This window comes from Chelonus insularis, unplaced genomic scaffold (assembly GCF_013357705.1).
Source record: "Chelonus insularis isolate UGA/USDA-ARS -01 unplaced genomic scaffold, ASM1335770v1 contig_66_pilon, whole genome shotgun sequence".
NCBI lineage: Eukaryota > Metazoa > Arthropoda > Insecta > Hymenoptera > Braconidae > Chelonus > Chelonus insularis.
Genome location: NW_023276695.1, coordinates 450210 through 738567, shown reverse-complemented (window position 1 = coordinate 738567; position 288358 = coordinate 450210). Strand labels below are relative to the sequence as shown.

At 31.7% G+C, this 288358-nt stretch overlaps 14 protein-coding genes and 1 long non-coding RNA gene across 20 annotated transcripts; 9 read left to right on the top strand and 6 right to left on the bottom strand.

Moving 5' to 3' along the window:
- The first annotated feature begins 4946 nt into the window (after positions 1-4946).
- On the top strand, positions 4947-17895 carry LOC118070628 (homeotic protein empty spiracles-like). The gene is made up of 3 exons (XM_035089342.1): positions 4947-6424; positions 10957-11129; positions 17605-17895. Exons 1-3 carry the CDS (start codon positions 5536-5538, stop codon positions 17854-17856), a joined length of 1314 nt encoding a protein of 437 aa, XP_034945233.1. The 5' UTR covers positions 4947-5535; the 3' UTR covers positions 17857-17895.
- Positions 17896-29030: 11135 nt separating this feature from the next.
- On the bottom strand, positions 29031-30960 carry LOC118070643 (uncharacterized). Its single transcript, XR_004690796.1, has 4 exons — positions 30610-30960; positions 29544-30180; positions 29335-29481; positions 29031-29153 (listed from the first exon to the last, which is right to left on the bottom strand). It is a non-coding gene; the product is annotated as an uncharacterized lncRNA (long non-coding RNA).
- Positions 30961-75359: 44399 nt separating this feature from the next.
- Positions 75360-78902, top strand: Brd8 (Bromodomain containing 8). 2 transcript variants are annotated; one of them, XM_035089311.1, is made up of 4 exons: positions 75360-75489; positions 75627-76505; positions 76608-78577; positions 78649-78902. In XM_035089311.1, the coding sequence occupies exons 1-4, from the start codon at positions 75471-75473 to the stop codon at positions 78826-78828; spliced, it is 3048 nt and encodes a 1015-aa protein (XP_034945202.1). In that variant the 5' UTR covers positions 75360-75470; the 3' UTR covers positions 78829-78902. The 2 variants fall into 2 exon arrangements, with proteins under 2 accessions (XP_034945202.1, XP_034945201.1); XM_035089310.1 differs by having other exon boundaries at positions 75627-78577.
- A 107-nt stretch (positions 78903-79009) lies between these two features.
- Positions 79010-79595, top strand: LOC118070610 (uncharacterized). Its single transcript, XM_035089314.1, has 2 exons — positions 79010-79147; positions 79217-79595. Exons 1-2 carry the CDS (start codon positions 79046-79048, stop codon positions 79568-79570), a joined length of 456 nt encoding a protein of 151 aa, XP_034945205.1. The 5' UTR covers positions 79010-79045; the 3' UTR covers positions 79571-79595.
- Positions 79596-80115: 520 nt separating this feature from the next.
- Positions 80116-81761, top strand: LOC118070607 (alpha-tocopherol transfer protein-like). The gene is made up of 4 exons (XM_035089312.1): positions 80116-80257; positions 80339-80632; positions 80712-81075; positions 81160-81761. The coding sequence occupies exons 2-4, from the start codon at positions 80349-80351 to the stop codon at positions 81415-81417; spliced, it is 906 nt and encodes a 301-aa protein (XP_034945203.1). The 5' UTR covers positions 80116-80257; positions 80339-80348; the 3' UTR covers positions 81418-81761.
- A 125-nt stretch (positions 81762-81886) lies between these two features.
- LOC118070608 (Cuticular protein 57A) lies at positions 81887-82903 on the top strand. Its single transcript, XM_035089313.1, has 3 exons — positions 81887-82187; positions 82257-82477; positions 82551-82903. Exons 1-3 carry the CDS (start codon positions 81971-81973, stop codon positions 82710-82712), a joined length of 600 nt encoding a protein of 199 aa, XP_034945204.1. The 5' UTR covers positions 81887-81970; the 3' UTR covers positions 82713-82903.
- A 137-nt stretch (positions 82904-83040) lies between these two features.
- On the top strand, positions 83041-83806 carry LOC118070696 (dentin sialophosphoprotein-like). The gene is made up of 2 exons (XM_035089465.1): positions 83041-83381; positions 83448-83806. Exons 1-2 carry the CDS (start codon positions 83334-83336, stop codon positions 83760-83762), a joined length of 363 nt encoding a protein of 120 aa, XP_034945356.1. The 5' UTR covers positions 83041-83333; the 3' UTR covers positions 83763-83806.
- A 1000-nt stretch (positions 83807-84806) lies between these two features.
- Positions 84807-86455, bottom strand: Snap29 (Synaptosomal-associated protein 29kDa). Its single transcript, XM_035089464.1, has 2 exons — positions 85860-86455; positions 84807-85786 (listed from the first exon to the last, which is right to left on the bottom strand). Exons 1-2 carry the CDS (start codon positions 86130-86132, stop codon positions 85250-85252), a joined length of 810 nt encoding a protein of 269 aa, XP_034945355.1. The 5' UTR covers positions 86133-86455; the 3' UTR covers positions 84807-85249.
- An 838-nt stretch (positions 86456-87293) lies between these two features.
- tws (protein phosphatase 2 regulatory subunit tws) lies at positions 87294-99331 on the bottom strand. 5 transcript variants are annotated; one of them, XM_035089461.1, is made up of 8 exons: positions 98853-99331; positions 95381-95736; positions 91528-91593; positions 90958-91055; positions 90072-90863; positions 89759-89974; positions 89503-89670; positions 87294-89421 (listed from the first exon to the last, which is right to left on the bottom strand). In XM_035089461.1, the coding sequence occupies exons 2-7, from the start codon at positions 95463-95465 to the stop codon at positions 89518-89520; spliced, it is 1410 nt and encodes a 469-aa protein (XP_034945352.1). In that variant the 5' UTR covers positions 95466-95736; positions 98853-99331; the 3' UTR covers positions 87294-89421; positions 89503-89517. The 5 variants fall into 5 exon arrangements, with proteins under 5 accessions (XP_034945352.1, XP_034945351.1, XP_034945349.1 ...); XM_035089460.1 differs by lacking the exons at positions 95381-95736; positions 98853-99331 and adding an exon at positions 94139-94449 and having other exon boundaries at positions 87294-89435; XM_035089458.1 differs by lacking the exons at positions 95381-95736; positions 98853-99331 and adding an exon at positions 94139-94447.
- A 224-nt stretch (positions 99332-99555) lies between these two features.
- On the bottom strand, positions 99556-104389 carry TAF1B (TATA box-binding protein-associated factor RNA polymerase I subunit B). The gene is made up of 11 exons (XM_035089409.1): positions 104321-104389; positions 103996-104226; positions 103844-103937; positions 103570-103771; positions 103356-103506; positions 103142-103290; positions 102813-103034; positions 102518-102747; positions 102246-102438; positions 100806-101246; positions 99556-100736 (listed from the first exon to the last, which is right to left on the bottom strand). Exons 2-11 carry the CDS (start codon positions 104080-104082, stop codon positions 99620-99622), a joined length of 2886 nt encoding a protein of 961 aa, XP_034945300.1. The 5' UTR covers positions 104083-104226; positions 104321-104389; the 3' UTR covers positions 99556-99619.
- A 310-nt stretch (positions 104390-104699) lies between these two features.
- orb2 lies at positions 104700-232800 on the top strand. Its single transcript, XM_035089340.1, has 9 exons — positions 104700-105016; positions 107141-108150; positions 128796-128907; positions 194532-194582; positions 224084-224356; positions 224471-224583; positions 224664-225056; positions 225127-225237; positions 225353-232800. Exons 2-9 carry the CDS (start codon positions 107155-107157, stop codon positions 225464-225466), a joined length of 2163 nt encoding a protein of 720 aa, XP_034945231.1. The 5' UTR covers positions 104700-105016; positions 107141-107154; the 3' UTR covers positions 225467-232800.
- Positions 232801-242458: 9658 nt separating this feature from the next.
- Positions 242459-251000, bottom strand: Prp3 (pre-mRNA processing factor 3). Its single transcript, XM_035089480.1, has 12 exons — positions 250584-251000; positions 250289-250500; positions 249431-250214; positions 248986-249343; positions 248150-248544; positions 245303-246084; positions 244743-245170; positions 244425-244672; positions 243431-243674; positions 243216-243334; positions 242983-243142; positions 242459-242893 (listed from the first exon to the last, which is right to left on the bottom strand). The coding sequence occupies exons 1-12, from the start codon at positions 250729-250731 to the stop codon at positions 242815-242817; spliced, it is 3957 nt and encodes a 1318-aa protein (XP_034945371.1). The 5' UTR covers positions 250732-251000; the 3' UTR covers positions 242459-242814.
- A 92-nt stretch (positions 251001-251092) lies between these two features.
- Positions 251093-254885, top strand: LOC118070702 (SCY1-like protein 2). Its single transcript, XM_035089478.1, has 4 exons — positions 251093-251994; positions 252648-253674; positions 253742-254108; positions 254193-254885. The coding sequence occupies exons 1-4, from the start codon at positions 251332-251334 to the stop codon at positions 254710-254712; spliced, it is 2577 nt and encodes an 858-aa protein (XP_034945369.1). The 5' UTR covers positions 251093-251331; the 3' UTR covers positions 254713-254885.
- Positions 254886-255000: 115 nt separating this feature from the next.
- Positions 255001-258987, top strand: ApepP (Aminopeptidase P). The gene is made up of 6 exons (XM_035089479.1): positions 255001-255347; positions 255433-256587; positions 256677-257003; positions 257086-257216; positions 258462-258637; positions 258727-258987. Exons 2-6 carry the CDS (start codon positions 255458-255460, stop codon positions 258847-258849), a joined length of 1887 nt encoding a protein of 628 aa, XP_034945370.1. The 5' UTR covers positions 255001-255347; positions 255433-255457; the 3' UTR covers positions 258850-258987.
- A 7446-nt stretch (positions 258988-266433) lies between these two features.
- On the bottom strand, positions 266434-286270 carry sr (stripe). The gene is made up of 3 exons (XM_035089373.1): positions 285243-286270; positions 268849-269523; positions 266434-267907 (listed from the first exon to the last, which is right to left on the bottom strand). Exons 1-3 carry the CDS (start codon positions 285610-285612, stop codon positions 266619-266621), a joined length of 2334 nt encoding a protein of 777 aa, XP_034945264.1. The 5' UTR covers positions 285613-286270; the 3' UTR covers positions 266434-266618.
- Positions 286271-288358: the final 2088 nt, after the last annotated feature.

Genomic DNA, 288358 nt, shown 5'->3' with positions numbered 1-288358 from the left:
TAGTACAAGTATAAATTTAGACTCTAATTAACCAAGAATTGACGTAAAAAAATAATACAAGATGTGTCGAAATTTTAACATGATAATTACATGTGTAAGATTTTAAATTATATGTGATATAGGATTAGTAGCTTTTTGTTATAAAATAGTACGAGTCATTTCACAGCATTAATCTTATGTGTTGTTTAAGACTTTAGTGAGATTTTTACTTGCACTCCAACTGAGTTAAACTGTCGATGAAATATATAGAAGCGGTTTGTTTAGACGTGGGCATAATGCGCGGCTAGGCCTGTAATCATCGCGGGAATGGGAGGGTTCATATATATCATGCTTGAATACAGCAACGAAATAAGAGGAATGAGATTTACACTGGTATTTCTACGCGAAACTTATATACACATATGTATATATACACATATATGAATAAGATGAGAAGTAGGTGGAGTCCAGAGTTTGAGTTAATTTCAGGTTACCTATGTTTTTTCGGCTACTTTGTGGCTCTCTTCCAGACTCTTCAACAACTCATTAATAGACCACTATAAAATAATAGAATTCTCATCCTGAAAAAAATTTTAAGTGTTTCCTTATTTTAAAATTCTTTTAATTATTTTTAAAAATTATTACAAATAACATATGATATAATACATACCACCAAAATGAATGATCTGACGAAATTGCTCAGTACCCTCGACCTTTACAAGCATGAAGGTCGGGAAATGGAAGAATAACTAGAGGATTAAATGAGCGCGTATTGGCCACAAGGTCTTATGGTAAATAATTGAAGCGTACCATCTTTCCCTTACGGATATGATTCCGTTGCCAAGCCAACACTATTAATTTATTCCTCAGCTAAAGTATGGCCTAAGTACGGTGCAAACGTGCTTCGAGGCATGAGTTATCCGAGTGCCGATCGGTTCGCGCGATACTGCAAGCACTGCAGAGACTCAGGCAAGCCTGATTGTAGGGTGCTGTAGTGGTGTTTGCTTTATAAATCGTGTGCACGAATCGAAGGCCGATCAACGTCACAACCAATGGGATAAGAAATATAAAAGTTATTAATAAATAAAATAAAAATATGAAAATAAAGTTGCGAATTCAACTGTGTATACAAGCGATCGTATCAAATAGCAATACTATACACAGAAATAATGCCAATTGAAAATGGACCCTCTACTTATATGGATTTTTTTCATCTTCAATATATGACTTGGTGTTATGCCTGAAGCACATATTCAAGTTTTTTTGCATTCGAACGTTGGAGCTTGGGTTTTCTTTCCTCTGATTCTTACAATTAGGTAATAACCCAGTAATTACTGGTCTTCGTCCAACGTCTTGCGTTCCTGTTTACCGTGTGCAGAGCAAACACGCCAACACGCAAGATGATGAAGTTGATAATGATGATGATTACAGATGATGAGTTTCCAAGTTGTGTTATCGTTATTCATTTTTATTTATTTATATATTAATTGACATGTAGCCTGCAACATGAGTCTGAGTTATACAACAGTTTAATGAAAATAATATCATAAACACATTAAAGTGACAACCCACTCTGAATGAAGAAATCGCGACCCGGTTGACTGCCACTGGTCTGTATGAGGAACGCCCCCTTGTTTGAGAAACTATATAGTTGGCTCTCATGCACACCAGCATCCTTGTTGACCCTGATGTCGAAGACGTTGCTCCTGCTCTCGCTTCTATAACTGTGTAGGTTCCCATAAGGTGGTCGGTAGTTAACACTCCATTACATATTCTTGACTATCATCATGAACGTGCCAGTTTGCACTAACTTTCGTTACACTATAGACACACATATACAACTCTTTTCTCTAGAACACATACCACCAAGTCATTTAGATGATGGGCAAACAGAGTTGTCTATATAATCATCAAATATTGCAGATAGGCTTACACGTATTCATCTCAAAAGGCAAACCCGGAAGCTAAATGTATGTGCCGATCAACAGCTGATTCTGTTATGTATTAGACCACATTGAGGATCTCTATAATAAGATGGCGTGGAAGGAGAAACGAAATAAAGTGTGAACATGGCCGATAAATTTGGTTAAACGGCCGCTGATTTTGGGGCCTTAAGAGACTCCGACGGCTGGAGGGTTCATCATGCGTCATTAGGTGCCAGAGGGGGTATACCTTGTGTTTATCGAAAATTATTTTCGCTGGTGCCCCGCAGAGCAGACGTTGGGCCATAGAAGGATAAGAAGGAGCAGAAGAGAAGGATGATGAGCTTGACGAGAAGTGGGACTATAATAAAGCAGATACGAGCAACGGTAATGGACCATAATGAGGCACCCATAAGTATAGGTAATGATCCGTGCAGGATGGTCTCTCCGGTACTCCCGATACTTCCATTTAGTCCATCATATGCTTCCTCCTACCCCAGTCTCTACACTTATTTACTTATTTACTTATACACTTATTTACTTTGCTCGTTTACTTGATCGCCGCGTCGTGCCACACTGCTCATCTCGTCAAGTCTCCTGTTTTTTTTCTGTTCTTTACAACAATCTACTTCTTTCTCTCCTGCAACCACCATGGACCAGTTGCTCGAATCAATTTAATCGCATCTCGTTCGAAGAAAATCATAGGTGTTGGCTGGTTATTGAGCTTTAAGATATTGAGGATCACGCGATATCATTTCAGCTTTTCAATAGAATTGATCTGAAAAAAAATCATTTTATTTAGTATTATTTTGTCGACAATTTAATCTGCAATAAAATACAATAGTTAATCAATCAATGCTTGTATTATTAAAGTTATGATGCATGCATTATTTGAATTAATGAAAGAAGAAAAGCATATTATTATTTGCAAACAATAGCTTTACATTTTGATTATGCCTGCAGCGTAACGTGTTATAAGCATGTAGTAATTGTATACGTGTAATTAACATCTAGTAAGCCAGTGGGGATGATTACAATACCGTATAGCATGTGCTTTAATTTGGCCATATAGAAATCCACGTGCGCGTTACACGCTCTTTCATCGTCAAATGTCGAATAAATGACTTGATTATAATAACGTTTATTTCGTGTAATCAAATTTTTAAATAGTTTTAGTTGCTCACTTCTGTGCTATTATGTGTCTGCTTCGGTATATTTCGAGACGCCTTGGTGATTTATGTTTATATGTAGATGAATGAGTATTGCAGCTGCATGCTTTTGATATTATTGCAGAATTATAAATAATTCCCATGGTGTATATATAGAATGTCTTACACAACTTAACACAACTGAGTCTTGGAGAATTGTATTATACGTAACAATAAATAATAAATCTAATGAACCTGATAAAGTTTGCTCCAAAAAAATTAACTCTCTTGTATTTATTGCTACACAATAGGAGATATGATTGAGAGATATATCTAAAAAAGGCTTGAGAATCATCATGAGATTCGCACTTTTATTTCACCGCATATTGTCATCTGAAAATTATCAAAAGAAATTTCATACAATAGTTTATTATTTGTTGTAAACGTTTTCATTTTTATGTACGATGATTCTTTCACTTTTATTCGAACCCTCTGGAGATATGTTTTTTTTTTTTGGTAAAAATTCACAATAACCATCTAACGACACAAATTTTCCATCACTTTAGTTTTTTGATGACTGAATGATGCTCCAATTTTGATATTTTTTCTCATCCAGATAAAATTTCAGAGTAAAATTGCGTTAAAGTATTAGAGGACTAAGGAAAGATGATGTAGGGATGAGGAATCGAGGGATCTATGCTGGTAATAATAAGAAGGGTGCAAGAGGGAGACAGAGAAAGCAGAAATGAGAAGCGATAAGAGATGGGGAGCAGGCGGGCTCAATGCTCGCGCATTGGTTCTCTGTCAGGGCCTATGTGTGCACAGTCGCCATATTTGAATCCCCACCGTTGGTCATATGTGATGCTGGAGAATATCTCCAGGAACACCTCACATGCGTGATAAATACATATACACTCTTGAGTAAATCGGTTAATATTTGTTGTCCTGGGAGTTGTGTTCAATAGAAAAGTCAATAAGCACTGTCAAGATGCAATAAAATGAAATTTAAAAAATCAGTCACTTGGATTAATTGACAAGAGCTTGTTTAAATATGTCATCTGGAGATGGAACGGTTGATTAATTAGTAGTAGAAAAGCTTCAAAAAATTTACGTGTCCTAAAATCAGTTGGAAAGATAAATTAGTATTTCTTTGATTTCTTCAGGCTCATTTTTCAATTTTATATTCTGCTGTCAATTAGCATCCATCACTTTGTTATTCAACTGCGTATACAGACAAGCAGTTGGAGCATTTTGATGAGATGTTATCAAAGTTATAGAAATCAATGATGAAGAGGTAAATTGTTGAGATTATCAGATATTAGATTGGTGCAGGCGTTGACCTGCAGTGATGCAGCAGGAGCAGGCGTGGGCTTGATGCCGCAGGGATAATACGACGGATGTTGGTGTTGTTGTAGCATACGACATCAGCGTCAAAGTATCAAGCAGGATTACCACGACGTCCTTTGCTCCATGTTTTCTAAAGCCTCCCCCACTTGGGTCACAGCCTCCACACCTACACACTGTGACAAGAAACACTAGAGAGTTCAGACGTATTAATTAAATGGCTCATTTTGATCGGAGGACAAAAAAAGCACGTGAGTTTAACGCCCATCGTCGACTAAATGTGTTTCCCAAGCGGTGGTCCAGCGTCGAGTTGGAGTTTGTTGGATGATGTTCTCGTTGGCTTTTAGCCAATCGTTGTGCTGCATGCACACGCCCAGTGGTAACGCTTATGTTGAAGCCACTCCTCTACATGAGAGTCGATTCTTCCCCACTGTTTGTCTTCCTAATTGAAGAAGGGGAAACACGTAACTTCCTCGAGGTAGCTCTTCCCCACCCTGGTGCACCGCGACCGGCTCGTTTAGCCGGTAATTTTCTCAAACACTAGCAAGCGCTCACGCCAGAAGCATCTGTCCGGTGGGATCGCTCTTTCTCTAGTACTTTTTCTCTTTTTACCGTATCACTGATGAAACCGCGTGATTTTTTGTAAAGTGTAAATTATCAGAAACGTGATAGTGTGTGTAATCATTTAACGCTTGCTAATTATTAAGACTCCAAATTGTTGTACGGAATCGTGAACTGTGTGAAGAACTTGATAGAAGTGATCTGCATGTAGGTGATAATTCTTTACAAGTTGAAGACTCATCTTATTCATCAAATATACTCCTTTGTGGATAATATGCTGCAGTGTTATTAAATGCAGTCAGCGTAGAGCTTTTAGTGATATCTTGAAGAAAATATCAAGTTATTGAATGAGTATTGTTGTGACAGGTGGAAGAAAAATAGTGATCGAGTTAGTAGATACTGGAGATGTCAATGACAAGTGACCCGACGCGGCAATACTCGCGAATGTGCTCGAGTATTATCTCATAATTGGGTTTGGAAGACTTGGTAAAGAGTGATTGGCATTGCCGTCGGGCGACGGTGGTGTTTCAAGTTGTAGCCAAAGAAGACAGTTGAATAGTCTAAGACACACCCAGCATACGATGATGCCGCTCGCTCCGACGCCAATTGTCCCAGTACCCTCGAAGCCTAAGATCGGTTTTAGCATCGACTCAATCGTAGGCGGTGGGGGTCGGGAAGACAGATTGCATGAAAGAGTTGAGATTGAACGTGATGGCAGCCCGATGGACGTCGAAGGTTCATCGTCGCCGCGAGCAAGACGAGTTGTCAGATCTCCTGGTGCTCATTCTGAAGGTTCAGATCGTCCGTTATCGAGAAGTTCATCCGTTGAATCGTATCCTACGTCTAGGCACACACCTTCAATGCACAATGGACATCCTATAAATAATCAACGCCATCATCATCACCACCATCATCATCATCCTCACCTTCCTGGACTGACAACTCACTTAGATTATAGTAGAACACAAGCACGAAGTCATAGTGGTAGTTCAACACCTAATAATAGTCCAAGCCCACCGCACAGAATATCTCATGGAGATTCGCCAGTAAGTGCTCATCCTCAACCACCACCAGGTGTTGTAAGACCAAGTCCAAACTACCTCGGGCCACCACCTAGTGCAGCTACTGCTGCAGCCGTCGCGGCTGAACAAATTAAATCGCTTTATGGTCTTCAACCAGGCCATGGAGCTGGCCCACAAGGCCAAACGGAATATCATACCCAACAATTTGCGCTAGCTGCTAATTTAGCAGCAGCACAACATTTTCAAGCCTCAAATTTGGCCGTTGCACTTCAAGCTCATCACGGTGCACCACCACATGGAAGTCCTCATGGACCTTATACACATGGAGCAGCGACCGGTGGTCCTCATCCTTCACCACATCCTCATCAGCCACCACGAGACAGCTATCCATTGTTTCCTTGGCTTCTGTCACGCCATGGAAGACTCTTTCCACACAGGTTTCCTGCAGGTAAGTTGTCACAAAATTAGCATTAAAAAAAAAAAATATACAAAGTGCCAGGGAGTATCATTATGTACGTTATTTTACATACCGAGTTCTCAGAGAAACGACACACAATGTTTTGTAATTAAGATTTTGTAACGAGTCGTGCACAGCTGACCCTATCTTGTATACAACTGCTTCTCTCTCCTCACATCTCTCGTCAGCTGAGTGCGTGTTTAATCGTCACAGCTCGACATCTCATGAACCAGCATCGCGTGTTGATAGAGGCATTAACCCTTTCCTTCTTCCGCGTTTGTAAATCTCAAACGATAACGCATATACGTTTCAATGAGCTCAAGTTCTTTCGTTTTATGACGCAGTCCATTAAGATATATATTTATTTTTTTACCATCATATCATTAGCTTCTCTATCTAATAGCTTTTATTTTATTAATATAACCACACATAATATCATTTAGGCATTTGTGTAACTTTGAAAATGAAAACAATTGCTTTTTGTCTTGTTAACAATATAATTATCGTTATCATTAAGCACTAATGACTGTCATTAAATTGGCTTCACCTTCACACGTGTTGACGTTGTTCGCATTAGCTTATAATAATTGTTTTCGTTTTTCTACTTTGGGTCAGTCAGGCTTAACAAAGTTGCCTATCTTTTTCTGTCAAGTTGATTCTCAAGGAAGGCCAATAAATCTCTAATGACTTGGTGTTCTGCTGTATCATTGACCTAGTATGTAAGTGAAACGTTTGCCGATGGGTATATCAAGAAATAAATGCTCAAATACCATTTTTCTCTTTTGCTTATTTGTTTTTTACAAATGAATACTGGATACATCTAATTACGCATTAAATTAGATGTAGCTACGTGCATTCTTAATTAATGATGACTATTTTCTGAGATTTATATTTCCTCGTATTTAAATCCTCCGCTGGTTGTTTAAGAAATTGAAGTAAATGCTAATATATATCATTTAATTATCTACAAGTTGTTTTATAAATTAAACTTCATAAAAGTGAGGAAATTGTTAAATAAATGTCGATTATTATCGCTTGTGTGACAATTAAAATGTATACTAATTCGGTTTTTTTAGCTTTATCTTACAAGCAATTGACAAAGGATCATATATCGATTTTAGCACGTTATGTATGTACATAATCTAACTGGTGGTTTATTACATACACGTTAGCACAGCTAGTCATTATTCTGAAGTAATTTAAATAATTGTCATATAATAGTTTTGAAGTAAAGCAATTAACTTCATATTCACATTTACTTTACTTTACTTTATAGAGTCGAGGTCAAGAGTGTCATGGTGTCACGATATCAGTTATTGATATCAACTATTTCAACGATCTATTCGTTACATGCCCATTCATTTTCAATGCTATGATGTTATAAAGAATCATAAAGGAATCAACAACTCGGAAAAGAAATTTGTTTGAACAGCCTAACGTTTCTAGATATTATACGTATGATGACATTTGATATTTGATATACTCGAGTCAATCTTGACAAAAGCGGGTTAATCGTCATTGTTAGAACGTCGTTTACCCTCGGACACGCTCCATGGGGAGTCTGTTGCTCACGATAGAAGTTTGAAAATTTTTTTTCTTCCGACTCCTCTTCAGATTCCTATTGTAAAGTCGTTTCACGCATTTTCTAACCCTCGGTCCATGTCATTGTCGCGGTGAAAGTTCCCGCCCTCCTGGTGTCTCTTTTTCCTCTTCATTATTCCATCAAACATTATATTTACTAGGATTGGCAATATACCAGCATTTTCTTTTTTTTCTTCTTTTTTTCATCCATGACTTCTTCATTGGTTTACTGCTCAGCCACACATTTCTCTTTTTACTATTTTTCCTTTCATTACATTGTGATGCTTTCTTCAATCTATTTATGCTTCAACATCTTTATGTATTATGTTTGAATGTTATTATTATAATTATTGAGTGGATATTACACTCGATGAATTTTACATAAAGAACTTAAAGTCCAGTAATGACGTCAAATTACACTTCTTTTAAAAAGTTTTCTTAGGATTTTGACGACTTAAAGATGGAATAAATTGATCTGGAAAATAATGAAAGATAATTAATGCGTAAAAAAATGATTTTTTTAACACAAGAATAAACTAACGATATAATTGCTCGTACTGTAGGTTGTTGTTAAAGTGTACAAACGTACATTTTGCAATCGATCATCTGGAAATAAGTATATATGTGTAGAGTCAAAGGAGCGCACGCGATTTTCTTTAGCAATTGACGTAGCAAATCGTGGTTGCATTAAGAGACCGCGTCATATAATAATACTAATGACCTGACGGGTGAGAATTTCTCGAAATGTATACTCTACCAATCCTCAGTGCAACGATTAATTAAAAGAGCATTAAGGCACGAAAGAAAGAGAAAGATAAAAAGTATAAATAAGAATCAATGGCTGTTGGTACGAATAACACTCAGGAGTACTTGATTTTATATATGTATAATATAATATATCTATTTATATACATACAACTTGCTTCCATATTTTATTTTCTCTTTCTTCTTTCCCTCCTGCTCAACGTAGAGTAGATAATTTGATACGTGTTCACCGTTTAGTATTATTTTCGAGTAATTCCAAGTCGCTCTGGGCATCTCAGCTGGTAACTCTCCAGCTTCTCGTATAATTATTGCCCGTCATCCTGCTTTTTTTCCTTCACTTCAGACTTTCAAGAATTGCAGTAAAACCACTTAAATCGACGCAAAATGAATTGGAGTCACCATTAGCAGACATTAACGCTCTATATAATGATTTCTTTACAGCTCCAATTCAATATTCACTTTTTTATAAATCTGCAACAAATACATATTTATATAAGGTAATGATAGTGTATAATTGTTACTTAAAATAATTTTTAAACCGTGAAAATAAGTGTATTTGCAGGTTATTTTGCTTCAATGAAAGGGCCAATGAAAGGCAGTTTCTTTTATGAAATTTTAATTCATGTTTTGAAATGCTGAATAATTTCTTATAAATAACACGTTCTTGTCGATCATCCTTTTGCTAAAAATACTCCATTATGGAAGAGCCATGTTTTGAATTGAGTAAAAACCTGGTTTCGAATTATTGTGGATGATTTGTTTTTTGTGTGGACGTCATATTTAAATTTAATGAATAATTGGTCGAAATTGATTACATGTTACCATTTTTTATTTTTGTTAGAGTTCAATAACATTTCGGAGCCTTCTTTTTAGTTATGTAGCTTTTCAAAGAGTACAAATAATTTAGAATAAATTTATAAACAGCTTAAACATTACTTTTTGCTTCTGTAAATGTCTCATTCATTCAAAATTATGATCTAATAAGTTAACAGTAATAAAATACAATTTTTCCTCATAAAATTTAAATTTAGGTATTAAGAATATAAATAAAAATTTTATAACATTCATACTTTTTTTATTTTTCATTATTAATATCAAGCAAACTTTAATGTATTATTTATGAGGAACTATTTTATTAGTAACTTGAACACCTGGATCAAAACCCCATTTTATAATCAATTTTTTTTCTCCTTAAGGCTCAATAACAACCACATCATTATATAATTTTAATTCTAATCTTTTAAGCAATAAATTTAAAAAATCTTTAGTTTATTCGACCCAACATATTTTTTATTTCTATATTTTAACTCTAAAAACCATTTATGATAATGAAATACTCGATAATTTATCATATATGATATAAAAATTTAGAAATGTTATCATAAATGCAACTGTATAACAAAATAATAATATTTACCATCGTTAAAGATGCATTAAATTTACTCTGAATGCCCGGGTAATTTTAAATATAGAATTTTCTCTGAATGTGCTTTTTATTCCTCTTCATCAAAAAATATTTTATTCAATTGTTGTATGAAGGTACACACCTGTGACCGATGTAAACTTGAGTTGCAAGCGGAATAGAATCAAATGTCTTTCATTTCACCTGAAGCAAAAAATAGAAATATACAGGATATAAACTAAAAATAAAATTTTCTATTAGTTAAATCGTGTGTAGATTTACATATACCTTTTGCACATCTATCGTCACTCTTTTCCGTTATTACTCGCAACGTGTATCTTGAACGACTTCCGGCGTCGCTGGCGCGTGTATCGGACGATCGACAGGCACCTTTCGAGGTAGAATACTCAATTAGGTGGTCACAATAACACACCCGCGCTCGCGCCACTACACGCACTTTTCGCTTATCTTTACGCGCGCGCCCTTTTACATACTTTAGCATCGTGTGAGTATATTTTATACACGAACGAGATGCTTTTTTTTCATTTCGTACATCATTCTTATGCCAACGTGATAAAATAACGATCAGCAATACTCATCTTGATGAACTGAATTATTCACTGCTCATCCATTGATTTATCCTTTGCGTTTTTAAACTACAAATTGCACTTAATCCCACGCTGTCAATACTAATTTTTTCTTGCATAATTCATCGAATAATTTATCTGTTTATCACGTTTTAATAAATCTTTTTCATTTTGTTATTTCATTCCAGGTCCAGACATCCCAGGATTCCTCTTACAGCCATTCAGAAAACCTAAAAGAATAAGAACTGCATTTAGTCCAAGTCAATTATTAAAATTGGAGCATGCGTTTGAAAAAAATCACTATGTTGTTGGGGCTGAAAGAAAACAACTTGCGCAATCTCTATCGCTCACAGAAACTCAGGTAAATATCGTTATAATTGATACTTCATTAACTCTGTCAATCATAAAACATCAATTTTAAAAAGTGTCAGGTTTTAATGGTTAAAAGTTGTCGTGTAGATCAAGTAAAAATTACCTGAGTTAATTAGGAATTAAAATATTACCTATAAGCTGGTTCGTGTAATTCGTGTTGTGCAATAAAATGGAATAGTCTACTTAGTGAACAAAAGAAGCTAATTGAAAGATAATGTTTGAATAGCATAGCCTATAGCCGAACAAGTGGACAATGAGCTTCGATAATTGTTCATATATTTACTCGTCACGTTTTATCTATCACTCAATTTGATATCCCATATATATAGCGTTATAGTCCTATGAATTTTATTGTAACCATTAAATATTCTATTCAATTAACTAATCTCTCACTATCCATTCCATAAGTGTGTACACATATAGACAGTATGTATGCAATTAATTAAACTTACCAATTATAATACATGAACGTTAAGGTAAAAGACAAACGAAGGAGAGAAATAATTTGGTAGACAGTTGGGTGATGAGGCAATTAATTAAAATGGAAATTATTATGAGCTAAAGAAAATAGAGAAAGAAGGTGATTACACGGATTACAGTAATGCGAGACTGAGAATATGTCCGGTATATAAATCAAGTTGTATGAAAGTGTCGTCTTGCTTCAATTTACAGTCATGAAATAGTCTTCTCTTGCTCGTTACCATCTACTATGTCGCAAAATATACCAATGCACATAAACATAAGACATCCTGTACGATGCGTAAATCAACTACTTAATCGTTTCTTATCGTCTTCAGAAAATATTATACACAAGTGACTTTGACAGCAGCTTATCAATTATACTTTATCGTACATTTTTACAAGTTGTAACCAAATTTGTGTTCTGACCATTAATACAACAGACCCAACGATATCGAATTGCTCAGATTAAGTATCGAGTGAATATATTTTATAGTTCACCTAAGAATGCGAGCGATTCCGAGAGATATTTGTTGCTATAGTAAGCATATAAGCTGCTAACTCGCGATCCATTACGCTGCCACGTACGGTAATGGAGAAGTTTGCATATTATGCAGGCCGCGTACAAGTCTCTATGCATAATGAGGTGCATCGTTGCTTGACTGAGAATTAAGTGAACACTGCCATTCATCAGTGCCCAATGAGGGCGTGATTCTTCTTTTTTATATACGTTTTCTTGGTAATACTCTAACTTATTATTAAATAATGATTTATAATTAATCATCAATTGATCGAGTAAAACCTGAATGTTATCAATAATGATAATTAAATTAGCCTTATTGCTATTTAAATAATTTTTGAATATTTTATTCAATATGCAAATCAGCTTGTTATTAATTAGAGTAATTAAATAATTCTTTCTACAGTGTGATTGTCGTAAATTTTATATCGAATAATCTACTCTCAATTATATCGTTCAAGTTATTGTAATTATTATTAATATAAACTTGATTGATGAAGTTTGTTTGTTCTGATCACATTACCTCTCTATTACATTCACTAAGAATTATTAGCTCCAGTAAGTTTCACGCATTGTCTTATTATGGAATTGTATAATTAAAAATGTATACAGAATTAAAATCGTAATCCATCATATAATTAGCCGAGGGTTGATCTGAAAAATAAAAAAATATTATTATAATTAATTTGATCTGTCTGATAGTCTGCAAATTATGCATCTCATAATTGAATTATGTAGGTAAATAATGTAATGTATTCGAAATAATTATGTATAGGCAACGATACATAATAAAAATGATCCTATCATATAAAAATTTGTAGATCAATTAATTCAAGAGCTAAGTTGTTGAACAGAAAATATTTCGGCATAAATTTTTGCATAATTAATAAATAACTTGTTATGATGCCCGTCATTAATGATATATGAGCTTTAGATATCTGATCGAAAATTTTCTCAACGATTATTATAAATATTACAGAAAGTGATGGTCAAATCTGATTTCATTTTTTATCATTCTTTTTTTGAGCATATACAAAAAAAAAAATATTATCCCGAATATTCAACAGTTCTCACAACTAATTTTAAAATCATCATATGTATTCGATGAGAGTAACGTCTTTTTACATGTCAAGTTGTTTAGAATTCTCAGAGTAATTCTTGTAATGATAAAAAAATAATAGTTTTCGTGGTATTTTATGATATAAAAATTATCTACAAAATATCAATTAATTATTTTGAAATGGGTGTAATAATTGATAAGTTAAAATATTTGGGCCTTAAACCTGATTACTTACAATTATAATTACAATAATCAAGATAAAAAACAATAGCCTCTATTTAGAATTATCTCCATTACCGCATTCCAATTTACAATTAATAAAATAGAAATTTAGTATGAGTTAACATTTGTATTTAAGCGGAAAAATTTTAATTAAGTTACACAATTTATGTAAATAGAAAGGAAATAGTCGCTTATTTGCATTGATAGCTTCACGATAGTAAGAAAAGGAATCTTATAACATAGCATTTGAGTTTATAAGACAATAAGAATCAATTATTCGCAAATTTACAGTCGTTATAAAATTCAGATAGAATTTCTTACAAATGAAACATCAGCGAAATTTGTTAATAATTCAATTGTACACGATGTAAAATGCCAGACAATATTATATATTCTATAAGAAATTATTTTCTGCAATTATAATTATATATTTTAATCTTCAGTTGAATCTAGACACATATGTAATTATGTAATTATTTGAGAATATTATATATTGCAGGTTTCATTATAGTACCTGAAGCCCAAATTATCACCTTCTGTTTCTCGTTTCATGAAAAATAAGTCCATAGTACACTGGAGGAAAGAATTTGTTTGTAGAAAATAAATTGATTTCTTCGAAACTTATTTCAAGTATTTGCCTAATGTCTACACACTTTATAATGATGATTGAATATTTCTTTCAGTTCTTATAAAAACATTGTAGTCTGAAAGTAATTTTTTATTAATTAATGAATATAATAACAAGTGTTACACACTTAAAAACATTAGAATAACTTTGGTTATAAGTAAAGTAAAACTTTAAAAATTCTGAAGAATTAATGTTAGTGTCTATGAAATATTGATATTCAATTAAATATTTTTAAATTTAAAAAATATTTATTAAAATACTATGGTATTTAATAATAAATGAATAAAAGTAAAAAGTTGATTTTTCCTTAGAGTTTTTCAAGTCGACTTTCTCAACTTCTGATTGTGAAATTCCACAGAGCAGTTCGATGAATAAAAAGTAATTCAGTTCAATATTAATGATAGTAAATGATAATTAACATATCTTATTTAAACTAATTATTATTATTATTTCATAACCAATAAAGAAGTTATCTCATTTTTATATATATAAAAAAAAATATCTCTCTGTGTAGATTGTTCAATATTTTAATTTGACGAAATAGGTTTGTTAACAACATTGCTCTTTAATCATGAAAACTCAATTTATTACCTACTTTAAAGATCAGACAATAATTTTTCAGATTAATTATATTGCAATTATTCTTTAGAATACTTGTCTTCATTTGAATAACGAACGTGTAGTAAGCTGCAAAATCTATGTTTATAAAAAAATTTATAAAAACTAGTAAAAATAATATAATTATTCGTATTAATGCTTATTTCATTCATATTAACATAAAATTGAATTTTTCTCTCTTTAGATTAATTGATTTTTCAATTATTTAACATTTTCTAATAGTTTCTTGAACATTTAGAAAGTGCCTTTGTTGAGCCTACGTTCGTTCTCACGAATTTATTTGTAAAGAGCTCTAACGGTATGTTAATAGAGAAAATAACATTTGTTAAAACATTGTAGCTTATTTTAAAAAACAACAGATTTAAAAAAAATTATACATCTAAATATTAAAAACAATTATTTTTGAATTTAATTTAAAAATAGTGTGAGTACTTCAAATATTTTTTGAAACAAATTAAAACTCTTTTTCATTGAGTATAATTTTTCATAGATTATTTACATTACGTTGCAAAATTTTTCAAGCGCCCTTTGTATGATGTTATACAATTGATGACACAACAGTCATATTGCATGTAAAGCTTTTACAAATATAGCGTGACAATTCCCATCTCTCAATATATATCCTTGCGGATTTGACAGAACAAACACAATTTCCTGAGTTAGTGATTATATATATAGACATATATATATTATATACTCTATATAAAGTGCATCGATGTCGACAATTTTGTCCTAAGTAAACATACTGGAAGAACGCTGGAAGCGTAATAGCGTTACTCTGAGGGATTCAGTGTAATTCTCATAGAGTATATCTGAGTATATTATATCGTTTCCTCACCTTAGTGATCCTGTGCTGTTATTAAACGCGTCCAAAATGGAAAAATAATATCGTTAGTTTATTTAGCGCCAAGCCATCCGTGAGGGATTAAAAAGACTGTTATGGATACATATAAACCGTGTGGAAGCGTGATCCAGAAGAACTCACAGGATTACATCCTAATCCAAGCAATCAAACTTCACTTTATTTTGTTAGTATACACCTTAGGAACGTATATCTAAAAACAAAATTATATTTTAATGATAAATATTGTAAAATAAATGTCAATGTTTATACAAAAAATGTGTGTATCTAAAAACAAACACAAACGATCAACAATAGATAATAACTGACTCAGTCGTGGCCTTTTTTTCTTTATTATTCAGTAAGATGGATTAATGTGAATCACAGTTGACATTAGACTTGTTTTACAACTATCTAATTCTTCTTAATCCATTTAAGTATGATGTTTTCTTCATTAAATAAATTTTAAATCATTATACTGTTAATGAAAACTAAGAAAAAAAGAGATGAAAAATTAATTAGCATCCCAACGTGTCACGCCAGATGTTTACTCGCAGTCGACATATCTCGATTTGGTCTCGCCCTTATGAGAAACCGATATCTTGCGCCCGACGTTCACACTCGGTTTACCTATAAGGTCTTCGCCTGTCACTTAGCAGCGTACAGTATCAAAGACATGCTTTCAATTACGTGAAATGCCGCCTTCTTCTCAGCATTTCATTGTAGCAAGCGATGTTCAACGGATGGACAGATGATATCTCTCGCTGCAACCAATAAAAAATGGCTTGACAAGTTTTGAATGTAGGCAAGAGTCGGTGCAAAATACAACAGTAAAAGGGGGTTGTCCTCACGTTTATAGTCTACGGATCTATGGGGTGGCTGCTACAGCTTTCCTGAGAAAGATTTTAACCAATGACTGGAGCCATCGAGTAGGCTGTTACTATGGCTACCATCGAGGGGTGATTATTAAATGGGGGTAACTCGATTAAAGCCACAAGACTCTAGAGTGTTGCAATAAATGCCGAGGGATGAACGAGGAGGAGTCGCTAACGACTCCGTTGAGTAAATGCTATAAGGTGTCCTTTATTTGTCCTCTTAATCATCTAATAAACGTTATCCCTTTTCTTTGGAGCTATTTCTTCTTTAAACTTTTATCATAAAACCGGAATGATCTATAAAAAAAAACAATTAATAATTATAATTGTGTACACACGTGACATAAAATATCATTTTTATAGAGGGAAAAATTATAAATAGGCTTACATATTTGTTGGATTTATCTGTCGTGCGTTAATCCGGGTCTTGTCAAAACCATGTCTCTTCCACAGAATGTGTTAGGTAAACAGCACGGCTGTTGTATCCGAATAAGCGTGAAGACTTGTGGTACAATGGCGATTTAACACGTCGGTGACTTGACTATCCAGCATTGCAGTTCCATCTCATTTCACCCTCGCAGTAGAGACGTGTCCCCTTTTTATATCCAAAACCGTTGGGGTCGTAATGTACTTACTGAATGCATCGCGAAGTCAATTCGCGGACAATAGAGATTTGAGGGTCAAAAATGAATAGTTTGAACTGTATAAGGACATAACAAATGAATAATAGTTTTGAATGAATACTCTGTAGTCTTTAGCTGCTGGAAGATATTGCAGGGTAAACTTTTGGGAAGTGGTGAAATGAAAAGGCTCATTTATATAATAAAACGTTTAATTTGATATGATGGATGTTTGAAAATTTGTTTCATGGTTTATTGAATAAAAATAAGCTTTTTATATTTATGAGGATTTTTTGAACTGTGATTTTTTAGTGTTTATTTCATTGAAACATCAAATACCGGAAAATAATATACTACTTAATATCAACAACTTGGAGTAAACTTTATAAATGTCAGTACCATGTCATGACCTACTTTACGATTTTCAGTTTAATTAATTACTGTCTTTCATGAATGAGAATGTAAACAGAATACCATTGATGAAAATTTAAGTCAATTAACTATTTTATTAAAATAAGTCTATCAATTTTAATTAAAATAATAAAAATCTTAATTAATACAGAATAATTAAAGTTGTAACATAGAATGATGTAAAAAATGATTGAATAATTTATGTTTCAGGTGAAAGTCTGGTTCCAGAATCGTAGGACGAAACATAAACGAGTTCAACAAGAGGAAGAAGCAAAAGCTCAACAGCAAGCGGGTGGTGGCAATAATGCTAATGGCAATGGAAATAGTAACAATAAAAATACACACCATGTTAGTAAGTGGCAACAAGATACTGGAGATTATCATCCAGAGGATGATGAAGAAGATGATTCAGAGTTAATTGATCCCAAAGCTGAAGATTGTTCGAGTGGGTCTGAAGCATAGCTAAACGTTACGTGCATAGATTAAGATAGTAAAAAGAGACATGATCTTGGTTGGAGCTTTAAAAGAGTTTTTAAGCTTCAAGAATAGAAAGAAAATTCCAAGGATAAAGTATCCTTTGCAGCGGAAGCCACTATAATGGAGCTATTGTCTGTCGAGACTCCCAGAAGACAAGACACTAAATGGCCGCGCGTGTTCCGCCGGAAGATAGAGGGAAACTCGTCTTGGAAGAATGACTTCACAGGGGGATGATTGTCTCTGTTGGCACAGTAGTATATCCCTCAGTGTAATTCTCAAACGATGAACTCTCTGATGTATTATATACTTTTACTTGTGAAGATTTACTATAACCGTTGCATCCACTTGCAGCCATATTTTCAACGCCATATGTGAAGCCATGCATGTGTGTACATAGAAAAACATTGATTGGAGCAACGTGTGCCAAACTTGATTATTTGAACTGAAATGTAGAAGAAATAAATGATTATTGTGCGATGATAAACCCAGTGTAATAAATAATGATTAAGGTGTATCTATATATAAATAAATAAATATAGTTATAAATAGATTATCCACAAAAACGGATAAGCGCAGTATTCCTTTGAATAAAAGATGAATGGTAATAAGCGATTAAATGATACTTTAAATTATTTAGTTGTATGAAAAAATAATTGTGCGTGAAAGAGAATTTGTATATAGATATACATATATAAATATAGATAAATATATTATATAAATATAATAATTGTAAATAATAAATTGTGATTTTGATCAAATAGAATATAATTGTACCGATTATCGAAAGGATATTAAGTTGGTGTTCCATACGATTATAGCTAAATAAATTATATGAAAAAATGATGAAAAGAAACAGCAGTCTCAGTCAATTGATTTACCCTGCTGAAGTAGCTTTTAAAGTAAGTTAAGTCCTGTCGGTCTACGCCAATGGTCAGATACTCTTATAGTTGTTCTCCTGAGGCTCTTGAGATGCCAAGAAGAGCAGAAGGACGTTATATAAAAGGGACTGAGCCGCGGGTTTCGGACCTGCTAATTATGTAAATTGCCGGTGTTGCAAATTACCTTCCCAGTTTGCGATCATTCTGTACACAATCCACAAGGGCTGAGCATCAACACACCTCGATCGTAGAGGGAATTGGTCGGTTCTCGTGTCTTGTCGATGTTCAACAGCTTTGACTGTCCAATCTTTTTGTCATCTTAAAATCATAAGATATTTTCAATTAGTCTATAAGTCCTGCTGTGAAGAAAATTAAAATCGTGGGATTTAGTTATGTAAACTGACCATGAAAGAGATGTGTTGTAGCATAAAAAAATAGGTGATGTTGGGATCCGAACAAATCGTTTAATTCTGCTTCAACGATCGAGGTAATGACGGCTATAAACTGTAACAGAGCACACAACGTTCTGGGTTCAACAAATTAGGCCTGACAGGAGAAATAGCGAGTCTGTGTGGAAAGAAAGAGAAGTAAGCAAGACGCTATTACGAGTGTCTGATAGTGAAAAGTAAGAGGAAAGATGTAAGAAAGAAGAGAGGTCATAAGAGAATGAGAAAGATGGAGAAACCCGCGTGGAAACACGTACACGTGTATTATACCTGCCTTCCAAACTAGCTTTGGGATGCCATGCAGGTCTGCCCGAGGAGAAGACCCGCGTTCCAGGAACCGCGCGTGTAAAACACCAGTTAAATCGTGCTTTCTAGTCGGAATGGAGAGGAAAACAATGCGAGACGGGCCTTAAAGTGCCTGACAAATGTTCCGGGCCCTGGATCGAGATTCTCGCGCCTTCTCTTGCTCATTTCTTTCTTTTTATACTATTTCCATGAGCCACCAGCTTGCTTCGGCAGCTTATCATTCTTCTCACCTTGAGTAATCCGTGATTATTTTCACTCATAAAAGTCCCATCAATGTCTTAACTAACTTGTGGTATCTAAAACAAAATTAATTATACTCATCATTTCTCATTTGCTTATTTTAAATACCTACTTTGTTAATGTAATCGATAACGGTTTCTTTTTTATCGAAGAATAAATTAGAATAATTTTAAATGTGCTTCCATAGTGTATTATAGAGCTTTGTGGATCTTTGAATATCATAGAAGACGCGATCAAAAACGATGGGAGGCTGTGTTAAATTTAAATAACATGGAAATAACATGATCCTGTAGGGATATTTGGTAGGATACAAATTTCACATGGAACTCCGATTACTTGGACCACCAAACTTGTATATGTCCAAGTCTCTTTCATCATTCTATGCACATTATTATTGTACATTGTACATTTTATGAGTCTATAATTTTTCTCTATTGTTGATCATTCAGTAATAATACGTATTATAATCGTGGTGTAACATTTTAATAGACAACAGGGAGATGTGTAATGGACAAAATGAGATAGCACAAGGGTTATGAGTCATATCAATGAAATGACACAAAATTCAATATAAAAGATGAAGGAAAAAACTCGGATGTGGTTATTCAAGGTGAGCAGGAGAGAAAGTACAGTTGACAGAGGGGTCGAAAGAGTAAGAGAAAAGCAAGGAAAATAAAGCTAAGAGACTCGTTGTCGATGTGTGTGGGTCCAGGTCCAAAGGTGTCGGGTTACCAATGAAATAGCGATACCATTTTGTTTACAATATTGTCGAGGGTATGCTCATGGTGCTTGCTTGCGAGTTAACGAGGCGAAGGTGGAGATGAAAAAGGGAAAAGAGTAAAAGAAAGATTCCTGAAGAATCACGCTCATATGTAAGTACATGTACAGTCCACATGTTCGTATAAACATATAATATCTTTTCTTGGTGACTTGGCCAACACTTCCGGCGACATCGGAGGTAGTCTTTGGCCTGGTATCACTAGATACACTAAATGATATAGTTATGTATATCCTTAAAAGTCTTAACTCTCTTCCACTAGTTAAGATATGGACGTAGCACAGTTGGCATTAGCACTCGTAGAAATGCAAATTCAAGCAGTGAGACGTTATCCAAGCTAACATGTCATTAGCCCCCGACTGCGTTGGCCCAGGTTATGAAAGCTTTGCGTGGCTGGCCCACATTAGATTTCTACTACGAGTTCTGATCTCCAATCGTAGAAATTCCCTGCCAAGTAGGATGAACGATGCGCCGTTATTAGGGAGGTTACGATTCTCTTCTTTATAGCCGTCACTGTCGATGTGATTTTATCTATGTTACGTTTGAATATCAAAAACATTCTGAATCTTCATTGAATGTAAACCTTATAATATGCATAAATCCGAAGAAACGAGTTTATTAAAACACATAACTATTGCCACCCAACATGGTTAATTATTTAAATTTTTCAGGTCGTTCACCATTGCTCCTCTTAGCAAAATCGTATATTGAACTACGTATCGATTAAGTTTATTCGAACCCTTCATCAACGACGACCGCTATTGCCGCTCAGTTTACATCCTTTTTTCCGTTCTTCTGCAAGCAAAATATAAACATATTAAATTACTTTTGTAGGCTATTACTTTTATTTGTTTTACTTTGGAGCAATTAAACTTGTGAGTGCTACCTGGGTATTTTGGAGTAGATATTTAGTATGAAGCAGCTGGTAGTCAGTTTGGATAAACTGATCTTGATGTAAAAAGCTGGCTAAGAGTAATTGTGAACAAGTTAGATAATAAATAACCATCATGAATATAGGTTTGTATACATATGTAGTATGTGTATACGTTTAAAGATAAGTCCCTTATTGCTTCGTGAACCGTAATGGTACAACAGCAATTTAATAATCCAAACGCGTTCGCTCGACTCAACTGCACGTGAACGCGCATAATGTTATTAATGGTGGCGTACCGTTTATCCTGTAGGATGAGCACACATAGACTTCTATCACGTTTTTCACTTTGCTTGTCCACTTCGTAAGTTCCTTAAATTGTACGCACGACATCATCGGAAACATGGTTGACGACATGTGATGAGCCATTCAGGTATACTTAATTCGACGAATAATAAATAATACTGTGGTGTTCATCGATTTACCTTGAAGAAAGAATAAAACGATGTAAAATAAAACAAGTAATAAATATATAGTGGATGAATGATCTGAGAAAAGGAGGTCGAGATTGAGTGGGGTTGGAGAGAAAGAGAGAACTATGGGCTATAATCACCTTAATGAATAGTCGTTCTGCGTAATTATGGTGAAGCTGCCACACAGGTTTGCTTACAACTTCCAACACACAGTTTGCAGATATATTTTCTTCTTATTCTTCATCATCGAAAAAGAGTACTATTGAGAATCCTCAACGAATCTTAGTACTTATTATCGATGCACGAACTCCACGATTCTTCAAATGGAGATAATCCTCATCCTCTCTATCATTCTCTGCAGTCTCCTCAGGTTCACGGCTAAGTCATTTCATCATCATGACTTCTCGCTCCTTAAGATTCGTGGATAGCATGTAATAGTGTGCTGCAAAGAGTACGTAGTTGGAGCCCTTGGGGAATTTAGACACATGTCTCTGAGCTAAAAAGTATCCACGAGTGACGTTTTGTTGAAAAGAATAAAAAAAGTCCAGTTGCCTTGAAGGTCCTATATAGTAGTACACTCAACTAAAAGGAGCGTTAGGCGGGTTATCGCTCGGTTGTTGAGTCTCAACAACGTGGCAATTATCAGCCATTCCTTGCAAATAGCCAATGGTTAGTGATAATTATCTACTGAGAACAACACACCATCAGATCTATATACCGGGTGCGTCTAATCAATAACTACAGATAGAAAGATAGACAATTGTTTATGTTCTTGTGTTTTGTCAATATGGTTATTCCCCTTTAATTTGTTTCTTTCTTGATTTAAGACAAATCTACAACAATTATCGATATCTTGATATGATTAAAAGTGTTGTACAATAGATTTAAATGCGCGGTTCAATAAATAAAATACACGCGAACACACACAGTGTACAACGCGTTAAGCACTGACATTAGGGTAATAAGCGTGTAAAGAGAAATAGAGCTAGAATTGTGAACAGTTTCAGTTATATATCTATGTACGTTATACCAAAGAGTATGCACTTATTTTAGCGCTCACAAATATATACAACCGGATGCCGTTTGCTCGCGAGAATGTTTGCAATGTTTTTAGGCCTCTTGTAAATAACGATCTAGGATATAGAAAACTCCATACCTCTACTACATTCTCTTTGTTCCCAAGCACGTAAAATCCAACTTACTGGTTAATAATTACACATCTACTGTACTCTCACTAAGGGAATATAAGTACATCTCAATGTATTCTCAGTAGTTTTGTGACTATTATAGAGAGATTTTAATAGCGTGTGAGAGGTTGATCTGGAAAGTTGAGATCAAATCTGGTGAACTGTTGAAATTTATCGGCTTCTAATTGACATCTCATTTTCATAATTTGTTGGTTAACTGATTATTAGACATTGCATTTGCGATTTTGACATTTCCTGAGGAAAAAGAAAAAGAAAGTCAATTAAATTGTCTACTTTTTTACATAATATTGTTAGAAAGCATTATTATGCGGAAATTGAAAAATAAATTTTTGTTATTATAGTAATGAAGTATTTAGATTTGAATTTTTAAAAAAATGTTTGAAATAAATTAATTATTTTGGAGTTATTTTTATTATTATTTCAGAGAAAAAATTTTTTAAGATTCGTTTTTCATTAGAAAAATTAATTCTTTGAAATTAACATAAAAAAATAAGAAAAAGAAAGAATTAGCATTTAATTTTTATATTTTTTTTTTAACGGAAAAAAATAATTAAGTAAATGAAATATTGATTCTCGCTTTCAGGGGCAAAATAAATGATTACCACTTATTACCTATTTAAAAAAATCACCTAAATTTTTCAAGATATTTGACTCTTTTGAAAAAGACATCTCCATGTGATAAATGACCGGAGGAAAATGTTAAACGAATGTTTTGAAACCTAAATTCTCTAGTTTTTAGTGAATAAACGAAAAAATTTTCTGGCTTTCAGAACAACCTCTTTTTCCAAGATCAAATACAAAGAAAAATTTTGACTTCACCCACCTGTTATACCTTAAACAAATGACCGTAGAAAATTTTTAAGAACAGTCTGGGAAACCTAGTAATTTTCTTCTCACCCCAATTAAGTTCTCTATTTAATGAGCAGTCTTTAACATGCTGTTAAATCGAACCTAAAACAATCTTCAAAAATGATCTTAATTATTCATTTTTAAAAAATGTAACAAACTTAAATTGACTCATTACCTTCCCCAATTCATGTCATCAATTTAATTCTCAATCTTATCATCGATTTTCATCAACAAACTACTTAGAAAAAAAATAATAATTTCATTCCGACAATAAATTTATCGTAACGAATTGAATATAAGTATAAAGCAACAAATTGAATTCTTACTTTCTTTTTCCATTCATTTGTATAAATACAAGGAATAAATATAAGGCTTGATGGACAGGTCGAGGCACATGGGGCTCGAGGGCATCCCCTTGCTAACCATGTCCGTCAGTGATAATGTTGATGAATCGGCTCGCTTGCACTCGACCGCGAACGAGGCGTACACTCAAGGCGTATACTGTTGAGGGGAAAGAGGAGGAGCTCCATGGATCTCCAGTTGTGGAATTTATGTTGGTGTAAGTAATCTACCGATGTGTGTAATACAAATGTAATATTATATATCCCACTCGCTTGCACTTTAGTACTTGCATTGCTTTCATTCCGCTCTTTTCTTCCTCAACTCACCTCTTCTACTTACAGCACACCCTCACACTTGTGCGTCTCGCCCGGTGAGCGATCACTTTTCTCTCCACCCACCGTGCCTGACAACATAATCATCAGGTTTAACTTGCACTAAACTATAGTTAGCCGCGCATTGCGGTTACAGTACCTAAAATGTGTGTTTAACACACATGTGCCTCACAATCGTACTTCAACTACTATTTCCATAACTTATTACTTGGTTTAACAGTTGTATTTTCCCGCGGATTTCTGCATAACAAGTTGGAGATGTCTTAAAGTAGGCGGAAGAGATTATCAGTCTTAATAGCGTCAGTATACAAAGACGTGAACACGCATGAAGTAAATCTAGGAAGAAGGTAAAACAGAGGCTTGATGAACCTGCAGGTGATGCCTGTGGGTCAAATCACTCGACTTATAATCTACTTGGGAACAACTCTACTCCCAAACTCCAAGGGTCTGGTTAGTTTCTTAATGGTTAAGTCACGGCATCATTAACGGGTCCAAGCGCCAATCGTCATTAATCATATTTCTAACATCTCCCTTATTTCCTTATTTGTTTCTCCTTCTCCTTATCTTATTACCTCTTTCATCAGTCAGGATCCCATCAAGAGGTTGGACCATTGAAACATCAAATTCCGTGTCATTCATCAGCATCATATTAAATATATCTTTTGAAATATATTATACGTATATACATAATAAGCCATTTGCATTGAATAAAAAACAGTAGCAAAAAAGGCACGTTGAATACAAAAATGATGGGATATATTTCCAGTTCTTATGCTACTCAACGGGAGATAAATTAAGTTGTGATTATCTGTCGATTTGAATTAGACTGAAGCCATCAGGTCCACATTGTATTTTTTTATGTATGCATACTGCCATATGTATTGTATATTACCATGCAGAATTCGGAGGTGCATAAAAATGCACTGACTAAAGATGAGGAGAGATGCTGGAGTATAACAAATAGCCATTGTCAGTGGAGTGGTCCAACAGTGGGGGTTCTAAAGAGGCATCTATCACCTGCTTATCACGATTATACCACTTGCAATCCTCGCCTTAACTTTTTTCCGCTTACTTCTTGTAATTTTTTTCTTCTTCATTTTATTTCTCTGCTCTTCTTCATCTATCCCTACCACAAATATATATATATATATATAAATATCTGAGTTAGATTGTGAGTGAGATGTCTTGTGTGGTGAAAGAGAAACAGTTACCTCGCATTCTCACATTAGTTGTTCTTTGGGTAGACATTTAGAAACTATTATAAATTGATGATGATTCAGTGAATTAATTTAATCAACATTAAATGGGTAATAAATCTTAGGAAAGCCGAAAAATTCTCGTATTAAAAAGTAAGAAGAAAAGAAAATAAAGAAATAAAGAAAATAAGAACCTGAGCATTCTTAGTAGGTAGATTACCAGTGAAGCTTCGCATAAATATACCACTCCCAAGATAAAGATCTAGTACGGACAAGACCATTTGTTGTCGTGTCCATCTCTCTTGTTATGTTTCTCTTCTCTACACATCTCTCTTACATAAGTACGATATATCTTTATACGTTGTAATAAATAGGCTTCTAATTATCCAGTAAATATGATCTGTTTTTACACAGAAAAAACAACTAATCAAGAAATTCTTCAGTTTATGATAATCACTAGCCAATGTTCAGAGTTTAACGAGTGTATAATTAGTTGTACAAAGATATACATGCTACTTTAGCTGCTTAAGTAATTTCATGCTTATAAAGACTGAAGAAAAAAAATTGTGAGTAAAAGCAAGAAACGAAATATGAAGATGAGATGAGAAGAAAAGAAAGAGATATGATCCTGTGACTCGAAGGATATGAAGAAGAAGTGAGACGACTCTTTCTGCTGTTCAACATCCAGATGTCCCCAACGAGATATGTTTCTAGGAATCTTTACTGGATGTTAGGAAAAGAAAGATGATAGAAGCCTAGACTAAATGCTCAATCTCTCTTTCTCGTGTTGTTTTCAGCTTCTTAAGTCTTGGTTGTCACATATCCTTGGGGAGATCTTGTAAGGACTATTGCTGCCCTCTTGAGGATGATGCAAATACATAGTCTTGAGTCTTCTAAAACCCAAGAAGAACGTGTCTGGTGAACAAATGACCGTTTATTTTAGGTAACTTTAATAATTTAACTCAAGCCGTAGGCTCACCTGATTTATGCGAGAGATTTACTTTTTCTCCTGGTGTACAATTGAGATGTGAGTTTTAGGTGAGCATGGAACGTGTTTCACGGCCGTTGTCAATCGTATTCGCAGCCTCAAGGGAAGAAAGACTACGAAAAGAACTCAGATAACTCTTTCGAGTCATTATTTTTAATAAACACAATGTCAGACAAGATAAATGCTTTTCTGGTCGTTTCTCGCCATGCATTGGCGCCTACAATGAATCTGATTATTTATTTATCCCGTTGTACGATTAACTATACATACACCCGCAACTCATTACAGCATTATCCACACACATTTATATACTTATTCTGAAGATTAAATTTGACTCACATTCCAATTATCCAGCTATTTAATTTAATATTCTATAAAATTTAAACTCTATTGAAGAAGTAAAATAAAATCTCGATGGATTTCCAACCTTAATTTGACAGATTTTAAATTTAAATCATCACGTCATTCATATACAAATGTACAAAGTATCCTAATAATCATTTAAATAAATATTCTAACATACGCGTGTTGACTTTTAACTCCAAACAATTCTTATTGGCTTGACGTTTATAGCAGAGAAATTGGAGACGAGTCCTTCCTCCCTCCGGTTCGATTGCAGGCTCTCTCCCCCACGTATTATCACAACGCGTTCTCCTCGTATGTCCGTCGAGAATTTATGCGGGACGTTAAAGCGACGCCTCGTAGACGCCCACACTCTCAAACGATAGAATATAACGGTCTTATATTCTCTTATTCCCGACCAACGCGACACTATCAATGCTTGAGTATCGATATAATTGACCCTGGCATTACATTAAACGTTTTCCCTTGAGCGTTTAACATAACATTATCATATTTTTTATTTAGGAGACTTTTTGTGAGACATATACGAGACATATCTTAATAAATGAAGATATTTTCAACTTTAAATATTATATACCAGTGGCCGGTGCTTAATGAATTCAGCTGAACAAATCACTGGACCTGAAGATGATCGTTCAGTTAACTCTTGGCGTTCTTTTCGTTAATATAAAAGTAAGATGACGGTCAGCAGGGGGTCTCTATAGAGTACAGTGGCCCTCCTGCAGCTCTGACGGCTCTATCCTGGTCTTGTTAGACGGCCAAAGCAAGATGAGACGAAGCCACGTGCGATTCTCATAAGTGAGAGAAAACGATGAGCCTCTAAATGACTCCCGTCGTGCAGGAGTTGGTGCTGTGCGGCACGTCACCCATCACAAGCGCTTAAACACACCTCGTGCATCATTTCTTGGTTGCACCTTTGTTTTCCCACCACTTGACCATTATAGTCATATCCTCACGCGATTCTCTTGCCATAGTTTGTATACTTCTTATCCTGATAAATGTCATCGACATGTCGTAGGGTAAATTTACAACAGGAAACTAAAAAGCAGAGACAAAAATATAAAAAATGTGTCTGTAGGCTCGTTAAAAGAACGCTAAAAAGAACAAAAAAAAAAAAAACATATAGTTATTTATCGTTGAAATAATTATGACGGTCAAAAGTTGTCGAGGCACATTGCGGAGTTGTTTGGGTATACATACAAGAGTCTAACAAGCGAGTGAAGAAATGGAGGGTATTATTATACGACGAAAAGGTAGGAGAAGTATGTAGGGGAAGGAGAAAACCAATATGAAATTACCTTGGCGCGAGCGAGCGCCAAATTGCGGGTAATAAAGTGAAGCGATAAACAAATGAAGCAGCGTAAGAGGAAGAGAGAAAAGAGGCGCGAGTAAAATCGCCCAAAGGATACTTGAATGGCAGTATGAGAGCTAGAGAATGGAGAGAAGATGGGAAATAGCCTGAAGGAAAACGATGAAGATTCAACATATATAGAACGATGAAGAGAATGAAGAATAAGAAGAGAGGAAATAACGATAATGGCGGAAGTGGCGATGGGCTAAAACAAACTTGACGTGCTACTACATGCTTTCAAAATGCATTACCATACTTCGCACTTAGTATACATATGCCCTCAGAGCATAAGCGTCAAATTCTTCGTCATTCCAATATACCTTTACATACGACGTGCCGTCGACTCATGAGGTGGTAATGAGTTCATTAATTAATTTAAGCGTTAATGCGTCGCGATCGACACGCGATGGGGGATGTGTGCAGAAGGAAGGAGGAACGCTGTGCCACCAGTGGTCAGCACTTTTGACGCGGTCAGGTGGAACCAAGATGGCCGACAGCGGTCCCCGCGGCTTCAAGTGGGGATAATGATGCTCATCACCGCCAGTGTTTTGTTATACCAACATTGCAGCCAACTCCAGATGAAGTCGAGTGCCTTCAACAAGATGCACTTGATCCTCTGTAATCTAATCCGCGGCATCATATACCTCATCTTCTTTCTCACCTAAAAAACAACGAAAAATTACTTTTAGCTCTATAACGATCCAGTCAGCAATGCCATTTATTATTTTAATATATATTAAGCAAATTATTATCATACTTTTTCTTCTAACAAACAGTATAAAGAGAGAGAAAGATACAAGGTGGCATTCACTTTTAGTATAAAGGTGATTTAAAACACTGACCAGTGTACCACGCCCTCGCCAACCCTCTTCTCGTATTCGTTCTTATAGTGTATAGCTATGTGTGCATCATTCGCCCGCGTCGAAAGATCCCCGCGGCAAACTGAAGGGCGGACGGGTCTACTTCTCTTCTATATACACTGTATAAATCTGAAAAACAAATAAAAATAAGCACCACATACGTTATGCTCATTGTACCCACATATACATACCAAGTTAAATGAAGACGCGAATGTAATCTTGAAGAATACCTTTCGTGAAAATAATAACCTGCTTTGGGCGAATACACCACGTGCTCTTCATTAGAACTTTTTTATATAATACACATTTGAATACGCCTTACTTTCCATTACAGTTGTATATTTTCTCTTCCGCCTCCATTAATATTAAATTTAAAATTATATGATACATATATTGTAAAGCCACAATAATGCAAAGATAACAATAACGATTAAACTTCATGAAATGAGTAAACTTGAAGAATATAAAAAGGTACACATCTGAACGTGGGTTGGTAGGAGGAGCTATTGAAAAGAGGTTGCCTTTACGCAGTGTATATACAACAGTTCCACTGCAAATTGTGCACACACGTTTTAGCATACTATAATGCTACAGACGAGTGTGTAAGTTAACGAGGGTGTGATTCATGGAGCCCTGGCGGCGAGGTTCCCTCCTGGGTTTAACGGTGCTCATGTGGCCGAAAATAACCCAACAAATATTCACACCGATCTCAATCAACTCTTTGATGATAATAAACTGGTATCCATACTCCAACCTGATCTTATAAGCTTCTCGTGATATATTTGCTCCCAAGGATCACTAGCAATCTTCATCATCTTCGTTCACTCCCTGAAATCATCGAATAAAGTAAAACGTGAGAAACTAGTTGAGAAACTCTGCACCAAGCGTAAAGGGGTATATCATTTAACATGGTTAGGGAGCGTTAGTGCGTGCGACTGATGGGCATGAGGTTGTAAAAGATCCCCGCGAGACATTAATATTATACTAACGCGAGTATTTTTATACGTCTATCAATGATATATTCGCTTAAAGCAATGATTGAGTTTAACGAAAAAAATCAACAAAAAAAATTTAACTGATAGTTTACACAAGTATAGAAATAAATGGATTGTAAATAACAAAGAAAGAAAATGACATATTTTCTATATTTATAAATGGTTCTATTGATATAATAGATTATGAGGATTTGAAAGTTTGGAATAACTTGCATCCTAAAGTATTAAGAAGGCATTCAAATTAACTAGAGAATTTACTCACTTGGGATACTCTGGACCACGTTGCAGGTCAAAGAAAACGTATCCTCGTCATGTTCTGCTGTCATTTTTTCTTCAATCTTCCTCTTAATACCGTTAACGCCCTTCAGCTATTTATTCTTATAGCGTATTTGAGAGCTTTTCTTCGGACAAAGTTAACTGGATAATTTTTTAAATTTGCTTGACCAGTACTGGTCCCTATACACGTTTACAAACTTTCGGCTTTATGGATAAGCTGTTTGCATTGGACCCCACGCACGCGTCTCTAGACCAAAAATTAATGGAGAGAGGGCATCAACTAAAAGGGGGTGCGGTTTGCAATCTTCTTTAGCAATTGTCATAGTCACCTGCAGATTATCACTTGCCCACCCACTCGTCAAGTCATAATTGTTAATCCTATTTGTAAAGGTTTCAATATTCATTTAAACTTCAGATCCTGGAAAAATGATTATGAATTAATACTAATAAATATTAATTAAAGAAATAGAAAATTTAATCAGTGATGATCAGATGATGATTCTATGGTTATTATGAGATTTAAAAGATAATAAAATAAGAAAAAGAATAAAACTATAATGTCAAAGTATCCAAATCTTTTGATCAGAAGGAATTTATTTGGAAAAAAATGACAAATAGAAAAAATATTAATAGAGAGGCAATAAAAATAAATATTATACATAAATAGAGAGGAGAGAAAGATGAGGAGATCATGGCGAAGCGAAAAAATTCGAGCGCCTAATCAGCTTATATAGAGACTATAATGACTAGCCGAACCCACAGGGGGTCCACTACAGGATCTGATAATATACTCGGGCTTATTTATTATGTACACCCTGAACGTATCAAACGCTCCCGTCTTCATGCACACACACAATACAGATTTGATATGTTAATTTTGTGATTAAAAATACTTTTTCAATACATAGGTATACATACTTGACTAAACATCCGTGTTTAGAAGAAATCTTGATGTCTCGATGTCAACTAATATAAATCAATTTGAGATAACAAGAGTATATAATTACACCAGGATTCATTTCATTGTTTATCTGAATATTTTTTTGTCATTAGAGAGAATTCTCAGAGACAAGTGCATCTCTAAAGGGTGATACCATCTCTCAGAAAAAGTTGTATGCATTTCGAAAACGTCACGCTGAGCGAGCTTGATCACACCTCTCAACTCAGCGGGATGCCAAAGGTTGATTAAATTATAGAATACTTCTCAGAATTGAGAATCTATTCTTTTTATAATGAGCTAACCCATGAAGATAAATACTCTGAAACTAAAGTTTTCCTCTGAGTTTAAACGATTTGTAAAAACTTGATGGAGTGTGTTGCACTGAAACTATATGAAATAAAAATGTTGGCAAAAGGTGGTGATCTTGACTGAAAGACAGACGAGAGACGCAGTATGATGCCGATCCTATCTGAACCAGCTAATATAGTTGTCGTGAATATTTTAAGGCTTGGAGCGCACATTCCATGGGTTCTCTCACCGAGGGTCGCCACGGGGCGTCCATTCGATCTGGCGAAAGCATCTGCTAATTCGGAATCATGGGAATTTGATTGGGACCAGTCCCCACACCTATGAAAACGTGTCAGGTTGACCTCTTAGTTCTTTCAGCTTTTTTTTTAACCAATCGTGAGCTCAACATAGACTTTGGCGACAAATTTGTGGCACCATACAAACCCTGTTAAAAATAAAAGAAGATTAAAAAATAATAAAATCAACTTGACCGACCGTCTCAATTAATTCTTGAGACTCATTAGCTCCACAGTCTCTACGTAATTAACAATCAAACGTGTATACCTTAGTCAGATCCGCCAAGTTATCAAGGTGCTTCTGGTAATAGGCTCGTTCAACACTAACTTTGATCCAAGAACCAGTGAAAGCTTTAACCAGCATACGAATTCGAAGAATTTCACCATTCCCTGAAACTGGACATATTTATACTTTGTAATCAATTTTTTAGCTAATATATATTATTGATAAATCTAAAAACACGTCAGTAACATTATAAATAGTCCGATAACATCATTGTGATGCTTAGAGATGTGAAATTAATTGATTAATCAATCAAAAAGATCGATTATCTTGGTAAAATGATGGAGCAACGGCCATAAGATTCCGTTTGAGAATACATATATAACATTTATGTACGAAACGAGTGAGAAGAACTCGAAGGAAAGATCGGCGTTCGAGATATCATCGCGCGCCCAACTACATTATTCGCATTTCGCGAAACTCTGAAGACACGTGTTTGCCGACACAAGATACTGAGTTTTATTGCGATTCGTAAAACATTTTTTGTTGTCCTTTCGTTTGGACAGAAATAAAAGAAATTATGGGCTGAAAGAGATGAGAAAAGCGGATAATTTGAAAGATTCATCACCCATGAGCGACAAAAAGAAATATGGAATTATAATAGTCATATATAAACGTGAGAAATTACTATTTATGGTAATATATTAAAATTATATGAACTTGAAGTACTTAGAAGTTGAATAAATACCATCAATTATAAAGTTAGAATGTGTATAATAGCTGTACTATATGAGGGTGTGCTCTGAGAGCCACTGCCAAGCATATAAGAGCGATAACGAGATTCAAATGCCAATTCACGTTTCTATAACTGATCCCATTCGTTACCATAGTTAGGGGAAAGTAAGACCTCCTGCCAATTACCGGTTCTCTCTTGGCCTCAGATAATCGACGCTTTTGCCGCGAGGCCAAATCAAGTACGCGAGTAAAGGAGGTGAGAGAAGATAAAGATTCAACAATCAGTCCAATTTTACTTTCCTTTAGGCTGCTTTGAAATAATTCTCATGTTGAAAATATATTGAGAAAAGTTATATCCTTCATTTTTATCAATAAGTGCCATCACTTTATCATTCCACATGATGATGATGATACTTGTACATGAAAGTGATTCTTGATAAAACTTTATTCCTTTAAAGTTTAAACTTACATGTCGACATTTGCCTAATTAATCGACGTGTGACACTCGTGTACTCCTTTTCCGCCTTCGAACTCGTCCTCGTCCTCTCTCACTCTGTCCTTACAATATCTTTTTCTTCCTGTCCCGAGCATGCACATTTAAGATAGCGTATGCAACTCACAACATCGAATACGTTGGCACGATGCACACGATGTCAACAGTAAATTGTTATGACTTATAGTTTGCGTTGCATCTCTAATTTACTTCATTGTTATAAATGTATTCCAAAGGTGATGAATATTATTTCTGTAACAGAAAGGTTAGCTAACAAAAAATAGGTTAAGTAATCTCATTGTTTGGTTATTAGCTAAATTATAGTGTGGTAAACAAAAATAAACCATCTCACGTTGCTTTACAATAACCAGCACAGGTTGCAGTAAAAAATGGTACAATACGAACTTCACTAATAGACTATTAATTACGAGATAATAAGATCGAGATACTACAACCGCTCGACGATTTGCACGCAACCTAATTATGCTTCGCGTGGGTGCTCTAGTGATTCAAATAACTTCTCAAACTCGCCATAATCAGAACAATGACGCAAAAGGGAGAATTAGGCGGGAATAATCTAGACTCTACGACACGGATCATGGTAAAAAAGAATACTATTTATGTGAGGTAATTAAACGACACATGGTAAAAAGCTCAACTCTAGTGGCGGTTACATTTCCAGGTATTTATAAACGTTTATTAGACATATATGGTTGCATGTGTAAGTAAAATTTTATGATTAGTGTTGGTAGAAGAAAAATTATACCTTTTTACTTTGAAAATTACGTTAATTCCAAGTGTTATAAGTACAATAAGAATATCAGATGTAAACTTTGAGATTTTATATTTGATTTCGTATAATAAATATGCATTAAATTGGTTAGAACAAACTGTAACGTATAGTAATATTGTAAAAATGTAATACAAAGTATAAAACAGTAATTTAAAGATTTATTATCCATAATGAATGTTCGTGAACAATTTTATACTATCGACTTAATTTATTTCTTAATTTGTGTCTTATACGTTTTATATCTTTAATTTTATCGTACTTTTTTATGTTGCCCACGGCTTTTGGAGATGTATATGAATAAACGTGTCAACATAGAATTCAAGGTATGTATGTACGTCATTCCATTTTTTTTTACTGTCATCATAAATATTCCAATTACTAAATTCTTTTATTATATTATATGATTTAGTAGACTTTATTAATAATGATTGTTTTTCAGGTTATCTATGAGCTGTATCATTATAATCAAATTATGGTTGTCATTATATTTTAAATTATTGTATGCAGTTACTTAACTATTTTTCTCTAAAAGATTGGAGCCAGTGGAAAGCTTAATACCAACCATAAAAGTTAGCAAGTTATCTTGTCGCGTACACTTTTAGTAGCGAGACTGTCTTCGTATTACGAATGGCTTATTAATCACAGGAACAATGGATTCATGGCTACTCAAGAATGAGTTGTGTATCGACAAGCTTGCAAATCTACAAGTCTTCTACCTGGAAACTAACCAATTGATCATTCGTATGTGAATGTATTCGTTTTACTTCGTTAATACATGGCGAAGGGGTTCTCTTTGGCACTCATATATGGCTACCATAAACAACCACTCCAAGTTTGAAATGCGAAGCCCATAGTAAAATACAGACGAAGTGTGACCGACGTTGCCAATGAAACTTTGGATATTTACTGAAGATTGTATTCTCACAAAAGTCTAAACTCGTGTACAATTTAAAGACATCAATAAAATTAGCATCAAGACATCAAGCTTCATCAAGAAGTGTTTCTCTACATCCGGCAAAAGTACCATTAAACTGCAGTCAATAATTATTATTGAGAGTCTCACTTGTTGTATGTTTGAATATATTCTTCCACGTTCAGTTGTAAATGAATAATCCTTCAAGATCGTATCGTTAATTATATAGGTACACTCGCTCCTCGCTCGAGTAACAATGGTGTGATTGTCCTTTGCGATAGCCTTTCCTCTCCAACTTCTCGCCGTTCGTGTCGACCAACGTCGTGTTATATACATATACACAAGGCGAATCTTCTGCTGCTGTTAGTTCTTTCATCCACGAGTCGCGCACGAATGTGCAGAACAAGAGTAAGAGAGTGTGGGGACTCTACGCCAAACTTTTAACCTGACGCCTCCACAATCAAATTACAGCCCAGGACACGGAATAGCGCATGCATTATTTATGGATGATGCCGCGTGCCTTGGACAAGCTATACGTATGTCCACTCTAGTCTCTCCACATGTGTAATAATCTTCATGTACTTGTCATAATATATGACTTTGCAGAACTCAGAAGAAAATTATTAATATGTTTGACGGATCTAGTTAATTAATTTTGAATCGAAAATTCTCAGAACCTAATATGGAGAATTATGGATAGTTATTTAGTACTGGTTAGCTGTGTTTAAATTTTTATTATCAAGCTTTTACATGACAAGAATAATGTATACATCAGACCACCGTGTGTTGCCTGTCATCAAGCGTTGAACTGTGTATTTTTTATAGATATTTTTTACACAGTAGATATTCCAGTGAGAATTCTCAATGCGTAATCGCAAAAGAGTCAGTTCTTGAAGCTCGCTAGAGAATAATCAAGATGCAAACACGCGAACTCGCATCAAACGCGGTGAAATGCTCGTAATGCACACCGCAGTCGGTCTAGACTTGCGAGCCTGTGTATAAGAGAGTTTCAAGATGCCTGCACGCTTCGCTGGCGTCATAACCAATTCCAGAAAGAGTCTATACAGTCCAACTACAATGTGAATATCTTCACTTATATCCCTCCAAGTCAATTCGTGCCAAAACATCTCTACTGTTACAATTTATTGAATCACGTAAACACTTTGAATCACTGCTATATACAATCGACGAGAATTCATCTTTAAATTACCATGGATTTATTCTTCTACAGTTCGCAGAAGTGATCTCCTGTAGCGCAGCCTCTTCAACTAAGTTTTCTCAGATCTCGAATACTTTTCGATAGGAATTTTTTGGCAGGTATAAATTCAATGTTAAAAGTAGGGCATCACTACAAAGAGTAAATCATAAAATTGAATCTTTAAATGTTCCAGATGAAGAATTTTACTGGAGATGATTTTCTGGATACTCTTAACTTTCCAAAAAGTCAAACCTTTCATCCCTACTGGTTATTGTTGCTCTTTAACAAGATTACCGACTACAATTGACACTAGCCAACCGCCCGTACAAACGTAGAAAATAAATATTTAGAGAACGTATTGTAGAGGTTCAACTCATCGGCAGATGTAGCATCTCGCAATGTATTGATATTCCTAGGATATTTCCAAGTGACTTTGAGTTTGGGTGGTATAGGAAAATAATTCTTCTTTGCGGTTTTCATGAATCTCCGCAGAACCAATTGAAATGTCAGGGGCATGTCGCGATACTCGGTGAAGCTGAAAATGTCTGTTATTGTCAATCGTTAACGCGGCTTTTATGAGAACATCATGACACTTTTACTTCTATTCAGCTATTAAATCAATATATGCTTCAATTGAGTTGCAGAAGGGAATAATATTTTTCTTTTGCTTGTATCCTAGTTACATTCTTGACTTGTTGATGATTTCAATGATGAATAATAGCCGAAATAGCTGTCCATGTATTATGAAGTGCTACCAACACCTGGTTCATTGAATTCAAAATATCTAGATAAGGTAAAAGCTTCAATAAAGATCGTGAGAGAATTATTTTTGATTTAAATATACCTGCGTTACCTATCTGCTGTGTTATTTCTCTGAAAGACTAATTTAAATTGACGGGCGTTGAATGCTTGAACAAAAATCGTCTCCCCTATGTTTATTATTAATTAATTTGATAATGTCCAGGTTTAAAATAGAGTTAAGCTTAAATGAATACAGGTAAATGTGTTCGACGAATCAATCAGAAAATAATATAAGTTTTGTAAGAGAAACTGACAAGGTTTATATTATGGAGTCGATCGATTTCGGATTCCAAGTTGGTCGCAACCAAAAGATATATGTAAACAAGCCGACCAACGTGGAAACGAAGATCGTCGTGAGGAATCACCAACGTGATTCTCATAAGAGATCAATCTTTTACTTCTCTCCTGGATTCGATTCAAAAGAAAAATCTTTTCGTGGAATCATGAACGAAAGTAAGTCCACATGGTATGTTATTCCTTTCTTTTTTTTTTTATTTCATCGACTACATTATATACATTTCGCTGTAATACTTGTTAAAATTCACAGAAGCAAGATTCTCAAAGGAAGACTTAGTAACCAGGCAAACGCCTCCTTGTAGCTTCCTGATAGGTTTTTCATCCAGGATCATCTTTTTCAAGTGACGAGGGAAATAAAAGGAAGAACCCTTCTCACTTGCGACTCACTTGGTGGCTTTCAAAGTCGTTTCTCTTTAACGACTTTTTATGATCTTTGGCGCTCATAAACGGTGAGTATATTGATGTGTGTACCAAGATGAGTAGAGTGTGTATATGATGCTCTCATCTCTGTAAATTATTTAAAAAAACGTCTTGAGTTTAACAATCCATTATTATCTTTCAAGATTATGCAGTTGAAATTGATGTATCGGTTGGTAGAAATATATTGATACGAAATGCAAAAAAGCATATGAGGATTTTTTGTTAAAATTCTTGGGCCGGAGAATGTGAGATGAGTAAAGGAGATCAGCAGTAAATCAGTGAACTAAGCATTTACAGGCCTTTTTGGGAATGTTGAACAAACAATTGATGAGTAATAAAGCGGCGGGAGGCCCATGTGGGAAGGACCCGCGGAACTTGGGATTATAGTGAGTTGGTTAAAATTTTTTCAACTCTTAAACGAAATCGTAAAGCCCAAACAGACGACGAATGATCGTAAAAGTAAATATTCAAGGTGTTCACGTAAACCATAGGATATACTTCGCGATGTCGAGATCGATATAAAAAATCTCTATCAAGATCCAAAGTTAAATTTGATCATGATTTTCATTCTTTTACTTTTCACTATATCCTCAATCGTTTGAAGCAAGGGGGAATACTAAGAGTCCCGCGGGCGTTTTAGGTGTCGGTAGAACGATATTGAACGGCTGGTATAAAACGTCAGGTTCATTAAATGCGAGACAAGATTGTCATAATTTATAATTTAATAACGGTGTAAGAGGGCTATTAAAAGGCGGACGGTTTCCGAAATGCCGGTATATTTATTGCGACCAGTTTTGCGGAGGCGGCGCGATCGAGAACAAAGATGAGAAATGATCAACAAGCCAAGTGAAATAACCAAAGTCAATATACAATTCATATTTATATTAATAGATCTGCTGAGATAAGTGTAGTGGTATTATACGCACAACATACACCGGATATTATGAATAATAATAATTGAATAACAATTGTTGGTATATTTAATGGAATATTTTTTCTTTATTTACTACACTTATATGTTTTTGACATCATGTCTTGCGATAAGCTTGTGCCAGGTCCCATTAGTTGGATTATTAAATTTCTCGGTCGTTGGGGAGGCTCATGGTCGAGCCAGCAGGTTTCGCGTTTAGGCAGCCATTAGCTGGAGATTTACGACAAGCCGTAACTCATCGAACTCATTTGTTCCTTCGACTACCCTCTCCTCTTGCTTCTCCACTTATTTTCTCTGCGCTTCAACTCCTTTTTCTCTAACATCTTAGAATGTGTATGTATACATGAACTAACCATCCACCAGTTTGCCAACACCGTTTTAACTTTTCTCCGGGGCTTTAAACGTCCAAGAAGTGTCTTCTTCGCAAATACTCATTTTCTTCAACCAAATCACCGACATAAATTTAATGTTGATGCATTTGCATTCTTTTTATGTTTTTGTATATGTATACACCTAATGGCTTGAACTAATTTTACACACAACGCAGTTGGTCGAAGGTTCATGAGCGATTCAGCGATAAGCTTTTAGGAGTGAAAGGTGTCGAGCTAAATAAACGGAGCAGGTGCGTGTGAATAATCATAAACTTTTATATATCAAGAGATATTTTTGGAAAATGTATGTTTACTTTTATTCTTCAATAGAATACTAATCATTTCCTTGATTCTCTTTCAGAATGGGCTCAAATTCATAACAACTTCCATATATAATAATGCCAAGTGGATGAGAAGAAGTATACCAGAGAGTCAATGAGTAGCAAGTTTGACGGATGGCACACGTAATATCATGCTTATGGCGATGCCGTGGGCGTACAACAATAGTGCGAATGGCCATCAAGACAATAACGAGAAAATATCACTGGGAGCATTGACTTAACGGTTTTATAGACTGCTATCCAGTATTTCATGTCTATCAGAAGATAAATAAAACATTAAAATTATAAAAGAAAATATTTAAAGCAGAACATATATAAGTATAATACATTACCATACATATATAATAAACACGTTAAAAAAAAAAGGATCTTGGAGTACATTATCGTGCAAGCGCATAAATAATCATAATAATTGACGCATGCCTGTAGACACGTCATCAAACATGTATTGAATTTCGAGGTGGGTGGAGCGATTGAAATTGATAAATATTTTATGCAAAATTCGAATGAGAGAAAGCAACTGTTGATTAATTCTTTTATATTAATCACCATTTATGGGCAAGGACATGGAAGTCAGATTGGAGCTACAATGCAAGAACATGCAGTGAGTAGAAAATTTTGTGGACAAAAGGATAACTTGAATGGAGTGAAGAAGAAACATCCTCATCCACGCGAGAAAACATTGCTATTGCTTTGCTATCCCGGGGCGATATGCCACATCATAAAGTCTATTGAAACAGCTTTTTCGTCGACAAGGGGGAAAGGGCACGAGTTTGTTACTCGCGCGCTAGGAAAAAGAGGCAGGAACATATCGGCGCGCCTCTGGACTATGCAAGTGATACTTTATTGAGCAGAAAATTCTCCTATAAAGCCAACTTTGTTCAGGTCCGTCCCTTTTGTCATGCGTGGACGCGGGCCAAGGATTGTCGCATAACCAGAGAACCAAAATTTATTACATTGATGGCTTTTACATACATGGAAATTGATGAGAGATAAAATGCAAGCTTACACTTCTCTTATGTGAAAGAATTGATTCATACACACACTTATAATATCTCTATCAGTATCAAAAACTGATCATTTCCGTGAGTATAAAAATGAATGGTGGACAATAAGAATGACGATAGCTTCAATGAACTTGTCATATAAAGAAATAGTTCGTGGAAGGCAGTGAAAAAGGTAAACTACATGGTCAATCTTGGAACACTAAATTTATCGTTCATTTTCTTTTGAAAGTTTCACCAGAATGTTGGAAAAAACTGGCTGTTGAACCTATACCAAATGAATTGCTCCCGGCGTGACGTCTCAATATGTGTCCCTCATTTTATCCACCTACTCCACACGCGCATCACAAAATTAGTTATAACATGAGGATATATTATAAGTATTATATATTATAGTCCATAGAAAATTTGTTTGCATTCAACGTCTAGAATCACCAGGTGACACAAGTCCCTTAAGAATCAGTACTAAAGTTCCGCCTTCACGTGTGTTCTTTATTCTATTATTATTTTTCTTCAATCCATCTCCCTCTTGATCTCATTATATTACACTGAAGTGAAAGATGTATAAGCAATGAGGAAAAGAGTCAACCTGCAAATGTACACGCGGTTGATTCTATTGTTGGACTTCAAGGAGTGTCTTGAGTTGGCCCTTTTGTGCATAAGGGAGAAAGAGAGCTGCCGCTACCCCAAGAATCACACTATCCACAAGACATTTCCACGTAGAATCCTGTGAGTGTGGATTTCAGGGTCTATTGTTAGATCCAAAAAGACTCTTTTAACATCCCCCTCTTGGACTCTTAAGTCGGACCTACATTTCCATTGTCAGAGTCAATCTTTGCCTCGTTAAGAGCTTATTTTCGCACTTGTTCTTTCACATTTTGAGAAGAGTACGCGTGGGACCGACTTTTAAAATTCTTTTGAATACATTTAAACATCTTTGGGAGATCTCAATATAAAATTAATGCTGTTCGATACTTTAAAATGCAATAATATACAATAATAAAGAGCATAAACGACGAAATTTCTTTTAAGGATATTTTAAAAGGATCCCATCAAGGATATTATGTTATAAAGTACAAAGAAACATCTCAAATAGTTGGATTATTCTTCATCTCTTGGAAAAAAAAATTTAAGTGAAAAGTGATTCTGTAAGAATCTTTCTTCTGATTGAAGACATAAGTGCTGATTGCTGCTGACAAATTAACATGAAGCTGTAGTTAATTCATATTTTATGTAAGACTTGTCACTTACTTTGACGATACTACTCAATTTTGACGGTTCTGTGTAAAGCTTAATAAATGGTATAAATGAAAAATGAAGAGCTTGGAAAAAAATTTCGTTTAGTGGATCCTCCGGCACATAAGATAATTGCGAACGACCGTTGACGCGAGTAATTATTATAAAATATTACCTTAAACAGACGAGCCAGGAGAGGCGCGGCTGCACGTCTCTGTCCCCGCGGGGCTACTCATATAACCGTTCTCCAGAGAAAGAGAAAGGACATACAGAATACCAGCTAATGATATTGAAATTGATGCGAGTTATGCGTCGAGGCTCTCGTTTCGGCAGTGTATTAACCCCGTGTATTATATGGTGTTGTGCTGGTGCGTCTCAGGTCTCGATCCTCTGGGGTCAGGTTACCTTGTTAGCTGCCTCCATATTACCAAATGCCTCCAAGGCCCTGTATTCCATGCACCCATCATTATATGTTCACTGTAAGTATTGTCAAAATTGTTTGAAAAATTAGGAGTATTCAACAAATCTTTTGTTAACTATATGTATAGTGGTCAATTTATCTTTCTGCCATCGAAAGGTTATAGTTTTGAAATAATATTCATTGTCCTCGTATTTTTAATAGTAGTAAATAAGTGTTTATAAATAAAATCATTATTTTAATAATTGCTAATGATTAGCTGGTCAGTTTATTAATCAGTTTTTGATCAAATTATAGAGCTTTTCATGATATAATTTTGTATTCATTATCATATTGAATAATAATATGACTATTGGGCAATAGTTGACCACCATCAACATCAGGTCTATTTTGTACTTTTACATGTAAAAGAAACTTAATTAATGTAACTGCCAAACCTGACTTTAATGGCAGCAGGTAAAATATATCATTTAAATTGTCCACTTTGGAATATTTTAAAGGTTTCATGAATTCAAAAGTTTGGGTCTTATATAGGTCTTATTTGAAATAGTCCAGTTGGAGAATCTACCTGCATGAGAACGTTAAAAAATTTTATGCTTTTTTTATTTGAATTTAATTATATTTAATTTTTTTTTAATAAATTCAAATGAGAAAAAAACGTAACTGTAAGATTTTAAGATTTAAAACACATTCTTTTTAATTATCTTGAGAAGAAAGAAAATTTAATTAATCCAGTTTTTTCATGCTTGCTATTTTTTAAAATATTTGAATACATAACTATTAATGTGCTGTACAAATAGTAATATTGTGACAGTGAGTCACTGGTGAAGTTATTAAGTGTGTGATGTTAGCTCATTTAATTATGAATAATAAAACTGAATTCGATCGAAAAAAATTGTTTTGTTACATTCAGAAATTAATGAGACATATCATCATTCATTATTTTGAGTAACAACTTTTTATGATAGTTAAAAATAGACTCAAGTATACTTATACTGATAATTTTATTATATAAATATGATAATTAAGTGTATATTATTCTAACTATTTACATTCAAAATAGTCTAAAATCAATGAACTGTCTCATCAAATTACGCCATTCATTTAAATGAGAAAGATGTTTTAAAAATTTAATGATCAATTACAGAATAATGTAAAAATTCTTAATAATTTAAATTCAAAATAACTGGGCCATTAATTAGTAAATTTATTTCAATTTTAGGTTTATAAGAATAATCATATAAATGTGTTTTTTTAATATTTACCAATAAGTTATTTCAATAATTCTAATAAATGCGTAATCGAATGATAAATAATAATTTCATGTTCAAAGAGGCGAAAAACTATCCTTCATGATCATACTTATGTACTCAGAAACTTTTTACTACATTGCTAAAGCTTACTAAGCGCAATTTAGCAATACATTATTCATAATACATATTTATGATTAATTCTTTTTCTTTAAGAGCTTGAGAATTTTTTTTTTTAAAGTAAAAATAATATCCTATATTTATATTACTTCACTTGAATTATTTAAAATTAACTTCCTCTTATAAAAAAACTAATTTCATTGATTAGTTATGAAATTCCTAATTATTTTTTAATGAGATATTTATGATTTATAATTTATATTTAGCAAATAATAATTAAATAATTCATTAGAAATATTATTTTATTTCCCGTATTTAATTAAATTCATTTTAATTAGCTGCAAATAAAAAAGATATCCCTATTAGAAATTAAATGATAACATTTTTTCTTTAGCATAGATAAATGTCATTAAGTAATATTACAACTTTAAATTATTTTAACTTCGTGTTTTTTGATTTTTTGTTACTATTTATCAATAATTAATAATTAACTTTCTGATAACTTAATTATTATACGTAAGAAGTAGTTCTAGATTATTTCTTTGTACATACTAATATAATATAAAAACTGGAGATATTTAGAACGATGAGTAATAATATGATTATATTATCAATGGAAGTTAAATAAACGTCATTTTTTGTATTACATTTATCATAGAAATTTTCACTAATATATTCATTATCATATCATAATTACCTAGTATAGATAACTAACAAGTATTCATTACTGCTCATTTATTAGATAAACAGTAGGACGTATATGTTATAAAAAATGTAACTTTTAGCTACATATTTTTCAGTAAATTTTTTTTTATTGTTCCTCATTCACGTAATATGTAATTAGCAAATCAACATGTAGTTATAAATTATTCGATCATTCTGTTATCTAGAGAACGTTTGTATGTTTATTTGAAAAAATGTTAAAACTGGTAATAAGAAAACATTCCTTTAAAGACGCAATTTTGATTTTTTTGAAAAAAAAACTGATGGTGTATATGTATTTTTTATGAATTAATTTACATTATAGATTATGGGTATTACACCGTAAAGGATGAAGAAAAAGTATAATTATCGTTTATTTCTTTTTCAGGTGTTCTTGTGTACATTATTTTACACCAATCTTTCGTGTACAAGCTTCACATAAATAAGATCTTGAAAATAAAAGAAATGACAAGAAGAGAAATATATAATTCAATGTTTGTACCTCATTAAAGAGAACTCAAAGTACAGGATGATTAAAATGGCATGCTGAATATCCATGGCCACTACTCAAATTTGTAGTCACTAAACTACAACATTTTACGGCTTTAAATTTACAATATTTTCACGCTAGAGTAACAAAAGCTATAATGCTTAGTGGTGAATACCAATGTTGGATTTCTTGTGAAACATTAGTCATGGAGTATTATTAAAAAGTAGTAATTAAATGAGTATTAAACGATTGTGAATTGAACACTCATTTTTGTGGTGTGGTAGCAAACTTGAGTTCACATATGACACATGGTTATTCAATTACTTCACTAAATGCTTAGTCAGATAGGTATTTTTAATTGTTTGGGAATTTTCAGAACAGGAAATGGCTATCATTTTTTATTCTTTATACTTTCAAGGATCTTATATTGAAATTTACTAAACAAATTTCATTAATCAATTTCATCTGTTCTTATTTCAGAAATCAATTTAAAAGAATTCTTGCTGATTTATATGAATGTGAGGTTTTAAACTTTTGATTGAATATCGCTTACCATAAATATTTCAATTAATAATAATAATAAATAAACTTTTCCAGATAGCTGAAGTGATTGGTGAAATTCAAGTAATTCAAAATAATATAAAGTGTGACAATGAATGATGCTCATTAGCAGTATGATTTTCAAGAGAATTATATGCCATAAAAGATGATGAAGGAAAAAAATGAGATAAAAAATATTCGGGCAACTCAATTGAGACTGGAGAACGGTGAGAGGTATCTTTGGCTCTTTTCTGTCATGCCGGACTTGGAAGTGGCTTTTGAATTCACGTGGCCTACCGAAATCCCCGTGGCGCAATCATTCGTCATGCTTAAGTGTACTAATGCAAGCATAACGTATTAATAAACCGACCAAGCATCATAAATATATCCGCAGGAGCATAGCTCAGACAAACGTGTGCACGTTTATATCCAAATACTTATGCTAATGCATGACTGGAAAAAAAGAAGAAAGGTGTAAGTCTTTTTCCACCTGCCAATGCAAACTCTAAAGCATCTTCTTGGCCAAGAGAAGTGATCCCTGCTGGGAATGTTGCATTATTTTATTTTTCGAATTATCAAGGAGATGCGCGAGTAATTCAGCAATGGTAGCCGAAAATCCATGACTCAAGAGTGGAAAAGAACACGTACAGAAGTGATAATTTCGTGATTGAATATATTCAAGTGGCCCCATGCTGGCTAAAACTCGTCTGAGGCGTTCGAGAGAGCCCAATAACTTGTCTATTACTTTCTTCTTCTTCATCTCTCCTTCCATCTTTCGTGCTCTCCAAATACGCTTCCCCAATTATATTGGTGGTAAAACATACATACATTATATTATAACACCATCATAATGCCCATCGCAGACCTTACAATCTTGGCACAGTATTTTACAGACTTATGTACCCACACTGAGGCAAAAACTCTCTAGATGTATCGTTATATTAAAAGTGGTAATTTTTATTTAATGCAATCTCCCTTGTTCTCAAGATCATCGATATTATCACGTAGCTTTTTTTATATTAATTTATCATATAGAAGAGATTAGTATAAATTTATCAACACAAAACAACTGGAAATTGAGGGGTTCATTCACCCTTGGAATCATTAGATTCCTTTTAGAATACGATATCTCATGTGTAATACCTACTGAGCATTCCTCATATCGTATGAGGTGATAAGTATCTCTACGATATATCAACTAAGCAAACAGTTTATGCCCAACCCGTCTGGTTACAGGACCAGTTGAGAGGAAAGGGAGATACCGAGGAGGGTCGAGGATCGAGCACAACGTGGAACGCGGGCTCCAGAAGGTAACCAACCAGTCAGCTCGGCATCCAAGGCAAGAGAGACATCCATCGCTGCCGCGGGGGGTCCCCGGAGTAATTGTCTGCCAAACACCGACCGATCCTCAGGCTCTCGACTCGCCTCCAGCTTAACGCCAAACTAAATTCCGCGGAGGTTCTCATCCTGTGAAAAATACCACCGACCCAATTTGGCTAATCGAATCCTCCACAGCGAAACAATCAACCGCAGACATTATTCATTTGATTGCTAAATATATGTATCTATTATTCAGTAAAATAATATATCCAATGGCTTTTAATCAACGTCTTATTATTATATTTACATGCAAATTCATACAATTGGAGGTTTGGCCAAGATTGATTGAGGGTTTTTTTTTGGCAGGTTTATTATAGTATAAGCATGCTGAAAAAGACTTACGAGAGGAAGAAATTGAAATGAGAACCGCGAGACGAGATGTCGAGATGATCAGTCATGCGATTTAACGTGGACAAATAATATTGTAAGGCGCTGCTAACACCAAGGAATATTACCATAAGACACGCGTTTGGGTATGCAGTCTATCTCTCTCGAACCTGTATAAGCTTGAGATCGTAGAGAACAGACGATATTTATGCGTTTATGTATTCACGCATGTGAGCCTTGGTGTCCTGCCGCGTGTTGGTATTTATATGTACCGGTTGCTCGTCTGTATACACACCATAAACGAGCTGAGCGAGAGCAAGAGATTGAGAGAAGGATAATGTTGTGCCCACTGGCGCACAATTAAGCTGCTATTATGCGCCATAACCAATGCGTAAAAACTTATTACTCAAGATTTATGAAATCCGGTGGTATTAATGAGGGTGATTTTTATGGTCGAATTCCAACGCTCTCCAATTCTTCGAATGACTACCGTAAATAAGTATAAATTAATATGAACACTCTTGTCTCATTCATGTCGATCATTATTTTTTTTATGAAACATTTGTATTTTTTATTCGCAGGTCAATGCTGTTTTAAACTTCATCTTTCATGTAAGAAAATTCGTCATTAATCATTGGACTCCATGCTAAGAGATTACCAGTTAATCAGTTTACATTTACTTGAAAAATAATAATGTTAATAAGAATAAATTTATCATATTCATGCGGGTATAACCAAAGTCTTCAGGATCAGCTGTTAATTGTTATTAAAAGATTGGATTTTGCTTCAGCAGTGAAGGAGTTTTCTAAGCTAATCTAGAGACTTACAGGTCTCCCATCGACTGAAGAGCATCATGATGAAAGGATGAGGATGTATGTATCTGGTTGTCGGTAAGCTATTAACGCGTGGGAAACCAACAAGAATAAAAGATTATCATGAAAAAGTTTTCCCGACACAATGTTCTATACTGCTTGTAAAGGACGCATTTACATTTAACTTGTCTCACAACGCAGAAGCACAGAGTTTCAGTTTCAACGGAGATTACCAACAAAATACCTGTACTGTAATTTTTAAGAAAAATAATTTCTGAAGAAAGTGAGGGTGGTCGTACGCATCAGTTTGACTACAAAGAAAATACCTGCAAAAATCTGTAACCAAGTGAAGCATTAAGTAAACTACAGAGTTTTCTAAAGGTCTAGGATTATCTAATTTCTAATATCTTATTGATCTTTAACACAAACCACAAGAGAAGAAAAAGACAAAGGAGCTTGATGAGATGTATTTCGTTGAACCTTGAGGCCACAAGCAAACATCTTGAAACAAGACTATAAAGGCACCAATCTATAACAAACTTTCAAACTGCTTAGTCCCGATTAACTTATCGCCTCGATATAATCATTGCATCAGTAACAACTGTGGCAAAGTTATCCTAAACCGGTTTCAATCCCAGCGCCAGCTGGGTCAGTTGGACGCAAACTAATTATTGAACAGGTTCTTGGTATTACAAACTCAATCTCTAAATATTTTGGCATTGTGGAATTAATGCCTAGTTTTGTCATCATCACTAATCACCAGTTAAATGAATTCTGTTAGAGTATACTAAATAAACAGAAAATATCATAAGTAGATAAGAACAATTAAAAATTGTATTTCCCATCAGTGGCACAAGAGAAACATGATAATTTTACATGTAAAAAATTTTTGGATATCAATGTGTCAATCAGTTCGTCTTGGAACTGGCTAAACGGGCCAATCATCACGATGGAGAAACGCTCTACCTAATTTTCGTTGGGACCAATTATATCATGTGTTTAAAATTAATTACCAGATCGTCCGTAGATAGGCCTGGAATATGGCCCGGTCCCGAGAAGAGATCGAGTGACGAGGGATACTCGGGTTCTCTATAGTAAAAGAGATGAATACAGACACCTTTCTCTCTTGTGCTTTCGTTCCCGCACCCAATCCGTCTCATCGTGCTTCTCTCGTCGTTATCGTTCTTACCTATCGCCGAAACGTCGATCGCCAATCATTATTATTCCCACAAATTAATCCTGGCTCTGACACGAGGCCACCTATTATACACGTACATTGTTTTTTTTTTAAATATCATATTCAACGTCTTGGTTGCTTCTAGATGGGAAAGAATAACAATGATATTCTTTTATTGATTAATACATGTAAAGTTGTAATGGTTGTACTCTGTTGTCTCAGCAAAAACTAAACAAAGAGTTGGACTTTTATTTAATTTAAAAATAGAGCGTGTTTATATTCATTGGACAATTTGATGATAATGAGAAGAAAACTGTAAATTATGGATGGTAAATGCATTCTTAAAAACTTTTTCTATGTCAGTATTGTTGACATATTCCGAGATTGTATCAATTTTGAATACTACATCGTAAGCTTCATTATGATTGTCAATAATGACAATGATTGATGCACTGTTTTTAATTAATTAATTAGTTAGAAGATTTATTTATTTAAAAGTTATTATGGAAAAGATTTCTACTAAAGGTGGTGTAATATCTAATAAATAATCATATAATTATTAATCGACCAGAAATAAAATAAATTACAATTGATAATTAATGATTAATAAAAGTTGTAATAATTCATTTTGTAAAGTTGATAAAGGTTAGTTATTTTCAAGTTATTACTTGAACAAAAGCAATGGTACTTTTCAATAGATACCAAAAGAATAATAAATCTTATGTAATAGAAATTCTCATATCATATCAATATCATGAATTAATCAATCATTATCAGAAAGAATTCAACTTAGTTATATTTTAGATGTTTATCAAGTGAAAATAATCTTATATTTTAACAGAGATAATCGATTTCATTTTTACTATTGATCTTGAAGAATAATAAAAGAAATTTTCTTGTCTATTATTAAACTATTTATGTTATGAATTTTTAAGTCCAACTTGAAAAAAGTACAACACTATTTGTTTAGTCTGAACACGAGAAAACAGTATCTGTTAAAGAAGAGTACTTGATAAAATCTAAAAAAATAATTAAATAAGTAATCTATTTTGAATAATGATTATCCACACAACAAAGATTAAATAAATCAACAAATGGAACTAAAAACTAAATCCATTTTGTGCATCTTGAATATTTAGAATAATTTTACTTTTAAAGAATTTCTCCATCTGTTGGCCTGGTTACCCTACTCCAAAACTAGATTCTCTGTAAACAAAGTAAACCTACCAATTGATGGACACTTCTTAGAATATAAATTAATTATTAAAATTGACAAATAATTGATCTAAAATGAAAGAAATTATTTTAATTAAATTGACTCTTTTGTAACATCTAACAATAAAATATTTTTCAAAATTAAGTTTTTATCCAACAATATGATAATAATATAGAATTTTAAAAAGGGAGGATTTATATAAAATATAATATAAAGGTATACTTTGTGGGCTTCAAAGAATAAAAATTTTATTTGTTGCGACATGGCCTGGTGGTTAAATGGTTATAGGTTTCATTGAATGAATGAAAATAGTCTAAATATCGATGTCTCAGACGATAAACTGTAAGAAAGATGGTTCTAGTGAATGTGAAGCAAAAGTATTCTGTCGGCAGAAGCAAAGTTGGAGGTGGAGAGAGGTGCAGGCTGCGACTATACGACAGGCGGGTAACATCACTAAAGTGTCAGCCAGAATCAGAATTCACAGGATCCTCGCTTGTTAGTGGGCCTGGCCCTGGCAAAAACGAGTCGCGCGAGTGCGAATACGGATCGAAAAAGCGTGCGCCTGGTTTCGCTTGGTGAATCAAGAAACAAGTGAGAGGAAACAAGGCAATAGCATCACTGAAAGAAGGAAACCAAACAGTAGGGTTCCAATGGAGAAACAAGAACAGAAACTAAAATTCCACCCTTTCCACACGCGAATTGCCTTTTTTTCGCTCGCTTTTCACTTTCTGCTGCTCTTTATCCTCGCGATTTTGGTCCGTACTTTGTATCGAATCTCGATGCTTGGCGGGGCCTTTCGGCTATTCGCAACCGCCGCTCTTGATACAAATTACATGAAGAGAGGATGGACCAAAACGATTCCTGCAGTAGAATAAAAGCGAGACAAGAGCACAGAGACTGATGTTATCATCAACCTTTCGGACCGCCTTTTTTACTCAGTAATACCATCGATTTTTCTTTAACTTTTTTCATCATCCTCATCTGCTCTCTCACCATTTTGATACATCTGGGATGAGGCTCCACTATCCAACGTATGGTCTGGAATGCAAAAGGACATGCGGGCGTACCCCATGGCCTCGTTATAACTTTCCGAATACATGATCATTTTAAAGAGAACTGGCCTCAAGCGGAGAAAAGTAAGAGATTCTTATTTAAGAATGTGTTAAAGTTTATATGGGTATTATTTTCCTGTTTGTTTCAGTATACACATATAGAGAGAGTACCAATGAAATTGGCTGGCTGTTAATACTCACACAAGTTTCTAACAGACTTTACTTGGACACTACTATATAGCAAAGTGGAAGCTGTCTTCTTATGGTAATTCATTGACCGCTTAATCGACTTGGATTTTCTCCAGTCCTTAATCTACTCGGACACGCAAGATTGAGCGAAACTAATTGGATGCTTCCCTAATATAGATAAGAAAAAGATCAGAAATCACTGGTAATAAATAGTGTAGGTAACATTGTCACTTTCACTGTGTACACATAAATATCAAATGTTTTTATTAATATCATTTTTTTATATTCCATGATAAACACTCAGTTGTATTTACTCTAGAGATATTTATGATACCTGATAATGAAGTTCTGCACTATTGAACACCAACTAAAAGATCTTTTTCTCAGTGCCAATAAGAATCAAAGACCATTTCTTTTTGGATTGTAGATGTTTAAAAATCATGGCGAAACGTATGCCATTACCCGAATAACTTAAACATACCGTGTGTGTTTGTAGACGAGAGAAGGCTCCAGATCTTCTTGTTCTACGGAAATTCCAGGCTTTGCATATCAAGGCGCCGCCATCGTTTAGCTGCTATTACCTCGAGCGCGAACTATTCCGACATGCTTCGTGTATGTTATGTTGGCTTTAAGGTCTCATGCTCTTACTTATCCTTAATTTCTCAGACTTTTCTTCTTCTGCTCCAGGTTACTGTTTTTAAGTTATAATTATGCTTATTTTTATATGATTTCTTCTGCTAATTTTTTTCACCTAATTGTTTTGTTGTTGCCATTAGAGTAAAACAGTCGGAAGAGGTGACGGTGTGGAATGAGAATGAAGTAACAAAGAATAATGCACATTGATCCTCTGAGCAGAAGGAAAAAGTTTGATGCGGAGAGTTGGAAGGAATGCTGAGCTCGTAACGCATTCAAATCGACGTTGCTTCGTTTTGGCGTCGCTACTGAACGTAGATTGACGTTGAGGGATGACGCGGCGAGTATACGTAGTCCTATCGAGTGCAAAGAAGATAGAGAAATGAACGAAAGTGAGAGAGAGAAGGAAAGAGAGTGTATACCAGAAGCTGTCGTGAGAGCCCGTCTGCTTACTGAGTCCACACGAGAATCGGGTTAGCGGGAGGAAAGGTTGGAATAAATGATGTTGAAGAAGGAAAAGAGATAAAGAGAACAAGAGAGCTGGAGAGAAATGAGACTGCCGCGACGGATTCAAGAATTTTTGCCGAGTCTGAACGTTTTCAGAAGGGTTTTACGAATCGCTCGACAAACGTGCCGAGAATGATGTCCAGATCTTCGCAGCTACCGCGTTGAGAACAACGATCAGAAGTAAAGAGGAATGCGACCAGAATTCGTCCAGGTGCTGGCATTAAATTCTTAAAACCATTTTGACGAGCGTGTCAACTCAATTATTTTTAGGAATTTTTATTTCTCAGTATGTAGATTGTTCTGATGTATTTTTGCTTTATTTGATTATTAAATTGCTTGTTAATTTGCAGGAGGAAAAAGACAATTGGCCATGAAAATAAAGGATCAAATACCATTTAAGGTACGATTGGCAAGAGTGTACCAGAAGAGAGCAAGTAGAAGAAGAACCAACAGACGAGAGAAGAAGCAGGACATTGCTGCAGACTCGCGTCAGAGACGACGATAGTGATGAAAGGGCACAACTTATGCATACCGTGTAAGTGACGCACATGAATAATTCAGCCTAATAAAATAATGCAGACACGCTTGGCCGGAATAAAGGCAAACTTCAACTCTAAGCCAAAAAATCAAAATACGAGGCATCATTCAACTGTTACTTTTGCAGGTAGAAATTGCCAATACTAAACAGCCGAGCTTTGTTTTGATACAAGATTCGTATAACAAGTTTGATATTGAATTTAATTTGTACTAAGTTTCATTCATTTCGAGTTCATGTTCATGTTGGAATACATTGAATTAATTTGTGAAAATTATTGCACCAATTATAAGATATATACATTTTTTTAAGTGATTACACGTAAATGAAATAAAAATTATCCATTCATTATAACTGTAATTTGAGATAAATGTATCAGGGACCAGGATATAAGCTCGTTATTGGAGCAACTGAGGTATGAATATAATTTATTTTTAAGTTATAATGTTGCAGTTATTTATTAGTTTATATGTAAGTCAGAAAGGCTGACGATTAAGTATAATTTTAGTTAGTTTAATTTATTTAATTGAAAATTAAATTTCATCACAAGGGAGATTGATTGTTATAGCGATTTGAAATTGATAGAAAAGTATGTTGATTGTGCTATGAAGTAAATGCTGGTATTTATCACAAAATGGTCTTTAATTCTAGTTCATTAGTGATTTTTATTGCAAAATTGAAGTATTTCGTTTTTTTAAATCATCAAGGTAATGACCTCAATTTTAATAATAACAATATTTTACTTTTTATTTTGAAATATTTAATCGTTCTGTTGAAAGTTTTATCTAATGTATCAAATTACTTTATATCAGATAAAAAAATCGAATGTAAATATTCCATTAAAGGATTTTTATTTCAACAATTTTAGTATAAGAAAAATTTGTTCAAGATATGCATAAATAATGACTTACTGAAAACTTATCAAGCATTTGCTCCAAAAAATGTTTTCTTATAATTGAATCGATAACAAAGTGATATTTATTATTTGCATAACGATACAATAATTGTCTAGAAATTGAGTTATCTAAAAATGAAGTTTTATATAATTTTTATTTACACAATTTATTATAAAAAATCTATTGTGATGCTAACATACAACATTTTGTTCATACTAAACTTGATACAAAGAGAAATAATAGTTTTAATTAGTTTTTATGCAAACTACGTGCCCGGAAACTTCGAGTAATTGAAAATATCCCAGCAATTTGTCTGAAAATCGCGGATCAACAGCCAAAAGTTTAACTCGCAAGGGATCGAATCCCATTTCCAGTAGTTTCATTGTATCGTGGAAATCTGGTGCAAAATAATTCAGTTCACTAGACCCATAAACGTTTTATTTATCTCGCTATCGGACAGAGAAATAGAATCGTCGCGGTTGGATTCGATTGACCCGATCAAGAGCTATCAGAAGTCGAGGCTTTCAATTCCCGTGGACACTCAACCAAAAAAAGCTACCGATTTAGAAAGGAAGGAAGAAGAGGACACTGAAAGCGGATGAAGAGAGAGCACGATTGACGAAGAAAAGAACGGCGAACAATACTCGCCGAGGGAGACATTCAATCGCTTGGACCAAACGTTTCCCAATTCAAGATGGCGATGTCCATGTCCTTCTCTTAATCGCTCACCTCACCAACTTTACAACTCCGATCTGAATTTATTGATTCCCCGGGAATTCTCGTCTGCGAAATTGTCTTGTTTATCGTTCTCTTCAATTTATTTTTTTTTTGTGAATTTTACGATTTTATTCTGCACCCTTGAAGATATAAAAAAATCATACACCCCTCAATACTTGAAAACTTTTCAGTTTCCTACTCTATAGAAGAATTTCCCGTAGGAATGAGAAAATACTAGACACAATAATAAATCGGACGTGCCTGAATGCTCACGTAAAATCCTCGTATGTAAACGAGAGAACGCGGAGAGGGTGTGAACCATATCGCATATGAGTTATCTGACATCGAGTGGCATTCAGAAAGGGTGGACAAGACCTATATGTATATACAGATGTAAATAGGGAGATTGTAGCATTGGTAGAAGGATAGAGAGGAACTATATAGTAAAAGTTATTTGTCATGATACTTGTCTCTGGGATCTACGCAGGTCTGGCATCATCACATGGGGGAATCTGCTGGAGATACAACTATCGAGACATTATCGATTGTCATGACATTTAAGTTCCATGAATCTCTTGTATTGGTGATAGGAAATGCTTCGAACTCTATTGACAACAAACTATTTCTTTTGCTATCTCTTTTTAAATCCATACGTCTATTTCAGAATGTGTCTGTCAACTGGGCATGCTACCTGATGATTGATATTTATTCGTTGGTTTGAATTGGTCGTGAACAGTTGGAGAGCAAGAACGAAATTTATGATGCATTCCATGAGTGGTTTAATTGATGTAACAGATTCTTTCGACATCTCTTCGATGTTCAATGACTTGGATTAATCGACTAATCAAGCTGCAATATAATATCACTTCTATTGTCAATGGGATTATAATCGAATGTAGGATAAGGTTGATATCATTGATTACTTTTTTATGTATGAGAGATTCGGTTGAGACATGGATAAATTTGAAAGGTATGGATTGAAACAAAGCTTTCTTATTAAACTGATCAAACTTTCTGATTAACAAAGCTTCATTTAATATTTATTTTTGACAGTCTCATAAAAATATTTAATCTTAAATTATTTTTTTCTAGGTTTAAGTACGTTGATGAGCACATATTTTATTTTACTGAGGTAAAATGATTTGTGCTATTACAAATGCAAGTTTAAAATGCTAATGCTATTTCAAGTTTCTTTATTGAAAAGGTAAGTTAATGTTTTTTGTTACAATGATTAATCATTATTATGTCAGCTATATTGATCAGATTAATTTATTAATACAGTTTTTTCTGGCTGATGATGATAAGAAGACTACAAAAAACTTTGACTTCAAAATAACTATTCATATAGTGAGATTGAGCAAATAAAATTGATTTATTTTCACAGATAGAAAATCTTATTGTGATGCAATCTTCTACATTATAGTTATTATTTTTATTACATAAAATCGGTGAGTGGAAGTCCATTATGTTCATGAGTTTAATTTTTTTTTTATTGAAAGTCAATAAAATTATAAGACAAGATTATGATCAAATCAATTAAAAAACTAGATTATCTCTCATAACACGTGTTACCAATAAAGTGCTTTATTGGTAGATAATTCTAGAATCTTTATCATCTAAAATTTTTCAAAGTGAATAAAATCATCTGGAAAATTTCAATTTCAAAACAAAACCTATGGTAAATAAAAGAGTCGTTTCAACTTTTGTCTGATTTGTTCCAGCCCATTTAATGAATGTCCAGGTCTGGTAACAACAACTTCACCCTACACACAACTATGTCTACATTATTCAACTCTGAACTCCAATTATATCTGCATGATTAACATGAAATCTCAATAAACACCTTGCATTCCCCTTGATTCAATTTGTCGAGTGATCCCACGACGATTATCGCTGATATCCATATAGATGACATGAAAGTGTGTTTAGTTGATGGGTAAGATTGTAAGAGACAAGAGGGGATACATTTAATCAGCATTCAAATTGATGGTAGTTCTCTACCGAGTTGATGGAAATACATTGATGCAAGAGAGTAGGTGGATCTGACGTTTTCTTGAGAAGAAATATCTCATTTACAGTACGAATATCTGAAAATGAACTCGTCTACGAAGTTGAAAGAGATGAAGAAAAGAATAAAAATAATAAAGTGAAGGCGGACGTTAATAATGACTCTTGACCATAGATCATAATTCATTATGGGCTTTAGGTGATTTGAGGTGAGAACGATTCTCAGCTTTATGTACACACAACACACCATCGTTCTAAATTGAGTTTTTTTTTCAGCCGAGATCTAGCACGTGGTGGAGAAAAGCTTTTCTTGTTAAAGCAGCAGCACTCTGCATGAATCCTTGCCCAGGGCGAGGAGCATCAGCAGCAAAGAGGCATGAGGGTTTGTTCTCGTCTCGTTAAAATTTTACCAAGTCTTTTAGAGTGAGTGTGTGTGTAAAATAATACAATTCACTAGAATAGATTTTTACTCTTATCTTTAATGGCCAAGCAAACGTCAATTACTCCTGAGGCAATTGTAAAATTGACACCTCTATTTTCTCATAGGCATAATGCTTATAAACCGGCATGTAAATAAATATACAAGTCTATAAATTTATATTGAAGTTCAGAGGTAACAAAAATGAGTATTATTTCTTTCTAATGCATGAATTTATTAATCTGTAATCATTCAAAAGTCCATATAATTTCTTGATAATTGAGCTAATAATCAAAAGAGTTATTCTACATACATTATAGCACCTTGGAGATCATAAAGAACCACCAATAACAGCACCATCTATCTCTCTTACAAATTATCCAATCCATGTACAGAAAGGGAGGGAATACAAAATTTTATGAGCTAAAGAATATTTTTGATACGTTGATGGCAAATTGGCTTGATATGATTTCCCCCATCAAAGGTTAGTGTCAAATCATATGTGATCTTGAAGTGAAGCCAATTCACCCTTCACACTTGACATTATATATTATGTGATAGAATAAGAATTTGATGTTTTCAGATATGGGAAAGTTGGCTTGATATGGTTTCCATATTGTTCCCAGGAGGAAGAGATGAGCAAAAGTACAGGGAGTAAAAAGCAAGAGATGATGGTCTCATAAGTTATTGATTAGCGACAGAGAAGGGTGGAGTTGGTCTGTCGTCACCATGGATACAGAACCTGCGCTCTTGGTAGGAACGTTTACCTTAATGCCCGGGAATTACGCCACGTGATTTTGTCGTCCCTAGTGTATAGAGAAACGCTTTAGTCCGTAATTTCGTTTTCTACTCATCTCCCTTCGTAATTGCTCTCTTCTACAAACGTTGCATTTCTCTATTACCACCAACTCAACATGTTCCAACTCGATTTATTAGATTCTCTTTGCAGGGATGATCAAAGTTTTGATGATCGAATGACAAGATGGGTATTTTTGGGAGAAGAGGATTTACGCAATCATCTGAACGCACGTACTAGCGCCACGTTCGTAGTCGCTAGGGGCGCAGACCACCCCCACGGGGGCTGTACCTACAGAGTCCGCATTAGCTAACTGCGCCCTGATTCGCCGGCGCATCGATCCGGGAAACGGGCTAACTTTCCGGACATTAGCCCGGCAAACTACCGTCCTGAATTCACATTCTACAATAACTTACCCTCTTCATATACAATGAAGAGCTTTAAAAGAGGATCATCTTGTTTTCTCTTTCATTTCTCACTTTTTAGTCCTGAGAAAAGATCGCCGAAATTACACTGGTGCCTCCAACATGTGGTATGACACTTGAAGCTGACTCTTTCCACGAAAAGACATAAACTCATGATTTGGACGATAGACCTTCTAGGGCGTGGCACTTCATGGGCGCTTTTGTGATGGACCAGTTTACCGATCGTCTCATTTTTCCATCTCAAGTACACTTAATAGGTCCATAATGATCCAGGAATACCCAACGCCCATCATCATCGTTCTCGACTGCCCGGAAAAATATATAATATTCAAATGCCAGGAGATGACCATAATCGTTTCAGTAGAAAAGACCGTGAAAAGATTTCGCGCGCTGCTGCACGCATTTACGATTCTCTTGATGCGTTACTAAAATCGTTTGCTTACTCGTAAAAGCCGCACAAGGTATTTTACTATGTTTTCAAGATATTACTTTTTCAAGAAGGTAAACTGTTTTGAAAGAATGAGAAATTGTGAGATATATTGCAAATGAAGAAAAGAAAGAAAGTTGGATTAGTTGATTGAAGAAAACAATTTGATTTGCTTTCAAACATCGTAAATTAAAAAATTATCCCCTGAGCCAATTATAATTCTGTCGAATTGCACGGTCAGTTGTGGGATCAATAAATCTCAAGTGAAACAATCCGAGAGCACCCGTTCCCTCTATATGTCCCTCTCGATTTTATTTGACTCCTGCATATATAGAATTACTTATACCTTTAGCGGCCTCTGTTTATACTCTTTATATCACACGTTATTCAACTCATTCGCACCTTTCGCCATAATGTTGAGTATTTTTAACTTATACCATTTTCGACTGCTTTTCAGTTGAATGACTGTTGATAAACTGTAAGTAATTGAGTGATCTAGAGGACTGACGAGGCATAAAACGAGGTGCGATTTTAATGATCAGACTAACAAGAGCCCAAGAAATGGATAAAAGAAGAAGAGAAGACGATCAGCAACTTTTTTAAATCTTTCTAAGGAGGAAGAAGTAAAGGAAACGAGCAACGAGATTCCTGACAAGTGTCATCGTCGTTAGCCTACAGTCACCTGCTACTGAAGCTGTCTGTGAAAAGTAGCTAAGCCACGCGACTCTGGACCAGGTTAATTCATCAACTCGATCAATGAAGCTGGAGTTGAGTTGAAGAGATTGAAGAATAAAAACCAAATTTCAGAAAGTTTTCTAAACCAATTACAATTATATATAAGGATATCGTATATAAGCAAGTTTAACGATGACATTGCGTACGAGGATTACCATCATTTTTCACACGACAATTTCGACGAATCTCTGCGCTGTAGATTGTATCGAGATATACTTGAACATCTTAAAAGCAGAGGATGAGGAGGGAAATTAATTGCTCATGCTCGTCCTCTTACATATCCATACACGTATACATCTAATGTGTGGGTTAAGCGATTGATCTTGGAGACCAGAATCGTTTGATTAACACACACGTCAACTTTACTATAGATTTCTGACCGCCCTTTACCTGTAGTTCCTACGAAGAGTCATTTTAAATTCTTCGAAGGGATCAAGTCGCATAACAACGGTAGTATGTGAGCTTAAATCGACACGTTTTTATTTACTGAGCATTCATTTGGAAACGTACCTCATTCTACTCCTTTCTTTTTGCTCGAAATCAATTTGTAATGCACACTCGATTAATTTCCAACCAAACCAGATATGACTGAAATGCTGCCGAAACTCGCTGAACCTAACAACAATGGATATCGTTAATGTTATGATACACGGTTAGGTGAAAAATTATTTGCTATTATTGAAGCTGAAAGGGAGCTTGGTTGGTTTAAATTATTGGATTAGTGGAGATCTAGACAATCAAACCTAGATGTTTATTAGTAATTAGTACCTAAAGACAATCTTATTATCAGATTTTAATATATTTCAACATTTTGTAAAATTCAGAATAAATTTCTAATTCAATAGGTGTTGCAGATGCTTTGTTTTGCTATGATATAAGTGTACTCAAGAATCTGGATGTTATATAAAAATAATTTTTATTTCACATGATATCAATCATCAGTATTAAATTGATTTTGTTCTCATTTTTCTAAATATATACTTATTTTTATTATTATAGAAACAGGATGCATTTAATGTGACTGGTTGATCAGATTGAAAGATTGTGTCTATTTGAGGAGACATATTAGAAGTAAATTAATAAATGATTACTAAAAGTGGATATTTTTGTAAATGAAACAAAAAGATCTTTTGGAGATTTAAAACAAATTATTATAAATTAAAAATTCAAGAAGACAGTCTGGGAAAAGAATTCGAGGATTCAAATTTGAATTTTGAAAAATGAGATATTGATATCTTTACTAATGTTACAGCTACTTGACTTAAAAGTATTCTTTGAAAGATAAATTATCACTGGGTTTTTAAGGTTGATCTATTACAGAAAATAAGTTAATTTAAAATTATAATAGTATGATAAACGTACCACTAGGTCAGTCAAAAGTAATATTATATTCCTACTTCATTGAGAAATTTAAAATTTTAAAAAGTCCTAAATTTATTACACACATACAAACGTAATGTTTGTCAAGAAACTTTTTCTATCTTTAGTACATGTTCTAAAAAATCATAAAACTTTGGCTTTTAGAATTGATTTTAATTTTTTATATCAACTTTCTTTTTGATAATGTCAATAGTCATTATTTCATTCAATTCTTCACTGAAAATTGAAAAAAGTGACAGTTGAGAATCATAAAATAAATTTAAAAAATTGAATCCAAAAATATTCTCTACCCTTTGTCCATTTTTGTTACAGTTTACTTAAGGTCAAATCAATCAGAAAAAAATTAAAAAAGTCTTCCAATTAAATTTTTTATTTGAACAGATTACTATAAAAAAAAGCTACTTCTATTTTTTCGTTCTCAAACAAAAAAAAAAAATAATTGAAAAAATTTTTTCCAGCTACTTAGTGATCCATAATCGTTCAGTTTATCTTATGTACTCATAAAAATTTTTTCAATTCCAGCTTCTCTATTAATTTTTTCCTATATAACATCAAACCTTTTTGACTACCATAAAAACCCACTATTTCCACGCAGGCGTGGGTAAATCCTCAGAATTTACAACAACGGAAGTCGTAACTTCGACCAACGATTTTCGCCAAAGGAAACAAAATACGAAGCAATTGGATGTAAGGATTCATCATGAGTCTTCACGTAAATGGACTAAGTTGAGGAGAAAAAATTGGAGAAAACTGTGAAAATAAAAGGGTGAAAACTAACAGAAGACTGCAAAAGATGAGGTATTTTGTTGGGCGGAGACGCAAATCTACAGTCGGTTGAGCGCGCTAAGCAAACAGTAGTTTGGTCGGCACTCGTTATTTTCCACGGCGTTGAGAAGAGGCAATCCATATTCCCGCGAGCATAAAGAGAGTTAAGAAGAGAAGAAAAGAAGCAAAAGTTACCGCCAAGTACCAAGTAAAGCCAGGAGAAGATAGTTGGGTCTCTATGATGATGACGAGCAGGTGAAAATTGCTGGGTTTGTCGGATCGTTCGCGGGAGTCAAGACAAGAGATGTACTGGCGGCCCTCAAGTTGAGTTTTATCGACGCAAATTGGCTTAGAAAGCCAAGAGCCTTTAAAGTTGTGTGTGCAGAGAGTACTCTCAAGGTTCTTATATATACTTGGCTTTCGCCTTTCTTGTCTGCTTCTCTTTCTCTCTTGTCTTCAATAAGTTTTGAAACATATATCCTTGAACGACAATTTTACATTTAAAAACAGATTAAAGATTAACTTATTATCCATTAACATTAAAAATATCTATGACCTACAACATAACACATTCAGACAATCATAATCACTCGAGGCCACTATTGTAAATTCATATCAACATACGAATAAATAAGTTCAAAGTTATAAACGCATAATTAATTGAAGAACTAGTCTGTCATTAATTTTATTAGCATTCTACTATCGTGTTGCTGCTATTATATTGCTAATAAAATGAACACCATCAATAAAACTGAAATTGAGCAATGTGTTACACTTGGAGATGAAGACTCTACACTCTGCAAGTAAATTGGTGCGAGCATAGTTGATCTGCAATGAGAAAAGAGAATTGGTACTAGTGAAGACTGAAGTGGATATGAAATAAAAATTTGCCAGGAATTTAACTGAATAGCTGTGGAGCTATTGGTAAGGAAGAAGAAGCGTGAGAAAGCTCAATGAGGAAGAAAGATCCTAAGTAATTTTAGAAATGATATTATAAGTCATCAAATATTTAATGAAGTGCGGAATCATCACGATTAGCAATTAGGTGATCTTGATTCATAGAACAATGTCGTGCTTGAGTATAATTCAGGAGAATAATAGTTCCAGGAGAGAAGGTCAGTTCTAGCTTCCTGGCACAAAGTATCGTGTGCTTAACTTAGCGTGCGATAGAGCACACGATCTCCAAGAATCGCACTAGGTAATTTTCCCCTGGATACCTCTCAGTATCTCCGTTTCCATCGGCTCTTGACATTCAATTTGCGACTATATCGAGACTTAGGTATTATCCATGAATCCAGTAGGCTTGGATTCCTCCTCGTTTTGCCTCAGGCAAACACTTTATTACGAATAGCTCAGTAAACCGTTTTCCTTTTGTATCATCAGTTGTCGTTGCCAATCATTTAACTTGTTTTCCTTATTCTTTAAGTTTAGTTATTTACTCCTTGTAGATATTAACTTTTTTTAAGGTATTACAACATAATTAATTTTTTTTTTCATAATAGTCTAGTTGATTTATGAGAAAAGAACTTAATGAGAATTTTTTTGTTAGGTAAATAATGAAAACCTTGTCAATAAATTGTTTTTAATATTTTGTATTAATAATGAAAAATAATAAACTATATTTATACTATTAATTTAAAATAAAAAATATTTTAATTTTGATGGTAATAATTTTTTTGCTTCATTTATAAGCATAACTTATTTGTATTGTTCTGGTTTCATGTTATTTAATTGAATAATTAGGTATTTAAGTGAACAGATGCTACAGTTGCATTCAACAAAGAACATTCCATACAGCTAACTGATTTAGTGGGATAAATGCAAGTCAATTTACTTAATTTATAAGAATGGTATGCTAATGACCCAAAAATATTTACTTTCCAAAAAGTGAGCTAATTGGCTATAATCACATACCAGATTGTTTTTTTAAAAGAACAATTTCAAGGAGAATATTTAAATACATGGAATTTTGTTATGAAAATATGAACAAGTGTGATAATGAATAATAATTTTCAAAATTTTTATTATTCAACCTCGTTGATAGCATTATTTACATTTTGAATATAAACTTTTAAACTTTATTATGATTATTTAATTTCCCTACGATGAAAATTACTCCTCAAAATTATATTCACTCACGACATATAGTACTCATTAACTTTATCATGAATAAATCATAATTAAACATAATTATAACTTGTAATTTCGTTGCTCAAGTACAGTTAACTAATTTTGCCCACCCTGTCCAAATATTCGATGTATTTGCAAACAATAGAATTTCTTGATTGAATATTTTTTCAATTATTTAAAACATACATGAAAATATTTTTTATTATCACAACTTTAATTTGAAATCTTGAAAGCAAACATATCTGTTTAAATTCATTAAAAAAAAAAAATTTTTTTCCAATTTTCTTTTTCAGATGTAAAAAACATAATTAGTTAAAATCTCATTTTCAGAAACTAACTAAAAATACAATTTAATAATTATTTTTGAAAATCAATTGTGGCAATTAAGTTTTTTTAATGATTACAAATAACTTTTTTCTGTAGACTCGTTTTTATTACAACTAATTAATTTATCAAAGTTCTATCACATAAATGACTACATCTTTTTATCTGGAATAATATCTATTAAAACCAAAACAATATTCTTCTTGTAATCAATTAACTCTACAATAAAAAATTACTTTTTTTCATTGCAAATATTATCCACACTTAATGGAACTCTTATTGCATCAAATGAAGTTATAAAAATTCAACTTAAATGATTGACAACTCCAAAAAAAAATTACTAATGAACATCATGAGTTTTTTACAAATAAATAAAAATCATAATAAATCACTATCAGATCTATGCCCTGATAAATATTAATAAAATTTATCAGATGACTTACGTGATGTTTCCATCATTTACATAGACCTTAGTGTATAAAGAATATCCATTCTGAATGTTTTAGGATGAACATGGAGTCAAAAGAAGACCAATTGGTCGTTACTCGACCGAATGGTGATGTATCAATGTGGCTGGAATAATAACAAGGGCGGAGATAAAGCCTACATCAATTCACCCTATAGAAATGGTCACGGATACTGAACGGATGAAGGGCGCATTGTGTGGTGATGGTTCAACGAGCTTACACATATCTATGGGGTACACTTTTCCCCTAGCTTCCGATCAGTATAAAATATAAACTATCATCCCCGGTAGTTAACTCAAATTGCATTAGAACCTCTTGATCCGCGTCCCGGGTGGGCGTATTGTTGTTCCAAGAGTAACACATTATGTTGCTCACTTTTCATTCTATTTCAATCTGCTTTACTTAACTAATGGAACTTGTTATGTTAACTCAATGATGCTGTCAATTTTAATTGTATGTTGCTTCCACAATTAATTGATCGTTTCAAGGTGAATTTAATTAATTTTTTGTCATCTGGCTTTGCTAAAGTACTCGATTGAGTTTGAAATTGTTTTTTTAAAAGGAATTTAAAAACTTGTTATAGCATTTTCAACTATTCTTAATATTTATTTTAATTATCTTTATATTGAGAAAGAAAAAATGAGATGTATTATTGTAAAGGTCAGTATTTGTAGATTGTTCTATTCAAAATATTCTTTTAAAACAACATTGAAGAATATCTATTCATTTTATCTTAAATTATTTTTTCGAGCTTTTTCTTTTTATCAGTAAATAGACAAATAACAATAATCTTATTAAAGTAACAAAAACCTTGTTATGCAACATTAATAGATCAGACAAAAGACCAACAAAATGTATAGGAGAAACAGCAAATGGAGAATCATAAAGCAAAGTCGTATGAAAATTGGTGCTTATTCACCCAGTAAAAGGAGTGATAAAACAAACGTCCGATAAGATTGGAAGATTTTCTTAGATGCACATTGGCTTATTCTACTCCTCTTTACCTCTCGCCCTTTAAACTGGAAAAATGACAGAGAATAAATTGTCGTAGAGAATAAAGAATATCGTATGAGGAATGTTTGGTAGAAGCCAGATCACTGGGGGATGAAAGAAGGGATAAGAGAAAGATATTCTTCTGCATCTCTCTTACTTCTTATAGACCCATATAACTTAACGGAAACCGGGGAAATCCAAGAGAGAAATTGCTCTGCATATTGCTTGAAATTGATCTTTTTTTTTCTACTTCTATCCCTTTCGTTTTCTTATTTCTTTTTCTATGATCTATTGCTCGTGGTGATTTTCAGATTTATACAACTGTGGAGAGACTTGGATTTCGGTTTAAAATATCTTATGAATTATTTAGATGTCTAAAGGACTAGAAATGTAAAGGAAAAAGAATCTAATTAACTTTAATTCTGATATATATGTTTTTCTATTTTATTAATGTCTTCATTTTCTATTCTAGATGGGTATCCTGATGACAATCGGGCATTTACACACTCGAGAAAAAAGGGTTTAGTGACAGATGAGAAATTTGCCCAGAATAAACAAATTTTATATTTAAATGTATAATCTAACTTATTTATTAAATAATTTATTAATAAATTATGAACTCACTTGGAATTTTAAAATATTTTTAAAAATATTTTCTAAAGGTAAGAATTAAAGTTACTTACTATTCAAAAAATGCTTTTGACAAATACATTTTGTTGTTTAAATAAAAATAATCATCATAATAATTAAAATGATGATAAAAAGAAATCGTTAAAAATAAAAAATAAATATTCCACATAAAACATTTTAAATAAAATAATTGATTGACTATCCTAAATTTATCTCTCTCTTTAAAAAAAATATACCCCAAATAAAGATCTGTTATTATAAAGGGTGCGAACTACATTAGTATCCATCCACTTCTCTATAATCATCCAGGTGTGAATGAAAACACTAAATTGAAACTGATTGACAAAAAAAAGTAACTTCATTCTAGCAAGCATCCTCAAAGGAGCCCGCAACAGATGTTGAAGTTTTGAAGAAAAGTTTTTCTGTCATACTCTTTAACATGTTTTTTTATAGCTTAACGAGTGGCACACGCTAACGCTAATTCAAACCAGATTTTTCGCAGTGGTTTCTCAAAACATTCTTAAACCATAAATTTAATGTCACTTCATCGTTTCATAGAATCTATACGACACCTCTTATCTTGTTATATCCGAAGATAGTGAGTTTATGACTTGATATTGCTTATATCAGACAAGTTTAATTTCTTTCACGTTTTCTCTTCATCATCCACATTTTCTAAATACTTCCAACCACGCCTACCACTCAAACGATAATGAAAGCTAATTTTGACCACCCTCATCGTTTTATCACTTATCCTAATGTTTTCCAAACAGTTCAACGAAATCAAAAACATCAGGATCATCTGTGAAAAATGGAATAAAATGAAGTATTTTTTACGATAAAACGTTGATGCATTGTCAGAGGATAGTCGTAAACTCTAAAATTTCATAAGAGGTGAGGACGTCGCGAGTATATCAGACATAAGTGGAAGTCTCGACACGTCGTAGCCACATCATTTTTTTCTATAAAACACAAGAGAAGAGGCAAGATGTCTAGAGATAGGATAAAGTAAGAGAACTTGGTTGAGTGACGGCGTTTTTTATTTGAATTTTTTACTCTTATTTTACCAATTCTTTCATCTTACGTAGTCATCATGCTTTTTTAATTTATTCACTAGACACTAAAGTACTTCCTTTGTATTATTAACTAATAATCTTATGGAGATACTTATACGTGTCTCATAATTAAGGATAAAAAGATAGAATTGGTCTAAGGATGTTGATTGGAGTATTTAAGATAATATTTTAGTAACGACCGAGGACAAATAAAGGGTTGGAGTTTGTGATGATAACAATAAAGTTTATAGAGTTGGATAATTCTATTTTATGTTGTTGGGTTGAGGAAATGAACTTGTTGATGAACAGGCTTGTAAATAAACAACTAATAAATTTATAGTTGGAAATAAATAATAAATAATTTTTTTCTTGTTTTTTTGTAATGATTAGGAGATCATTAGATGGATTATTGCAAGATGTAAGTTTAATTGATTAATTTTATTGTTGCTAGAATAGGTAATAATGTGATATCAGAAATAACATAAAGTTATAAATGAACATAAAATGATGCAAAATTATCTAGGGAATATTTTGTTATATTTTATTTTATGTAAAATGGAATAAAAAATAATTTGATTAAAAATATTCATTTATTAGCTTGGTACATAGCAGAAGAAAAGTGTTAATTTTAATAAGGTTTCAAATGATTAATTATTATTATCGATATTGAGTAATTCTCTTCACTGTTAATAAATTTGACTTTATAGCTAAGTGTTTCCAACGTCAAGCAAGAAGAAAGACTTTAGTAGATAATAACTTTTTTAAACGAGTCAATTTTTTCAGCCTTTTTAATGACGTCAACACATCAATTTGCATAAATTAAGCATTGAAATAATTAATATAAGTATTACTTGGTTGATGTGAAAATTTTAAGTTAAGTGAAGTGCAAATTATTCCAATTACCAATCATCTACAAGTATAGAACGTTAATAAACTCTTTATAATGTAACTGATGATTATTAATGAGTAAAAAAATCCTTAAGATATATTGTGTGTAAGTTTTTTGTTAATAATTTTTAATTGAGAAATGGAAAAAAATAATCATCAATGATTTATTATTTTTTATAATTAAGAATTAATATTGAAACTTAAAACTTTGATAAATTGTGGAAAAATATTTAGTGTATTTAAAAACATGATTTACTATAAAAAATAATATCAATAAAAATGACTTTTAATTAAGAAAACAAGCTTTTTCTCTTCATAATTAATGTTTCTTTTATTACATAATTAATTCAGATTGTAATAAATTCCTGTCATTAAATTTCATTAGTTTCATTATTTAGCATTAATTCTTCTTAACTAATCAAAAAGAAATGATAAATACTTTAAAGCTTTTATGCAATCAATTTGAAAAAAGATATTTATTCTAACATTATTAATTAATAATAATCTACTTCTTATTAATCACTAATCACTATTACTATCAAGAACGAGATAAACACATTTAATTACCAGTTACAGAATATCTTCAAAACATGTTCTAAATGGATTGAGATAATAATCTCTAGATAATTTCTCCCTCGATACATAATTTTAATTTTTTTTTACTAAAAATCACTACCAATAAATAATTTTCATATTTATAATACTGAAATATAATCAACAATAATTAAAAAAAATGATTAAGTATCCAAAACCTGTAACGAATCTTAATCAACAACCTACTAATGCTTCATTAATCCTGAGGAAAAATAAATTAAAAAAGTCTACTTATGGCCAACAATTAAACCAACGACTTCAAATAAATATCCTGGATCACGCAACATTACTTTTTTTTTGCATAAAAATAGTTGATTCTGTTTATAACTGTTAATAGTTGTTATATTTATTCTGACCTTCATTCTTAAAGAAAGCTTTTTTGCCCTGGCGTCATCACATCTGTAAGTTATATACACGTATAGATACATGAGAAACGATTAGCACACTTGGGAGTTAAAACCCGTATGGATTTTAATATATCCTCTAACACCATTGCATCTCTCGCACTTTCACTAGAGAGGTTTTAACAAGGGTCTGACAGGCTCGTTGCTGATGTTATTTATCGGTTATGTCGGCGCATCTTCCATCTCGACGAGAGAGAAGTTGGCTTACGTTGCTATCTCTATACAGAGTCTTTCCACTCTCTATTGGACGATGTACTCAACAGTGGCGAAGAGTAAACGATAAAAAGACTCCAATGATAATGATGATGAACGCTTATAACGTGAGCACGTGTTAAAAACTCCTCCACTCATTTCATTGAGTTGTGCTATTATTTAAGTGGTAATCCAAACACATCTACGACTACGATTGTAAGCCCTCGTTTGCTTATCCTTGTTCTCCAATGCAAATCTAATCGTGATACTATATCCACCAGCAACGAGCTTCAAGTCACGTGAGACTGGACTTACCGCTTCTTAATGGACTTTTGATTTACCTTGTTGGAAACGCCTTCATATATGTTCATGTCTTAGAACTTGAACTAATGCTAAACTATCTGTTTTGGGTACTTTAGTTATTCTGCATTATCTCTTTATTAGCTAGAGTATATGCTCAAGTTTATGATATGACAGGAGATCTCATTACTAGAGAATTATTTGTGAGTTACATGGAGTTTTGAGTGGTGCTGGGAGTCATGATGATGTATGAGAGGATGTCTTATCTATTTTAATGTATGTTAGACTTCTTCACATTCATTTAAACGAGTTTATCTGTCTAGGAGTTGGGTTTCATGCTCACGAACTGGAATATTGTGGTCTTTAATTGTGTCATAGAAGAAAGAAAGTCTGTTGGATTTTTTTAAAAGATTATTCTCAATTGATTAGTATTTAAATTACATCAAGAGATTGAATTTAAAAAATGAATAAATATTTTAATTATTTAAAAATAAATTGTTGTTTCAGGTATAAAATTAGCTTTAAAACATTTTCCATGGAAAAATTGTACTATTCAAAAAAAATTTATTTTTTTTGAATAATTCTGTGAGCTGAAATTTTAATTTAAATTGGTAAATAATAAGTTGTTTGCTTTGAAAAATAAACACGTCCCCATTCATTGATATATTGGAAAAGAAAAGAACGTGTAATTTATTGGAAACTGTTTTATTTATTACTGAAAACCTGAACTGAAATTAAATTAAATGACTTGTCTTTTATTAACTCGTTTGAAAAGGTTATTGAATTGAATGAGAGAAGTATTCCTAAAGTAATTAAATTAAGAAAAATTATTTTTTCTATATAAACATTGAATGAAAGACAGATTCATTAATGGAGTATGAATTCTATTTTCTATATAATTAATAATAATGATTTTTTAATAACCCTCTTAAGTTAATTATAAAAAAATTAATTATAAAAATTTCAAAAATTGATACGAATATTAAATATGTAAAAATGAATAAAATTAATAAGGTTCCTCCACTCATTTATTTTCGTTTCCCTACCTCACACCTGTGTCAGAAAATAACAACTCATTATCCTCATTTCTTACACCTTCCCACATCCCACTCTACAAATCAACCTTCTTGATCTCCACTTTTTCACCAATCATACTATTATTTCAAACCACCGATATACAAATTTAAAAAAACCACAAAGTAAATCAGTCAATTTTATCGCTTGTACCAACAAACACCTCAACCGATCAAACCACTGATAATGATTCACTGATTGTCAATATCATATCTATCAAATTTACCACTTCAACCAATCTCATTTAATTCTTATTCTAACCAAATAAGTCATATCATCATTACAAAAACTGAGTTCTATTTATTTAATTGCTTAATTTTATAAAAAATAATTTGATCTATTATTTTTGTAAGTTGAATTAAAACATTAAAATTTATAATTATTCCCATGAATACTAAATGAGCAATGAAAATTCTTCAAAAATAGAAATGTAATTAAAAATATCATCAACTGAAATAAAAAATCCTAGAATCTACATTTTTGTTTGTCAATTTAATGAGAACACTCCCTTTAATAAAAGATAAAAAATGATATAGAAAAAAGCAGAAAAAAAAATTATAGAAGCAATATTTTGTTTTTACTGGCATGCATTTTGCCAGCATCACCATGTCGTTGGACGCTCGCGACCCTCCAAATGGCAGTTAACGCCATGAGGACAGATTTACCACGAGGATCCCTAGAGACCTGTCCTCGTGACTGAATGTACCCTTGGGTACGTGTACGTTCATACATGCGAATCGAGAAAATTTAGCAGCCCCTTTGGTTCACTATCCCGTTTGTATCCCGTCGCTGTACAAACCCTTGTTGAAATGATGCTCGCATGCGGTAACGAGTGTCCATCAGCGAGTCCTCGTTATGCTTTTAATCGTTTCATCAACTTGTTGTTATCACGCGCACGGGACGCCATTTTTATACTGGGAATGATGCAATGTGTCTACCAAGCTACCACTGCTGTTGGGAATTGCGAATAAAAATTGAACGGACAATAGTAAATATTGAGAGGGTAGATCTGCATTGTTTGCTTCAATCCGCTCTCTGAGAGATTTATGTATATTTTTATCTCAATACTTTATATTGTTTTTTTTTTTTAAATATTTTTCAACATTTGTTTGTTCCGGGATTTTCGGAATTGTGTGTGATATTCATCGTTACACGAAACGCGAGAAAGGAATATAAAAGAGAAATGAAGAATGAATTCATTTTTCTAGAAAATAATCCTTGAGAGAATGTCATTTAAATTCAAATGAAAAGAAAAAAGGAAAAAATTAACAAGGGAAAAGCTTGTAGATTTTATCGTGTAAAATTATGTCTTTATTGGGTAAAACAATCATCTTAATAGTTTTCTCATGAAAAAAATAAACCCGCAGGTGTTTGAAGAAAAAATTATGTATTTCAAGATACTTTTCTCTGTAAAAGAGAAGAAGAAGCAGAAGAAGATCAGAAATAGACTTGGAGGAATAAACGAGAGGTTGTACGACGTGTTGGAATTGTATACATTGTATAAGGAGCAAGTTGCTCATTATTCACTTCAACCTCTCTTCGTCGTTACAGATCGCGATTGGGACGAAAGGTCCGTCGTTACCCCCGTTTGTTTTTTGTGGTCAGTACCAGACATTTTGTCTACCCAACCCGCTTGATCGTAAATCTGTATGCCTTTTCACCTGTACCGTTATTTTTTCGTGCCTCTGTGAATTCTGATTTCTCCTTCAGAAAAATACCCTTGTATCATAGATGTAGATATAACTCTTGAGATTGATGAGATTTCTGTTAATTGTTTAGTTTTACAGGTCATTGATGAGAATTGGGAATCAATGTGACTAATGGTTTTTGGTGGCCTTGGAATTTTAAAGAACAATGAGAATACGGTCACCAACATGAAAGTATCTTCTCAGAGGGGGTGCACTTGAGCTACAGTAAAAGAAAGTAATGTTCCAAATCACAGAGACCGATTGACTTGAACGCATTTGTCGTGGTTGAGGGTGCGGCATAGTTTTAGGCTTCACAGGAGGTAAGGAACAATTTTTCTAGTGGTCCATTGTCAAGGGAAACATTTAGGAGAATGTCACTATGGCTCGTGACACGCACGCGTATTTCTATTATAGCAAATAATTTTTTTTTTTCAAAATTTTGTAATTAGTTGAGGAAGGGCAGTTAAGTGGAGATTTAGAGAGGAAAATAAATTAGGGGATGAAGGGTTAATTGGTTTTTCACTAGAGTTGTCATTTTCTAGGGTTTCAAGTTATGAATAAATTATTCATCTTATTTAAAGTCATTGTGACGTGCTTTTTAAAATTTAAAATTGAAAGATTGTTAGAAAAAAACTAAACTTTAATAAAATTAGTTGGAATAAATAATAATTATTTGAGTTAACCATTGATTAGATTTTAATGGTCGAGAATTTATGATTTTTTAAAGAACAGATTATAGTGATGGTCAATTTGATAAACATATTATTTTCTTTCACATTCACCCACAAATATAATTCAATTGGAATCATCATGGAAACATAAAAATGCTTATGATAACAACGATATTTAGTACATCGTTATCTAAATGAAAATTAATCATCATTTGTCAGAATTGTTATACAATGCAGTAGGCAAGAGGGGATCATAAAGTCGCGATATTTCTTAATAGAGCTGACGATAACATCACCCCCTATTATGAATGCATGAGGATTCGTGCGTGTCTACCATACACTTTTGCTTATTTTTTTCTCTCATTCTCTCTCCAACGAAGCTACTTTCTCTAGTAATAAATTAAACGATAAGAGATGTCAGAGCTTAAACGTAACCCTTTATAATACATGACGAGCTTTTTTTCTCCTCTTTCTCTCCGTCTTTTTATGTATACAAACTTCAATGGAAAAAAATTCTTATTTGAATTATTAAAATGAAGTGCAAAAGTCAATTAACATTGTTAAGACATTTATAAATAATAACGTACTGCATTGTTCGACTCAATGCTAATTAATAAATATTTTCATCTTTAGCTGCTTTTTATCATGTGCATCAAATATAAAATTAAAGTTTATACTTCCAGATACCAAAATATATGCAAAAGCATGAATAATAATTTGTTTTTATCAACCGTTAAGTCAATAAAAAAAACTTCATTTAACTCAAAATAAAAATTATTTGTTCATAACAAATTAATTAATTCAATTGTTATTACGATTCTGAAGTAAAGGTTGTAGGTCATTACCTGGTTTTTATTTCCTGTAGACGAGTTGAATTTCTGGCGCTTAATTGGTCGCTATTTATGTCCACATTTCCAACTTATAAAATTTTTATAGCCATTCTATTCATAGATGTTGGAGAAAGACGAAATAAGTATCACTTAATTTCATAATGATTCCTGAAACATAATTCATAACTTAAGTTAAAAATAAATAAAAGTAATAAAAAAGAATAATGATAATTCAGAATAGTTGTCAAACTATTAATATACCTTTAAGACTTCAATTTAATATTTAAAAAGGTGTCATTTAATACACCATAGTTCATTGAAAATATAATTTGAATATGAGTTAGATCCGCCATGGTTTTGAATCACCATTTTCTACATGAGACGACAGATAGGATTGTTATTCATATAACCGAGGTATTCACACCCTAATCGAAATGACGAGCGCCATTAAATCGGGCCGCGCCTTAATAACCGGGAACAATGTTCCTTGTGGTGATTTGTCATGTAGGAATTGAGTTGCATGGAGTGAGAGATGGTACAGTAGCATCTGTAGCTCTCCAACCCCACAGTTGAGTCTCACCCCTATTGTTCAAGCAAGTTTGGGACGATTGCTTGCACACCATCATGGCTGCTAATCATTAATATATGACTGGCAGTGCCATTGTTGCGAATTAGGTAGCATTGAGGAGTCCATTGTCGAGGTCAACAGGGGGTTATATGCTCTCTTTTCCATCCTATAAAGAATTGTCGCGTGTTTGTTCGTCCCTACAATCAACCACGTTTTAATAAACTGAACAAACTTTTGCTTAATCGACTGGAATTGCTATTTATTACATTTACTTTGAGTAGAATCGTTTTAAATTTGATTGACCTTTTTAATTATTTCTACTAGTGGTTATTTTTAATGAGATTATCATTGTTTTGATCGATCATATCAATTAAATAGGAAAACTTGTTACGAACGCCACAGGCGGTTGTTTTGATTATCTTATCTAATACGTTGTAAGTAAAGCTTTATTTTAAAATATTAGATAATACTTAAATTGATAACTAAATAAAATCTATCACACACTTAAAATTATTTATTCTCTTAACTTTTAACTTTGATATTGCACACTGATTGTTTTCAATTATTTCGCATTTGGTCAACTGACGCCGAAAATTTACAGTGGTGCGCCATCTATTTCTGAGAATTGAAAATAAAATGAACAAAGAATTTCTCTGTCGGTATTATAACCAATGATTGATAACTCATTCTGCAGTAAAATGTGCATAATTCCGGCGCCATTTTTTTTTATTCAAGTGTGTTGGAGTTGTTTGGGTTTTTGGGTAAATCATGTGCGAATTTTTTCAAAAAAAATCATGTGATTATTAACTCCACTATTAGAAATTATTCAACAATTGTAGACAGTAATGGCGTCTGTGCAAGATCGTAAGTTTTTATTCATTTATTTTGCTCTTTCTTGAGTATAATCGAATACATACATAGGTTAAGAGGTTATGTTTTGTAATTTGTTTTGATACATGACAGACATTGATGATAATAGTAATTAAATTTTTTAATGACAGGATTAAAAATACGGCGAGAAAATGTAGCTGCGTGGAGTACGAGAGAGCAATTATGTTTAGCCTCGAGTGTATTGAAATCTGGAGATCAGAATTGGATAGCTGTTTCGAGATCATTGAGACCTTTCGCTGAGAAAGACGTTTTGAGACCAGCGGATTGGTTTTCTCAGAAATCTTGTGCTATTCAGTATGCTCTTCTTCTGGAAAATGCAGACACCCCAAAAAGAAAAAAAAGAGAAAGTGGAGAAACAACGGGTGAATCGATTGTGAAACGTTTAACACAAGAACGAATAGCAGAGCTTGGGCAAATATTAACACTTCAACGAGACGAATATAAACAATTGAAATCAGATTTAAATCTGCTTAAATCTGGTCCTATAAACGATGATAAATTACAAAAAATGTGGCTTGCTATTGAGCAAGAGGAAAGAGAACAAGAACAGAAAGCTAAAACACACAGTGTATGGTCAATTAAACGTCCACATAAACAAGAAACCCTATCTCAAGCTACACCAACTACACCTAAGAAAATTAATGACAATAATGAGTCTCAAGAGACTATTGAAACACCAATGGAAGTAGATGACGATAAAAAAACTCAACGAGGACAATCTACATTACTTACAACATTGTTAAAATCACCCAGCCCAACTACACAAATTCAAAATACAACATCAACAGCTCAAGTGACTTCTCCAACTATAGCAAGTCTTCTCGGATCAAGTTCTAAAATAATTACGACTTCACAAACTACTACGAATGTTACACCACAGCTTCATCAACTCGTCTCATGTGCAATGTCAACTGGAACTTCTGAACGACCATCTGCAGGTGCTCCAACATTATCTATGCTTTTAGCTTTACCAGCAAATCTATCAAAAGGTATTTTGCCTAGTTTACCAAATACTACATCTCAAAATTCTTCTATAGACTCTCCTAGTACTCCTACATCTCTTAAACAAATCAATCAAAATTGTTCTACAGTTCAAAGTACTGCTGAAACTTCTGAATTACCTGAAGCTGAGAGTATGGTGCAGATTATAGATCATATTGATGGAGTTATTGGTAAGGATAAAATAGCTGATGTCATTGATAAGGATGAAATTAATGAGATCATCGGAGATATTGAAGAATTAATTAAAGAAGAGATTACAAGAAGTCCTCAGACAACAGAAGCTTCAACTCCAGTGGTTATAGAAACATTACCTCTCCTACCAGAAAAAACTATTGAACCCGAACAACCTGAATCTGAGAGTATTGATGAGCCGGTTTCATTACCTAATTCTCCAGAAAGTGAAATGGCCATTGAAGAGATTGATCACAGTACGTCAAATATTGCAGAAATTATTGGCACTGCTATTGAACCTGTAGAAACTAAATCTGATGTTCCAATAACTTCAGAAAATGATTTATTTACAGAAGATAAGTCTGAAGAGGATCAATCAGTAGAAATTGAAATAAAAACTGAAGAAAAAAATATTGCAACATCTATAGAAAGTGTTTCTGATTCAACAGAGGTGAAAGAAGTAGACGAGAAAGTAGAAGAAAAAATTATTGAATCCGAAGATACCGAAGAGATTTCTGAAGTTCAGTTGAAAGATGTAGAGACACAGGAAAGTAAAATAGAAGTAGTCGTTCCAGAAGAAAATGACGAAAAAGTTGTTGAGAAAAAAGAAATTATTGAAAAAGAAGAACAGACATTTATTGAAGAACATGACGAATCTGATGACATATTGTTAAAGCTTGATGAATCTGATGAAAATAAGAAGGCTGAAGAAATTTCAATTTCATTAGATAAAGAAGATGTCGTAGAAAATAAAGAACAAGTACAAGAAGCAAATGAAGAGAATAAAGGTTGTATTTTAGACGCTATTGATATGAAAAATGAAGAAACAGAAGGGCCAAAAATTGAAAAAATGCTAGAAGTAGAGGAACAGACAATTGAGAAAAAAAGTGTTCCTGAACCCATTGAAATATTGGAAATTCCACAATCAAAAGAAGAAGAACGAGAGGAAAAAGAGGAAGTATTACTTGATACAGAAAAGCCAGTCGAAGAAAGCAAAATGATAATCGAAGAAAATGAAACAGTTACTGAAATAGTAGAAGAAAAAATTGAAGAATCTAAAGAGGAAGTCACAGAAGTCATCGAAGATGTTAAAACTGAGGTTACAAAAATTGAAGAGAAAAATAATGAAGAACCAGAATCAGCTCCGGCTGTCTCTGAAGTCTCAGACGTCAAGGAAGATTCCACAGAAAAGGCTCAAGAAGTTACGGAGGTCAAAGTTGAAATTGAAAATAACACTGAAGAAAATGAAACAAAAAATGAAGAGGCAGCTCCACTAAAAGAGGAAATAATAGAAGAGAAATCTGGCGAAGCAGAAGAGGTTCAAGAAGAAATGAAAGAAATCAAAGAAGAAAAAATACAAAAAGAGATGGAGGTAGAAGAAAAAGTTGAAGAAACAGAAAAGAAAAAGGAGCCCGAAGAAGTTGAAATGAAAAAAGAAGAAACGAATACCACAGAAGATGCCGATGCTGAAGAAGAAGAATCTTCGTTAACTAAACTTAGTGGCCGTGCAATGAAGACTTATTCGAAGAAGTATAATGTTGCAGTTGACAGTGAACCTGAAACGGAAAGTAGTGAAGGAGCAGATTATCGTGCCTGGAAAAAAGCCGTGATGGTTGTTTATAATAGATTAGCAACACATAAATATGCTTCTGCCTTCCTTCGACCAATCACTGAAGATCAAGCCCCGGGTTATCATTCTGTTATATTTAGACCCATGGATTTATCAACTATCAAGAAAAATATTGACAATGGAACTATTAGGTCGACCATGCAATTTCAGCGAGATGTTATGTTGATGTTTCAAAATGCCATAATGTATAATAAACATGACACTTTTGTTTATCAAATGACAATGACAATGCAGGAAGAATGTCTCCAGCACATGCAGGTAATTACTAAAACTGATTAATTATGAATAATTTGCATAAATATATGTGGTCATATTTTATGTTAATTTAGATTCTTGTACAAGTAACGGGAGAAGGACCTTTTAGAAGAGAAACAAGGACAGCAGCGAGTAGTAGTAATGATTTAAGTGAGACTAACATTGTGAAGAGAAAACGGAGTCATATTACCCCTAGTCCTCATGACTCTGAGAGTCCTCGAATGAAGAAGCGCAGGAAATCTGAAAATGACTGATTTTATTATTAATTATTACTTACCGATAGTCTTTTCCATTAAAATAACTACCAGTCTTCAATCTCTTCAATGAATATTAGTTTTTTGTTTTTACTCCTACCGGCAGCATAATGTATTCATAAATTTCACGTAAAATTTACAAGTTCCATTCCGTCATATATCATAATATTTTCTTAAAATTATAATTAAAATAAGTTACGATTTAGGAAATTGAATAATGATTGGCAATACGGAGGATGAAACAAATAATTCTCATTTGAATTCCATTTCATCTCTTGAAACATGTAAACGTCACTCCAACAAAAACTGTGATAAAACTGTAAGGTTATCATCAACAATATCTACATGTTACAATATTTTTTGTAATGTTTCTTATTAATCGATGTAGGAGACGTCCTTTCACACTACTTTGGATGACGGTGATGATCAATGTTGGGCCGAAGATGAAATGAGTAGTGGTGAAACTCAATTACATGTGGTAAAACGAAAACGTCGTCATAGTGTGGCACATAGAAATTTAAAATATAATAAAAGGTCACGAGAAAAACATATGTCAAGTTCTAGTGATTTTTCGAGTTCCAAAAATGCTTTTCATAAACCTAAAAGACCGAGAAAAAAGAAAAAAATATCTAATAATGATAGAGCTACGACGTCTCGATTATCAACTAGCGATTCCAGAAATATTTCCATTAAATCTCAACGTGGTTCTAAATTTAGATTTTTTAGTAATAAAAAGAAATGAACTCTTGTTTTAATAATTAAGTAAATTAATATTTAAACCTACTTTTTTACTTAATCTTTTCAATAATATCCAAATTGTAATTAGATAAACTGTAATTAATCTAGTTCAAGTAAAAAAATCTTAAAACTGAAATCATATTTTCACATCCATAAAAACAAAATTAATCTTGTTATATTAATGAAGCTGTATATGATAATTGTTCAAGCTTAAACAAAAACTAAGTATTTCGTTTTGTCATTTTATACCATATAATTTAAAGTAATGATAGACAAATAATACGAATTATTAGCACCATTATCGTCATGCTCGACTAATTAGCAGTTATATAATTTGTGATAATTCTCCAGAAAAATTATAATAACTTTTCCTCACACTAACTACAATAATCAGACAATTGGAGAATAAAAGAGTTTCAATTGCTAGAATTCGTACAAGTGTCTGGCCTTTAAGCGTAGGACAATAAAAGTTTTATGCTTTGAAAATGTTATATATTGTACTGTACCTCTCAATCATATATGATTTAATTGTATATCCGTCCTTGCAAAGTCATACTCACAATTCAGTCACGCTAAGCTCCAAGTATCTGCTAGATGTTTTTATTTCCATTAGGATTTGAGTTTTTCTTCAGTCTAAAGTCAGCAATCTAGTGAACTGGGAAAACTCCAGCAATATTCAAATCTAATTCAAGTAACGTTTAGTATATTGCTGAATTACATTGAATAATTATCATAGAAGTTGTTATAATAATTAATTCCACAAATATTCCAGATATTTAATCATGGCTTTGATTCAAATGAAAACTGTTGAAGAAGAGAAGCAAAAGAATCCAGAGTTGAAAGATTCTGATATCCAAATGCTAAGGGAATGGTGTCAAAAGCAGCCTCATTTGCCAAAGATTACAGATAGTGAATTGGTTCTATTTCTTCATAGTAACTATTATCGTCTTGAACCAACTAAAACGACTATTGATACCTTCTATACATGCAGAACTCATGTGACAGAGTTTTTTGCTAACAGAGATCCTCTGGGAAACAAAGATCTTCGTCGAATGTTCAAAACAGCGTAATTATTAATTCATTGATGATATTTATATTATTAATATTGATATTTTTACATTGAATTAATTTCAAAATATTTTTAGTGCTTATATGCCATTGAAAGGTGAAACACCAGAAGGGTACAAAATTATATTTGCCCGATTAATTGACTATGAACCTTCAGCATATGTTTATAATGATGCAATCAAATACTGGAACATGGCGATGGATCTTTGGATGTATACTGAAGGAACCATGCAGGGTCATATTATTGTTGTCGATTTAGCTGGTCTATCTTTCGGTCACACAACTCGACTTAGTCCGATGGGATTGAAAAAATTCTTGTTCTACCTTCAAGATGGTCTACCAGTGCGTCTAAAAGGCATGCATTTTACCAACTCAATTCCGGTTATGGAAATTATACTGAATATGATGAAGCCATTTATGAAAAAGGAACTCATGGATATCGTACGTACAATGAAAATATTTAATTATTTTTATAAAATAATCTCATCACTTTATTCGATGGGTTAATATTAAATAATTTTGCAGTTATTTGTACACTCAACATTGGAAACTGTTGCAAAACATTTTCCAATTGATTTGTTACCCAACGAATCAGGTGGTAAGGGTGGATCATTGATGGAACTACATGAAGCACATCTTAAACGATTAGAATCATATCGTGCTTGGTTTCTTGAGGAAGAGGCTAATCAGCGCGTTAATGAATCTCTTCGACCTGGAAAGGCAAAGAATATAACCGATCTCTTTGGCATTGAAGGTAGTTTTAAGAAAATCGACATTGATTGATCAATAAGAATAATTTTTAAATAATTATCTTTGAATGATTATCATAGACATAGACGTAGGTAAACTAGTGGGATGGCTTATTACATAGTTTAAGAATATTTTGATTTATAATAAACGATTAATATTGATATATCCTGCTACCACTTTTCCACCTGTGTCATGATCGTATTTAAATGAATCATCTCTTACGTAAATTTCCAACAATAATCATGGCCACTTATAGCTTTTAAGTATCATCATGCAGATGTTAAAGGTGCGTTCACGCCGTATATTTTATTAAAAATAATATGGAAATTAATTAATTAAATATTGATATTTTTACGTTGTATACCTAATAAAGGGATGATGAAAATAAAGATGGACTGGTTGATTTTTGGTATAATTATTGTTTTCAAAACAATATTTTGAAATATTGTGTAATAAAATGTTGAGAAAGCTGCTTAAGCCTCAGACTACGTCTTATAATACTTTCACTATCGCGTATCCTCTCAGTAGGACATTGAAACGTCTAGAGGTGAAGTTGACACGCTGAAAATATCAATAAGGTTCCGGAATGTTTCAGTTTTCGTTTTTGTTTATATTTGTTCTTTCCCTGAGTAATCAGTGTTTTGGTGATGTTTCTCATATTGTCTCTCAATATCAACCACAAGAAACAACTACCATTCCACCACCGCCAGTACCATACAGCTTTCATTACAAAGCTGGAAGATTTCCTGGACAAATTGATCGATATCGATCAGAGTCTGGAGATGGTTCAGGAGTAATTCATGGTACAATTTTTTACAAACTTCTTTTCAACTTAAAGTCATTCCTAAAACTAAACAATATCATTTTTTTAGGCACTTATGCTTACATTGATCCTAAGTTTAAGATTAGAACAGTTGATTATACAGCAGATAAAAATGGTTTTCATCCAATTCTAAAAAATTTTGAAGATGTTCAAAAACTTCCTGAGGATTCAGAAGCAGTAAAATTGGAAAGAGAAAAGCATTTCCGACTCTATAATAAAATTGCTAGTGCTCAAGCCAACCCAGGGAATGCAGATCAAGTCTTACCAAGGGTATTAAAAGTTATAAAAAAGTTGAAATAAATATAAATAATATTTTTTATTTATCATATCTATGTTTGATCAGGAAACATATAGTGTAGCCAAAGCAAGAAATCATCATATGGAACTCTTTAGAAAAATAGCAGCTGAACATGAAGCAATTGCAGCTCAACGAGAAGCAGCTCGGTTGGCTTACGAAGCAACATCAGTACCCAACATTGTTGAAGAGCCAGTTGTTTATTATTAACTTTATTATACAATAAATATCTCATCGTGATTTTATTTTGATTTGTTATTCACGAGAGACTAATCGAAGAATCTATCTATAGCAAAATAATGAAGGCTCATTCAGAATTTATATAACTACTGTTGATTGTATCAAATCTTAATTATTACAGACACAATAAATTTTTATTAAAAATGAAAATTACTCAAAAATAGATGATACTTATTTTATTATTTCTAATGCTAGTTATACTATTTTCATTGTTATGATGAACTTGAAATAAACTTTTTAATAATCAGTGAAAAGTCTTTTAGTAACATTGTCCTAATCATGAAAGTAATATACGTGTAAGTTGTATCATCATTATTAATAGCATCATCTTATACAACTTGAAAGCATAGATAAAAAAAAAATAAAATCAAAATCGTATATTATTCACATAATTATGTTTTATATTTTTTATTACTCCGGAAGCTTGATATGACGTTTCGATGGTAGATAGATTAAACAATATTTTTAATGTAATATAGTTGAAAAAAGAATAAAATCATTTGTAATGAACAATTCATTTTTAGTTCTCGAAAGCATCATTTGTCCGTTCCAGCATTATAAATTGTAACGAGTGTTAAAAAAATATTTGCTATGGCATTATTACAAACAAGTGTTATTTTTGTTCTTATAAGTGTGTTGGTAGGTTTAAACACTTGTTATCAGTGAAATAGTCGATTTTTTTTCAATAACAATGTGTTTCTTTAGGTCATGCATTGTAACAGCCATCCAATGAAAAGATCAATTGAAAATAAAGATGATACAGTAAGCAGCACTATTGATCCAAACGGTACAGATAAGTCAGTTAGCTCAGATTCTTCAGAAAGTACTTCAAGTAATTCTAGCAGTTCAGATGATTCTGATAGCTCGGATGGTTCCGATAACTCTGATGATTCTAACAGCTCAGAAGCTTCTCATTTTCTTGATAGTTCTGTATATTTTGAAACTACTACAGACGCATCAAATGATGAAGATGATGCAAAGGAAAATGAGGCTGAAACGACAAATGAACCGATTAATTGATAAAAATATAATTTTTAATATCAATGTTTAATCGCTGTAACTAACAAAATTATTCAACGTTAACATTAGCGTTAAAATAATCTATTTTTATAATTGGTTTCCAATTAATTTAAAATAAAATTATCTGAATTATTTCGTCCGTAATTCTATAAATGTTTTTTTTTTGTCATAGATAGTTGATGTATAAATTACATAATTTTTTGTTGTATTAAAGGATGTATAATTGTAGATTAAGGATTTAATATGTTTAAACATTAAATAAATTTTTTCATCCATGTCAGAAGGTTATAACAATTCCATGACAGTACATAAAACAAACTAATTACTACTGTTATTCTTGCTTGAGTATAAAAAGAGTGTATTTTATGTGAATGAATTAGTTCATGGAAAAACTTTGTGAAAGTAACTTTTAAAAAATCCGTTTTATTACCTTGCTTGTGAGACTATGTTATTTGCCAATGTTGGAATATTGCTTCTATTAATTTTCAACGTGATGGTATGTTATTATTCAATTAAAATCTGAATAAAAATACATGCATTGTTTGTATTCATTTAATTTAAACGAGTAAAAAATTTTTAGAAAAAACTTCTCACCAGTCAAGAAATTTTCTTATATCAATTTGTTTCGATCTACAAACAATACAGTCATTCTTTTTTTGTTGTTTAAATTAATAAAAACTTTTAGGCCTTGATTTGTGGACAAAATGTGACAAAGTCCCGTGAAATTGAAAAGAATTAATATGGGTGGACGCCGACCTGGAATACCTGGTCCTTCACGTGGACCACATGGTCGAATTTGGGCAAGAAGAACTCCTGAGACTTCATAGTTGGTTTAAGTAATAATAAAACAAACGTTGCATTCGATTAATAAAGAATACATATGAGTCAAAGATTAACTCTTTCAATGAATGATACACTTGGTTCTGATTTATAAAATTATTATTAAACTTCTTAAGTATGATTCGTTATGAAGAAATGATGTCTATACAACACAATTGAAAATTTTCCAAATTACACTAATGTATTAACAGTAACAACAACATATAGATCATTATTTAGTGACGTTTTTTATTAATTAATCAGTAGATAATCTTGATTTGTTCATCTAATATAACCGGCAGTTTCGTTGAGCTCATAAAATTGAAAAAGTTTCCTGTAAAATTCCCCCTTGGATAAAATACAAAGCTAGATATTGATGCTTTGGTAATATGCAGTTGAATAACAATTTTTTACATAACATATACATATTTGTTATCATAGTGAATAATGTTGATAGATGATTGAATCACAGTGATCACATAAACATATTTGACATAAATAAAAATAAACACATTGGCATGTAAAATAAATCCTTTTATCCAAAAAGCAGAATTCTTATAATTTAAAATTGCTTAATATTTTCTTATAATTCAATAATTCGTGTTTACTCTAAAGGACATGTACATTAGTCCGAGTTTCTATGAATTCAGATTTGATTATTATTTTTCCTATTTTTTTAATAAATATCTCATGTCTTTATTCTGTCTCTCAAGCATAATATCTGCTTTATCAGTTTTAGTTATCACATTTTCAATTAAATCATTTTGGGAATCAATTTCTTCTGACAAACCAATAGCTAAGCCTTTTAGTCGAGCTAACGATCCACTCATTTCATCTAGATTACGTTCTAAAACTTTGCTGACATTCGTAATCGGTGAATCATATTTTTTGTCATCGATATCATCATCTAAAAGTCCTCTACGTTGCAGAGTTGGATGATTTGCTGTTAAAGTTGTTCTAGATTGTTCAATGGAATTATTCAATATACTGCTGCTCGAACCAGAACGTTCACTATCAGGTGATTTACTGCCACTTGTCATGGTAGGCGTTGGAGCATCAAGAGATTTTCTACTAAGATAATTTTTCAAACTACCAAATACACTTTTTATTCCCTGTATCTGTTTTTGGCTGAATCTTAAGGTACTATTTATATCATCTAGCCTTTTTTCTGTTCTCTCTAGCTGTTCCCTTTGTCTAATCAATTCCTAGAACACAATGAGTCAGGTAATTAGACACTAATTAAACTGTACTCAAACTTGAAAACAAAAAATAACAAACCTCAGCTGTCGCAGCTCCAATTTGCTCTGAATCTCTTAATAATGATATGGACCTTTCAGAAGATTGAATAGTTCTTTCTTCAATTGCTTTCTTACGTTCTTCAAGTAATTGGTGTTGTCTTTCAAAGTTATCATCAAAGTTAACATAAGGATTGTTATGAGTGACGTTATTTTGACGTGGAGGTGCACTTCTCAAAAATGTTTCATCATCAATATCATCCTCTAACGAAAAAAAAGGATTTTTCGGATCACTTAAATAATCATGAGCAGCCATTTTTCAATACGAAACTCAAAAAACTTGATTAATTATTCAATGATTATTTTGCAACACTACACTGACAACAAATGCCTTTGACAAAGAAACTGTGATAAAGAATGTTATCAACGGTTCATATTACTCTCACTCTAACCACAAGTCGACTGCTGATTCTACATGAATATTTTATACAAAAGATTAACGATGAAAAATATAGTTATTTAATGATTTAATTTTATCAGTTAACCGTAATTATTGTGAACTAAAGAGTAATTATTCAATTGAAGGAATAAATTCTACCATCTACACAGAAAACTTGGAAGCCGTCTAACGGTAATTACTTCAACTAAAATTGCTTGACAGCGCTCTCTACTTTTTGATTATTTATTTGAATGATTAATTGTCAACATTTTATCAGATCAATTAAAAGTAAATCCGAAAGCGAACGGCTGTATGGAGCCACTGCTCCGATGCCTTAGAATATAATAATAATAATAATAATTAAAAGTAAATCAAAAGCAAACTGGGCAATTATTTAATACAGAAAACAGATATTTTAAAGTTTTTTTATTCAAACTTATATCATAGGTACCTTTATCTTTAGTATATTAGAAGTAATGGTGTTTTTGTCTTCGTACTATAATAGAATAAATTATGTACTAACAAAACCTGCCAATCAATTTTACAATACCTTACAAAACCAAACAATATAAGATAGAAGATTGGATAAAAAAATATCCACAAGTCAACAAAAAAAGATTTATAATCATAATATGAGGAATGTATACGAAATACGTAAGTTGATAATTACTTTCATGAATTAATAAATTACCAACTTATTTACCTGGAATAATTGGCACTAGACTCAACGTTTTATAATTTAATTAACTAATTATATTCTCGTAATAATAAAAATAATAAACATTATCAAGTAGGCATTGAAGCAATGGGCAAAGCGATTAGGCGAAAAATGCCTAAGAAGTAGAGAAATTGTTATTTTATGCTGACTGTATATAAAATATTGTTCGTACTATCATTATCATACATCAGAAAACCCGACCTTTTTTTGGTCGTACATTGTACATTATAGCATTGAGATAATCTCTAAATTTATGAGACAAGCTCTCAATGAAGCTTATGTTATTTAACTATCCAGAACGAAAAAGCAATTCTTTTATATTCGCTCCATCATTATTTTATTACAAAGCCTTGTACAAATTAGTGTCTTTTTATCATGCCCCTGCGTCTTGCACTGGTGCAACAAATTATCTTACCATTTAAACTATTACAATAGCACATTTACACTGTATTTAATCAATGCAATGTGTTAACATAATAATCGTCTAACTTACGGCGTGAATCGTATGTGTGTTTTGTGTTCTAAGAAAAAATACTGTTAGGATTTGTTCAATCTAATGTATAATTGTATAACATGTATTATGTATATCACAATGGTGCAGGCTCTCTGAGCCAAATATGAGATAATGAAGTTCCGCTTTCTTGTTCATCCAACCGTAAGAAAATCGAACAAAACCGATAACCTGACCCCGTTAAAAGCCGATATCATGGCTTTCCCCTTTTCATTCTCATCTCACACTCTCTGTATCTATTTCGCTCTAGCTTTCTCGACTATCAGACAAAACAAACAATAGATGCTCCACTGAACATTAACTGGCTCACTTCGATCAGCTACAGGTACATGAATTAATCGAGAGAACGAAAGCTCATTTATTTTGCTTTTTTAGTTAAACTTACCTTCCGCCTCGATATTGCTAGCGGATTTGTCATTGTATTATATTCATGTTAATTAATTTCAAAAGCAAACGGACTAATCTTCAATCTCTCATTATTTAATTTCATCAATTATACTCTGTTATATCACTCATACGTTTACACTTTACACACGAATTCATACATGATTAGATCATGGAGTGAGAAAGATTGATCAAAAATTCATTGAGTGCATTGTTAACCAGATCATGGAAAAGAGTTTTACAAAGTTATGTAGGTGATGAATATGCATTATTATCGATAGATGTATTTATAATATATATTATATATATATGTATTGTTCTTGCGATAGAAAATTACAGCTCACGCTTAAAGTAGACAACTTTTCGATGAAATAAATTGATTCTGTCCTATTTATTCGTTTTCTATGATTTTTGTATTTATACTATGTTATAACTCAGCTCGTAAGTCACTTGGTGTTTGAAAATCGATAGTTATTGCTGAGATAATGCAGGTATCAAAATAGTTTGCTACGCCATGATCCAGTAAAAAATAAAATAAAGAACTTAATTTACATATTGATTTTTTTTTAGAACAACATACAGTATAAGATTAAGACAAAATGTATGGAAAATTCATTATGCTGTTTAAAATAACTTTTTTACAATGTATTACATTTTTTTTTAAACTTTCGTTTTAGAAAATAATTTCTTTTCTTTCAATTAAATTAATACTCTTGCATTATTACCTTCAGTAACTTTGTTTTTTGTAAATTACAGAGAAAACACCACACACACTGTTCATTGGCCATATTCGATTATGGATGATGTATCAATTGATTGATAATAAAAAAATAAAATAAAAGTAGAGATTTAGGCCTAGAAAGTATAAAATTTAATTTTACAATTGATCTTTATGTTGACTATTTGATGACAATAGAAAGTTGATGATTCACTAATAGATTAATCGTTAACTTCTTAGAAGACAGTAAGTTTTCGACAACTGAGCGTCGTAAAATGCCCTTGGTGTGGTGTAAATGAATGGTGATACTTAATGAATGAGGAGAATATAATAAAAAATTATATATTACGTATGATGAAAGATTAAATTAATTAGCTATCACGTCGTGGCTAGACGTATATACGGCGGTTCCCGGTTTATTCACTGAATTTCAATAGGTAAGGCTAAAAGAAAATCAATGAATACTTAACTTCAAGACTTGGGGCATCATAACTTCGACGTTAGCGCACGCACACTATCAAATCCAATTGTATTCACTTATATTTTTATTTTGATTTCTTAGTATTTCCGATGATGCACATAATTTAACGACACGATCAAGTGTGATACGTTTCTCTTTTTAGCTTTCCATTTTTGTTTTACATGCATTTGCATATCTGTCTGTGATTTTTACTTCTATACAAGCTGTGCACGTGTACTTCTATGGATGTTACATGTACTCCCTCTCGAATCAGTCGATTGTGACTATCGTCTTTCCACGAACAGCCGGACATATTCGCACGCCTTAATTTAAGGCCGTACTCAAAATTCACGTTAGTATATAGCGTTGAATAATCTACAAAAAAAACACTGTTATTTAATTAACTAAATATTTATTATCCAATCAAAGTTTCTTTATTGGTAAGATCAATTATACCTGCACACAAATGTGCTAGAGTTTGTCTTGAAATAGGAAGAGATTATTTGTAGCTGCAACTGCAACTACATTTTCCGATGGGTGCCATGCAGTGTGCAATATTTTTTTATTAAAGTCTAAACAATCGACACTTATTTCATCCTTCTTTCGTTTACCTCCTGTACATACCTGCAAAATAAAATGAACAAATAGTAACTCACAGTTAGTATTTATATAAAAAGTACTGAATTTAGATCGAATTATTTTAAAAAATTACTTTGCGTGGCTTCAAGAGCGTTTTTGGTTTAGCTATGTCACGCGCTGCCTCTAGCGTTAAATCACGCTTTGTTGTTCGGTCAAAAACACGGAAGAAGTTATTGTAAGAGCCTGTCATTATTGCCGAATCATTACCACTCCAGCAGCATTCAAATTTGTCAAAAATGCAGTCATTTTCATAAAGTGAGCACAACTTTGATCTCAAATATTCATGTACCTGAAAGCAAAACAAATAAAAATCATTGGATTTTGTCTTTCATCCAAGCTTAATGTTTATCAAAAAAAATAACATCAATAAATAAAACAAAGCTTACAGGATAACACTCTATAGGTTTCGTCTCCATGTGAAGATCCCACACTTTGACACTGAGGTAGTCTCTGCTGATCATATAACGGCCGGAATTGCTTAACTTGATATCGCTTATACTAGAAATAATTTCAGAAAAAAAGCTTCTATTTGTTGGATCTTCTGGTTCTTCAAAAAGCTTACTATGACGATCGCATAAAGCAGCTGATCTCATATCACATAATCTTATGGTTCCCTTGCTACTACTGTAAACCAATAGATTACACTCAACAGGATGAAATTCTGCCGCTGTTATGACCTCCGTAAGCTCCTCCATATTGGCTGGCTTAATGTCTACTATGTTAAAACTCTGATCGGTAATCTCAAGATGCCATAGATTAATTCTAAGATCATCAGCACTAAGGTACGTCTCTTGATCACTGTTGACACTTATACTGTTTATATGGTATGTATGTGCATTAGCGAATATTCTTCTTGGTGAAGCTTCGACCATTAGTTCCATTGGTTTAATAGTTGGTACCCTCAAGGCAGTGATACAAGCAGGATCACGTATTGCTCCACTTTCCTCCTTTGTATTATATCCTTCCACCCTTTTATCTCGTTCACTAACTTTCCAAAGTTTGATTGTTTTGTCATTTGTTGACAGTAAAAAATGCGCTGGATTTTTGCGTTTTAACCATCTAATTTTATTTATTTTCTCCTCGATTTCCAGTGACTTAAGGTAATCAAATTCCGGCTCATGACTTTGAAATGTGCTATACACGTTGTACTCTCCTCTTCGTGGTATACTATTTTTACTCTAAATGAACATAAAATAAAAAGAGAAAAACTTAAGAAATATTGCATTCAATAAATGACATTGGTATTTTTTATTTGAATACAAGAAAACTTACAATGGGATCTCGTTGAAAAATAACAACTCGCCCGCCTTTGTCTCCTGTCGCAAGGAGATCGCCATCATGATTAAATTCCACACAAGAGATTATATCAGCTGGAAATACAATCAATGTACATGTTTATTACACATTACTCCAAAGAAAACAAAAGATATGTTATCAGTTAAAATTTCAATCCAGGATTTAAATAAGAAATCAGATGGTTTTATTCCAGTCAATTATGCATACCGTCTATCATTATTTCGAGAATATTCTAATGCAGTTTTATCTGAAAATATTATTTAGAAATCTGAATGGAATTCAAACTGATAGTATATTTTCCAGTTATATAAAAAAGTTTTCTTTATAACTGTTTTTTATTTTTTTGTAGTTTAAAGGTTAACGGCACACTTTTTATGATCGTTAACAGACTGGACTCATTAGTAAATTAAAATTTATTGTAGGTATAAATAAATCAAACTATTAAACAAGGTCATTAGTATTATTGTGATAATAATAGTTGTCATGACAAGATATTGAAGGAATGTGCGCATAAATTTGATTGAGCAAAAATAATTGAGTTCTCACCATCAGTGACATCATCTTCTAGAGTTCCCTTCACTTGAGAGAAACACCACTGTATGTCACCATTACCTGCAACAAAATTAAATTCCAATACTAAAGGCTCTTTAATTAAATTGTGCAATTAATTTAATATCATCAAATATTTGACTATTTATAAAGATGAACAGCGATAAGGAAGTAGAGCATCATTTAATTTTTCATAAAACTAAAAACGGAAAAGGTTCGGAGATAAAATAGAGGTAGATTTGGAGAGGCTAGAAAAACGAGTGATGTAGAAAGGAACGTGGATGTTGGAGTAAAACATTATTGCGCGTTCTGAAAATGATTTTTTTATTTTTATGGTGATGGTGAATAGTAGCCTACTTGAAGTTTCGCCACAATCCATCGTGTTTTATTAGGCCGTTGCCACCGTGGTTGTAGTCGTCTTCGACGAGCACATCTGCACCCGCGTTCGCGTGATGGCGGAGGGATGGTGAGTTCCTTAAAGGAAAGTGGCAGGGGAATTGGGAGAAGGAGAAGCAGATGGAGACGGTATGAGTGAGAAAGAAAAGAAAAGAGAAAGACGCAGACAGCAAGATGGAGTTGACGTGAGAGAGTGTAAGCTGGTAAAGTAGTAAGTAGGGGAGTAATTTTATAGGTTAAAAAGTTGATGCTATTCAGGAAGAGGATGAAGAAAATTCAAAAGAGGATTGCAGATAGTGGAAAAATAGTCGTTAACCTTGGTGACAACTGGGCCAAGGTTTACGCACCCGGTATAGAGATTAGATGTGGGCAAGGTGGTTGCTCTCTTGTCGCTTTTACGACAACCGCAACGTGGGAGTGTGTGAGAGAGAGAAAATAGTAAAGAAAGTATCACGTTTTTTGATTCGTTATTCTCCACATTTAATTTTCTATGTGCCGCGTACTTACTTACCGGCCATTATTAAAATATTTTTTTTATTCACTATTTTGATTTTTTTTTTCTCTCTCTCTCTCTCTTGTTTATTGCTTTTCTTTTTTTTTTTGTAAGCAAGGAAGGAGAGAGTGGGTGGCGGGGAAAAACTGAAACCCCGTGCACCGGCCTCGATCCGTCCTTCTCTCTTCACTGCGTAATCACAGAGTTCCGGATTTGGCAAGACGGAAAATGCCGTGAGGTTTTATGTAATGAGTTAAAAGGACACACAAAGGTGTATCACAACGCGTGTCACATATTCGTAAAAAAGACAAAATTTTTTGGAGTACGTTGTATAAAAATTCCGAAGTCACGCGTGTCCAACCACCATCACACTGCACCACCACGACTTTCTTCCCCTAATGTCACTATTTTTTCTTTCACACTAGTCTGCACTATCATTTATCTTTATAAATGTTTGAAGTGACGACCGGTAGTGTATGTTAGCTTTGTCTCGGATGATCCTTATGACGTCAAACTAACGATAATTTGTATTCTCGAACGTTTATAACAGTAATCGAGCGCCAGAGACAATCGTGTGCGTCGAATTCTGCGAATATCAGCAGCCCGCCATGTTTGTTCAGTCTATCACCGGTTTCAGCGCCCTCTTCCTTCTTACCTCCTTCCCTGCCGCCATGGATGTCATGCAAAGCGCGCGCGCTTGCGAATCAATTCGGTAGCATTCGAACTATCTCGGAGATTGACGACCTTTTCGCGGTTATTTTGAAATTTTATTACAAAGAAATCCATCACACATTCACTTTATGTATTTTTTTCAATAGTAGCTATACACATATTATCGAATAAAAATTAGTTGAAAGAAAACGATCTTTTAATGAATAGAAATGAAATTCGATTGATGAATAATTATTAATCAATGCAAACTACAATATTTACATAAGTGAATAATAAGAGGTTAGGATTAATTTACATGAAAAAATAAAAATTATTTAAGAAAAATCAACAATTAAATGAAAATGTGAAGATCAAGATGTGTGAGACTGATTATAGTTAAATAATTTGGTACTCTATATATTCATGATTGTATCAGACAATTGACACGTTGCCCTTTTCTAATTACCCAGCAGTTCATTGAGCTTATCACGTAATTCTTCGAGAGAAGAAAACAGAGGTCCTTGTTCCCTCAGTTGTTGGGCACTAAATGGATGGTGTAATGAATAAGATTTTGGAGAAATTGGTGCCGACGAAGATTTATTGACTTCCATTTTACGATGGATAAATACAGTTGACAGAAAATGTGATTGAAGATTTTCACAATAATTTCGAAAGGTTTCACTTTATCAAATGGCTTCAATATAATATAAAGACTATGTCAAAAGATGCCACTGCTCGATGTGAATCATTCAACAATCAACTGAATGATGCTTAAATTGTTTGACAATGATAAAGAGAATGAAGCAAAGAAAAGAAAACCATCAGAGCAATCGGTCGAACATATTAGAAGATGCCTGCTAATAATGCTAATCGACTTCTCCACTTTGTGATTAACAAGATGTGGCGTAATTGCCGCCATTTTTTTTGGTCAAAAGCTACAAGACACGTGAATAGTTGAATTATATTAATTAAGCACAATTAAGTATAAGTTACTGACTTCTTAAAAAGTTTTATTGATAATAAATTTTTTTGTCACTGATGTTCACTAATTGGCAGGTTAATACTCACGAGATGAACTGGTTTCACCCTCACTTTGATGAAATCTCAAAACAGTTTCACGATTACTATATCTAGTAGCATTCTCGATAGACCTAAGTGCATTTACTCTTATCACTTTCGAGTAGTTCATGTGTACAGGCACAACCTGATCATCATCATCATCATCCCCCATGATGAGATGAATAACGAAAAAAATGTAATTAAAGATAAAAATTTGAGGCTAAAATTGAGAAGGCAGACGGAAGATGTTTATTCGCGCTGATGTTCGGCGCCGACGATAACTAACTGATTAGTGTAGCGTGTTTGTCAGTTCAACTCAACGATTTTATTTGAAGGATATAAACATTCTTTTGAAAAGTCTCATCAACTGTCAATAGAGTCCACAAGATTTCAAACTGTATTAGTATTCTAACTCAAGCACTTTACGAAAACCAGAGAAAGTTTCCTAAGAATTTACGTGAAATGTTTGAGTTTTGGATTAGAGGTAACTAGTTAATAACAACAAGGTCAATCGATGTGACTAGTAAAGAGGTTGTATGGAATTTAAAATTGTTATAAGTATTGTATTCGAAAGATATTAACAAAGGTAGTAAAATAACTGCATACGTTATTTGCCTGTTATTGAATGATTGACGAGTGCGTCTATTTGAATGATGCAGGCCATGGTTCAACATGATGTCGAAGCAGAGCAAATTACCTCATGTAGTTAGCTAGAATGTGAGATTAGCTGAGAGAAGAAGAAACTACTTGTTCACAAAATTTTCATCGGATTTTATTCTATACTGGGTAACATTGAAAGGCATTAATTAACTTGGAATACAATTATAGAGTTTAGATAATGGAGAATAAACGACGAGTTAGAACATTAACGAATACTGGACAATTGTAGTACCCGTAATGGTAATGCGAGTTGGTAATCTCATGATTATGAATTCCTTCCACCTACCTAATACTCTATCCTGTGTGGAATTAAGTCCAAGGTCGTAGTTTTTTTGTAAAGCCAACGGAAGGGTATCTCCGGCTTATATTTAAACGTTTTGCTCATCTTATATGGTTTTATCATGTCATGAAAATTATTCGAAAGCTTTCGAAAAGCGACTGATGGATACAAGGAAAGTGGAATATCTCTTTATTATAACAGATGCTCCATTTCATCGGATGAAAATTGTACAACTATTCAATGACAGAAAAGTAAGCCTGTAATAATCTCTTCTATCTCACTTTATTTGTTCATATTTGCCATCGACTTACCAGTTCTCTTGTTGACAGCAGTATTAATCATGGATCCAAGCTTAGTGAGGCTGGATTGCCTCATGATACCGGAGGGACTCTTCATTTGTTTGGCCCCAAGGATTGTAGTTGTTGAATTCGGTGTAGAAGTTAGTGTTCCAGGAGTACGTCTCTGGACACCAGAAGATTCGTTCCAACAATTTACCCCGTGATGGCTTGAATTGCAACAGGGGGTCCGCTGATGTGGCGGAGCCCCCCATAGACCCACTACTCCCGCGTGACGCGTTGTGGAAATTTGATAGACCTTTTTGTAACGTACTCACTTTGTCCTGTTCGCAATTGCGATATTCCAGATGCACTAGGCTATTCATTCACCACTGGAAAATAATACCAGGTAATATAACTATCATTCCACTCATTAATTTTTCTTGAATACTTCTACGTCACTTCCACGTATGATAACTCAAGCTTTTCTTATTTGCTAACAGGTGATACTCACTCATACACATGGACACTTGGATTATTTATTGTGCATGCAGTTATTAAGAGAGCTAGTAAATAAGTAAACTTGAAGATATAGTTAAATGTACACAACGAAAAACATATGACGTTTATAATCTCACTTTATACATCAGTACAAAGAAAAAAAGAAAGAAGGTAAATTTTAGTAGTAGGTCATCACGTTATCGGTGAATCCGTACGTTCGCCAATTTGATTCTTTATGGCTTCAAGAATATTAATATTACATTTGCAAATCTCTGTAATCATTATTATTGGACTCGTTAATTAACGATAATTTTTAACGGAGTAACTTTGAATCTACGTAAAAACATAATGGATTTTTTTTAATTGAAAAGGATTGAATACCAAGGGAATTTTATTATCATACGTTTTTTAATTAAAACTGCTGATGAATAATCTTACTTATATTGTGTAAAAAAGCAATGGTCACAGTAATAACAGTAGGATCAGTTATCATAATAAAAAAAAACATTTTATTACAAGACTTAAGTCAATATTACTACTGGATTATAAGGATTTCGATTGAATTCCATATGCAGACGTCAACAAGTATTATTCAATTTATAGTTATAGCTAAGTTACTGCAAGCTAAAAACATTTTAGACAACTTAAAGCAGTTCAGATTCATCTTGTCGTTGCACTTTTCTTTCGTCTACCGGCTCTATTGAAGAATTATATCAACGAATTGTAAACATATATAAAACCATAAAAGACTAGTAAACACGTGTATATCAAACGCATCAACAAAAACCAGTTGAATTCGGATTTAATAGAGATGATTAGTGCAGACTGTTCGTTACATGTGTGCTCCTTTGTGTATATAAGCTACTACCGTACGATCATAAAGTTGATCTGCAAATATTACGTTGAAGATTAAAAGACTTGGTCAAGGTGAATAGTACACTTTATTCATCAGTTGTTTTTCGCGTTTACGCAATTTTTTCTGTCCTTTAATTGTTTTGTATTTTCTCCAAGTCATTAATTGTCAGTGAACATCAAATATTCTATCAACAAGTCATTGTGAGTCCTATCCAAAAAACATTATCGTCTCATTTTCGCACGATTTCTAACAAGGTCTTTCTTGGTGAATGTGTGTTTCACAATTACCCGTGTATTTCGTGTACACATGTCTGTCAAAATAAAGTTGATAGGTGTATTGTTCACGGATCACAACAATTAGGTCATGCGCGCGCGAGCCACAATAAAGATCGACGTCATACATTTTTTTGACCATCAGTTCATACGATTCCTTTTATAGTCTAACTAGCTACCCTCAAGAGAAGCATCTGCGTCAAATTCTAAGAAATTTCATGACACAATCAATGATGTCTTGGAGATTTTTTTATTATAACAATCAATAAATAGTCTAACTGCGAAATACTATTTTTCAAGTTATATGTAAAACTTTGAAATACATTTGGTAAAAAAGAGCCACGACATTCGATTGTATGTTTTCTATCCAGGATTTATCATAAATTAAAATTTTGATCACGTAGACCACCATTACAGGAGTCGACCTTTCCTCCTTCCACTGTTGCTGCAAAGACTGATTGCCAGTTCATGACAGGCCTAAATGCTATAAAATTTATGAAATATTCAACAATTTGAAACATCAGTCAAAAACTTTTGTTGAAATAGACAATTAATTTGTTATTATTATATTGAAATATCTTTATTCATATGTCGTGGAAGATATCTATTAATCTGATTTATTTTTAGGTCAATAGGAAGACTGTGAACTCAAGAGCAAAATAACAGAACAAGATTTGATAGTTTAGATATGGATCCAACATGAGTATGATGATGGAGCAAAATTAGATACTGTAATCATCGATTTCCTTTATACATACATAATTGTATTATCTTCGGATGAGACAAGGGTGCAAGAACGTATTATTATGTTTCATTAAACTAAAGTTTTATTGAATTGGATATGATCGAGGGTTGATTCTGTTTGAGTCAAGTCCATGGCACACCTTATCCGGCCGCATATTAATTATACTCTTGCTAGTAAACTGAGGGTAAAATCGATCGAGAATTTAATAGACAATTTACAATGACAACTGATTACCCTAGACATAACTGAAACATTCTAATCAAATATTGGGGTTTTCGCAGACGACCCTGACCAAGAGTATTTTAACATCGATATTATTCTTGAAACTTTGAGCTTGCGTGTTATTTTAAATACGATGGCAGACGGGGAAAAAATATATAAGCCAGATAAGAGAACAAGATCAAGATTCAAGAGTTTAAGAAAATAGTTAATGGAAGAGAATTAAAGTGAATATGACCGTCAGGTGGACAATGGTTTTGTCGGTGAAATAAAAAAGAAATTGAGCAGATAGTAGTGTTGGTCACATTTCACTTGAGTAAGGTCTAGAGTGCGACAAAACATCGAGATATTAATCATATTGTCACACGCATACAAACGAAGAAGGGAAAAAAGTTGTTGAAAGAGAGAAAAAATTAGAAGTAGGGTGTAGTACAAATGAGTGAGCTGAAATAAAACTGAGTTTGAGTACGAAACAGCTGATGTAGTACACTGGAGCAAAAGCATTACTATTTATGTTAATGGTACCTTTACTGTGATCGATTACAGATACAGTAATGAAGACAGGAAGGGAAATCATTGAACTGAAACGACAGGTTACTGCACATAGATACTAGCACTCCTTCATTGCTCATCCTCGTAATTTCTCAGTTGTTTTGTACTACGTAACTGAGAATACTTACAGGATAGTACTATCGAATGAAAATAAGAGCAAATAAGATAAAGTGAGATGTTAAATAGAATGAGAAAGCAATGCAATGTCATCATGCTGGCAACATGTGAGAGCTAAGAACGTGTTTCATCCTATACATACAAGCCGGCTTCATTTTCGTTCATTTAAGCGATGTCTCGCAACATAAAGCACCCACAACAACTAGTATAGCTTCAAAGCGAATCATTGGTTTATTGGATACTCACCAAGGCTCCAGGGTGGAGTAAACCATTGCAGACGACAGATGAACAAATCAGAAAAAAATAATAAAAGTATTTGAGATTAAATTATGTGTATAGAATTATGATCTTGTAATACACTTAAATTTTTCAGGTGACTGGTAAAATACTTGAGAAGATGGAAACGATATTTGCTCAGTTATCAGTTGTTAAAACACCACAGATACACTAGCACTACATGCATCATCAAAGTACGGATGTTCACGGTTGAAGGATATACCCATGAGAAGAAAACCGGGGACTCAACGGCGTCAGAAGTAAGTTTATGTTGAGTAAATTTTTGTTATTAATACTTGAAACGTGGTGAGAATCAATGTCGTCGTCATAGTTAGCACCGTTAAACTTCGTCGTCTTTACGGTCGTCAAGACGTTCACTAGCACGACGTAGTGGTATGAGAAATAATTTCAAGCAATATCGCGAGCGAGCTAACGGCTGTCTGCACCACAGCCAGAATGAAATGCCAGACAAACGACTAGTATAAGGGGACGAAACATGAAACCGAGAATTACCGACGATGGCCGAGCGCACCCCCGATGAGAGAGCGCAACAGTTGCTCGTATGACTCGAAATTTAGACTTGCAATTTACTGATGATATTCTGCGGGTTCTTGGGCAGGTGTTAAACAACGAAATAGACTCAAGGTGAAGGAGAAATTACATACAAACATCATTTAGGATTTTAAAACAGTCTATCGATGAATTTCAATATTTATTTTGAGCATGAATACAATTTATCACGTATTCCATTTATTTCTGATAGAACTTCGATAAGCCTCAGATCGATAGTTCTCAGTTTTATATTTTTTACATTTTTCTAAATCATTGTTTTTGGGAAACACATAACCGAAATAACTTTCTACTAAACACACCTCTTCATACAATCCTTCAACAGTCATTTCAATAACATGCGCACACTCGTGCAGTAACCAACGAAAGTTTACTGGTAGATTTCTTTCAAGCAGACGAAAATGCTGAGGAAAAATGTGAGAAAAATGTTGACAACGACGTAACCAGTATTCCTTAAATGGTCGAAAGAATGTCATTTGTTCATGCTCCAAAGTCGAGTTGTTCGAGGTGTTTTGTTTTGGTTTTATATTTTCTGCTAAAATCAATAGCTCGTCTGAGTCACTGGCCACAGGATTACTATCAGAAGCCTCTTCTACCACTTCCATGGTATCTCCATTTGAAGTATTATTATCCTCTATCTTAATTTCATCAACTTCTTTCTTCTTGGTCATATTTTCAGTTTTATTTTTAACAATTTTACTTTTTTTAACATACCTTCCTCTAAGCCTTTCTTGATGCCAGAATTTTCTTTCTTCTTCCCACGGATTTTCTACAGGACCTAACATGATTTGCTTCTCGAAGTTAGAAAGTATCAACTTATAATTTTTTTCTAGATCAGTTAATTTTGCTTTTTCTGCATTTGTTGATTCCTCTTCTCCAATGTCATCTTCATCATTAGGAATCTTCAATTTCCCATCAGGATTAACTTGATCAAATTCAAAATCGTCTACTTCAACGTCCTCATATTTCTTATTATTTTTTTCCAATATTTGCATTTTTTTGAATAATCTTTGCTTTTTAGAATCAATAAAAATCTGGCCTGGATGCTTGCGATGCAGATACTCTGATGGGTCATCTGACTTTACGAACTTCAATGAATTTGCTTTACTATCTGTAGAAGGTGTTACAACTTTTATTGGTTCGTTGTTGATATTGTTAGCTCGTTGATTTTTAATATCAGGTAAAAGAAGTGGTTTGAAAATCGGTACAACTTTTTCCACAAAATGTGGTGATATATCTACATAATTTAACTCTATATTAGATTCAGCTGCAAGTGCCACCAATCTAAAAATTACAACACATTAAATCACCGTCTTATCACGCGATTTAGAGAAAGAAAAAAAATCTACTTACGATTCAGGTCTTGTTATATAACCAACTTTGGTCGAGGGAAAATCCTGACGAAGAATACTGGGCAGAGCTCTGTTAGGATCTTGAAGCAGCTGTTGGAGATAAGAGTGTTGAGGTGTTAAAGATGGTGGAAAAGATGGGATTTCTTTTCGTGGTAAGTCATTTATTTGAAGTCGTTCTATTTCTTGTTTCATTGTTCTTGCTAATTGCGTAGGAATATAACCCTGGCTATACTTTTTCTCACTTTCATCAATTTCTTGTTTAGACTCGAGCGACTGAATAAATTCAATATAAAGGTGACTGTTCTCTGAAGCAGATGGGTCACGTTTCAGTTTTGTTGGAAGATGCTCATTTACGAGGATGCAACGTCGACACTCGATGTATCGCTGCCATTCGCAAAAGTTGAAGAGTCTTGAGTCAAGTGAATCTTTTTCTTTAGTAACCCTGCAATGAATATTTGCTTCATGAGACTCTAGTATATTTTTTTTTTACTTACTCAATATTTAAATCAATATTTGAATGGAGTAGTGAACTGGTAGACAAGTCAATTTTTCATCAGTCACAGTTTTTTTTGTGACGTTCATGATGGATTTGCTGTCCATATGTGATACATTCGTCTTTAATGATCGGATATGACAGACGCGATATATTGTAAACTTTACTACGTTTGTTCACATGCAATGTGTTTGAAAAAACATTGAATTGATTAAACATAACAAGCTTTCTTATGATACTTGAATGCTGCTTACAAAATGTGCTACATATATTTTATTAGAATCATTTAACTAAATTTGATATCAACATTGCTTTTTACCTCTTTCAATTTGAGCCGTTAATCTATTATTTATTATTGTGTGCTTTTGAAATATTATCGATTAGAGAAAGGAATTAATGTACTTGATGATCTGAATAGTTATTTAACAATCGCTCTTATCAGAATAAAAAGCAAGATGTTAAATATTGGAAGTCAATAGTTAATCTAAAAATATAGCCCGTTACGTCATTCTAATCGAATTTCCGGTACTGGAGTTAAAGATCCCTAGAGAAATCTTGGAAGATTTTATTGGAAAAATTCTATCAGTAGATGTCTGTTAACAGATATTTAATGTTTCACAGTTTTCATGGTATTCACTACGTATTTGGATTCCAATGTTGATCTATTCATCAAGCATGCATTTGCTTTTTCGTTTAAGGAATTCGGAGCCTATTTATAGATACAAGTCAAGTCGTCTTCATTTTATATTCACTGCAGAGAATTTTTAATTGCATAAATTACTTAGATTTTTTCACCATTATTTTTTAAGCATCAAAAACTAATTGCTAGCGAATATTCAGCAATTTTTATTACTTCCTATTTATTTCTATGATTAATGTAATGGTTGAATAAGTCGTGTACTACGAAACATTCACTGCATAATCAGGAATATCTTAAAATATACTCACATATTTATCCTCTCAATCACTCGGCTAATTTTATATTCGGTTATACCATCCAAGCCGAATAGTATTTTCATAACGACAATAATAATAGCCATCACTCTGCCTTCGTAATTAGGGAAGAATACAGTCCTTCCGGAAAAGTTCATGCCTGGTGGTGATGAAGCTAACAATCTTTCCGCATATAAATAAATACCCTCTATAAATAAATAATTCGTAATCAATTGATAAAATTAAATGAAAACACATTAATAAAGAAAAATTACTGTCATTATTACCAGGTAGTTGCAATTCTGTACAAAATTTACGTAGTAATGAAGCTAAATCAGTAGGTGGTAATTCCCACACTTGGAGAAATTTCGCCATTCGATTAATTATAGCTCTCATAGTTCTGTATCCTAAATCAGCAGTAGGATGAATTTTACTTAATTCGCTAGTAGACAACGTAACGTCAGGAGGGAAAAAATGTTCTAGTCTAAAGTAAGATAAGTGACCTTCTCTTGAATACCTAACAATATTTTTTTCTAATTATTCTGAAGATATTCAATATAAATAAATTGATGAAAAATTTACCTTAGGAGGTCTGATAAATGTAATTTTTCATTATTAATTCGTAGAGCTAAATAAACTATTGCCCATAGTCTTTTTGCAGTTATAACTCCCGGCCCAGTTTTATACTTAGCTGATGCATATTTGTCTTGAAATTTTCTCTTTTCATTTCTCGGTAAAGATTTGGATAATACCTTGGCTTGTTTAGCTTCTTCTTGAGCATTTTTATTGAGCCAACGAATAGATCTATATTTAATCAAAATGATTCAAATAAAATAGTATGTGTCATTGATATTTTATGTAATTAGTATTACTATAAGTAGTATTATTAATACAAAATATTTATTATGTACTTGCGTATTTTTTTTTTTGGTCTTCCCGATTTATCACTAGCATTTGTTTGAACACTGGAATGACTTGCATTAGATTCACTCAAACGATCTACTTCTGAAGCATCTTGGGATTCCAAGTATTTTCTATATTCTGATTTCATCATTAATGTCTATTGGAAAAATTACTATTAATAACTGAAATTGTTTTCTATTTACTTTTATTATCAAAACGTACCTTTTTCTTGTTGAATTCTCTATTCAAACTGAATCTACTAACATTGCTCTCAGATATCATAGATGTACCAGCTACACTGCTTCCATCAGTTTTTTTAATTTTTTTCTTTTTCTTAGGTTTACCATCCGTGCCATAGATGATCTGAACATCTCTAAACAAATATTTTTAATATATAAAATCAGAATAAAAAAAGAAAAATAATTTTTCTCCTTACTTTTGATCATAACATCTTGGAAGCTTGGGAAGAGTTTTGGTTGTTGTAGATTTAAATGCAACTTCTAATTTTCCTAAATAAGTGGCCCAAAGTTGTAATAATGTTAATTTGATATCTGATGAAACTCCTAGATCAATTAACTGGTTAGCTAATCCGATTATAATGAAATTATACTTTTCCCAAGTAGTCCAACCGGAAACTTCTATAAAAAGTCCATTAGATCTGTTGTAAATAATTCTTTGAATAATAAAAGAAAGATATAAATTCAGTTTACCTTCTTGAGCCGCTTGCTTTTTACGAATTCGTGTCTTAATTAGCCTTGTTCCATGTTCTGTTGGATTATAGTCAACAACTTGTTCTCTAACTCCCTGTAAAAAATTGAGACTTTAGTGATATATTTGATGAATTAATAATTGATTAATTTACCTCTTGTTGTGTTTGACATTCTTTGCAGAAATAGAACCCTGAATCAAGATAAAAATCTTGACCACCGCAAACTGCACAGTTATCCATTATCTTATATTTTATTTATTTATTAATTCATTGCATTGACGTAAATGATGACTAAAATCCTCTCTTTAATCATGTATTACAATCAACACGTGGAAAATGGCATTTTAGTACTTTAACCTCTATCAGCATGTATAGATACAAAAACTGCATATGAATATCAAAAAATTCATTTAATTAACTATTACCTGTAGTATGATAAAATTTAATCTTTCAATGTAACAAAATTTAAATTTATTACCATGTCCATAATCTTTTTTGAAATAAAATAATTACATGGACTATCTACATTCGTTATAAACTCCACAAAATAGGTTATAAATATTGCTGGTAGTTGATAAACTAGGAATTTTTGTATAAAAGCTCAGTCGGTAACTTAGCATACAAAATAGTTCTCCGACAGGGTCGCCACTAGAAAATTCTCGTATGTTCGATGGACAGCCAAACCGGGTGGAAGCGTCCGCGAAAGCTTCTCGTGATTTTTACGTTTTTTGCTGTTAAATAATAGATTTTTCATATTGAATTATATATAAATTATAATTTTAAAAGATTCTTAATAATATAATTTATAAACATCTATAAATTTTTCAATAATTCTTGAGTAATAATAGATATTTTCTTAAATTATAGATAGCGTCTAATCAGAGTCTATAATTATTTCATTATTGTGTAACAACAGTAATTAGTATAAAGAGTATTTCACACGTGGTCTCTTTATTGTTAACGTAACGTATTTAATAAGTTTTAACAAGTGAAAATTAGAGTTTTTATATATTAAAAGTAACCTAGCCCGCGCTGACAATGTCGCCATCTTGTGGACTTGCATGATTTGATATGAACAGTTTTGGATTCAAGTTTACAGATGACGACGTCGATGTATAAAGTTTGCAGAATGATTCCGCGTTGTTAAAAAAAAGAGATGATAAATATAAGACTGGTGAGTACTTTTCCAGTTATCAACTTATGTTATTATGAAAGTTACAATGACGTAATAGAAAAATAATAAAGTATATTAAATGGCATTCATTTTCAATTTGGAGCAATTCGTCTTGTTCGTACTTCGTCTCTAATTAATTCATCAAACAACAAACGAATCGTTATCATAATCATTCGCGTCATTGGAGCCATTAATTCCGTATGCTGCACATATGTTGAATGTATGTACTGACGCTCTATTTCATGAGTGAACGTGCGCAATATGTAGGTCGAGGGACGTTGAATGGAATCGAGTAAACATGACAAAACGAAAACACACATTCGATCTTGCGAAAACACGCACTTGGACGTAACATACAGTTGGACAGAACGATCAGGCTCAAAGAGCATTAGAATATATTTACGTTATATTTGTATGTTTACTATACATGTAATAGCCCGGAGCTCCTCGAACCGATGACCCTGCCTCTCTAATCGTGTGTGAGACTCTAAGCGCGTGGACACACGCCGGTGTCCCGCTTACGTTGTGTGCCAGCCTTCGGGCTCTTATCACGACAATTACGCAACGTCCAGTCGTGTCGCGTACGTAAGTCGGTCGAGTCGATCCGGTAATCGAGGCAGGAAAATACGATCATCGCGCGGTGTTAGAATATATTGTGAAGAAGCCGCGAGGTTAAACATTTACAACTTAATTCACTCAACGGAAACTTTGGTTTTCCACGAATAAAAAAAAATAAAAATAATAGAGCAAAAAAAATAAGGGGAAGGAATTTATCCACGTGCTCACACATGGTGATTGATCCTGGCACGTGCTCACAGGAGTTTTGGTGGTTTTGAGGAGCCCGTCGGCGTCGCAGCTTGGAGGCGTCGTCGTGGCCAATGTAGTTGGTGGATGGCATGGTGCGAAGACCGGGACAAACGTCAGGGCGCGTGCGTAACTAAGGATAGAGTAGACGAGGAGCAGCGGCGACGGCGCAGCAAGAGCATCACCACCAGCACCAGCGGCGGGGACAACGACGAAGCCAGCGAGGGCCGAAGATCGCCGAGCGTACGGGGCTACGTGGAAACTCAAGCTGGTTTGGCCAGCACAGTGTTCCAAAAGTCGCCACCCCGCACGAACCACACACGTAGCTACGACGGCAACCGTCGTAAAGCGCGTTATCGGAGCATCGAGGCTCCATAGTAACGAGCCAGATACAGAAACACCAAGAGCAGTAGCGTGAGCAGCTGAGGAAAAGGGGCCTATCGCATCGCGATACGTGTGCCTGACGAGTTGAACTGAACACGAGGGAGCGTTTGTACAGTCATTCAAATAGTGTTGTAGTCGAAATATTAGTTGATTAACGGAATCATGAGTGTGGCTTTTGGCGAACAATTGCAAGTGTGAACTGAAATACAGGAGGTTTTAAGTGGACGTCAGTGAGTTTTCAAGTTTTGATAATTTTTTTAATAATTACTGGTTGTATGTGAAACTCATGATATGGTTGAATGACTATCGTGTATTTATTGTTGAAAGTGTCGCAAGTGCATCAAAGAAGTCGAAAGTGACGTAGACAGGTTGTGTCGGGATTGACAGGTCTATTCTTCCTTGTACGAATAATTCGACGTTTGCTCAATTTAGCAGCAATATTACGTCGAATTTGTTTATAATAATTTAGTGAATACGGCGAGTTCCAGTATCAGGGTTGACAAGGTATAATTGTACAGTTTAGTTTTTGGTGACAGAGGATAAGGTGTACGGTTGATATCACGACGAAAGAATGCACTGGAGTGTCAGAGTTATTAGCTTCGAATTTGTTCGAAGCACACCTCGTCCGGTGTAATTTGGACTTTAAAGTGTTAAGCTATTATAGTGGAGGAATAAGTTTTAAAAGAAGAAAGTGGATAAGAGGAAGAAAGCGGAGAAAGAAAGATTTAACAACGTCTAGTCCTTTTCCGGGTTATCGTGCGTGTCTTGATGAGCGTGGCGATCGATAGGGAGTTCGCGTGCTCGTGTCGGAGACGTTGACGACGTCCGGGTCGACGGTGAACATAATCATCATCCCTGATCGAGACTATTGAGTCTCTGAAACTTAAAAACTTATCTATTAAGTCAATTGAGATTGATCAATCTTTCTCTTTATAGTTCTCTACAAGTATATGGGGGACTTTGGAGCTGCCAGTCTCTTCTCGAGTACCCCAGCGTCTGGGTGCAGACAAACAAGCACCTCCTCAACGGTGACGCTGCTGAGCAGCCAGGTGGGAGCAATGCAAGACGATTTGCTGATTGAAAAGCAGGGCAGCGCTAAAGCGGCGCCCCTTTCACCTGGATTAGACCCAACTGGTGTTCAGGATAAATCCAAGGACGCGTCTGAAGCTGAGAGTATTGCTATTGCCCCCACAACTCCCTCATCCATGGACAAGGACATCACGTCTTGTGGCACGACCTCAAGTCTCCAAGGATTCACTGACCCCGTGAGAGTACCAAGTCTCTGGGCAACTGCTCCGGAAGATACTGGACTTCATGCATTACCTGTTAATGGCTCGATCGCTACCTTCCAAAACTTTCCAACTGGCGCTCCTGGACTTTTTGCTGGATCTGGAGCACGTCGAGCCATTACTGCAAGCCATAACTTCCCCCAACATGGGAATGCTTCGCCAGCAGGTAGTAGACATAGTCTTCAAGTCGGAAATCAGCCGCAAACTCAACAACAAGCTCAACAGGCTCAGCAAACTAGTCAACAACCCCCTTCGTCACATACTGGAGTTTATCTCCAAGGCAAAGGTTATGCTGCATGGTCTGGAGGACCTCAAGCACCTCAACAATGGGGTGGTGGACCTCAAACGGCAGCTAGTCCAGCATTATCACCTTGGAGTCGAGGTCGGTCAGTACCCAATTTACCACCGCTACATTCTTCATTACATGCAGCTGCAGCAGTTGCTGCAGCGGCTGGACTTCAAGGTAGAAAACCTAGTCCAACATTTCCTGGTCATCCAGGACCTAACCAAGCTCATCCATCAAATATTAGTCCAGTTAAATTCCGTCGGAGCACGTCATATCCTGGAAAAGGAAATTTGTATCCACCACAACCTGCACCTACTTTTGAAGTCACTACTGCTGACGAACGAGATCTTTTACAACTTCCATATCAGCAGGTGAGTTATATCTTAAGACTTTTCTTTTACAGTTTCGATGTCTTAATACTATACAAGCTATTCGTTCATACACTCACGGCGTTATGCAACGCACTCTCATACGTATTTTAATTTTAGAGCACTCGTTTGTCGACTATTTCAACTGCCACGACGTTGTCGTTGTTCGATGTCGTTGCACCACCACGAAGGTGTATATTTTAGGCATCAATCTTTTTTCTTTCTGTTTCTTTTTTTAAATTCAATTTACTAGCAACTACAAAGCAGTGTTTAATCTTGAAAATAATTTCTAGGCCATTAAAAATAAAACTAAAAACATTTCAAATAAATAAAATGTTTTGTTGCAGAAGTTGTTTTGTAATCTTGAAAATAAGGGTTGAAATGTTTCATGAGTACGTGCTATCCATCGTCTTGTTCACTCGTCGTTGAATTCTGACCTAATTTCTGCAACTAGCTACTCTCTTCTCGGCCGGTGTCTAGCATAAGTTTAAGCTTAGCTATTTTAACCACAGAACAAAAATAGGTCCTGCATACCATTTGAACAAAATGGCGAGAGTTTCGTACAAACTTTTATTCTTTTTTATTATCTTTCAATTTTATTCTTTTTTTACACTCCAACTCTGTGCTTTCTTCAACATTGTTTTGTTTTAAAACTCAGCTGGATATTAAGAGTATGTATCTTAAAGTTTCTTATAGATGCATAAAAAACAATAGTTACTGCGTTTGCTTGTAACTTATCAATATCGTCAAACAATTAGCGTGGCAAACAGTATACCGTTCCTTATCTCGACTGAGCACTCGTGCTTTTAATTAACCTCTATGATACTTTTTCCCTTTTATAGGTACTATGATTATGTCTAGCTCTTTCTCTATATATTTTTCTTTCTTTCTTCCGCTTGCTTCTCTTCTAACCTTCTGTGTTGGTTAAAGTAGTTTGATGGAGGTTGTTAATACATCATCTATTTATTGGAAAGATTTTGAAAGATTATTAAAAACAATTTTTACACCAAAAAAACTCATTTAAATCATAAAGTATATTTTAGAAGATGTTATTATCGATCAAAAAAGGATTTATTATAGACCGTTCATGTTATTTATTCTCAAAAATATTTTCAATAAATATTACGTTGTTGAAGTGTTTTGATAATTTACTGATTTTTTTTCCTTGAATGAATCATTTATTTATTTGAAAGTCATTGTCTTATATAATTTTTATCAAGACGAATATTCTGTTTTTAGTGATAATTGATCAATTTGTTTCTGTGATTTTAATAATTGTTTTTAAAAAATTTAGTATGACCATTTTTAAACAAAGAAGGTCAGCAGGTTAATATAACTATCAGACTCTATTTTAATAATAAGCGATAATGAACTGTAATAATAATAACAACAACTGCTAAAAATAACTTCTAATGTTGATAACAATAATTCATTGGAAGTATTTCAGTGGAAATTATATTTAAATTAAAATTATAACTAAACTATACTTATTAGGAAATTTAACAATTCTTTATAATATCTTTTAATAATATCTCATTTGAAAATGGATTTTAAAAGTATTTAATAGAGTAAATTTTACTGATAGTGCAATTGAAGTGAACATTGATAAGAACAAGTTGATGCCATAATAAGTTTTATTTTATTCTAATTTCTTATTAATATTTTATGAAAAAAGAATTTCAAACAATAGAATAGTAAATTCTGATAACTATTGTATTTTAACCTTGAATTATTGAGGTAAAAAACAGCAATTTATACAAAAAAAAACCCCATTCATCATTTAAAAGGTTGAATTGAGAATTGCAGCTTTCAACTTGTCTCTTATTTCCTTTTAAGGGCCAATAAAAGACAAATTATCATGTTCATTTCAATCTTTTTTATTCATGATAAAAAATATTCTTAAGTAAATGAAATTTATTTTCTTAAAATGATTGATTGGTGGCAACAATTTATCAATATACTTATCAGACCTAGTACTTCATAGGTATAGAATATAATTGAAAATATTTATTTCAACACGGAAGTTATTTCTTTATTTCACCAAAGCTATTTGATATTAGAGCAAATGCTTATAGCTGGCGAAATAATTTTACCAAAATTCGTGATCTGGATGAGAAATGTTCGGAATTTGGAAACCACGACCAGAATACTACGTTGAAATAGGTATAGAGTAATACAGATTATTATCAGGCATGGGTCATGATTTTTTTCCTAGATATTTGCGTGATTTTATGAGCGAACGATAGAAATAGTAATTGAGAAGAGAAGAAAGATAGACGACAGCGGAAATGACATTGTGTGTTTGTGATGAAGCAGAATATTCTGAGGGAAATCGAGCTAATAACTATATAGTTGCAATTCACCTTGAGTGCAGTATCGGTACACGTGTATATAACATACGGTTGGCAATCGTTGATGCACTATTCGTATCGCTCAACGTTAGTTCGTGCATATTATGTAGATGTTCATGAAGCAAAGAACTTGAAAGTCGCGATATGAATTTTTTACGGTGCAGATAATGAAAAAAAATATTACTCAACAAGATGTTCTATGAATACTTTTCAACGTCAAGTTATTTCTTTGGCTGTAGGTTAAAGTAATTTGTAATTATCCTAGGTAAAATAGTTGGTATCGATCCTTGAGGTTGGTCCAAAAATAGCTTTAAGCGAAAATAGACCGACGCTGCAGTCTGGTGCATTCTGCACTGCGACTACTGTCTTTCTGTCCTTACTAATTCATTTACTTTTTTTGAAGCTTCACTATGATTACAACCATCATCACCATCATCATCAACATCATCAACCATTACCATCACCATCATCATGATTGATAAAAAGTTGCTAAAAGTAAAAATGGCTTGATAAATACTAGAAAAGTTATCGATGATAATAGCAAAAGTTTAAGACTTCTGTAAGGAAACGAAGGTAAAAACAAGTTGTGATATTTATTTTTAGGTCAACGTACTCCACATTTTTATCTCTTCTAAATCTAGTCCAAGTGTTCCTTTTCTTTTCTACTTCTTAAATTGTTCCTGCTGTATATTTTATCCTGCATAGGCATAACAATTTTAAATATTTCATCTTGAATAGAAGTTGGAGCAAGTAGAGAAAATATAACATACATAAAATATGTATCCAAACTTATGTAGGTAGTGGAAAAAAAAGACATTTATCTATCTATAATTATTTCCATTTTCACTATAAACTTTATTTATTTTTCTATTTAATTTACTACTATTTTATATTTTTATTGTTTGTTGTTAGTTAAATAGTAATCGCTTGTACATTTTCCAGAGAAATTTTATGCGACGAGTGCACGTGGTTGGAAGTAATATACTTGGAGGAATGAAAGAAAGAAAGAAAGAAAGAAAGAAAAAGAGATCGAAAAAGAGAGAAAGAGAGAGAGAGAGAGAGAGAGGAAAAAGTATAATAAAAGTGCTTGAAATTACGATACATTTTGGATTTACGTGGCAGTGCAAGAGATAAGATAATGAGCAGTTATAGCGAGGATCTTATCTTGTAGTTGGACAATTCTGTGCTTGGTTCTCTGGGGAATATTATCCAGTAGTGAATACAAATATATTTATAAATGCAACATACTTAAACACTGTTAAATACTAACGAGATTGTACCTATATAATACGCAACAACATGAAATAACCGCCAACACTCAACTTCTAGAGTCGAATTTCGACTGCAGTTGTAATCCTACGTAGTCTCATATCGATTTCTCGTCTCCATCGTATTTGAATAGCCAATCGAACGATTCTAGTCGGGGTCGTATGCGATTAGTAGCGAGAACAACGTCGACACTGCAGTAACGAGGCCTTTCCGCTCGCTGAGTTGAGTCAGTATAACACGAAAACAAAGCTACTTTTCTCTCTCACTTGAGTTTTCTCTTTTTCACTCTGATTCTCATTCTCGCTGTTGCACGCTTCAATAATTAGCATTGCAAAGTGTGTAGGTATGCGTGCAGAAATAGTCGTAGATTGATCTAAAAAAGATGGACTTGAGAATCCAGTAGACGATATGGTTAAGTAAAATCGATACTTGGATTTTCTATCAAATTCCTCTAAGTACGTTTCAATAGAGAAACATTAAAGAGATATTATATGGAAGAATTTAATATGCATAATATTAAAAGCTCCTTTATCGTAGACTCAATTTTACACATTTTTGTCTAGATAAATCTAAGAGAAATTCCCTTAGTTATCTTGTTAGAATATGTGTTTTTCCAATCAGACACATGATTATATTGGAATCTATATTTTAATTTATAGTTTATTTTTGTTGTTGTTGAGAGAAGATGTTGCTTGGAGATGAAAAAAAATGTATTGATTTAAAACATGTCGAGAGATATTTATTAGCTGTTATTATGTTTTTCAATGATAATGAAGATATAAATTATTGCATGTTTGACCTATTTAATACATACTTTTACTAATTGATGTACTTATTTGATTACATAAATTGTTGTTAATTGATAATCGATATTAATATGTAACTGTTACATAGTGATAAGAGATTTTTAATCTGGTAGAGTTATTATGAGTTGGAAAAAATTGTTGGGTTCTAAAAGATCGCACTAGATTATTTTTTAAATTGTGTAAATCAAGATAGAGATCTAAATGTTAGTAAATAATTTATAAATTATGATTCAACATTTTTGCTCAGTAAATTTGATTTTAGATAGAAATTTATATCTTTTAAGTCAACATGATTTTTTCTATGGATAGAATTTTGATTAGGTTATCTGAAAAATTGATGTTTTCTTTCAAATGGTGATATTGATCATGGAGTTGATGATGAAATATTTTATTCATTTTGAGATTCAATTAGATATGTTTTAATTTGTTAGTATTCCAGAACAAATTTTCATTAACTAGTTTAGTGATGAATATTATATTAAATAAACAATAGTACAAATTAATTTATGATAAATTTGATGAGATTTACGTCTAGTAGCTATCTGACAGGTCGTCTATTAATCAAATTCATTGAATCTATTTCAAATAGTTTGGAATCACTAATTTTTTAAGAGGTTCCTATTGAATATTTTCTTCTCCAATCTAATCTTTTCCAATAATAAAAACTTTAAGATTTTTTTTAATTTTTTCTTTTTACTTCGAAAAGAAGAAGCTTTGCTCCAATGTCTGATGGAAAATAAATTTTTATAAAGAACTTTAATCTTTTTTTTCTTCTATGAAAATACAATCATTTTTCTATACAGCATAGAAAATATGCTTTGACAATTGAATCTTCACCTCAATAATCAAAACGAATTATTTTACAAATGATTCATATTATTGTTTTTTTTTTCTATTAAACTTGTTCATTTATTCTATTCTACACAAACTTCTGAATGTTCATTCAAAGAAGAGGATAAAAATTATTTCCACATAAAAACGACGTCATAATTTTATTGATCAGTTCTATTGTTCCCTTCAAATAATTTTCGTAATTTTTTCCATCAAATATTCAATATTAAATGATTAAGCCCTTCCACTCGTCTGCATTTATAAAATATTTCATAAACTTATGAGTCGCTTACATAATTCATAAAAAAATGATGTAGAATTACGTGTAACAATTCTCACCCTAGCGGTGTCGCGATCGTTAACGCGCGAATTTCATGCTGTTGTCGTGCAATTATTTCTATTCTCATTGTTACCAGATTTATGTATACGTTCACCAGCACATTAACAACTCACGAGAGAAACATTTTCTTCGTGTCTGCAGGCTGTACACACATACTTTGCGCATCTTTTCGTATTTTCACAGTGTCTCAAGAGTTTTACTCTGATATTTTTTGTTCTGCAGTTTTATCGTTTCTCGTAGCCATTCCTTTCGCAACACACGAGTCTTCTTCGTCTACGGTAGCTCCTATGTTACGTCTCTTACCCACCAGGAAGAAAAATTGCTATAGGCTACAATACTATATACACAGACCGGGAGTAAGAAATAATATCAGCTTGGATATAACAGGAAAATGGCAACGACAGTTTATTATTATTATATATATTTATCATGTGTCTTCATAGATGGTTGGAAAAAATTTGTTCCATCTTTTTATGATATAGTTTACAAGGTCATTCAAAAAATATTATTATAGTTGATGGAATATACTAAAGATTTGTCTGAGAAAAATGAATTTTTTTATTGTTTGAAAGAATTATTTAATGTTAATAGTAAATAATAACTAGACTTTTAATAAATATTTTTTTAACACGTACTTCAAAAGAATTATTCAAAAGTTTATTATGGATTATGTATAACGTATTACAGTAATAACGTATTACATTGGTCAATGCATATTGCGCTTTTCCAAGAGGATTACCGATTTCAAAAATCATGTTTATTTATTCATATTAACCCCTATTTCTCATAGATAGAGTACATTTTATAAATCCAGGTTTTCATGTACTATTTTTTTTTTTCCAATTTTTTTTTATCCTACAAAAGTGAAAGTAATATAAAAAAAATCAATAAAGTGTATCCTAACTAGAAAGTCCGAGTTTCAAAACGCTTTCAATACTTCAAAGTTCGAGCTTTTGGGGAAAAATACAGTTATTTACTTTCACAATTACCTAAATTTTAGGTACCAACCTTTGATTGATGAAATAGTATATTTTTTATCAGAATTTTACTCACTAAATAACCTTGTCGAAATTGAAAAAAAATATTAGTTGGCTCAATTTACTTAAAATAAAGCTTTTAGCTGGTAAAACAAAAAAAAATACATTAAACATAGTTATTTTGTAAAATAATATATATTAAAAATATTCGTTTTCAATTGTGTTTAGTCGGCATAGCATTAAAAAAACTTTTCTTTATTATTTACAAAACTTAACATTTAATAATGATTATTTATTGATAATACAAAAATTGCGTCTTTGTTGTAGTTGTTATAAATTTTATTTTTAATTCAGATTAAGTGTCACATTCTACAAAACGATAAAAAACTTGTCCTTTAAAATTCTCTCTACCACCTCCGATTAACAATCATCATATTTTTTTTTTTGGGCTGAAAAAAAAATGTGAAAGATATCGAAACTAATAATAGCGACATGGTGGGTTATCTTAGTGCCATATTTCATTTCCAAAAGCATCTCTTCCCGAAAGATAAACGAGAAGAGTCGACGGATTGAGAGAAAGCTTCGTTACTCAGTTTTCTCCAGATAGGTCGTTGGGTCGGAGTCACCTCACGGTGCTTCGACTTCACCACCATGAGAGAGAGAGCGAGAGTATCCACCGGTTGGATTTGCATTGTAAATCGTCTGGGCCTCGGTTCCATTGCAAATACCCAGTGTTATCCCCACTTTGCGGATTGCCGCGCCCTTTCAGTGGTGTCCAGATATCATGCTGGCAATCATTGGTACCCATATCCAACCTCTGCAGCTTATTTACCCAAAAATCCCTGATGTGCTAGAATTTTTCATCTTCATTAATTTATTTCTCACTTGCATAGTTCATGTCAAATAATTTGTACAGAATTGAATTTTTTTCAACACTGGGGATAATTTATATCTCAGCCGTTATTCAGCAGCGGTAACCTGATGTTATACTGAGTTACATGCAGAGATAGAAAGCAACCAGATCGTGCTTCCGTCACTGAATTTATCGGGCACGCCTTGCGTGTTTCTGTCGCCTCTCATTGGAATCCTAATGTGCTCTGCACATTCAACATGCTTGCCTCTTTCTCGATATTATATACGCACCACTCGAGAGAATATTATGCAGATAACTCGGGCGTGCTATATTCCATGTGCGCACATTTGAAAATTTATAGAAATATTGCATAGGTCCTAGGGGTGAGGTAAAAATATCTCCAATATTATTTACTCTACTGTTCGACTGTGGTCATTGAAATTGTTCGATTTTCGTTATTGTAAATAGGAAACGAATTTGTAATATATATGTACTAAAGCATTGAACGGAATATAATTAAGCAATTTACATTGATAATGTCAGTTATTGAACAATAACTATAGATTTTAAATGAATTAGTATTGGTTATTGTTATTTATTTATTTTACTTATTGTATTCGATTAATAATTCTGAAATGACTTCATGAATTATTGAATTTAATTAATTTCTATTAGCTTGAGATACTTAATAATTCTAATGGAAAGTACTAAATTACTTTTCTCTTATTTCTCATTTACATTTCATATTCTTCTGTCGAGTAATAGAATTCTGCTGATAGTCTGCAAAAATAAGTCATTTCATTAGAGACTAAGCTTTTGCGTTGTTTTACATTTCCTTCCTGTTTATTAATTTTCCAATTCGTTTTAAAGTTTTTTTTACTGCTATGTTACTGCCATCAACATCACTAGCCATTCCTGATATTGGTGGTATTATTGTTGTTGTTATTTCCCAACTGTGAAGATTAATGTTTTAATCAAATTTGTATGTATCTCTGTTCATTCCATGTAACTTAAAACACCTGTTCTGATGAGCACGATTTAGATGTCAATCAATTTGTCATGATCTCGTGAGTAACACTGTATGTATAACCATATTTGGAATGAACACACAAGCATAAGACATATTGCCCAAATTTTTAAGTTAAAAAATCATCTATCTAGGGTTGGTTCAAAAATGTATTTACTTCTTGTCAATAAATTAAAAGAACTAGTTGGGTTTCCATATTTATTTGATTATTTTAATGGTAAGCTTTCTTGAATTAATTGTGATGAAGCATTGAAATCCAGTCTTGTTGGAATGTTGAGAAATAATTATTCTATTGGAATGCTTTGTTATTGTATGAAAGAAAATAAGAGTAGATGAAATAAAAAGAATTGAAAAAATTTTTATTTGCAGAGGAAAGTAATAAAACATAATAATTTTTAGTATGTTCAGCCAGTTAAATTCAAATTTTCTAGTCTTTTCAGTCTATTATATCAGGATTACGTATTACGATGAATCGAATGTCTTATAAAAACCTCAAAATATGGCTTTTGGTGCATTATGAGGGAGACTGAATATATGATAGAAAAATTGATTTACAATTTTCTTTAATGTTGCATATCATTCAATTTTTTGAGTGCTTTCTTCTCTTGTAGGTTTAACGACTCTTTCCTTCTGAAAATATCGTTAACATCAATTTTTTCTTCTATCAATTTAACTAGCATCTGATAAACCTAATATTTTCTATCACATATTTATTTATTAAGTGAATAAAGTTCATAATGTTTTGATGATTTTCCTATTTTCCAATGATTTATGTTGTAATTCTCATGAAGTGCTATTTCATTTTAGCTTAATGGCAATCAATCTTCACTTGTTAGCAAAAAGCTATAAATATTTATTACTATCATCTGATTACAAGTTGAATTGATATTAATATTATTTTTTATTGAATACCTAGTCAGTCTGTTGATAGAAAAAATTACCATCTTTTCCAATTCAAAACTAACTAAAATTTATAAGATTCTTTTTATTGAAAAAACACTCGAATTATACAGACTGCTGTTATTTGTAAAAAGAACTATTTTATTCAACACTCTAGAACCTGGATTGAAATTTAAACTTGTTACCAATCTTTTATTTTCTCTTGAAACTTATCAAGTGGACTATGGAATTAAAGAGCTCGATAAGACGGTTATAAAAATGTAGATGTTTTATAGGTCAGTTATAAAATAAAAACAATTGGGAAGCTTTTAACTTTTTTTTCATATTAAAATGAAACAAAACACAAATAATTCCATCAAAAATTCACTAAAACATATTTTTTTGATATTAAAAAAAGAATAAACAAATAAATGAATGATGTTTTGTATTTTTAAAAAAATTTTCAATTAAAGTTTTATGATGTGATAAACAAAAATATTTTATTTAGTAGAGAGAATAACTTTATCATCGACTTAAATGCTTGCTTGTGGACATTTTAACTGACCACGTTGATGATAAATTAGACTGAGAATGTTCTCTACACGATTCATAAATTAGCAAGATAATTAATGAAGATAATAATAATTTAATACAATTATCAGATATCGGGTTCAAACGGAAATACAAGTTGTGGGTCCAAGCGAGTTGTCCGGAACTGATTGTGCACCCAAAGTAATTTTGTGGTCATTAGCCGACGTGGTCTGTGCATGAGTCACCTCGAATGTAATGGGAGAGGAGAGATTGGTACTATAAGTGAGACTGAGAGTGCGTAACAAGACACGACGTAGCTCAATCTGGATTTAGAGAGATGAGAGAGTGTTTACGTCACTTGGGTCAAGTCACACCAACACCATGCAAACTTGGCTGATTCTATTCCTAGACTTATTTACGACTTATTCTCTCCTCAGTCTCTTTGCCCTCATCATTCTACGTCACACGTGCCCTCACCTGATTGAGTTTAGTAAGAAATGAAGTCTTTACTCGTTGAAAAAATCATTCAACAACTAAACTGTTGATGATTTATCAGAGCATAATGTTCCAACGACCTCAATTATTGCATCACGACCTTGAGGCACTCCCTTATCCTCTGATCAATTAATCTTTTTCCGATAACTAAATACCTATCTATACCTTGTACACTCAAACAAATGCAATTTTTTAGAGTATACTCTTCGATCGAAATATCTCTTGAGATATTTTTAAATTCTTGCATCTAAAAGAGTGGAAAAAATACTCCACTTGAGCACGCCAAATGATCGATTTTCATCAACAGCTTTTGAAATTGTATCAATTTTATAACTTATGTCAATTAAATTTACCAAAGGCCTCGACGTGAATTCAGTAATAATTGCTATTTGCTGAGAATAATCAATGAAGTGAGGATAAAATTAAATTGGCAAGAGATCAACCTAATTTGATGCTCACATTGGACGACAATTTTGGCTGTCGTCTGTTTAACGAGAAAATAAAGGAGGAAGATTGTATTGGCGTGACCTAGTGATGTTGAATATCGGTCAACTGTCGGTTGAAAGTAGAAATAATATAGATTTTTAGAACACACTGATGGTCTAGATCTCTCTGTCTTTGTCTACACATCCCCTTTCAGTGCAGTTGTACGTATCCAAGCGTTCATCTTTACTTTTATCTGTGGTCGAATGTAGGTCACGTCTTCATAACTCACCCTCTTGTCGAAATTCTACTTATAGTTTATTGTAAATTACTCTCAGCATGACTAAACCAGTTGGGTTTTGGAGATGATACTGTTATAATTAATCGAAATATCCAACTTTTCTCGTTGTCGTAATTTTGTTCGATTTTCCTATAATTTTACTTCTACTTATGCCCCTATAATCATGGCAAATATTAAGTCTTCAGGGGATTGTTTAACTTTTGCTGGAATGTAGGTCACAAATGAGAAGCCCGGTTAGAGTTTCCGCGCGCGCACGTTGACAGCACACTATCAATCAGGAGTAGGGGGTTGGATCAAATCAATGCTACGCTTGATATTTTTTGCTAAATTTTCATTTTAAAGGATCTTCATTTTAATCCGGATATGGAAGATGGATCTATTCTTTAGCAAGCAACTGGACCTAAAATCAAGGATGGTGGATATTTAGGTCAATCAAAGAGCATCATACTTTTTTCTTTTTCTCTCTTCTCCATCTCTTCATCATCCAGACTGCAATATTTTTAAAACGTAGTTTACAGCAATTTTCTTAGATTTTCTATTTCTTTTCCTGTAGCAGAGCAGCTTGAAGTGGCAACGTGGCGTTTACTTCGGAAAGTCGATAGTGAATTGAGTGCGCCGGGAAGTTAGCTTGTGGCCGCGTGTTGCCACTGCAGCAGCTCCAACGCCTGGGGTCACTGTTATCGATTAGTGACGTTGCACTAGGTATTTACACGACTCTATACTGCCAGCCAACAATTTTCCCTTTTTTCCACAAACTTTAACTTACTTTTTAGCTACATGTTTTTTGCCACTTTTACCGATCGTCATAATAATAGCATTCCATGACACAAGGCAATATTGTCGACATCAAAGACAAATATCAATTTAATAAAACCCCTTTTGGCTTTTAATAATCGTTACCAATTGATTATTTGTTAGTACATGTTGAAAACTGTAAGCTTTATATTGAAAAATATTCATTCAATTTCCAATGATATGCATCAAAAGTGATTGTTGGTGGTGGTGGTGGTGTTATTATTATTTTGCAGATATAAACAAGAGGAAGACGGTAATAAAATAGAATAAATAAAATATGAGATGAAGAAGAATGGGTCATCGAATAAGGCAGGGGTAGAAAATGTGGTGAGAAGCTGAATGAACTTTTATGAGTGAGACGAATGAATTGAGCTTGCAACGCCTACGATTGCTCTCTCATGTCCACCCCTCTATTGATTTCATGTGGCATCGTCAGTATATTTATACAATTACACACGTATTCCTTTCTACCGTTTAACTGTACAAACTCGGCTATGAGCTATAACCAACAACAGAAAACCCCCCTGCACGTCTTCAACAGCTTCTATCCTCTGACAGCCCCACCCCAAAGTCCACAGCGACGCCATTCGCGTATTCCATCCCCTCTGCTACTCTTCTCGTCTTTCCACCCTCCTCCCCCTTTATACGGGAATCAAACCCCTCGTGCTAGAACGCCAACGGGGTGACCTACTTATGTTACTGCCGACTGAAACGCTTTTCTTCAACTTGTACACACGACCTGCACTCATCCCTATACTATTTTATTAGAAAACTGATAATGTAGGTTTTGGAGTGCTCAGGGATAATCTGAATAAGAGTGAGTTAATAAAGAAGCTAATATAGATGACGAGGGTGAAGGAGGATAATTGGAATTTTTTTTTATGAGAAATCATTGAAAACTCATCCATTTTAGCACATTATTTAGGTTACCTCAATTTTATTGATTGTTGGAATGAAAATATATTTTTTCAAACGTTTTATTGACAAAATGGGTAATGTTGTTGGTGTGTTACACATCGACTCTCTTGAAAGTAATCCAATAAATTGCGTAACATTTTCTCTTGCCAATGCTTTTAACCTGGTTACGATTTACAGCCGACAATAGGATTTAAATTATTATTACTATCACTATATGGTCAAGGTGGACATGAAGCCTTGGCCTATGATTGAATGTATTACGGAATGAAACACTTGATATTGTTTTTGCAAATTTTTTTTTGCATTAGAAATGAATTTTTTACTTGTTTATTTCTTTTTAATAGAACTATAATTATTTACGACAAAAAAATAATTCTAATCTATTAAAAACTCGTTTCAAATAAAATATAACTGAAGAATAACTATAAAAATATTATTCTTACTCGATTCTACTGACGCTCTTTTTTTATTTAAATACATGGTTAGGTCAAATTAAATCAAATGTATATTAAAAATATAATAGTTGGTCATTCGAAGATTGTGATCACAAGTCTTTTGCGAGAATAATTGTATCGTGAAATGGAAAAAATCAATTAATCATTCCTCCAAAATATCTATTAGCCATTGATGTAAAAAGCTTTTATTATCAATTATAATGAAAATTATTTCACTAGGGTAACAAATGAACTTTCGCTTCTCCCTTAAATAATAAATCATTTGTTCGAAAGCTTTCATTTTACATAACTGCGTAGTGATTCTTATCAAAGTAAATTAAATTATTTCCTCAAATTTATGCATTTATTCATGAGTGATAAGTTTTTAAACCAAGAAAATACGTATTTTAAATATAAAATTCATTCTACTTGTTTGTCATAATGAATATGATTTTTATTTTACAATTTATTACAATGATATAAAAATGTGTAAATGATAAAGTGAGTAGATAATTTGACAAATTGTAGAGAAGCAATTGATTGATGATTGATATTGAAGATGATGAAACTTTTAAGTTGAAATAATCATTTGTATTACTCTTTTTAAAACAATGGAGTAATAAATATTATATTTTTATAATAGAAGATTTAATAAATTGTCGTATTATGATATTGATTTTTGAAAGTAGTTGAAAAATGAAATGCTATTGAGAAGTGTAATTAATGTTTGAAAGCCCCGTTGGAGATGGGAAGTGATCATTTAATTCTGTACTGCATAGAACATAGTTAAAATTACTTCGAAATAAAGGGAATTTACATTGGTGTATAGTACAAGCTTGAAATGTAAAAGTCTATTGAAATTTATTGTAGTTAGTATTTGACCAAATTCAATACTTTTTCTAGTCAGTAAAAAGGGGGTGTTGATTTGACGTGAGTTTACCTCAAATGGTTGGAATTTTTATCACCACAACATTGATGTAAAATTTTGTTTGGTTGAATAAGACTGACAATTTTTCACATTCTAGTTAACACCACTGATTTCCACATTTATTACTGGAATGATGGAAAAAAATTTTCATTTTTTCCATCAAAATATTCCTTTTTTCTGTCACGATTGAGATGAAGTCAATTTAAATTACAATGATGATTATTTAGATAGAAATTTTTTTTTTATCAACGTTTACCAATTGGTTATAAATATTTAAAATTAACAATGGTTTTTTTTTTTATTAATAATTAGATTTTATAGGTAGTAATTTAAATAACATGAATAAAGCATACTTATTTGACGTTTAAGAACATCTTCTTTGACATCAGTTCATTTTCTATGATAAAGTTTAATTATAGAATTATTCATTGAAATTATTATTTTATTGTCTACCAGATCCTTTATTAATTCTTAAGACGGAGAATTTTATAATCAATAACCCATTATTTTCAATACATTAAAGAATATTCAATTTTCATTGAAAAAGCTTTTAAATTCTTTTTTTTTTTTAATTGTAATTTAAAAAAATTTAAATAACATTTTTTATTATTTAATTCAACTCATCTATGGAAAGAATGGTCTATTTGACTAAAATTACCATGTAATTCAACCGACTCTTTTTTTCTCAGTGTACTAAAGATTTTTAAAAGTGGAATAACCCAGGTTTGTTCCAACATGTCATACATATTAAGTTGTTAACTTTGCATTAATTTCCTGTTGTGTAATAAAAATTTAAATTTCTCTGTTCATCATTCAAACATACAATTTATCGATCAAGTATTTATCACTATCATCAACAAAATGAAGTCATTTTTTATTTAAAATTTTGATGTCAAACTGTTAAACAATTGATAAAACTTTCGCAAAGTTCTAAAAGTAGTATGGAAAAAAAAATATTTCTTTTTCCAGTATGTTGAGTTATTTTTGCAACACTCCAAAGAATGTGATCCTATTGCGAAAAAAACAAAAATACACGTTAATCGATGTTTTCGACTTGAGCTTCTTCTATATCCTCTTGACGACAAAAGGCGGGCTCGATCGTGCAAAATCGCCGGGAGGCAGTTCTCACTATCAAGGCTTATTCGTTTTTCCAGACTGGCAGCTATACATAAGGCTGATAGAAGTACATATATAAGCTGTAAGAGTCTTGATGCTTGGGGGATGACTAGAAGGTGAGGCCAAGTCCACAGAGTTGAAGGTGTGTGTTTCGAATGAGGCTGTGATGGAAGAGTCGTGAGTGTATAAGAGACAAAACGTAGGAGACAACGTATTGCATTGACTCATGCTTGGAAGAAGAAAGAAAGTCTTTGAATACTACTCGGAGGCGAAATTTGAGTGACTTTTTGTTCTCTGTACTGCAACCCCTTTCACTCAGCTTACTTCGTCTTCATTCTGGCTCTTAAAGCCAGCATCTATATGCTCGTACATGTATACCGTATACCCAAGTGAATGTTTTTTCTATTTTTATTTGCGACTTTGCAAATAGTACGGAAGAGAAAGCGGACGTTGATGATGATGCAATGCAAAAGTTTTCATCTTTGTGATTTGCAAACAGTTGTTTTGGGTGTGAGAATTTTTCCGGCAAATTCTTCAAGGGAGTTGCCCGCGATTTTATGACTTCTCTCTGCTATATACTCCGTTAGTCATCTCATCCTTTCACTCGAAATGCAAGAGACCTTTCGTCCCCTCTCTTGAGTGTCTCACGTTTTCGCGGCATCGTCAGTGGCAAAACGAGAGGAGAGGGTGTTGCTTCCTGAAGGGATGAAGAGACCGTTTCTGGTCTAGACGTCGCTCTCTCACAAGGTTCCCTTTTTTTTTCACTCGTTGAATCTTCATTATTTTTTTCCACACAAAACTTCGAACTTTGTGTTGTTCTTCCTGAAACAGGTGATATATAAATACAAACATTTCTTTATTTTTCTACATTACATTTTTCTTTTTACACGGCATCGCTACATTTTTATTATTCACAAGCGTCCGGGCATCCATCAGACTTCCACAACAATAATTATTATGTCACATGGGATTGCAAAGAATATAAAGGAAAGGGTATAGCAAAACAAACAATAAAATACCGTTGGATTAAAATTTTAATTTGTATTTTATTTTTTTTCTTTCTCTTTTTATTTTATTTTAACAAAAAAATAATTATAACAGTAGGAAAATATTGAGGAGGTGTTGGGTAAATTTTCTATTTACATATCATGTTTTCATAAAATCATTTTTTACTTACATTTGCACTGAAACATATAAGCGGATAATGTTAAGGACAAATGTCAATCAGTGTGCTTCAATATTGAGTTGAAAAACAAAGAATATTAACGAGCCACATAATCTTTACTCTCATGACTTTAAAACTTTTCAAGAGAGATTATTATTTTTTTTTTGTCTTTAATAGTGCAATTAAGCATGAAATTATTTATTTCAAATTAACAATACTTTGGGAATTAAATATAAATATTTTTCTTATTTACTTTAAATAATAAAAAAAAATCCATGAACTTTATAATTCAATTTTTAGATCACAAAATTTAACTTTAAAATAAATAATTATTTTTCACTTTTGTTTGTAATTATTATTTTATCGAAAAAAATTTTCCAACTTGAACAAATATTAATTAATGAAGTTAAAAAATTTTTAAACAATGCCAGAAAGTTCCAGGCAATTATTTTTTAACAAGAATTTATTTATCAGTTAACAACTAATAATGCATCAAATTTTTATTTATCAAACTAAAATTTTGGAATATTACTATAATGGAATTAAAAAGTAAAAATTCACTATAAACTAAAAATCCATTACTTTCTTATAAATCAGTGCACTTTAAGTATAGACCATTTTTTATTCATCAATATTATTATTATTATTGTGGCAAAAATTTTTCAAGAATTTTCTTCATTATTTTTAATTAATGTCTTTCGCTCTCTTTTTCTCGTTTTATTACAATTTTTAATGACTTATTAGTTTTGTTAGTTCTCAAGAAGAGAGCATGTCATTAAAAATATAAACTTTTATAAAAATAAAGCTCTCTGCTAGCTGTTCTTTTATTAATAGTTGATCAATTCTTATTAAGAAATCTCATTCATGTGTACTAAAAACGAATAATTGATAAAGTGTAATCAGTTGTCTATAAGCTTTGTCTTTTTCTTTACATCAATATCTCAATTTTTTCCTTTAATACATAACTCAATTTTTATTGCATACTGAACATCAACAAAATAATAAATAATTACAGATTACATAAATTCTAACTTTTAGATGATTAAAAATGAAGAATAATCTTAAATAGGATAAAATATTTCAAGCTTTATTTTTAATTAATTCCAGTTTAATTCATTTTATTATTTCCAACCGAATCTAAAAGGCTCCTGCACTAAATAAATATTTTCCTAAGTTGCAAATAAATTAATTCGTTTGCCCTCAAAGAAAAAAAATAATCCCTCATGTCTTCTTCATATCTAGTAAAAATTAATTATGAAATGATAAAAATTTAAAAATGCGTCGATTAATTGAATGAAACTGAAACGTAAATATGTGACGAGAGAGGAAGCGTAGGATTTTTCGTTGAGCTCCGGAAGTCGTTGAGACGTAAATTGAGAAATGTAGAAGGGAGAAATGGACGTCTATATATTTTCCGGGTGCACTAGTACGTCATACATATATAGGTGAGAGTGTGAAAGCGAGTGCAAGAGGGGAAGGGAGTGAGAGAACACGATGGCGTTGGGGTGGAGCCTGCACGGGGGTTGCTGTCGACGCCCTGCTGCTGCTTCCTGGTTTCCCTATATTGATTTTCCACCGCGCGGGTCGGAGAGCACGGAAGATAGATAGATAGAGGGCGCAATGTGTAGTCCGGAGCAAGAAGAAAGAGGGACCCTTTTCCCTCCGCAATAGCCGCGCTGGCGCAAGAATGACGAGTTTGCCCTCTCCAAGTGGTAGTAAAGCGATGCAGGTCGACAGGTAGTGGAAGAGAGATCGAATAATCAGCCGAGGGGTGGGATCACGCGTGTTCTGCGGTACGGAAAGGAGAGCCGATTATTCGGGACTAAAAAGCTTGCAAGAATGCTTAAGCTACTCGCATATTTCTTCTACTTATTTATTTTTTTTTGTTGATCCCAATGTGTAACTTTCTGAATGTCTTTACCCACTGACCAAATAACTGTGGTCATTCTAAACTGCTTTGTATTATATTAAATGAAATAATTACCTGAATATTATTCAATTGGAAAATCTCAAAAATACTTTGAAAAATACCGAGATATTTTTAGACAGTCATTTAATTTTATTTATTCCATTTAATCCTCTCCTTTTGTTTTTCTCTCAGTAAGATCCTATAAATTTCTAAGTAGTTGCGCCCAGCAATGGTCAGACGGCAGAGTTGGCACATTAGTACGCGTCTACTGACATTCCTTTCGGTCTGTGTCGTTAGTTTCTGTTAGACGGAGTCGTTTTTCTCAATTGGTCAACGTCAAAGGTCTCGCTGGCTTTCTAGGGACGTCTTCTTTTCTTTTCTTTCAACACCCTAACACTATATCCCTCGTTTCGTGAGGTCGTTGGCCCCTCGGCACGAAATCTAAGGGTTGTATACACACCATATATATATCTATATCGTCCACAAAAAAAAAGACGAAAAATATATAGAATGTAGGGTGAGTGAGCTTTTAAAATAAATGCGTCACTGTGATCAATTTCATTTTTTTCCCTTTATGTATCCATGAATAATTTAACTTTTAAACAATATCATAATACTTATCCTTTTTTCTCACGCAGCTGTATATAAATAATTTTATGAATAAAATTTTCAAGTAAAGTTTGAAATTAAAACTCAATACAAACTAGTACAAAGCATCTCTTTGATTTATTGTACTAACGCATTCATGAGGAAACTCAGAGACTTGATGAACACGCAAGTTCCTGCGCTTTACCTAGCATGTAAGCTCTTATTACGCAGCTTTCATCTCTTATCATTCTCATGCAAGTTCTCGGATATCTAGTCTTTCCAATTTCTTCATCCGTTTCTCCAAGTCTGTTTCTGCATTGCTATATACACGATCACATATTCCCATGTGTTTTCTATCATCTTTATAAACGTATCTATAAAAATGTTGAAGACATATATTTATAAATTACATATGGGAATAATACATAGATATTCTTATACCATCCTAGTTTCTTGTCGAACTTTTGCCCTCCAGGCCAAAGCCATTGGTGAACTTCTTTGCCGGCTGTAGGATTTATCTTTTTTTCGTAATGCATTCACTCGTTTCTAAAAGTCTTTCCTTGACCGGAAGAGCTCGTTTCGATCAGCAGTAATATTGAAGAGAAATAAAACACACAAGTATTCTGTGAGCTTCAGTGCGGTTTTACTTATCTCTATCGTTTCTTATTTCAATGAATAGAAAATAGCTTCGATAGAAAGTTTATAAAATCGTATATTTATACAATATGTAGGGAGAATAGCGAATTTTAAAATATTTCTTGAGATAATAATGATGAAAGTTATGCTCTATGAAGCTCTGGGGTTTTTATTTACTTTGTACGATGGTTATTAGGTCAGAATGAAGATAAATATTTAGGTAATGAGAATGAAAATGCTTTGTTTTTAATGGCAACAAAAAAAATCTTCCGTTTTATTTTTTTCATTTATTTAAATCTTTTTTTTGTTTTATTGTTAAAAAAAAGTCTCTTAACATTAATTGTTAAACCATCAATACTAAAATAGTTGGATTAATATTTTTACGTTTTTATGAATCATAATTTTTTTTTAATAGTAATAAATATTTTTATTCCATTGAAGATATCCTAAAAAGTGAATAACACTAAAATTTCTTATTTTCAGTCATCAAATATTACAAGCCATAAAATTGACAAAAAATTGTTTACTTTTCTTGCTGAAAACAATACAAACTATTACTGCAAGATATTAAATAAAGAGAGAGAGAGAGAAAAAAGACGATAAATAAATCGAATTACTTACTTTTCCTATTGAACTACTTTACGCACAAAAAAAATCATTGAAAAACCATAAAGAATAAACAAATGCATACAATTTTCTAATAAATCATTGAAAAAGAAATAGAAATCAATGTAGCGAAAATGAAGTAAAGTTATCTACTCTACAGTATAGTATTTTCACCTTAAAACATTTCAACATCGTTTAGCAGTTAAAGTAGAAGTAGGGTAAACAGATCAATAGATAGACACTTCACCGAAAAATAGAGAACAAACAAAAATTTTTACTCGCTTAAAAGCAACTTGAAATAGAACTAAGTTGAAGAGTTAAAAAAATATTTAACACCAATTAAATCAATTAATTTTTTTTAATTATTCAAAAGTTACTTATTAAACTCTAAAACTACAAATCAAATAAAATTCTTTTTAATTCACCATCACTGCTATAAATCAAATCAATAATTCTTTCTTTAATTCCAGGATCGTATGACGGCGAATGGAAACTCTCCACTGGACAATATGAGAAGTCTGGAGCACTATTTAAGTGACATAATGCGGGCAGGAGTAGCAGACACACCGGAACATCTAAAGGGTGAGTGATATATTACATGGAATGAATAATTATTTCTCCTATCGGTTCAACTTTGGTATGTATTTTTTTTACAAATAGGAGGTCATGTTGAGTAACGTCGCAATAATGTTACTAGAACAAAAAAGCAAACTCTCAAAGATTATGTATAATTTATTATTCACTATCTACTGTAATGATACAGTCCATTATAATAATTCATTCAGTCTCGTCAATTTAATCATATTTTTGTACCTTTTATTTCTCTATCATTTATGCTTCCTCTATATATTTCTCTGAGTATGTAAATTGTTCCAACAAATTCGGGTTCAGAGTCACGCAATTCTTGAAATTACGTTTGTTTCTATTCGAATTGCCCTAGTTCGTAAAGATGAGTCTTCCTCCATTTCTCCTTTCTGTCTCTCATTCACTTGTACCTTTCCGTTTTCCATTTGAGTGCTTCGTCCTATGGACTATTATTCTCCTGACGTTATTGCACCACCTTCTACGTTGTCGTTAATTAATGCTACGAATAAAAAAAAAATGAAAGATAACGTTCAAGCGTACTCTGGTTATATTCACATTTTTCTTTTTAGCTATTTTTTTTCTTCTTTTTTCTATTTCTCTTTCATTTTTTCAGTTCTATCTTTCGAATTATCCAAATGGAGGCGCGTGAGGACAGTGGATTTCACTGCAAAGTTTTGAAATGAAGGCTCCAGGAAATAAGACGAGAAGCTGGAGCTCGATCCGATTAAAAATTAAGAATTGGAACTCATCGTCTGCCAGATCTTCTTGGAAAGCCTCTAATGGATTCACTGTGAATTGATTCTCATATATATCGTGGGTGCTTCTGTGCTCTGTTTCTAATTCTACAGTTCTGTGTAGTATCTTTCATTGATTCTCGATTAGTGTGAAACGCATTTGGTAATGTTGAATATCCTAATAGGTTCTCTCTACTTTGGGGTTGGAATTTGTTGATAGGCAATATCGATTTGGCTTGAGCTTTCCTTTTTCTTTTTTTTAATTATTAATTATATATTGGTGATGAGTTTAATTAATCTAAGTACGGAAATTAATTGTTGAAAAATATATCAAGTTATGATAATGATGGTGGAAATAAAGAAATAAATTAATGAACTTGGAGTTAATTTTTCATTATATACAAAGGCATGGATTAAGAAGATTACCGTATTTTTACTATTTTCTTTTATTAAGTGATTTTTTTATTTACTTACGTAAATTTTTTATTTTACTTAATGAATCAAGCTTTGTAGGAAATTGGAAAATTTTTGTTGCTGTTTTATGCTACTTGCTGGATAATTTAATTAATGGAGAATACATTTAAAAAATTTAAATTTATTTAGAATTTTATATGATTGTATCTAAGATAAATTTTGAATATTAATTCAAATGTAAAATATTAGTAATTCGATGAATTTATTTCCAACTTGACTTCTATATTAACAGTTATTATGTTCAAGTTGGACTTGAATGCTTTTGATAATTTTTCTACTTTTTTTTAGAATGTTAAAATGAATGATATAGTGCTTAATAGATTCATGAAATGTGTTTAAAAAAATTTAAAACCTTTTTAACAAATAATTGAGTAATTTTCAATAGAATTTTTCTGAAATAAATGCATCAATAATGAACAACTTTTGTGAAATGTAAATAAATCCTTTCCTCAGAACACCATTCACTCAAAAAAACAAAAAAATACCTCATTCCCACGAAATTTCCATATCACGAGTTCACTGGCTGATTAAACTTTTACAAGGGAAATTTTATCTCTCACACATCCTTCCATTATTCACCCATCTAATTTTTAATGAATGCTCCCTCATTTTTCGCTATCAAATAACAGTTGATTTTTTTTTCAAATTCAAAGCTTTATTTTCTACACATTCAAATGATATTTAATTCAATAATAATCTAATATAAAATTAATAATCTCCAATGTTAACATACACGAGTAAAACATGTTGCTATAAATCAAAACTTTATCTTACAGAGATGTCAATAGCATCTTTTCGTTTTTTTTCTTTTAAGATATTCTTTTCCTTTTGGGATACTTCGCTTTAGGGAACACTCTTTTTCTTACTCTACATTTTTCTATCCCTCGGCAACTGTCAACCCTCCCGTCCGATATTCGAGCTGTTCGAATTCGATGAACAACATTTCAAATTCTCACAAGTCTTGGTTATATGTCTAGTGTTGTACAAAAGGTATCAGGCTTCCCCGTAAATCATTCTGAGGGTTCGTATGGGTCACACGCAAATATTTTCACGATATGTTGACTAGACAGTTGAAGAAGTCTTTCAAAATATCAATCGTGAATGTCTAAAACAAAGAAACACTGATTGAAATGTCCTTTTTCTTGTTTTGATTATTCTTCTTCTTTTGAAAAATTCCTATTTCTTCTCTGTTTTATTCTATTAAAAAGATTACGAGAAAGTGGATAAAATATATTGCTTCTAACATATCATATTACAAGTATTATTCGTCTTGCCAATCGATAATCTTAAAATCAATCAAATCCAAGGAATCCCTTATGTTAGCATTTTCTTCAATCCCAACAGTTGCTGGAACCATCTATGAAAATGCCTTGAGAATTTTATGGAATTTAGCTTCTTTCCAAACTACACTCGGCACTTTGTATACTGAATCTTTAAAGACGACTTTTCTTTTTCTTCGTAGCTTTGTATGTACACAAACAAGCACTCCAGAATATCCTTAAGATCTGCAGAATTTTTTAAAGATAACAAAACTTGGTCAACATTTTATCAACCTTTCAACTTTTTTCAACCTTTGTTGACATTAAGCTAACATTTTACAAAGAGTTACTAATAATACACTTTTCGTTGAGTGTATAATGGTATAGTATTTATTATGGGGATATATTATTAGCATGCTACCAGTCTTGATGATGTGAAAAATTTGCAGGTAAACTCCTAGAAATCTATTAGAGTAATATCAGAGTTGGAAAATCTTTTCTAAAGACTTCTCATAAAGAGATTTACATATGATTATAGAACGTAATTTCCTAATTATTTAAGGAGTTTCAATAGAAGTTAGTTGGAGGTGTTCTATCAATGATGAACGTAGATAAGTAGTTGTAATGAATGGGGTTCTAAATTAATTACTTGTGCAAAAAGATTGGATTTCAAATTCTACACATTTTTTTTGCATAAACTGAAAATTTTTATCATGATAAAATATTCTAAACACGAATAAAAAAATTTATATTCTAGTGTTTTTATTGAATTTACAAGAATATTACATTTTTTAAGTTCAGCTTTTGACTAGAGTTTTTTCTTTTAGAACCCTGTGAACTTATACAATCAAATTTTAGGATAGAAAAAGAGTAATGTATTTAAAATAATTATTCTAGAACTGACTTTTTATTTGATTATTACATAGGAAACTAAAAATTTCATTGTTTTAATTAAAAAATTACAGTAATTATATTCTCTTCAAAAATGAAAAGTGAAAAACACTGCCAAACATTGTGTACTCACTGATTCAATTGAAGATAATTACCATAATATCTAATTCCTTTTTTCGTATGAGCCAATCTTCTAGAGTATGTTTTATGGATTGAAAATGTATGGAAGGAATATAATATAAATTAACTATTAACAATCATAAATTGTTTGTGTATACATATATGAACATAAATCAGTACTATTACGACGCCATTTCCGTATCTGAGAATCGATAATTGCATTCGGAGATAAGGACTCGTGTTGAAGATGTATCATGAATTTTACATCACAGTCTCCTATCAATTGATTGAATACGTTTACTTTAAACGATCAGGATATCTACAAATTGAATTGAATGTACGGATAACTGTATGATAGATTTAAAACATCATTATAATTTCATTCTATTTCTAAAGTAGTGAATAAAAAAAAAGGGGTGTTCATTTTTAATTATTTTTTCTGAAAACTTTAAAGTAATTAACTGATTGGAAACTATTTACATTGATAAACAATCAGTAGAATACAGAAAAAATTTCAAAAACGATTTTTTAAAAAAATTAATACACTTTTATTGACGAATTCTTTTTCAATTGAGCAAAGGATTCAAATTATTTGTACTGATGACCTAGTTTATTTTAATCAGAAAAAAATCGCTTCATTTCAAAATAGAACTGTATTTTGGATAAAATAATAATATTTCATTTTATTAAAAGAACAAAGTAACAATTATTATCGAAAAAATGAAAAACAGGTTATTTTTATAAATTAAAATGTTTAATTCTAATTCCTTTATCAAAAAAAAAATTAAATATTAAATTTTTCATCACAATATATTAATATAAAATATGTTCATACAATTCATACAAAAGTAATTAAATGATTATTAAAAATTTAAATTGAAAATTGCAATCTATAGCCTATCTTTAATTGACTCGTAACGCGAAAATGATTTATTGTTACGTCATTTCTGATGGCTTATTCAACAAAACCACTGCGTATATATCTGTATACATGAGTCCATATGAAGCAAACATAAATGCGATTTTCTTAACGAGGATTTATCAATAAATCGTGAATTTAATGGCCTTAAAAACTGTACGGACATTATTGATCAGGGTTTATAAGGTAAATGTTAGTAGCAGGTAAATAGAATATATCCTATGTATTAAATATTTTCAATGATACTTAAATTCTTTTATTGTTCTGTTCTAATATAGCCTGCACACATCTTCTCATATCTCCACTTATTAAATAACCATTTTCAACTTACTTTAATTGCTAAATTGAATTTAAAAAATATTAAAAACTAACTAGATTATCTAGTATAGCGATAATGACATAATATAACTTGAATTAAATTTGCTATACCTCTATTTTAAACTTAATTCCATTCGTTCTAATACTTGGAGGAAGTTTGTTTTACTTTCCTTTATTGGAAAAACTTATTTATAAATTTAGCAAGTTATAAAAATTACTAGATATATTTTTTAACGACGTCATGAAAAGTCTGTTTCTTGAAAAATAAAAAGCACTTGAAGAAATTTATCAGGAGTAATAGTTAATTAAAATGATTAAATGATGTGACTCTATAAACATTTTTAGATAAAATAGTGAATTAACTAATTAATTATAATTTCCAATTATCTTACACTAAGTTGAATTTTTTTTCAAGTGGGTGCGAGAGAGGTAGAAATATGCTAGTTGGCTATGCTACTGATGTCTCTTTTTTAATCTCTAGTACTTATATATATCCTCTACTTAAACACGTACTTATAATGTAAGCTAAGTTTTCACTCTTACCCCTTGAATGATACAAGTACGAGGGTGGCTGCTCTATCTACTCCCTATCCGTCTGCATGACCCCTCAGACAGACATTCTCGCGCTGAGTCAAGGGCAAGGGTGCCATCGCGACCACTTCTTCACCACTGTCGACAACGAAATGAAACGTGCGAGATCTACCAGCCGACCTATGTGATATCTTATCCTCACTTAACTCACAGTATTATCATAAAAGTTTTTCTTCACATGAAATAAAATTTCTCTTCACCTCAAGAAGATAAAAAAATTACTCTCACGTTAAACATAATTTCATGTAATTTGTGTGTATAAAATGAAAAGAAGTTGAGATTTTACTTTGTTAATTTATTTTTTTTCTTTAATATAACGAATTTCTTTTAGTTTCTTTTTGCTCTTTAAGAGCTGTAGATCCAGACTTGAATTCATTATATATTCATGTTAGAACTAGTGTCATGTTGTAAAAGAAAATTGAAGGATTGTTGAAGTACATTTTTTTTTAACATTTGTTTAGATTAAATTTTTTTTCTCAAATTCAAAGAAATTACAATTCTATAGGTAGAGGGCTCAGTTGATGAGGTGATGCAAATATTTAGATATCAAAAAAATTCTTCATTAAATTACAAATGTTCTTTAGTTTTTTATTTCCACTAAAGACAGTATTTTGGAGATATTTATTTATTTCCACAAGTTTTATGAAATAAACATATTAAAGTTAATGGAAACTAAAATATTCGAGTTCGAAGCTGAGAGAATAATTTTATTATTTTTTAAAAGTAAAACACTGAAAATCGCAGCCGTTATTTACTGATTCTGCAGTGATTTTCACTCTTTTATTTTCAGAGAGCAAAAAATCTTATTGAATTTACAAGAAAATACTTTATTGTGTTGTATGAAAAAAATCACACTAAACTTTCTTTTAAATATGACAGTATTAAAAATAATACAAAACATTTCATTATTTATTTTTTTTACGGGACATAATTATGCAAGTATAAAGTATATAAAAATTGCAACAAATTTATTGAATAATAATTAAACTGTTGATTGTAGGAAAATAAAGTAAGTGAATAGGAATAAAGATGAAATCTGAGAGAGTCACAATGAGTTAGAAAATTCTAATAGAGGGGTGTTGTTTCCTGATGGACGAGTGAAAATGAGGGAGAAAGCTCAACTGAATACATTGAAAGCAGCTTTTATTTTTATTCACTGAACCAGTTTGGACGAAAGCTACCTTTGAAAATTCTACCAACTTTTTATCTCCACAATTAAAACCACCCTTATCCCTTCCAAGGTGTTTCAGGGTTGACTTGAAATTTAATGGAAATTCGATGTCTTCGTTAAGCTCTAAAAAATTTTTTAACATATTTTATCGTGACATAATGATGTACTGTAAGTTATTACATAAAAGAATTGATTGAGCTTTCTATAGAAATTTGTTTTAACATTGAAAAATGTCATTTCATTGAATACAAAAATGCGAGAGAAATCGAAGGGGTTGACCTAAGTGGAAGTAGGAGGCCGGAATAAAGAGGTGGTATTTTTTTTTCTTTTTAGAACAAAAAGCTCTTTCATGGTATTGTCAAGCAACAAAGCTTGAGTGCATGTAGTACTTGTCGTTTGTGGCTCCATCTTGAGAACTATGCACGCGATATTTTCCTACTAGGTCAAGATATTAAATAAATCCATGCATAATTATATTGCATACATCAAAACTGTTTCTTTGTTAAATCTTTCTCAACCTACTTTCACAAGCTCAGAAATGCTTTATCGATTGAATAAGATATTCATTCCGATGCATAACAGAAGTTTGATGCAAAATATTTGTTTAGTTTGTTTTTATCAATTTTAGTCGTGGAAAAAAAGAATAATATTTAACGTTCATTTACTACGTGTGACTTTATCGTGATTGCGTTTAAGATAAATTTAAACAATGGCTTGATAACAATCAATAGAGTCATAAATTCTGATACTTAGTTTAAAGTGAATTAAAATAGAACTGGAATGACTTTTTCTAAATTATTTATGATCCTCCAAAAATACATTTTCTATCAATTCATTTCTTTGATGAATTGTTAATTAACTTTTGAATAATATTTTATGGATAGAAAAAAAATGTACGTAATTAGTTGAAATAGTATTTTTGAAGTATGTAAATATAATTATTGAAACATAAAAATCTCTGTTTTATGATTCTATATTCAGGATTCAAGATATATGAACTAATTTTGAAATCAAATTAAGAAATGTGTCATCGATTTTACTTTAAATGAATATTTATCAGTATCAAACGATTATTTACTTAATTGCTAACTTTCTGACAACAATAGTACACGAATTTGCTTAGGTTAAATATTGCAATGAATTATTCAAACCATTATTCACCCTACTTGAGTAATTATCACTGAATATATCAGTGAAGACCATGTAGGAATTATCGATTAAGCTACGAATATTTATTATCAATTCCATTTTTACACTAAAAAAATTAAAACTTGAACAAAACAGAAACAAATGAAAACTTAACATTTATTATTATTAAATCATAAATTATTCATGTTATATTTGAATATTTGACAAAAATTCTAATAATAAATATAGATTGATTGCTCGACATTTAATCCACGTTCGATCGTACTTAAAAATTATTTATTATATTGAGTATTAAATTACTACTATTGAAATTTAATTTTAATAAATGAGTTCAGCTCTATAATTATGATCAACATCATCAGCATTCATTAAAAACTGTAAATAAATTTTTAAATGTTGATGGAAAAACAATATTCAATTTGAAACTTTACTCTTTGTCATAAATTAATTTATGAATTTACCTTTCATCTCTGGTATTTTCTGCTGAATAATAACTGCTGAAATTATTTAGTTTGAGGAATGTATAATCAGCACACTTGAGCTAGAAAATATTGAAATAATTTAACAATTTTTGGTGTATTTATTGACGAGATAGATATCAATTTTATCTATGTCAACGTACTTCTCGTCTCTCAGAGAAGTGGTGTGTATCGAATGAAAATAGATTTCCAGTTACCTATGCTGTAAATTTGATGAAAACCGAATTTTATTTACTTCCAAGTTGCTTTCGTCGATGTAGCGTGAATTAAAAGAAAGTGAGGGTAGGTGTTGGATTTTTATTTACTTGCATCTGAGTAAGTAGAAAATGTATGCTTCCCTTTCTCCATCATCTCTCTTGCTTTCTTGCTCAGATAATCTATCCCAGTCGACGAAGCGAGAAAATGTGGGAAACGAGGAAAATTGCCCGAAACCAAATTGAACGACAACGATGGGTGGCACAGGCAATTTTTTGAAAGTTGTACTTTCACTTTTACGCTTCTTCTTTCTTATACCCTTTTATTTTTTTTTTATCTCTTTCATTCTCTTTCTCTTCACGGTAAGATCAATTTTCAGATTTCTTCGTGAAAATTGTGCTATTCGTTATAAATCTTTCCATATATCTTCGTGTATATATATTTTAGGACGCGCAGTGAAATATGGAGGTGATGAACAACTGATAAAAAATAAACAAGAAATCGATACGTGAAAAAAATTCTGGTGTCCAATTTTATTTAATGGATTGATTTTATTTTGCCTTTTTTATTAGAAGAACATTTTCAAGTTTTTCATTATTTATTTTAGGTGAAAAATTATCATGAAAGTTAGTAGATATTTTGGTGAATTGCATAAAGAATCGAAAATGTAATGGAAATTTTTGGATTTCAAATATATTTCCCTATTTTTATGCAGTATATATTAGAATATCATTCTGGAGTTTTTCCAGGTTTTTTACAATGACATCTAGCAAAACATCCTTTAGAAGATAGTGACTTATAATAGAGTTGATAAGTACCAAAAACAACAATAAAAATCGAGAGATAAAAAATTTTGCAAAAATTCTAAAAAGAATTTTTGTTGGTCGTTTTTTTGTATTGGTTCAGTGAATTTGAACCTAAGGGGCAATGAAATATGGCTAAGGATATACAAGTCTGATCAGGTTCTTCCACTGTATACTGTAATGTATACCTAACTACTACCTCTTTACTACCTTCCAACTACCCTACCACCATAGCTACCCATTACATAAATAATTATTAAATGGCTCTGGTCTTGACTCTTCCGGGGTTGAATTTTCTCCCTTATTAGTGCAAAATCAGGCGAAAAGGTCTAAAAAATAAAATGGACCACGTTCAGGACTCCAAAATAGCATCAGATTCAAATTTCTACCTAGGCAGTAATTTAGAATTTTTTATAAATTGCAATTTTAAAATATTTCTTAATTATTCTATGAATCTTCAGCACTACATCATCCAAAATTATTGTAAATAATTTATTATTCTTGCAGTAAGATTATGGTCCATTCAATTATTTTTCGAACACGCTGCGTCTATCATCAACTAACTCACAAATATATTGAGAAATAATTTCTTGGCAATAAACAGGAACTTCGAAAAGTGATGATTAATGATAATTTAACAGAGTAAAATATGATTAAATAAAAACAAAAAGTGACCTATAATTCTATCTTCTCCTCTCATGAATCATCAACTTAAAACAATCACCAACAAACAAATTAGCTTCTAAGTACTTTAATTCCAATAATTGATTTTCTTATTAACATCAACTTCTTATTGTTGGAAGGCAATATTGTCAATAATTCCTTGATAAACTTCAAAATTTAAAAAAACTTAGTGTCTCTCAAATGTGTCTTTTTTCTACGATCTAATTCCATCTAAATTTATCCGTTTTTCAAATAGACATCCCAAGCCAAACAGCACTTGAAAAAATGTTCTCCGAATTTTCGCGTTTTGTTGATCTCATCTCGATTTTTTTAACAGATTTTCCAACGTAGTCTTCTATATATATATAACAATATTACAAGAGTATTTGTCTTCTTCTCGTTCTCCAACGAAATTTTCTCAGGAATGCTCTACATTCCGGATAAACACTCTGATAGCATTCGATGGTTTTTCCCCTTGAGACGATGGCGAAGAGAATAGGAAAAAAAGGAAACGATGATCTCCGTAGAGCTTTGGGATAAGGTGACAGACGTATCGAAGGTTCAGGGAAAAATCTAGGTAGAAAAGTAGTCATTGGTAAAGGTTTTGGGTTTATATGTACACACAGGCGTCTCAGGAAAGATCTTGAGTCTTAGCTAAAAACAAATGAAGTAGAAAAAAATAAAATAAGTGTAAAATACATCTATTTTATGTAGCCAAGTTTTTAACCTACATTTCAAATAATGGCTGTAAAAAAAGTTGAACATTTTTAATAGCAAAAAAAGAACTCATAATAATATTGAATATTGCCCAAGGCTCAATATACTTTATAGACTTTTCTAGAAAATTACATTTTTGCTACACATCTTTTTAGCTACACTATTTTTATCTTTTGTCCCATTGTCTCTTGGTGATGCTTCTGGCCATCTAGCGCAAGTTTAATTACATTAATTCAACGTTCTGGCTACACGCGGTTTCTACCCGCGGTCACAGAAGTACATTTCAGTTGCGGTATTTAGTTGTGTTGCTTACCACTCCTTGGAGTCTCGAGTATGACCTTTTACTTCAGAGAACAAGTGGAAATATAGAAGGGAAGCAAAGGCTGCGGATGGCGGTTCTCCATCCAATTATCTGAGAGGCTTGGGGTGATTCCTACTAGCAAAGTTTGTCCAAGGATGCGTGCTCTCGTGCATTAAGAAATTTCTTCGCTTAATCATTTTCGTTTTAGTTCACATAAATTATTTTATCGATTTTTTAATCGTCGTCTGGGAAATTATTGTTGAAAATGTCTTCAATTATCAACAAAAAACAACAATACCTTTAAACGTGAAAATTAATAATAAATACATCAAATAAAATAATATTTATTCAACTAAATTATAATTAAATAAATCTTTGAACAAATTCTAAAATATTCATGTAAACTTATTAATAATTCAGAAAATGTTATTTAAATTAGTGAGTAAAAGACAATGATTGATTAGTTAGTGGTTAAAGTTCATTTATCAAATTAGTGTTAGTCCTTACACTTTCATACCTTACCCAAGATTTACTACGTACCCCCTTGACCACTTTGTTCGTTTAGTCCCAAAACTTTTCCTTCAACTTTATTCCTCAAATATTATAATATTGATAAGCATAAATTACAATCAATTATTTAAATTGAAATCAGTTTTAAAAATGTGTGAATAATGGATTACTTAAAAGGGGAAATAAATATTGAAAATAATTATCGATTAAAATTGAAAGGATAAAGTTTTTAATAATTTATTTAAAAGCAGTAATTAGTGATAAAATTAAATGAATTTTTCACACTAAATAAAATATATAATGAAAATTAATTTTCTTTATAAAAAAATGCATCATCTATCTCCATGTCATCTAACTGCTACTGCAGTAGTCTAATGTCTTGTTTAATTAATTGCACCGACGGTTACAACCATCAGTTTTTATTTCTCAAGTTTCATACCCAAAGAGATTGATGTGCGAAATGTGTCAGAGGCTGCATTCTAAACTTAACTATTTTTTATTGTTTCAAATTATAATCAGTAACTCATAAAATAGAATTCAAAATATTAGTTGATAAAAAAAAAGTTTAACTGTGTTTCCTTCAGTATTACTCTCATTAATTAAACTCAAGTTATTATGACAGTTAAATGCTTTATATCGTGATAATGACTTTGCTTTATTACCTATAACTATTATGTAACCATAAAGCATAATCTCATTTAATTTAGGAAATTTATATTGAGGATACCCTGTAGAATGTAATTAAATTTATCAATTTATTCTATTTTTCAATCAACTTTATCCATTTTAAACGTAATAAATAATTTAATTTAGTTTATTTTATTATAAAGTATTTTATATTTTATGTATCAAATTAATCTAGGCTTGTTTTTATTTATTCATTTATTTATAAACAAATAAATAAATTAAGTTAATTTTTTCTAGTTTTTCAATAATAAAATTTGAGGCATGAAAATTTGTGGTGTCATGAAAACGTTTATGATCTTCCTCATAAAACTCTAATGTCTCATAACATATATAATTCTGAGTGTTAATATAAATCCACAAGATGCGACAGTTCCATAATATTCATGCCTGCAAGATGAAATGAAAATTTACATTCAATTATCCAAAAAAGAAAGTTCATCAGATATTAAAATGAAATGAACCACTTCATTTTTATTCACGATTTCTGAGAAGTTAGACAAATCAGAACTTGGTACTTTAGCAAGCATATGAAGGGAGTGAGCGAGTGTAACCCAAGAAGCCGTCATACAAAATCAGGGATCGTTGAAGGTGAAACGAGACGGCGCCACGAATCTTCTTCCCCTTTTCTTCCTCAGTGACGACGACGTCAAGATGCAGGTGTCCGTTACGAGGTGGCGCCAGCCAGATGTGATATTGCTGTGAGGATTATGTGAGCTGAGAGGAGTTGAAAGATACCAACGTAGTATCGATCGCCTTCGATACGAGGGAAGATGAGAAAGAAAAGTACTTTTTGTTGACCCCCTGCAAGCCAGTTTATTAGATACGACATAGTAATGTACAGACAACTTCTCATGAGACCCTCAATATCCACATTGTCGTTTTGAAATGATTCGAGAGCAAAAAAATTTTGTCCTTTTCTGGACCTAATAAAAAACGACCGATATTCTCTATCTCTGCTGGTAAAAAAAAAATATAAAAATAATCTTAAGATACAATATTCAGTGAAAATGGGGCATGAATAATGTTCATGTAAAGAGCTGCAATTTGTACTCAGACATATTACAATAACACTAGATGACAGATTTTTTGCTCCCGGAGTATTTTGAGGGATGATAGGTAATTCTCGACAGATTTTCGATGGTAAATGTCGAATTGAAATGAACTTTTCACCACATCCAAAAGTAAGTTGTGCTATATTTTTAGTGAAGAGAATTGATTTTTTGAGTACCTTGGTAATCGACGAATCTTTGAAGCTAATGGTTGACTAATCAATTCTTTCTGGAGTGATTTGAGTATTTTGTAGAAATTTTTGCTTAAATCGTCATTTTCCACTGAAATTATGCTGTTAAACTGTTTATAATGAATTCTTTGAGTTTTCTGTTTTATGAGAAACTCATTTTACCTCCCGCTGTGGCGCTTTCTACCTGGAAAAGCATTGCATAAGATGCTAAATAATTATATCAAAAGAATTGTGTATTTAAAATTGTTCATAATTGAGTAAAATGACGGTAACAATTTCTAATGTCACTTGATTACATAAATTCAAAGTTCAAAGAAATGAACATACCAATAAATAATAATGAACTTTGAAAGTTTCATACATCTACAAAACTATGAGTTGAAAACAAAAAAACTATGTTTTCAAAGTACTTCATTGATTTTATATTGAAGAAAAATATTAATTTCAATCAGAGTTTAAAGAAAAAAATATTAGAAGTTTATTAAAAATTACTTTATTTTTATACAGTAATTAATTTTTCTACTCCAACTAATTTTCATTGAAAGATATTTATTTTATCTGACCTAAATACGATGATCACGTGGTTTTGTACTATACTTTATGCTGAAAGATATATTTATTCAGTAAATTGAATAGAGAAAATTAGTGGATAAATTGATTAAAAATATTAAATTATTCCATATCTCGATGAACTTCAGAAAAAATTCAATTTGCAGTTTTTTTCAATGTTAATAAACAAAGAAATTTATGATACTTTTGTGAGAAAAAAATAGATAGCAGCTTAGAATTTATTATTATTATGATCAAAACTAATATTATCCTATAAAAAAATCAAAGCAGCATTGCTATTTGTGTTAAAAAAAAACGTATTTGTGAAATTGAATTTTTCCATTAGAATGCATATAGGAATAGTGACAATATGGATAAATAAAATAATATAATTTCCTAAGTAAATGAAAATTTAATAAAATTCGTACTAGATAAAATGGAAAGATAAAAAAAAATTATTAATTAAAAAATTGTCTAGACATTAGTAAATTGATAGTTAATTAAATGAATACAAATGATACACTATGAATAATATTATCAATTACACATCTATAAGTAAATGCATGTAAAGTTTCATAGGACTATCGGCATTCACGAGTTCTACTCTATCCTCATTATTTAGTTAATCAAAAGCATTTCAAGGAATATCTCTCTACACACATCGTATAGTGACATCGACTTTCGAAGCGTTCCTAATTATTGTTTGGTTATTGACTTTAATTACAGGGAAACTAAATTATCTCTCAGAGCCCCGCATCCTATTATCAGGCTCGGATTAACCTGAAACTATAATTAAAACATAAATAATAATTTATTGACCATATCTACAATTGATTTACATTTCCCAATATTATTTACTTCCAAAAAGAAAAATACCAATGTGACCTATGACACATTACTTTTTTATTTCCTCAAAGCAATTTAATAGTAAAGCAATAAATTGATTCTTTGATTCGTACAAAAAAAAAATGCCATAATAAATTAATAAAAGAAATGAAAAAGAAAAAAAAATGATTCTAGATTTTTTCTTTTACTTTTATTGTATTGAAAATAATTTGTTATAATTAAAGATAATTTATTTAAACTGCATGCTTTGTTCATCATAACATGAGGATAAAAAATTTTACGATGCTATTCTTATAAGTTAGAAGTTAGTAAGAAGAATAAAGAAAAAATAAGTTAGTCAATAAAAAATTTTACGAAACTTTTGGAATTTCGTCCATAAATTCATACGCCAAGGGCAAACGAGGATGCATCGTGTCTCGCCGGGAGATGCATAAGGGTCGTTTCGCATCGACGCTGAAGGTGCTTTATACTTTCCCTGCTAGTTTTCGGGGGCAACGACATGAAAAAGCCGCAACTTCCTCCCTTAAATGTGAGTGTGATCGACTGTGGGATGTTGTCAAGGTAATTTATTCTCTCTGAAAACTTGAGTGAATACATAGGCATACATATAGTAGCAGCCATTTTTTTTCTTCATCAACAACTACCACACTAACAAGCTGATGTTGAGATTTGTAATGAAAATGTTTTTGTTTAATTGGAAACTTGAGTACACAGCAACATTGTAATTGAACAAGAACGAAGTTTGACAACATTATTAAACAATAATTGAACAGTAATAGTTAAGAATAAAGAAACCGCATATCAATAGCAAGAAAATTGCTCATTAATTCAATAATGATTTTATTTAATAATAATGTTAATATTATTCGGATGCAAATAAAGTATGCCAAAAATTGATAAATTAACAATTAATAGTAAAATAAACACTAACGATTTTTTTCTTTTGTTGTTTTGAATTAAACAATGATGACAAGTTATTAGAAATAAAAACAAATAGCATCAAAAAGTAATGTAAGAACAGGGATGAAATTAAAGAAAATCTAAGGAGAATCAGTATTAATTATCTATCAATGAAAATAGATCTGAAAAATGGGAATTTATTTGCAAAAAATGAAATTAACCAAGACTCCGTTAAAACTCCTGAGGGTTGTAATTAAACTCTCAGGATTTTTATAATTATTACAGAGTTATAATTATCTGTTTGATGGAAATTTTTATGTTCATCTTATAAATATTGTATTTCTTGTGGTCACACGAGATTTCAATGTTGCAAACGCTCTACAGAAACATCAAAACCATGATTAAATTGACAGCAAAATAAACCCCAAAGAACTTTATCTTTTAAATATTCAGAGACAATTATATTTAATAATATTATTTTATTTAAAAACAAAATGAATGGATATACTGACGAATGCATTGAAATATAAGAGAAAAATATTTTAATACGTGATTAATTAATTACGTAAAACGAACTAATTAGATATTAATTGAAATACTGTTAAAAAAAGAAAAAAAGGAGTATTTAATTAATTTTTAAACATTATCATTGGAGTTACAATTGATTTGTTGTAATTAAATATGTCGAAAAATTTTGAAACGATATTCAAAACAGTCAGTTTCATGTCAAGTTAATACAATATACATATTCATATACGAACATGAAGCAGGCATGTCATATTTTCTTCTGTTATCGATGGCGGACATAAAAATAATAATAATCGATGCGATTGCAGGTTGAAATCAGGCTTATTCTGTATTATAGTTTTGTTTCATTCTTATGAATTCAAAATCTCCAGTTGAAATTTATCCAACTATGGTTCGTTTAGATTAAGGGATTGAACAAACGTGATGGTATTGTTTTTATTATTCACATTTTTTTGAATATGACTCTTGGAAAAAATGAAAATAATTCAGAGATTATAATCAATTTTTATTTTGATGAACATTTTGAATGAACTTTCCAATAAAAGAAGAACAAAAGATGGATGGAGAAAAATTATTAACAATTATTGAATAATTTGAATGAATAAATTATTTTAAAGGAATGAGAGCATGAATTTTCTTTAGAAAACTATTTATATTTCAGGACAATTAATTTGAAATATTTTGGACTATCTGTTAATGATTGTGCCTATTTTTACAAACATTTTTCAACTCACTTAAGATAAAACAAACATTGTTTTTATGCTCTCAGATAACATCCATTTCCATGGGCGATTTTTAAAAGATACATTCCAGAATTTCCACAAAGCTTTGAAATTTTTTGTTTCAACCGAACAATTTCAGTTCTCAAATTCGTTTCTTCTATTCAGCATAAATAAACTCCCCACATCATTATCAAAAAAAACTATTCATTCACCCCCGGTGTTTAATTCATCTGAAACAGAAAAAAACCAGAATATGAATAATTATGTTAAAATACTTAGAAAGTCAATCAGATAGACTTACAATGCTCTTGGCACTTTTGGAATACGAGATAGGAATAGTAAAAAGGAAATAGTGACTGATGGCTGACCTGGTGTGATTTCCTCCAGCATCGCATGCGAAAACCTGCTCGGGAACGTGAACATACGGAGTTACCTCGTACTCTGGAGATCTTTAATTCAACAACGGACGCAATTTGAAATTGTAATGATGACCAGCTTCTAGTAGAAATGTGTTCGAATCCAAATAGAAAAGAAAAAAATGAAAATATCTCAATCTTTGGGCTCCACTTTCTAGAAATTTTTATCATAATTCACCAAAATAATTACTGAAAGAGACTTTACTTAGAGTTTATAATGAATTCATTGTTTTCATCGTCAGTTTTATGATTATAAATAAACATTTGAAGGCCGAAAGGAAGACAGGAGGTGGTCTTTGTATCTCGCACCATTAGCGGCGTACATTTAAGCTATCGGGAGCGGCCGTCAACAAGACAAAGCTCCACAAATATCCAGGGGGACAAAAGACTTGCCTCAAAGAGCCAAAAGAGCTATACATATATATAAATTTATATATGTATATATAAAAGGGGTGAACAGTGAAAGGGAGAGAGAGAGGGAATGAAAGGTTGGAAGGAAGAGCCAAAGACACGCCGGACAAGCCAGACTGCATACACAAAAAATACCCTAAATGTATACACACGCCCTCTTTTTTATTCTCTTTTTGGATTATGTATACGTCCTTCGTGCTCACCTTCGACTTTCGTGACCTTGTATGCATTGCACTTGGAGGATATCACTTCCTATATCTTGTGTCATAGAAATCAGGGAGTTTTTTTTTTAAATCCATTCGAAACATCCTATCTGCTTAATTAGTTTTATTTATTTACTTATTACCATTTTTACAATTAGTAGTTTACAATTGTTTTTTATCACAACTTTTTTTACATAACAAATCTTCAGTATGTAATTTTTTATTTAATGCTTTGGTAGAACCTTTCATCAATTTTTTTAGCTTCACTCTAGGACTTCTCACTTGACTCATCCGTGACTGCAGTCATGACTCATGAAAATTTAATTAAGAGTTAGAAGTACTTACTTACTTAGGTGTCAAATTGATTATCAATATTGTTTTCTATTTATGTTATTTATTATATATATTTGTTTTTAATTCATTGTCATTGATCACTGATGAAAAATACTTAGAATGATGTACAATCAAGATATCTCGGTGTTATATCATTCAAATGATATAATATTGTTTAGAAAAATTTTTTTAAAAGTAATTAGAGCAATTAACATCATCATTGAGATTAAAGATTGTCAAGGTTTACTGATTTATAAATATTCAACAGTATTAAAATATTTATGAACAATATGTGCTTCGATTTATTTTTAGAAATTTTATCTCACGTTTGGATAAACGTTTTTATTCATTGACAGTACAACTTCACAGTTTAAGCTATCGATTGAATCTCAGACAAATTGGATCACACATTTTTTGAAAGCTTTAGATTTCAGATAGATTGATAGAAACAATTTTTTTTATTTTTATCAAATTTTGATCTAAAAATTTTTTGTTGTTATTTGCAATGCTCGATTTATTAAATAATTAAATCAGAAAAAGTATTATAATCTTTAGTGTGAGAAAAAAAAATTTTTATTACTCACATCTTATTAAAAACGAAGGACTTTTATGTGACGTTGAAGATATAAATTTAAATAACGATTTAAAATCAACAGAAAAAAGTTCTTTTAATCTTAGAAATTTTTATAAAAATTTTATCTATTTATTTATATCTTTTTTTTTATCGATCATTATTCAACATAATAAAATAAAATAACTTCTGAACTCAAGTCGTATCAGCATAAGATTTCCCTCGTGCATCAAACTAAAAAATAGTACGTTCGTTTTTAAATTTATTTAGCTCAAATGCAATCAAAAAAGTTGATCACAAAAAGAAACTTAGCCAAAGGGAAGAATATATAAGAAGAATTATTACAAAAAAATATAGATCAAATGTAAGTGTATAAAAATATAAAGAATGAGATCTTGAGAATTGAATTACCATCCAGAAGGTGTCTATTCACCTTTGGGGATAGTTCTTATGTGTATAATAGCATCTCTGAACAGTTTGGCGAGTAAAAACTCACAACGATATCATTTATCAATTTCACTACACTGAAATGGTTGATTTTGTGGCTTGAAAAATATTTTATCTTCCTTCTTATCATTTTTCAGCATTTTAATAACATCTCTTTAGTTTTAAAAAAAGTTATCTGAGTTTCTGAACGCACATGAGTACGGATAATTTTTCAACCACAGCTTCATGGATTCTCGTCCTTTCCCAGAATTTTTTCTAGTTAGAAGGAGGTAAAAAGAGCAGAAAAAGCACGCATGCGGTCGATTATTTTCCACCTTTTTCCTTTCTTCAAATCTGCCACGAAAAGCTTGGAGGAAAAGCTTTTTTGACGATCTCGAGCCAGCTCTGTGGTCGTACTGCACCTTCTTTATATATGACACACACACGCTTTTACCCTTTTTTTCTCTTGTCTATATTCCTACTCTAACGCGTGTAAAATACCACTGCACAAAGGCTTCCGAATCCGTTGGCATTTTTCCATATTTTATACCCCCTTTTTTCTCTTTACTTCATCACTGCAATACAAAAATGTCTCTAACGAATTTTTCATTTACTCCACAAATAATTAAAATTATTGAAAAAAATTTTTATCAACAGTTTTCTATCATCGATAATGTTTGGATTTGTTAGGGAGATGAACTACTCAAATAAATGAGATATTTTTTCATAACTTTTCAATTTTTTACGAATTGTTTATGGATAAAAACAAAGAAACAAATTTGATTGAGAATTTAATCCTAGGGTTTTGAATGAAGATCTAGCACAGAAATTACTCCATAGATTGTCACTTGCATTTTGGCACTCGAAAAAAGATTTACTCTTTTGATAAACTGAAAATGATTTTGAAATATTTTTGATAATCTTGGAATTTATTTTTGAAAAAACATCTATGAAAAATTTAGATACAAACTTTGTTAATAAATGAATAAAAATTAATTACACTCTGCAATTCATCCGTAATTAAATAGAAGAAAATGTAAAATTATTTTTTTCATAAATATTTTTGATATTCAAAGTACGATAATATAAAATAGAACAATGAGAAAGGGTTTATAGAATGGCCATACAACAAGTGAACAATGTTACTGAATATAAGCCAGCCATAGCATTAAATTTAAAAATGTAAAATATTTCATATAAAAAACTTTGTTTCTAGAGTTACTCTATTTTACTAGAAATAGAAATTTTTCCCGTAAGACAATGACGAAGTTACATAAACTTGTGACAGATTCATTGTCATCTAAAAATATCAAAAATATTTTTCTTTTAAGTATCTCATTTAAACAGAACCTTTAGTCTTCTAAAAATATACTTTATCTGAAAAAATCATGAAAAAATATTTTATCTTGTATTTTTAGATTACTATAAATTAATGCAGCTCTAGAGTAAACTTTCATTTCAAAGAAAGCTCGAGAAAATTTTGGGAAAAAACTCTTACTATTCGGCTATAAAGTACTTTTGAATAATTTTTTGTTAATTTTTACAATCAATACAAAAAAGACAGATTATTTTATTTCTAAAATTCATATCAACAAAATATTCATGTCATATAAATTACACTGGTAAACAAAAAGCGTCTATCAAAGATGATTTTCAAATTAGGTATCTCAAATGATATAACCTCTGAATATTTTTACTGTAGACTGTTTCGAGCACTTGAAAAGAAATAAAGCAATTAAACTCTTTGTAGATTTATTAAAATTTTAACAAAATTAACAAATTAACTAAATAATTTAAATACTCAAAGCTTCAAGCTTTTTAAAGCTCTTTAGTATCTCCAAATCCAGCAATTTTTTGCTGAGATGATATAATTTTACACTGACCTACAATTCAAATTTTCCTCATAATCCCAGAGTTTTTGTCAGTAGTATATCACAGTCATGCTAAAAATAACTCTTTATAAATACCTTCTTATATTACATGATATACCACGAGTTTAAAAATACATTCTGACATTTATTCATCAATCTCTTCATTTAATGCCAAACAATCATCCAAGGTATGTCAAGATCAATGTCACGCATTTAATTGTTTCTATAACTAAACAGAGAAGAAGCTTACTTTTGTTTAAATTTATAAATAAATAAAGAAAGGATTCTGATTGATTAAAAGTTGATATTATTTGATGCAAAGAACTGTTTTGAGATTTCTTCAGTTTACTTTACGCGATGAAAATAAGAAAATCTTGAGCTTTTATCAGTGACTTTAGAGAAGTATAAATCAATAAAATCTATAAAATATTCTCAGGAAATAAAGCAAACTCAATAAAGGTAACCGGATATTACATTGGATGAGAACAAGCAGCTCAAGTGACTGATTTTGAGTGGTGCACGTATATTGAGTACTACACGTATAGACTCGACGTTGATCCATCCCAAGATACCACTTCGTTATCACGCGTCGTTGTTCCACAAGAAAACCTTTTTATTTTTTACGCTATATCCTTCTGTGTACATTGCGAAATAACGGTATAGAGAGCTGCTTTTTTCCTTCAAATATAGTTCGTTTCATTTGATATCTAGAAGTAGAAATTCCAAACTGATTGATAAAAAGGTAAAAATAGTACTGAAAGGCAAAGGGAAAACAAAAGAGGCCATACTTTACAGACATGGTTTCACATTTCAAATTTTTTTCATTTCTATAGCAACCTACAAAAAAAATTATCTGTGAACTGTAGAGAGGCATTTTTAATAACTTTTGTAAATGTCAGAGTTCATGATGCAATGAAAGTTACTGAAAATATTAATGAAAAGCTTTTATGGAAAAAATTTGTTTATGACGTGGATTAAAATAAAAAGGACGTTTTGCAATTATTTTTTATTACGTTTTTAATAATTATTAAAATGCAGTATAATTTATGTATTTTTTGAATATGATAAATTTAGATCTAATATTAGAAAGTGAGATAATGATGTGTAATTATTTACTTGATGGAGAAAAATTCATTGTCTACTGATGCAAATTCATAGACAAATATCATCAACTTCATTTGATATTATTTCTTTCTAAAAATCGAAATTAATTATTCTTCAATAGTTAACGACAATAAAAATGATGACAAGTAATTAAGAACATGGCCGAGAAAAGGAATTTTTTTTTAAACTGATTGTTAAGTGGATACTTAAAAAACAATTAATACAAATAATTATTATTAAAAGAAAATTTTCATCACTTAACACAATCTTCTTCATTATTCTACAATTACTTTTTTTTTTAATTTTTATCACTATCATTATTATCTCAAGATAATTTCAACTTCTTACTCAATTTAATCTAATTTACATCAAATCTAAAGTATTGAAAAAAAAAAAATGATCAATAATTATTATTTATGATAATTACTGATTACGTTCAATAAAATTATTATTAAAACCATTAATTATTACTATTAAACACATAAAATAGTGATCAGTCGTAATATCTCAAAAAAAAAAATTGAATAATTAAGATTGTGAATTTTCAAAAAAGAAGGATTTTGATTATCATCAATGATAGAAATGCTTATAGTGAAGAAGATAGATAAAAAAATCAAGGGACAAGAATAAACTGGTTCGTCACAATTAAGGTTATTCACCTCACAATCATAATCAGATTTATATCAGGCTGATTTTTCGAGATGTTATGAGTCTAGTCTACCAACTATAAATCAAAAAAGCCATTAACCTATTAGCTCATAACATTTTCATTACAAATCGAGTATTTTTATATTAAAATAAATATTTACGTGCATTTTATTGATAATTTTTATATGACGATTTTCGTGGATATCTGGCGTGACATCATAGCAACGAATCCGTGACAAGCGTGCGGGTTCTTCGTGCCTATTTGGCATAAACACGAGCGAAGCAGAGCAACGCCACGGGTCGGTACGAGTGCTCTTCTCACGCACACACGATAGTCGTCCCAGGTTCTAACGCGAGATCATATCATGGAACGAACGATGCTCGGGTCACGAACCTTGATGCCGCTCACGAGTCGAATAGTTAACATTCGATATGCAAGCAAGCAGAAGCGAGAATCAGGCAAGCGAGAGTTGAGTATGTCTAGAGAAAGATTGAATTCATTTACAGGTCCTGTCTTCATTATGACTTATTTTTGCTCATTTTTTTCCCACTTTTTTTTTTATTCTAAAGTTTAAAATTCTTCTTGGTAAATTAAGTTGACTTTAAGGTTCTAGATGTAAGAGCAGTTGGTGATTTTAATTAACTTTAAATGCTGCTTGACAATGCTTAGAGGTTTTGAACCTTCATTTGTATTTAAACTTCTTACCTTTTTGTTTCATTCCGTTCTAGTCCTTGACTTCTTTATTGATCCCACGGTTATTTAAATATTTTTTTTTTCAATGTTAAATAGCATAAGGTCAAGGTGCAATCAAGGTTTAAGTTAGGTGGGTTAGGAATTTTTCCACTTGGAGAAAGAAAACTTCCTCTTTCTGTTGAGAGATTTTACTGATTATTATAAAGTGGTGGTATAGGTCAAGTAAAAAAATATCCATGCATACTTAATTTTCTTTTTTTGTTTGAGCTTTCATACACCCACTCAAGATAGAATTGATATAATACCACAAAAAAGTTTTTATTTTTATTTGTTTTTATTACAAAAGAAAAAAACACGTTTATTGATAACTATTAATAAAAACCTGCTTCTTACTTAAACTCTATCTTAATTCTCTTCATCCTGCCCAACAACTTGTTCATAATATTTTTCTGACAGTCATTATAACTCGTTTAAGAGCTGTTGAAATCAAATATATATTTTTAGCAAAGAATACATTTATTAAAATACTAAATGTTAATAATTTTATTTTAAATCAATTTCTTTGTGAAGTAATAAAGTTGCATTTCTGACGATTAGCTATCAAATCCTCTGCTTTAATTTCACACAAAAAATCTATTGTCATTATTAATTATTAGAATTATTTTTATTATGAATCGATAGTAGCTACAAAGATCCATTAAGTTTTAACTGCAACACATATTTTAATTAGTTGAGCCAAAGAGACATTGGTATTATTGAAGAGTGTATGAGAAATATGATTAATTTTACAATTCAAGCATCAACTTATTGATATTTAAAACAATAGTAAACAATTGAATATTTATTATCTTTAAATATGTATCGGTTAATCGATAAAAGCATTGCTTATACCACACAAAAGATGCTAATGACCTACTAAACTTTACAAAAACAATCAACTCATAGGTGAATATTTAAAATAAAAATTTAATTATTATAAACTCTCGTCAGTTGTACTAATGAAGTACAAGTAGAATTTATTATATTCCTTCTATTATATTCATTTACATAATGTGGTATTGTTAATTGTAACGTTTTATTCAAATTCCTCAAAACAAATATAGGTGAATTCGTTGATGACCTACACTACTTTTATTTCAAGAGCTAGCAAGAAAATAGTATTCATCTAAAAATTCAACTATTTTGTGTTTCAAAGGAACATCTATTCATATTCTGGAACAATGAAAATACATTAAAATTCATTTAGAAAATAATTATTTTTATTATTATTCTAGAAATCTAGATTACATTGGGTACAATAAAAATAATTTAAAAATTAAATGATGAATAAGACTGTTTGGAGAAATGAATTATAATTAAAAATTGTTTATTTTATTTAATGCAGTGATTAAAATAATTTAACATCAATTAAGCAAGTAAGATATTTAAATAATATATTTTCCAAAAAAATATGATGAATAAAGTTGAAAGTAAAATTTCTGATTTGCTTTGGAGCGAAAGTAAAATTGAAAAAAATCAATTCTCATCACTTTTAGCAGTAAAACACTTCCTAAATTTCCCACATCTACTTTTTTTTCGCAAGAATTCACTTCCATGGCAAAAAAGGTGCAAGAATGTACTGTTCCACTTCCGAAAAATCTTGAAAAATTTCGGAAACAATTTATCCACGTTCCAAATGACTTACATAATTGAACGAAGCGATTAGACTCAGTTATTATCGTCATCATCATTATTATCATGATCGTTGAAGTATATGTAATGATAGTAGGAGTATGTAACTAGATTCGTGAGTAAGTTAATGGTTCTAATAAGTACTTGGTGTAATTACTCATCATTCCCATAGGAATCACAGCCAGACATTGGGTGATTGAGTTTCAATTTTTGGGAGAAACTCATTTACTTGAAACTCAAAGACGTACATAGACGTCAAGTAAAAGTAACAAGCTCCAATTTGTCGTGAACTTTTTTACCCTTTGCTTTTTCGTCTATTATTTTCAGCTGAATTCTTCAACTTCCACTGCACTGAGGGTGCGTCAAAGCCGAAAGTCTATACAATAGAAAAAATGACAGATCTTTAGTTTCTACAATTCAATTGTATACAAGATTATTATCATCATGATGATTTTATTGTAACCTTACTCTTTCTCGACATCATCATCTACATAAAGAGCTAACTGCATATCTCGTTAATGTCGCATATCTGCAACAAGAATCGATTAATTTCCACCCACATTGACTTATCAACCAATAAAATCTATCGTAAAGAAGACTCTCTTTATTTTTCATGCTAATCTATCGTCAAATAGCAAAGCATGACACTTTGATATTTAACCAGACCACAGTTATGGAAAATGACCTTTTTAATAAATAAAAAAAAATCTGGTAAATGTCTATGTTATTACTGTCTGATAGGTCGCAACCTCAGGAAGTGATTTTCTATGTCTACGCATTTCTTCTTCTCACTTACTTTGAAGTTTTATAATTATCTTGCCCACTGTGAGATCGGGCGTTTTCACTTAAAATTTATACTTACGTCGATCGTAAACATACTTACCACGGGTACATATATCTTGTTGGAGGCATTGAATCCTTCCTTAGATGGTGAGTAAGCTGTAAAAACGCCTTAGGCCCACCAGCGCACATCAAAATTTCTCCTTATGATGAAAGACCATCGTTTACATAAATTTTACCATTTTTCCTAATATTTTAAAGCCGAATAATAACCGGTGTAATAACCATAATGAAGTAGAAGATTTGATGCCAATTATTTTTGACGCCTCTAGTAAATATAATCATTGTGGTTTCATGCTCTTGGATAATTTTCTGCGCTAAGGAAAATTAATATTCAGACTCAAGTTTTCCTGTAGATAGAATTAAACATTGGTTTATTCATTTGTTGAATACTCTGTCGGTAGATAGACAATTATTTAATCCTCGATTAATATATATTATTTTCTAAAATTGCTTTTCGAATGTTCATCATATTTATCATGGGAAGACATTTCTAAAATTCAAAAAAAAAAAAAATGAATTCTTTTAGTATTCTTCATTGAAGAAATTAGTACTTAAGGTTGAGGAAAATTTTATTTAATGGTAACAAGGTATTAAAACTTGATAGTCTTCAGCACTTTTACTATGGAGACATTCATGTTTACAACTGTTGTTGATAAAAAATTTTTTATTAATCCATTGAAAGCAAACATCTAAACATTACATTTTTGACCTGGATTTTAGTCGAAATGATTCTATAAAATGTTCTCCCAGTGTACTTGAGAATGACAATGGCATAATGTAGTTGCATACATGTTGATGTTTACTAGGAGTCAAGATTTATCAGTACATCTCACATGCTCGAATATCACCAGACCCAACTGCCAATACGCCGATTTATCGCATGTCCATTAATCGCCAGAGTTATATGACCACCAACATAAATGTGTTTATGGTGAGACGATAGCATCCAAACGCAAAACTCATGTCTATACTCGCGTTTTATGTTCTTCTGTCTGGCCAGATAAAGCCACCATTATTTCTTGTCTGCATGCAGTGTATCTATGCTTCTTTTATTTTTCTCACTTTCGTTCATTTTTGTGCCAAAACGTCAAACTGGACGTTCGTTACTTGATCGTGACTAAAGGTGAGAAGATAGTCGAGACATCGATTTCGAACTGAAATTGGAATTGAAATTGGAAATCCAGGCATGCACGGAAGACTTGATTATCTTGATTTCACTACTTCTTCCTACTGTTCAATCTTCATTCTTTTATTTTTAAGCAATAATTCCTAATAAACTGTAACATCAAGTTGAAACTTAAATTACTGTGTATCCATGGAAAACTGTGTACATACCCAAGTCACTGACTTTGCAAAACAGTCAAATGAAATTTATAGTATGATTTTAGGACGATATTTAATGAATATTATTTCGTTAAATTACTTAAGAAATAACAAAAAATTTAAATAACTCATTTTTACTGACAATTAATTTACTTTCTTTGTTTTACTCCATTTATTTATCAAATTTAATTCTTTCCTGGTTATTTTTAATGAATTCTTTCAAAATTATGACTATAATGCATTGAAAAAATTACTCGTCAATTTTAAAATGTTTAATATAAATAAAAAATGAAGAATTTCATTGCCATTATAATTGTAGACTTTAATAAGAACTATTGCCTGCAAAAAGATTATGTTTATTATTTTCCATCAATAAAATTTAGCTTTACAGAAAAAATAGAGGTTTACGATAAGATTTTTTCTACATTGTAACAACATTGTTATATGTTGTTTACTGATTACGATATAGATACTCATTAAAAAAATATAAAAACAATAATGATTTTATCAGTCTAGGTATATATTTAGATAGTTGGATGTTTTTATTCCAATCTGATATCATTTTAAACATGGCTATTATGCTTTTAGTATAACTACTTGGTAAAAATTACACAGGCTCATATGTTTTTAATCCTATGATGAATAATACTTTCAAAGTGATTTTAATTTCATATTATACTTTCTAAAAGACCAACATACAATGAAAAAAGTGAATAAATTTCAACACTAAATGAAAATCAATTCATTCTCAAAAATAATCACTCTATCATAAATTCTGATAACTAAATTAGAATTTTTTTTTATTGTCAAGTAAACCTCATGAATTACTTTTTCGCAATTCTTTTATTCACACCTGACATAAATGGACAGATAAAAAAATTAAAAATTTGGCACAATGTCGATATTGCATGCGCGATAACAATCTCCCTCAAGCTCTAATAATTATCATTAAACACGATGAAAAGTTTTGGACAAATCGATTTTGTCACCTTGTTTCATTTTTTTTTTATCATTCCATGACACAAAAACATTCATTATTATCTATTCGTGACACGAATTAATCCCTTTTTAGAAAACTAACACAATTCACAGATAAAGAGGTTTTTAATTCATTCATTAATTAAAAAAAACATTCTCTTCAATTATTTGATACAAGTACCTTCATAAAAATTTAATCAAAGCAAATAATTAAAAAAAAAAAAGTAATATCATATTTACAATTCTCAATTATTCTACTTACTGTATGATATACTAAATACACATGCCATAGCCATCTGTGAATAATTAACGTGGTATAATTTTCTTGATAAATTATATCAAACTGATGTGCATGATGTGTAATATTTTCCAATTATGCTGTTCAGTTATTAAATAATTTTTACGCTGAAACGCATTTTATAAGCTTCACAACATAATATACATATATATATACAATATATATATATATATATTGATCACTCTATCATGATCGCATTTGTACAAAAAAAAAGCCACTAATATTGGTATTCTTGCATCACCTATAAACTATAGCTGTCTTACTTCATATTCTAGTGATTTAAGTCATATATTATTCTGCCGTAGTAACCATATGGATACAAAAAAAAGTTATAACAGTTCGATTAGGTAGCTATGATGATTACCATGATATTCTTATTACATGGTCATGATAAAAATTGTTATCATAGCTCGAATTACAGCAGTAGATATCGTTTTGAAGTATAATCATGGTAGATAGATGTTATTATATTGTTGTCACTGTACGGTGAAACGATAAATTTGAAGTAGGTTGTATATCATAGTTGCTAATAACTATTTCAATTAGTTTATCGCTAACTAAGGTGTTGTGCATTTTTTTTCAAGTCGATAATGCTTTTTCACTAATGTATAGAGAATTTTATTATTGAAAATAAGCATGCTAAGTGATTTTTAATTATTTTATTTTTTCTTTTTACGAATTGAGTTTGACATTAGGAGAATTTTAGGTCTTTGATGTTGGGAAATGATGATCAATGTTTGGTAATTGGTAGATGAAGTGAGAAAAATATCATTATACTTTTAATTAGCTGTGATGATATGTTGTTTAATGACATTGTTACAATTTCGTTGGTGAAGTTAATGAGTTTAAATAATATAATATAGTTTAATTAATTGATTTTTTTTAGATAGAATAATTACACAAAATTAGAGATAATTTTATAAAAAAGAAAATTGAATGAAAAATATAAGAAACTTATTCATTAATGATATTATTGATAGAGATATTTTTAAACCAAATAATTTTCTTTAATATTTTTTCTTTTTGGAGTAAAAATTGCTCCTCAGATAAAATATTCAACAAAATATACATTTGTTGGAACGAAAAATTGTAGAGTACAATCGTTGATTTTTCTTAGTAAATGAAAATTAAAATCAAACAGTTACACAATACCGTTTGAGTAATTTTTCTAGCTGCTCTAATTTTCCAAATAATACGAAGCTTTGCATCGTTTGTTGTACTAATATCAATAATAATATCGGCTAATTACAATTAAGATATACATTATTTACTTTGCCTTTCAGGGCATGTAATGTAAACTGTTGCACTTACTAATTAAATACACTTTAATACTATGTTTCTCATCTTCTTGGTATTTTTTATACTATATTTACTTTTAACCAATTACAATAATATCCCATTTTATCTCATCTTGAATGTCTACTACTTGTACAATTCATGAAAGCAATTATGTTCTGTACATTTTGTATATACTACGTATCATAGTTACTTATTTGCCTTTAATTAAAGTTCTTTTTGTAAGTTTTAATTAGCTCTCCCCTGATTTACTGTTCAGGGCTATCATCCAGTCGCCTAATGTTACATATCTTTAATAGGTTCTTGTTGCTTCTCAAGTGGAAGAGGATGTATGAACACTATGGGGTTCTATGTAAAGATCAATAAATAACTTTTGATGCTACTGTCAGTAGGTCAAAAAAATTCGCTTTATGATCAATTAAAGATTTTATACCTGGTGGTTTACACTTTCTCTATTTTGACTTGGGTGATTAAACAATTTATAACGATAATTTAAATCTACCTGTGGGTGGTGATTAAAATATTTAACAATGTGGGAAAAGAAATTAATCTTCGCTTCACCTATAAATAACTCTGTTTCTAATTTTTATTTATAAATTATATTTTCTTGTTTAAAATTTTTAATCGTTTTTTTAATGATTTCGAAAGTTTACAATGGTTTATTGTAAAAAATCTTCTATCCTATTGTATCGAAATCTTAGATGATGTCTTCTTGTTGGAAAGTTTTAGAAATTATACTTGAAAGCTTATACATTGAGCTTCGAAATTGTTATTAGAGAAAAGTCTTGCAGTTTATTGTTATCGAGATATTACGACTTTAAATTGAGATTATTTTTCAATAAAAAACTAAAGCTTGAGCTTTTAACAATGATCAATTTTTAGAAAAATAAATTATATTTCTTTTGATGAATTTTTTAAAAAATTCAAAATGTTCAAGTCTATTTAAAAATTTATTAACTAAAATGAAACTTATTGATAATTTTCTATTATGAAAAATAATCGTGAAGTTTTATTATGAACAATAACTCGTAGTAAAGGAATTTTTTTATGAAATAAAATTTTTAATGGACGTCAAAGGAACGAGTTTATTGATGGAAAAAAGAATTTTCCCATCGTAGTGTCAGGATACTTCTTAGTTAGTTTGAAAGGGTTGGACAGACGCGGAAATGGAGGAATGACGAGCAAGCTTGTGCGGGCATTAACGGCAAAGGCGTTATTAATGTAACTGCAGAGAAGAGCGCGGAAAAAATATGAAACGAGCGTGTCTGGCAGTCACGAAGAGGGTAATCGTCGACGTGGTACTCAGAAACTAACGGCCGTTGCTCGGTAATTATGGTCATCTTGCTTTCCGATTCACGACTCTAGTGAGTATGGCTCTATCGATCCCTACTTGAAGGAAAAGTTTAATATAAAAAACATCTTTAAAAAACTATATTTAATCCGTTCAACTTATTAATACCTCTTACGTTTTATCTTTATTATCACTAATTTTCCCACAATCAGGTTTTCTTGAGTGTGAGAAGATAAGAAGGTGTATGTATTTTTTTTCGGTTGAGTATATTAAAAGATTCAAGTCAGATGTAAATTGCGATTTATGTATAATAATGCGATGTAGGTAAGCATTAAAGTGAGAAAGTAATGTTGATAAAGCGAAGACCATCCTAATAATGTTATCCACAAGATGTTTTCTCGTTTCGTTGTCGTGATGTCGACCGCAGAGATTTCTTTTCGTGGTTCCAGCGGGTAAAAACCACGACGCAAAAACGTGCCTGTGGGTTCGTAAGCGGTAAAATGCGAACAGTTAGAGACAGTAGTGTAAACAGGGTATGAATAGACTTAGACTGAAAACCTAGACTCTATTTTCTCTAGTCAAATTTCGACAATTTATCTTTCATGTTTTTGGTTAGAAGAAACTAGAGATGTTGACAACTACAATTTAATACTAGCTTTTATAATAAATCTGTTTATTTGTTACAAGATTACATTAATTATCCTTATTTTCATCAAATAATTTAGTTCATTTATGACTAAAATTTTGGTGGTAGAGATTTTTTACTTTTTCAAATAATTTTTATATAAAACAATCGTTACTGAATAGAACTTTTAAAGTTTCTGAAAGTAATTTTTGTAATTAAATCAGGGAATTATATTTATAATTCGAATAATAATTTTTCCAATAAATTTAACTTGAAAAAAGTTACAAACAAATATTTAATGTTATAGGCTTGGATACTTATATCGAAAATGATGGGTTTTAATACTTTTAGTCGCGAAATTTACTTTCAATTTCATTTAACTCACTCTCAAAGCTTCACAACTTTTGCTACAGTATTCATACGATCAATTTTTTAAATTCTTTTGCATCTTTTAGCTCCTTTCCAATATTCTTCAGATGTATATGCAATATCTTTTAATAAATAAAGACACATATCTTCTTTCACAAACCAATCAAAATGATTACTTAAAAAAAATAGCATTGCATTTTAATTATTATTGCTCGTTTGAAGGAGTGAAAATATGTGCATATTTATTTCAAATAACTACGAATATAAAATAAACATAATCAATAGTTTGATAAAAATCTTAAGCTATCTTTATTTACACATATTTTAAATATATTTGATACTTTTATACAAATATTAGTATATCATTAAATATACTCATATGCAACATTACTTCGGAATACTCATTTTCTAGATTAAAAATAAATATTTAATTTTTTATACTTTAAATCTTTCTTGAATGTCTAAATAAATTACATCTCGTAAAGCTCTCAAACACCACTCTTAAATACCTTCGTCAAATATCTTTTTAGGTATTTTGAATTGAAAATTAAACAAGTATTCAAATACAACAGTGAAGGATATAGAATAAATACTTAACATTTTTTTAATTCAACAAAAATTTTGTAGAAAAAAGAGCCACAACTTTTACAAACTTTGAATGCTTTATTATTTTTCATTAATATAATATAAAATTAACTATAAAAATGTACAAAATAATCATCTTATTATTTCATTTATAAAATTATGTCGAAAAAAATTTAATGGCGTTAATACTCACTTAAATGAATGAGGGAGACAATATCTTAGTAGGGGGCCACATTACCACCTTCTTTATTTCTCATTATTATAATAGACTTCACTTAATAAAAGTAACATTTATTAAAATAAATTTACATCAATCACTGAGACTATTAGATAATTTATTTACATTATTAAATTGAAAGTTCTTTGAAAAATATTCTCCAGTTGCGAAAAAGAATGTAATTATTTACTCAGAAGTTTTTTCTTTAATACATTCCATTGAAATTTAATGAAAAATTACACAATAGTGAAAATATTTTAAAATAACTGAAGAATTTTTAAACATTAAATTTTCATCACATCGCATTGTTATAAACTTGATTAATCATAATTGATAATTAAACGAAAATAAAGGACTAATTTTGTAATAAAAATACGTCGGGAAATAAAACTTGTGTCGGCATGATGTTGGTTAGTCTTTGGAGACGAAGAATATGAGGGGGGAGTATGAACCGATTAATTGACGTTTTATCGCCCGATTAGCCTGTGGATACAGTTTCGTGCTCTCCTCTCACATCCTCATCTCTGCGCTGTGCCTGTACTCGATTAATTAGGGAAATTAATAAGCAGGGTCGTTGCAAGCGCATTTGCAATTAGCCTTTTCCCTTCTCCATCCTTTTCTGATCAAATAACAACTTCAGAGAAAAAACATTGATTTCGCTGTATTTTATATTACATTGCTATATATATATATATGGTGAACAAATTTGTCTCAGTTACTTTTTTGACATTTTCAATCACTGCTCTCCAATACTCTGTACTTTGAAGAAAGAAGTGATTGGATAAATTGCGTTGGTGAAGTGCTAATTAGAGGCTGCGAACATGACAGTAACTAGCTCGTGTTGATTCTGTTTACTACATTATTTAATTGCAATCTAATGAGATGGTTGTTTTTGTTTCAACACTACGTTGATTTATGTTGAATCTCTTGAGACATCTCATCTAATTCTCGCTTATCATATAATTTATTTTTTTTAATTTATTCCACTTTTTTAACAGAAATTTGATATTCATTTGTTAGATATTCAGTTTAAAAAACATCAAATAGTGAAGATTACATTTTTTTGTGCTCCAATAAAAATTTTAAGTTTTTATAAAAAAAAATTTTAATAAAATAACAGACTTTTCTAAAACTTAATTTTTCTGTATTGATATATAAATTTGGAATAAAACTTGTTTTATTTAATGGATGTCAATCTGTCTTAAAAAAAAACTATGTTAATAATGCATAGCTTCTATATTTATTTCTGTGTTGAAAAATTAAAAATTAAATAAATTTATTTGATGATTATTGATTATTTTTATTCATTGAATTATTGAAAACTTTTTTGAAAAATTCAAATATTTTTCATTATTAAATTACTTAAACAAAATGAAGGAAAACAAGAAGATATTTAATGATTAATAGGCTAGACATTGTGATAAATAAAAATACAATTTTATAATTTATAATCACAATTAAGAGTCTTTTTTAAAATTAACATTTTATATGATATTATAACCCTCCAGACAGCTACTATGAGTGCATTTTACCTCTTAAAAACGAGTTTCAACTAAAATGTTTATCTCTAACAGGAAGTTGATATTTATTCATGAAGTTTGCTCTTAATATTTATTGTTGCAATTTATTATTAACATTTATACTCAAAGTTCATAGTTAACATATATTTCAATAATTTATTATTAATACCTACACTAACAAGGAATTCATAACAATAACAAAAATAATATCATAAAAGACATTTGATCGCAACAAATGTGAAAGCTATGACGAAAAAAATGCTTATCTTATTTTTTAGTCTCATCCACTTTCGCATACTTAATGAGAAGAGATCGATTCTATTATCCTCTAATGAGTATTGTAATGTTAATCGGAGTAGTTGGATCATGATGGGAGACTTCATTTAATTTTCAATCTCTACAAAAGGAAGAGAAAAATCAATTCTCAAACATAAAACTCCCTAATAAGAGAGTCCTTAATTTAATGAAGGCTCTGCTCCATTGATATTTAATAACTAGTTAATTTTTCTAAATTATACCTCAATAAAAATATTTTGTCATAGATATACAACTTAATGATCGTCATTAGGTGGAAATTCCCAAATAGTTTAGGAGGCAATATATAAACATGGTGATGATGAAGATAAGAAAATAATTAACAGAATCATTAGTGTACTCATCATTATTGTCTACGAACTATGAATAATTTATTAAAAATTCTTTCTTTCTTTCTCTTTTGCTTATTTCTCAGTAGATAATCAGACAGCGAGTGTTGTAAGCCAAGCCTTAGTATAAAGTGTTTTTATTGCGACACGCAACTTACAATTTCACATAGATCCACATGTACAATCGTCTTGGAACTTTATTTTTTTACCCCATGCGGCTTCCAGACAAGTTTCATATCGAATTTCAAGTTTTAGAACTCTCAAAGAGTGACAAAAAAAGTTGCAAGAGTTTAGGTGGAAAGACAGAAATTCTCCATTGGAGATAGGACAATCTTTAGAAAGTTGTCGTAAGAATTGAGCGTCTTCTTCTCTCCTCTTACCGCTCTCGTCCTTTCTTACTCTCATGTCTTCACGAGTGTCCACATTTGAAAAATTGCAAGCCTTTCATTCGATCTTGTGGAAAGCTCAACCCTTCCAACCTGCACTGCACATTTGTCGGAAAACTTTTCATTACGATGAGATGAGTCACAAAAATACGATAAAAGCAGACTGATCAGTACTCTTCGTACAACATCGAAGGAATGAAAAGAAATTTTTTTTATTATTCGGTTTTAGAGCTACGATAATTAAAAGAAACCTGGAAGTATTTGGAGACGATTATTTTTTGATCATGATTTGATCGGAAAACATTCTTTTTCTTTTGAAGAATTAATTTTTTTTTTTTTATCAAGTGTTTGAATAAAAGTCCCAATCCATTAGAGCAAACATAAAATATTAAACATCATATTTTAATAAAATTATATGAAAATATTCATATTTGGCTCATTAAAAAATAGGTCACGATAAAAAAAAAAATTTTTATTGCATAGAATAAAAAAACTACAATGCACTAATTAAAAAAAAAAAAAATTAAGGTCACTAAAAAGTTTTCACAAAATGTCGATTTTATGCAAGAATTATTTTCCTATAAGTCTAAGTTGACTTTTAAAAGTAAAGTTTACGTAATGGATTAGTAAATAAAGCAGAACTTTGCAAAGTTCGGGTATACAAACAACCACGCAAATAAACAAAATTCACAAATTAAGGTTTTAAATTAAATCATGTCCACAATTGAGAAATTTAGCTTTCATAATTATTTTTAAACTATTAGAAATATTCGATAATTTCTATTCCACCAATAAAAACTAGTAATAGTGTAGTATATTATTATATATATATAGAAAGAAATAAAAAAAATTAATCCTCAAATTTTTTATAGTCTAAGTATATTTATAATTCAATTGGGCCATTTCAAAACATATTACTATCATCCTATCTTTCTCCAACCTTCTTTCTCTTCCTCAATTTTTTCTTCATACCAATCGACAAATTTTTACAGTCTGGTAAAGACATTGGTACGCGTTGAATTGAGAGAACGAGCTTCTGATGATATTTTTTCAGCCAATTATAGTCCAATTATATTTTTGCCACCTCTTGCAACCGATTTTTCTCATTTCCCCTTTGAGATCGTCTTCTTCAATACTTTCTTTTATTCTTTTTTTTTCTACACTTTGCTTCATTAGTTATCGCTTTGAGTGTGTATACGCGTACAATCGTGCTCAGGTGTTTAGCTCTGACACCATCTGAAATTACCTCTGTCTCTATTTAATTGTATTTTCTTTTGTCGGTGATCTATTTTCCTTCTTCTTTGGCGATTGCTTTCTTTACAACCCTTATATACGTAGTCTGTCGAGTCACTTTTGTCAAGAGAGCTGAACTTTACTCTTATCTCAAGCTTTTATATATGTATTTGCCATTCTCTATATCTACCTATTGTACTGAGAGTCTCCGATATTGCACAGTATATCCAATGTTACGACAAACGCTGTAATTTCTAGAACATTTAATTAATTGTAATTAAATCTGTCCCATTCAATTGTTATTACTCAACATCACTCTTAATCTTCATGTCTATAGATAGCACATTAAAAGTCATTCGCAATTACTTTCATCCCGATATCATACTCTAGTTAGTTTTCAATGACTAGAGTTGTTACGAATAATCATTTTTCCAATTTATCGAATAGTTTTGAAAGAATTTTAGTTTTTTTTTGTACTTTATTTTTTATCTCTTATAAACATTCAAAAATTTATTTTTTTATATCTCACAAAAAATACAATTTATTTACAATTTGAGTACAGAATATTTTTCAATAAACTCTGAGTTATTAATTATCCCCATAAAATAATTTCGTTGCTCGAATATTTATTCAATTTTCTTTAAAAATTTTATGATATAAATTTTATTTAAAAAATATAATTAATTAGGGATTTTTAAAATTAATTTAAAGCTTTTGTTATGTAATTTTTGTATTCGGCATTCACTTGTACTCGCGAATTAAGTGAAATATTTTTTAAAAATAATTTGACGATCAAATTAACTTCATACGAAAATTTACTAACTTCGAAATATTATCAATACAATATTTAATATAAATACGGGATGTGAAAAATGTGTTTTATTTAAATGAAAATGAAAATTTTCTAAAAAAAAATAATTGTGACGTAGACATGACCGTAGAATATAATTTATAGATAAAATTAAACCACATATGAATTAGGTAGAATTTATTAGGGGATGTTTGACAAGTTTTCGACCCCAGTAGTAGAGTAGAAAACGGACAGAAATCAGATACAATTGATAAAAGGTAAAAAAAAAACTAGATAAAATCGGATTTAATTATTTTTTCGTTACTTTTTAATCAATATCTACATCTATTTCACTGATAATACGAAAATTAATTTGATATGTCTATATTTTCCTAAATTCAAACATTAATTATAAAGAAAATTTGTCATACAAATAGGTAATCCGGAAATATCTTTGAATTAACTTTGAATAAATATTAAAATAAATTCAATTATTTGTTTTGGCACGTAAATTATTCGTTAATCAATAAATAAATATACCTAAATTTATAGCAGAAACAAATAGATAAAAATAAATATTAGATCAGTCATTTTTGTTTTATTTTTATATATTTATTTAAATACATATATATATATATATAAATCATGAGTCATGTTATTTAATAACTATTCAAACTAATTGCATTTTGCGTTACACTATATCAGAATAGTTCCAAGTAAATAATTACTTAATAATGATTCATGTAAATATATTTTTTTTATTAATTTCTCAGTAGTGATCCATTAAAACAACTCCACAAAATCAAAAAAACAACCAAATTAAATAAAGAAGGTTTATAAAAGTTATCATTTTGTTCAGAATTGTGCGGTTTTTTCATCTGTAATCTTTATTTTGAAATAACAAATTTATTGATACTAAAAAAAAAGAGTAATTAAGTATGCAATTTGTCGATAGTAAATCAAATTTGTCAAAGACAGATAAATGTTTAGGGGTTGTTGTTATCAGGAGATACTATAAAGGATCGTTAAAGAAAGCAATCAACTTCAGGATTTATGTTTAATCGTTCTGGGGTTTTGGAGATTGATCCTTTTAAGAAGCTCAATGCATTGTCCAGTGAATCGTTTCTCTTCCATCTCCAGTTACAACCCCTCACTCAAGTTGCTTTTCATTGGCTTGCGACTGTTTATCAGGGTGTTTCATAATTGCGAGTACCATCCGAAACCCAAACCCTTCCTAAACTTGAACAATTTTGAAAGGCTGTCGGAAAAGCAACTGGATGCTTGCAGATGTATATTCTTAACCCTTGCCTTGATGGAAATAAGCTGAACGAAAAGTTGGTGGAGTTGATGTGCTCTTTCTCTACTTCGTACTCTCTTCTTTACATTGGAATTAGGGTCAATAAGGGTCTAGCAATGAATTCAGAGGGGTGGACCGGAAGAGTAGGGATGAGGGTGAAGAGGAAGTTTCATCAATCACTCCCTCAACCCGGATCCATCAGCAACGTCATTTCCGTGTATCCAGGGGTGGACGACCCAGTGCATTGCTCCCCCCGCCCCCTCTCGTTTCAGCCTGTCTGTTCTCTGCAGACACTTTACGACCAGCTGAAGCTTGCGTTTCCCTGCTCTCATGCACAGAACAAATTTCAGGGGTATGAAAAATGTCCAAATGATCGACATGAAACTATCTCTCCGTACTCCCTTCATGCTATGTTGTGGGATTTGGTCAAACGCATACAATAAATATTTGAAAATATTTAAAGTCCTTTTTGGAGATAAAATTGGAGAAAAATATCAGCACAGCTGAAGGAAATTTGTTCAATCAAAACAAAGTGAGTCATTGTTGAACACATGGTGTAACTTATTGAGAGCGTATGAATATTTATGAAATTTATTTAATTCATTTTTTGTAAGGTTTGGGTCCTGTGGGTCAGCAACGGATACTTTTTTAAATTGAGCATCATTATCATATGATAATATGTTAATGAAAAAGGGTAACAAGGGATCAATTATTTTTATGGAATATCAATAAATTATATAATAAATAGTATTAATGTTTCTTCATCATTCTAGAAGTCTATTAATTAATTAAAATTGACAGTTTAATTAATATATCAATGCATTGTTTATTAAATAAATATACATATTGTTCAAATTTTACATGTAATTATGCATGAAAAAGTTTCTAAACATAACTAGACAAACTTGTATTCCAAACAAATTGCACTTTTCAAAATTTATAATACAAATGAAATACATTTCACTATTATTAAAATTACCTATTTAATTATATTTTGTAGGTTTCTAATTTTACATTACTGTAAATAAGTCTTCCAAATAAATTAATTAAAATTAACCCCACCATACATTATTACGTCAAAGAAAACATTGAGAAGAATATTATTCAGAACTTATGTATAATAACTTCAATCAAATAATCACTTAAATTAAAAACATAACAACCTTCCAGAGATCACTTAAATACATTTGTTACATAAAAAAAAATATCTTTTTAAACAGCAAATCTTGAAATTCATTTTTCATTATGGTAATTACGTTTTATGTTAACACCTTGTCTTCCTGTAATTACGTTTTGTTTACATTAATAGAATGAAACTGGTATTCTAGCAAAAGTAATTAAAATAATATTATATTACCTTACATTACAGCTATTATATTACAACTTTTATTCCACTCGACAAATTGTTGGACATGTATACTTGATTTGCCTTATTAAGAAACTCTCAGTTTTATTTCACTAAACAATGTTCATTAACTTTTAAATTTTTTAATCATGCTATTTATTACCAGTTAATGAGGTTTATTAGCTACAAAGAAATCCTTTCACAGTATATATATATATATATTTTTCATAAACTTTTTTATCATCAGTTTTTTCTTCTCTTCATTCTTTTCCTTATTTCAATTACACAACCAATGTTTTTTATATTATTTAAATAAGTACAAATTTATTACATAAATATATCTTATTCCTAATCCGTTGATAGCATCAATTCCTACCATATGAGCATTAAAAAACTAAAATATCCCAAGGATTAACATTTCTTTGGAAAGGAAGCTAATGAGGGAGAGTAAAATTTGACAAGGAGGTAATTCAAATGTTGATCTTTAACATGAAAGAAAAATTACAAAACAAGTTAATTTTTGTAGTAGACCTACATTACCTATTAATTATTTACAAAGTGAAATGAAAAACTTCATTACATAACTAATCAAAAAAATAGACTAACCATATAACAAACTAGGAAATAACTACGTGAAAGGTTAATGATATTTTTATCTTTGACTTGGAATGCCATTATTGTATGTCAACGTCGTAAAATTCGTGAATTTATATATTACTTTACAACTATTGAATTATCTAAATGCATAAAGATATGCATTGTCATAATGCATAACGCATCTTTAATTTAAGTCAATTACAATAATGATCATTATCATAATTATAATAATAATATTAATATGAAAAACGATAGTGGTCAGTTAGTCTATGTACATTGGACATTCTCATGTCTACGGAAGTTGAACAAATTACAGGAGGACGGACAAAGTCTTACATAAATCCAAGGATATGATGAACAGTTTTCACACATGCAAACTTTAGCATTCCTGATGTCATCATTACATCAGCATATTTTGAAAATCATTCATTTATATCTTACAATGATGCTTAGTTTATTTATTTATTATAATACTTCTGACAGTCATTTAAAATGGAGTAGTTTTAATTTTGAACGAAAATTAAATATGATAAGATCAAAGGTTTAATATTGAATCGAATGTAAACTATCAGCATCACTGATTATAGAGTAATGATCACTCAAAACTACTGCTATGGTTATGAATAAATCCGATTAAATTCTAGTTGGAATATAATTTACCTCCTACAATTGATAAAGTTTTAATCGGACATTAAAACCACCATTGTGGTTAAATTTACAGTAGCTTTTAATTGGCAATAATTAATTAATAAGCGTAGTTTTCTTCAAGGTTACGTTTCTCATACACCTATATGCTGACGGTGCTATTAAAACTTCAGTGTAATATAATAATTAAAGAGTGCATGTAAAATGTAATGAAAGCATGATATGGAAACCTTTCGTGCAGGATATGTGGTAGAGTATATTAGACGGAGATTTTTAGTTTATATTTCATGGGACAATTGTGAAGAATTGTGTAACAAAGACGCCAAGTAAATAGAACTGAATTATTTTTTTTTTTCTGTAAGATAACAATCATAATGATACGTTATCTTTTGCGTTACATTGCTTTGAAGTGTAATCTTTAGTTCTGATGGAAAAAATAATAATAAAAACAACGGGCAATAATAATAAGTTTTATACTTTTTTTTTTCTTTTTATTCTGCTGATGCATATGATAGTAGTGACCCTTTTTAATGCTAAGAGTTTAATTTTTTTAGATAAAAAAAAATAGTAAACATGTCAGTATATTTTTCCTTATTATCCAAGAAGTCAAAGTTCATTTAAAAAATCTTGTTGGATGCATCTTCCTTCCTTTCAGCTGCTTTGTTATAGTCAGCTGTTTATGTGTTTCATTCTCACTGTAATCAAGAAGCATCCTCAATATAATAAGGCGCGGTAAAGGAAAAAGGAGAAGGTTAAACGCAAGCTGTTCTAAATTTAGCGGCGCTTACAGTGCACTTCCGTTTACGTTGGCGGTATCGCAGAGACTCGTGTCAAGAAAAGAAAAAAAAATAAAAGATGGAACAAACCCCCATTGACCTCTCAGCTTTGCTTTCCATTCTTTCGACAATGTATGTATAATTTTACACGTATATACATAGATGGAACTCAAGGCAATTTATCTATAAATGCCTGCACTTTAGTTGCATATATAGTAAGTACTTCTATTGTATGATCGTCTTAAATATCATACGATTGAAGACGTGGAACATTCAAGAAAAAATAATGACCATCACCACAACGACATGTACGTGCTACAGCTCGTCTCTTCCTTACATTTTGTCGTATTAGCACTTTTTTTTAAAAATAGCGAGACCTCACATTTTTCTTCTCTCTTTCATTCTTTCTCCCTTCGCGACAAAGTACACTCTTGGCAAACAGGAAACGAATAAGTGCTGTCGCAGTGCTTTTACCTCGCGGGTGGCTGCACACCTTCACTCAGCCAACCAACTTTCCAGTTTCATCTTTCGTACATTTCCATTTATTCCGTCTTTCTCGATTTAAAAAATATTATTCCCATCCTCCCTGAGATTATTTCTTTCCCTATTTTGTTGCCTTGAATTAAGTCTCGACTTTTATTTAAGCTTGGAAAAATTTGTCTTTATTACAAACCCCTTCCTCGCAATGTCTTTTACTCACACCGTCATACATATATGCATTTAATTTTGACAAAGAGGTGTATAGAGTTTATTCTGTAAATTTCCTTCCGTAAGATATTGCACCATTTTTACGAATATTTTATAAATTACTCTGATTTACCGGTATAAGTTTGTTATTTTTTACTCAGAGTTGTATCGGACGTTGCATTATGTAACGAGTCTGCGTCACAAAACATACACCAGTAATGTATTAAAGTTTCCCTGTGCCCCGAGAGAGAGAGAGAGAAAGAATGGCACACACTTGTAAACTCGTTGTGAATGTCGCAATGTCGAGCGTTTATAATTGCGTCAAGTCGACCTTGGTGTTTGATTAAACCATCCTCATATATGATGTCTATAATATAACAACATATCATCAACATTCATATGATCCTGTTCAATTTAATAATGAGTTATAAACCGTCTATTTATTTCGCGTGTTTAACTCTCATATCTAAAGGGTGTAAAGCGACGACGAATCAATTCCCCTCTTTTTTTCTCAAGTTCCTTACCCTGTCTGGCACAAATGTCTAGGGCCTAGGGTACTCTTGGAAATTATTATATGAGCCAACGTGGTCGAGGGGTTCGAAGTATAAACGCCGGCAGGGGGACTTTTCTCTTCTTCCTTTTCGTGCGTCGTATTCTTTCCCCTCCTGTATACATACTTTCCCTTTCGCTCAGGGTCCACACGCGCTGACTAATGGGACGAGGAACGATGAAGTGAATCATTTTTTTCCTGAGCGCGTGCACTCGATCTATACGTGGCACTCGTGCGCGTCTCGGCGGATTTTCGGAGGGCGACAAAAGGGTCCCGATGATCCATCTAAAGGGGGGAAAGAGGCGTTGAACTCTACAGGGTACAAAACTGCATATCGAAAGTCGATATTTGTATAATTGAACGGAGGGGAGGAAGAGAATTCTATCTAAAAGATTTTGACACAAGAGTAAATTGACCAAGCAAAAGTACCAGTTGGTGCATATTCTGGTTTACTCGATGCACCAGACAGCCTTGGGCTGTATTATCCGGTTGCGGCGTCTAGGACAACACGAGCATGCTTCTTGTAATCTCGAGATTTTATTTATTAATGTCCTCCTGCACTTGGAAGAAACTTACGCCAGACTCTATTGTCCTGGCAAGCCAGAGGCAAATGAAACAAGTGCACGGAAGTTGTTTTATATACTTGTGTGTTGTTGCATCAACGAGAATAATATACATGAATACATGAAGGTATAAATGTATTGAGGGGGAGAGAGAGATATGGAAAAAGAGGGCGATGCCTCGCGGTTGTAATCTTATCAATGAATTATGTGTCACCTCCTCTCTATGTCCGGATAATCTAGTGTTCTCTGCTGCTTTCTCGATTACCTTTATCTCGCACGATTATTTTAATCGAGTCACGTTACAGTTTTACAAGGCAAAAATGCCTAACAAATGAGTTTAGACGTCAAATGAGGTCTTGGACTTTTATCCAGGTGAAGCAAGTTCCAAGTGGAACTGCCACGCGTTTTGAGTCATCGTCTACTTGGCATGTAAACTATTCGTATTTATTAGAATATACATACACACACTTACACGTATGTACTTCAAGTGTGTATTTATATTTATCAAATAAATACATTGAAATACTATTGCTCCAATACCTTAACAATAACAATAATACCTAAGAGTATACGTATACCTACGAGTTTATAATTTACACAAATAAGTGAGACTGTCGTGAATATATATAAGATAATATACACACGCGTGATGCCCATTTCAGCTTCGTCACACTCACGTGCTTGCTGTACATATATTTTGTACGTGCCTCGTTTTCTTGCGTCCCAATACGCACATGCGTAACAGGGCCTTCTGCCTTTTTTATCTCTCCTAGCAGTTGTGAGTCTCGAGACTCCCCTCTTCTTCATTTCTTATATTGCCTTCTCTCTCACTCATTCTCTTCAACTTTTCTGTCTTCAGCGACCACCGCTGACTCAGGAACGTACCCAACCATCCAGGAATTTACTCCATTTCTTCAATTCAATAAATTCTTCCATCACCAGCGTAATTTACCTCGACGAGAATTTCTGTTAATGAGAAATAAGACGATGAAAAAAGCTAGTGAATTAATTGAAAAATTTCATTGAATAAATAAAATAGTAGCGTCATGAGAGAAGATAATAAATTTCTAAAGATACGACCCTGATACTTATCTCCATCTTTTTCGTCCCAAATGAATCACTGGATATGTTGATCTTGCTTGCACTTACGTTGGCATCGTCTACTACACCATCACCATCACTACCACCAACCCAGCAAATGTCTCACCGCACGATTTTACTCGAGTCCACATTGGAACTCGTCAAGCGAGGAGCACAGTGGGGAGCTCTCCTCCACGCTGTTTTCCCCACTCTTGTCTTTTGACTACCTCCCACGCCTGGGGGCTATAGACCATCGCAAAGCGGCCATTCCTTTACCGAGCTCCAAGCAGTGCACACTAAAAACGTTTCTCTCAATACTTGCAACCACGCCTCTTTGAAATATACTAACTAAATACCTTTAGGACATTTCTCTGTAACTACAAAATACCGTTTATATCCTGTCGCATCGGCTAATTTACTTGGACAAGTATTTAGAGATGCATTTGCACATGTACACGTGCGCGGTGATACACAAACACTCGCGGGAGAACTGAAGAGCACGCGCGGAAAGAGAACACATGTTTATTTTACAAGAAGTGGAATCATTTTTTATCTTACATTTATTATAACGCAATAAGTGATTGTTTAAGTGTTGCAACGAGTCTGATCTTCTCGTGATTCTTCGGCTCGTCTCGGCTGCAATCGCGGGTGGTTAATCGAACGAGAATTAAGTTGCCACAGTGACCGTGGGGGGTAGCCTCGGGAGTGCAACATTGCAATCTAGTGCATTTCTACGATTCACAAGCTAAAGAAGGCTGTTTGAAGTTTGTTCAGTTGTTTGCTAACAGAGTTTTACGACACCAAGGTCCCAACATTCTACTCCTCTGTATCATCCTTCTCGGCTGATCCTGCGAAACCGAGAACGACTGTGAAAAATAAATTACAAAAAAGTTGAGGCGTTAAAAGAAAAGTTTAGATGACTCTGACAGAGACTAAAAGGATCGTGAGCTGACTTGTGTTGACGAGAAGCAAGAGGGGCAAACGGAAAGGTAAAAGGAAATTCCGCAATAGCCGTAAGTGATTCTTTGGGACGTTACACGATCACGAGGACCTGTTGTGTGTTGTAACAGCTAGTCTCCTTTGGGTGTAGAAGGTCGCTGGCTCGTGACGTCGTCCGGTTGTTCAAATTGTTAAGTACAAATACACACCAAGACGCAATATATATATATATATATATATATACGAGTACGTGAAAATACGACGAGAGTCATAACGTTGGCGGATATACGACTACAGGAGATATACAAGTAAAAAAAACTAGCATCTAGTCAAGAGGAAGATGTTTCGGGCGTACGGAACTATACCACCAAAGTCATCAACTGGAGATTTGTATCCTTGGCCATTTATCAACAAAGGTGGATATTAAAAATACGTCTATTTATTATTATTTTTTTTGCGACTTATTTAATTTCAACACCACGTGCTTACATGAAATGACTTGGAGTTGTCATTTTGAACATCAATAATTCTCTTGGGTGTTGTTTTTATTGTTGTTAGTAACGACTAAAGAACGATAATATTATGGCATTGATCGTTGCCAAAACAGACGTCTGACTCAGTAGAAAATCATTTCCATGATGAAGTATATAAATAACGTGAATGCCAGTCTCATCTCTCTTTTTTCCTTTACTCATCTTATTTTGTTCTCGCTTGTGCCAGAATCGATAGCCTCACGCGCTACAAATTTCTCATCGTGCTTATTTTGATGATGAAGCGTGCGCATTACAAAGCGCGCCTTCGTCTTTTAAATTTACTCAAGCATGCGCAATGCTACGTATTTTCATTTCAACTCTTTTTATATGAGTTTTCATTTATATTCGCCGCGCTGATTTTGTCGAGGTCGATGATGACAAATAAGTAACGTAACTATTACGTCTCTCAATTCCGTGAGGTCTTTTTAAGACTCTCCATATGATGTAGGAAAAAAAAACATTACTCAGAGATACATAAATGACACGTTTTTATATTTTTTCTTGCAATAATATCAATATATATATAAATTCTTGTTAAAATGAATGCCAGTATTTTCCATGAAACGTTTAGTTATATTTATTACTGCATCAGGTGCTTATTACTCAAGTTTTTTTTTACTCAACGTTCTCTCTTGTTTTGATAACAATAACTTTTTTGCAATACATAGTTTTAAAGCAAAATTACGCCATAAGTTGCATTATTTTTTAACCCAACTTGGTAAATATTTAATAAATCAATTTTTTTTTGAAACATGGAATGGAGTAAAAAATTATTTTGAATAATTATTTAAAAGGTTGGATCAAATTCAATGGAATAACTGATAATTTATATGCAATTTATTATTGACAACATTTAATTTAAATTTCGTATGTTCATCGTGATCGATGATGCAGTGTAAAACTTCAAGAAGTTGTACATTGAAGTAAAAAAATTAATCTTCAACCTTTACGCAGTTATTGCTCAAGCATTTATGCATTCGTTTAAAATATCTAAAGCTATACGGGTGTATGTAGCATCATAAAGTCATAATTTCTTCTTTTCTCCCTACAACAATTCCCATTAGCATTAAGTACTTGGAACTTGAGGTTTATATCCTCACCCAATGATTACACTTTCCAATAGATTTTGCTTCTATCAAGATACCACTCCAAGACAATGACAGTTTAAATTATACGACAGCCATGCAACTTTTTTATTTGTCAACAAACATTCATTATTACATCTTTTCGATATTGATATTGGCATGTTTATTGATCTTATCAAATACTTGAAGGTTCATAATCCAAATATATCCTAAATAATCATCACTATCACTATTTCTATGTTGACACTAGTTTCGAAAATTGTCTTAAAATGTTAGGATGTAATATAATTTGAAATGTTATTTATCTTTTATTTATTTGAGAAATGTCGAGATAATTTTTATCATATTTGGTCACTTAAAACTCAAACTATCGTTTGCAGAGTGTCTTTGAAATCTGAGCCAGGTGCTTTACACCTGTACAAGTTCTTGAGAGTGTAGTTAGTAACACAAGAGACCAATTTCCGCGCATACATCCAAACTATTCATCTTGTTCATTTCTTCTCTTCATCCGTAGTAGTTGGATCCTACGGTTTCTATACATCCAAGAGAGTGCCTTGACCCGGCCTGACCTGCGCAACTTCGCACCCTACCCAGTACCTGCTACCCCGCCAGTTGTTCCTTCCCCTATATTTCCCTTGTTGTCTCTCCCCCTTTTTACTATCCCTTAAATTTTCCCATACCATCCAACACATTGCCAGTTAGATCGGCTTTTTCAGATTTCGATCTACGTTTGAATGCCACCGGGCACTTTTTGGACACGGAAAATTTGGTGATGCAAGATTACGTGAACATGTTGGTCACATGGCGTTGCTTTATAGAGAAAGAGAGATGGAGAAGAGAGAAAAGCAATCGATAGTCTCGGGACATCGTTTGTCTACCCACAACCCAAGTCTCGCGGTCGATGAACAGAAATGGAACGTGCGGGCACCTCCATCCCCTTTTTTCCACCCTTTTCCTCAATCTTTTCGCTTCCGTACTCTTTGCCCATCACTTTTATCCATCTCCCGACGTAAGAGCGGATATTTGGCGGAGCGGAAGGACAAGGAACTGAAAGAGAATGGATGACTGATACTGACACTCTATTATTAATGATCTTGTTTCCTTTCTCCGCTTCTTTCATCGAGTTTATGTGGATACAGAAATGATCAAACCCAACGTCACCATTATCAACTTGCTTCGCTTGACAACATTTTTCTTTCGTCATTATCGACTCGATCACTTTCATTTATTACGACATTTTGATTCGAATCGATTCTTGATAAATTGTTTAGGTTTTAGGGAGTTTATTGATTTCCCTTTTTGAAATATGTAATCATTCATTTCGTTGAATGATAGGGGAATAATACTTATTCTTGGAAATGATGATTCCTCAGTCATTTGTGAGATCTTTGCATTGATAACCATTTGATAAGATTTGTCTGTAAGGAAACATTCTTTTTGATAATTTTTTTCTACAAATAGATACTTTAAGTAGAAAAAAATTACTTGAAAAAAATTGATTAAATTTAATCTCATAACAAAAGGATTTTACCCATTTTTTTTTACAATACATAACAATACATTATTGGAATGAAAAAAATATTGAATTTTATAAATAAAAATTTTTGTTATTTGTGAAAGTTTGGATAATATTATTTAATACAAATAATTTCTTGAAATTTCATAAAATCTTCACTTTGTTAATAAATAATATTTATCGTTTGAAAGTAAAATTTTACTACCTATTTATTTCTTTCTTAATATTCAATTATTTTAGTTATTATTATTCCTAGCGAATAAATTTAAGTATTAAAATATATATTTATTATTTTCCTTTAAACTGTAGTTAGAAATGTTAAAATTCCAGTAAAAATATTATCTATCCATAAAATCAATTTTATAATTATTTATAAATGTCAACTTCACTCAGCATTACCACTTCAACATGAAATTTATTAATATAATAATGCCATATTTATTTTTCTGCACCTCAGAATAAATACATAGTTCACATTAATAACAGATAATTCGATTTATAAAACACAAATAAATTCATCTCCATCATCAATTTCGCATTGAATCTTTTTTTTTCATTAAAGTTGTCTAATACATTTTATTGTTCTCGTGCAATGTTTTTCCAAATAAAATTAAACGACCATTGATTGATTCCCCAACACCAGTTTAAATTCCTCAAAGGTAATTAAACTTTCGTTAATTTTATGCGAAAGATTAATTAAACAAATAAAAAAAAAAGGGAAAACACTTTCCTTCCAAGACACTGCATAAAGTCAAAGTTTTAAAGTTTTTCGACTGTTTTATTAGCTGGAAATATATACACAGTGATATTTAAATAATTCATTATCGTAATTAAAACAGTATATTGCTTCTTAATGAACACATTAAAGACGTTTTTTTTTCTTTTTAAATGAATATATGATATTTTTGTTTCGATTTTATCGAGTTTTATTGAGAAATATGTGACTGCGTTATTCAAATAAAAAGTCGACAGTTCAAAAGTCCTCGGAATTGCAGCCAGACAAAAAGTAGCTATCTCACATTGTTGATAAGATATTGATTAAATCCGAATGAGTTTCGCTTGTATTTTCAGACATATTTACCGGCAAACTTTCAAGAGGGGAACGATCACTAAAACAGAAATCACTCAGCGTCTATTTTTCCCCTCGAGCCCGCATTCACAGCATACCGTTATATTTCACGTCATATAACCTTGTACATGTATGACTTCAATACCGTACGAAGTTTATTATACCTCCCGGGAAACTCGCCCCCGCCTATAATGACTTAATCGTACTACAATAAAGTTAATCAGCTATTAAACTTCTTTTTAACTTAATTAAACACAATTTATGATTTTCATTTACTACGTTCAGTATACATACTTGTTTGCTTCTTTGTGATTAAAAAACCTTGAGGCTCATTCAAATATTAAATTAACGTAACCAGTAACTTCGTATATGTACTTACCTCTTTCAATATGAGGAGGAGTTGAGATAATTCAATTCTGCACGCGATATTATCGACCTGTAAAGAAAGTCAAATACCTTTTTTCTGTTTTAAGAAAGTGTTTCCATAATTAAAAGAAATTTTTTTTCATGTAAAGAATGTAATTTAGATTTTTAAATTATTTACGGTGTGAAAATATGTTCAGAAATCATGAAAAGGAATTTTTTTTTCAACCGATTTCTTTGATACCTTAAAGATATACAGTTAAAAATAAATATTTAAAGATACAATTTCGGAAAAAAAATTAAAATTAATTTGAAGAAAAAAATATTAATGATGAAGGAAATAAATTGCACTGAAAAATAGTTAAAGTTGTTTATTTTAGTGTGTGTTTAAGTTGATGATGAAATGTGGAAAGATTTTTTAATATAATTTAATTGAATATTATAATTAAACCATCACAGTAATTGAAGTCACGCGAAAATATTATAAATTTAATTTTATTAAAATATATTATTACTGTTATTATTATCGTTAATTACTATTGAAAATTAATTAACGAATTTTATTTGTGTATTCGACTTTCAGTTTTCTACTAAGTTTTCACTTTTTCCTATCGACATGTGTTCTATTTTTGATTTGTAGTTTACATCTAAATTATCACATTGTTTTATTTTTTCATGCTTAAAAATTCTGTCTCATACTTTACTATGTCTTGAAAGCAATTCAATTAACTCCTTACAATATTTACGTAAACATTCAAGTTTTTTCAATGCAATGAACTCTGAAAATCGACTGGAAAACCATAAATTAGAAATCTCCCTGAACAAATAATTCCTTATATTTTTTCAATTGACTACAGAGAAATTATGCAATTGTAAATACATTACAGTTGCAAGTGGAAAAATTATCCTCTTATTTAATTTGTAACAATAAAACATTGTTTTTAAATTAGTTTCCTTGACGTTAACAAATAATCATTCCATCAATAATAAATTCAATCATCTTTGGAGCATTTTTTGCTCCAAAACAGAATTTTTTTTCTCATCAGTTCATAATGTAATTTTTTATTCTATTCACTTCTTTTTAATATCAATTGTTAATTTTTAAAATAGTATTTCTTTCTCTCTATTTTTTTTAACCCAAAAAATATTCAAATCTTTAAAAATAATATTCTAGCTTTTTTGGAGCAGCTGAGCTCCAAAAAAAATTTCTGTGATTATGAACATAAAAAATCAATACTATTTTGTAAATTTGAATAATTTTGTCAGAGGGGAATGATTGAAAATGCACGTGTGAAAAAAAAATTATTTCCAGAGAATTTTAAATCCCAAAAACGATGCATTAGCCATCATTTGACTGGTCCAAACCACAGATGCAGAACCTTTCTAATAAATTAACTAAACTATGAACTTATTGTTAACATACACAATATTAGAATACATAGACAAGCTGTGGTCGTCCCCTCTTTGAGGCTGTTGCGGTAGCCCCCCAGTCCCTTTCGAGGCAACCAGGCGTCCCCGATTCCACTCTGGATAATTCGTCCTGAAGTTTCAAGCGAATTTGTGTCGGAGTAGTTTATTTGTTGTCGTTTTACGATGATAACACGCGATCATTTAACGGTATATCATAATTAAATATAGCCGTAGCTATTTAGAATTAAATAAAAAATAGTTAAATAGCTCTAAAAAAAAATTAATATCATAATGATAGCAATAATTACTATAATTGAAAAAAAAAAAATTCTGTAATCTCGTCGTCACATGCATTGGTTCTTCGATCATTATATTATTAATATAAATACATTCACAGATGAATAGCTGATATTAAGCCGCATTAAGTAACGGATGTCTGATTGACGTGTGAGATTAATTGGGCGAAAGTAAAGAAGAAAAAAGGAAGAAATGTATGCGAAGGATAAAAATAAATTTGTAAACATATGTCTGTAGGTGTATATATTTCAATAAACATCTGTTGAACGATTATTTCACGGAGAAGTAATAAAAATGAATCCACCATTTGATATTTCACTATTATTAGTATGACAATTATAATAATAAACAATTTTAAACTATACTAACGAATATAATACTTTTTTAACGAACATAACTAATCCTCTTATATTATTTTGATCTTTCCAACAAACTTATGCATTCTACTGCTGTATTTTCCCTCAATTTTCCATCTGTTAGATTTTGTATCTCTGAATGAAAATTCCCCGACAGTCGTTTTCATATAACCATTCAGAGGCTGCGTTATAATTCTCCTGGCATCGAGTTATTTTGGCATTGCACGAATGAGGAAGGGTGCGGAACAAAAAAGTAGGGGACCAAGAGAGTGAGAAAGAAAATATGGGGAGATTACGAGTTATGACGATCATAGTATAGGAAAGACAGCAGGTAGGGGTTACGCATGTCAAGTAGAGGGCATTCAACTATCGATCGTAGTCCCAGCTTGTGTGCCCTCTCAGGGTTTTCCTTTTCCTCTTTGCCCTTTGCGTCTTTTATTATTATTTTTCTTATCTATCTTTGATTGATACATGATATATTTGCAGTATATTTTCTTCTCATGCAGTTTCCTTGTGAATACTTCCATTTTATTTAGAGAGAGGATGCTTATATCTGATGATAAAACATTTGATATGATAAATATTATGGTTGGAAAATTTTCAGACGGTAAAAAGCATTGTTCAGGGAAACTTAATATCTCTGAGGCAGATGGAAGAGAGTAGGACAATGAATTGAAGGGAAACTGTGATAAATTGGGAATATTTATGGTTTTTAAATTGTACCAGAGATTATAGTATTAAAAGAAAAATTATTTATAAATATTTATCAGTTATATTTTTGTAGTAAATTATTATTATCGATGTGCTGTATTAATTAATTATTAATAAGCTTTGTTAAGGTTTAATAATTCTTTTTTATTGTAAGCAAATGATGAGAATTTTTTTTCGATAAAAAAGAGTCGAAAAAAAGAATGACAAAAAAATTTAAGAGAAAAGAAATATTTAATGACAGTAGCAATATTAATTTAATCATGTACAAGTTTTTTTGTGAATGAAAGTTGCCTAGCTATTTATAAATCCATCATCTACTTTATGTCTTAATATCTGACACTGTTATCATCACAACGAAATAATCTAATACGAATATTCGGATTGATAGGTCAACGACATTGATAAAAGAATGTTATTCATACCCTAAACTTTTTTCGATCATTAATGGCTTTCACTTATGGTTAATGAATAGTATAGTTGAATATACTGAACTTAATTTGCTATTAATTATGAATAAATATGGTTGAGAATAATGTGATAAAGTTGATAAACATAGTTTAGTACATTTATTGATGATTCAATAACACATACTATAATCGACTACGAATTAATTCTAATAGGATTAGATTAATTAATTAATTAAAAACGATTCAATTGATGTTTACACTATATTACAAAGTCCATTATTTATATCATGACATTTTATTCACATCACTACTCCCACTTATGACATTCATATACTTGATATTTTTAAAATATATTTTTTTAACAAATAAAAATTATTTTATCCTCAAACTTACAATTTAAATAATGATCATTAAATTTTTTTTTATTATCAAAAAAAATTGTTTACTTCATGATAAAAAAAAATTTCCTTCATCCTACGTGCTATTTAAAAGGAAGTTTCCTCAATATTTGTCACAATTCTTTACAATGTATTGTTTTCCAGAACTTCGTTCATGAATAAAAGTAAAACAAAGCATTTTAACTATTCAAAAAAAAATGTATTTTTACATTACAAAACAAAATTACTATCTCATAGATCACTCCTCTTCATCGGCCCACCCAGTTTATCCAATTCATGAGACGAAAAGCATCTTATCTCCACCAATATTTTCCATGCATTCAAAAAATTAACATACAAATCTCCACCTCCATATGATTGTTTACATTTTTCATTGTTAACAAGACTGGCATGAAAATCTAAGTATGTAGCTTAGGTGCATCACAATCAGTCTAGATCTTCAGAACCTAATTTAGATAAATGACCACATGCGTCATGCAATGCCGAGTCTTTTCTGTGTTTATTGAGCGTAAATGCATACACACATATACATATCTGTGCACGAGAAGATACCGCAAAAGAGAGTGAGACACACATGAAGCCGAGGAACGAAACGTGGGAAGTGCCCCATTGTGAGATAATCCAAACTCGTAACGGTAGGACGCGCGTGCGCGATGCCTGCTTCCGGTTGGCCGAGTTCGACTTGCGGAGACGTCAACGAAACGTTGCCATGCCCCGGGAATTCATTTTTATCATGCACTTGTCACCGATAAAATGAATGGAAATGTCTTCTCACGAATTTGAATCGACTTTAAGTAAATAGCCAAATGCTAAATAAATATCGGAGCAGACAGCGACTGCAGATAAATTTCAAAAATCGATCGAGATAAAAAAAACCTATAGATAATATCACAAACATATACTAAAGTCGAATTTAATTTATCGTCCCTTGGCAGAGCTCTGGTACCCTTATGGGACTAGTATTTTCCATTTCCCCTGTATTTGTTTTTTTATTCGACACGACCTCATAATTTTTGCTTTAATCGAGGGGAAAACGTCCCCCTGGGTTTATTTAAAAACTCATCTATTTTCTAATTTATTAAAAGATCCGAAAAATAAGATTTAAATAATTTTTTTTCCTTTATATGAAATCATCAAGGTTTATAAGAATAAGTATGACTATGACGATATTCCTTTGGTCTGATGTGTTTTCGCATTAACAAATATGTGTTATAAGTATGAGTATGTTAACTCGTGACTTCAGTTTGGGTAGACAGGAATAGAATCCAAACTCGTTGCTTCCGTTTCAGTGATTGCTATGTATTCTTTTTTTTTTACTGTCTTTTTAAACTGATGTAAATTAACTTTAGATACTTTGGTAATTTTAAATGACTTTAAATAATATTTTTCTCCAACAAATGCAATACATGAATCACTTTAAATGTTTCAACCTTAATTTTTTGTGCTTACAATCACTTGAAAAACATTGATGGCAGATTGATAGATTTTTTGTTCACCTAAATTGTCGTAAAATGACGTAGGTGGCTTATCGCGTATGTGATTAATGAATTATCACAGCAGTTAAAATGATAACAGAGAGTTGCGTAGTTATATGTTCTCGAATTTTCTACCTTTGACGTATTCGATGGAATTTTTTATTTTTGTTGCATTTAAATAGGAAACAGAATAAAAAAGATGAGAAACCAAGCGAATGAAAAGATAAACAAACAAATTGGATAGCAGTCACAAAAATTGCGATTTTGCGATAGGATCGTGGAGATTTAATGGCCACACCCAGCTAAAAAAAATACTTTCTTGAATAACAATGTGATGTTGTACGATATGCGGTGTGACCAAAAAAAGAAACGGTATTTTATTTAATCCATGCAAACTTTCTTCTGCGGCTCCTACGCAAAAGGAGTCGTAAATATTGAGTTAATTCTGAGCTGGAAAACGTCGTCATCTCGTTTTTCACTCTCTGTAAAAGGAGAAAGACGTTGTTTTTTTTTTTTTTCAACCTTTCGACACATCAGTCACAAGTTCACTTTTCAATCTTTGTCCATGAATTATTTATACATATTCTAGATTAAAAATCCATTTATCTTTTATTTCTAGCAAAGAGGTGTGTAATGAAAGGGTCATTTTTCTCTGTCATTCAGTTTCTGAAGTCTTATCTGTTGACTAAAATTTCATCGAAAATGTTTATTAATCTTCGATGACATAATTATTTTGGTTCCATTCATTTTGGTGTGGTGGTGGCTCCTTTCATGCTCCAATTGCTCTGAATGCACCAAATTTGATCAAAATATTGCTTTAGAGTTTTTTTTTTACATTCAAAAAAAAAAAGCAGTGATAATTAATTCATGTATTTAAATAATCTCTTGTATACTTTTCCACCTCTGACAGCAAACAAATACATAATTGTTTTTTATTCCAAAAACAAGAGTGAATATAAAAATTTTTTATTTAATTTATCATGTGGATTTAATTGAAAAAAATGTAAACAATGGTTTACTTTTATTAATAAAATGTTGGAATGGAAAAAACAGAAATATATTTTGTAGTTATTTAGAAAAACACTTTTTTCTGTGTTAAAATTGAATTTTATTAGTAAAGATAATTTTTTTCTTTTGTATATATGTGGTTGAACTGTTAAATACTTTTTTAGTAAACGAATACAAAACCACAATAGAGCGTGGCTCATTAATCTGTTACAATAGAGATCGTTATAAAATTTGTGTTAGAGGACAATAAAAAGTAGGTTATTTTATTTTATCAGACTCTAATCTAGCTTTCTGGGCAGTAAAAAAAAATTTTTATTTCACAAATACATATTTCGAATTTTTTGAATTTATTTCTACAATTTTCAAGCTCTAGTAATAAAACAATAAATAGTATTTAATTATTACTAACAATATTATTATTTAATCAAGTTTTCGAAGATTTTTATAAATTTTTTTTATTCAACGATTTTTTGTTTAATTTAATCAATAAAATTTTTTATCACACTCAAACACATGTCAATAAAAAAAGGACCTCTAAAAATAAATAAAACGTACGTCTCTTCTACAATCGACTTTCCACAAAAATTAATTAAAATAAAAAGTTTACAATCAAATTTTTCCTTTTAATTTCCTTACTTCTTGTAAAATCATTTTTACAGTTAAAAAAATCTGTCCGACCATAGTTCAACAACAACTCTTATCAAACGCATGATTAGAGTCATCCATGGAACGTGTCATGCTCCAATCCTTATATCTATATAACATAAAGCCTACAAGTGATCCTAGTAGCTTTTTGGCCCATGTGAGATTTAAAGTACCTGTTCCAATTTGATTTTCAGTATTGCGTATATCCCTAGGCACGTGATCCACCTACAAATACCCAGGCACCCACTCCAAAATCGATTGGACATTCAAGTCGATATTTCTTCACTCGACAGCTTCGAAATTACGAGCAGCGTGACGTACGTGTAGGATTTATCGTCGAGTTGGGAATGCACGTTGCATCTTCGCTGCTCTGCAGGTTGCATGAAGAATGTAACAGTGTCATGCGTAATATAACAAGTTTCAATAGGTTAATATGCACATCCGTATGTCGTTTTCAAGTCATATTATTATTACACTGTATACATTTTTCCATGCTCATCATGCCTTTTCAAATGTTCAACAGAACACACAAATCATCATGATTTGAAAGTGAAAATAAAAATTTGAGAAGTAGTCCACGACTTACTTAGCTTCTTGCTGACACTTTCACCTTTGTCAAACTAAAAAGAAGATAGATATTACTATTGTATGAATGATGAGCCATCAACCTCCAATGAAATCCATGAAATACACTGTCAACAGGAATCAATTTTCATGCTTAGCCAGGCATATTGGACGCACTTGTAATTGGTTCAATTAGTGGATTGAATTCCATGATACAGCGATTGGATGAATAGACTCATGAAGATGAAATACATAACGATATGTTTCACTGTATTATCCATTGAATCCTTAGAATCATATGGACAGTCTCTTGCCTACGGAAATCTCACAAGTGTTAATTACTGGCAATATTGCATGTAATAGGCATGAAGCAATTCCATGCAACTATTACAAGGTCTCGATGAAGGCCTCGTAGTGGAGATCATGCCACAGGGGCCAATTGTCCTTCGATTAAAATTATTACTCTAATACTCAGCATACCCTATGCTTGTTATAAAGGAATTGATTTATTCTTTTTTATTTATTTCTATTTCATGCTCCTATTTATTCATTAATAGTGTCATACTTGTATGCAGCTTTTTGTCCTTAAACACTGTTTTCAATTTATCGTGATTGTATCTCAATAAATTATAGCAATTTATACAACCAAGTCAAGTCAGGAAACATTAATATTCCAAGATGATCAAGTTCAACTTGTTATACATTTAATTATCTCTGCCAATTTATTTATTATTAATTCATGAATATTTTTTTTTTTGCTTTCCTACGACAACTTTCACCACGTGCCTTTTTACACTTGTTCAACTGCGAAATAGTATTTATGAACTGAGATTGGATTTATTATGCATACATTTATTTTCTTTAATAAATCAACTTGCTTATTATTATGCTACAGGCTATGTAATAAGTGTAACAAATCATACTTTTCACACGCTTGTCTTGTAATTAATTTCTTTCTGAATTATTGACTATAATGTGAAATAGACTATGTTGTGTAGTTGATCGAATGATATCAAGACTTGGCGAAAGGCCAAAAGGGTCTTGTTTTTCTTTGGACAAGAGAAAACGACTCGATGGTCCAACGCATGAACGCTTCGTTGCTTGTCTTTTCCAGTTCTCGATTCTACACTACATCTGTAAGAAATTCTTTCAGTAGACTTTCTTGAGATGAATCAGTGCACATTTACTGATTGTCAGTGAAAGTTCATTGATTTGGATTGTGATAATGTGTGTCATTGACAATTAGTGGAAATATCAGTGATATTGTCAGCCAGATACTCTAAATGCTCTAATAAACAATCGATAATTTGCAGATGACTGAACAATTTTTCTTTTTCTCTTTTAGAATTGATTGGAAAGTGTACTTTACAACTGATAGAAAATAATTGTGTTGTAATTATTAATGATAAAAAAGGAAATATTGTTTACATTGATTTGTTTCATTGTTGTTTTAACACTTTTTTCTGGTGTTAAATAAATTTTATGGTTGAATTTTCCAGTGTTTAATATAAAATTCTCCACCAGATTGATGATCAGCAGATGACTGATACTTTTAAAGATTATCTTAGTGATTCTTGCTGACTCATCAGTGAATTAAAAAAGTCGATTTAGTGATTGTTTAGCAGCTTTGGTATTTAAAGATTACATCTATCATTTCATGGGTTATTTACTGGATTAGAAGTTTCATTTGATGATTCCATTGATTGTTGAAGAATATTAGGATGTGAAAATTGACAAATTGATTCCAATATACTCTTGATAGAGCTACCAATAAATTCAATTATTTTAATCATCGAGATGTTGATTTTGTTATTAATTCAGCTCCAATAAACCATATGTTATCTCTAAAAAATTTGAGTAATGGAATTTTTTAATATTTTTATCTCAACTGATGCCCTAAAAAAGAAGTATTCGGTGAATTTTAAACGATTAAAAAAAAATATTGGATTGGAGAATATATTCAATAACTAATAAATGACTTTATTCTGTAATAATGGAATATTTACTTTTGTTTATCAATGAATCTATTGAAAATCACATAAATCAATTCAATGAACATCTCCAACCAAGTATTCTCTCTATTTGAATCATTAAATACTCACTGCACTCAGTAAATATTCTGATAAAATCTTCCTCAGCCTACTAAATCAAACTTTCAATAAAGGATCACTCAATTTTCTCTTCTATCTGAACTCACAAATTTTTTTTTCTCTCATTTAATCTAGACAATTGCTATTCAGTTACATTGATAAATAATTACAAAATATTACTGTGATTAATGAGAATATTTATAGCAATTAAAAGTAATGACTCTTAGCTAAAAGAATGTGTTGATTTATTTTTGCAATTACAAATAAAATTCACTTAAACGTGGATCAAGTCAATCCTGGTCTCTCGAAGATGAGATGACGAAGAAAATGAATGGAGAATAAGGAAAGAGAATTCATAAGGTGAATGACATGAGGATTGCAAATCATTGGGTTCTAAGCTCTCGTCTAGCATCTGTCGGTATTCTGAGCTGCTGACTCGCATATAAGAGAGCACTTGCAAAGATCTTCAAACACATGCTACAAGTATCTCGATCGCTTAAGTCTCTTGACTCTTCTTTGTAATAAAAACATTTTCTAGTGCATCACGTATGCACACATATATCTATGTACATCTGATGCGGAAATTCATGATTCAACTCTAATGCCATCCTAGATTGTTAACAACAAAAGAACTTGATAAATACACCAGGCGAGAAGTGAAAAGATCAAGAGTCATTTTCACTTATTCTTCTTCCGTAATATTAATGAACTTTTCTGTCACTTTTATGACGTAGAGTTTTTTTTTGAGCTCTTTGCAGAATTATAAATTGGGAAGCTTTTACTTATGACATATATGTTTCTTTCTATACACGATAAATGTGTTTATTTGCCTATGTACACATATGAGTGTATGTTTTCCTTTCTTTTGTGAGAAATAACAAGCCGTCATTACTTTCTCAGTCATTGCTGCTATCAAATGAAATGTCACCGAGATAAAAAAATTCAATGAAAATAAATAAAATTTTTTCAAGAATTAATTAGCTTTGTAGCGTTGGCAATTTTTTACGTAGCATTGGAATGAACGAGGAGAGAAAGAAAATAGCTAAGATTGAAGTGCCATGAAAGTGGCAAGTACGGATGATTCCCACGGCAGGAGAATAGCCAGGAGTAGTGTAGTATGAGAAAGAAAAAATGAAATGTAAGAAGTGAATCTTCTTTATCTTTAGTCTTCTCTTGATTCTCGTTGATGATGGTAGGACGATACCGCTAGTCACTGAGATGAGAGAGCAACGAATAGACAGAGAACTGACAGTTGAGAATATAGAAGACGACAATGATCGTATCTTCTTTGTTTTGCTACTTCTCTTTCTCCTGTTGAGGTTATCCGCGTGCTCGAGATCCCACCACGATACTCTTGTCGACCTTTTGGATGATCGAGCCAACGAATAATTCAGCCTTAAGTTCACGCCTTTACATTACATCGGAAGGGTCGTGAACCCGGACTTCCGTTATTGAGGAATCAATCCAGACGATTTATATGTTGAGAAAAAATCCACGTTGAGGGGTTATTAATTTTTAAGTTGTCAGTTCATTGAAATGAAGATTTAAGATTGGTAATTTGCAGGATTGATGGGCGGAAATTAACCAGCGCAATGCGAAACTTATAAGACGTTCTTTGCCATTTTGATTTCTCTTTCAATTTCTACTCACTTTTCTTTTTTTTTCATTTTTGAATGCATCGTTTTATTCTAGATTTGAAAGAAAATTTTTATTGGGGTTAATTGAGGAAACTTATTCACTCTGATTTTTAAATTGATTTAAACTTCAATGAATATTTATGGTTTCACTTTCGTTGTGTTTGTTAATTTGAAAAAATTCTAACTTAATCAATGTAGGCAAAATAATAATAATAAAATAAACGAAGAAAGTAAGAAAGCAAAAAATATATATATTTAACGAGTTTAATCCATTCATAAATTCTGGAACCAACATCTTGATTAGAAACTCATTCTGACCCTGGGATATTATGTTTTTAATCAGGTAACTTATTTCCCCATCATGTCCTCAATTGGTCACCTAGTTAGATTAGATAATATTATCATTTTCATAAAATATAAATGGCAGTTAAATAAATCAAAGTCTTTAATGAATTTTAAATGGAAAAAATTCTATTTTATTTTCAACAATTAAAAAAACCATTTCTAACTTTCATTTTGTATTGATTTATTGCGACAAGCAATTTATTAAAAATTCTCCTATCCAGCTATTGTTTATTATAATTCATCAAAAATGAAATAATAATTAATGCACTGTCAATTCCAAACATTTCTCATGCATTGTATAGCAACATTAGTTTGCTATTAATCCAAAAAAACTTCAACAAAGTTTTCTCTATGTAATGAAGTTACTTAATATGATTTTGTCTTTAATTTATTTGCTCAACTTTGCACCTTTAACCTTCCAACAGCCGTCTCCAATATGTAAGCACATGTTGAAAAGGACGCAATAATTCACGCCAATGTTAAAACCTATAAATTTATTCATGTGACTATCAAGCATGGATAAGTATGTATACATAAAACCGTTAAACGGCGACATAATTGTGTTTCTAATCGTTTCTCTTCCGTGTTTAAAACTCTCACGGTCTCAATACCGCACACGTAAATCCAAGGGTGGTTTCGATATATCGCTAGATACGATGGTGAGATCGTCAAGCCATTAGTTCTCTCGTCAGACCCTCCAAGTTGATGCAGGCTTACGATGAATCTTAGAAAGCGAAATCGTGTCGACTGTATTCATACGTAAATCGTATCCTCTCTGTACTTATTTCAGACTTATTACACTACCGGGTTCGATAAAGTTGCTCTCAATACCATCGAACTAGATGAAACCAAGTGATTCTACATGTAGATCAAATTAATGCTTACCATAAATTCACTCTGCTGATAACTTTTATCCACTAGAGTATAAAGTATTTTTATTTTCTATTTCCTCAACTTTTTAGTCAATAATTTAATTAGTCAACAAAATAATAAATAAATGTGCAATCGATCTTACTGAAATTGAGAAAGAGAAAGCTTGAAAATTTTTCATAGACACTAGAGTTTCTGGCAAAAAGTCAAATGGTCATGGTTTCATGGATCTTCTATAGTACATTTTCTCCTGGTCTTGATGGTGGGTATGGAAAAGTAAGTCACTTTGCTGACACTCGAGCATCATTGTCGTGTTTTTCTCCCCTGAGAGTTTTTAACCACGTGCGAAAGAAATAAAAAAGAATAATAAGACAAACAGTCTGATGGTGATCAGCAATTAGAAACAATTACGCATGTTCATTAAACGCCTCATTAAATTCCACCACTTGGGTTTTAGTACTTTTTTCCTTTTATTTAACCACTCAGTATTGAATTGAGTAACTCAACTTTTATTCATCAGACCGTAACCTGGCTTCTCCATGATCTTTATGTCTGACGCAATTATATCAGTCTATCTATTTGATCGTTGGAATTTTATTTCAATGCTGATAATTCATGTCTATTAAATAGACTATTAAATATTAAATAAAACCGTTTATTTTCACTTAATAATTAAAGGAGAAAAAAAAAATTTATCATCATTTCTCACCCTTTCATCGTGACTTGCTTTCCTGTTTATGCATATCCAACGTCTTGATAGCCTACGGGCGATCATTCCCAACGATTATACACCACTGTGTAGATATGTATGTTTGAGAATAGTGTCATGCCATAGGCGTGAAGATTCTCTTGTGGTGGCTGACTTGATCATCATGATTACACAAGCGATCTGTGTGTCACACAGTCTCCAACACGATCTTTACTATCATGTTGTACAATAACACGTTCGTTTACCTCAAACACTTTTATTCCGAGAAATACAATCTTTATTAATAACGTTCAAAACAGCTTCTGAATGATAGAATGGGTGTACATGTCGAGGAAATAATTCATCTACATTGAATGTATTTTATTAATCTTAAAGAGATTTCGAGTTTAAATGACTTCTTGGAGGAGAGTGAGAAAAATAAGTTGGAATTTTAATCTTGGATTGGAGAAAAATACATTCATTTTCTTTTTTTTTCCACACTCAATTTTCCTGTTATAAATAACCACTTTGAATTATTTATAAAATATATTTTTAATTAAGTGTTTTATACTCAAATAAGCATATTTATGAGGTCAAGTCTTCGAAAATTTACTTAATAATTTATTTTATGAATGAATCAGGTAAAAAATGATTGCATTTGCTTTTTTTATTGACAATGAATCAACTCAACGATGAATTAAAATAAAATAAATTGTCTTTTTATATTAATATTTATAAAAGTGTTTAAAGCTGTCTGTTGATAACAAGATTATTGTAAATATTTTAAAAGAATATTAGTTGAGAATAATATAAAAAAAAATGATAACAACGTTAATTTTCGTATTTAATCAGATTTAATTACATTGGAATGTGAAAAGCAGCGTAATTTTATCTTGAAAATTAATATGTGGATTCCAAACAATATCTCAATTATCTTCAATGAAGCCGTAGAATAAAACAATAATTGTATATAGTAATAACTTAAAGGAAAATCGTTTTATAAACAAAGTAAAATATTAATTAATCGTTGAACAAATATTAATTTTTCGTTAATCATGATTATAGATAATATTAATGATTGTTAAATATTTTTATCACATCAAAAATCTATCATGTTTTATTTTTTTAACTAAATATTTATTGTATAATTAAGTTATTCACATTGATTAAATTCAAGTTTTTTACAAATTAATTAAATTTTCTAACATTATAACATTTATGAAATAATTATTAACTCATTAATACTCAATCTCATTAATATTACCTTGATGTAATGGTAATAATTTCAACTATGACTGCATTTAATTCCATGCTAGTGTTAATAATTCAATTTCTATTGACTTTGTCGATAAAATACTTTCTTCAACAAAAAAAAATTTATTTAAAATAATAAAAAGCAGAAAATTATTATGGATTATTATGCATTGAATGTTGTCAACAGTTATCATAAAAAGAAATGCATAAATTTGAAATAAATATTATGATAAAAAATTTTTTTTTATTGAGTCAATTTCTTTCCTCATAAGCAATTCCTTACTTCACTGCACAAACACACGTTCCCATAAAATTGTTTTATAGGATTTAAATTAGCTTCTGCAAAAGATTTTATATTTCTTTTAAAAAAATTCCATAGAATATCTACAGTTAAATTATTCAGTTGAAAGAAGGAGGAAAGATTATTTGCGAAAAGTCGTTGGATGTTAAAAAGTTTCGCTTTGAGTTGGATAAAACATAATTATATGACTATAATATCATGTAAATGTGTCATTTGAAACTGATTTGAGCGACTCTTAGGAATAAATTTGATAATTTAAAGTCAGAGAATATAACTTTCGTCTACAAGTTTTATTCTGGAATAGCGAGATATTTGTTGAGGACGAGGCAAAAGAGAGATTAGGAACTGACGTATCTCCAACTCTAGTTTCGAACGGGTTCTACTACTGGCACGAACGAGTTTCGCCGGAAGACAAGACTCAAACTGCTAAACTTCTTCTGAAGTTACTGTAGTATTTTTCTTTTTTTTTTCCTATTCCTACTTTGCATACATAAATAGACAAATACTTTCTATTTTTTACTATTTGCATACATTAATAAATGATAAATAAGATAATTTATAATTTAATATGCATAGCAAAAAATAATTGTTGAATTATTTTGTTGCAGGATTTATCAACTGTAATGCCACTGCGCTTCAGTCACTTGCTCAACTGCATGGTGAGTTTTGCTTCAGAACAACTTTTCTATGCTTATCTTGAGGAGGTTCTTTTATCAGTAAAGAAATAAAGGGTAAAAATTGCAATACCACATTTTGAATTATGATTCGTCGTTATTTTATTAATAGAAATATATATTTTTTTTAAATACTTTACATTGGTTAATGATAAAACAATAAGATAAAGGTGGAGTATTGAAATATTTTTAAAGCTCTGTACTTTGTTGAAAAAGTTATGGATTTTTTTAAATCAAAGTAGATTTTAAAGCTCACTATAAAAACTAATTTTAAATATTTTTTTGAAATTCCATCACAAAAGGAATAGAAAAGGGTTTTACAGAGAAAGAAAGCTTGTAGATGCTTTATTCAGATTTGAAAAAAAAATTCCCATGCTGCAAATGCATTCAAACTTTGAGATGGAATAGAGGAACAATCAAAATGGTTCCTTTTGGAATTTTTTCGAGAATGATAGAGGACATGAAAAAAATTTTCAATGACTTCATCCAAAATTAAAAATTCTTAGCTTCATAAAAAGTCTTTGTTAACTAAAATCGTAGTATTTTTGACGAAAATTTAGTGCTTTAACTACTTCTGGAAAAAATAATCCACCGATAATTGCCAACTTTTCTACATCAACTTAATGGAAATAAAAAAAAAGTTTCTTTAAATTTTAAAAAGTACTTCAGTGTGCTAAATATTTAAATTAATATTTCCTATTATAACTATCAGTTAATCACTAATTAGTAATTTATGAAAAATTTGTTCTTCCTTTAATAAGAGTAATTGAAGAAAATTCATGATTAATGAGAAAAAGTAGATAAAAGTTAAACTTTACAAAGTAAAAGAACCTCCCAAAGAAAGGATTTAGCAGAGATGTCCCGTTTGGAAGTAAGCAGAGTTAGCAAGCTTGATAGAAATAAGTGTTAAAAGAGAAAAGAAGAGCACAAAATTCTAGATGAAAATTTAGAGTACATGATGCTACATAAGACGGATATTTTCCACTCCAAACTCACCATCTTTATCTCCAACGTCTGGTTAATCGGAAGAAAGGGCATTAGGGCTAAGACCAAAGTTTGTTTCGTGGTCCAAAAAGGTCCACCATAGGACTCCACAAAGCTGAGATCAAGGGATACAACCAGCAATCCAAAAGCTTTGCAAAGCCGCTTAATTGAGATCTCCATGAATCCTAACTTCTGAATTCCTTTTGATTTGACTGAAGTAGACGCATAAACTAGTGAAGCTTTCAGAAATATGCATAAGTGAGATTTAATCCTTATGCCAAGGGCTCTTTGGAAATAATAAGAACATCAATTTCCTTCATCAAACTTGAATTTATCATTTCTCTACACATCTCCAATTCTACATTATATTTATTTCTTCTTATCACAGATTTTCACAATAAATAGTTTGAATCGTCTGGCATTTTACTGCAATTTCTCAGGCTTCAATTCACCCACGTAAAATGTAGTGGCTTACACAAAAACATCTAGGCCAATTTAGAGATGCTTTGTTTGTTGGTGACTTGAAAGCCTCGTTGGTGTACAGTCCAATCTCGTTATGCTTTTATTGTCCTGAGATCGTCGTCATTGCGGTGGAATAGAAAAAAAGGCTCTCGTTTGCGTAGTATTTCCGTGACAAATAAGGTTAATCAAGCTTTCATTGACACGATCGAGATGTCCAATAAATAAAAATACCAAGTTCTGATTGGATAGTTTTTTTTTTTTTACTGCTGGAGATTTTATTCCAGTGGATGATGTTGCAGCAAATTTTTCATAACCGCCCACGTATTTTTTTCTTTAATGTCGAGACACCTTCATGCTTCAACGAGTTATTCTCTAGACCAGATTTCCCTCGAGAGCACATTGCCACGCTTCACGTATATCACGTTATTAAATGTCTCAAGTAATAGGTACATGTTGATACAAAAGGCTTGTGCTAATAACTTAAGTTATTAATTGCTTTAATCATTTACTGTGGTGTTGATATGAGAGATGAACATGCGGAAGTAATTTGACTTGACGCTTTTGGTTTAAAAAAAATTTATTTATTAGTGAATATTTCATTATCGTCCTTTTTCGAGATAATCAAATTTATTGAATATTGAAATACTTTATGATAAAAAAAAATTAGTGAAAGTAAAATGGTTTATTGTTGATAAAAATATACTGAAAATGATTGAATATTAGTATCTAATATATCAAATTAAAATTATCGAAAAAAATAATTTAAAAATATTTCACTTGGATTAAATTAAAAAATTCCCATTCAATTTTTTTATTTTATTTCTCTCTTTCTAGTCAGTTATGTCCAAGCAATATTTTCCAACCTTGTAATTGAATAAAAAATAACTAAAGTAATAATTGAGTATTGTTTTATTCCAATTCAATATTATTATCAATTATTATACTATTTTTTAGTTTTCATATTTTTCTTAAACCTTGGAGTTAAATCGAAACTTTTCGGTTCAATTACGAATAATTTATTACTACTAGGAACTCATTAGACTCGATTTTAAAACAGAATAAATTAATTTCTTTGTTAACAAAGTTTGTTGTAGATGTTATATTGACTTTTAAGTTACTTTGAGAACATGGAAAAATATATTCTTCTAAAGTGCTGTCGACGAAAATAGTATATTGAATTGCTACAACAGATTGGAAGTCTAAGAAGGAGAACGTCTGTGCACTGCAGGATGGACCTTAGGCAAATATTTATAGTAAAGTAATGAAAGCAATCCCAACAACTATTTTCTTCTCCATTTACATCTCAATCTAGGCTGGAAATTACCCATGTACTTCCTTCCATTTAAATTTGAACAAATCATGCAGAAGTATTACGGAATGATTTGCAGAAAGTCGCAGTGGGATTTCCGATTGATGCGTTATATTCTCAGTAGTGCATATACGAGCTTGTATAATAATGTACAGGGGTTTGGACCCCACTGCTTTCAGGATGTTTACCACGATGAACCAAGCATGTATATAATATTTGCATGGGAAATGCTGGCTACGTATGCGCGTTCATGATGTTATACATCCACCCTATACGCGCTTGCATTACCATACATATTGCTAGATCCCACTAAAAAAAAGTGTACTTCTTAACATTATTTTATTTTTTTTAATTCTGTTTATTTAGAAACATCAGCCCACCAATTGCTTTTTTATTCATGTAAAAATCTGGAAAAATCTTTGCTTACGTTTATCGTGGTAGTTTTAATTAAATTTTTTTATTCTTTGCTTTATTAATATTTTTATTGACAAAAAATAATATGTGACAACCAATGAAAAACACGACAGCTAGAAATGACACTGCTTATACTTTTATAATTCTTTTTTAAATTCATTACTCACATAAGGTTTTTTATTTTATTTTATTATTTTAACAATTGTTGAACAGTGAAAAATTAACTCTAAAAGATGGATCATGAGTTAATGATGATGTTAACCATTATTCTTTCTACAATTACTCACTTGAGAATTAAAAGAAAAAATAGCAGCAAACATCTGTATTCTCTGAATCGATAAAATAGTATAATGTTTTCTAAGATATCACGTAACTTTCATCACAACTAGTCAATAAAGTCATCAACAAGTGAATGTAAAAACGGACGTAAGTCACCAATAACTGCAGCCTTTTTTACCCATAAATCAGGAATGAACGGTAAAATTTATTAGCTAAACACGGGAGTGATTAACGGAAATTAGAGACAAGCTACAAATTAAAATTTCCCTCCAAGATTTATTAATATTAAACAAATTACTTTTTCCTTCACAAAAACACCATATCCTTCTACACTACATCATTAAATCCATCACAAAAACCAGAAATATATTATTTATAGATAATTATTATATTTATTACTTAAAACCTGGGATCAAAACTCCATCAAATAGCCCGTATTTCATTGGTTCTTAATACAGTTTTACGTTGAACATGAAACTACCCTCATAGATATTAAACCTGGTAAAAACATTCGAGTAAAAAGCATCTCAAGAAAGCCATCGGATGATTGATGTTACACTTAAGAAAAATTATTAACGAAAAAAAAGAAAATGAAAAAAGCATTACAACATTTCTCTTGTTGATGACAACAATTGGCATTTGATTGATCTTGACCTTAAACTCGTTAAAAAGGCAGAAAAAAAATATAAAGAAGAGGAATCTTCGTCTATTGAGAGACATGTATTGCTGAATTATTCATATAATGTGAATTTATATATTGATACACGTCTCTCGAGTGACTTTAAATATTTTTCGGTCTCTCGACACCTCATATTATCATAAAATTCTGTATACTCCAGTGCCATCCATGAATCTCAAAAATCCCTTACCTTTATCCCAAGCACTATAGGCGTTTTTTAAAAATAAAATGAAGCAATTGTATTGTGTATCTTTTGGTAGATACTCGCGTAACAAAGATAAATTATTGCAGTTGAATAAAATTTTTGCAAGCATTAAATTTATGCTCTAAATTAAGTCCACCTGAAAGACGATAGATTGTGTACATTATTAGAGTTGAGTGTGAATATGAGGTGCGTATATCTTCAATACATATAGTCAATTAAATCCTGCATACAGTAACAAGTGTAAACGAAGTGACACGCAACTGCTAACAAGTTTCCGAGGCTGCTTTTGCAGGTCGGCGTCTTTTCATTATGTTATGTTCCCCTGCTTCGCTTTATCTTCGCAGAAATGAAAATTTTTTTTTTTTTGCTAAATTACAAAAGTGTAATAAATGTTGGTATAAATAACAATCATGAGGGACTTGAAAAAAAATAACAAGCTCAAAGGTGTGACTTTCGAAGTCATTGGTGTCGTTTTTTTAAACTCAGGTATCTTGGTTTAAAAGTCTACGATTCTTCAACTAATCATTAAAATTAGATTTTATTGTAGTGTTTCAAAAGTTCCAGACAATTTTTTCTGTTGTCAGTATCATTTGATTATCTTTTTTCAACAACACCATAGTATTCATGAATTTTTAAAGAAAAAGTAGATAACACTAGAAGCATTCACTTCTAAAGTTAATCATAAAATAGTGGAATTTGAAATTTATTGTATTTGATTGAGATAAAAAAAAATGCATATTCATGGTTGAATCAAAACTAAAGTTGTTGAAACAATACATTAATTAGATGTCCTTCTAGCAGTTGAAATGGCCCTTCGCGATGTCTAGTATTCGCGACCCTTACTCTTGATCCTCACACTATATTATACCTTTCTGTTCTCTTTTACACCCTCAGCACATAAATCCGGTGGTTGTTCAATATTTATAGGGGCTGCAGACGCCGTTACTTACTTTAATCTCACTCTCGTGAGATACAAACTGACGTGAACGAAAAGATCGATAGATTCAAGTGAATTTGTGGCTCAAGTTTATTTCTTAACCACTCGTTATTTTTCTTCCTTTATGCGCTAGTTTACTTAAAATATACACTAATTATAAATTAATCCAATAATGGATGAATTTTAATGCTTGCTCAATTGATTTACGGCTGCATTGGGTGCAATATTGATTAGTCAGATTGGAATTTACTGCTAGAGATTAACATTTGTATTTAATTTGGATACAAACATTGGAACCAAATAGAAAGAAAACAGAGAAAAGGATTTCTTTGGAATTGGTTGAGGTTTTTTTTATGTTTATGAATCATGGGGTTTATTTAATTAACATTCGGTGGCAATTTCGAACATTAGCTGTTTGAAATTTATTAGTAAATATTGAATGTTTATGATGGCATATATTATTTGACTAATAGGAATAATATTTCGATTAATTCGAGCTTTGATTTGTAACAGATAATTAATGATTTTCGATACTTTTTATCTTGGAATTTAATTAAAATTCATTTGTTTTTATTAAAGACGTGACTAATTAAAGCAAAAGGTTGGAAAAATGCGGATTGATTGAGGTATGAGCAAAGAAAATATTGAGTAATAATAAATTATGTTATTTTTAAAATTTTATTTAATTAAATTTAGAAATACAATAATAAAAAAAATTATTTCTAATTAAGGCGACAAAAAACGGAATTGTCAGGTTAAAAAACGTCAAAAGAACCGAACTTTTCAAAGGAACATAGTTAAAGAATTATATTGAGAAGAATTTGAATTAATCTAGAAGTTTAAAATACACTGCATCACTTTATGGTACAAAAAAAAGTGATCATTGAAGTTTATTAAAAACATTGTACTATAGATATTCATTGAGAATATTGTTGAACAATTTATTCAAAGGCTCTATTGAAAATTTTTTTCTTTTTCAAAAGTAATTCATCATAGGGATTAATGCTTTATGAGATAAAATTATATCAATTGATGATCTTGTAAGTAAGAACATCTTCTAAAAGATATTAAAAATCGTCAACTGAATCAATTTATTAACAACAAAGAAATTCTTGTCTCGGTGAGTAAAGTATTTTTTTACATTACATAGAAAGTGACAGCTTTCTTTTGATATTAATGTGACGTATAGAAGGCTCTAGGGAAAAAATGCAAATGAAATCAACTTTATCCTTTGTCATCCATTATTGAAAAAAATATTCGTTAAAAAAATAAATAACATCTTCCTGAAAAAAGAGAAAGACTCATATAAAAAATAGTTTATAATTAAATAACAGTCAAATTAATTCGGTTTTCATGTGACCTACGAATTAAAATAGTAAAACAGACACAGAATTGGATGTCACAGCATCGACCGTACAAAAAATACTCAGCAATGTTACGATCTTTTGGAACTATTTAATTAGGAATGCATCCAAATAAAGAAGTTTAACAACGGAATTAAAAACGGAGTAACAGATGCAGAGAAATTATCATTGTGAGTTTATTTTCAATGGTTGGGTAATTTTCGTGTTAGTTGTTCGATAATAATTTAACAACATGTTTATTATTTATTAGATTGCATATTAAATTTTTATTCAATACTTGAAATATATTTTTTCACGTCAATAAACTTTAAAGACACTAGAATATCTTTTTTCTCATAATAAATACATAAATTTGATAAAATATATATTTTTTTTATGTCAAAATTTCCAATAAATTTAATTCAATTATTTCAAATTTTATTTTAACAAATTCCTTTAAAACAAACAAAAAATACTAATAGAGATTTTTGTTTATAATTTCATTAATTTCTATAGAATAGAATTCGATAAAAATTTATAGCAATAAAAGTATTTTTATTTTGATTCGATTTATCACTTTGATATCACCTTTTTCCTGAATATTGTATAGACATGTATATATGTATTAGAAGAATAAAACGATATAGTTGAAATAAGAATAAAAAGACGGAAGGGAGGTGATATTGAGTAAGAATATTGGTTTAGGACACCTCGTTGGTCCCGTCAACGAAATCCTTCTCTTGTCGAGGAATTTCACACAAGTGAAACCTTTTTGCTCCAGAAAGCTCCCTTCTTCCATTGTGTTCTTTTATTTCGTTTCTTCAATACACACACACACACACGCACGCACACATACACATAGACACAACTATACGTTCACAACATTACATACATTTATATATATATATATAGTTAAAGAGAACGAGCTTTTTCTCTGGGGGGTTTTCTCAACATAACACGAGAACGAGCCACTACGGGGAAATTCAAACGAATGCCACACATTTTTTCTCCTCTACTCCAAAAAGAGATTTGCAATCTTAACGAGCCGAGTCGATTCTCTTTGAATTTTCCTCAGTGTCTTTCTTATTTTTTTCCACGGTTTATTTCCTTTTGTCTCATATTTTTTACGTTTAGGTAGAAAAATATATAGCAGTATCTTCAGACCTGTGTATATATAGATATATATGGCATCGCAGCCCGTAAGGTACATAATAGAAGAGAAAAGCAATGAGACCAAGCGAGAGGTGGGATAGGGTGAGAGGATGACATTATTCAAATGTCCGGGACGGAAACGTCGCAAATTGCAGACTCCCGTGCGCGGCACCTGGGACCGGCGACCATTACTCTTGCGTCTGTTCTATACCGCTAGAGAAATCCGCATTCATAGCCGGCAAGCAAGAAGACAAGACACCTCTTCTTCATCGACTCTAGTAGAGACATCATTACTTGCCGCCAATTGACTTGGACTCGGTGCTATAATCTTACAGTCACGTCGCTTCCGTCTGACGAATTATCAATTCGGCCGCTCGTGCTTGCATTCATGAACATTTTTATAATGAATTGATTCATTTGAATTTTTTTCGACAGTCTTCGATGAATACGAAAAATGATAATAGAATGAACAAAAAAATCATTTCATTTTTATCTGTAGAAATAAAAGCAATTTTTCTTTAAATTAATTAATTAATTGATTTATTGATTGATTAATTAATTATTGAAAATTTATTTCATAAAATTTTATAATCATTATAAATAACACATACCTCCATAAGAGTTGTGTTTAATTAAATTTTAATAAATAAATAATTAAATAAAATTACTTAATACTGAAACAATCAAATAATCAGTTATTAAAATTTATTTATCGTTATTGTTTTTAATTAATAAAAAAAGCAACAATAATTTTGAGTATCTATTGAAAATTTAGGTTCAATCGAAGAGCTTCAAAGTTAGATAGAACGACGATAGTTTTATGTATATATATATAGATTTAAGCAATTAAAATATACGATTACGACTATCAGGAAGTGCCGCAATTAATGGTAATTACTGGACTATTTGATGTTGTCACGTGATACAATCTCCATTGCAATCTACATTTATCTCATGAGAATAGAATACCGTTCCCATTTATCTGTTTATAATGTACTTACACTCTCTCTTCATTTCCCCATACAAAATAGTTACACATTGATGTTGTTTGTTTACATTTTTTTCCAAGCATTTTCAAGCACGAGAATCTTATTTTTAAACGGTTAATTGAGGACATGTGGTGTTTATTAAAGAGCCAACATCATATATTTATTCACCTAAATTCCATTATCTACATTTCTATGTACTGTTATTACACTTGGTTATCGACAGGTATGAATTATCTGAATAATGAAAGTGAGTCGTGACAGTTTTATCAATTTAGAGGTTGTTTGTAGTCTTTCATTTATTTTAGGTGTGCTTGTAAGTACTCTGGAGAGAAATTTACTGTTTTTTAATACTGATGACTGACTTACTACGGAAATGGTGAATTATTGCTGTCTCAAAAAGTGAAAGATGCAGTTGCATAAATTAATTAATTTTTATTTTATTTTTTTTCTTTTTCCTTTGATTAGGTATTGAAGTGATTATTAATTAAGTTGAAGAATACAGTTGTTGGCAAGATTATAATTATCGGTAGCTTAACTGTAAATTAATGAATTAGGGTGAGATAGACTCTGGGTGCCAGTAATTGTTGTTCACTTGCCAATAACTGTTCCACTTCATTTAATTACAAGCAAACAAATTTGCATAAAAATTTCGCTAGTTAATATGTTGTGGTACTTTGACACTAATATCAGCTTCTATCATACTAGTTTTTAATTAGAAATGATAAATTTATAATGAAAAAAAATTCCTCTGATAATTATTTATAGACGAAAATAAAATTTCTTCTATTAAATAAATACATCAAAGCAAATTAATAAATAGCTTATATTTAATAAATACATTCTTCAACAAAAATTTACAACAAAGTAAATATTTTATCAATCAATTTAGTCTATCGAATTATTTTTTAATCAACTTTAAAATGTTTTGATCTTTAAAATCACTTTAATTATTAAAATCTATCCAAAAAAAAATTTCAAAGCCATTTAAATGCTGAAGTTTATTGTTTTCATCACAGAAAACAAACAATAGAATCCTCACAACTGCAGTTGCTTTCAATATCAATATTAAAATACTCTTCAACGTACAAACTACTATACTACAACTTCTAGTTATTGACAGGTATGAATAATTTAAATAACGAAAGTGAATTAGTCGTGACACTTTTACCAAATTTGGAAGTCACTGAGAGAATCTTCCATTTATTTGAGCGTGCAAACCAGCTTTATACATGCCATATATACCAGCTTTACTACTTATTACACAACAGCTTACACATACACTTGTTGATAAAAGAAAAAAAAAGGGTCAACCATGTACCTGATTCTCTGGAGGCTTCAATAAACTTTATGAAACGTCGAATTTCATCAAGTTGATCACTTTCACTATCTCCCTAATTGAATGCCTGTCCGAAGCAGTTTCAAGTACTCGTTTTAAGGAGTTAACTTTCCAACAATGTTTCGTGGTTTTTATGTGACTTTTAATGGATTTAAAATCATGTAAACTTGGATTCTTCATTTTTGTTTCATTCGTTTGATAATAATGTTGTCTTTTTTCCCTCGTTCGTGTATATATAGTGGAAATTTCTGTAAACACATTCCACTGAAGTAATAATGGTAGAAAAGAGAAACTAAATTCATTGGATATTCATTTTATTAATAAAATTTAGCTATACAGAAATCATTTTAACTTGCATGACAATTTTTTAAGTTAATTAACTCATCGTTGTTTATGTATATAAGCACATAAGAAACAGCGCTACTGCTGTATAACTCAAGTGATTTCACATCCGAGAGAGCTGCTGAGAAGTTTACGTTTATACTAGAGTTCTATAAAGAGTGACGAGAATTTTTAAAAATTTCTCCTGCCAAAGTGAAGCTTGGGGACACAGAAAACCCCTCTTGAGACATATGCTCGTTAATTTACAAGATTTCCTAAACCTTTAATAAGTCCATAATTATGAATTTTCATAATTTATACCAAGTCTCAAGTGCCCGAAAATTATTCTAAATGAATAAAAAATTATGAACGAAAAAAAAATATTATTTAATTACGTTTAAATAAATTATGGTAAATTTTTTAATAGATTTAGACTTTGACAACACTATTCTTTCATTTTTTATTCTTTTATATTCCATTCACAATTTTTATACCGAAAAAAAATACTCGAGAGCAAAAATTTAAATTCAACAAAAGAAAAGGTCTCAGGTTTATATTAATTAATCAGACAATTATTATTATAATGAACGTTTTCTAAAGTCTGTTTTTTAACAATAACAATAATGATAATAATTCACAGTTAAAAGCACAGACTTACTTTGATATTTATGATTAAAATAGTTTGCGAATGGGACACAAATAATTACGTGAAATTTCACAAAGACTTGGTTATTGTTCCACATCTATTTCAACCAAGACTGACTTTCTATCAATCTTTTGCCATTTGTAGAATAGTATTAAGTCGTCTTTCTTCCACTTTCTCATTCAAATTCGATCAGACTCAACTGCTTTTGGCACGCATTTTCCTTGAGTATGGAAAAGAAATCTGTAGAGAAAAAGGTAAAGAGAAGAAGATAGGACGTGAGAATTCACTTGAGGCACGTACGTGACACGTGAACAGATAATTGATTTATCGATGTATCGATCTAGTTTAGTTAACGTCTTCACGAGAGCTACTTTTCTTCTTTCTTTTCATATGATCGTTATAGTTATGGTTACCTATCTAACACATTTAAGTGCTACCCTTTGTTGCTTTTTAAGTATTTCTCTTTTTATTTCTGCTTTAGTATACGGGTTATATACGCGTGTGTGTGCAATGATGCATGTGGTCAGCTTTTCATGACCACCCGAGAACCGTTTATTACGTACCACATGAGATCTGTTTTTTTTCTAATTCCACTACGATTCATTGCAATTGCCTGGAACGAGTTAGAAATGGCTCTAGAAAAAATACGATAATACTCTACTGCTAGTTTTGGTTTGGGTTGGGCTGTAAAATGGACAATATGCAAAAAAAAAATGCAAATATCGTGTTTACAGTTTTCTAGAATTTCATTGGTTCTCATATTTCGTTTTATATGTTGATAAATATTTTTAACAAAGAACAAAAGAGAGAGATAAATTTTTAGAATTTTCTCGACAGTTAATTTTATTTGTCTGCACTCCAAAAATAGCATTTTTTGTTTAATTTAACAATTTATTCTTTACTTAGAGTTTTTGAAATAATTTAAATGTATACTTTCGACAATGATAGTAAGTAAATCTTTAAAAAACCAAAACCATCAAATAAATCACTTTAAAAGCATTTAAATTTATTCAAAATCCACTTTACTTCGTAAATTGCTGAATTTTGTTTCCAAGACTTTGGAGTCATGATTAAATTTTGTTTCAAAAATCTTTCAAACTCAAATTATTTTTTATTAAATTGATAAATTAATAATAGAGTTCTAATTATGATTTTAAAAAACAATTACAACTAAATACATGGTAGTAGTTATTTAAAGTAAAAATAATATTTAACGACTTTAATTAAATGAAATAACGAAAATTAATTTTTAATTAAATTATAAGAATGTTGACCACGAAAACAACTTCCAAGAAAAACAATATAATTGACTATAAACCTACATTTTTAGGTTCATCATCCTTAGATATATCTTCTCGCAAATCCTTGTTTAAATTCATCACAGGAAATTCTCCTGGGACGTCTTGCGAGCAAAAAAAAGTACGAGGCAAAAAAGTACGATGGTTGGATACAGTCAAAGAATTTTGAGGATATAGCGGTGAGAAGGTAGAAACGCATGTCTAAATGGACTCGCTATATCGCGAACGTGCTTCCTACTAAAGTCACGTTCGTGAAAGCACTAAAGACTATGACTCAAGGTAGTTGGGGGATTCCACGTGCACTTACGTAGGATATGAATTGTTCAGATATTGCCTTCCCAGTTTGTATTAGGTATCTATATCTTTTTACTCGTATTTACTAACTGCACATTATTTTATTTTATTATTTCTTTTTTCTATTTATTCAACAACTTCTTCAATATTAAAAAAAAAAAACAATTGTTATCTTCTCGCGTACAAACTTCAAATTAACTGGATTTCTTCTGTAGATAATAATAAAATACTTACTTCTCCAATATAAGAGTGAGCAATCGAACTTTGCAACATGATTTTAATGAACAACTTTTTCTATCTAACTATTTTCTAGTATCATCAAGGTAATCGATATTATACACTACAGTCTTGAAATAGGTCTATCATTGAACTTTAGAATTATTCTACTATAAATAGTGAAGTAATTTTAGTTGAAATGTTTAATTGGACCTTGTCACTTAGACGCTTTAGCTTATTTATTTCGCCTTTTTATAACTCAGAATTGAAATGATGGAAAAATAATAAATAACGACCATTCATTGATCTTTACTCTACATTTATATTTTTATTAGCCAATTAAATCAATTTAATTTGCTTCACAATAAGCTGTATAGCTCAATGAATTTAAAATGTTCTCGACTTTTTGCAATAAAATATTGAAAATTCGGGAAAAATTTCAATCTTTCAAAGAGGTTCTCTGTTCATAGCAAAAAAAATCGCAATGGAGCATTGGATTTTAGTGTTTTAATTCATTAGTTTAATTTGTTCAATCAGAGAGGTTGGAATGCTGTGTACTAAAATAAATGGTCATTTAAAAAAAGCTATTAATTAGATTTGATTTTTCATCTAGATGAATAGTCATTGAAAATGAATTGAAATAATTCCCTTCTATTTGTAAATATTTTGTTTTCTTTGCACATTTATGTCCAAATGATCAATTATGATATAAATAAACTTTCATAAAGAAACAAGAATTAATAATATTGAGAAATGATCAAAGATCAAACATTACAAGCTTTTGTGTAGCTTTTGGTGATGTTAATTACTGATATAATCAATAAAATTGTGAGATAATTGAATAATAGCTTGAAAGAAGATGGAAATCGATACATGGCAAGACTATCAAGTATGGTTGACAGAAGATGATGATGTTTATCTTAGTAATAGCTGTTTATTTTGTAAATTGTAAGGTAGATTACATCTGTCATCAAATGGAGATTTTTAGAGGATTCTAATCAAATCGTTGACCCAATCAATAAGTTAATTTCTAAAATAAATCATAATTATGATAAACAAACCATGTTTTGTTAATGACAAAAATTAAATTTTTGACTTAATTTCATGAGAATTAAAAACAGAAGCTGGAAAGAAATAATAATTCATGATAATGAGAATAACACTGGATGAAGATGATTCATTACGAATATTATTGTGTGAATTAAATGGATAGGTCAAGTCACTTTCTCATCTAGTTATTCATTCATTCATTCATTCATGTATTCAAAGATAAAATTGAAAAATAACTTGAGAGAAATCGATTAAAAGAATTTATATATTTTTAAAACTAAACAATATTCATCATTACTGCAAAGAAAAAAATTATTTCTCTTTAATGTCTCGAGAGAAATGGTTAAATTTTTATTGACAATGACAACAAAAAAGAAAATAATTCGAATCTTGATATCTCTCGATGTTTATGTCATCGACTATCGCGACCACAATGTCTCCAAGGACATCTCTGTATATTCGAAACATATATATCCTTTCCTTTTATATACACTTTGAACTCTTGATAAAGCATATTGCATATGGCCACATACACGTATCGCCAATGACAATTCCCATCTCAATGATATCTCTGTGTCCCATGCAAATTCGCTTGTCACGGTTTTTAAACGTCCGCACGTCGTGAAAAATCCTCCCTCGTTATAATACGAATAGGAGAGAATGGAAGAGTAAACCGAGTTAAAAGTCGTAGCAAAAGAAGCTTTATCACACAATGGAAATACTCTTGAAACTGTTTACAACCAGAGAATAGTTTTTTCAGGAAAAAACTTGAAAGTAAATTTCCTTCTTTCCAACTGAATTATTATTCAACTGAATTTAAATAATTTTATTTATCTCCGTTGCTGTAGCATGTTCGGTTTTGGCAACACGTGGTCTATCTGCATACATAATTGTCTCTTTCTTCATAAATAACAGTGTACGATCATAATAATTAAGCAGTAATGATAAACCAAATCACGTTGTTCTTAATGCCATTAATAGTCGCTTATAAGTCATTTATATCTGTATTACAATCCTATGTTTCAACTCAGTATCCTTTATTATTACTCTCTACATTCTCTCATTTCTCTGTATAATAAACTTGTTTATACTGTAGCCCACCCCGTGGACACATTGTTTCCTACCTTTAATTACCTCATTTTATAATAAATCTATTAGTCCTGATGATAAATAGTCTCCCCTTTTCAGATACTTGGAAAATAAAACAATTGTCTCAGAGAAAAGTAGACGACATTGCTAATTAATTATTTTTCATAATATCTAACTAATAATTCATCAAGTAAATTAAAACAGAATTAGTTTAGAAGAAATTTATTACATAATATCTGAATTAATTGATACAATTTTGAACAAGTCTCATTGTTTAATTTTTTTTCTTGCTATTTATTTCACTTGGAACATCATGAATCCTTATTTTTCATACTGTCACTCTTTCTCGTCCACCTAAACTCCTTATAATGACACGTAATTTACCACTTGCAAATCACTCATTAACCAGTGCTGTCAAAATCAAAAAAAAACTTAACAGCTAAAGTCGCTAATTGTGATGATAATTTATGCGTCCTAAAAGAAAAGATTTAAATATTATGCATGTACATATTTTAATTCACTCAAAGGAAGTTGGTATTAGTCTTATGCAGAGTTGAAAAGTGCGTCTGTACACATCGGGGCTCAAGAGAGAGAAAGAGAGATAAAGAAAGAAAAAAGTAAGCGATACCTTAAGTCAACCTTAAGCTCACGCTGGGGCGTGTCGGCTTATCTGAAATTAAATCAGTCGCCGGAATAAAGAAGAAGGACGGGGGGTTGAAACGAACAGTGTGTTTGAGTAAGAAAAAGATGAAAACGGAAAGGAGAGTTCAGCATTAGAAGAATTTGAGATAGACACTTATTATATTCCCTTGACAATCGCGATTATTATGATAATCTCTCAGTCGACCTCGTTTTATCCCTCTTGAAGTCTTCCTCTCTGGCAAATTGGACATACCATGGCTTTTTATACATAGACGAGAATACTTGGAATCAACCATGACACGTCTGCTAGGAGTTTACGAGCGTATATCCAAGTCGAGTGATCTGCCCTTCAATGTCGACACTTCTGGTAATAAAAAGTCACCCCTCTCGACCTCACCAGAATTGTCACAACTCAAACCCTCTCATCTATTTTTCTCAAGATATATTACCACATTCATGACAACTAATCCGGGTTACGAGTGTCATTACAAGTACTTTGCAACCACCGTCCTACAGGGTGAAAGTCAGAAAACTTGATCCACAGTCAGCATCGAGGAAACTAACCGGACACTTCTAGTATAGTTTGCTTCTAAAGTACATAGTTTCACCATCATTCAAAGTCGTGATAGATCATACAAATACGTGATTTCGTATTTGAGCTAAAAATGATCGATGAATATTGACTATGAAAATTGCCAATCATCTTGAAATAATGCTGATTACATTTTTGATATGCTTGCCATTTATAGATATTTTTTTATAAGATCAATATGAACAATATCTAGGTTTGAAATTTTTAAATATATTTAGATGGTAAGAATGGATTATTAAAGTAATAAAAATTTTAATATGTTCTGCTACAGGTTTCTAAAAGGATTTTATTATTTATTTTATTTTCTCCTTGCAATTATTGGATTCTAGATGATTTTTTGATTCAATGAAAAATAAGTAAAAATAATCATCCTCTTGATCATGATTGTACTGTTGTAAAAATTTGATCAGGACTAGAGGATGATAAAGATTAAGTTGATTAAATTGAAGCTTTATTAAAGATTTTCTAGATTACTTGAAGATGTAGAGTTAATCCTGTACTCCGGATTTTTAAATCAAACATCAAGAGTACACTTCAGTGAGATTTTTCAAATATTGAGCAATTAATTAATTCTGTTTACTTCATATATCAATATTTACTTTAAGCTTTTCATATATTTACACTCAATCTGAAAAAATTATTAAAGTTAAAAATAAAATATTCTTTTTTATTTTTAAACTCAAATGCTTTATTAACTTTAATGTGTTAATAAATCATAATTAATAGCCATTATTTATAATAAATGTTCATAATCAGTCAGAACAAAGTACAAAAATAATATAACTGTATAAAACTTTATATTTTATTTGAAAAAAAACATGCTCATCAAATCTTCCCTTCCATAAAATTATCAATCCTTTCTTCTACTGATAAGCTCACTTCCACTTTCCCACGACCGTACTTTCAGACATTTTATGAATTCTAAAAACGTAAGAGCTTCTTATCAAACAGTATCACATGTTGACTTCAACAATCCAATCGATTTTCGCCCTTAAGGGAGGGGAAATAAAATAATAGGGCTGCCAGACGTCGCATGAGTATATCTCGCATTATTAGCATGCGTCCTACAAATGTCGCGTGACCGAAAAATAAGGGACTAAAAAAATATCCCAAAACCCCTTTTTATATTGAACATACTTACCCTACCCAGCCTTAACATCAATGAAAATTTCCTATTTTTAAAACCATTTTTTTCTTACATAATCGACTAGACATCGTTATTTGAATATGAAAAGACATTGCGTGCACTGTTCACGTGTAATTTTATTTCTTTATCACAACATCTTGTGACTAGATCTTATATTGTTTGTTTTAAAATACGTGCGTAATGAATGAATGACTTTACGACAGTAGCATTTAAATAAATGATTTATTTACATCATAATAATTATAATAGAAATAGCAACAATAAAAAGTGTAGTTGAACAGCTTCAATGCAGTCATAAGTTTCGAAATAAACCTCGTTTTATAGACTTGAGAAGTCTGTTCTATATTTTTTTCTTTTCAAAACAAATTTGCTTATTTATTATTTTTGAAACATACTGACCAATCAAAGGCTTTTGAGAAGAAAATTTTTTTTAGAGTTCATTAATGATAAATAAACATTTGTAACGCTGTCAATTTGCTTTATTTGTATTGAAAAAAAATTAATTCATTGTATTTATTAGTATGAGAATGCAGGGGAATAGTTTTAAGAAGAGCAGAGATGCTTTAAAATGTGAAAGCTTAATCCATAAATGATTTTATAATGAAATTAAAATCAATAATACGGATTATTTGTAAGGACAATTTCATTTGGTTTCAAAGGCGATTACTGTAGTGAATGAAAGGTCTGAAAGGACCAGGAGATTGCCGATGGAAACGTGAAGCGGGCCAATTAGGACTACCAATATTGACAGACGCCGCCGGATGCTCTGCAGTAGCACAAGTGTACGAAACTTTAGACTAAGATCGATATACTTGGAGTTATTAATCAACTTATCGCATTGATTCGGCTCAAACAAAGCGAAACTTTACGGAAAATGAACTGAGATCAGTAATTAAGAGTTGGACATAACTGTCAATTATGTCAACTTTCTTGTTACTTGAGTTAAATGTACGGCAGTTGATTCTGGAGACATTTTGGAGCTAACATGAATAAGGGAATTTAAATAAATCAATTTTTTGATATATTGTGCTGGAGAAAATATTATTTTTGAAATGTATAGGTCCTTTGGGAAAATGTGATGGAGTTGCTTACATATTTATGCTGGTATCAAGACAGTTGAAAAAAAAAATTATTGCTGATGGCGTGGCAGTTTTTATTTATTTCATTTACGGTTTTTGGTGGGTAAAAAATAAATTGATTCAAGAAGAAATATTTTTTGGTGTGATTTAGTGTAATAAAACACAGTTATAAATCACTTTCAATTTTGCACTTGAAGATTTATTGTTGAAATATGATTTTTATTCATTTCTTGTTACAATTTCCCAATATTTTCCATTATTATTATTTTTTTTTTCAAAAACAAACATTAAGTAGGTGTTTTTTGAAGTATTTTTGAAGGAATAAAATTGTTCAGAGATACGTTGGTGGTTTCATCATTACAAACAATGTTTTCATCATTAAAAAAATATTTAAGGAATTTTTGTTAATTTAAAATACAATATTTCTAGCTAGATCGTTAGTTGATTATGAGATTTTTTTTTACTACATGGCGTAGTTTTCTTTCTCTTATTTTTGCAGTATTTGAACAAATGATGTAGTTGAATCAGATTAGAAGCATTTCGTGGAATTAATTTTTTTCCACAATTTATAGAGCAGGCTTTTATTATTTACAACATCTTCATATTTTTCTATAAGATTATCACAGCCAGATGTACTTTTAAGAACATACTTTTTCCTTATATTTCATGTTGATTTAAAAAAATTTCTCTCGTTTTTTTAAAAGCTTAAATTAAATAAAAAACCACTCAAATGGCTAAAAAAAATTTTTTCTCCAACAAAAATAAATATTTTTATTTAATAATATTCTTTAGAATACATTCATCACTTTATTTTTTATTCAAGTAATATTTTAGCAACTGGTTTTATATAACAAAATTATTTTTTCTTTGTAAAAATAATTCTTTAAAAACTTATTATAATTCATAGTTAGTTAAATCTATTGATAAAAAAAAATTACTTCTCAGTAAATCTTGTTATTTTCTTCATACAAATCCAATTAAAGTAATCTTGTTAATTTATGGCAATAATTCCAGTAAATCTAAATCAAGTATCTGTATTGATTCTGGCATCTGAAAACCTCCAAAACAGAAAAACTGAAACCTCAATTGAATATATATTGGGAGCAGAAGTTGGGAACATTCTAGGGGTTGATGCGAATGACTTATGGCTGCGAATGAGGTCAATAACCCAGATCGGTTTAAGGAACATAATTTGTGCGTCTGAATGATGTCCGGGTATTAGAAGTCTACCCCATGCTCTAGATAAATAAATTAGGTATTCAACTTACGAAACTGAATATCCCAATTCCTAAGGATAATCCTCAAGCATGACCATTTATTGTAAAATTTTTCCGACGGTGAAAAATTCGAAATTATGAGTAGCCATGTGGTGCCTACGGGGTGAAAAATTGTTGGGGTAGTTGCCTATTACAGGAAGGGACAGAACGGAAAAGGGAACACATTGAGGGTATTCACCCCAGCTGATACGTACAAACATTCCGAGTATACACATTCGGATTCCATCGTTATGTCCTAGGTCTTAGATTAGGGGAGGGTAGAGATAGAAAGTGCCCTCCTAGTCTGTATTCCACTACATATACGTCGTATTTTTTTTACTACTATTTTTGTTTGCTTCTATAGAATCAAGATTATTATCCTATATAAAAATTTCGGTTTAATTTCGCCTTTCATATTTATTTATTGATTACTGCTCCCCTTATCGTTATTTTTCTGTCAGGAAAAAAAACACATTGTTTAGGGTCTTTAAAAATTTTCGGAGTCTAGGGTCGATGACCTCGTTTAAAGGGAACAGCTGATACCAATCAAAACAGTCCATTTAAATGGATTTTAAATAAAATTTCTTTTTTGATGAATTTAAATTAATTAAAATTAACGAATTAATTGTGTTGTTTGGTAAATATAATTATAGAAACATTTTTGATAATAAATAAAAATTATTTTTTTTAGTAATAAAAGTGATATTTATTGCTGAATAATCTACTTTAACAAGCAATCTGTTTTTCATCAGTATAAAAATTATTTTGATTTTTTATTACTATAAAACAATTATATATAGCCTCTTTCAGATATAAACTATCTTTTAATACTAAATATTTAATTTAATTTTATAAAAAACAAAACTTTTTTTTATTGAAGCATTTTAAGCATTAATTATTAACTAAGTTTATTGTTATTACAAACGAATTAAGACAATTTTCCATATTCGTTACAGAAATAATATCAAAACCACATAATTAAGGGGTACATTTTGTATGCTGAGTTTATTTTCTCAGAGCAGTGGAGCATATCACGAACCTAATAATTTCAAAAACCTAATTCTATTTAATTTTCAAGTAAAAGTGAATGGAAAAAACAACCCTGAATAAATTAATATTATCCTAATAGGCGGTTCCCTAACAACCGTATGCTTCCGAAATTTTAAGAGTACCAGTTATAATAAATTCATCAGAGCACGGAAATACACTTTTGCCCTCTATGGAGCCTTCTAATATTCATGTGTGCATTCGGCGTGCATAAAATAGAAGGTTATAATATAGAGGACAGAATATATTCAACATATACGGAGTCTACAAGAGCAGACACGTGCCCATGACACACGAGCAACACTCTCGGGTGAGCTGAGAGTATGGAGGGATGCATACACATACTTTACATCCTCTCGACCATTCCGTAAACGTGAGAGCACGGAGACTACAGTTAACCTACTAGGGGGTAGGGGATTCACCTCCGTGTGTACGACAAAGCTCAGAGCTTGCGGCACACGAGGAAACTCGGGGAGGCCGAGAGACAGAGAGGGTGGAAACGGGGCTACCTGTAATATTGATCCAAACCTAGCGCCCTTTTCCCCCTCAAACACGCCATCTCCTTCGTGTTAGAGGGGGATATATTCCATAACTGTCGCTGGGTGCTGAAATGAAAACGTCGCCTTCTATCAGGGTTAGACACGCAACTTAAACCCTTACTACTAACTTTTGGGATCATGAAACTTTCAGGAAATTCATTTCTATCGCTTTTTTACATTATCTGCTTTTACTCGAATTATATCTATTGTTCTTTCCCGTTTCCAGGGATGAGAATTCTGTTTGCTCATTTTTTTTTATTTACTTACTTTTTTTGCTTACAATTAAGCACATGGCTTCCTATAATTTCCTTTTATTTATATTGTCAAATATATTTTTTTTTTAATTTTATAGAAGACCAGATATCATTGTATATATTACAAGAAAAAAATTATTATTATTAAAAAATAAAATTAGTTCACTGCAAATATCGTAGTGTTTTATTTCTATTTTTAAACACTTTCAAGTACATTAAAAGTGACTACAATGTTAATCAAATAGGTGACATCATTTTAAAATACTTTAAGTGCATTGCAATAAAACACTTCCAAATTTGAGATTTGCAGTGTTATGATGAAATTAGATGATAACAAAGTTTGTTTTTTTTTCTTAAATATATCAGTAAAAAAGCTAATACTTACTAATTCAATCGATTAAGCAATAATAGCGAGGTTTTTATAAATTAATCAATCTGTTTGAAGTGATAGATATGTCACTTGATATGTTATAGAGTTGAATAAAATTTTAATTCAACTTTGGTAACAACTGCTTTGATGAATTATTTATTACTTCATTTCCAACGTATTGTACCTTCTCTAATTAATCAAGAAATTGATACGTATTTTAACAAATATTTTCTCTGCATTTTATTAAATTAAATGTTTAATAAAAAATTGAATTTTTTTCATACATATTTCATCAATGTTGATAATATTGATGAGTTATAATTTTGCTGTTGTTAGGAGAGTATTAATATTAATCTCTATTTTAAGTATGCAAATCGTATTAGCTGTTCTATTCCTCCTAATTTCCATCATTTAATAATACAACGACTCTTACTCAACATTACACAGTCAAAGTCACTAGTTATAATAACAGCCTATAAGTTTAGTTGTGCACAGTGCTGTAGAAAGTATTTATGACAGCTGAATTTCATAATTTGCATTACATTTAATAATTTAATTTATGTATACAAACAAAACATACCTATCGTTTAGACAAGAAACAGCATTCAACTAAATAAACACTTCCGTATTTGTGTAATTTGTTATTTTATAACAGGAGAAATCTCAAATGTTTATTTACAATAAATATATTTTATTTACTATAAACAACATACTTTAACCATAAAAAAGGATTTATATTGTTCAATAATATTTTACAGCTTTTAGTCATTATTGGAAAACATTTGTGTAAAAATACTTATTCCAATTAATTAACAATTGTTTTATTTATTTAAACGTTCCAATATTTTTTCGAATCAACGACTGTAATTAATGTTGATAAAATATTTAAATACCATAAATAATAAATGTTTTATTTTTTTTTACGTCTGAATAATTACAAAAAAAATTAATAAAATATTGTATTAAATGTACAGCTGTTTTTTTCTACATGGCTTTAATTACATAAACTAAAAAAACTTATTACAAATTTCTCGCAATATTATTTCCAACCATGAAATAATAAACACGAAATTATCATAAAAATTGATTGCTTTTACTTCACACAATGTTGTAATCCAAGCCAATATTATTAACGGTGCGAATAAATAATGAATCAGTATTTTGAAACAAAAATTAATAATTATTAACTATTGAAATACATGACGTTATCACATAGACATTTTTTACACTGTCTATTCTTTATGCATGAGCTGCTTACGTGAATCCAATAGTGTAGGATTAGTGAATTTAAATAATAAATTTTTTCCTAATGTGCATAAATTAAACTTAGCGATAAAATGAGAATAAAAATATCGATTAAATACGTCTGTAAGGGAAAGATTGTGAGATGTTTAACTGGGTAGTATATGGTGGTATATACGATCCTTGCATAACTTTGCACCTCATTAATTTAAAACGGACTGAAGTAGACACTCGGACGTGAGTTGCAAAGTCCTTTCCCTAGAAATGTATGGATCACGAATGAAAGGGCACGCATAGGGTTAGTGGTGTAGTATTCATCTTAAGTTTGCATGAATAATTACCGACGACCCGGCTATACTTCATCCCTTAAATATTACTACAACCCCTTCTACATGCCACAACTTATTCCAGACATCTATCATTTAATGTTGAATCAATCTGTATCACTTTAGATCCACATCCTTCCTCGTTAATCAAACTTAAATGTTGATGTTTCAATTTTCCTTACTTAAAATCCAAAGGTACACAGTGTGTGCATTAATGAAAAATGTCCCACAGCCATAATGTGTGTCATAAGAAAATAATATTTATTATTGATCCTTCACGTTTATTGTCAACTTTTTATGATCTCTATCGAGAGAATAAAATAAGGGGTCATGAAAGTATTCAGGTTGGAAAATTACTGGAGAAATAATCAATCAAGCTGTGCGCGTACCCTAAGACTCCCCAATGAAACTCTCCCCGCTTTCTCTTCTCTTTTGAATGCAGCCGCTTCTTCTCCTCTTGTGTGTGATGTCAGGTCAAATCGGTGGAGTGTGATAGACATTTGTTGTCACTTGGTGGAAAATTTTGTGTTACATCGGCGCTCATGCTTCACTGCTTTCGTGATATACCTGAAAATTCGCTGAATTCAGTATTTGTAGTCATGATTTTTGGCTTTTTATTCCGCTGGATCTGGAATTGATGTGTTTACTGCGATTAATACTTTATTGAAATGCATTTTTATTTCTTTTTTGATAAAAATTAAAAAAATCAAATAAATATAATGAAAATTCAACTGATAGTTTATTGCTTAAATATTTCACAAATATTCATTCATCTTATTTTCTTTATTGAAGGTTCTATTAATTTTTTATTTTATAAGCAGTAGATTTTTTTGTTATTTAAAACAATTAACTATAACTGGCAGAAGCTATTTATGTATTCAGATAGTAGTTGATTCATTGTTAAATCTTTTGAGAAGATTGTGAAGTTCAAAGTCGAAAAAGCTTCTTTCTACTCCAAGTGCTGAGAATAGAGTTATAGAGAAGGATAATGAAAAGTGAAGATAAAATATTATAAAACGTAGTCAATTATTGTGAGGTTGAAGAATAGATTGTTCAATAGAAATGGTCGTTTTATAAAATAAAACTTCTTAATGAAATTACTGAGTTTCTGTAGAGATGGAAATATCTTATTTGAAATCATTCATCAGTTAGATGTCATAATTTTGCCTAGACGAAATAGATAAATTTATAAAAAACAACAAAGCAAAAAAATTTCAAACAACTTATATTACATTTGTGGCCACAGTTTAAAGAAATTCCTCCCACTTTTTCCTATCTCTCAACTTAGATAGGGGTCGGATCGATGGTTGAAAAGAAAAAGCTATTTCGTGGTTTCCGTTTTTATTCTACAGCATGAAAGATGCATCTTTTTGCCGATCCCTCTCAATGACAAGCACGGGAAATGCATTTTGAAAGCTCATATATACTTTTATTATAAATTTTTATTTCCTCTGATGCTCTTTTTTCTGTTCCTTCTTATGACCATGTTGGCTACAGTCTAATAAATAATCCAAGTTCGTGACGTGAATTCTCTTAAACGGATTTCGCTTTGAGCTTGTTATAAGTCAAAAGTAGATTTCGATAATGACTAAGCGTATATAGAGTTGCACTCATGTCCCCTGACGCACATCACCAAAAATAGCACTCCTGCATTTATAACATCAATCTTCTTGCTCTATTTATTTCATTTTTCCTTCATCATCATCTTCATTTTCTTTACCATACAAAAAATAGTTTTCATGGTTTTTCCACTTGGTTTTATTATTGATTATATTTACTCCTATACACCACACCACCATGATGTACCTAGTGGATCAATAAAAGGAGGAAATGCTGCACCTGAAAACATAAAAGTTCACCGTCATTCTACCTTGCATATCTACCCTAAAAATCAATGAAAAATTGTGTTCGTAAAAAAGAACCATCTTTCAAAATTATTTATTCTTTGCTTTTAAAAAGTCCTGTAAGTACTTTGAAACATCAACACTATGATTTTTATTTAACCTTTATATTCAATAAAAAAAATTTTTATTGAATCATTTTATCATTTTTTTTTTTTGTTGAAAAGGCCATAACTGGGTCTAATGCTCTGCGGTTGAGATCGCGATTATCGAGATGATTGATTGTAAATCGAATAGTGGGTAGGACAAATTCCCAGGCTCACAGGGATGGCTAATCGATATCACTCGAGTCTGTTATTCATAGTCATAATGGTGCGGACGTCAGTGCTGACGTATCGTGACGCTGTACTACGATAAAGTTTCTCTCACATTACCAACATACTGTTGTTTTCATTATACGCTCCGTATTTGCTTTCCTTTATATCACAGAATGTTTTATTATACATGTACGTTGATATTATTATGACTAGTTGATACTACTGTCTTGTCACGATGAAAATCCAGACGTTATTGAAAATGTTGCTTTCAACAAAAACATTATTGCCATTTATTCAAGTTTAATTTATTGTTTTATATTTAAAAAAGCAATTAACTTATAATAAAGAGAAAAATAAATTTTTTCATTGATGTTTTTACAACTTATTATCACAATGTGTAGTCTTTGTAGAATAGAGATGACGTAAAAATCACTTAAGATGATAAGAAAAAAAAGGAATTGATATTTTTGGCTTTTTTATTTGAGTTAACGAGTTATTGAAAATATTACAAGTATTAGGATATGAAAATGGAAATAATTAAGGAGAATTTGGTGTTAATAGAGTGTAGAGGGAGTAGATAAAAATAAGAATTCTATTTTCATAGTAACCAGTGATAATAACAAATCACATGGAATTAGGATAGTATTTTTGTACAATGTATATCTGTATATTATTCTTACATTTTTTCTTTAATAAAAAAACTATTTTTATTTCACGTAAAATATAATTACATACAAACATTATTGAAAATATTTGTTATTTGAGTATTTAATACTTTAATTGGTTACAAATGAGATTATTTAATGTAAATATTTTCACCATCGATTTCAGTTGTTAATAATTCTTATAACAATGAATAAGAGTAAATTATTTTTTTGTTTTATAAGAAATTTAATTTAACACATAATGATTGTTTATTGAAATAAACTTTCAAGGAAAATTCATTTATCATGAAAATAATATAAAATCCTTGCATCTATAAGGATATTATTTTCTATTTGTATTTTTTATTAAAAATAATTTGTGGTAAATTATTTTTCATTAGTTACCAATTGACTAGTATTCAGACGATGAAAATCCTCTTTGGCGGAAATACAAAGAAACATCAAACAAGTTAAGACACACTAATTTAAGCGTTAAAATCAAGAAAAGGGAGATCTTGAATTTTCTACGTTAGTCTGAGGTAAATCGTATAAGCTTCTTTTCTCAAAGTCATTCATCCCCTGAAGCAATCAGGTTCAAGCGCATCATCATCATCATCGTCGTCGTCGTCGTAGAGTCTATTCCACAGTTGATGGTGTTCAGTTGCCAGGAAGATCGTTATGGTCGATGGCATTTACGGTCGTGTATATAAGCCTGTATCCTTTTACGCCCTCGAGAGAAGAAAAAAATAATGTCGAGGGATCGGAAGTGATTTTTAGCATGTGAATCCCCCTAGGAATAAAGGTTTAATAGCGGTGGTAGACGTAAAATTGCGAGGATGACAACGAGCTGACATAAAAAGATAGTTGGTTACAATATGAGGAAAGTTTTAAACGACTTATCCGTTTTTATTGATAGTATATTAATTCATAATTTTATCGGATACTTTTAACAACCATTCTAGTCCTTTATCATATTTTATTGAATAAATAGATTCAAATTTTTATCAATCAAAACAAATAATATTTTTTAATATTACAATACTTGTATTTAGTTCTCATGATATTATTTTTGAAATATTAAATATATTTTAATTTATTAAAATAACAAAAAATTTTATTTATTTAACAATATTATCAAAAATTAATATTATTTAGTTTCATTCAGACCCAAAATGATTTTTAAAGAAATTAATTATTTATTTAATTAAAACAAATGTTTGGAATAGAAGATTTTAATAAAAACCAGTTTTAAAAAATTGTTTCAAAAATATAAAAAATATATAATGATTAGAAAAATGAATAGACAATCCAGAGGAAGCAAAAATTATTGCACAACTGCATAAATGCAAATTTTTTTTCTGTAAATAATTAAAAGTTACGCCATTTTGATAGTAGATAATGAGATCAACATCACGTCCTAACAATATATAAATAAATAATCACAATGACACCATAACTCTATCATTCAGTTGAAATAATCAGTTTTCTCTATTCATATAATAGTAAAAACTCGTTCAAAGATGTCAGAATAGTATAAAAACATGACTTTCTTCTTTCACAAAAAGTAATTCATTTAATTATACAACACAATCTATTGCAAATTAATATCTGTCTAAAAAACAATAACCAAAATATAGCACACATGTGTCAAAAATTCAATTCATTGAATTGTTTCATATTTGAGGTTAATACTTATAATATATATATTCTGATGATTCGCGGAATTTATGCTATATACACCCACACATTGACAATCGCCATTTCTAACGGCGAAACTTGACGCATATATTCCTGCGCCCCGCTTCACCGCACATATCCGTGTGAGCACTCGTTTGTCTCTGATTGTTGTCAACCGAATGTATTCAGCAATTTGTTGACGATACTATCTTTTGTGAATTCTACATCAGCAGTCTCTTTGCTCTGTATTATTATTATTATTATTGGCATTATTGTTATTATTATTATGAAACTTTTAGATGAAATTAAAACCGAGGTGTTGAGAAAAAATAGCGTGAAATTGTAGATGCTTTCAAGTGTCTAGTGAAAAGTATCCGCGAGATTCCTTGTGGTTATTGAGGTGCAAGAAACTTCAGGACAGTTACTGCCAAGGCAATTTTTTTTACTTAACGACAGTTCATCGACGTTATCGTGAGTGTTTTTCTTCCTTCACCCAATCTCATTGTGCTGCTGAGGATTTTTTTCTGCTCCAAAATTTCCTTGAGAGTTACTTGAATCACCACACCATGTTTAGATATGGCATGTGCACAGTTTGGCCCAGAGGTATGGAAAGAAAAAAATTTATTTCATATCTAATCGAAAAAAAAAAAGTTCGATGACCTGAAAGGTATTATTATAGTCTTTCTTCTTATATTTGATATTGGAGTAAAAAAAAAATGGATACTGAATTTTTTGTGCATTTATCAAGTAATATTCATGACATAAAAATAAGTCAGTCGTAAAATGTAAGTGAATGGTAGGTATGCATTTGATGGAACAACAGTGTGCATTCCGATCGCACGTTGTTGATGAGTCTAAGATAAATTTTTCTAACGCGCACGCCGGCTCTCTGCTGTTTCTCTGTAAGAGCATCATCTTGGTCGATGCTCCTTTCTTCCGCTCGGTTGTTCTATAAGGATGTTGCATGCTTCCTGTGTTTTCTTGTTTCCCTTGGCGACGAGTTTAACAACAAGCAGACGTTCTTGATAGCCGTCGATTTTTCACGGATCGTTTTCTAGAAATAAATATAAAACATTGTGCAATTTGTTATGGCGACTTTTATAAGAAGAGCTCGATTTCCTATTAGACGTAGATTCGGTGAGTTTTTTAACCTCACACAAATCGTCTAGCCATACTCCAATTCTTGCCGTCTTAAAGCGTCCATGTTTTTTATTCATTTAAATAGATCTTCAAAAAACATTGCCATTTTTTTCTTTTAAATTTATCTTTAGATTGATAAAAAATAATCTTTGGTCATTTTCAATGCAGAAATTTTTTTTTCCTTGTGTATAGGAAAGTTTGAAGTATGATAAAAAATTAAGAATTATCATATATTCACATATTTTATAAAAAATGAAAATAAAATTCTGGAAGAATGAATATTTTAATTATTTTTCAAGCTTGTTAAATTATAGTTATATTTTTCTGATTGATTGATCAACTAACTGAAATGAAAAAATTTCTTTTACAGGGAAATCTCCATTCTTTCCGGGACTGGAAGACCAGGGTGGAACCTTGCTGGAGGATCCAACAGGCGGTGGACAACTAGATGGCGTAGGAGTAGGTGTAGGGGTAGGTGTTGGAGTAAATGTAGGTGTTGGCGTTGGAGGAGGCATCACCGCACCCCAGACAGCACCGCTTTCATCACCAAGTCGTAGCAGCCCTCACAGTCAAGGCAGCGAGACAGGCGAGCGGTTCTCCAGGAAAGTCTTCGTCGGCGGTCTGCCACCGGACATTGATGAAGGTTCGTGTGGTTTACGGTTTTCCGCTCCAAATACTGCGTTTCCGATTCCATGGTAGACAGACTCAGCTGAATCGTGACGGAAAGCCCAAGACAAATCTATGATTGTTTTCACAGACGAAATCACTGCGAGTTTCCGGCGCTTCGGACAGCTGGTTGTTGATTGGCCACACAAAGCAGAAAGCAAGTCATACTTTCCCCCCAAAGGTTACGCTTTCCTCCTATTCCAGGTAAATTTTATCACTAAGAAAGTCATTAAACCCTAAAAAAGTATTAAACTGTGATATTAATCCTATCTTTTTTCTTCCAGGACGAAGGCTCAGTTCAACAGCTAATTGACGCTTGCATCCAAGATGACGACAAGCTCTATCTCTGCGTCAGCTCGCCCACGATTAAAGACAAACCTGTTCAAATTCGTCCTTGGCGCTTGAGTGATGCAGACTTTGTGCTTGATGCTTCAATGACTTTAGATCCACGGAAAACAGTGTTTGTAGGTGGAGTACCACGACCTTTAAAAGCTGTTGAATTAGCAATGATTATGGATCGGCTCTACGGTGGGGTTTGTTATGCCGGAATTGACACTGATCCTGAACTCAAATATCCCAAGGGTGCTGGCAGAGTGGCGTTTAGCAATCAGCAGAGTTATATCAGTGCTATCTCAGCACGATTTGTTCAACTGCAACATGGTGATATTGATAAGAGGGTATGTTTATCGATTAAGCTTATATAATGATTATTTTATAAAGTTATCACATTATTATAATATAACATAGGTTGAGGTTAAACCGTACGTATTAGACGATCAAATGTGTGACGAATGTCAAGGCCAGCGTTGTGGTGGAAAGTTTGCGCCCTTCTTTTGTGCAAACGTCACTTGTCTTCAAGTAAGTTTAATTGTATTCACAAAAGTTGTTATTTATCTATATAGTTACATGATAATTATTTAACCAGACAAAAAGTAAGCAACAATTTTAATGAAAATTCCTAATTTGTTAACAGTATTATTGTGAACATTGTTGGGCAACAATTCATTCAAGACCAGGGCGAGAATTCCACAAACCACTGGTGAAAGAGGGTGCAGACAGACCTCGTTCAGTACCCTTTCGCTGGTGATAACCCCAACTGCGTCGTTCCTAATTATCTCGCAGTCCTAGCTAATTAACTATCACTTCTACAAGCCTCTTATACCTTTATCTACTATTACTACTACTACTATTCTACTATTTGATCATCACTATTCTATACTATTACTATTATTGCTACTACTTACTGCTATTCCACACCGTTTTATTACTATTACTACCGTTGGAGCAGAATCGACACCCACCTATAAATTGGTCGCGTCAACTAGGACGAGGCTAAGTTTCGGCGTCGCCTCGGGCTTCCTTCGATCTTCGGCCGTGATTACGAGCAATTTTAAAATCACAAGAAGAGGAATATACATCTGCTAGAGTCTGTCATATGATTATTCTTCTACTGTAACCACTAATCAATTCTTCAGACTTGATATTATCGAGAGGAGTTAACACAAGTTGGATAATAATATGAAGATCGTCACCATGGTTGAAGATTATGTGTTTTTATGTAAGCATGTCAAGATGTGTAGGGATTTAAATAATGAAAACAAAAAATTAAATAACAGGGAAATCAAAAAAATGAAAAAAATAAAAAAAAAGAAGTCGCGTGCCGTACGCGGTTGAATGTTAATGAAAAATTCACGCTTTACTGCTGTGTATTAGACAATTCTATCGCAGTTTCTAGTAATAAGGACTTATAGGCTACGTTACGTAGGCATGAATATTGCGCAGAGTGGCCGTATGTATAGGAAACGGCGAAACGAGAGAAGAATAGGTGGAAGTAATATTGTCGTTCATTGTTTGTTTTTTCTTTGCTTATCAGAACTTGAGAGAAGTTTGACCCACGATGCTGAGAGGATAACCCTAGTCTCGTGAATCATTGAAATAATTCTAGAGTCAATTTAAATACCTTCTACCCACGAGCATTGACAGTGTTATCATTTCCTCTCATCGTCTTGGCTAAGTCTTCTCTTCTGTTGAATTCAGTTTGAATTTTTGCGAAAGCACAGATCTAAGAGAAATCGATTAGAAAAGTATGTCAATACCTGAGAAATAACTAAACTAAGAATTATCATTTGTTACGTTTTTTTTAGCTTTTTATCACTAAACTATTATGAAAGCTAAAAAATTCGTCATTGGATCCTCTTAGTTGCGCATGAGATCCTCAATTTGTAAATACCTAGTATCTATTTCCCTTCTATAAACAATTGATAGGCGCAGTATCAGCGGTCAAGATAAGCACACTTTTTCCCTGACAATTAATTCTCGGTGTAGATAATCAAACGGTGCAATTGCGTATGTAATTGAAATAAATTTCAAGCGTAATCACCCGGCCGGGATTTCACTCACTTCACTGACTAAATAAAAAAATTTCACACAGACACCTTATGCATACACAAACGCGTAAGATAGACATATGATAGGGAACAATAGTCAGGTGCAGTGATACATGAGACAACGTTTGTGAAAGATGATTAACGCATTAAAATAAGGTGGAATTTTTCAACAAACACACTCTTGTATACACATTACATACATATTATTAATAATTATAATAACTATTACCATACATGAAAAAAAAAAATCACGCAATTCATAATATCACATACACGCATACAATACCTTATGAAGGAAAATTAGAGTAAAGGTATAAAAAAGTAATCTCCACAACTATATATATACATATATATATTTATTTTTTTGGTCTCCTTTTTGTATATATGCTCGCCGCCGATAGAAATGGCGGCAATTACATAGGTAACCGCCCTCGTGCACGAGTGAGATTAAAGCCACGCGCAAAAGAAGCCGCGAGAAACAATATCATTTTCTCTCTCTTTCTCTCTCTCTCTCTCTCTCTGATATCGAGCCAAAGTTTTTTGCGCGAGGCTCGCGCTCATAAATAGTCAAGTTCAAGAGTAGTCCTCAATGAATTTTAAATGAAAATAACCACACGTGGAAAATCCATTAAGTATAGGAAAATGAGAGTAAGAGTTGGAGAAGCAAAAAAATAAAATACAAGAGTTTACGCGTCCGACACACGATTTCAAAGCAGTTTCAATCTTCTCTTGTAAGATCTTCTCGATCATATTTGATAATAATAACAAAATTGTGAAGTAAACAATTAAATGAAGCCAATGCCGTAAATAATTACCAACGAGGCGATGATAGAAATAATATATTAGCGTTCGCAATCTAAAAGAAAATTAAATTTATTGTAAAACTAAATTGGGAAAAACTATTAAGAGTTACCAAGTTAAATGAATTTCTTTATAACCAAGACTCTGTTGAGTTTTGTAAAATAAAAAAAATAAGATGAATTGTATAAAACAAAAATAAAATAATTAATTTTTTTGTAATGTCTTAAATAATGAATATTATTAAAAAAAAAAAAAGAAGATTTTAAAAATTTGTATAAATAATTGGAGATAATTCGTTATCATTAATTAATAAATGACAAATTAATGTTACTATACGATTTCGAATGCGAACATCATTAAATTCAAAAAAAAAAAAAAAATATAATAGCAATTTAAAAGAAAAATGAACGCGTGAAATTGTGAGAGATTAACGAGCATTAGTTAGTGCAATTTTACTACAAGTCCTGGCTTCTTGTGTCAGGACGAAATTTTTAGATAATGATTATAGAACAGAAAGAAATCAAGATTAATAAAATACAGATCTCTGTGTTTTATGAATCAATAGAAGAAATCTTGAAAAAAAAAAACCGTTCTCGGATGAATTTATAAATATATTATATATGAATATATATATATATATATTTAAAATTATATATATACATATAATACGAGAAGCATAACGCGATTCATACATTTTAGGCATGAATTTATTGTCTGCGGAAGTGGGTTATAACGCATTTCTTTCTCACACGTTAATCCACAAGAAAAGATATATACGGATTCGTATGTACACGCGCGCACGTTTACACTTTCATACAAAACAAATTGCCTGCATAAATTGGAATTTTATCCGAAATAAAATGCTAGCTAAACACATAACATGTTACCAACATACACATAAAGTACATATACAAATAACAACATAAACATGGACAAATAAATAAACAACACGCGTGCACGTTTTAATAATTTAATTAAACAATCTCATACTTCTCTGGCAATAGATGTGCATAGCTTTACTATCTATCTTGCAAAGTCATCAAATTTTTACGTGTCGTACGTTTTCCGTGGTCCTTTGATAAATAATATTCAATTGTGTGCAATAATTATCTTCGTTACACACGAATTGCGCCAGGCATTTACTCAACTTGCAAATGTTCGTATAACAAGTTGTTGTAAATTTCATTCTACTACATTTATAATCCGATGTATGAAACAATTATATTTTTGTGGTATGTAGTTATATTGAACTAAAAAGAAAAAAAAAACAAACAAAATACGAAAAGAAAAATCGTACATTTGTCGCGCAGTATTGACAATCGTCTGGATGTATTAGTAAATTGGTTGGAATCGAGGCCGCTGCATATAAAAGGTTTACTATTGTTAACGACGACAGGTTTTCAAGTGAGTCGGACTTTTTTATTTTAATTTTTTCGAAAAACAAAAAAAATAAACGATTGCCGCTCGATAACGATTAAATTAATTAGCGTGAAAAGCAGCGTCAACTGAAATAAATAAATAAAAAAACCTTGACAATACAGTCGCTCGTTTGGAGCATACGATCAATGTATATTGACGTGAAATGTGCAGGTAAAAGAATGGTCCAAACGATCGGATGTAAGCACCTTGTTATAGGTAATCATCTATTATACGCATTCGTCGGTAATCTGATCGTTCAAGACACGTGACCATAGTGCAGTATCGGTTCCCTTGATATGGGATACGTGAGATGGTCAGTACGAATATTACAAAATAATAAAAACGTGTGAGCTGAAATAAAACTCGATACACACATGGGCACGTTAGATGACAAGTAAAAGAACGGGATAGTTGATTAAATCGAATAGAAAAGAAATAATAATAAATATATTAGGTGTGATTCTTCACCTCCTTTGTAATATGTGTGATAAAAGCATCATGTATTTATATATATATTTCATCTTTAGCAAAGGAAAGAAAAAGAAATAGAGATATTTATATATATAAATATATTAATAATTATAAATAATATAAATATAAAATACTAATATATAATTGATAATAATAATATTAATATTGATAATTATAATAATTAATAATGATAATGATAATATTAATATTAATTAAAATATTTAATATATTGCTACATACCTTATGAGGGATGTACTTGAAGTTAGGTACTAATTGCACGATACGAAAATCATTACAATATAAAATCACCTAAGACAACAATAATCATAGAAAAAAAAATGTTACTCTTGATATTTGCTGTTTTCATGACGGCAATTTTATTATCAGATCCAAAAGTAACATTGAAGATTCAAAAAATGGATTAATAAACAAAACCGACATTAAATTTCAATTTATCATATTCGAACTATTCGTTCGATCAGTGGATTTATAAATAATAAATATATATATAATTAATAAAACTAATTAATTAATCTATGAGGCATGAGGCGCGAGATGAAGACGCGAGGAAGGAAGAGTAACAATGGTAGTCATTCAATAATAGATTTGTATTTTTCAGTGTTGAAAAATTTTTTATACCGCTGTTATATTCTTGTCTAAATATCTTAGTTTTCAGTGTGACAGAAGAATAATGTATGAGCGAAAATAAATAGGTCAAAATGTATGAGTGGTCATGAGAGAGTATAGAGTACGGGCATCGTCGATACGTTTGAATTATTACGTGTGAATAAAAAAAAAAACGATTATAATAATTAATATAAATAAGAACAATGAATTTTTTAAGTGCTAAAAAAACAAATCAATTTTTCGGTATTAGCCAATTACAATTAATGTTTGTTATAAATTATTCATTACAATTAAATGTATATTCGCCATAACTTAATGAAAAAAAAAAAATTGTATAATGCGCGTGAAAAATTTTTAATCGATTGCCGGGTCGTTAGTATGTCAGATTGAAGTGATAAATTTTTTTTACCTTTTTTAAATATTTCATTGGCTTAATTATATATATATATTAAATGGAAAAACAAATAATAATAATAATATTTTTAATATCAATAGTAATAGTAATAATAACAATGACGACTGTAGTTACTATTATTATTTTTATTGTTTGTTATTATTATTATTATTATTAATTAATTATACTTTATTATGCATACTCAACATTTACAAACATAACACACCTCGTACCTATGTAGAGGACCACTGCTGCTCATCCTCCAATATATAATTGTTTTTTTGTCCGCGAATGTTTAAAATAAATTTTTATTTTTTTACACAGAGTTATTGTAAAATGTAATAATTATAGAAAAATCTTAGTATCTATAAAAAATGAACTCCGGATATTGTTTTTTTGTTAATAATTACATATAAATATATATATTTTTTTTAAATAATAAAGTAAATATCTAACATAATAAGTTCGTGAACCTGAGAAAAATAAACTAAAGCAAATATCTAATTCATGAGAATAAAAAAAAAAAAAAATCTTGTGAAAGAAAAAGGCATTACCCAAAAATGATTTGTTAATTTTTTAAAATCATTTCTGCGGTTTTCTCAGATGAACGACGAGTAAACACGAGTTTCCGGTCGTTTTCATTCCCGGAAGTTTGCGGTGATTTTTTAAAAAACCACACAATTATTATTACTTATACAGCTATTTTTTATTATCGAACATAACTATAATTATTACTATTAATAATTAATATTATTACACTTATTATTATTTTTTTTTATTATCATCATCACCATCCATCGTTAATAGGTAGAATCGTTATTATATGATATATATCGTAGAGATCTCCACATACCAAAGATACATACAACACACACTTACACCAACACAACACATTAGCACGCACACAAAAAAACACTGACACAAGATGAGCAAATTTTTCCCGCCCGTCAATGCAATACATACACTTTTTTCTTTTTCTTTTTTTATTTCATTAATTAATACTATTGAATACAATACCGAAGAACATTTTGCTATTTAATTCGGCCAATTAATTAATTAATTAATAACTAATTATATAAATATCATCATCTTTTAACTCATATCGTGCGAGTGCCGTTTTTTAGTCTAGTTAATGAAAAAAAAAAATGCCTAAATTTTTTGAAGGTATTTTTTTGCGATTCATGACCTGACCGCATGCGCACTAGATGTAAATTATGATTTAAGTTATAGTAAAGAGAGGTAAAAAAATAAATAAATTAGAAAAAAAAGAGATAAAGTGGAGAAGCAGAAACTTATCGTGAATGCGTCAAGTATCGCGTCCCGTCTTTTAGGAAATAGGGATTTAATAGAGGTAAGACTTCGTTCGAAGCAGCTGGGAGTAGTGCAATGTTTTAATGGACTGGGTTTGAAGTGTGAGGAAGGAAGTGTTCACGAACAACAAGGCATTCGTATTGAAAAGAGAAAAGTAACGTTTGAAAATTTACGAGGTAAACCGCGTGCAAGACGTGGGAAAAGTTTCTAATTGAAGTTATCCTTTAGTAACATCACTAGTCAAACTCGTTAAGGTGATTAAAAGCATGCTTGTTACCTTAAAACGACGAAAAAGAAACTAAATAGACATCATTACATCTCGAATGGTCTTTCGTTTCGTGAGACTTCACCTCCACTTTGTTTCCTTCATGAGTTTGTTAGTATGATAAAAGAAATGAAGAAGAGAAGAAGGATAAGAAGGGAAAGCAAACGGGAAACCGGTTCGACATGATTCCATGAACTTATTTCATGGGTATGAATGTAAAGAGAAAGATTAAATAAATGATTATAAGATTAAATTAATGCTGAAAATTTTCGTATGTGTATAATACGTTTTAGAGTACCAATTATAACTACGTGTGTTTTCTAGTGAATGAGATGAGATTTTTGATTGTCTAGTAAAATTGATAAGTTGGTTTTATTATTTTTATTCTTTCCTTATATTAATTTGTAAGTTTTTCATGTAACGCGCACGCGATCACACTATTGAAAAAAAAACACATATACAACAATTTTTACTAAACATTTATATATATATATCACCTATTCAATCGATGAATAGAAAGTGCAAAATATCAAAAACACGCGCGCGCGTGTTTTTCTTTTTTACCATTTCAATTAAGAGAATAAATACATAAAAATACTAAAAAATTATTTTCTGCAAGTTATTATATGTAATACTTTTTCTGCTTCGTAAAGTATACTAGCGAGTCGAGAAAGTGAAATAATAAAAGTGAGACTACGCTAGAATAAAGAGTTTTGTAATTTTAAATAAAAATTATGTCTTGTATATGTGTGGCGCGATGTAATGATGGTTCGAACCTGATTTCCCGATTATTCCTAGTGGTATATAATGTTGTATCGATATGAATAGGATAATTAAATGATGAGAATTTGAAAAAATATTAATATTAAAATATTAAAAGTAAAAAAAAAAAAAAAATTAATACACGCGGACTGCTCGATAATGTTATGCGTAATTTGTAATACGCAATATGATGTAGTCACGTGTTACTAGCCAATTTGCTCCTACAGTCTTTTGTACCGTTCTTTTTTCTAAATAATCGATTAGTGTTAAAGAGATGAAAAATAAAAAAAAAATTATAAGTAATGTGTATTATTCTACATAAACGAAAAAATACGCTTAGAGAAAATTTTTTACACCTACACTAACACGCGCGTTACACACACGTTCGTAGTTGGATTTTTCGATTGTATTTGTCGTCGTTGGCTTGATCAATAAATTAATGAAATTCAATATTCTTAATATATTTAAAAAAAAAAAAAAAATGATCGCCACGACCAAAACGTTATGTATAGATGTGTTTTTCTTCTCAGTTTAAATTTTTGAATAATTTTTTGACATGTAAAATAATTATACTGAGGTATAGTAGACGTTCGATGAGGTCTCGCTAAAGTTTTAAATAGATTAGAATTTTTTAAAAATATAAATCGCGCATCGGAGAGGTAACAAAGAAAAAAATTAAGTCATGCAGATCAATATAAAAATAAATCTTTTCTACATACTTTTAAGCGTTTTCACTTTTGTCCCTGCGTTTTACCCTAGCTAGGCATTCTAGTGTAATAAATTTTTTGGTAATGACGTTATTATATAAATTTTTGTAAAACGGGAACTTGTTTCGTGTTCATTGTGGTTATAAGAATGAGTGTGCGTGCGGAGGGGCAGAATAAATAAGGTAGGATTGAAGCAAACAAAAATAAATAAAAAGGATGTGACAGTGATACTCGAGCATTAGGCGTCGCGACTTCTCATTTTAACATATATAAAATGGTGAATAAAAAAATAATAAGTGAGAGTTTAAAGTACAAGCGAGTACACAAGAGGTGAAAATTTTTTACCTTTTTCTAGAAACAAACGATAAACAAAAATAATTAATATTAAATTAAATAATAATGAAAAAAAAAAAATTTGTCAATCGTGCATAAAAAAAATTGTTCGTAGTTAATTTTTCAAACATGTCAAAAAAAAAAAAATAATTTTTTGATGTAAAGAGGATAAAAAATAAAAAATAACGAGCGAGCAAGAATGTAATAAAAGAGAGTGAGTGTGCGGAAAATTTGGCTTATGTCTTCGGCTTTTCTATTGCCCCTCGCGCGGCTTCGTCGATAAAAAAAATTTGTAAATTAAAATTAAATAATACGGGAAAAATACAGCTGGTACTGCATTCAAAAAAATGCATTGAACCAGCTTTAGGTGAATATTAGATAATAATAATCTTATAGCTGAACGTACAGTATTACCCGTGTACTGGAATGTCAGATGTTTGTTTGTATTTTTCATTTTTTTATAAACAATCTATACAAATAATTAATTAATTATTATATTATTTTCTTTGTTTTATTTCCACAAGACTACTCGTCATAGCTGTCCTCAAGTACGGCATATACGATGTAAAACAACCTAAAAAAAAGTTACATTAATTCGTTGTTAAAACATAAATAATGATTTTATCAAAAAATTAAAAAAAAAAATGAAAAGATGGAGTTATATAAAAAAAAAATTGATGCTGTACCGACCCGACGCATTTCTCATTAAATTTTTGCGTGATATATATATATATATATAATTGTCATTGATTATTATGATAATATTATATTAGTACGATGGAAATGAAGAGACACGAGCGTCTTTAAAGACCGATCACACGCTGCGACTCGTGAGGTACCTCATAACACACGCAAAAAAACAACTTAAATAAAAAATATTACAACACATATTTCGATATATGATATTAGGAGAAATAAAAAGCGCATTAGGGCATTCTTAATAATATATCTCCACCGCATTTTGGTATACCAGCGTATATAGCTGAGAAAAAGCAAAATAAAATTTCGATATTAACAAAAATTTGCTCGTTTCTCAGCCTCCCATACACACTCATAATATTTTATGAAATTTACCAACATAATATTATATATCAAATACATATAAAGATAGCAATATTACCGTGGTTTACAGTGATCTTTTTCTAAATGTAGTTTATTAAGCATGCAGTAAGTTTCGCTTTTTGTACCATCTAAGAGTTGCGGGTATTGTGTCTGATCGAATAACGATGAGTCTTCAATTTTATCATGTGTCCATTTCGTATCGTTTATACTTGTGGAATCGATGTGATAAGATTTACGTCAAGATGAATGATCATTTCATCATCGTGACTGTCAGACACGTCGATATACGATTTTTTCTATTTACTGTGATTGGCTCCTCACGAGCCACGCTGTATCAAAAAAAAAAAAAAATACATAAAATAACAAAAAAAAACCACTCTACGAAACTAAAATGATAAAAAAAAAAAAATTAATGAAGAAAACGGCTTAGATGAGGAAGCGAACATCATGACATTTTTTTTATACAAAATACAATCAAGATAATGATCTTGATTTTGTCGCTTGCTCATCTCATAGCGGTTTTTTTCTTAAATTGTGCTGAGTATATTCTACAGAGCCACCGCACCAGGCCAATCAATTTCATTGAGAGAGTCGGGTCATGTAATAGCGAATATAGTCATAATTGATAATCGTAGCTTAATTAACAAAAATTATATACATAGAATTTATTTTTTTGGTCGCAAATATTGTTATTAATAAATGAGGTAAATTAGAATTGTGTGTACGAGTGTAATAATAATAATGTGTGAATAACTATTGTGTTGTGTGTATGATAATCAATGTGTGTGGTATGTGCATGCAAAAATGTGTGTTCTAAAAAAAAAAGCAGAGATAGAGTGCGAGAGTGCAACCTAATAGCCAGAATGATGATGATGTCAATCACGATGCAATTATATTATTGTAATGATGTATAGTAAATTCGTGATTTAGTGGAATGAAATAGTACTGATAAAAACAAAAAGATAAATCTGGAAATAGGTGTATGTTGAAGAGAGTGTGATCGAATTGAGCACCTTGTCATACACTTGTATATTATATTTTAATGGTATAAAACGATCTAGCGTACATCTTAGCGCGCATAAGATGTTTATAAATAAATATAGTTCAATTGTAAACGCGCAGTGATGTAATAGAATTCCATTGTTAATGAAATTAGTATCCTCCCTCAGTTACCAGGCTTACAGTCATCCTATTTTGCATGGTTCCAAGTCCACCTATGATGATGATGATGATGAGTAATGTTGCATTATGACCTATAATACGACGAGAATAAAAGGTTGAGAGATAAGTAAATATGTAAAGAATATAAAAGTGAAAAATTGTAATTACAACTCATCTGTAAAAGATCCTTGTCTCTTGTGGCTTTTGCAATACAACCGTCCGGTCTTGTCGTATACGAAATACGAGTGATATCAAACAGCAGAGTCAAGAGAAATGAATTGAAAAAAAAAACTAGAGATTTGGAATCGTGCGGTGGCTGTATTGTGGCATTAGTAAAATTAAGACAGTTAAAAGTCAAAAGCAGGATAGAAAAGCAAAAAGTGATGGAAAAAAAAGTGAAAAGTAGCAAAAATATAATGAAAAACACCACATGAAGAAGTTTCTGCTTCCTCATTTCCGCTCAATTGGAGTATCAACCTGTCATCCGTGTAGGGGTGTATATTTTTGTGTATCTAGATCCAAGCACGGTGATGGTACCGTGTGAGTCAGCGAACGAATTTTAGGCTGTGAAACATTCGAGTCTGTAATACGCTGGATGATAGGATTATTTGACTAGTGATGATGATCTTAATGCTAATAGTAATTTATATATACAATGTACACCACCATATGTATGAGTATATATATTTTATGAAATAATATTCATCTAGAAAGTCACGGTAAATAAAAATAAAAAGGGCATGTAGAGAATAAATAAAGAAAAAAAAATAACGCCGCGTGGACCTGGTAATAATAATTTACATTACGTTGATGTAAATTCACGTGTCAAGTATATAAAATATATGATAGCGTTTTTGTTTAATTTTAAAACGCGTCTTGTATAAGAGAAAAAACAAAAATATGGAAAAATACTAATAATAGTAGGGTTGTACTTTCGTGCTCGTTTTTCAATCACTATTATAATTACCTAAAAGTAATTTATACTATGTAACTATTACTATTTTTATGAATTTTTGTACATTTTTCTAATTATTTTGTATAATAATCCTTAGCGGAAAGAATGAAAAGTCAAAGACACCTCCTCCCCTATGTGTTCCAGCGGAAGTCGACGATGGGAATTAGAGAAATGCCGAAAACGAGTGAAAGATTTATAACTATGAGTATGATATAATGCACGCGCATTGTCAGTCAAAAGCAAGCAAAAACGAGAGAATGGAAGAAAGTCACTTTTAATGCGAAGGAATATCTACGAGTATCGATTGCAATACGGTGTACACTGTCTGTCTATCGGTCGTCCGTCTGCCTAAAGAAATATCTGCCCGCTAGTCTATTTGTCTGCTCGTGCTCTGTTATATATTTATTATGTATATAAATTATATTATATATATATATAATTGGGCAAAATTATTTGTTTATGAATTCAAATAAAAATAACCTACTATGTAGTGTTACTTTTTTGAGTGATATATAAATAATCATTTTTATGTTTTTTATAATTAATAAACTGAAATATTCTTCATAAAACAATTTAAATTTTAACAAGAAAATAAGAAATTACAAATGATGATGTACGCTAGGCAAAACAATGGAATTAAAATAAGGGCGTTTTATTGGGATGATGATGTGACAGTCGATTTTAACAAATACTAAAAAAAAAAAAGAACAAAAATTTAACAAAAAATTTTAAAAAAATCATGTAAACTGACAAGTAATAGTGTAAGTAAGAGTGCGATTATATGATACGAATGATTTCATGATTTGCAATGTCGCGATGCGCGAGCGTTAAGTGTGCGTGAACCTCCTTCGTAATTGAGACATGTTTGTTATAATTATAAGAGTCACTTTTTTCCTTTTTCTTGAAATGAAATGCTATAAAATAGATCGATTCTTTCATGGAAAAAATTTGTGAATTTTGTCTGACAATTTTTCTAATATTGTCGCGATAACATACAACAAAAAAATCTAAAAAAAACCTTTCTTATTATATTTAAAATCCTTTTTACAAGTCCTAAATCCTAGCTCACATATACATACTCCCGTCCAATTTGTTAAATTTATAGTTGTAATCAATTTATTAATTATTTAGCGAAGAAATCTTTTATATAACATTGTAAAGAAAAATTCACTAGATACAAGGACACATCTAAGCGTGCTAATATCTTTTTTCTTATATATTATTATTATTATTATTATTATTATTATGATTATGATTATTCTTCTATTCTTACTATTTGGTATTTAAGTGTAATTTAAAAAATTTTTGTTAATTTCATTTCCCTTTTAGTATTTTAATAAATGAGTTTGTTATGATTATTATTTATTATTTTACAGATCATTTATTATTTAAAACAATATCTCACAATTCACATAACACTCGTGATTTATTTTTAACAACTCAAATGGTATATTCTTACGCAACGTACTACCTTTACGTATGAAACAAAAAGCTAAATAGTAGGTCAAAGAGTACCTTGACGCTTTTATTTATGAAAACCTTTATTCAACGTCAGTTAAAAACACTCCATTATTCTCGCAACATTTCTGGAGGTCAAAATAGCAGAAAGATTCTTGTGATGTCTATCAATGTTTCACGCGTTTGATTTCACAGATATTACATAGTTCCGTATTGAAGAGAGCAGCAACATCATCATCATCATCATCATCATCGACTGTTGGTGGATGTGTCTTTCATCAGTTGGAGTAATGCGGAGGCGTCATATACGCATTGTTCTGGTCTTGATGCTGAATCTTTCTTGACTTTCTCGCCATTCACGTTGAAGCTTAACGAGGTCATTAGATCAAGGTCTTGCGACATTTATTCCACTCAAGAAGCGTCTTTATACCTTCTACTTGGTTTGTAATTATCAGTAACAGTGATTTCAATAAGCTAAAGGTGTGCCAATCTCGTGACTGGCTGCGTGAACTCCCTTGCCTTCGTACCAGCTTAACAACATGTCCAAATGTCAAAGCCATCGATCGACATTATCGTATGCTTCTTATGTACAAAAGATTTTTTTCTTATTGGAAGACATCAGTTTCACATATAGCCATATCCGTATTTTGCAACCATCAGCTTCAACCTATGACTCTTCACTTTTCTGACCTCTTCTCGACTCTGGATATTGGAGTGGGAATGACACTCGACAAGTCTGTTGGTGTCAAGCACACCTTTGTGAACTTACACCAATAGTTGGAGAACTTGCAAATCATTCATGATATAGTGATTACCTTATGTGGAATCATATCCCAGCATTAAATTAAGTAATAAACACGTCAGGAATAATGTGATAGATACATTTATGCTTTGAGAGAAGATGTGAATTTATGAGCAATAAAGTGTGATTAATATTTGCGAAATTTCTATGGCATATGCTCAATATAATAATAAATTTTTCTTGAAATCAAGTAATAATACAATTTATATCTTTACCATTTACATCATTGCTATATATTTTCTTTTTTGAAATTATCGACCCGTTGAAGAAAGATTTCATTCCACAAAAGTTCCCTCAATGTTCCTCAGTGAGGAAGTTCCCCGATGTTTCGCTTGTAGAACTATGAGGAACATTTGGGGAAGAATTTTTTTTTTTTTTTGAATTTTTCCTTTTAACTCCAAACGTACTATTAATGCTATTTACTTGCAAAAAAATATAAATAGTGAAATTCATGAAATAATGATATATTGGCGAAAAGCAGTAAGAAATGAAAATGTGCATAACTTCTATGCTAATTATGCTAGAGGGTTGATTGAGGACTCATATAAAAGATCTTGACGAGAAGAAAAAAGTCCATATAGTTTAAATCATAATTGTCGCGAAATTCATGCTAAAATTAGAGCAAGTTCCCGTTTTACCCCATTTTAGGCGTGAAAAAATTAATTTTTTATATGTTTGATCGGATTCCGCATTTCTACACATTAAGACAAAGAGAATGAGTGGTCGATCATCAAAATCGGACAACTTTGATTTTTCGACCCAAAAAAATGGCAAGTGGTACCCCTTTCCATTTTTTTTGGCCAAAAAATAAAAGTACTTCGATTTTCAAGTTTGACCACTCATTCTCTTCGTCTCAATGCCTAGAAATGCGGAATCGGGGCACCGCCTAAAAAAATTCACTTTAACACCCTCAAAACGGGGTAAAACTGGATACACATTAAAAATCATCATCCCCTTGACTTTAAACCCCTATAACTCATGAACGGAGGGTCCAATAACCATTTTTAGGGACGTTTCAGAAAGATTAATATCTGAGCTATCTGACGATATTCATAGATTTATTGGAAAAAATTTCTTTCACCATTAAAATCGCTAAAATATAAAAAAAAATCACATTTTTTTGGGAGTTTGCCAAGTATTTTGGCAATTTTAAGGTTGAAATAAATGTCTTCAACGATTTTTATGGGTATGTATTTTTAGCTAAGTTTCTGAAGTTTCTAAATACATCCTTAAAAATCGTCATTAAGCCATTTGTTCAGAAGTTATAAAGGTCCAAAGTCAAAGAATAGATGATTTTTTGGCCTTACGTCGACTTTGGATCGCCATAACTTCCGGAAAAATCATCCGATGATAATTTTTAAAAGGTATTTTGAAACTTCAGAATCTGAGCTAAAAATACATACCCATAAAAATCGTTGAAGACATTTATTTCAACCTTAAAATTGCCAAAATACTTGGCAAACTCCCAAAAAAATGTGATTTTTTTTTATATTTTAGCGATTTTAATGGTGAAAGAAATTTTTTCCAATAAATCTATGAATATCGTCAGATAGCTCAGATATTAATCTTTCTGAAACGTCCCTAAAAATGGTTATTGGACCCTCCGTTCATGAGTTATAGGGGTTTAAAGTCAAGGGGATGATGATTTTTAATGTGTATCCAGTTTTACCCCGTTTTGAGGGTGTTAAAGTGAATTTTTTTAGGCGGTGCCCCGATTCCGCATTTCTAGGCATTGAGACGAAGAGAATGAGTGGTCAAACTTGAAAATCGAAGTACTTTTATTTTTTGGCCAAAAAAAATGGAAAGGGGTACCACTTGCCATTTTTTTGGGTCGAAAAATCAAAGTTGTCCGATTTTGATGATCGACCACTCATTCTCTTTGTCTTAATGTGTAGAAATGCGGAATCCGATCAAACATATAAAAAATTATTTTTTCACGCCTAAAATGGGGTAAAACGGGAACTTGCTCTAATTTTAGCATGAATTTCGCGACAATTATGATTTAAACTATATGGACTTTTTTCTTCTCGTCAAGATCTTTTATATGAGTCCTCAATCAACCCTCTAGCATAATTAGCATAGAAGTTATGCACATTTTCATTTCTTACTGCTTTTCGCCAATATATCATTATTTCATGAATTTCACTATTTATATTTTTTTGCAAGTAAATAGCATTAATAGTACGTTTGGAGTTAAAAGGAAAAATTCAAAAAAAAAAAAATTTCTTCCCCAAATGTTCCTCATAATCCTACGACGAAAATGTTTTTTATCATTTTTTAAATGTAATATTGTTATCATGACTTTATTACCATGTTAACGAACATTCTGTCATTTTTTTTTCCTAATCTGAACTGTAATTAAATAAATTCTACATATTCAATTTTTTCCATTATTTAGCTGTTTGAAAATTCAAATTCATTGACGAGAGAAACTTGTAATAAATAATATGTAGAAAATCCTTTAATTTAATTGGTAGATTAAGAATAAACTCATTCTGAAGGATTATAATATCATGCGATAAAAATTTTCTACTTTCATCACTAAAAGTAATAAGAAACCTTTTTTTTCTGAACTTTTCAACAATAAAGAGAATTAATAATGAGTAAGATTAAAAAAATAATTGCCCTGAGTTCTGATCTCTTGCCCAAGACAATTACTGGAAATTTTAACATTTCAACTTTGTTTTACATCAAATGAAAGGTTACATTTAATAATTACACTATTTATACTTTTAAAGTAAGAAAGTAATCCCTTCCATAAAAAATTTCTCTTATGTATTGAGAATGGTTTTACATAACTTTTTTACCAAGTATCAAATGATCAAAAATTACAAAGTCAGAACTTACATATTTAAATTTCTATCTCAATAAAATAAATAAAACCAATCTATTACAATTTTTACATTGAATTTGATAAAGCCATTTAATTAAGAACGATTCAAACAATTTATTCCAAGGCCACTTGTTTCTTTTTACATCTCTAAATTAGTCACTGCGGGTTAAGATTCCAGCATCATATAATCGAAAGATTCAATCAATTTATTTAAATGCAGTAATTTCTGTTGATTGATTAAAAATAACGTGAGGTCTAAGAAAAATAAAAATACTTTACCTAGATACAATATTCAAATTAATAATCATAAAAAAATTAATCGTATCCTTGGTCTTGCTATATGATTTATTTAATTCACGCCCCTGAAGCACGTGAGCAATAGCATCTTATATGATTTCATAACAATAAATTACCCGAGACGCCACTCAACGTTCACCTCGTGCTACTCTTCACTACGAGAAATTACATACTTACACCTATGAGGTTGTTTACTTGTAAATATAGTAACGCATTACGCAGTCATCGATGTCAAAGGTCCAAAGTGATTCAATCAAATGAAATTTAGCTTCATTAAATAAAAAAATAATTAACAAATTTGGGACAAAAAAAAACTAATTGATAGATTTCTCCTGATATTAAATACTACTCTAACTTATAAAATCAAAAGACAGACTTATTATGGAGCTGTTAAGAAATATTTGACTCTTTCCAAGCGCTAAGATCTATACTTTCTCCTTGATATGTCCAGCATTCAGCCATTTCATTCCTAATTGAAACAATCAAAAAATCCTCATTAGTTAGAATCATAAAATTTAAATATAAAAATAATTTAATTCAATTGACCAATTAACTCACAAAAACGGATCCTTTAATAAGAAAGCTTTCGGTTGAACCCTCTTCAATCTATCTCCATTGTCACATAAAATCTTTGCCATCTTGGCCTTGCGAATTTCTTCCAGTTGCCGAGGCGTGAAAGATCCTGGAGTCTTAGCGTTCTCGTACCAATAACGATCACCTGGGATCATTATTAACCCTCTTAGTAGAAGAATTGTTAGAGATAAATGGGATTTATTCATCAATAATTATACCTAGACGAGCATTTTTAAAGGTGAGACCTAGCAGACAAAGGAAGGTCGGACCCATCACTGAACCTTCAACAGCAGCTTCCGAAAGTGCACCCGTTACAAGGTCTATATCATTGACATTCCTGTAGAATATCGTCAGAAAAATTATTTGTTGATAATAGATGATGATTAGAGAATGCTTTCTTACATAGAAATGCTATAGATTAATTAGTAATTACTTGTACACGCGTTCAAGTTTATCGATGAAATCTCGACTCATTGTACTCTCAAGATCACGGAATGTTGTAACTTCAGGAAGATCGCAGAACAATCTCCACTTAGTATACGATGGAAGTCCGTGGTCTCGTCCTTGTTGAATAGCCTGTGCAGCATAGTCTATTGCTACTTCGTTGGTTTTACCATCGTGGAAATACCTTCCTAATAGAACTTCATTCAAGCCTGAGGGCTTCCTTGAATGTCCAACTGGAAAAAATTATGAAAGTTATTAAAGAGAGATTTATTTCTGGAATTAAAATAACTTACTGAGTTTCCAGAAATTATGCAGATTATATAAATGATAGAAATAATATAGTGAGTGATTGTTTATTATTAATTATTGTAAAGATTTTGAAAATATTAACTTTAATTAAATTTTACTATTATAGAAAACCAGTTGTGAACTTCATTCAGAATATTTTTTAATAGATTACTTTTCATAGAAACAATTATTTGCTTCTGAAAATTGTTCAAAGTAAGTATAAGGAAAAAACTATGCAGTAACTATCATATTAAAACCTGGCCTACTTTAGAAAACATATTATAAACATTCTGTGCCAGGTATTATTTTTCTATAAAAATTTTAAAAATATTTCTGTATTCAATTTTTTTAGCTTTCTTATTTCAATTTTTGATCAAATTTTTCTTCATATTTAATTAAAAAACAACAAAATTATGATTAATTATCTACCTTTTTTGTAACTAATTTAAAACTTTTCCCTAAAAAATATTATTTTTCAATTTCAAAGATTTTCTACTTCTTTTACTGACTATGATAGCTGAGTGCCAAATAATGAAATAAAAGTTCTTTCAAACTTAGCATTAAAAGATTGGAAAAATAAACAACCATTTGTTTGCATTTCTTTAAAAAAAAAAGGCTCAGTAGAACTAGTGATTCGAGGCAAAAAAAAATAACTAGATCGTTTTCTTGACAACTAATTAATTGGATGAAATTACCAGTAGCACCAGTAATGAGGCGATCAATAGCTCCAGCTTCGTAAAGTTCTTGAGGTGCATAGAATGCAGATAGCAAGGATCGTTCTCCCGATTTGGTGGCTGAATGAGAGTCAATGAGGTCAAAGGTCTTTGGTGTGAGAGCAGCAAAGAAGAATAGTCCCGCTGAGGCAGCAGCATTTGACAAAGTGGGATCGATTCTCGAGTCGTAAGAAGTGGAGTAACCCGGTTTCACCAATCGCAGATAATATCTTCAAATTAACGACAACAATAAGATTTAAATGCTAAAGTTAATTTGATTGATCATAGCTATCTATTTACCTCTCAAGGTTGCTCTCACCAAACACTGCCGGCAGGAATTCATTGTAAGTAATATGTTGCATTTCACCAATTACAATTCTCCGTGACTCTTGGTATAATTTCTCATCATCCCAGTGCGGATTCAGCTCACTCAATTGTTTAGCAACCCTATTATGCTCACGTAGAAATAGAACATGAAGTAAAGCAATACCCGGATTTTCATTTATTCTTGGATCACCACTCAAGAAGCAAGGAAGAGCTTTATTATCACTTCGACAACTATTGAAATTTTTTGAAGGTATTGGCAAATTTTTTCCTTGAGTACTAAGTAGACCATTTTTACCAGCACGTAAGCTTTTTGCTACTTCTTCAGAGCTACCATAAATGGTCGATAAATCTAAGAATGATGTTGCTTGATTGATCTGTTGTCTAGGGCCTAACCGACAACTCTGAAAAATTAATTTGTCTTGTATTATAATAGAAAAAAAAATCCACGTTGTTCAATTGGTGTTACATAGTCTATTTAAAAATGAATAAGACTAATTAATTACATGAGAGTTGTATAAGAGTGCTATTCTTACTTGATGATTACTTCCTGGATGTGGGACTGATCTAGTATACTCCATACAACCAATGACATTCTCCGCTTGAATGGGGAAACACTCTGGATGAAAACTTTCATAGTCAACATCACAACATTTTAAACGTCTACCACCAAGTAACTCCATTCTAGGGGTGTGAGCAAGATCATTAGCAACAAACTGACCGAATAATGAAGTCATTGCCATTAAAAATGGATGTTTTAAGTCATTAACACCAGAAAAAACATTCACTGAAATTTCACGAGCACTTGGTAAATTAACACGTGGTAGTGATACACCATCATTATATTCAGGAGGTAAAAGTCTAGTATATGCTTCTAAACTCGCACCCCAAGTTGGATGCAATGCATTGTTACACTTTCCAGAATGAGTTCGATATTTTGTATTAACTCTCTTACACTCTGAAATAGTTCGACCGAGAATTTTACTATTGTCAGGACAAAAACTAATTCCCAAAGCCATTGTAGGTAGGAATTTAATAGCTTCATTTGGAGACATATGTAGAGACTCTACCATCATGAGTGCCATGGTTTCACTTTTGAGTGCTTGTCTAGATAAATTTTTCGCAGCTTCAGTCATCTCATGAGAGGCTCCTAAATACCAGGCTGGCGATCCTTTACTCAACTGCGTACCAGCATCTAGAATTGTTCTTTCTGCTTGGTCATATTTTTCCATTGCATTGTTTGCACGTTTGTCCAGATCCTGCATCATTCTCAATGGTAGAGTCGTGCCTCTCACAGAGCTCATAAAGATAATTAACCACCTGGAAATATTGTAGATGGAATATAAATAAGATTTAGCGAAAGAATTATTTATAGTTTATGGATCATGAAGTATTGAATAAGAAATAAATAAAATTCACTGTTTATTATTATGGAAAACATTACGAAAAATGTTTTAATTAGTAATGGGTTGTATCAACCTTTAAAGTTTATCAGAATTAATCAAAAAACATTTAAACTATTGTAATAGAGTGGTTTAATTATCTATGCAGTCTTAGATACTTTTAATTGAAGATTTATTCTAATAAAGTGATTGATTTCTTTAGTTTTATAAATATTTTACTGTTTTTAGAAAATGGAACAGTTTAACATCAACTGCAATAAACGTTTTATTACTTTAAAAAAAAAAGAGAAAAAAAGAATACAAGAGAGAAAGAAATTGAAAGAAAAAAAAGATTTATTAGCAACAAGTTGTCCATATGTTGGGTTTTTCATGAGCATTAATAGATGACTGAAAAAAACTTCTTGTACAATCAATAGATATCGATTTCTCTCATTTAACGACAAGTTCCAGTTGTCCTAAAAGATGCTTAAAACGACATTAGCAGCGGTGGCGCTTGACATTTAGCATTCTTCCTGGTTTCCTCGTGACTCTTATGCAAGTCCCTTATACTCCCACGATCATCAATGACGACAGATGTACAGATCAATTTACTAGATGATTAAGCGTCTTTAACTTCGACATGGACAAATCAAGTGAAAAAAGAACATAAAATTATATAAAGCTTGTATATCAGCCGTCAAACATCAATCTAATAGTTGAATGGTTTTTTTCTCACAAAAATAGAGAGAAAAATGTGTACGTATGTATGAAAGTGTGAAAGATTTCCATGTCGGATTCTCATTGATGATTATCAATAGAAGCATGATATGTCTAACAGGATGTGTTGTAAGGTAAATAAAATTTCTACAACTAATAATTGTTTTTAACGTACTCACCATAATGTAAACACAATCATCATGAACAAATTTCTTCATCAAAAAGGGAATAATTGATTGCTAATTCCGTCTTTATGATGCTTAGAATGACGAAGTAAAGGTATTTTCTTATCAATAAAAATGTAAACGTCACGCGTGTTAATCACTGAAAGAATAGCGTATGAATTTAAATAAATTCCGTGCCTGCAACGACTCCAGGCTGAACGAGTAGTGCGAGAACGTGTGGCTGCAAGTCTTCAGGGGAACGAAAGTACAAGGTAGCTCTCCTGGATTCGAACGTTCATCTAGGAGTGGGGTCTTCTTAGGATCTCTATCGTATCCAGTCCGTCGTGCCAGGTACATCAACATAAATACAAAATTATTTTAATACAAAAATCCACCCAAAAATTAGCTAAGCTAATAGACATAGGCTACATATGACTCAATGGGAGTTTCAGTAAATATTGATATGAATCATAAGATGGTGAGTAAAAAACATAAAGAAGTCTACGATTTCTACGCATCAGCTTTTACACTTTTATGAAACCCCTATAATTCATCGTTTGTTGGCTTATTTTTGCATAATGTCTTAAGCAAGCGTTCGAATACCATAACGTTATGCTAATTGACGTGAATGGTTTGATGAATATAAAATGAATTGTACATATGTGAATGCAATTCTGGAAATTTTGCACGCGAGAATCTCCACAAAACGAAAGGGAAGATGACAGATCGCGTGACTTAGTTCACTGGATACATTCAAAGTCCTATGACATTTGGTCACGAGTGATGATGGCAAGGCCATCTTCAATTCAATTCCCTGGTTCATGGCTCAAGTTGAAAGCATGAATTATATTCAAGTCTAATGATTCAAAAGCTTCTTATACTTTCATATAGTTTCATCATTCGAACGAAATTTATTTGTAAACACTTAATATAACAATATTTTTCTTAGCATATGCGACATCAGTTTGGAGATTTTATTATTGTGTTACGTAAAAGATGTGATGCAAAATTTACAGAAATACCAATAATTTAATTTAAAAGATACGTAAAATTATTTTATTTGATTTTTCAATTGTGTAGAAATGAATGCCTATGATGATTAATTAACATAAATCCTAAGTATGAGTATCGTCTGTGTTATCAAGAACAGCTCCACTGTATGCTAAATCCCAGTATTGTTCTACTTGATGCTTTTTGAAGTGTTCTCTGGCCATTTTTTCAATTGGACAAACTTTGAACTTTATTTCTCCAAAGTGCCGTTGTGTCGTACTGCCCTCCCACACAACAACACATTTATTAGGTACATCATTGCCATCATTGTCTTTCACTATATCTTCCTCCCACTTAATTCGATTCATCATCAATCGACGATATTTTTTCAACTGCTTTGCACCACCCTCTACTACAACCACATTACAGTCTCGGAATAACATTACACAGCCAGTTAAATATAATTGTTTAGCATTGGCCTCAACTTTGAATTTCTTCGATGCATTGTTTAGCAAATCACGTATTCTGTAAAAAAAGACGAGGTTATTTTTTAATTAATAATAGATTAAAAAAATTTATTTGATATTGAAATCAAAAGTTGAGCAAGAAAATCTAAATGACAAATAGATTCAAAATAGTTGTATCCTAATGCTCTCAGTTCCTTTCATCTATTAAACAAGCAACAATAGATTTGACATGAATATTTGAACAAATGAAATTTGAATATCTACCACGCTATAATTAATATTTAACAATGTAATATAAAAACTATAATTGATTCATTGATACGTAACTTTTTCGGAAATGGTAAGTTTAAAAAATACGCATTTGAAAAACAAATAAAATATTTAAAAAATGATTGCTTCGAAATTCACTTTGTATAAGTCTACATAAGATCAAGATTTAAAAGAATTTTTTAATTAAAGTTAAATCACTTGAAACTGGCTATTCAAATGGATGACTCACCTGTAAACTGTTACATAAACTCCCAGCGATGTATCCTCTTTAAGTTTCCGAGCTTTCTTTTCTCGACGTTGGTCAGCAGTTAATCTACGGGCTGCATTTGCATCTTCGTGCGCCTTTAATCTCTTTGCCATTTGTTGTCGAACATGAGCTTCAATTTTCGTAGGATCTTGAACTGCTTCTGTTCCCAATACTCTCATCAAATTTGATATCCTTAGTTTAGGCTCTGGAGGAGGCTCTAATCCTAATCGAATTTTCTCTTGTTCTTCTTTCCAAGCCTCTCGGCGATTTTGTCTCCGCAACTTTTTACGTTCTTTTTTAGTCAAGAATACCGGCATATACACAGGCTTAAGAGATTCAGCTGAAAAAAGAAAACATTGATTACTCTGACATAAAAGGAAAAATCAATCATTGTAAAATAAATCATAACTGAGGTGTATAAACGTACTTGGTGGTTTTACTTGTATTGGATGCTCTACTAAATTGGTAATTGTTGTCACTTTAATCTGAACTTGCTCATCTCTAGTTGGATATCCACTGGACATAATAACAGAGTCCCACCACTCAACATTTGGAACGTCCTCAATAAGTGCTTCTGTTTTAGGTGCAATCAATGCTAATTTTGTTGCTGAACTAATTCCCGTTTTTCTTGCTATTTGACTGATCTCATTTTGTAACTTTTCTAGTTGTGCTTTCATTCGTATCCTATCAGCTAATTGTTGGAATTTTCCAGGTTCATGAAATTTTAATGCTCTTTTACCACGAGTGGGAATTTTTACACCTATTCTCGTATCAAAGAAATGCGTATCTTGAATTTCTTCAGGACCTTTAGACTCCTGAAGCTGAGCTTTAAATTCTTCTCTTTTTTTTGCTCTTATATTAGCTTTCAATGTTGGCACAACATGAGTAAGCTGAACTTCTTTACCAGTTATATCAACAGTTCTTCCTGATTCATCAAGAATCAAAGGAGTAGGTTTATCTGGTATATTCAGATTATTTAATAGACCTGAATTAAATTTACTTTTTATTTGCGCTTGTAAAGCAGCTATCTTTCTAGCTCTATCAGAATCAGTTTTACTCAATAAACCTTGCGTGTACATGCTACTAACTAGAGGTAATGGATCACGAGCTTTGAAAGAAGGTTTTATAGATACATCATCTTGTTTGATCGCTTTCAACGCTCTTTTTCTCTCCTCTATTTCTCTTTGAGCATTAGCCATCATTTGCTTTATCTATAATACAATTACTATTATTATTATCATCATTTTTAAAATGTTAAAAATATAACAAGACTAATTAATCTTACCTTTTCAGGAGAAAGTGTTGTTTCTGGAAGCTTGTCATTCTTAGAATCATTTTCTTTAATTTTTGCTTTCTTTGAATCCTTATCTTTATCCTTGTCCTCATCATGAGACCTTTTTTTAGCTTTTTGTGCAGCTCTAGCATCATCGTAAATGTTGAACATCTTTTCTGTTAATTTCATAGCTTTTTTCTCGTCCAAAAGAGCCGATAATTTATCTGAAATTTACATTACATTATTGAGAATGTATTTTGCTTACGAATTATTATTTGAACAAGCTATTTAAAATTGATATACAAACCTGCAGTTTTACGTTTATCATAGCCAGAAACAATACAATTTACAGCAGTTGTTACAATAGCAGGTTCTCCAAATCCGAGAAATTTATGCACAGCCTTCTCAATCTCCGGCTTCATTTCATCAATTTCTTTTCGTGTTAAATATGACATTTTTATTTATTATTAATTAATTAATTGTCAATACAAAACTAAGGTTAGAAAAGTTCTCAATACGTGACATTCAATTCACTACTGCTTATACATCACTCAGCATTATGGACATAACCTAAGTAACATCACTAATCCTAATATATCTATGTAAATGTGAGATGAAATTAAAAAATTATTAAATGTGATTGATAAATTGAATTATTGACTTAATTTTATAAAACAAGATCTCAATAATTGTTATTTATAATGCCTCACTCAATTTCAGTGCTTGGCAGCCATCTGATGATATATCAGAGAAGCTAGTGTTTCTACGAAGATAAAAAAGTTTTCTTGATTTTCAACTGTATTTAATCTGTCAGTGGTGGTGCAAGTAGATGATTCATCATTGACAAACTTTCATTTCTTCGTGTACAGTAGTCAAAAAATCACAATATTGAATAATTAATTAATTCAAATACCATTAGATTTTTAAAATTATACGTAAAAAAGTCAGCTAACCCCAAAAATGTTGTGAATTTAATCAATAGTGAGTGCTAAGTGCTGCTCTCTTTCCTTCCAATTGAAAGGTTATATTAGACAAGGGCAATTTTCACTCCAAAAATGGATGTATTAAATAAACTTCGAAATACTGTGAGCAATACAATCAGTAACACAGTTAATAGTACTGCTTATGGATTATCTCAGTTATCTAATGTTTTACCTGGCAATGCTGTTACGAGAGAGTTTGAAATAACAGCTCATATAGCCAGTGCAGGTCCTGGACTTCTTTGGAAAGTTTATAGTGGATATAAAAAATCCACTAAACAATCTGCTGCAATATTTGTTTTTGAAAAAAGATTGCTTGATAGGTGGTCGAATAAATCTGAAAGAGAAGCTGTTTTGGAAGCATTAAAAAGAGGTGTAACTCAGCTCACTAAACTACGACATCCACAAATATTAACAGTTCAACATCCCCTTGAAGAATCACGAGACAGTCTTGCATTTGCTACAGAACCAGTGTTTTCCAGTTTGGCTAATGTTCTTGGCAACCTTGAAAACGTTCCTCAACCTATTCCAAAAATTTTGAAAGACTATAAGTTGCTTGATGTGGAGATTAGATATGGCTTACTCCAACTTGGAGAAGGGCTTGAGTTTCTTCATAATGATGTCAAGCTTTTACATAGAAATATTTGCCCCGAGTCTATTATCATTAACAAGAATGGAGCTTGGAAAATATGTGGTTTTGATTTCTGTGCTTTGAATCAAAATCCACACGATAAAGAGGTAAACAATCTTTTTTTAAGTCTATTGATGTTCATACAGGTTTGGAAAGAAAAACTTGTTTGTGTATATTTTTCTAAGAATATATAACATAAAAATAGAATAAAAGATTAATTTAATTTCTTTTCATCTCAAAATATTGTAATATGTCAAACATACTTCATTTTACGAAGAAAAAAAAATTAGATTCAAGCTGAAATTGGATTAGCTGTTGTTGATCTTATCAGACCATTAAATGTCTTGGAATTGTCATGTTCAAGCATTCATCTGTATGAAGGACATTAATAGAGTCAGATAGGTCACGGAACTTATTAACTGTCTACATTATTATGGTGGTAGGTAGTTGCAAAGAATACCTGAATGTTAATATGTTGCAATAGAATGGTATTTGCTAACACACTCAGATCTATCATTAGATTATTACGAGTAGTAGCATAAAACGTTATTAAAAAAAGTTTATCGTGAATTTATTTCTAATAGCTTATTCCATTCAAGCTCTTTTCATACTGAATAAAATAAATGAGATATAATTACAAAAACCGTAAGAAATCTTTAATTTATAATAATTATAAAGCTCTACAAACCTGTATGATATCATCAATCTTAAATCAATGCAAAATAAACAGTCATTTCAATGATATTTTTTTTAATAACAGCCATCCTGGTCATACACAGAGTATGACCCAAGTATTCCATCAGTAGGCCAACCTCACCTTGATTATCAAGCACCAGAATGTATTGTAGCGGGAAGTTGTAATCCTTCAAGTGATATATTTTCATTAGGAATGCTTAGTTACGTTCTCTACTCACCGGGGAATCGTCCTATCCACGAAAGTCATGGAGATGCATCTAAATGTCGTCGGTTTTTAACTGACTTTAAATCATCAATGCTTACTTCAAAACTTAATCCAATTCCAGAAGGATTTCGTGACACTGTTAAATTGATGTTAAGCAACAATCCGGAATTAAGGCCTGATGCTTCTCAATTTATAAAAATAGAATACTTTATGGACATTGGTGTCAAGACTTTGAATTATTTAGATAAATTATTCCAATGGGATAATTTGCAGAAATCTCAATTTTATAAAGGATTACCTAAAGTTATGATGCAGTTACCTCATCGAGTGGTACTTCATCGAGTTCTCCCATGTCTCTACAAAGAATTTGTCAATGCTCCAATGATTCCATTTGTCCTACCAAGTATTTTACAAGTTGTAGAAGCATGCACTGTGGAAGAATTTTCAGAAAATATTTTGCCAAATTTAAAACCAGTTCTTGCAATGGAAGAACCACCACAAATAAGTCTTGTATTAATGCAACGTATTGACTTACTTCTGAAATTATGCTCAGCTGATGTCATAAAAACAGATATTGTGCCAATGCTTACTAGGGCATTAGATTCACGTATGGAACAACTTCAAGAACTTTGTCTTGCTGCATTGCCATCGATCGCTATGCTAATAGAGAGTCCAATCATGAAAAATGCTATTCTTCCAAGGATAAAAAAAATTTGCCTTAAAGGTCCAGGAAATACAAGTAGTCTCAGTGTACGTGTTAATTGTCTTCTCTGTCTAGCTAAGATGCTGGAACATCTAGATCGGTGGCTAGTACTTGATCAAATCTTACCTCTTCTCCAAGAAATTCCTCATGCTGGCGAACCGGCCATTTTAATGGCTATCATTGGTATTAAATTTTTTTATCATTATAAGGTTTTAAAATTACTTTTCATTAATTTATTATTATTTTTCAGGAATTTATAAAATGGTATTAACCCATAGTAAATTAGGAATCAGTAAAGAAATACTAGCAACAAAAGTATTACCATTTTTATTGCCTTTGTGCATTGAACAAAACTTGAGTCCATCTCAGTTTGAAACCTTAGCTTCTTTAGTAAATCATATGGTAAACCGAGTAACATCAGAACATCGAGAAGCCTTACGACAGCTTGATGCAGTTCGCCGTGAAGCACAGCAACTTGACGATGCGTTGAAAGAAACAACAAACTCGTCAGCGGTTGATGTTCTAAATGATGTCTTTCCAAGGAATGATTCATCGTCTTCTTTAGCATGTACGCCAGTCAGAGACAGCAAAGGATTAACATTAGAAGAAAAACATCGGTATAAATTCTATTTAAATTAATTTAAATCATGTTTTTTTATTTAAAAAAAAAACGAATACTAAATTGATTGAAAATGTTTCAGGCTAGCACAACAGCAAGAAACAAGTCATCGTTTGCAAAAGCAACCTATGTTGACTCCAAAAGCTGTGCCGACACCGAAAAAAATAGAACCTACTGATCTAACCAACACTTTGTTGGAAAATAATTTAAGTCAGTTAAATTTATCGGCAACTAAAGCCACTCCCAATTATTCCAACTTAACATGGAATACTAATGTAAATCAAAGTCAGTGGAAAAATGTTAATTCGTCGTCACCAATGTCATTAACAAAATCACCATCGAATACCGCGATGAATTGGAATACAAATGGAATAAATTCACCAATCAATTGTGTACCTCAAATGACTTCACCGATCAATCAAATGCCTAATTGGAACAATACAAAACCGTTAAATGTAATGAATCAAAATAATGGAGGAACTTTTGGGATGGGCAATTTAAATGCTACACTGATGCCAATGAATTTAGATTCATCGATGAATAATCAACAGAAAAAACCTGCTAGTCTGTCTACTCAAGACATCATTGATTTTCTTAGCTAATAAAAAACAGCATTAATTTTTATTGTTTACTTGAATTTATTTTAAGCGATCAACATACTGTCTACGATCATCATTAATCTCGAAAAATTATATTTCAATAATTATTCACTATCAATCTATTTTAATGCAATCACTAAATTTGTACATAGATGATAAAAAGAACGTTATAAAAATTAATAAATATTTATAAAAGATAGTTATATTTTTCTGTTGACAAATGATGTATTTATAAGATAAGAATCGTTGCTTTTATCGATTGAGTTTAACAGCACAACTTTTGCTATACTCCACACGGTGCCAATACTATCTGTCACGATCGTATCAGTGGTTATCCACGGGTAGTTTATATTTGGAAGTACTTGACACTGACAGAAACAAAAATAATTATCGTAAAAGTCAGTACTGAGTGAAACAAGTGTGTTTGTCATTTGCATGACTTGAAATTTAATTCAATGTAACTTTCAAATTTATGCCTACATTTTGTAAAGGTTAAACATTGTGACTGAACTATTTCAAGTACTAGAGATTATTTTGCTACTTCTATTTAATAACCGATAAGCATCTCTGCTTATTTCTCCTTACAAGTAAATAAGTTATCAATTGTGATAAAATTCTTTTATATAACTTCAAAGCAGGTAAATCAAATGATACAAGTAACTTAAATTTTTTTTTATAATTATTTATTTATAATTACAATAATTGAATTTAAATATTTTATAGATTAGTTTTTGAAATATTCATAAACATGGCAAGAACTGGAGCTATGAAATTAGCAAGACTTCGTGAACTCATGGCAGCTGTTCAAGTTGGCAAGGAAAAAGGAATTCAGGCGTTAATTGTTGGTTCTGAGGACGCTCATCTATCAGAATACATAACAGATCGGGATAAACGACGTCATTATATTTCCGGATTCCAAGGATCACTTGGTACAGCAATAATTACTGCTGAACATGCTCTACTTTGGACAGACGGAAGGTATTATGCTCAAGCTGAGGCTGAATTTGATCCACCTGATGCTTGGACATTGATGAAAGAGGGAACTATCGGTACACCTACTCAAGAAGAATGGTTAATATCCAATCTTCCGCCGAAATCTACTGTTGGTGCTGACCCTAACTTGATGAGTTACGCTGTTTGGATACCACTTCAAAATGCACTTAATGCTGCCGGACATTATTTAATGCCACTTTATGAGAATTTAATTGATAAACTTTGGGGAGATGAACAACCACCAGAAGTTTTGAATCCTATCGTTCCTCAATTAATTAAATACACAGGAAAAACAGCAGGTGAAAAATTAACACAGTGTCGAAAAGCAATGAGAAAAAATCGAGCCGGTGCTCTTGTGATTACTACCTTAGATGAAGTTGCGTATCTATTAAATTTACGTGGATCTGATATACCTTATAATCCGGTATTTTTCGCATACGTAGTAATTACACTTACGGAATTTCATATATTTGTAAACAAATCTCGACTTACCGCTGAGGCGGAACAGCAACTTATTGATGAAGGTGTTGATGCCATATATCATCCGTATGAAGACGTGAGATCATTTTTGAAACAACTTACACTCAGTAATTTATTTAACTCTGGCAATGAAAAAGAAATTGAACGTATTTGGATTCATAGCAATACGAGTTATGCTTTGCATACCGAATGCAATGACATTCAAAGACATATTTCTATAACTCCAGTGAGATTAATGCAAGTTATAAAGAACGATGTTGAAATAGAGAATATGAAGAAAGCACATACAAGAGACTCAGCTGCGCTCGTTAAATATTTTGCTTGGCTTGAAGATAAAGTCAAAAGTAAATGTAATCCTCCCATCACAGAAATATCTGGTGCCGATCAGTTAGAGAAGTTTAGAAGGTATAAAATATTTTGATTTATTATCGATATTTTTCAACAGCCTCATTATACTTCCATAGTTGATTTCTAATTACTTTAAATGATTTCAGAGAGCAAGAAAACTTTATCGGTTTAAGTTTCCCAACAATTTCATCAGTTGGACCTCATGGTGCTATAATTCATTATCTGCCTTCACCCAAAACTGATGTACCCATTACAGACCAAGAGATTTATCTTTGTGACTCAGGAGCACAATATTATGATGGAACTACTGATGTTACTCGAACATTTCATTTTGGTACTCCAACAAACTTCCAACGAGAAGCATTTACTCGTGTGTTCAAAGGACAAACTGCCATTGCCACTGCCAAATTTCCAACGTTGATAAAAGGAAATTATTTAGACGTGTTAGCAAGAAAGAGTTTATGGGATGTTGGGTAAGAGTAATAACAATAAAATTTCAATTGTCAACTAAAATTTGTCGTAAAGAAGTCAATAAAATATATCATTTTCCCTCAGACTTCATTACCTTCATGGCACTGGACATGGAGTTGGCAATTACTTGAACGTTCATGAGTTTCCTACTGCGATTTCATGGCGCCCTTATCCAGATGACCCAGGTTTACAACCGGGAGCATTTTTATCTAACGGTAAAGAGTGACATTTATTATTTAAAATATCTATAGACATCACATGATCAACATTTGTTATAGACTTTGATTATAATCCTCCCGTGTAAGGATATTCTAGGCTAACAAGTTGTTGTAAATTTTCATAAAATCCATGAGTTGAAGAGAATGAAATCTAATGAAATTCAAAAAGTTAAGACAACTTATGACATTAATATTTATATAAATCATCTTTTTAATCAGAATCTCTTATATATATTCAATCGAGTTGAAATAGAAATAAAATAAAACAAGTTGTGTATCAAGTAATTAATACTTTGTGATAATTTTAATATTTTAAATAGGACATATTAAACTTTGATTTATAAACGACAAGAATTGCTAGTGATATAATAACAGTACTCGAAGCATATTATAACATTGAGCTTAATTATAGAGTATAAAGATTTTATTTTTTATAGTATTAATATTTTTTTAGGTAAAGTTTTATTTATAAAGTAGTCTTATATCTAGAAGACTTCTAATGTAACTTGATTTTTTGAGGTTTGAATTTGTTGCCTGATATTTTTAGTTGTCGATATATTTAAAAACCGATAATTAAAATATTGAAGGTCGCATTTAACTTATAATGAGCTTCAATTTTTGAATATTGTTCATTAACAGAAATCGATCTATCATAACTTCATTAAAATTGAGTAATTTATGCTGTAATAAATAGTAGGCTTTCATGTTGACGATTGATTACAGTTCATTATTCATTTCATAGGTTTATTGAATCATCGCAGATACAGTTGAGATGATAATTTTTTACTTTCAGCAGCTTACGATGCTTCTTAAAAAATTAAAAAGTATTCGGTGATTCGTACTAATCTTAAATATAGATTATTTAATATCTTTTTTTGATGATTAAATTTCTTTACTCCCTTCTAGAAGGTAAATGTAATTTCCTCTAAAATATTTAATATAATGTTCCATAAATGAATTGAAGTGGAAATGAAAGATGAATTGTAAGTGACAAACTTTATTTCATTTCCATTTCTTCATTATAAACGAGAAATCTTTTTTACGTAACACATCCACACGATTTATCGTTGCCATGTGATTTTTTAATAATCCTTTTATATTTTAATGATTTCCTCCTAATTATATTTTTTAATGGTTTGAAAATGAAATAAAAATTATTTTTTTGCATTTCAATCTTTATCATGTGTCAGAAAACAAGTCGTATGAATCATCATCGATAAAAAAAAATTTAATTTGTTACAGAACCTGGATTTTATGAGGATGGAAGTTTTGGAATACGTTTAGAAAACATTCAATTTGTCGTTAAAGCTGAAACCCCATACAATCACAGAGATATAGGATTCCTAGCATTCGAGACTGTTACTTTTGTACCGATTCAAACAGCTCTCTTAGACATTAACTTGTTAACTGATCAAGAGGTAAGGTTTCATGAAAAATAACGGAAAATTGAGACCACCCATAGTATAATATTTTGATAGTTTTTTGATGTCTTTCGTTTTGTTTATAGATTGAATACTTAAATACTTATCACGCCAAGTGTTTAGAAGTACTTCGACCTCTCCTCCAAGGAGAAGAAAATGCTCAAGCTCTGAAATGGTTGGAAAAAGAGACTCAACCAATCACGAGATAGTAAGACACAACAGGGTAAATAAACATTTAAAATTTATTTCTTTATTTGCAAATTACTTTGTATCGAGTGTGTTTGAGGGTCTGAATAAAAATGTGAAAGATTGGAAATAAATGATTAATAAAAAGATAATTAATTTTATTTTATATTCATTTATCTTTGAACTTAGTTGAGTAAATATTAAGTAGTTAAGCAATAAATTTTTTTTAAAATTATGCAAGAGTAAATAAATTCATTATTTATCGTTATATCATATGTTGTATATCATATAAAATACTAATCAGAATTTCTAGAATAAACTTTACACCCCCGCATTCAACAAGACATGAATGGAAAGATGAAATTGCCTTCCATTGCCCACTTTCATTCGTTAACCAATTTAATCCATTTAAATAATATGTTACAGCTAATAACCATATAATCTGTATTAAATACTAGCTTTATCGAGATTAAATCAGATTATTTTAAATTAGAGATCAATATTGAAAGAAGTCAATACCTAGGATCATATTTGAATCCAGGAATATTTTAGTAGATCAATAACTTACTCAAAATACTGAAAAAACTGGATCAGTTTTATGTATTATGAATTTATATATGTTATAAACACTTCATTTTATTATAATAATATAATTTTTTTTAAATAATTAGTGAGATACACATAACTTATTGATCCGAAAGAATTATAAAATATAATTAGAGTATTGATATGATTTTTTTAAATGACAATTTTATCTGATTTATTCATATATGAATTCTTATCAGACTGCTATTTTCATTGTGACTTTTTGAAAATGCGCCAAATTAAACATTAGTATGTATTTATTATTATACTAACAAGACAAACCAGTGTTTACAATGCATATATATTTACAAGATCTTTATTTAAATTTGTATCATACAGGGAAATAATTTTTTCTAAAATAAATTCTCTTGAATATTAAGTAGCTTTTTAAATCGTTAAATAATTTTCTACCATTATAATGAGCTCGTGACATTATTAAAATGTGATTTGTGATGTTGAACGTGGTATTAGTTTTATCACAATGGAAATTAAAGAGAAAGTTATTGATATATTAAATATTCAATTATATACCGGATAATGATTTTCAATTTTCATTCATTGATTTTGTAAGCTTCCTAGTTGCATGACTGAAAAAATGCATCGTAATGGTTAGTATTAAATATGATAAACAAGTGACAGCTTCAATTAGATTTGGAACAGCCCTACACAATTGAATCATTGCTTACCTTTAGAGGAGTGATTAGCATATATCATCTTATGACATTAAGCTGTTATTAATACCGTTATGAATGTAAAGAAAAATCGTTGGGCGGGTATATTTTTATATGATTGGTAATAAATAATTGAACGGTATAGGAAGCATAACATTCTGTAATCGATGTAAACTTTTAGCAGTAGTGGGAATTTAATTACTGTGTGGTGTAAACAGATCGATGATGAGAAGGCGCTAGTGGATAAGCTGTTTAGAAGTTTTTTATGTATTTAAATGATGTTTCAGCTGATTTTAATATTAGTGGAGTTTTATTTTTAGAGTTGGAATTATTTTTATCGTGAGAATCAGTAGTTTTTTGGATAAAAATAATATTTCATTAAATGAATATAACATTACTAAGATCAATATCAAATATTTTTTTATTTTTCTATGAATTTTTATTTATTAAGAAAACATTAGATTCCTTCCTTACAACATATTTAGAATATTTATTGTTAATAATATTTAATGATTTTTCTTTTTATACATTAACTTTTATTTATATCTCACTCTTTAATATTTATTATTACATGCAGTATCAATGAAAAATTACAATTTAATTCAATAATTAATTTATTGATCTGTTTTTTTATATAATAAATTAAATCTCCACTGATAAAAAAAAAAGAATTTAAAAATATTGATTAGTAAAGATTTATTCATTAAATGCACTTTTACCATAAATAGCTGTAAAGTATTTTTAGTTTTCTATCGATTGCAAAATATTATTTAAGACAAGTAAAATATTTATGCAAATTGAACAGATCAATTTGTAACAACCAAAAAAAAAAAATTTGTAAGCAATTTAATTTTGCAATCCTCGTAAATTTATTGTTTTTCCAATGGTGTAATAAATTTCTTCTATTTAATATATACAATTTAAGTTAGATGAATTACATAACTGAACTAAATGAATAAATAATTAGTATTTATCTATTAATCACCGAGATATTAAATTACTTATCAATGTCGACGTAAATGGATTAAAACCGACACGAAACAAGATTGTCAACGAAATCGAACGGTGTGACGTAATAGTCCTGCCACATTTAGTATCGTTAATTCATCGTCATGAAAAAAATCGAATTGATTTTAGCATTTACAGTTTGTATACAAAGAGAAGATTTAAATAGAAAAAACTCATTCTATCGCGTATATTGTTTTTTTTTGTTATTTTAATTATCAATTATTTTCACTTTTTAATGTCATATCAGCCTGGGGCGACATAAATCACAAATGAATAAATAAAAATAAAGTACAAACCCTACAACTCGAGGTTCTTCACCTTATTATGATAATTTATGCTAATAAAGAATGGAAGAAGGAGAAAAAGATGTAGAGGAATTTTTTAAAGACTTAAAATAGACATTTAATGGTTATCTTCTTACAGTTAATTTCTACTAAAATAATCCATGAATATTTGTCCTGACTCGTGCGCACGCGGCACGCCATTGCATTTTATGAATGAAACGAATGGTCTTGAGTGTGAATGAAACGAGCGTCAAGTCTTTTGGGCACGCATCGGTGAAAGTTTGTGATTAAACGTATAGTCATATTATACAGTTTGTGTTTGCGAGCATTCAACCATAAACATTTCTCTTTTCGCAAATATATTTTATGGCATTTACTTACAGCCACATAATCACCGCATAAATATACATATCAATTGGTGATCAGTATTTAAAGAAATGAAAAAAAAAGAACGATACCTTTCACTTATTATATATTTGTTAATTAATGATTAAGATTTGTAATAAACTAAAGAATCAAGGGTGCAGTATATATCAACATATAGGCAATAACCTCCCACTTGTTATGTGCTCACACTTCTCTCAACAAGTCAGTCAGTTTATGAATGAATGTGGGAATGAATGGCAATGGAAGTATCTGTGTACTTTAAACACCGGCACTATTTCGTACTCACGTCAAAAGCCCATAATAAAAACTAAATAAACAAGCGTATGACGTATTAAATGTAAACGTAGAGATAAAAGGGTCCTGAAGAGAGAAAAAGGGGTTGGCGGTGAATGCGTTCAACGATTGTGGTTATCGGGGTAGCGGTTGGTGACGGTCAAGGGCACTAGCGTCGTGACGTCACGCGGCGCTGCAATGACGCAACTCGGTCGCCAAGGGCAACCCGGCTGATAGCTGGTCGCATGGCAACCCCCACACAAACGCGTCTCTTCCATCACACACGTGTCGTTTCTCAATGAAATCAACCCCCTCACTTCTCCACTCCCCATCTTCCTCCCTTTACCCCTCATTGCGCGCAAGGGTATTGAATCTCAACAACCCTGCTCTTGATCTTTAAACAACAGCGCATGAATACAATACACGTCGATTTTGACCTGCCGGGGGTTGATCTTTCACGACCCTCTGATATTTCATGGTCGCGTGGGTGATTTTTCAAGGGCTTTTTTCCTTGATTTATAAACTCAAAATATTATCACTCCGGTAAATAGAGGAACTTGATATAAATAATGTATATATGTAGAGTTTGGTGGCATGTAGAAGAGGAATGTGGGTGGATAAACTTTCTCTTTCCCGCTTCAGAGAAATCTCATAAATACAAACGTTAGAAGGAATTAATTGGATTAAGCGGGATTTGTCGTGTATAAGAGACTTGGTAACAATTGGAATAATGCAATCAGACTCGTTGATCAATAGGAAATAATGAGAATGATGGGGTAAGTGGGAATAGGATAGCAGAAGTGTCAGAGACATTGATCGGTGTGGAGAGACAAAACAACGTAGGCTGGAATAGTATAATTATTATAAGGAATAAGGATATGTCAAAGGTAAAGACACCAAGGGGATAATATAACTGAAGAGTATTTCTCTCTCTTTAGTTTGACTAAATATGTTGAGGTGGTATATACCAATGTATCTGTTACCGCGAGCAAAACAGCAACAGGTTTAATCGCATTGGGGTGTGGCAGACTCGAGCTCTGGATGACTGGCCGCTCGACGTGGACTACTCGCGCCGGGTACATAAGATCGATGCGACAGGAAGGAATAAAAGTTGATACCTCGTGTCCAGCCTTTAGATTACCGGATAAAGGTGTCTTCAATCACCTCTGAGAGATTTACCAATCGTTGACATACTCTTTTTTCTTACATTTTACACTTTATTTATCCTTATGTATTATACTTACATGTACATGTATCCTTTTGTTTATCTCTTTTCGTCCAGCGTTTCGATAACACAGCATATATGTGCATGTCTCGCCAATCGATTACTTATATTTGTTCCCTTCAGCCAAACAATTTTTTTTCAACCAACGTCTCGCCAGAGAAGCGCCAATACGTTACTGTCAATTACGCTATCTCAGCCCGCAAGGCCGATCAGAATTTATCGATTTTACATCGGAAACTAGAATCAAATATCTACTTTTGTGTGTCTGTGTGTCTTGTACATATACATGCTCATATATTTGTGTATATTACACGTTTGGCTGTACGTGTCATATAAAAAATACGTATAGATTTTTTTCATTATTTTTTTTTTTTCAATCCCTATATGTATATGTCTCCAGAGAGGCAGCTTCGCAAAGCTGCGGTTTCTCGCGTGACGAATAAAATTTTATTTTTCTCCCGCGAGTTCTTGCACACGATACACGACGACGACGACGGTGAGGTAGAGTGAGAGAGAAAGAGGGAGGGAGAAGACACGAAGGAACCGTGGGTGGCGAGACTGAGCGAGACCACTTTGAAGGAGTGAGAAGTCGATAAAAGGAAAGAGGGAGGTGAGCAAAGGAGGAGAGGAAAGTTAAAAGAGAAGGTGGTGGTGATACGAGATGGTGGGAGAGGCTGTGTCGTGATACAGCACGAGTGCAAGTGAGATGGTATGACAAGGTGCGAGGTGCAGAGGAGACCTCATCTCGGTCCTGGGCCTATTTATAGACATGCTCTCACAGCCTCACTCCTGCCCACTTCTTGTACTGTCTCTCTTATAAGTACACCTATGAATACCATTATACATTGTTCAATACGAAGCCTAAAGTCATTCACAATCATGTCGAAATGATGATCATGACAATGTTACAAAGGTATCTTATTAATAATTAATTGTTGTCAATTATCAATGAGAAATCACTTTTGATAATTAATCGGTGATACGTGGCAACGTTGATTTACTTGCCAGGTATTCGCATTCTGTACTTACACGTTACATTCAAATATTCATACATATTTGAATCTCAACTTGACGCACTTTCTTCGACTCAAGAACGAGTTTCGTGGATGAAAGAAGAATAATAAAAGGTAAAAGACAGAAATACGATGGTGCAGCTATGCAAAGGCTCTCCTCTCTGGTATTATTGCTTCTTTTCTCTCATGAGGACGACGCATCCGAATGATGCGGCGCCAGTCGCGGGAGACAAAGTGAGATCGAATGAAATTAAATTCGATTCAATTGACGCCGAGTTGTAGGATAAGAAGAGAGCACAAGTTCTTTCAATGACTTGGAAAATAATTTAATTGAAGCCGAATTAACTGACCAACTGAATTAACAGCTATCGATTTTGTTCACAAGACATCTAGCATTAAATATTTAATCAAATCATTTAGATATACATTTATTTTTCATTCAATTGGAACTAATAAAATTTTATCAGGATAATAAATAATAAATATTAATTAAAGGTATTCATGATAATAAATAAAAACCATTTTTTTTTTTGTCAATCAATGTTAACGTGTATTTTTTTTGTTAATAGTTATTGTATAACGTAAACGTTCAATGTTCGATGAACGACGACTGGAAATACAGGTAGAATTTTATGTGCATTGCACTTGAAAAAAAAAAAAAAACAACATGTGTATACAATAACATTACAATTTATTTAATTTTAATTTATCTAAGCAATAAAGATAATAATAATTTTATAAAAAAGTATTCTCTGGTAAAGGGAAACAGTGAGAGGAAGAATATATGCAAATAGAGAACGAAACTAGCGATAGGGAATGAGTTAAACTTGATAATTTTTCATCTTCTCAATACACACGATTTTTGTGCAATATTAAAAATATATTGCACATAAAAATTTATTTTTCTTTATAATCTTTAATTATCATAATTCGTTAAATTTTTTCTAAATTAATTAATACTTCATTCCCACACGCCAAGAAACAGTTCCCTTTTTTTTTTTTTTAATAAAAATACTCATTCTATATCAACAATATATACACATATTATAATTTAAAATATATGTATGCATTTTTAGCAACGTGTGCTTAAGTGTGTGCATGCATGGGCGCTTAAAAACCCATGACTTGAGTACGAACAAACACGCGTTGTGTTAATAAATAGAGCAACATATACATATAATATTAATTTCTCGTTTTAATCATATGTATACACATTACACATATGTATAATAGTATATTATAATATTATAGACGAAACATGTGTGTGTGTGTGTGTGACACTAGTTAGTGGTGTGTCATGAACAACTATTATTAGATTTCGAAAAAATATGGACTTAATGAATGTTAGAATATTAGACAAAATTTGGCGCTTTTTACCGTGTTTGCAGCCAGTTACACATATACTATGTATACATATAATACGCTGCATATTTACATATTTACAACAAAATAATTTCATTTAATAACGATAAATCACCATCGATAATTTATAATTACATAGTCGTTATCATTATTTATATTTAAATTTTTTATAGAATTTTTTTATTTAATTGTTTATTTATATATAACTTATTTTAAACCTTCTTTTAATAATAATTATTAATTTATTCTTAAGTGTTCTTCTCTCACAATTTATGTCGAAGGGGTTTTCTGGCGGTTAACGAGTCATTAACTCGGCACAAAATCCTTGAGATTGGATTTCGGAGTTGCAACCGGGATTTAACGTGTCCGGGTCACGAGGAGCAATTCGATGAAGAATAGTGTAGCAAAGAGATCTTTTCAAGAGGAGAAAAGGCAACAGGCGATTGTATCATCACACAATTGAAAGACTTGGGTATCCAAAGAGGACATTCAAGTGTTGACATGACTTGGATAAATTTATAATTATTTTTTTTTACACAATCGACATCTACCCTCTTCTTCTCTCTATTTTATACATTTTTAAAGTTAAATTGACATGAACAGAGAAACTTGTCTATTGCATTAGGTAACAATATTACTCAGATCCTATTGACTATTATTTTTGGTAAGTATTGATTTGTAGATAAGTAAAAAAATAAATTTTTATCTTTATATTTATATATATATTATATTACTTACCAAAAGATAATTAAAATATCTAAATAAAAAAATTTGAAAATATAACAAAAATATATTTTTAGGTAAAAATTAAATTTCTCTAAGTTTAAAAAGATCATGGAATATATAATCTAAGTTCTGAGTAAAAAAAAAATCAATTTTTTTTGTTACCCAATGCTATGAAAGAATGTCTGGAATAATTGATAAATTTCTTCTTTACATCTAGTTCTCATTTCAAAATAGTTTTTATATGGACTTAAATAGAACTTATTGATTACAAGGTGAAGAAGCGTGTGTTTGAGGATGATTTCTTGAATTAGAATGACTTGCTTCACGCTTGAGCCTTTGTTTTAAGTGAACTTTAGCATGTCTCTTTTTCTCATCGCTCCTCGCGAACTTTCTTCCGCACTGGTCGCAACAAAACGGTTTCTCACCAGTGTGGGTGCGAACGTGGGTGGTGAGATGGTCGCTCCTGGAAAAGGAGCGCATGCAGATGCGACACTGAAATGGCTTCTGACCGGTGTGAATGCGAATGTGTCGAGTGAGTTCATCGCTACGAGAGAATCGACGATCACAGCCATCAACTGGACAAGCGTATGGTCTCTCATGAACCGGTGTTTTACTGGGTCTATTAGGATACTTTCGTGGCTTAACAGGAACCAGTCGAAGTGGTAATGCACTCTGTTGGTAGACCTGAGAGAGTATTTCGTGACCTTTCGAGGTACTTGGATTGTATTCAGCAAGTTGGACACCAGGAGTTCCTGCAGTTGATTGCTGTGGTTGCTGTTGTTGCGGCTGAGATTGTTGATGTTGAACTGCTGGATTATAGCCTGAATTGGTGACCGGTTCTTGCTTGAGCGTTGGCTCTTGATGATGATGGTGGGGGTGGTGATGAGACAGTAATCCAGGATCATAACTGTCTTCATGACTGGTTAGCCAAGTTGTTGGGGTGGATGATGGTGTGTCATGGTATCCAGGAGGGGGTGGAGGTTTTGATTCGACTTGGAGAAGTTCAACGGTCTCTCCACCGTAAGATGCCGAGTGGAGAGATGGGTGAAGGAATGGTTGACTTGTTAAAGTGAGAGTTGGAGAAGGAATTGAATTCCAAATTTCTTGGTTCGCTTGTTGTTGCTGTTGCTGTTGTTGTGCTTGCTGTTGCTGCTGCTGTTGTTGTTGTTGTTGTTGTGGCGTTTGAAGGGTATTAAGAGTGGCAGATTGAGTACAAGTAGTTGTGAAAACCCCTCGGTATGTTAATGTTGGAACGTTACAGATATTGACACTTGTAACAGGTGCCGATGAAACGGAAGACGATGAGTGAGGAGACGAATAGAGTATGACACCACCTTGAAGAACATTACAACGTTCAACTTCTTCCTGAGATTGGTGATGACGTTGAGGACTTGATGATGAGTGGGAGCCTGCTGCTGATGAATCAGGATTATCTTGGTGATGGTGGTGGTGATGGTGATGATGATGATCTCTACTAGTAGAGCCTACTGTTTCATCATCATCTACAGTCGCCTCTTCAAGCGATATTTCTTCACCCGCCAGACTACCTGTAATCAAAAAAAAAAAGATTTATTTCTATATCCTTATTAGTCAATCGTGTAGTTTATTATAACTCGTTAATATGTTGCCGAGATCGCTGACAGCTAGTAGATATTATATTTGATATTGCAAGCGTATGATGTTTAAGAAAAAGGAAGCAACGTACGATAATACCAATACTTTTATCTTTTATGCCTAACGCTTTTCTATCTACTTGCTCGTCTGTATCCTGCCGTCATTTCCTTCCTTTCCGGAAGTGAGTGTATAAAGTTAAAAAGAAATTAAACTTTCATGCGTGGTCATATATTTAACTTGATAAATATTTTCGACTAGAGATATAAGTTTTCTGATCAATAATGTATTTTTAAATCCCTGATAAATCAAACAATGGAAAGAGCATAAAATGCCGAGTAACCAGGAAAGCAGAAATGTAGAAACGGAAGTAGATTGTTATGTGAATGAAAGTTGGTTGAAAATTCAATAGTTATTCAAGAGCAGGGTAAAGAGCCAGACGAGAGGGTGAGATGTAACCTTGAAAACTTGAGTGGAGGGTGAAAGCCGAGGTTGGTATATCATCAGGGTCGTACGGAAGTATGAATGAACCCCGTAAAAGTGGGGAATTCGGAGAATCAGTAGGGGGAGGGAGATAAGAGCGAACGCGCAGAAGAGCACGGAATGTAGGTGTAAGGGGGTGCGACGAGAGAAGAACAAAATGAGCCTGAATGTCGGGGTCGCGAAGTATTGATCCATAGCCGGTGGTCGAGCTTTAATATTGGTCGTATTCGCTAGCTACCGTACTACGTCACAGACGCCTCGTGGCTACGTCAACCTTGACTTTGCCTCGGAAAAGTCATCCTTGCTAACTCTGGGGTTCAAAGTCAGGGAATATTGACGCTACAACTAGAATAACTCTTCCAACGCTTATATCCTGATTACGCGGATTTAATACCTGAGATCGGTGGCGGCTCTACTACAGCTGAAGGTCCAAAAAATGACGGTAGATCACTGCTAGTTGTCACTGGAGTATTAAGATCCCCTGGTTTGTCCTTCTCCGCAGCATCTCTTATCTCGTTTTGACAGTTTCCAGTACAAACATCTTCACTATCACCATTGAGTTGTTGATTTCTCTTGTCGGATGAATTGTCTGGAGAAACTGGAGTGTCGATACTGTGATGATGTTGCTGACTGTCTTGACTGTGATGATGGTGGTGATGATGATGACGGTGACGTTGAAGATGGTCTGGAGAATTAGAACTTGCGGGATGTAAAGGTGGACAGCTTGAAAGGGTAAGCAATGGCACAGCTTTACCACAGTTGATGGAGGTCACGGTTGGTGGCGAGGACGGCCCTCGTCCTGTGGTGATTCCGGAGGTCGAGGTTGCAGTATTGTACGCCAAACAAGCATCAAAACTTAGTTGAACGGTTTGAATGTTGTATGAGTGCGGATGGTGACCATGATGATGACCTGGTGGCGGTGAAGAAAGCAAGAATGGACTGGCTGCTGCATGATGCTGCGTGCCAACCACTTCAATTCCGTCCATCGTCATCCTCTGAAGTGATGTTGGATTTGCCGCGGTGGTAGATGCCGCGGTTGCTTCCTCAGGTCCGCACTGCGTCTCTTCGCCTGTGTTTGTATCGTTCAACTCAATTATTATAACAGATTTTATTTTTATTTATCTTGATTTAGATCTTTAGGAACCTTGTCTCTCTCTCTCTCTTTATCTATCACTCTCTCGTTCTTTCTTTCCCCCAGATTTTTTCAAAAAAATTTTTATTTATTCTTATAACTTAGTGTTTTTACTCTACAGTCTCAGTCCTCTCTCCAAATAGTCGCACACGTCACAGTCAGTAGTGGCAGTAGTAGAACCACACTAAACGCTCACAACTCTTGCATATGACCCGCGTTCCTATTTTCTGCGTATAGCCAAGAGGCATCAAAGAAAACAGTAAAAAAGTATCTGAGGACTCCACCTTTTATTTTGCTCTCACTTGTTTTCCTCACACTATAGCTCGATCAAACGATTCTCTCAAGTCGTATATCTTTGACCTATCGTCTCACTCTTAAACTTGAAATTAGAAACTAAATGTAATATTTGATAGTCAGCGGTGGATCTTAATTATTTTCTTCCGATCCACAGATTCCGATTTATTCTCCTCTCCTCACCCTTACATTTTAATGAGTGAGAGAGAGGAGATATTGCAAACGCAAACTGTTTTCACGCACACACGCATGTTATCCTCAAGTCTTTCTTTCACTTGGTGTATACGCCTCCTCGCGATTTTAGCGCGACGGTACACAACACACAGACACACACAAAAGTTGTAGAGAACGAGTAAGAAGGAATGATGAAAGAAACGAAGGGTGCGTGGGTTCTCTTCCTTGTTCGTAAGACTTGTGTGTGACTCGCGACGTGCCCTCTAGTTTGTTGTCTCTTTTCTGCAGCGATAGCAGAGGGATGTAAAGGACACGCGATGCGTGGGGGTCGCGCACGAACTGAGCTGAGTTGCGGCGCGCCCCGTAGTTTTATGAATGGACCACGGAGACTGTCCCATATTTGGAAGCGGCAAGCGACCGACAGCCAATCCCCGCTCTTTACTCCCCTGTCAGTGTACGCGCGCGTGTGTTGCCCCTCAAATGCTTTCCCCACACGAGCCACTAATTCCCCTCAATCGCCGGCATCGGGACGACGCTTTTGCCACCTCTCCATCTATCATTTCCCCACTCGACTGTACCTCCCTGAGTGGCCCCTCTTGCCCCGCGTTCTCCAGTGACGTCGAACCTGTGACGTAAACACTGGCGTGCGCTTAATCTCCCACACCAACTGAAGATTCGAGTATCTCGTGCACGAGCTATGAAAGCGGGAATTTCATAAGGGCTACGTGTTATGAAAATTTCATTTTTTATTCCACAGCTAATAAAGTCTCACAATATATGCACTAAATTAACTACAGATTTTTTTAAAGCCAATTTTCACCAACTCAATTGGATACTGACGAGATTATTTATGTTTCATTTTCAAGTTTTATGTTTAAATTAACCAGGAATACATATTGACAGTGTCTCATTTTATTTGAGTATTTTATTTGATGGTAAGTTGCTTGAAATTGATTTTATCATTTCCATAAATGCACCATTTATTTTTATGTCAATAATTACAGTTATATCAATTTAATTGTTAATTCGAAAGAAAACTATAAATAATAACAACATTTTCTAATACATTTTAAATAAAATGCTAATTAATGATCAATAAATAAACTTGCAAGTATTTTACTTGATATTAAAATATGCCAAATTAACTTGATAAAGTGCAACGTACCATCAATAGTTCATTTACCTAATTTGTTTATATAAATAAAAAATGTTATCCTACACAAAAAAAAGAAAAAAACTTGTGATAAATATTCCAACAATTTCGAGAGAGTATCTATCAAGTGAATAAGCAAAACTTGTTCCAGCATCTCTGCGGATGTATATCGTAATTAATATATATCCATTCATCTCGACTGTGTCATCGATTAAACACCCTCGCTACTAGACTCATACATCAACAAGTGTACATCTACAGATGTAAATACGACTCAAGAGTCAATTGAAAGCGGAAATGTAGAAGATTGTGATTAACACTATTAAGCACCAACTGTCAAATAAATTCGATGAAATGTCAAGGTGGTCTATTATCCCTGTCTGTTAGGATGAAAAGACCCCCTATAGTGTTTGATTGTTTGACGCAACCACCTGACGCCCTATTTGGACTCGACATAGTTATACATGAAAGCGCGTTCGTGGCACGCGCGGGCTTCCCCTCTCCATTTAAAACAATCTTGTGTGCGCCCAGCAACAGGCATCCGAATAAGCTGTATCTGTATTTCCTATTCTATTCCTACATGCTCGACTCCACGCTCAACTTGTTTTAATATAAAATCTCCGGATCTCTCTGATGAACACACTCTCTTGTAGCAGTTGTTCAGCTTCGATCTAATGCTATGCCACAACAAATCTATTATTATCTTGGACCATCGAGGCAACGGTGGGCGCGTACTATTCGTGGACGCACTCACAGCGGGTTTGCGCGGGCGAACCAAACTATTTTCAGCCGCCACGCAACCACCTGAGCCAACCATCCCCAAATATCAAGATGACTCGTGGTATTGCTTGTATAGCACACACGTTGAATCAGCCGGTGACATTTATATTGAGATTTTTCTGATATAAACATCAATACTGCGCATTTTTATGCATTGGTTTGTCCATTGGAGATTTTATGATGCAAGAGAAAGCTTTATTGATTCAGGCAATTGGTCTAGACCATGAAACAATTTTTTTTATTGGTGCTAGAAGGTTATTTTGCTATTTTAAATTTATGTTTGATGAGAAAGTTTTGGTTTATTTGCTTCAATGATGTGGAAGATGATTATTTACTTTGATTTCATGATATTTCATCGAGTAATGCATAAATGAAAATTAATAGAAATTGTTTTGATGGTGTTTAAAAGAATATCTTGTACTTGACTCTGATGGTATTGGAATATATTTTTATTGATCTTCTTAAGAAAAAATTTTTATTCATTTTTACTTAGCTTAGGAATGTTTAGAACCTTTCAATAAATTTATTAAATTTTATTTTAAAAATTTATGCAACATAAATTTTTTTCACCTAACTGTATTTATCGTGAGCTATATTGTAAATCAATCTATTTAATAACATTTACTCCAAAAAATTTTTATTGTTAATAAGAAATGGACTAGTTATTTTATTGGAAGGATCCTTATTGAGGTAGAAAAAAAAAATAAAATTATTGTGTAATAAAATGAAATTTTTTTTTAAAATAAAATATCATTGATGTTTATTGTTTATAATGAATAGAAATGATGATCTTCATTGCGTGTGCATTTTAAAATTATGAACCATATATGGACTTTATCATTACTTTCATAAAAGTGACATTAATTTCAGTATTTTTTATACAAAATTTCAATAATCTCTTGGTTCATCTTTAGTGCCTCATAAATTTAGTTTTTAAATTTCCATTTATATGAGAAGTGTTGGAACAAAATCAAATATTTTCATTTTTTTTTTCTTCCAAAACTGTTTCTAAATATTTCTCCATTCCAATTAATTATTTTCTTCTATTGCATTTAAATCAATTTCACACGTACATTAGCTTATCAAAAACGAACCAACGATAATTTATCCAATAAAATACTGAATTCCTCAATAAATTTCTTATCTATTTTCGGAAGTAGAAACATCCGGGTTCGCTCAGACGATTCACATAAAATTATTCCTCATGAATTTACTACAAAAATCAATCAATTTTCATCAAAATAGACTCTTTGATTTCTGATTTGACTATTAATACTCAATTATTGATTATCAAAACCATAAATAACTTGCTCACTAATTCAAAAACTATAATTGAAGCTCTATTTTTCCATAAATTCATTGAGAAACCGGACTAAAAATAGAAAAAAAGTCATCATAAAATGGTATTTATTGTGAAATAAATTTTTCTGCGGTTAAAAATCTATATTTACATAACAATGAGGTGACACAAAATGAAGAAAAAATATTATGACTCTTCGATAATTAATCATTATTCAAAACGGCTGCCAAAAAAACCAAAAAATCAATAAAATAATCATCCATAATACCATCAAACTTGTGGGTGGTCTCGAAAAAATTCTCAACCTCACATTAAGATAAAACCTCACTCTTAAACATTTCCCTTTTATTTTTCAGACTTTCTTTTACATCGATGTTTATTCCAACAAAACAGATGCAAGACTAAAGGAAATACCTTGATAGGATGCTAGAGAGAAAAAGAATACCTTTTAGCTAAGAAGTTAGTGTAATAGAAAATAAATGAAGACGACTATGAGAATGTCTATCAATCAATCCAACGCCTGTTGACATGTTTAGTTGATTGAATCGATCGGTCGAGGTTTTTCTGCACTAGCGATCGTTATCCCTCGAGAGACGTGACATCGTCAGCTTCCGACTCACGACAATTTACTGCCACTAGAGTGATATATAAAAGGTGAATGTTTCATTTTATCATCTCTATCCTTCTCACAGAGTTTTATTCACTCAAGTGTTCTTTCTTTCTCTTTCTACTGGCTTTACTCGAGCGTCGAGTTCGCTTTTTGCCTTACGCTATCGATCGCGAATCCTTGGCGGCACGCGACCACCCGAGGCAACAGAGGAAAGCAAGTACACGTGCGAGAACACAGCGATCAGCACGCGTTCCTTCATCTTTTTCTCGTTTCACTTGTGCGATCGCATCCTCGGGGTATTATTTTTTTAATTCTACCCTCTCTACTTGATCGGTAATGAGGGCTTGGAGATTATAATTCATGGGAATCAAATCAAGTATTCCTTAGAGTATGATAAAAATTTTTTTAAAATATGTAATAAAGTTGATTTCCTTTTTTTATGACCTTCTTGCCGTCGCCTGCGGTTCCACACACAAGATAGACGATTGACTTTGATAAATAGCAAGAAAAATGATTGGTTAGTCTTAATGAAGCAGAATATAAACGATCGAATGCTTTGAAAACCATATATATAATCATAAATAAATTTTTATTGTGCCACCTACCATCAAATGATGGAAAACAAATTTCTCTTCTTTAACCACTACAAGGCGACAATTCTCTAATCAATCTTGACATTAAATCTTGTCTCTGCATTTGTGATGCAATATTAGATCTCTTATTCAATTATCCTACATTCCAGACAGCCTACTTTTACCCAAATACCCTTATATGGGAGATTGTTTTCAAATATTATTCTTCCTTTTCTTTCAGATTTATTATTTATTTTTATTTTCAAATTTTTCACGCCTTGTAGGATATCGTTTTTATTCAATTTCAGTATTTTTAGGTTCACTGGTTTTAGTTTTAGTAGAAGTACCGCTTGTGAAATCGAAGCTCAGTCGATTCATCATCAGATTAAAATATGAATAATTATACTTATAAGTTATTTGATAATGGATTTGAATAATGTGGCGTGTAGTGTAGGACAATGAATGCTGCTTGAATAAAACCTTAACGATGAATTAATCAGAAATATGTAATTTCATTTTCCGAGATTGATATCAGTGGTATTTAAAATTTACATTTACATCATGTGAGAGGAATATTCATTTTTTAAAATTAAAGCAAATATTTTGTATCATTAAGAATAAATTAAGAGATAATGATTGGTGGAAAAGTAGAGAAGGTTGATAAATATTGGAATAGAGAAATTGGGAAATATAATTGTTGATGTAGAAGTGTTAGTTTTAAGTAGTAGGTTATTAAGTTTTAAATAAATAAATACTTTATAATAGAATATAAATATTAACTTGGGAAATAATAATGATTTGTTTTGAAATCATTGATTTTTTTATAAGTAACGAACTATTCTCATGTTTTTTGTCTTTGAGGAAACGTTTCATTATGTATGTTATTATTGATTTTTGTTAAAGAAAACATTCAAGGTGAAAAAAATTATATGTGGAATGAATTATAATAAAAATATCGACCTCATATGCTACTTCGAAATTTAACTTAATTATACTCATAATTTTATTTTAAATGATGCTGCTACTTATGTGATCATTAAAATAATATTCTTTGATGCAATAAATCATTCAAAATTAGCACATGCACATTTTTCATTGTATAATTTAATAATAATAATTTTATGTTTTAAAATTTCACTTTGTATTTTTCAAAACTATAATTACTCTATTATTTAATACATAGGAATAGAACTTCAATTAAATGCCTAACGATTTTATAATGCTTCAACTTTTTTTACTCATTTAATTCATTAATAGTAAATATTTGTAAAATTCAAAGTGAAACAATAAGACAATTGAGTTAAATATCTTTTTTAAAATGCTTAAAATTTTTTTTATCTCCATCAAGACACTTTTTTCTGATGAAGGGTCAAAGCACTGTACGTCAATTTATTTTCAATATAAATAAAAAAATTAATTCAATCCTAAGTTTCTGAGTGACAAAAAATCTAATACTTCATCCTACAAAGACTTTTTTCTATAAAATTAATATTTCCATTAGTAAAGATCTACCACTCGGAAAAAAAAATTATATTCTTGACAATTTTTTGTCCCAATTTATCCCAGAACTTTCTTATCATCTTGAATTTTCTTTGAATAAAATCAAATAGCTCCTTATTCAACAAATAAAAAAAATCAACATTAAATTAATCTTTGACAAACATCAAGATAAATTTAACTTCATATTTTTATTTTTTTCCTCTTTATCATGATTACCTGCTAACTATAGACTGGTATAAAAAATGAAAAGCTCCAATTTTACTTTATTGATCCTGAAGATCAATGAAGATTTTTTTTCCGTATCACATTATTTCTATTATTATCTGTGTGTATATACTCGGTCGTGTTATTCGCAGATTTACTGACAACGACAGATATGCTATAAATAAAGGGATGAACGAGCTTGGAGTCCTCGTAACGAATATTCGAAACTAACGGATGCGTAATTCTCATGAAGAAGGCAGGCAGGCGGTCTCAGCTTAATGCCGGGGGGCCTTAATATAATTTCTTCTCTCTCGTCGATCCGGTCTTCACCAGCTGGATCTCTCATCTTGAACTGCTCCCCCGTCACATCGATTTTCTCCGAGATCGTTAAAGCCAGTGGCTGAGCACCAAGTACCAATCGATCTCTTCCTGTGACGACGATCCAAAGAAAAGAGAGACCTAAAGGACGAGAGAAGAGGTATCATCATACACACATATATAAAATCGATACAAACTCGGCCTGGTGTGTATGCTACCTACTTTTTTAACCGCAACGATGATTTACGCGTCTTAGGTGTTTGCTTCAAGACCTGAAACTATCCCTTATCGACCCAGCATGCTCGTTAATCGATCGCCGACTTGGTCGTTCACTTTTTCGTACTTGAAGTACTGCTATTAGACCCATCGAGCTAAGAAATTGATTCTCATGCCTCTCCATTCTTCTTCACTCATGTACTTTCATTACTTTTTAATTCGCCTCGACTATCTTTCGTACTTTTTTCTCGTGCTGAATAAAGTGTTGTAGAAACTTATTTGTTGGTTTTATTATGGTTATGGGCGATGTTGAATATGTAATGAGAATAATTAACCCATTAACGTCCATAATTATATCAGTAATAAGATCATTTTTTGCACCTTATAATCGGTTCTCGGCTCCAAGAATAAATATTTTTACACTGGGGAAAATATTATCTATTAAGTTGTAATAAAGAACATCACTTTTTTCTAATGAATATATAAACAAGTTTTTAAAAAAATGATGACATAAAAATTTAATGTCTTTAAATAGTTTACTGATGTGAAAAAAAAAAATTGCAAGAAATAAAAAAAATTTTAACTCTCTCTGTAATTGGTAGTTTGTGAAAATCAATTTTTTTTCTTCAGACTTTTATCTTGTGAAGTTCAAAATGTTCTTCAGTCTCTGAAATTTTATCTTATTACTGATCTCCACGGAATGAAGCAAGTTTACTTCATTTTTTATGATTCGTTTTGGACAAATTTTTTTTTTTTCAGGAGAATTTTCATCCTTGTACGTAATACACAGTGTTTACGAAGTTAAAAATAATTCTCTTTATCGTAAAATAACCACAAGGTTTAATAAATTAATTATATATTCAAAATAAATGGACTCTGATTATACCTAATGTTTAATAGAACAAGATAAATATATCCATTGAATAATTTTCAATAATGATCAACAACTAATTTTCCAAATGTGATGAGTTATAATTGAAAGATGAATAATGATTGGATGAAAAGTAATGCAATTGATTGGAAATTAATTAACATTCGATATGAAATCCACAACTTTCAACGCTATTTATTATTAACATAATTATTTTAAATATAATTAATCAATTCATAATTGTAAATAAATTTTTCTAATGATAATATCGATCAGGTTTCTATGATAAGACCAATTATTTTCTGTGTTTGATTAAATTGATTCCTGCAGAAAGCTAATTAAGAATTCGAATATGATATATGAATAGTGTTTATGGATAAATTTACTGGATAGTAGTAGATAGTGGCAGCAGCAGATAGTTAAACTAACAGTTAAGATTAACTGTTATGAAATCTTTCTTTTAATACAACAAGTCATAAAATTCTTCGAAACGCTGATTTTATTTAATGAGAACAACCCAATTTTTCTACTCACTTTAAAATAGCCTACATTTGTAATAGATTGTTGAGTCTTCGTATTAAAAAAATTTACTCCAATTGAATATTAAAACAATTCAATAAATTCAATTATCACAAATTTTCTAGTTAATTGTAATTAATGTTGATCATTATCCAGAGAATAGATAACATTAATTAAAATCATTAAATTATTATTGCAACATCTAAAATAAAGTAAGATTTTTCTGCTCTTTTTTAATTAAATTGTGTTTTATTATAAGATTTAATAAATGAAATTTCATTCAAATTATAATATTTTCCTTGTTTTGATAATTTTTCTCCTTCCTGGGTGGCATTTTTATCTAGTCACTCCACATTAAAAAAATGTCAAATAAATTTCTAATAAAATCATGGCATTGGAATTTTTGAATAAAATTTCGAATCTCAATAAAACGTTTTCTATTATATAATATTTATTATTTATTGATAATTACCATTTTTATTAATTATCGTTATTTTTCATCATTTATTATGACTGTAATTTATTCTTCCTGGCGTCATTATTATTAATATTTACAAAACACAATTTGACAGCTTTACTGTCCCTTGAGACCAAATTCTACTGTTTAAGAATCTTCAATTCATCATTTTCTAGCTTTTAGATACAAAGCATCTATTTTTATAAACTCATGTAATTATTTACTTATTCTAATTCTAAAATGACCGTCATTTATTTACTAGCGTGCTGAGAACATTACAGGGTCTTTAAAGAAAAATCCATTGGAATGTCAATATGGTCCACCGTTACAATGATTCCATTATAGAACAGTCCAATGGATGAGTAAAATTCATCAATCTTTTTTCAAAGCATTTTTTTTTTTGAAAACCTCTTCGAATGAATTATATACTTTTTTTGGGTTAATACGTAAGTTTATTTACAAAAAAAGCCGATAAATCGATGTCGCTACTAGTCTTACTCGCCACGTGTGAGAGGAACCTTTCTCCAGCACGATTTACTTCTGGCTGATCATTAAGTCTCTCCCTACTTCTCAGCTATATGAACTGACTACCGGATTTACACGACGCTTATAATGTACAGGTATATAATGAGAAGTGCTTGGCACGCGCGTAACACGTGCTGGAGTTTAATCTTCCAACTTTTTATTGCAATTTAAATAAATATATAAAGACATAAGTATGCGAGAAGAAAATTTTATACAATGCCATTTTTATTAGCAAAGTATGTAGGTAAAATTTACTGGGGGAGATAGTGAAGAAAAGATAAGATGAATGACGGTAATATTTATTGGAATAAGACAGTTTAATTTATACTTTTTCTAAATAAATAAATAAAAAATTATGTCTGTAACAGGACTACCTGGTGGCAATCTAGTCCTTATGATTAGTTATGTTACAAAAATAAACAAATTTCATTATCATAAACTTTCTTTTTTAAAAGTAGTGTTAAATATTTCCAACATGTTGAAACCGATTCAATTAATTTTCAAGTCAATTACAATTGTAATATATCGATAACCATTCCCTTACTTACTGAATAGTGCCATTCCAAATAACATTCCTATGGCAACGTCAGTCAACTTTTTTAATCTACTGTGTTTGCCATGGTTTGAAAAATTGTCAAAAACACTCATTGTTCAAATAATGTTGGAAATTTGCTATGATTGAGAATGACATTCAAATCGATAGAAAATAATATTTTTGGTGGATATTATTTCATTTAATTTTAAATAGATTTTTATTTTAATATAAATCTTTAAATTATTTCACAGATACTTAAATGATTATATCCATTTCTTCAGGTGCTAATGATGTGTACTATGAAATATATCCATTTCTGTGAGACTTAATGTTACTACTTTAATGAAAGAATTTGTTTAGAAACAAGATTTATTAATATTTAATAAATCTTTGTTATAAGAATACAATCAAGTGGAATGATAGCTACTAAATCAATCTATTGGCTCACCAATAATTTAATTCAAATTATCACACTTATTATATTAAAGAATTAAATAATTTATTAAGTTACATGATTCTATATAATTCAATTATTGTTTTCAACAACTCTAATTAAATTGCTGTTTTAAAATACGAATCAAACTCATTTCAGTATTTATTAAAAAGAAATATTGTTAATAAAAATTCAATAATTATTATTAAATACAATTAATACCTCCACTATTTATCTTTATTTTCCCATAAATTTATAATTAATTCTGTTATTGATTATTAACTCAATTCCTCACTCTAATCTCATTCATCAAATCGTAGAATTCATTGAGAAACCCTTAGCTTTCAATCAATCGCATAAAAAAATGCAGAATCATTTGGCAAATAAAAAACAATACTACAAACAATTCATTCTTAATCAATCAATCTCCAAAAAATGACAAGAAAAAACTTGAACCTAATGATTCGATAATTTTTTAGTTGGTTTTATTTGAACATATTTTAAAGATTAAAAATACTTTAGATTAAAAGATCACAAAATTTTCCATTTTAATGATAATTTTCACCTAATAATTTTTCCTGTGCATAAATATCTATCCCATAAAAACGATTTTGATGATTGAATATAAAAAATAGGAATAAAAATAAATAGATATAAATAAACTTTGAAAACAAGTTTGAATAGAGAGAAATTATAATGCCGAGGTCGATCGAATGTGAAATAAGCCGACGTCAAAGCCGCAAGAGTTCCTTGCATGAAGTATAGGCAACATAAGTGGCCGTTGACGTAGGGTAAAGGAAGAATAAGAAAAATAGAATATTAATAAACGACATGACTATAAGGTAACAATAGTTGATTAAAGTTTGTTCAAACTGTATGGAATAGCAGTTGAATTCAAAAATACTTTTATTCAAGTATAGATCAATAGATTTCGTAATCAGCAGTTAATTTTAAAATGTTTGATCTGAAAAGAAGACGTAATCTATCCTTGACGTTAGTATTCCACCCTCAAAACTTGTTTATTTTTTTCCTGTACGTAACATCAGCAACTAAAGCGTCGATTTTTAAACCGATGTGCAGTTAAGGCAGGTTTGTGTCTGCATTGAGCTCCCACGCTAATTTTCTCCTAGAGTCTTTTATTCACTCTTGGAATATTTCCGATATGACTTGATTGAAATATCAATGATGCTATTTTTGATGCTCTACCGACGTAATTCATGTTTTGTGGTCGCTGAAGAAAGCCTTTATTTACTTACTCGACACGCGATTCTATGACCAGGAAGATTGATACCTACGTAGTATGATAAGTACACACCAACAGTAAAAATCGATTACTTTGTCGTAATCGACGTCAGAGTCAATGACGTTGGTAGTATTTCGATTGGTGTATATAACTCTGCTCTCATTACAACTCTTACTGTAAACGATGACAAATCGCCTTTATGACTATTATGATGAAAAACTAGTGCTTAAGGAAGGTTGGATTATTAAATAATCTTTGGTGTGTGTATATGCTTGCAAGCTACTAGAACATCTCACGAGATCATACCGTTGGTTTCTTAATTGAATGTGTTTTGTTATCATAGCTATTGCTGTTTTAATACTTTAATAAACTTGGAGAAATTGAAATAATTTTTTTCTCGTTTATGTATTATTTATCAAAAAAATTAAGTAGGAAAAATGAATGGAGTTTTATGTGGAGGAGTTGCAGAAATTAAATGGAATAATTTTAATATTAAATTCAAATGATGTTGTAGTCTATTCTTTTATTGTGTTTCTAACTTTTGACCTTTGTGAGTATTTATATTAAATATTTAGTGTCAGTATCTGGAGAGAATAGAGTTTAATTATTAATTAAGTTGAGTTCTTTATCTATAGTTAATTTATAAACATAAATAATACTTTTGGGATTTGAAAAATACAATAAAAAGCAGACTGCTTTTAATATGATTGGTTTTATATTTAAAAAATTTTTAATTAAATAAAAACAAAGATTGATTTTATTTATTCATATGAAATGGATATTTTTAACTAGTTATTTGTCTGGATTGTGAAATACTATTTATTATCTTGCATTAAAATAATTTATTTTCAAAAGATTATTTATATTTGAAAAAAATTAACTTCGATGCATCAGTTGTATAAAAATTGACAAAGATGTGTACATTAATAAGAAAATTACATTCTTTATAAATGATTTTATTCAAGGATTTAAAATGAGAAAATTAGTGACAGTATCACACCATCATCATATTTATCAATTAAACAATTTCAGATTTCTAGAATAAACTTTTATCACATTAATATTAATAAATACACTCTATTTCCAATATCAAAATTTCCAACATATTTTCATGATGTCAACACCAGTTTTCACTTTAGAAAAGTTTACTTTATTGTGATTAGGCTAATTATTCTCAAACCAGAACAAAATAGAATTGTAAAAACAATAGGTGTTGTTGACAATCAATTGTTTTTATTCCCCAGAATATTAAGAATCACGTTACTGGATAAGTTAAAGTTTAAATGACATTAAAACTAGTTGCTCTTACTTTTCAATATATTTGAAAATGTCTGTAATGGACTTGAAAATAAATGTAAATATTTCTAAAATAGAAAAATGAATTATTAAACAGAAAATGTAGCTAACAAATGTAAAATATATCTATCTGTGATTTTAACAATAAAATATAATGATTCCATTATTTTATGTTAATAAAAAAAAAGCTTATAAATTTGTACATTTTATGAACATTTATAAGTTGAACATGAACAATATTATACTATCCCAATTATACTCAGAAATGAGATATTTTCAAATCTAATTTGACTCTTGTCATTGTTCCAAAAAACTCAAATAGCTACATCTTACAATTAATGAACTTTAGAAATGAAAGATTTAACTGTCAAAATTTTAATAAAAATTCCCAAAAGTATAACATGACACAAATTTTGTCCTTTTCAACAACATATCAAATATTCCATCGAAATAAAGTAGTTTCATTCTTACGGTATTTATAATGACAACAATTTTATTCAGTTCGAAATATATTAATAAATGCATACACTAATAATCATATTTTCCATCTCATTAATGTATCGTTTCTCGACGTTATCGATATCCATAATTTTCTTTTACAAATCATTTTTATTAGTTGGAGCATTTTTTGTTTCAACCATTCGTTTAAAAAGTGTAAAAATTCCAGAGATAATCAAATTAAAATACTTGTCGAGTCGTCGATAATAATAAATAACCTATATCACCTTCCAAGATGTTCAACAAGTGAAATTCTAATATCTAACATAAAAGTCGTAAATTTTATCAAGGAATCAAGTTATTATCTAAAGGCAATATTCAGTGAGAAAGTGTGTACATGTCAATTAAAAATCTCATTTAAAATGAAAGAATAACAAAAAGTCTTAACCATATATCAGGACCGTTAAATCTCGGATGGTTTGAATTATCAATTGAAAAGCAATTAATTATATTCTCACGTGTGCTCAATAAAATGATCTAGTAAATTTTTATTTATGTCTATTGAATGATTTTATGGAGTTATATATTTATAGCTATCTCGAGTCTTCAATAACATTTGGATTAGCAGATTAAAATCTAGAACTAGAATAAAAATAACAAAATAAAGAATTTTTACGACAATTCCTTCGTTACCTACTCGCCGTAATTCCGATAAATTTAGGTCAGACTCGGGCTTTTATTCTCTTGAATTCTCGTTTTCTCTAACGTGCATAGACCGTAAGTTGAATTAGAGACTCCGACAGGCCGACTTAATTTTCTCATCTGTTTGCAACTCGCACGATCCGACGTGTCGACTGCCCCTTTCCACTTTCTGATTCGCCAGGTCCGATGATGTTGATATTTTTTTATTCAGATTTTATTCAAGTCTCATCTTTTTCTGCACCTTTTTGGCCCGACTGCAGAAAAGACGAGGATTTTTTACGAGTAATTATTGGAACCTTTTTTCGGGACTGAAGTATTATGAGAGAATATCAAGAGAATTTAAAGGTGGAAGATGAGAAAGAGAAATGGAGGACTCTAAATCTTACAGTTGGCAAAGTCGATGAATCATCGGCGATTTATCCATAACGCGAGAACGTTGGAGCAACTTAGCGAGTATCGATAGTACCGGTATGTGGATCGGCGAGTGGCTGGCACAAATATCTCTCTTGTCGTTTTGCTTATTTTCTGTGTCTTGTCGTCGTCTACGTATGTTTCTCCTTTTATCCACGGCTGTCTCGCGATTATCGTCCGATTCCCATTTCGGGCAAGCCCTGAATATTTCTATCCCTTTTCGCTTACTATCTCGAGATGTCTGGCAAAAGCCTTAGTGGTAAATTGTCTGGTGGTATATACCGCTATATGCATATCCTAACAACCACCAGAAAGAACATCTTGAAGAGATGGCAAATCCATCCACCATCTCAAGCAACCGGTCGCTGGACGTTTTCCCGGCGATTAAAAATCCAGCCGGCGGGCTAATTCGCATCCGCGCTTGTCACGCTCGATTTATTTGCCACAAGAAGCGAGACATAAGTAGAAAGGAAGAATAAAACTTGTCTGTTGACGAGCGAGTAAGGTATAGAGAAACGAAGAGGACAACGTCCTGTGCCGTACGTCGGACAGACGATGTCTTTACGATCCGACGGTAGAATTGAAATGGTAGGAAAAGTGAGAGAAGATCAAGAAGTATCTGCGTATAGACACACCCATCGAATGCCGTGTGTAGCTTGACTTCTTTCTTTATTTCTTTCATTCTTTCTACTCCTCCTTATAACCTCCTCTTGCTCATCTGCTGTGTCTTCTTCTTCATTTCTTATTATTCTTATTCTTCTTCTTACTACTCTCTGGTGCGTTCGTTAACATCTTTTGTAAGAGACCCTCATAAACTTCCCGATGGATTCCACGCGACGCCACTTTATATACCAATGAATTTAGTACTGAGAGAATATCACCTAGCTTATTGGCCCCACCCGGAAAATAATGTCAAAGATTTCTAAATGCGGATAAATTAAATAGTCTACTACAGCTGCATGCAGCAACTACGTGTAATTCAATCTTGGTGCACATTCAGTCCAATAAAAGTCAAGCATATATCGAAGCCATTCGAGATGAGAGACAAGCAGATCATGTTACATATATGTATATACTTGTGGATAATTATTGAAATAATAATTACCTGATTGGTGAGATTGAGTTGGTGGATGGTGGTGATGATGATGATGGTGATGAGCTGATGGATAACTTATTGTTGGTGGTGGTGGCGGGTAAACCGTGCCCCATAGACAAGACGTTGCCGCTGGCTGTTGATGATGGTGATGTTGTTGATGCTGTGTTTGTTGCTGAAGTAATTGCTGCACTTGAGCGATATCCACAAACTCTTGTAATTCACCGTCTTCATTAGCCTGAACGTCTCGTGTTCTTGATTCATTTACTTGATGACTAAAAGGATTTTGCTGAAGATGCTCAAAGCCAGCGAGTGGATTCGCCGGTTCGTAATTACTGCTACGTCCTGTCGTATGTTCGCGTCGCATCGCGAGCGCCAGCATCTTTTCAAATTGTCGTGCTCGCTGTCGATCGGTGCGTCACCAACGTCGTAATTGTCGCGAACGACCGGTATAACTTGGTATCTCTTAGAATTAATAAATTGTCTTGATGAATACTCGGTTGGTGTTGACAAGTATCAAGAAGTTGATGATTAAAACGTTGACACATATCACGCTGAGTACACGAGAAAACGTTTAAACATCAAGGGTGAATAAAATAAAACAAAATCTTTTCCTCACGTGGTCTCACATCAACGTCATTAAGATTCAACAGGACGTTCACTGAATGACAAGAGATATTCTCATTCGGATGCGATAAAATTCTTGTTATATTTATATATAAATATTTCCGCGTGTACTCGTTTTTTGATGAGATTATTCCTTGGACCAAAATTCACTAGAACACAATTAGATCGTGATGTATACTGAAACGTATGTTGATATGTTGGATTATATATACAAGAACAACTAGATAAATGTACACACAGTAAAAAACAATCACATTAAAGAGTGATGATCGACCGGATGCTAACAACAGGCAAGGGTTCGCGATGGCCCGCGCTAGACTAATAAAGAGTCGCGCACGAAGTGGCCAGCAGCGTGCCGAGTGAACGAAGAGACGACGACGATGACGATGAGAGGAGAAGAGAGAGAGAGCGGTGAGTAGCAGCAGCAAACATCAGACGATTTGCCAACGTCACGTGCGTCGTCTACATCACCCTAGTATTACCCCCGATACTTGAGTTTCTTAGCCATCCTTTCTCCTCATCCCTAACCTCCTGCAGTACACCGGTCCTTTCTCTTTTCTTTTCCAAAAGTGCTCCAGCAGCAAGGGAAGGAGTTGGGTGCCTTGTTTTTCACCACCACTCCTATATTTTCAGTGTCTTCGAATCCTTTCCTCGTGATGATCGGCTTGCTCGCGCCACCTCTTCCATCCCTTCTCCATCAACACCACGACTCATTCGTCCCTCCAGTCTACAATCTCCATTCATTCCTATCTACCCTCTTTACTTCACTTCGTCCCTCTTTTACCCGACACCCTACTACACTAGTCCACCCTCCTCCTTCCACTTCCATCACATCATTGCTTCAATTCCCCCGCTACGTATTCGTTCATTTGACCCCCCCTTCACCCGTACTCTCACCCAAACTCTGTACACGCACACACTAGTACTTTGTGCCGGTAACTTCTGCCAACGTTTGCCGCATGACGTCATCCGCGTGGGGGTGCGCCTACGCGAAACTGTGTCTGTATCTTTGACTCTATCCTTTTCTCACTCAAATCTTGACTCTTTCTCTCTCTCATCTCTAAACTGGCTGTCTGAACGTGTTCACCACCACTATCACCTTCGAATCCTCGTGGCGGGAATATAAGCGAGATTTCAATTTCTTCAACAGCTACATCAAATTTTCCATTTTTCATCTGTCATCCCTCGAACGATTGAGAAAAATATATATTTTTACCATCGTCATTCAACTATTCAACGAGCGTTGGAGAATTAATTTCTCGCTCATCATCATCCAGGTCTTTCTCTGGTAGTATATCTTACGTTGTAAAATGTAAAAAAGGGCGTGAACCACGCGCCACATCGGGGCCCAAGCAAGAGGGGGACTGATTCTCCTCCCTGGCACCCTGTCGCGCGCCACGGAGAGGGCTCGTGTGGTTATTTCGCATGACCGAATAAAGATACGAGGTCGAGTTGCCGCCATCTAAAAAGAAAGAAAGATAACTGGAGGAGCTGAGTAAGATAGAGATAACCTGGAACTTATATATATTGCAATCAAGTGGGGAGAATTCAGAGGAGAGATAGTAGGGACGATTGACTGAAATGAACGACGGTGGTGGCGGCACACGCCATATCGGGCGAGACTATTCTACGTAGGCTAAAACCACCTTCCTCCTCCTCTTCACCCCCTTATATTACCTTTCCACCCAGAACTGGCAAACACACCTTTTCAGCAGCATTACATTAATATTATAATAGTCAGGAGGGGAGTCACAAGATTATGAGCAGCTCGCGCGTTGCCCCAAGCGCTGCTGGACCGGAACCGTAGTCTTCTATTTCCTTTTTTTGTTTCTGTCATAGTCGTCGCGACTAACAACCCACGGTTTCCAAACGTTCACTTGTTCCAAGCGTCTCTTACCTGTCAAGAAAACACATATATTATAAGACGACTCTTCAAGCCCTTTCAGATGAATTATTTAAATCATTTTTATTACTTACTCACTAATGGTAAATTAATTCCATATGCGGCCATATCGCACAAATGTCAAGTCATGGATCGTTACGCACGCCAGGAACACGACGCAGGTCTTTTAAAGACATTACATTAATCTCTGTTTATATTTCAGATGGAAGTAATGACTTTAAATCGTTCCTGATTAGGAATTACATCGGCTGGAAGACTTGGACATGTCCCCTGAGTCCTGTGATAAATGATCATTTAGATATATATGTATATATTATCCATAGAAATCGTATACTTATTAAGGCTACGGGCTACCTCATATCATATTGAACACCTTTTGAGTATAGAAATTTGACAGGTTGTCTTGGGCATTTGTTCAGTATGACTACATTGTTGGAATATTTGTATTCTCATTCCAACTTTAAACATACCAAGTCCACCGTTGACTACCGAAAGCTTCTACCGTTTATTTGTATTTTAATATTTGCTCACAGTTGTCTCGCTTACTCTACCACTAAAAGTAGATATTTTATTTTCCCAAGCTACTGCTGGACATCAT

What these genes read in the sequence shown, in the direction of transcription:
- LOC118070696 (XM_035089465.1), top strand. Translation starts at nt 83,334, where the DNA reads ATGGCATTATTACAAACAAGTGTTATTTTTGTTCTTATAAGTGTGTTG. An exon ending in TTGTTCTTATAAGTGTGTTG is followed by an intron (nt 83,382 to 83,447) that starts GTAGGTTTAAAC and finishes GTGTTTCTTTAG; the next exon opens with GTCATGCATTGTAACAGCCA.
- LOC118070610 (XM_035089314.1), top strand. Translation starts at nt 79,046, where the DNA reads ATGATTGGCAATACGGAGGATGAAACAAATAATTCTCATTTGAATTCC. An exon ending in ACAAAAACTGTGATAAAACT is followed by an intron (nt 79,148 to 79,216) that starts GTAAGGTTATCA and finishes TAATCGATGTAG; the next exon opens with GAGACGTCCTTTCACACTAC.
- tws (XM_035089460.1), bottom strand. Translation starts at nt 94,301, where the DNA reads ATGGGGGATGATGATGATGATGATCAGGTTGTGCCTGTACACATGAAC. An exon ending in GGGTGAAACCAGTTCATCTC is followed by an intron (nt 91,594 to 94,138) that starts GTGAGTATTAAC and finishes ATTTTGTTGCAG; the next exon opens with GTAATGGTGACATACAGTGG. An exon ending in AACCTATAGAGTGTTATCCT is followed by an intron (nt 89,975 to 90,071) that starts GTAAGCTTTGTT and finishes TTTTGCTTTCAG; the next exon opens with GTACATGAATATTTGAGATC.
- TAF1B (XM_035089409.1), bottom strand. Translation starts at nt 104,082, where the DNA reads ATGGATAACTGTGCAGTTTGCGGTGGTCAAGATTTTTATCTTGATTCA. An exon ending in AAAGCAAGCGGCTCAAGAAG is followed by an intron (nt 103,772 to 103,843) that starts GTAAACTGAATT and finishes GACTTTTTATAG; the next exon opens with AAGTTTCCGGTTGGACTACT. An exon ending in CCAAAAAAAAAAATACGCAA is followed by an intron (nt 103,035 to 103,141) that starts GTACATAATAAA and finishes GATTAAATATAG; the next exon opens with ATCTATTCGTTGGCTCAATA.
- orb2 (XM_035089340.1), top strand. Translation starts at nt 107,155, where the DNA reads ATGGGGGACTTTGGAGCTGCCAGTCTCTTCTCGAGTACCCCAGCGTCT. An exon ending in GTCACTTGCTCAACTGCATG is followed by an intron (nt 194,583 to 224,083) that starts GTGAGTTTTGCT and finishes TTTCTTTTACAG; the next exon opens with GGAAATCTCCATTCTTTCCG. An exon ending in GCCACCGGACATTGATGAAG is followed by an intron (nt 224,357 to 224,470) that starts GTTCGTGTGGTT and finishes TTGTTTTCACAG; the next exon opens with ACGAAATCACTGCGAGTTTC.
- Prp3 (XM_035089480.1), bottom strand. Translation starts at nt 250,731, where the DNA reads ATGTCATATTTAACACGAAAAGAAATTGATGAAATGAAGCCGGAGATT. An exon ending in TGATAAACGTAAAACTGCAG is followed by an intron (nt 250,501 to 250,583) that starts GTTTGTATATCA and finishes TGTAAATTTCAG; the next exon opens with ATAAATTATCGGCTCTTTTG. An exon ending in GGTGAGAGCAACCTTGAGAG is followed by an intron (nt 244,673 to 244,742) that starts GTAAATAGATAG and finishes GTTAATTTGAAG; the next exon opens with ATATTATCTGCGATTGGTGA.
- Brd8 (XM_035089310.1), top strand. An exon ending in AATGTCTCCAGCACATGCAG is followed by an intron (nt 78,578 to 78,648) that starts GTAATTACTAAA and finishes ATGTTAATTTAG; the next exon opens with ATTCTTGTACAAGTAACGGG.
- ApepP (XM_035089479.1), top strand. Translation starts at nt 255,458, where the DNA reads ATGGCAAGAACTGGAGCTATGAAATTAGCAAGACTTCGTGAACTCATG. An exon ending in AAGAGTTTATGGGATGTTGG is followed by an intron (nt 257,004 to 257,085) that starts GTAAGAGTAATA and finishes ATTTTCCCTCAG; the next exon opens with ACTTCATTACCTTCATGGCA. An exon ending in GGGAGCATTTTTATCTAACG is followed by an intron (nt 257,217 to 258,461) that starts GTAAAGAGTGAC and finishes AATTTGTTACAG; the next exon opens with AACCTGGATTTTATGAGGAT.
- sr (XM_035089373.1), bottom strand. Translation starts at nt 285,612, where the DNA reads ATGCTGGCGCTCGCGATGCGACGCGAACATACGACAGGACGTAGCAGT. An exon ending in AACTCAATCTCACCAATCAG is followed by an intron (nt 269,524 to 285,242) that starts GTAATTATTATT and finishes ATACAAACACAG; the next exon opens with GCGAAGAGACGCAGTGCGGA. An exon ending in AGAGCCGCCACCGATCTCAG is followed by an intron (nt 267,908 to 268,848) that starts GTATTAAATCCG and finishes TTTTGATTACAG; the next exon opens with GTAGTCTGGCGGGTGAAGAA.
- Snap29 (XM_035089464.1), bottom strand. Translation starts at nt 86,132, where the DNA reads ATGGCTGCTCATGATTATTTAAGTGATCCGAAAAATCCTTTTTTTTCG. An exon ending in TTGGAGCTGCGACAGCTGAG is followed by an intron (nt 85,787 to 85,859) that starts GTTTGTTATTTT and finishes ATTGTGTTCTAG; the next exon opens with GAATTGATTAGACAAAGGGA.
- LOC118070607 (XM_035089312.1), top strand. Translation starts at nt 80,349, where the DNA reads ATGGCTTTGATTCAAATGAAAACTGTTGAAGAAGAGAAGCAAAAGAAT. An exon ending in CGTCGAATGTTCAAAACAGC is followed by an intron (nt 80,633 to 80,711) that starts GTAATTATTAAT and finishes AAATATTTTTAG; the next exon opens with TGCTTATATGCCATTGAAAG. An exon ending in AAAAGGAACTCATGGATATC is followed by an intron (nt 81,076 to 81,159) that starts GTACGTACAATG and finishes ATAATTTTGCAG; the next exon opens with TTATTTGTACACTCAACATT.
- LOC118070702 (XM_035089478.1), top strand. Translation starts at nt 251,332, where the DNA reads ATGGATGTATTAAATAAACTTCGAAATACTGTGAGCAATACAATCAGT. An exon ending in AAAATCCACACGATAAAGAG is followed by an intron (nt 251,995 to 252,647) that starts GTAAACAATCTT and finishes TTTTAATAACAG; the next exon opens with CCATCCTGGTCATACACAGA. An exon ending in CATTTTAATGGCTATCATTG is followed by an intron (nt 253,675 to 253,741) that starts GTATTAAATTTT and finishes ATTATTTTTCAG; the next exon opens with GAATTTATAAAATGGTATTA.
- LOC118070628 (XM_035089342.1), top strand. Translation starts at nt 5,536, where the DNA reads ATGATGCCGCTCGCTCCGACGCCAATTGTCCCAGTACCCTCGAAGCCT. An exon ending in TCCACACAGGTTTCCTGCAG is followed by an intron (nt 6,425 to 10,956) that starts GTAAGTTGTCAC and finishes ATTTCATTCCAG; the next exon opens with GTCCAGACATCCCAGGATTC. An exon ending in TATCGCTCACAGAAACTCAG is followed by an intron (nt 11,130 to 17,604) that starts GTAAATATCGTT and finishes TTTATGTTTCAG; the next exon opens with GTGAAAGTCTGGTTCCAGAA.
- LOC118070608 (XM_035089313.1), top strand. Translation starts at nt 81,971, where the DNA reads ATGTTTCAGTTTTCGTTTTTGTTTATATTTGTTCTTTCCCTGAGTAAT. An exon ending in TGGTTCAGGAGTAATTCATG is followed by an intron (nt 82,188 to 82,256) that starts GTACAATTTTTT and finishes TCATTTTTTTAG; the next exon opens with GCACTTATGCTTACATTGAT. An exon ending in CAGATCAAGTCTTACCAAGG is followed by an intron (nt 82,478 to 82,550) that starts GTATTAAAAGTT and finishes ATGTTTGATCAG; the next exon opens with GAAACATATAGTGTAGCCAA.